Source organism: Notechis scutatus, chromosome 4 (assembly GCF_049901735.1).
Source record: "Notechis scutatus isolate UNSWTSFEM ecotype Mainland chromosome 4, rNotScu1.2, whole genome shotgun sequence".
In the NCBI taxonomy this organism is placed as follows: Eukaryota; Metazoa; Chordata; class Lepidosauria; order Squamata; family Elapidae; genus Notechis; species Notechis scutatus.
This window is the reverse complement of record NC_142012.1, coordinates 37,983,860-38,218,241: the sequence shown is the minus strand read 5'-3', so window position 1 is coordinate 38,218,241 and position 234,382 is coordinate 37,983,860. Positions and strand designations below refer to the sequence as shown.

Genomic DNA, 234,382 nt, shown 5'->3' with positions numbered 1-234,382 from the left:
ATGCAAAGCAAGATAGTTCAAGCCGTGATTTGTCATAATTGTGATGATGATGGCTTATAGCTCATGAAAACCCCAAATCCACAATCTCAGAAAATTAGAACATTACATGCAATCAATAAAACAAGGATTGTACATAGAACAATATCGGACCTCTGAAAAGTATAAGTGTCAGCCTCAAGAGATATCCATCCCTACCTATCAAGATATCTCCGCTCCTAAATATGGCTCATTTCTTGCTATGCTTTTTACTTCTCTTTCGGCTGTCATGAAACGGTGGGGGGGGAATCTTCGAAGGGAAGAAGACAGGAGGTGTTTTGCATTCCTTTGCTGGGTAAGAAAAGGGAGGGGGATTCTTTGTTGTAACTTTCCATTTCTCACTAACCTCTGTCCTCTTATATGCGCAACTGCGAACTTTTATCAAAATATGTCAAGGTCACTGACAGTAGCCTCATCATCACCTAGAGATGACCACATGATCCTATTCAGAAGTTTTAATTGGAAGAATCATTTGATCTCTGGAGGGGGGGAGCAATTCTATCCCTTTGTGTTAGGTATAACATTGATACCAAATATGGTTTGGGTGAATAAATATATAAAACTTAGATATCATGGTTTAAGTGCTTATCACTTTAAGCACAATGCAGCAGGCAATTAGCCGATTAAGGGTGCGGTTAGAAGTTACAATATAAGGAAGCATTAGAAGCTGGAAAGTGTGCTGGCTGTAACTGTGTGCTGCTATTGCTGTTACTGTGTGTTGCTGTGACTAACTGTGATTACTGACTGTGAGTGCCTGTGACTGAACTGTTTTTGTTTGCTACTGTTTGCTGAATATCCAGCGTTTGTTTCTCTGGAGAGTGAAACCGGAGGAGGAGAAGATATCTTTATCGGCTGATAAAGATATTGCAAGGACTCTTAACTTGGACTATACTAGTGAGTCATACTGGATGAAAATACTGTGAACTGGATGGAAATACTGTGAATGAATTAATGGACTGAATGACAATGCTTAAACTCTAACTGGATTAAAAACTATTTAAACTACAAACAGTGTTTGTGTTCAGTGTGTGTATACTCTGGGCCCTTCCACTCTCCTTCCCTTGCCTGGCTTGACTACTGCTGCAATACTCTTCTAGGGGTTAATCTCCAAAACCCTAACATTGGTTATGGGCCCAGCAGCATAGTCTAACTAACCAGGATATAGCAGAGAGAGTTGGTGTGAGTTGCACATTACTGTAAAAACAAACTGTTTTAATTAGTTTAAAATAGTCAAAATATCTGAAGAGTAATGGCACAAGTAAATTTGTCACAACTGTCCATGATATCCAGGCTGGATGGAACAAACTATGTTTCATGGTCAATGAAATGTAGTTTACTTCTACGCAAAGAAGGTTTGTGGGACATTATAGCAAACCCACCAGATGTGAGTAGATGGGATCCTGCTAATGATGATGATAAAGAAAAGTTACAAGACTTTAAACTGAAAAATGAGCAGGCTTTATGCATCATAGGACTGACTCTCTGTGATCAGCAGCTTGTCCATATTCGTGGAGAAGAAAATGCTGCAAACTGCTGGGAGAACCTCAGGAAGATTTATGTTCGGGACAGTGTAGGAGCACATATAAATCTTACACGGAAGCTTTTTCGAACGCATCTTCAAAAGAATGGAGATATGTTAGTTCATTTAAACTGTATGAAGAGCATTTTTCAAGAATTGCAAGAAAAAGAGCTTATATTTAATGAACTGCAACAAGTCTACATAATATTATCTTCATTAGATCAAAGCTATGATGACTATGTGACTTCGTTGGAGGTATTGCCAAAAGAAAGCCTCTCATTAACCGAGATTACAGGCAGGCTACTAGAAGAAGCCAGAAGAAGGCGTGAGCGTGACGAGCTGAGAGAAGATAAGAAAGAAGAGAAATTATCTTCAAAGTTTGAAAGAAACCAGCAAAGCAAAGTAAAGCACCCGGAAGAAGAGAATTTATCTTCGACGGCATACACAATTAAAAAGTGTTTTAATTGTGGAGGCAGAGGACATTTGGCAAAGTTCTGCAAAAAGAGACAAAGCCAGAATGTAAAAAAGCCAAAGAAAGCATTTGAACTAGCCACGTTTAGCAACTCTGATGTGAAGAATAATTTATGGGTGGTTGACAGTGGCGCATCCCACTGCATCACAAGAGATAAGACAAAATTTATAAAAATGTCTACAAGTTCTCAACATATATCTCTTGCTAATGGCTGGAACCTGAAAGCGAAAGGTCAAGGTTTTGCACGTTGTCCGTACATAAACCAGGATATAAAAATGTTGTATGTACCGCAACTAAAGTTTAATTTGCTTTCAGTAAGGGTATTAGATAAATTAGGTTATGTAATTACTTTTAAGGATAATAATTGCATAATTGAAAAAGATAACAAAAGGGTAACTGCAGCTTTAAATGGAACATTATATGTCTTAGATAATAGTAAGAAAGGGGAGGCTCAGACTGTATTTAATAATATAAAGCCTCATGATGAATGTATCCATTTATTGCATAGGCGTTTGGGGCATGTAAATTTTAAAATGCTAAAACGTACAGTTGAGTTATCTGAAGGAATAAGGTTAAAACCTTGTGATAAATATTTGCGTTGTAATGTTTGCTGTGAAGATAAGAGCAAAGTATTGCCTGCAAATAGGCTAAATGGTTTCAAAACAAAAGAACCTTTAGAAGTAGTATTTGCAGACATAATAGGTCCAAAGAAACCCAGTATGGGGGTGCTAGATATATACTGAGCATTATGGACCATTATTCTAGATATGGGTTTTGCTATTTAATGAAAAGCAAAACTGAAACATATCAACATTTTTTCAATTGGCTTAGGTTTGCTGAAAGAAAGTCTAAACGACAACTGATAACCCTGGTGACAGATAATGGTACGGAATTTATTAATAACAAATTCCAGAACAGACTTAAGGTAGCTGGAATAGAGCATAAGAAGTCTGCTCCATACAGGCCAGAACATAACGCTTTTATTGAAAGAAGAGGCCAAACACTACAGGCAATGGTTAGAACAATGTTAAATGATTCTGGGTTACCTGATTCTTTGTGGGGGGAGGCTACAATGTGTGCTAATAACATATTGAACAACGTTGTTAATACAACGACAGGTGAAATTCCATTTACCAGATGGCATGGCAGGAAACCTGATCTAAGTTACCTGCACACATTTGGTGCACCAGCATGGGTGCATATTCCTGCACAACTCAGGAAAAAAGGGCAACATAGAGCTAAAAGATTTTTCTTCGTTGGTTATCAGGCAAACCATAGGGCATATAGATTTTGGGAGAAAGGCACATCTAAAGTGTTATGTAGTGCTAGTGCCCAATTTCTAGAACATGAAGGATGGGAGAAATTAGAACAGGATGCCAATAAAGATGTAATTGTTGAATCCTATAGAAATCCCATTAGTTATCCCTGTAACTTTAAAAATAAAGTAAGGAGACAAATACAGGATGAAATAGTGCCCATAAAGGAAGAAACAGATTCAATAGCTGAACAGGATGAGGAAGATGAACAGGTAGAAGTTCAACAAAGTCCTCCTGTAAGCCCTGTAATTCCCAGAAGAACTACACGTGTATCTAGACCGCCTGATAGGTACCAGGCTAACACAGTGTGCCAGATTAATGAAGTTCCTAATTCTGTTGAAGAAATTAAAAAGTATCCTAATAAGGAAAAAGAAAAATGGTATGCAGCAATGAATAAGGAACTGAATTCATTAAGAGATATGAAAGTGTATGAAAATGCCAAATTACCTGCAGGAAAGAAATCCATTGGCTGCAAATGGATATTTAAGGTAAAAATAGATAAAGATGGTAATTTAATCCATAAGGCAAGGTTAGTAGCCCAAGGTTTTAGGCAGAATGCCAATGACTACGATGAGGTGTTTGCACCTAGTCTTAAGGCAGCAACCTTGAGAGCAACTTTAGTGTGGGCAGCTAGTAAAAACTATATAGTTAACCATTTAGATGTGGAAACTGCTTACTTGCACGCCCCATTAAAACATATTATTTATATGAAAAAACCTGTTGGTATTAAAAGTGAAAATAAGGATAATAATGATTGTTGGTTGTTAAAGAAAAGTCTCTATGGTCTAAAACAATCAGGCTATGAATGGAACCAGTATATTGTAAAGGAACTAGACAATATAGGATTTAAAGCTGGTTTAGCCGATCCATGTCTGTTTAAGAGGGAGACAAATGGGAAAGTATCATTATTATTACTATTCACAGATGACATTGCTTTGATAACTGAAACTAATGATGAAGCAAATAAAATAATAGCATCATTAGGAAAGAGAATAAAGATCAAGCAATTAGGGGAGATAAAGAAGTATCTCGGTTTGAATATAAAGAAAACAAGGAAAGGTTTTAAGATATCTCAGGAAGATAAGATAAGCAAATTGCTAAAAGATTACAAGATGGAGTTTTGTAAGCCAGCTAAGACTCCAATGAGTCAGGAGTTTAGCAACACTGATGTACAAAGCCCTGAGTTTGATAAGGTGATTTATCAATCTTTAATTGGTAGTTTGAGTTATATTAGTAATTGGTCTAGACCAGATATATCGTACTGCGTGAATCAGTTGGCTAGATTCAATTCTGCACCATGTGAAAGACACTGGATTGCAGCTAAGAGGATATTAAGATATCTTAAAAAGACAATGAATTATTCATTGTATTTAGAACCAAAGGGTGATTTAATTCTGTGTGCTTATGCAGATGCTAGCTTTGCATCAGAAAGAGACACTAGAAAGTCGACTTCAGGAACAGCCATAATGCTGGGTAAGACATTAATAGGCTGGAAGTCAATAAGACAACAGCATATAAGTTTGTCTACTATGGAGGCAGAATTCTCCTGTTTATCATTGTTATGTACAGAATTAATAATGTATAAACAAATGTTAATTGATATAGGTATAACTGTAGATTATCCTATAATTATACATGAAGATAATCAGGCAGCAATTCAAATGGCCACAAATATTGGAGTAAAAACAAGGAGCAAGCATACAGATCTAAGATACCTAAACGTGAGACAATCTGTAAGAAGTAAGATGATTCAGCTAGAGTACTGTATGTCGGAGGACAATTTAGCTGATAATTTTACTAAAGCCCAAGGTGCCAGTAAGCACCAAGAGAGTTGTGAAAAATATGGGATAAGATTGTAAAGGTATTATATATTTATTTCACCCAAAAGGGGAGTATGTTAGGTATAACATTGATACCAAATATGGTTTGGGTGAATAAATATATAAAACTTAGATATCATGGTTTAAGTGCTTATCACTTTAAGCACAATGCAGCAGGCAATTAGCCGATTAAGGGTGCGGTTAGAAGTTACAATATAAGGAAGCATTAGAAGCTGGAAAGTGTGCTGGCTGTAACTGTGTGCTGCTATTGCTGTTACTGTGTGTTGCTGTGACTAACTGTGATTACTGACTGTGAGTGCCTGTGACTGAACTGTTTTTGTTTGCTACTGTTTGCTGAATATCCAGCGTTTGTTTCTCTGGAGAGTGAAACCGGAGGAGGAGAAGATATCTTTATCGGCTGATAAAGATATTGCAAGGACTCTTAACTTGGACTATACTAGTGAGTCATACTGGATGAAAATACTGTGAACTGGATGGAAATACTGTGAATGAATTAATGGACTGAATGACAATGCTTAAACTCTAACTGGATTAAAAACTATTTAAACTACAAACAGTGTTTGTGTTCAGTGTGTGTATACTCTGGGCCCTTCCACTCTCCTTCCCTTGCCTGGCTTGACTACTGCTGCAATACTCTTCTAGGGGTTAATCTCCAAAACCCTAACACTTTGTATATGCATTTTACCCGCCAATATTTTAGTTTCGGAATTGATTCTGTTTGCTACCATTCATTTTCCAGTAAAAGATAAATTCTGCTCTACAGCATGGAGTCTGAGTATTTCTTTCTTGGGATTTAGAAGGAGCACAGTCTGACATTATTCCGAAACTCAAATACATCAACCCACCCGGAGAAAACAGCAACTTTTCTTCCGAGGGGGCTTCCTCTCATGTCGTCTCCAGCCAGCGATGAAGAGGACCAGGGAGCTGTGGGGGCAGCCTTTATTGCTGCCAGAGATGCCGGCTGCTGATTTACTGGCCGACCTGACCCTGGAAGAAACCCCAGCTGAGATGCCCAGATGGTCGTTGGGGGTCGGTTGGAGAGATCGGGACGACCCCCCTCCTCCCAGAATCACTGTAAGACGAAGAGGTGCGAAGGAACGGCTGTGGCAGGAGGGGGAGGAGATGGAATGCAGGCTGGATCAAGGCGGCAGATTCCTTATGGATGCTTCTGAAAAGCCCGGCACGGCTCAAAGGTATGAGGGGGAAGAGGGAGCGAAGTCAGCCCGGAGAAGTCAAGCCAACCCCACCCCCTAGCCCAACCTACGCCGGTGCAGCCACCGCGGCCGCCTGGGGAGCCCCAGCAATAGGTGTGCTTCCTGGAAGGCGCCCCTGCCTCCCTTAGATGTGAAATTTGGAGGAAACCCCAGAGACTTGGGGTTTTTCCTGGTGCAAGTGGGAAGCTACATGGCAGAATTTGAAAGGGAGTTCACTTCTGAAGCAGCCAAAGTGAGATGTGTCACCAGGACCCTGGAAGGGATGGCAGCAGACTGGGTGGTGACTTTGTTCAATGATAACTCCCCCCAACTGCGAAACCTCGATGTTTTCATGACTGCATTGAGGAGAAGATTTGAAGACCCCCTGGCAGAGAGAAGGGCTAGAATCAAAATGAAAACCTTGACCCAAGGGGGGAGATCGGTGGCAGATTACACCCAGGAGTTCAGGCAGTTGGTCTCCTGTCTCCGAGGCTGGCCCCAAGAGGCCCTGGTGGAAACCTACAAAGACGGCTTAAATGAAGATGTATACCACATGTGCATCTCCCGGAAGGATCCACGTGATTTGCAGTCGTGGTACTTGCTGGCGGAAGAGGTGGATATTGATCTGGCTCGAAACAGATGCAGAAGGGGCCCTGGCTGGAGAAATCTAAACCCCCCATGCCCCCAAGAGGCCCTCACTCCCCAAAGAGGAGGGATGGCAGCAAGAGCCAAGACCACAGCCTGCTTCCGTTGCGGGAAAGAGGGCCACCGGATGGCGGAGTGCCGAGTCAAGTTGGTCCCACCAAAGCCGCAGGGTCCAGGGGCGAAGCCCGGTAAACCCCAACCAAGCCCCGCGAGACCGGACTGAAGGCGAGGGAGGTTGTAGAGGTCGCCCTTCCGGCGGGGAGGAGCTGGGACCTCCAACCTTACTCGACGAGACCGATTCGGAGGATGACGCCCGGTAAGTCCTACCCAGGGGCCCATGACCATCCCAATAAAGTTAAGGGACCCTACATCGGGGACCGAGGGAGAGATGTTGGCCTTGTTGGACTCGGGGTGCACGAGGTGTGTAATTAACATGAAAGTAGTTAAAGACATGGGCATCGGACTAAGAACTTTGAAAACGCCCATAGCTTTCTGTCAATTGGACGGATCTGTGGCGGGAGGTAGCCCGGCAAGCTTTATAACGGAACCCTTAGAAATGACCATGGGAACTCACCGCGAGATCTTGTGTTTTATCGTGGCCCCTGGGATGGAACAGCCTTTAATACTGGGACTACCTTGGCTTCGGAAATGGAACCCCCACATAAACTGGAGGGAAGGGTGGATACGCATCCGCACCGATCGCCCACCGGAAGGGGAGGAGCCCCACTCTCGGGAGGGGGAGGAGAAGCCCCATCCGAAGCCCCAAGGTCCGGCCCAGGTAGCTTCCACAGGTGTCGAACGAGTGGAGGGGAGGAGAAAATCCCGAAGGAATACTGGGACTTAAGAGAAGTGTTTAGTGAAAAAGCCTCTGACGAGCTCCCTCCCCATCGATCAACCGATTGCAGCATCGAATTTCTACGGGGTAACGCTCCCGAAACCGAAGCTGTATCCGATGACACCGGGGAGCTGGAAGAACTGAGAGCGTTCATCGACAAAAACCTGAAACGTGGCTTCATCACGCCTGCCAGACCTCGAGTGGCGGCCCCTGTAATGTTCCGCGAGAAGAAAGATGGCTCAAAACGTCTAGTAGTTGACTATAGAAATTTAAACGCGGTGTCGGTGGAGAATATGTACCCCTCCCCTGATGAAGGACATGATAGCCCACCTGGCGAAGGGGAAGATTTTCACAAAGTTGGACTTGAGGGAGGCATACTACAGGATCCGGATTAAGAAAGGCGATGAGTGGAAAACTGCGTTCAACTGCCCGATGGGTTGCTTCCAGTTCAACGTTCTTCCTTTCGGCCTACAGGGGGCGCCCGCTGTTTTCATGCAAATGATAAATCAAGTGCTTCACGAACATCTATACAAGGGGTTCTGGTCTATCTTGATGATATTCTCATCTACACGGAGAATAAAGACGAACATGTGAAACTCGTGACGCTCGGGTGTTGCACAAGCTGAGGGCAGCCAAACTGTACGCCAAGCTGTCCAAGTGTGAGTTCCATCAAGAAAAAATTGACTACTTGGGATATCGTATCTCTCCCGAGGGCATCGAGATGGATCCAGAGAAAGTGCGAGCTGTATTGGAATGGGCCCCCCCGAGAACCCGGAAGCAACTTCAAAGTTTTCTTGGGTTTGCCAACTTCTATCGGCAATTCATCCCGTCTTTTGCAAAAATAGCAATGCCCATCACCAACCTTCTGAAGACAAAGGGGGAAGCGAAACCAAAACCCAGCCAACCGTTGAATTGGTCCATGGAATGCCAAGCCGCATTTGAGAAGTTAAAAAGACTTTTCGCTGCAGAACCAGTATTGAAACACCCGACATGGATGCCCCTTTCGTGATCCAAGCTGATGCAAGTGATGTGGCGGTGGGGCGGTTCTACTTCAATTAAACGAGAAGGGGACACTACAGCCGTGTGCTTATACCTCCCGTAAATTGACTGACACTGAAAGGAGATGGGCCGTCTGGGAGAAGGAAGCTTTTGCAGTCCGTTGGGCTCTTCTAACCTGGAGACAATTTTTGGAAGGAGCGAAACATCCATTTGAGGTATGGACGGACCATAAAAATCTGGAAGCTTTAAAGACTCCTAGAAAGCTATCTCCTAAGCAGGTTAGGTGGGCTCAGTTTTTCAAGCGATTCAATTTCTCGTTGAAGTATATCCCAGGGGGAAAAAATTTTATGGCGGATGCTTTGTCTAGAATGCCTCAATACAACAGTATCCGAAAAGAAGTGGTAAGACCAATCGTGTCCACTACACAGTTGGCTGCTCCTGTAATTACCAGAGCACAAAAAAGAGACCAGGAGAGGGATCTGTCCACTGACCTGATGGAACGATTTAAAGAGGCTTTGAAAACAGATGAGTGGTTCCTAGCAAATGCGAATAATTGCACTATTCGAAATGGTCTAGCCTGGATAGGTGCAAAATTGTATGTACCCCAAATCCTGAGAAGCCAAGTTTTACAACAAACTCATGATTCTAAAAGCGGCTGGTCATTTTGGGTTTGTGAAGACTCTACATTTGGTGAAACAACAGTTCTGGTGGCCTTCGCTGAAAAAGGACATTGAGACTTATGTGGCGAGCTGTCCAGTTTGTGCTTCAGCAAAAGGCCGCCTGGTAAACCACCAGGTTTGTTGCAGAATGTGGCCAGGCCAACGGCACCTTGGAAGGAAATTTCCATGGACTTTATAGTAGATCTACCCGAGAGTGTTGGACATACGGTCATTTGGGTAGTGACTGATTTGTTTTCCAAACAAGCTCATTTCATCCCTTGCTCTAAGATTCCTTCAGCGAAATCATTGGCCAGAATGTTCATTATACATGTCTACAGGTTGCATGGCGTTCCAGAGCGTGTAGTTTCTGATCGAGGGGTCCAATTTACCTCGAACTTCTGGAGAGAATTCTTGAAATTGATAGGCTCCGCCCAGAGCCTAACCTCCGCCCATCATCCCCAAACTAATGGGGCCTGTGAGAGGACAAACGGGGTGTTAGAACAGTACCTCAGATGTTATATAAACTATCAGCAAGATAATTGGGTGGATTTACTGCCTTTTGCGGAGGTGGCGTATAATAATTCTGTACACAGTAGTAATGGGATTTACCCCTTTCAAAGTAGCCACGGGACAAGATTTTGTGCCCATACCTGAACTGCCTCGAGAAAACCCCACTATCCAATCGTTGGACGATTGGATATCTAAGCTTCAACAAAATTGGCCGGTCGTGCGTAAAGCTCTGGACGAGGCACACCAATCTCATAAGAAATTTGCTGACAGAAAGCGAGCCCCACAGATGATGTATAAGGTGGGCGATAAAGTTTTCCTCTCAACCAGATATTTGCAGACTACTCAGAAGTCGAAGAAGTTGGGTCCTAAGTATGTGGGACCTTTTCCCATTGAGAGGATTGTAAATCCGGTGACTGTTCAACTGACTTTACCAAAGACTCTTCGTCGTATTCATCCTGTTTTCCACGTTAGTTTGTTGAAACCAGAACATACAAGTACTTTGAGACCGACCCAGTCTGATCCACCCGTACCCCTGTTAATCGAGGGGGAACAACATTTCGAGATTAAAGAAATTCTAGATTCTAGGAAATGGAGGGGTCGTGTCCAATATCTTGTAGCGTGGAAACATTTTCCTCCTTCCCAAGCTAAATGGGTTAATGAAAAAGACATTAGGGCCCCTGATTTGCTAAAAAAGTTTTATGCCAAATACCCTGATAAACCCTAGGAATGTATGCCAATGTTAATACATGATTGTTTTTCTCCTACAGGGACAAATGTCCTTTTTCTAGGGGGTCCGAATGTCAGCCTCAAGAGATATCCATCCCTACCTATCAAGATATCTCCGCTCCTAAATATGGCTCATTTCTTGCTATGCTTTTTACTTCTCTTTCGGCTGTCATGAAACGGTGGGAGGGGGGGAATCTTCGAAGGGAAGAAGACAGGAGGTGTTTTGCATTCCTTTGCTGGGTAAGAAAAGGGAGGGGGGGATTCTTTGTTGTAACTTTCCATTTCTCACTAACCTCTGTCCTCTTATATGCGCAACTGCGAACTTTTATCAAAATATGTCAAGGTCACTGACAGTAGCCTCATCATCACCTAGAGATGACCACATGATCCTATTCAGAAGTTTTAATTGGAAGAATCATTTGATCTCTGGAGGGGGGGAGCAATTCTATCCCTTTGTATATGCATTTTACCCGCCAATATTTTAGTTTCGGAATTGATTCTGTTTGCTACCATTCATTTTCCAGTAAAAGATAAATTCTGCTCTACAGCATGGAGTCTGAGTATTTCTTTCTTGGGATTTAGAAGGAGCATATGTACTCAGTACTTGGTTTGGGCCCCTTTTGCAGCAATTACTGCCTCAATGAGGCGTGGCATGGAAGCTATTAGCCTGTGGCACTGCTGAGGTGTTATGGAAGACCAGGATGATTCAATAACGGCCTTCAGCTCTTCTGCATTTTATTCGGTCTCATGTCTCTCATCTTTCTCTTGGCAATGCCCCATAGATTCCCTATGGAGTTCAGGTCAGGCGAGTTTGCTGGCCAATCAAGCACAGTAATCCCACGGTCATTGAACCAGGTTTTGGTGCTTTTGGCAGTGTGGGCAGGTGCCAAGTCCTGCTGGAAAATGAAGTCAGCATCCCCATAAAGCTCATCTGTGGAAGGAAGCATGAAGTGATCCAAAATCTCCTGGTAGATGGCTGCGTTGACCCTGGACTTAATGAAGCACAGTGGACCAACACCAGCAGACGACATGGCTCCCCAAATCAACAGAGACTGTGGAAACTTCACACTGGACTTCAAGCATCTTGCAGTGTGTGCCTCTCCATTCTTCCTCCAGACTCTGGGTCCTTGGTTTCCAAATGAGATGCAAAAGTTGCTCTCATCAGAAAAGAGGACTTTGGACCACTGAGCAACAGACCAGTTCTGTTTTTCTTTAGCCCAGGTAAAACGCTTCTGACATTTGTTGTTCAGGAGTGGCTTGACAAGAGGGATATGACATTTGAACCCCATGTCCAGGATCCGTCTGTGTGTGGTGGCTCTTGATGCACTGACTCCAGCCTCAGTCCACTCCTTGTGAAAGTCCCCAACACTTTTGAATGGCCTTTTCCTGACAATCCTCTCCAGGCTGCGGTCATCCCTGCTGCTTGGGCACCTTTTTCTTCCACACTTTTCCCTTCCACATAACTTTCTATTAATGTGCTTTGATACAGCACTTTGGGAATATCCAACTTCTTTTGCAATTACCTTTTGAGGCTTTCCCTCATTGTGGAGGGTGTCAATGATGGTTTTCTTCACAACTGTCAGGTCAGCAGTCTTTCCCATGATTGTGATTCCTACTGAACCAGACTGAGAGACCATTTAAAGGCTCAGGAACCCTTTGCAGGTGTTATGGCTTAATTAGCTGATTAGAGTGGGACACTTTGAGCCTAGAATATTGAACCTTTTCACAACATTCTAATTTTCTGAGATTGTGGATTTGGGGTTTTCATGAGCTGTAAGCCATAATCATCTCAATTATGACAAATCACAGCTTGAACTATCTTGCTTTGCATGTAATGAGTCTATCTCATATATTAGTATCACCTTTTAAGTTGCATTATTGAAATAAATGAACTTTTGCACAATATTCTAATTTTTTGAGTTTCAGCTGTAAGAAGCAGATAAACAAAACCAACATGAAAATGATTTCAATTTAAAGATAATGTCTCTGGCAAAAGGCACCGGAGATAGAAAAACACTGCTGGATACATCATTTGACTCTAATCCAATGTTTTCAAAAAAATATCACTGTCAGCACACTCAATAGACAATCTGCACAAATTAAACAATTTATTTCTTGAAATGTTTTTGTAAGGACACAGGTTATGGCCTAAACTAATAACTGATTCTTATGTTTTTCTATCTGGTTCTCTGATGTGATGGGAAGGATGCATGGGATTTCTGTGCAGATCAGGGATGGTGTGGGGAAGGGACATGGGATGGAAAGGATGTGTGCAGGTTGATCACATGGGTCAGACTGAAGATGCACATTGGGGTGGCACAGATCAGGTTGGGTATGTGTGGGTGCTATCTGGGCCAGGGAAACAGCACCAGTTGGAGAAGGTGGGGCCAACAGCACCAGTTGGAGAAGGCACAGATCAGGAAAGTATGTGGATGTGTGGCACGGGTTGGGAAGGGTGCATAGGGGTTCATTCATCTCTATTCTTCTCTCCATTCCTTCCTTTCCCCTTCTAGTAGGCAGGTAAGTGACTGTTGCTAGATAGGGAAGGGAGCGAGGGAATGTGAGACTGGCTGGGAAATTCTCATGGAACCGTGAAAATTTATCATGTGTCTGTAGCAGCAGCATAGCAGCGGCAACTAGTAGCACTGAAGCAGTCATAACTTCCACAAATTTCATTTCTTGGAAGTCATGGTTTCTGATTTTGGACACATTCCATAAATTTTGCCATTTGATGCATCTTAGTTCAAAAATTGTCTTCTGATGCACCATTTCATCTAGCTACAGTCATAACAATAACATAACAATGAGTTTTTTAGTAGTATATAGATTATTTTGTTTATAAAATGTGTGCAGCCAATGTTGTAGACCAGAAAGTTCATATAAATAATACATAATCCATTAGAACAACAAATATTTCACAATGCCACTGTTAGAAAAAACAGGAAGAAGGGATATATATACTGCTCAGAAACATGTGCTCAGTTTAAAACAAAATCCTTTATGGGATTTTATGCCAGGGAATAGTATATGCAAGGAGAGAACATTGAGATGTCTATACTACATACTCTTCATCTGTGGCAAACATTTTGAGTCTGGAAAACAGATGCAAATGCAATCCAGCAAAAGGAAGCAATTCAAAAAAGAAAGTAAACAAGATATGATTTGTTCTGTTAAATGGACCTATTAGGCCTCACCCTTCTTCATTATTTTTGCAATGGAGATCCTTCTGGGAAGAAATTATGCCAAGCTAAAACTAAACTAATTTTATGAAACACACATGCAAACAGAACTGGCTGTGTTTTGGCATGTAAAACAGTAACGTGCAGTCTTGCAAGATAGAAGGAAACATGAAAATGTATATCAAAAGTAATCTACTATGACTCAATTCTAATCAGATTTCACCATGCAAATTCGCAGAGCAAAGTGCAAGAGTTAAAATTGTTCAGGAATTGCTCTTCTGAGAGGCTGAACTTCATAGAGTCAGGCTGGGGATTTATTTTTCTTTTTTTTTTTTCGCCTCACAAAAACCACTACATAAGTCTTTCACCAAATCTATTTTCAGCCTCCCATGCTACTAAACGTATTTCTTTTACATCAAGCCTTTTTGCAAGAGAAAAAGCGTTGTGACATTGGTTCCGGTGCATGGAGATTGAAAGTATTAATTGCAAATGACAATGCCTCCAGGGGACTCTAGTCAAATAAAAGTGCTATCTCTGTCATGTTTTTAATGACAGGAGTGCTCACCTTGGTTTCCCTTTCTCTTTTCTAGCTCTCATATAATTACAGCACTTCCAGGGAGAAAAAGACACCCACAAACAGGCACCTTTTTTATTATTGTTACAAAGAAGGGCCGATGAAAATAGCTTGCTAAGTAGACATGGTTTGCTAAATGCACAAAAGGAGAGGAAGTAAAAACTGGTTCCTAAAAGCTAAGGTCCATTCAAGTGCAGTAAAGTGGCATACTGTTTTCTTAGTCATGCACTTTTGAAAAACCTTTAAAGCTAATTATTATGATGTAGTTTATAGGAGGCAACTCCAGAGGAAATTTTAGAAGGAGGCTTGTAATGTGGCAGCTCTGATTCTCTTGCTAAATAATTGGAAGAAAAAAAAGGGTCATTAATATGAAATTGTGCCAAGAAACCACAACAAGATAAATGCCAAGGTTGCCTAAAACAAAGCACCATTTAAAAGCTTTGTTTTAGAATCAGGTCCTGCCACACGACATATTCAGTAACATAGAAGGACTTCAGCATCGTGGGGCACCTGGCTACCCAATAGATTTCTGTAATCTAGTGCTCTCAGAGCACTGGATTTCACCCACTATAATTCAAGATGGACTTTTGGAATAAGCCATAAATAGAGGTCAACAAAGATAACAACAAAGCTTCCATATAGCTTAACAGTGTTTAATAACATAAAGCAACGTGTGAGTCAAGGCCATTGGCTTTTTTGTTAAGACTTGATCACAGTCCTTCAGTACTTTAGGCTGCATTTCTTGCTTGGAAATGCTCCAGATTGAACCTGACATTCTCCATCAAATAGTATTAATGTAGTTGATTTACAGTAGGTATAGTATACAATTGTTTAGAGATTTTTGTCTGCATTTCCTGGTAAATATCTTACTGTCCAGTTAATTCTTGCTTGTACTTTATATGGGGTTCCATATAAAGAGCTAGATCATCTTTCCACTCTTTGTATTTAAGACCACAACTTGCTTTGTGATTTTTGTATCCTTTGAGTCATCAAACATATTCCATGAATGCTCAAGCAACAATATTATTTCTTGTTCATAAATTCTGAGGTGATGAACAAAGTATAAATCAGTTCTAATAACATCTAGATTATTGTGCCAAACATTGAAGACTGAAGAATAAATTGACTCACTGAAATCCATTTGGTTAAATGGACATAATGTTAATTTAGCACTTAGCCACAGCCTCACTGATATTATCTGTGCTTTGTTTCCCCCTCTTCTCCCCCTCCTCTTTGGAAGAAATATTAGGGCAAAAAATAAAATGGTGAATTCTGGGAGATCATAACTTCTAATACAAGCACTATGTTACTCCCTATAGCAGTTTAAATAAATGAAAAAAAAACCATCAATGTGAAGGTTTGGTTTGCATGCTATGGAAACTTATTAGCATAAGAAATGAACCTAATAGCAAATATTTTGCTTGAAACCTTTAAAAGTTATAGCTATGGATTAAGACTGAATAAAATTCATTATAATAAAAAGTAGGCCTTCATCAAGTCTTTACCACCTTTTTATGTCTGTAAAATAGAACAAAGCTATACAAAAAATAAACCTTTCAGAATCAATAATCTGTATTTTGACAGAACGGTTCTCAGAGTAGATAAATTTGTTAGATTAAGTCCAGCTCTATGATTCTAGTAGGTAACACAGGTAAAGAATCTGTTTAAATCTGGAAATGCAAAATGCAGCAACTGATTTAAATGAATGTATACTTGAAATACATTCTTGAAATACACAATCCTACGAATCATGCCATGAGGTATTCCATCTGTAAGAGTTTTGTAATAGGAGTTTCTCAAAGATGGCACCTCTCTGTAGAAAAACGTGATCTCCAGTGCCTGATGAGCTTCTTCTAAGAGGTATATATCCCTGATTCTAGTGGATAGCATTTGAAGGATGTAAATTTAGTCTGCTTCTGTTGGATTACATTACTGTGTTTTATATTTTTCTCCTTTTTCTATTATTTTTAATATTTGTTTCTGCTGAATGCTGCACAGTGCCTTTTAGAGTATAACAGTATAGAAATATCAGAAATGAATAAGCAAACTATACTTGAGGAATCAATTATAGAAAAGAACTTGTATTTTAAGAAAACAGAAAAATAAAACATTTCTGTTTCTTTTCCTAAACCAAATAGGATAAATGGTCACAGCAAATTTTTAGGCTGAGCAATCTTATTACTTGCTGTAGAAATCCCAGAAGCCATTGGCTGTTATTCAAATTAAATGTCTGTCAGAAGAACAATTTCTCCCCACCAATACCCACACACGCATAAGGTCAGGCCAGAGTTATTTACAAATCCTAGTAAATTTCTATGGGAATGTCCAGTGATCAAAGAATGTAATTTATATATAAACACTGGGGATGAGTTTATGTTGTTGATTTTGGGAGATTTAGGAATGTAAAAAATAAAGACATGAGAAATTGCTGTAGAACAAAGTTTAATAATTGATATCAATTGCCAGCATTCTATATTTTTGCAGACACTAGTGGAGTTAATATATAAAATGATAAACTTTGGATAAAAAATGATACCATAGGATAAAATGAAATGTTATGCATTTTTTAAAGGAAGCAAACCAACCACAAATCCATTACATCTAAATAATATCCTTTAAACTCTCAGGGGAGAATGTTTAAAGCGCTCATATGGAAACTTTCTAAATTTGGAACACTGTTCTTTTTCATACCAGCCATCGTGTCACAGCATCCATTTGTAGCCAAAAGAACATTGTGTGTGCAAAAGAGGCATATATCAATACAAACTGGAGAAATATGAACACTTGAATAAATATATTGCAGAACAAAACTTTGCAGAACAAAACTGTAGAACCCCCAAAAGCTTAATGAATCCTTAATAATGCTCTGTACCCATAGTTGGTCTAGTAGCCCATTTGGTCTAGTGGTTAAAGCACCAGGCTAGAAAACAGGAAACTGAGTTCAATTTAGCTATGAAACCCAGCAGGATGACACTATCTCATAGCTCAATCCACCTTACAGGGTTGTTGTGAGGAAGGAGGAAAGTGTGTTGGACATATTCACGGCCTTGAGTTATTTGTAAAAATAATAAAGGTGGGATAAAAATAAACAAAAATAAATGAAATGAAATAAACATAGAGAGCAGAGGCAATGAGAATATTCCAAAGGAATATTCAAGGAAAAAAATAGGAGGGGAAAGGAGTATTAGGTATGCTTGCCACCTTAAGTTAGTTATAAAAATAATAAAGGAGACAGACAGATAAACTACATTCTGATTAAAATCTAAAATATGGGTGGAGTGGAGTTATGTACTTTTGTTAGTTGTAAGATGATCAAAAGCATGATTTATGATGGATCATGAACTGGACCACGTAAGCAGCGGGCGAGCAGGGAAAATTGAGGGCACATACTCACATCTTTGCCTGACGTTTGTCCGGAACCATCCCTTCTTCCCCCTGGTGCCGCTGCCACTGGTGCACAGAGCTGGAAAGGTTTGGTATCATTCATCTATGACATTGTGCAATGTTGTGATTCATAACAGAGGTGGAATTCAGCAGGTTCTCACCAGTTCTGGAGAAGCAGTAGCGGAAATTTTGAGTAGTTCAGAGATCCGGCAAATACCACCTCTGACTGGAGATTTTACAGTATCCTTCCCTGCCATGCCCACCAAGCCACGCCCACAGAGCCAGTAGTAAAAAAAATTGAAACCCACCACTAATTAGCATTATCTTTTTTCCATCTGCCTGCAACTTACCTGATTAACCAAGTTTCAGTTTAGCACCAAAGGAAAACATTATTAAGAATTTCCTCCATTTAACTTTTTCAGATTGTGTTGTATGCTTTCCCAGTAGTAGTATAAAGAGATGGACAGTCATATAACAACAACAAAATCTACCTTCAGCATAGCCTAAGACCAAACAATTAATTACATTCAATGATACAGAAAGGAAGGAAAAGTATTAAACTGAGAATGAAGAATTAAAACATCTTTTCATAGGGAATAGAAATGATCAGGAAATTGGAAGATACATTTTAGCAGTTTTATTTTAAAAATCATATAATGTTCTCTAATATTTATACATTATAAGAGAAGTTTGATAGTAGAGCACAAACGTTCATTTTGGAAAAATATTATCCAGTGTTTCTGATACCTGCATTATAATAAAACCTAAGGTACATTGGGACTCTGGAATTTTTACAGGAACCATTCAGGTCTTGCTATTTCAGAGCTGTGCAACATTTCAACTGGGTGATTATATTAAAAACTGATTTAATGGAAATGTCATACTATAGTGATTCTACAAAGAATGTTCTTTGTTAGTGCATCAGAACATTCAGATCGCTTCTCTGCTCCTCACTTTACACAAAAAGCTGACTGAGGCAGTTTGGCCTTGACTGAGGGTCTCTTAAGTTCTGAGTATGTAGGCTTTGGGCAGTAAAATCTAAAGCACATTTCCTCCTGTTCTTCTAGAGCTGGGTTGAACACAGACATCCTAGGCAGAAATACCAGGAATCTCTCAACTGGACCAACTACAGCAGGGCTGTCTAATTTTCGGCCCACGGGCCAGATGTATCACATGCTGGCCATGCCTATGCCTGGTTAGCAAATAGGAAAGAAGTCCCGGTATGTTATGTGACACCACCATGACGCCATGAGTTTGACACTCATGGACTACAGCATAAATTATCAGGAGATTAATCTTGAATGGGGGCAGAGTATTTGAGATCTATTACCCATGTCTTGTTGGGCCATTGCTTCAAATATATTTTCTTACCTAAATGGGAAAAGAGAATGGCATTAGGCCAAAGCAGTGGGAGCAAGAGCAAGCTCTGACTTCCTATTGGCTGTGGAAGGAAGTGGCAGGGAGTATTGGAATTCATGATCATGTGAGTATGGCTGACCTTGAATGCATGGCGGCGTCAGTACAACTGATCTGAAAATCTTTTGAAAATTTCACTCTCGCTAGGTTTGAAATAAGTCTAATGGGTCCTGGATTTTTAATGCATTCTTTAAGTTAGCTCATTTGAAGAACCGGGATTCAAAATTGTTGCCTTATCATGCACTGTTTGCCCAATTAAAGTTTACAAAGAGACAAGCAGACAGAAGAGTTTTGGTAGTATATAGATTGGGCAACTCTTGAAAAAGGAATCTGTCAAAGGAGTTTTGAATTGTCTTTGTCCTGTTTGAATATTTCTTTTTCTTTGCACAACTAGATTTAACCAGGAGTATTTCACATAGAAGTTAAGTTACTTAACAGTTCAGACTTTGGCATGACCATATAATTCATAAATGAGCTTAGTTTATTATTACAAGCTTTCTCCTTTTGTCCCAGATTGACGAATCCATGCCTTTTACATGATCTCTTTGCTTTATGATAATACAAAAGACTTGTTTTTGACAAAGTTCATGGGAAACATCTGGCTTCAGAACAGGATCACACATACACTTGTACTAAACTGTATAACAGTAGTTGTTGCCAGATAAAGAAAGCAACCTACAATTCAGCTTTATAGAATTTGTTCCAGTTGTATGTTTATTTATAATCTTGTTTACATTCCAAGAAATTGCATTAGAGGTTGCCAAGTTTTGCACTTCAAAAATACTAAATAAGAAACTGTAAATAAAATGAAATGGATGATTATACTGACATGTGAAAGTCTGTATAATCAGAAGGCCCTTATTTCAATAGATTTATATAAATTCATTATCAGGAGGCATCTGTCCAATTTAGGAAGAAAAGCATCTTTTAAGACCAGGAGTTTTGCAAGTATGAGCTAGGTAGCTAGAATCAGAGATATGACCAGAAGCCTAGCACCAGGGCATCTTCAGTGGAACTCAGCAGTGTCAAAATGGCTGGATGATCAAATCCCCTCTTTTTTATGTCGGTATGATGCATGTGATGCCCATTAAAAGGATGCAGAACATTAATCAGCAAGTTCCACATGCCACTTTGAAATGGTTGACTCCTGAAAGATGGTCCTGCCTAGAGCACAAAAGATACCGTATTTGCCGGCGTATAAGACGACTTTTTTGCCCTGAAAAACATGCCTCCAAGTGGGGGGGTCGTCTTATACGGCGAGTATATAACAAAGGTCGTCTTATACGCCGGCAAATACGTTGTTGTCACTCGGTGCAAGAGCGACGGGGCGGAGCTCCGCAACTTGCGAAGCCCCTTCAAGCCCAGCCGGAGTCTCTCTTCCTCCTCCTCCCCACCCACCCACCCACCCACTCCGCTCGTGCGGCGGACAGGCAGGCTCCAGGCTTTTCCCCCATCCCTCACCTCCTTCCATCCCCCTCCACCCCCAGTGGCAGAAACTTCGCCGCACGTGGGGACGAGTGGAGGGTGGGGAGCTGCGACGCAGCTCAAAGCTGAGAAAGCGCCATCCTTGCTTTTGTGCGGGAAGAGTTCGTGTTTTTGTTTTTTTGTTTTTCTCCCAGGAATGGGATGCTGCTCGTGCGATTTTCTTTGGGAATTTTTCTCTTCCGGTTTCAGCCTTTGCTCGAATCCTCCCCCGATTCACTTCTGGAAAGGATGCTTGTGTAACTCTTTTCCTAAGCGTTGCTGGGGTGGAGGGGGCAGTGTGCAGCGTGAGCGAGAGGCTCTTTTCCTTTCTCCCTGAGCGCAAAACCGTCTGCCTTCTTCTCTCTTGGACGGACCGAGCAAGGCTAATAAGATAATAATAAGATAATAAGATAAGATCCTAAGCGCGTTGTGGAAACAGATCTGGATCTCATTGGAGAAAGGTAGCAAATGAATGAACTGGACTTTTGGCAAGTCTCGGGTAGGAACTCGACGCTTTCTGGAAAGTTAGTGAGCAGGAAAATAGACATCCTTTCCGCTTTCTCCCAGCGTGGGTATTTCATTATCCCTCCCTGTAAGAAGTAACAACCACAAAGCCAAGGGAAAAACGATGCGCAGGAAAAAGCCACAGTAGGAAGCAAAGATTTCTCCCCCTCTCTCTGAAATAATTAATGTCGCAATCAGTGTGGTGCACCCTTGGAGACAAATTGGTTGGGGAGGTGGAAAGATATTAAGAAACAACTCGACTGTTTTTCGTCCAGTTTTATTTTTATTTATTTATTTTCCCTGAAAAAAGCAGATCGCTCAATGGTGTCACAAAGAAAGGGAGAGGAATTGAGTGCCAGCCTGAGAAAGGCGAAGCTGCCTCTCTAAAGCATTGGTAAGGCTTTGTAAGTTTGGGGAAAGGGCGGGGGTGTCAATCAAGAATTATATCCAGAATACCCCAAGTGTTACAACTTAGCGTATTTGCCGGCGTATGACTTTTTGCCCTGAAAAACATGCCTCCAAGTGGGGGGTCGTCTTATACGGCGAGTATATAACAAACTCTATATTTTGAGTGGAAATGTTGGGGGCTCGTCTTATACGCCCAGTCGTCTTATACGCCGGCAAATACGGTATTTCAGCTTGATCTGACTCTGTGGTTTCTTCCCCAAACCCCAAAAACTTTAACCTTAGACTGTCTACTATTGACCTCACCCCTTTCCTAAGAGGTATGTAGCGGGTGTGCATAAGCGCACCAACATGCCTACCATCCCTGTCCTATTGTTTCTTTTATTTTTCTTATATGTATCCATTTCATGTATTCATAACTATGTATATACCTATACCTATTATCTAGGTATATGATTGACAAATCAAATAAATCAAATAAATAAATAAATAATCACACCTACCAACTGAGTAGTGTGTCCATTGTGAGTGCAGACTAAAAATATGTGGAGCTTGGACAAAATTAAATTGTAATGTATATTTCATTCAAATTAACAGTTAATATGGTTATTTTTTTCCAATATTTAATAATTTATCCCTTCTGTGACATTAAAAAGTACAATTCAGAAATCACTTTTAGAGGAAACAGTGTCAGAACTTCTACATAGTACTTACATATTATGGAATTCAGTTTTACAAGTTATTCTTGAGATTCAAAATACATCACAAAGCAGGGAATAACGTAATAGGTAGGGGAAATTGTTTGATAGGATAAAACATTTGACAGACAAAATTTGATATTTGATATTTGCTTAAGGACTTCTAGATCGAGGACATAACATTAATTAAATATTACCCAGTTTCTTCTGCAAATCTTAAAAAATTGTTACATGAAATATTTCTGGTGTCTACCCAAGCCCCGTCTCTTTTTATCTGTATGAAGTCACTTTTGCTTTTTACTGATCTGCCCACTACAGACACCAGTGTGAATTACTATCCAATGCTCCAATCGTGGAAATGGGAAGAGAATTTTAAGAAAATTTACCAGAACTTTCTTTTTTGCATAAAAATAAAAAGATTGGGGTTCATATAACATGCTTGGTTAATATTGATTAGTGTTTAGGTCATGATTCATGAAAACCCAGTTGAGTTAATTCAGTAAACCATGATTTAGTATAGCAAGGTCTAGTATACTGTGCAAGTAAACAAATGTGGCATCCTTGGTGCTCTTTGACCTTGGTTGTTTTCTTGCAGATATTTCATTACCAAACTAACAATAGAGGAAAACGCAATTTGATCTCATTTTATATACTAGTGGCTTGCCCTTTCAGTGTTGGAGAGCAGTTGTGGTGGTTCCTGATTAGGCAGTCATTTATTGTTAGCTTGTTGGTCTGAGTTGGTAGTTCCTTAATTGTTTGTCTATCATTAATCTTAATGTTACTTTCTACTCATACATTGATTTCTGGTGAGGAAGTATTTTGGTCATTTTGTTTCTTTTTTGGCTTTTTGAATGGCTCTTTTGGATGGTATATAGATGTTACGAATGAAGGCAAATAAACGTGTCCCAGGATAATGATGTGAGATTGAATTTGGATCAGTCACCAGGACCAGAGATGTACACTTCCAAGCTTTCGGACTCATGGTGGAGCCCATCTTCAGGGAATTTCTCTCTACTGAAATACATGCTTTGAGTTGTTCTGTGAGTCATGTTTATGTGGTGCCTGTATAGATGTTGTTTATTTAAATGTGCTTGTTGATGATATATCTGAGTGCAGGCTTCCAGGAACTCTCTAGTGTTTTTTGACTTGGTTTTGTTTAGGATGCTCACAATTTCCAGATTAAAACTATGTTAAGTCTGTCCATGTGTTGTGAAATTAAAGAGTTTTCATCATGTCTTCTGAGTGCTAATTGGTGTTCATGGTTGCATTCTGCTAGTTTTCTGCCTACATAGTGGCTGTTACAATCCTTACATTGTATGTTAAATTTGACTCCTGTTTTTTCTTCTTCTGGGGCTGCTAATCTATTACTGGAACCTAATATTAAGTTTCACAAGATACATAATATAGCTCCAGAAGAATGTAAAAATACCCAAATGAATCAAAATATGCCACCTGAATATGAAATACACCCAGACGAAAATATTGACTTAAAGTGCTGCATCTTTGTATGAACTTTTATCTATAATCCCAGTTTTGAAACAGGCATATTATGATTATAAGCAGCAACCTCCCACTCAAATTCCTTTGCTGGCTTTTTTCTTTAATGATAATGATGATGATAGTAATGATGATGATGAACATTACCATCATTAGTATTTCCTGACTGGCATCTGTTGGGGGACAATTTTGTATTCCATTTTATAAATAGAACATTGACTAGCTGATTCCAACCTTAGTCCACATATTGATTTAACTGTTCATCTGGATTTATACTTATTTAAAAACGAATTATCAATCTTTTTAATAGATTCAAAGTTAGGTTTTAAAAATTTATATATATTTAATGAAGGTTTTCATTAATTTGGGGCTCAATTACTATAATTTACTGGATATATTCATACTTTTTTATTTTTGCAAAAATATGGAAATGGTTTGTCATTGCCTTCTTTCTGTATCCCTTTTCTCCCCTATTTTATCTTGGAGTCATGTTAGAATCTGAATTGTAACTAAAGTAAACAAAATTAGTATTAGTTGGTAAGATTTTGGGCCTGCTTTTCCACCAGGAATCATTGTAGTTTATATGCAGATTGCCTTTCATTATCTCTGTAGCAACAGTGCTATGAGGTTTATTGAGCTGAGATAAAGTAACTGACCCTGAGTCATACAGAGTGATTCTCTGGCGATGGGATTCTTTCAATTGTAACTCTAAGCTTAATATAACATCTTAAGAAAAATGTCATATTATTTTTCCCAAGTATAAAAGTCTTATACTAATAGTTCATAAAAGATGTTGATAAAATATTGTTCTTTCATCTGTGATCCTTATGATTTAGTTTGTTGAGTGAAGATTGAGATCCACCTTGGTGAAATTATGGTGGATGAATTATAATATAGAACTTGGTTCAGATGGCCTAAATTCATCACATGGATTTGATAGGGCGGCACACAACACTTCCTGACTGGTTCTTGAAAGAAAAACATTGCTGATAACTGACTTAACACTAATACTGTATGCAACCTCTTACTAGAAGTGATACTGATCCCTCCAGCAATAATCTTTTATAAATTGGTAAAAAGTAATATTTTCCAAAAAGCCTTTGGAAAGGATTTGTTAGCATATTAACCATTATGGTTTATTATTTATGTTTTTTATATTTTTGTTATTGTTTGGCATTACCATGTTGATTTTAATTTTACACCAAGAAAGCTAGACTGTCATAGAACTTATAAACATTTTGAAAGAGAAAGGGAGCTTTAAGATACAGAATCTTACAAACTAGGTGCACTTGTTTTAGTATTCCATTTCCATTCCTTGATCTTCTTTCTAAATGTCTACTAATATAGTGGGGAGGTGGTCAACTGTATTATAGCAATAGTACTTACATATATGGCTTCATAGTGCTTTACACCCCTCTCTAAATGATTTACAGAGTGAGCTTATTGCCCCCAACAATCTGGGTCCTCATTTTACCAACCTGGGAAGGATGTAAGGCTGAGTTAAACTTGAGCAAGTGGGAATCGAGCTGCCAAACTGCTGGCAGCCGGCAGTCAGCAGAATTAGCCTGCAGTACTTCATTCTAATCACTGTGCCACTATGGGTCTGAATAAAAGAGGGATGTACAATGTTATGAATTTAGAAATACTTTGTAGTAAATCCAGGGGAAAGATTAAGTGCTGTATTTATTTATTTTATTTATTTATCAGGGCCACTTGGTCTAATTGGGTCATAATTGGGTAGACCAGGTTGCCCTGATAAATCCCCCCCCCCTCAACAACAACGTCCCCCCCCCCCCCCCCCCCCCACCCCCAAAAAAACAGCCCCCCCGGGGTAACTAAAACCACCACTTAATCTCCCCCCTGGTATAGCTTACAAAGTGAGGAGAGCCCGTGGCTTAGAATTAATACATCTACCTTATATACAAGTACCCCGGGTTTCAATCCCAGAAGGGTATGGCTAACTGATGAGAACTAAATAGCTTGAAATATATCTATATTAGTGTCCCTTTATTTCGTTGTCAGTAAAACATAAATTCAACAGAATCAAATGAGCAATACCCCAATCAAGAAACTTCAAAGAGCCATTAGTATACAGTCAACCAAAGAATCCCTAAGACCACCCACACCCACACAGACAGGAAAAACATCAGAATATAAACTGACTGCAAACAGCACTCCTTACTAGCACTGATTATGTTACCTAGTTAGGTAATGAAATGTCTGCAAGAAAACAAGCAAGCTCAGAGAGTACTAAGAATCCCTCATTTCAAACATGAGCTACAAATATCTCCTTCATCGGTACCGTCCTATTTCTCAGTTTGAAAAGTCATTTTCATCGTGTAAGGTATCAGGAATCTTGAAGGATTTCGCAACATATAAATTCAATAAATAACAAATCATGTACTCATGCAAACTCAATGGTTTTCTATGTTAAGTGGGTAAAAATATATGCCTCATAGAGCAGCTATTAGTTCTTTATTACAAATTGTAGGCCCTTTGATTAGAAATTCCATTTGTAAAAAGTAAATGATTTATTAAGTCAGAAAGTAACAAAGTGGACTGAATTAAATGTGTAAAATGATAAAACAAAACTTTCATAGGTTCTCCTGAATAAATAACAGTCACGAAACTTTCTATTGCTGAAGAATAATTGATTTTAAGGTGCTTACACAAAATACTTGACAAATATAAACCAGCGTAATGGACATAATTAATTTTGGATAGTCAAAAAGATATCACTTGATAGTAATAACATTTAGTAGTATAATAATTTTAAGATGATTTCGTGCATTTAGTGATCCAACTTATGTTGTCTTTAGCTTTGTGTCATATACTACGCATTGACATATGAATCCAGCCAGTTATGGCTAATTCAGCAAACAATAGGTAAACATATGCAACTTATTGTGATACAGTACATGAACACAGGCAATAACAAATAATAGATGCCAGTTCTAATATAGATTATAAAAAACAATATTTGTAAATATTGAATAAATATACAGCTTCAAACTGTATTCACATGTTTCCTTTGAGGAACATCTACCTATAGAACAGACAGATTGATTTTGATATTTTGATATTGATAATATTTTGTGCTGTCAGAGTTTGTTTAACTATGGTTTACTTAATAAATCACAATAATTATATATGGTTTTTAAAACACAAACAAATGTGTTTTAAAAACCAACAAATGCCATAATATGGTAAAAATCATATTATGGAACTTCATATAAATATACTCTGCTGTCAGAAACAATGAAATTCAAGTAACAATGTTAAAGAACCCTATTAATTTTTTTTAGTTCCAGTATTAAAATTCCAATGCCAAGGTAAATGTTTCTGTCACTGAACAAGCAGCTTATTAAATAAAAGAGTCTGTTCTGGATAGGTTTTATAGAGGGAATAGATTACATAAATGATCCCTACTTTAAACTGTAAAACATTTTTACAAGCATTCTTCCTATTGGAGATTTGTGCTAATAGAGCTATTAGATCAGTGCTGCAAAACTAAAATGTCCATTAGGTGGAGATAGTTTACTGTACCTTTTTGCATATATCTACTATGATTAGTTATTTTAAACCAGAATTGCTAGCTTTAGTGTGGGAGCAGGGCTTGCCTTTGTTTTGTCTGCAGTTACACATTGCTCTTATTTAAGATATTGTTATGACCAAGTGATGGCAATTCCCTGGATATCCACACTGAGTCTTTAGGGTACAATGTACACTGAGGAACATCATCCTAAAACTTATTATTTTGTATTGATTTCTTTCCCCCTCCAGCTTTCCTCTCAAGAGAGTAAAAAGTTATATATAGAAATAGATTTCCTTTTTTTAGTTATTTTATCAGAGAACTTTTATTACACTACATATATCAAGCTTGGAAGTTAATTTCTAGATTTTATCTATGATTAATTAGCCTCCTATGATTTAAAATACACTGCTCAAGATATATCACAGGATTCTTTGCAGGAAATTGACTGGATTTTTAGACTATAGCCATTTTCCCACTGGTGACTTATAGCAATTTCTAGTGATGCTCAACAACTATTAAGGTCATGTAAAACCTGTTCTCATAATTGTTACACCAACCATCTACAATTCAATGACATTAGAAGATGCTGTAAGTCACTCCTGGAAAAATGTCCTATGATAGGACTACATTATGGACATTGTAGTGAATGGAAGTGTTTATCATTCAGCTTATGCTTTTTATATATCAAATTTTTCATTGACCAAACCTTGCTCTTTGCAGTCTAATTTTCTTTTGCAAATCTGAACATTCCAATGAAATAGAATTGTAACTATAGAAAAAAGGGAAAATGCACCAGGCTTTATTGCCACGAGCTTTTAGTTTCTGGATTCTCTTCAATTATTTTGGCAGAAAGAGCAGATAGTTAAAATATTCTGGGATTCCTTGGACCAGTAGTTATCACATTTCCTTCATTAATGCACAAATATCAAAAAGAAAAAATGGGAAGGTGGGAGGGGAGGAAATTGTCAAAAGTCCACTCAACTAATTTTAGATATTTCATTTATTACAGGGCTAGCTTTGGTTTTGCTCAAAATAATTTATTAATAATTATTTGTCTCCCATGCAATGGCAGAACTGAATTAAGAATGGTAAAACATAGTACTTTTTGTAGTATTTCCATACTTGAAGCTTACCTGGTTAGTCATGAAAAAGTTATGATTTACAGATTCAATTATGGACTATTGAAAGGATGACTTTCTAAATCTCCTACTGTCAAGTTCAATCAAATCCAGAAAATCTGTTAGCGAAGACACTGAAATAATAAAACATACACTGAAACTATCACATTTGAAATACATGCATACCTTCTTTTATATATTTATTTGAACCTGTAACGGATAGTGAAAAAATCATGTCAAACTGTTCAGATATGCAAGAGTAAAGGAAAATATGAATCTGAATTGCCAATCAAATCTAAACTTGTCCACACAGAAGGTAGATGGGACTATCGGAGCCTTGAAGGTTAGAAGCAGGAAAGTTCCCCCTTTCAGGTGAACCTTAATAAGAAGACATAAACATTCCATTTTGCCTTTGTTTTTCTTCCATCGAACTGGTTCATAACCAATTCCCAGGGATCTGGAAAGCAGAGATCTTAGAACTATATAGCAACGTAATGAGCAGTCCAGCTTCATGTTGTTTAAGATTTTTGATCATCTGCAATTTGGGGAAATGTTCTTTGTTTTACTTTCTTATCCTGAGTTTTATTTTCTTCTACTCTTGTTCAGTTTGAGCATGTCTAATTGGAGAGCAGGTGGCTGAGAGAAATATTTTCAATTAATTTTTCTATTCTCCATTTTGTTTTTCTTTCTCCTATTGTCTTCTAGCCTCGAAGCAGTTCCTTAATGTAGACATACATAATACTATAAAATACTTTCATTAGCACTCTCACTCTGATGAAGAGTTTGCTAATTACCTTTACTCCAAAAAAAGAAAGGAGGAAAGAAGGGAGGGAGGGAGAAGGAAAGAGAGAGGGAGGGAGGGAAGAAGGAAGAAAAGAAAGAAAGAAAGAAAGAAAGAAAGAAAGAAAGAAAGAAAGAAAGAAAGAAGGAAGGAAGGAAGGAAGGAAGGAAGGAAGGAAGGAAGGAAGGAAGGAAGGAAGGAAGGAAGGAAGGAAGAAGGAAGGAAGGAAGGAAGGAAGGAAGGAAGGAAGGAAGGAAGGAAGGAAGGAAGGAAGGAAGGAAAGAAGCAGGCAGGCAGGTAAGGCAGGAAGTTTTGACTAAAGTGAATGATGGCAACATGTTGAATAAGCTTAGAGAGGCAGGGAAGGGTGTGACTGAAGGATCTAGAGACCTTTGGGAGAATCAGGGAGCCCAGTCAGCCATTTCTCCAGCTGTTTGTATGTGTGCAAAATTGATATCAAATCATATGAATGATTAGAATCCCAATTGGATGGAAATATAGATAAATAATTTTATTAAAATAATAAATAGAAGAAGTGAAAGAAATATGACAGGGAAAAAAGTATGATAAATCATTTTAACAGTAAAGTTACAATTCTATATGTATTTAGCTGTTGCAAATATTATGCAAAAAAATTATGCAATTAATTATAAACACACTGCTCAAAAAAATAAAGGGAACACTTAAACAACACAATGTAACTCCAAGTCAATCACACTTCTGTGAAATCAAACTGTCCACTTAGGCAGCAACACTGATTGACAATCAATTTCACATGCTGTTGTGCAAATGGAATAGACAACAGGTGGAAAGCATAGGCAGTTAGCAAGACATCCCCAACAAAGCAGTGGTTCTGCAGGTAGTGACCACAGACCACTTCTCAGTTCCTATGCTTTCTGGCTGATGGTTTGGTCACTTTTGAATGTTGGCGGTGCTTTCACTCGAGTGGTAGCATGAGACGGAGTCTACAACCCACACAAGTGGCTCAGGTAGTGCAGCTCATCCAGGATGGCACATCAATGCGATCTGTGGCAAGAAGGTTTGCTGTGTCTGTCAGCGTAGTGTCCAGAGCATGGAGGCGCTACCAGGAGACAAGCTAGTACATCAGGAGACATGGAGGAGGCCATAGGAGGGCAACAACCCAGCATCAGGACCACTACCTCCGCCTTTGTGCAAGGAGGGACAGGAGGAGCACTGCCAGTGCCCTGCAAAATCACCTCCAGCGGGCCACAAATGTGCATGTGGCTGCTCAAAACGGTCAGAAACAGACTCCATGAGGGTGGTATGAGGGCCCGACATCCACAGGTGGGGCTTGTGCTTACAGCCAACACTGTGCAGGACGTTTGGCATTTGCCAGAGAACACCAAGATTGGCAAATTCGCCACTGGTGCCCTGTGCTCTTTACAGATGAAAGCAGGTTCACACTGAGCACATGTGACAGATGTGACAGGGTCTGGAGACACCAGGGAGAACGTTCTGCTGCCAGCAACATCCTCCAGCATGACCCGTTTGGCAGTGGGTCAATAATGGTGTGGGGTGGCATTTCTTTAGTGGGCCGCACAGCCCTCCATGTGCTCGCCAGAGGTAGCTTGACTGCCATTAGGTACCGAGATGAGATCCTCAGACCCCTTGTGAGACCATATGCTGGTGCGGTTGGCCCTGGGTTCCTCCTAATGCACGACAATGCTAGACCTCATGTGGCTGGAGTGTGTCAGCAGTTCCTGCAAGATGAAGGCATTGATGCTCTGGACTGGCCCACCCGTTCCCAGACCCAAATCCAATTGAGCACATCTGGGACATCATGTCTCGCTCCATCCACCAATGCCACGTTGCACCACAGACTGTCCAGGAGTTGGGGGATGCTTTAGTCCAGGTGTGGGAGGAGATCCTTCAGGAGACCATCCGCCACCTCATCAGGAACATGCCCAGGCGTTGTAGGGAGGTCATACAGGCACGTGGAGGCCACACACACTACTGAGCCTTATTTTGACTTGTTTTAAGGACATTACATCAAAGTTGGATCAGCCTGTAGTGTTTTTTCCACTTTAATTTTGAGCGTAACTCCAAATCCAGACCTCCATGAGTTGCTAAATTTGATTTCCATTGATAATTTTTGTGTGATTTTGTTGTCAGCACATTCAACTATGTAATGAACAAAGTATTTAATAAGAATATTTCATTCATTCAGATCTAGGATGTCTTATTTTTGTGTTCCCTTTATTTTTTTGAGCAGTGTATATACTTCTAATACATATATAACTATCATTATTTTGTTAATAATAAAAACGATATAAACATTTCTAACAAATGGATGCCAATGAGAGTGAATATGCATTAATGTTAAAGATTTATCTGATAATTTTCAGTAAAAAGAAACACAGGCAGCTGAATAAGCCATGAATTGCAATGCACAATTAATCATAAACCTAGCTACTTTTTCCATCTGTATGCAAATGGTTCTTAAATCTACTGGTTCCTTAATCTAATGGTTAGCGTAACGTAATTGTTTTGTAATCGCAAAAGAATTAGCAGTTGTCAAGTTTTCTTTCAAGAAGGGTGATGGGAGAAGCAAGATTCCAGCAGCTTCCTCGCAAAGTAATGAATGGGCCATTTCCCTTGCCATTATTTTTTCCTGGAAGGTTGCAGATGCAATTTTTCAGAGGTCCTTTGTTTCCTGGCCAGTGGTAGAGGCCATAATGTGCTTCCCTTCAATTCAGTTCTGCCAGAACAATGCTTCTTAGCAATTTCCCTATTGCCTACTTATGACCATTATAAACTGACAGAGTTATATCCGGAAGATGTGTTTACTTAGCCAAAGCCAAAGATCATTTCTATAAATACATTACATAGGGCTGTGAAATGTATTTTGGCCGGCCTCTCTCTAACTTTAGAGGAAATCCATGATCCTAGATTGCTATGAAAAGACAAGAAGAACTGTTAGGGAAAGCACTGAAAAGTATTAGGAAATCAGTGGATAAAATAAAGACATTGCACTAATAGTGAGAAAGAATTTGGAACAGAGAGGGAAAATAGCATTAAAAACAAACGTTGTAGTGTTCCAGAACAGTAGAACAAAAGTGGGCTTATTTATTTTATTTTTATTTTTTAAACAAGTTTTATTAATTTTTAAAACACACAAATTATCATTATTCATTACATGTTTAAACCTTTTTTCATTGTAAATTTAACAAGTCAGATAAATTATGATTCTGTTTTAAACCATTTCCATATAACATACAAAAACCTCTTATTCAATTTCTCTTTACTTCTCTTTACTCTTATTCAATATCATTATTATTATTTCATCTATTTCTTTCTGGCTTGGTTACCATTATTCTCATTCTATATTTCTACAAGTTTTTACTAATTCTCCCCCCCAAAAAAACATATACACACAACACACAAAACATAAAAAAAATCTTTTTGGAAAGTAACTTGGACCCAGGTATCTCTCTCTTCATGGACTTCAATTATATTCATGCTCATCTTACATATCACTACTTATTTTATTTACCATTCTAAGCCTTCTATATTAACTTCTCCACATACTTCACCCTTCTTAATTCTATCTTAATTAATCATCTTAGTTTGAATCATTATATTTGTATCTTTTGTCCATTTTTTATCATCCCTTTGTCTCATTCCTTATAAGAAAGAAAAAAATAAGTTTCTCCTGAAATCATTAATCAGAGTATGATGCCTTTCTATCTCCCCCCTAAGTTAATCAAATTAATCTTTAAAATAATATCCAATACCCAATCCGATTTTGCTTGGTACATTCTATCTAACTAGTACATCCAAAATAATTAAGTACATAATTAGACAATAAATCCAAATATTAAAAAAAAATACTATAATAAACAGTATTCTAAACCTCCCCTATTATTATATTTTAAAGCCAATCATTTTTAAACATTTTAACATTTTAATCTCTTATCAACTCTTAAACCATTACAATACTACCATCTCATCTTATGTACCTTGCAAAATCTTTTTTAAAAAATTATACTTTATCCATTATCCATAAAAAATTCCTTTTTTTCATTTAATTTCAAAACATTGTAGCTTTTCTCCACCTTTTCCCTTTCTTTCTTCTCCCAACAAACCTTTCTACCCCCCTTCTTCTAGCCTCTGCCTTACTGGCTTCCCTTCTCTGTCGTATTCCTTTTCCCTTTTGTTTACTATCATCATATTGGTTTTGCACCTTATTTTTCCCTTTCTTAAATGTTTTTTAGATCTTAAGTCCTTTAGTTTTCTTCTTTTCTCTCTTCCTTCTTTCTTGATCAAATTCCGAGATTCATTAAAAATGGCTCCTTCCTTTCTTTCTTGTTCCTCTGCTGTCTTCATCTGTTGTAATGTTTGTTGATAGTTAGTAAGCGCCATTTCTAAAAAAAAGGAAAGCTTCTTCCACACCATCTTTACCATTTTTTTTGCTTGTTCATATTCTTTTCTTAGTTCCTCAACAGAAAGAGCCATTATAAATCTTTTCTTTTCTTTTCCCCTTCTTTCTTCTTACAACAACCAGAATATTCAAAAGAAAATAAAAAAAATAAAGCAGTCCCAAAGTTATCAGTCAGTCCAAACCAAGGCAGAGTTCTCACTTTCTCCTTCTGGGGTAATATCAATCAAAGAGAAAGAAAGTCCAAATCTGTTTAAAATCTTATTGCAATATATTCTAGTCTTCAAATCCTTAAGGCATCTCCTCCAACAAAGTCTTAGCATACAAATATTTTCTTTTTAATCCTCTCTCTTCCCACTCATCACTTAAAACCAATTTTCACCTAAAAAAATAGGTTTCTTAATATCCAGTTATTTATTCCGTAGGAAAAGAGGAAAGCTATCCTTTCAGCACCATCAAACAGCCGCTTTTTCCTCTTCTGGCAGGTACTATTCAGAAAGTCATACTTTTCAGGAATTTTATTAAATATGTCTTAGAGTCCTAGGAGCCAAGAAAAACTTTCTCCTCTCAAGCACTTTCTCCACTTCCTCCTGCACATTCTTACCCGGCTGCCAGCTTCTTTGTGGCGGCCATTACGGACCGCCGCTGCACACGTCCTGGGAAAAGGGAGTTCTACCGGCCGGGGAGGGGTCTGCAACACCCCAAACCCCTCTCCGGATCCCCCTACCTTCAGCTGCCCCTGCAGGGCAGCCTAGCTCCGTACCCGTCTGGGTCAGAGCCCCAGAAGCGGCTAGCGCGGCAGGGATCGCGCAGCTTCGCAAATCCCTGCCGCCGTGAAGCCGACAAACCGGAAGTCCAGTGGGCTTATTTATTTTATTTCATCAACTTGCCCATCTCACATTCATGACTCTGGTTAGCTTTGTTGAAAGAAATATTCATCTGGTTCAGTTCCAAGCTGGGAAAAAAACACTGGAAACGTGGAGACTGATTGGAAAGATGGTTTTATGGTGAACAGAAACACCAGCATTTATGATTCTGGTGCAGCTGACAAAATGGAGTTGAGATTGGGTTTTTTTTATACCTTCTTTGGGCTTTATATTTGAGCTTCCTGTTCCTGTGCAAGAACATGTATTCTATTAGCTGTTGTCAGATTCCTATGGGTCATATAGGGGTCATATATGGCTCTATAGGCAAAAGAGTAAATGCAAATCCTAGGTGCTTGTTTGAACTAGTCTGGTCAATCTCCGGTTTATTGTTTATCAGTTCCAAGGTTTCTGTGACTGAAGTTTGGACTGCTCTGAGATGGTGCAATGAAGGGGCTTGTGTTCTGAAAGGGGTTGGGGAATTCCTATTGTGGCTAATGGTCCTGTGTTGAATCTTGGGTTGCTTCTAATCCTACCATTCTGCCTTTGTTCAGACTTTGCTGCAGGGAGTTTCTTGGATGGATTTCTGCCTGCAATATTTGCTTTGCTTATGATAGAGATATCTAGATACTTTTCTTCCTCTTTCAATAAGCTCTTTCTCTCTTAAGTATTGGCATCTGCTGTGGACTATTAAGAAAGACTTGGGGGCTGCTTCTTGCTTCTAAAAACATGTTTCTCCATTTCTCCTTTAGAGAAATATATTCTGCCTTTTTAAATATTTCCCAAAATATTTTATTCTTCTAGGATGGGGGGCTTTCCATAGCTTAAAATTAAAACATGAACAGTACCAAAAAAAATGAAGCTGCCATAACAAACACCACAAATATTAAACACAATTAAACAATTAAAGGCACACAATATACTCACCAGGAGAGCACAGCTGTTCAAGAGGTGTACAGGTAGTCCTTGATTTATGACAATTGAGCCCAAAATTTCTTTTGCTGAATTTTAAATGAGTTGTGCCCCATTTTATGACCTTTTTTTGCCAAAGTTGTTAAGTGAATCATTGCAGTGTAGTTGTTAAAGTTTGTAATACAGTTGTTGAGTGAATCTGGCTTCCCCATTGACTTTGCTTATCAGAAAGTGGCAAAAAAGGGATCACAGACACTGCAACTGTCATAAATATGAGACAGTTGCCAAGTGCCTGAATTTTGATCACCCGATCTTGGTGAAAAACAATCATGTCACTTTTTTCAGTGCAGTTGTAACTTCGAATCATCACTAAATGAACTATTGTAAGTCAAAGACTACCTGCTCAGCCATTTAATGTGCTCCACATCATTGTGGGCTTATTCAAGTTCACATTTTAACCAGGTGTGAGCCAACCTAAATTGCAATATGCATCCCTACTGGGTGGAACTATTCTAAATCAATGTCTCAACTGGTGCTGCCATCACTCGCTTTGCCAAATCCCTGTATCCCAGATGTTGCTACTGGAAGATACCCAGCAAGGGGAATCACTGGCACACAATTTTCCACAAGACCAGCATACTCTTAGTAGTCTCTTACAGAGCAATTTGAAGACCTGACTGGGAAGAATTTTAAATGGGGAGAAGCCGCAGGAGAGACATCCCTGTTTACAATTTATCCTTTATACATTGCACACCTCCTCCTCCTACCAAATGTCAGAGTGCAAGGAAGGGATATTTAAATCTTTACTGTTGTTCCCTAAGATAACCAAATATCAGAGTCATGTCCCTCTGTGTACCTGTGCGTCTACCTGTGTATGAGATGAGTAAATGTATGTGAAGGCTACAGTATAGGTGACCATCTCAGCTCTTGGCTCCCCCCCTTCACTTTGTCCCATTAATTATGAGTAATAAGTTTCAACCCACATGAAAACAGGCAGTGGCAAATAAAATCAAATCCTTGGGTTTCTCTCCAGGACTTTTATTCAACATGGGGTACAGTGAGGGCAAAGCTCTTATGTAAGCAGACCCAGAATGCTAAGTGGATTTAGCCAGGATCTCTATTGCCAGAAAATCCAACAGATACTTTGCTTTCCATATGGCATACTTAAACTTCAAGTTCCCAAACACTGGAGGGCCTTTTATCTCATATTATGCCCTCTCCTCAGCTGTCCTTGAAGTTTAGTACAAGGAAGATTGCTTACCCAGACAGAAAATGCTTGTGATTCTGTACAAACAGAAACAAAGAGCACATGCTGTTCCAGTGACTGTATTACAGATGTACTAGCTTTATCTTACCATTACTGCATAAATATGAGGGAGCACTTCCCTATTGCTTTCAGATACCAATCCTGCTACAACATATTAATGTTGCCTTGTTCTAGGCAGCAGCTCTTAAAATTCCTTGGATGACCTGTGCTATAACCTAGACTTAATTAGCATCTAGTTAGCCATTCTAGGGTGCACTGTAATTTTCCACATACTAACCTTTGTACTCTCTTACACCTGCCTAATGCTACTACACTTCCTTTAGATTACTTTAGATTTATATATGTAGTTTTAATGTACTTTCATATCTTTTAGCTTTTCATTTTAAAACTCTGATGTGCCTTTCGTATTTTTACTCACTGTGCCCCACACTCAAGTTTATATATGACCCCCCCCCCCCCCCCCCCCCCCCCCCCCCCCCCCCCCCCCCCCCCCCCCCCCCCCCCCCCCCCCCCCCCCCCCCCCCCCCCCCCCCCCCCCCCCCCCCCCCCCCCCCCCCCCCCCCCCCCCCCCCCCCCCCCCCCCCCCCCCCCCCCCCCCCCCCCCCCCCCCCCCCCCCCCCCCCCCCCCCCCCCCCCCCCCCCCCCCCCCCCCCCCCCCCCCCCCCCCCCCCCCCCCCCCCCCCCCCCCCCCCCCTGTAATAGCAATTTGATTTAAGTAAGTGAATTAAAATAGTCAAAGTCATGTTTATGTTTGTGTGCATATTTCAAAGTTGCAGGCCATTATTCATCACTGCAATACAGACTTGTTGATTTAATATTAGCAAAAAAATTTAAATATTTACAGGTATACCTATATGGGATAGCTTATCCACACTTATATTTACATCTCTTTGTGCATAGGTTTGAACACAGATGGAATTTATGGCTCAGCAATTTAAGAGCTAACAGCGTTTGTGTGCAAAATACAGATGGCAGCAAGGTTCTTGTGGACCATCTATAGCAGTCGTCCAAATTTTTGCAGCTCAGATCGGCAGCCCTATGTGAAACTAGAAGATCGATTGGAATGAACGTGGGTAACCATATCATACAATCGCGAGGTGAGAGAGTTGTATTGAATATCATATACTGAATATGATAAATTTCCAAAGTAGTTATAGTTATCTCCTTTGAGCACGAGATTGTAAAAGCATCTTTATACAACACCTGATCTCCTTCTCCCACTTTCCTTTCCTTTCTACTTTTTCAGTTCGGGAAAGAGAGATTAATGACTGCATTGCCGAATGTTGCAGAGAACATTATCTACACTTGAGTTGTTACAGCGGACATATATTGATCGCGGACTGGGATTGAATTTCCATCAAGTCTCCTCTCCTCCGTACACTTCAGTAAACTAGGACTCCTTCATTTCTCTCTTTAGGCCTCCTTTCAGCCCAGATCCAAAGTTCATCTCTACGCCCTGAATGTTCCATAACTTATTCGCCAGGCAAAGAAGGAAATCAAGGAGAGAAGCAACCGAGAACTCAGGAGAAGAAATTTCCTGACAGTTAGAACAATTGATCAGTGGAACAACTTGCCTCCAGAAGTTGTAAATGCTCCAACACTGGAAGTTTTTAAAGAGACGTCGGATAACCACTTGTCTGTAGGGTTTCCTGCCTAAGGAGGGGTTGGACTAGAAGACCTCCAAGGTCCCTTCCAATTCAATTCAATTCAATTCAATTCTGAAGTCTGACTTCACTCGGAAGTTCGGAGCCTTGAGAAACTCTACTTTATTTTTCTATGTTCGTCACATCAACCTTCCACGGAGGCGTCGCTTCAAGGTTCGCATCTGAGGCGATTGGCTAAGAGGTCGGTTTCTTGGCCCGCCTTCTGCTTCCGACTGTGGACGGTTACCATTGCTCGGTGTACCCGAGAGCGTCCCTGGGATTGGCAGGATGACTTGGGAGGCAGGCTCGGGTGGAGTTAAGCCGTTACTTGCAGCCCGCGTCGGTTGGGGAGGAGGAGGCGCCGGGTTCCGGATTCGTAGTAAAGGACCGCAGCAGAGGGGTTGGATGTAAACAGTAGAGGCCATGGGGTAAGCGGGGCGAGCTTTGGCGCTGGGCCGTTTTGCGTGGGCTGCTCCGGAGCCGTCCTTTCGGGTGGAGCGGCAAAGCCGCCTCCCAGGTTTTCGAAGGCTTCGGCCCCGGCCTTTCTCTTGACGAGAGGCTGCCGCTGGAAGCGAAGAGGAAGATGCCCGGGCTCCGTTCCGTCCGAGCGGAGGAGGGGGCGATGCTGCCGGGAGTCCGGCCGCGACTCTCGCCATCCTCAGCCCTCATTAAGGCCGAGTGTGTGTGGCGGGGGAAGAGAAGAGCCCCAAACGGTGGCCTGGGCTCGCGCGATGCGGCTGCTTCGCGTTGCTTTTTTAACCCTTTGGAGATCGTGAATAGCGCCGGGCACTCCCACCCTGCGGTCAGGCAGGGCGCTTTGCTTGTACAGCGCGCCCTTGCGCCGAACCCATCGCTCGGGTAGCTCAAATCCTCCCCCTCCTCTATTAGTTCGGTGTGCAAGAGGCTCATGGATGATCCTTTGGAAGGGAGGGAGGCTGCGTTTGAAAAGGCGTGAAGACGGGGCCACCCTGGTGTGATGGAGAGACGACAGGTGGGGGCGGGGGGGGGTGAAGGGCGTGGATGGGGCTTATTTCCTAGGAGGGAAGCCTTCCGCGTTGTGCTTATTTCGAAGTCCATTGGCGGCCGGTCTCTGCTCCGTTGAGCATGTTCCGGTTGCCTGGTTCAGTTTTACAGCGTGTGGTTTCTTGCAACCAAGGCGTCAGTCTGAAATCACGCTTTCGAGCAGGGGTCTCCAGCCTTGGCCACTTTTAAGCCTGGAAGACTTCAACTCCCAGAAATGCTTAAAAGTGGCCAAGGTTGGAGACCCCTGCTTTAAAATATCGTTATTGAACTCGGTGCCCTTTGGCCAGCTTTGGATGACATTTCCCATTTTGGGGAGGTGGGGTTGATGGAAATTGGAGCCCATAAATAAATACTCAGGTCTCTTTAAGCACCGTCAAAGCAGCAAGTTAAAATACCTGATGGAGTGGAGTATTTCACATGATATTTTTTTTTTAGAAAAATAATCTGAAATACGAATTTAGCTGTACACCATGTGTATGGAATGGGATGTATATCTTGCTTTCAGTGAAACACAAGTTAACGAAGAAATGAAAGTTCAACATCTCGGCATTTTTGGATTCCTCGTAGCTATGCAAGAGATCCAGTTTGGTGTTGTGTTGGTTAAGGCGTCAGGCTAGACGGTGGGCATGAATTCTAATCTCACCTTAGATACAAAGCCAATTGAATGATCTTGGGCCAGTCACACTCGCAGTCCTGCAAAGGTGGGAATGAAATCTTTTGAAATCTTGCCAAAGAAACTGCAGAGACTTGCCAGGCAGAGTCAACACTGCACCCATATAAATAATATCTATATACATAAGTTAATATTTCACCCAATTAAAGTTTCTCCCAGACTCCGGTAATAATTCTGTTTCTCATTGGACAATTATATTTAATTGTCTTTTAAAATATTTTCTTATACATTGCCACATGTATATGTTTATGTTTCTGTCCAGAAAGGTTTTTAAGGTGGCCTGCACTGGAAAATTTTACAAATGTCAAAGCATCAGATAAAACAACTATTGAGAGCATAAGAAAAAGAATCATCAAAGCAGAAGATAATACTCTTAACCATCATTTTAAACCTAATTGACATAATGAAAAAAAGATTCGAATGTCATGTTTAAAATGAAACATAACTACATGGTAATATATTTCAGCCTTGGTATTTTGTTCTTAAGTAACAGAATACAGTAATATTTTAATTTTCTTCATAGATTAAACCAAACTTATTGTGATCATGTATCATACTTTAAAATTTTGTAGCAAATCAATATCTACTATGGAAAAAATGAATTCTGACAAATAATGGAGGATTTTGTTACATATAATAGTTAAAAACAAAAACAGGTTTTTCTGGTTTAAAATGAAAGTATATTGGACTATAATAGAACATAGGATAGTAATATCTGGGATCATGTATGTCTTTCAGTTATATCATGGTCTAGTGCGTTCTAAAATGTGTAATATAATGGTTGTAGCAGTGTTTCTTGGAATTTTTTTATGGCAGATGTGTTTAAGATTGTGTATTTTAGAGCTGATTTACTGTGCAGATTTGGTGGAGTATACTATTTAATTCAGTGGGATTGTTTTGGATAGAATTGGTTCTTTCTCTTTTGAGATAGAGTGCATATTTGAGAAAGGTTGTATTGAATCATAATTATAATGATAACACTTCAAAAAGAACTGGCTTTTTTACTTGAGAAAAAATAAGGCTTCCATGAATCTGAAGTAGTTGATTCAATTGCTGATGAAAAACAAGGGTTATTTTATGTCAATATTTTAAATGTTGATTTAAGATTTCTTTTAATATAGTAAAGACATTTGATTATTCAAGGATTTTATTGTGAAATACAGGTAGTCCTCGACTTACAACCACAATTGAGCCCAAAATTTCTGTTGCTAAGTGAAATATTTGTTAAATCAGTTTTTCCCATTATGATTATACAACCTTTCTTGCTACAGTTCTTAAGTGCAGTTGTTAAGTTAGTAACACAGTTGTTAAGTGAATCTAGCTTCCTCATTGACTTTGCTTGTCAGAAGGTTTGCAAAGAGTGATCACATGGTATGTATACAATTTACGCATGGTAAATTTTAGAAGTAAACAGTGTCCACTCAATCTAGTTTAGTATTAGATTTTATAGTTTTGGAAATAGCAGGACCTGGTATGGGTTGCTGTGGAGATAATTTAATCCACTGCTGCTGAGAGTCAGAGTAAGATTGGGGTAAATGGTATTTTATAATCCTGGTATAGCTTAATCAAAGAGTGGAATATCCAAGGAAATAAGTATGAGGCTTGAATTCTTTTCTTTTTTATTTATGGTTGTAAATTCTGATTTATAAAAAAATTCTTGTGACTCTGAACATTTAAATTAATCCTGCATTTTTAACGTTTTAGCAAATGTTAGAAATCTGGTTTTTCTGTAAAGCATTTAAGGTTTAATATCTTTACATGCTGGACCAGTTTTCATTTTTAAGATTGATTTGTGATTTAAATTTTAATTCAGTTTTAGTTTTGTTAATATTGTTGATTTCAATTTATTGTAAAGATGTTATTCTATATTAGGTGTCTGAAGTTTGTGAAAGTGAGTTATAATTTCATAAATAACAACTTGTATATGTTTTGGCACAGATTGTGATAGTAGCCTGTGCAGAGGGGAGCATTCATGACAACTGAAGAAAGATAGACTGAAATATTGCTGTACAAAAGAAAGGGGATTTGTGTGGAATAGGAGCTCATTTCCTGACTATGGTGAAATTGCCCCCCCCCCCCAATTTTTTTTTTCATATAAATATAAAAATATGAATTTATTGGTCTTATTCATCATTATTTCAGCTGAATATTGAGGTAATGAAAAGATTAATATTATTACAAAGTTACAGAGTTATATATCACGGAATGAAAATAAATCCATGCAGTTCCAAAAATATTGTCATATCACTTATGAAAAAGAGACTGACAATACTGTAGTGAGGTTCAGCTGTGAGAAACTAATGGTCAATAAGGATTGAGATTTGGATTAGTAAGAGTTATTGAGAAAAGGTTACCTTAACCTCACAACTATTTCATTTTGACATTCCAAAGAGAAATGTATGTATACATTTATATGTAAGTGCTTTGGAAACAGCTGTTGGTCACCTTATTCTGTGAACCAGCTGTCAGATTCTACTACTGATTTAATTCTCAGCATCTCTCACAAGGACACTTTGATAGAGTGAGCGATGATTAAATTAAATACTAAGTTTACTGTGCTTTAAGAATTATGCTGTAGCTCATTAAAATCCAGTTATGTATCCCTCTTTACAGTGTTGAACAAGTAAACGATTTAAAGCTTTTTTTTTTGCCTAGTTGCTACCATTTTTTTCAGCCCTCCGAGGAAAAATAGATCAGGTATGGAATTTCAGTGTTCAGGAGTCATTCAGTCTATTGAGAGCTTGATAGAACTATTCACAATACTTTTAGATCCAAAATTCTTCTCATGTACATTACATATCTGATAGATCATCAGTTTAGTTTAGTTTACTTTGTTGTCATTGCACCTCGTACAACGAAATCAAACACCATCTTCAGTGCACATCATGACCATGACCATGAAAATAAACACAAACACACATCCTTCACACATTGAACTGGAAACCCCCGACACCACACCAACACTGCACTATACAGCAGAATTCAAAAGAGCTACTGTCCTGGGATAGAAGCTGTTTTTCAGCCTATTTGTCCTTGTTTTTATTATTCTGTACCGTCTGCCAGATGGTAATAGTTCAAAAAAAGGGTTCCCAGAATGAGATGGATCTTTGAGAATGTTTTGAACTTTCTTAAGGCAGCGGGAGCTATAAAGCTCTTCCAAAGAGGGGAGAGGGCAACCAATGATCTTCTGGGCAATGACATTAAACCTTGGAGTGCTTTCCTATCTGCCACTGTGCAATTGGCAAACCATACAGAGGTGCAGTATGTTAAAATGCTCTCTATGGCGCAGCGGTAGAAGGTCACCAGCAGTTTCTCATTCAGTTGTTTTCTGAGAAGCCTCAGGTAGTATAATCTCTGCTGAGCCCTTTTGACCAGGGCTGCAATGTGGACACCCCAGGTTAGGTCCTCTTTTAGGGTAACACCCAGAAACTTAAAACTGGCCACTTGCTCCACTCGGTCTCCATTGTTAAGCAAGGGCTGGATGTCTGATTTGTTCCTTCTATAATCCACTATAAGCTCCTTGGTCTTATTGGTGTTGAGGACCAAGTTGTCTCCACACCACGAAAGCAACCGGTCCACCTCATCTCGGGAATCAGACTCATCCCCCCCGAAGATAAGTCCCACCACCTTTGTATCATCTGCAAATTTAGCAATAGTATTACTAACGTGAGTGGGGATGCAGTCATGCACCTAAAGGGTATAGAGTAAGGGACTCAACACACAACCCTGTGGTGTACCAGTGTTAAGAATAAGGGCTGAAGAGGTATGATTACCTAATCTGACCTTCTGTGAGCAGCCAGACAGGAAATCCATAATCCAAAGGCAAATTGAATTAGAAAGCCCAAGGTCCAGAAGTTTAGACAGTAATTGTCATGCCCCTGGTGGAGACTGACTCTGAGGAAGAGGAGGAACAGCCAACAGGGAGTGGGAGTGTGGCTCCAGAGGTGGTGGAGGAGGCTGGGGAAGGGCAGAGGCTGGCTGAGCAATCAAAGGAGGATCCAGGCCCATCCCCTATCCATCCTTACGCAGGGAGGAGAGGATAAGGGAAAAGCGAGGTCTACTCAGGAGGAGATTACTATGATCCTCCTTGTGGTTTGCAGCTGGGAGCTATGTATATAAGTTTGTAACTGCATTGTCAGAATTACTGGAGTCAAAGTTTAGCGTTTGCTTTGAAAGAGGTTTATCTTTGCTGGCGTTCTTCTTCCCTTGGACTCTCCTCGGTTATTTTCCTGGAATGTATGATTAATTATCTTGGCTTGCTTCGGAATTCTTGTCAATGCGGTTTGTTTTGGTTTTCTTTTTGCCTCATTATTTACTTTTGTGACTTTAAACTGTGCCTAATAAAACAGTTAAGCTGAAGGCATAACCGGACTTTAATGTATGTTTTGGGTTATTTTGAGAGGCTACGGGTCATCACACTAGTCTTAGGTGGAAGAATTGTGTTAAATGCAGAACTAAAATCCACAAAAAGCATCCTCACATAGCCTTCCCGCTGTTCTAGATGAGTCAGAGCAGTGTGAAGAGTGATGGCTATAGTGTCCTCTGTAGATCTATTTTTTCTGTATGCAAACTGGTGTTTATCAAATGTATGCGGAAGACCAGAAATGATGTGCTGGCAGACCAATTTCTCAAAGCACTTCATAATGATAGGAGTGAGTGCCACTGGTCTGTAATCATTGAGGTTATTGATAGGGAACTTCTTTGGCAGCGGAACAATGGTGGAAGCCTTCAAACAAGATGGAATAGTGGACTGGGATAAAGACCGATTGAAGATCCTGGTAAAGACTCCAGCCAACTGATCAGCACAGTCTTTAAGCACTCGGCCAGAGATACCGTCAGGACCGGCAGCCTTTCTAGGGTCCACAGCCCTCACCTCCTGCTCCTCACCTCCTGTTTCTCCACAATGAGGTGGGGGCTACAATTGGCTGGTAGTTGTGTTTTATCTGTCTCTGATGTCTCCACTTCAGGCATGAAACATTTCAATATAATATGGTTGCCATAGTGCACTTATTGTAGCCAACATTGCAAATGACTTGAAAAAAAGCAAGAAAACTGAATATATAAAAGTTTGTACAAATGAGTCTCCCTATTAATTCAGCTGCATCTATTTATTGATTGATTTATGAAACATATATGCTGTCCTGATCTATCATAATTTTGGTTAGCTTACAGAATCTTAACAATTAAAAAAATCTTAGTGCAACTCATTTAAGATTCAAAGTACCGTATATTCATAACTTTTCTGGAATCAAAGACAAGCAGAGAGATAGCTGATGCTTTGGTGTTGATTGAATAACTTTTGATAATGAAAGTTCAGGTAAATAAAGTTCTGCACAGAGAATATTTCCACATTAGATAATATTTGAACTACATAGAAATACATTTATAAATGACACTCATTGTTTTATTTTGATTTGCACTGTTGGAAAAAGATGGAATTCTTTACCAATATTATATTTTTAAAAAATCACATTTAGAATAAGATAATGAGTACAACCTCCAGAAAATTTGTAAGCTGTTGAGAGTCATTTTGGAGTCAGGCAGAATTCAATAAATAAAAATACATTTTCCATAATGTTTTAAAATGTGGTGTATCTGAGCCTTTGGTCATAAATATTGGCTTTTAAAGTAATAACTTTTCCAAGATAACTAACTTTATTTTCTCTGCTTTCCCTTGCATAGCTAAGTAGATTTTTCCCCTTGTTGAGCTATCTTGATACTGTATGTTCCTGATAGAAAAAGGAAGTAAATGAGGTATGTAAATGTCATGTAGCCTAAAGACTTTTAAAATAATTTCCTCGTGAAAACATAGCATTAATGAATATAGACTTTAAAAACATTAACCCAAAATTTTAATAAATATAAAGGCTGAAAGTATCTTTATAAGTATCATTTTAATATTATTATATTTAGGCTGCTGTAAAAATATTGTTATCATGTAAAGATATAAAGCAATTTAGAACAGGTGTAAAACTATAAAATGAATTATACATTCCAGTGATTGTCAATGTGGACAATTAATGAAAGAACTCAGATTCTTTGCAGTTTGAGATTCTTAATTTTATGATTCTCTCTTTGTATCATATATCTAATTCTTTCCATTGTGACTGTAATGGAATAAAATAAGTTTATCCTTGATCTGTGACATAGTGGAAGAATGCTTAGATAAGAGAATAATAGAACAGAATTCTTTATTGGCCAAGTGTTACACAAGGACTTTGTTTTCTGGTGCATAAGCTCACAGTATACATATGAACAGCAAATAATTATAGATCAAAAAGCATAGTTGCAGTCATTAATCATAAGTTACAAAAACAGTTGATAAATCATAAAAAAATAGGAGAAGATTGTAGGAAAGATGAGCATAGTGATGGCACCAGGGGGTGGGGGGGAATGAATAGATTTTTTAAGAACGTAAAAAGTATACTATTATATTAGAATCTATCTAGCGTTCTCCATGCTGCATCGAGAGCCCAGGATGAGTTGACTCCTTCCTATGACGTCATTTAGCTGAGTCTGTACTAAGATATAAAAGCCAGCCCCCGGGAGAGACCCCAGCTTTTGACTCAGCTCCTTTCAGTCAGTAGCTGTGTCTCTGAAAGCGTTCTGTTAGATAGCAATCACAGTGATCTTCAGTACTTTTTTCCTCTCTTCAAGCAGCTCCCAGGGATCTGGGCAGCTGCTCTTCCAGAGAGCAGGGCTCTCTCTCTGTCCTGCAAGTTGGGAGCAGCTTTACAGAGCTCTGTGCAGGCAAGCTGGGCAGTGTGTGCAGACCTCCCCCACCCCTGCAGTTTGGAGGGATCGTAAACATGATCGGCAAACTGATAAGAGCTCAAGCCAGTTGATTGTGTAGCTGGTTGCTGTGTTTTTCCCTTGCTGACTTCGCTCGGGGCTCTGTATAGCCTAAGGAGTGATTCTTCAATCTTGGAGCCTGTTTTCCTGTAGTCAGTGGCCATCTTGGATTCAAGCCTTCCACCACGAGGTGAGTGGCCATTTTGTAAGCCCGGGGGCCATTTATACCCTAAGGGGCTTAATAGAAAAATTTCTGAACAGCTTTCCAACGCAAGAGCCTTTATTTTACAAACGGAGCAAGATAAGGCTCTGGCAGAGCTCCCCCCCCCCCAGTGGACCTGTCTCTTAAGCCCAATAAGAGAAAAAGACATAGGCAACGCACCCAATCAGTCCAGAGGGAGGTGGCTGCTAAAATCAAAGCTAAGGCTCTAGCCCCTAAGAAGGCAACTCAGGCTGAATTGAGGCAGAGAAGCGCAGACATGCAGCTCTAGAGAGGCAGTTCAACAGAACTATTCAACAGAAGGGAGTGCAACTACAGCATGTTTCAGGTGATACTCGTGGGCCCCAACTAAGCCCTCCCAGGGAAGGAGAAGTTATCTACGAGCCTTTCCATCCTCCTTCCTGGTCTCCTGAGGCTCTTGCTGTACAGTCAGATCCTCAGGATTTAAGCAGATCTGGGCCTTATTTCCAACAGGCTTCTGTACCCTATGCTCCTCCCCCTCCCTCCAGGCCTCGAACCTCTCCTCAATCTAGGCCTGAAGCCACCTTCACTCCCACAGCAGCGGGCCTTCGGCCTTCTGCCTCTACCTTTGAGCATAGACCAAGGGATATCCAAGATGTAGTCTCATCAGTCATTAGGCAGGGATTGGCTGAAGGCTTCAAGCAAATTCTTCAACCTCTGGAAAGGGTTCAGGCCCTTCTCCCTTCTCTATAAGTTCCTTGCCTCATCATCCTGATTTACACAGGCCTCAGGACCTCAGGGTCCATTCTTCTCTACCAGAATGGGAGGAGGTTGATGAGGAAGGAAGGCCATCACCATCTGAACACAGTTACTCCTCTCATTCAGAGTGTGAAGAGGGTGAGGTTTTTGACCAAAAACTTTCAGAGGAAGAGGATTCTCGCCCAGAGCAGACATCCTCTGCATTGGTCTTCAAACCTACTCTCTTCAGACCATTATCAAGGGCTTGGTCACTGCCAAGCTGTCGCCAGAGGAAGTGGCTCCTGAGCCACAAGGAAATCCCTCTAGCCAAGGGGATTCGCTCTTCTCCAAGCCTGTAGTGCATGCAGAGGTTTTGCCTTCTCCCATTTTGTTCCTGGACATGGTCAAGGAACAGTGCGCTTCTCCTTCGGCAGGTCCTCGCCCATCTTCTCGAGATAAGCGTTTCTACAACGTCAGCGCAGCTCTGGACAATGTCCGGGCGGTGCCTTCTGTTGACATTCCGGTTCTGGCCTCGTTCTCATCTTCTGGCATTCCCACGGAGCCAGAAGTTATCCTGAAACCGGATGATAAACGTTCCGAACAGACCCTCAAGTGCAATCACCAGGCTGCTGCTTGGGCTGTTCGGGCTTCAACAGCAGCATCCTTCTTCACCAGGGCATCCATATGGTGGCTGCGCCAACTCCAGAATAGATTGCCTGCTTCTGACCTTTGGTCTCACCAAGACCTTAATAAGATTATTGCAGTGGCGGAATTCACTGCGGATGCCACTCTCAATTCTGCCAAATTTGCATCCAAGGCCATGGCATCTTCTGCAGCAGCAAGAAGACTTTTATGGCTCCGAAATTGGCAGGTGGAGTCACGCCGAAAGTGGAAGTGGCTTCAGTTCCTTTCGCAGGCAATAAGCTTTTTGGGGATGCTTTGGAACCTTATCGAAACCAGAGATAAACGTAAAATTCTCTCTTCCTCTGGGAAGAAAGCCGACTATCGCCCTGCTCCTTATAGCCCTCCTGCCTTCCGAGTGGAGACCTCATCTCGCTTCCTCCGCTCTCACAGGCCATACTCACAACGCCAAGACTAATGGGCAGAAACATCTGACAGGCAACAACCTTCTGCTGGTAAACGGCCCTTTCCGGGGGGAGGGGGTCGTTCCTTCCGTCAATCTAAGTAATCCCTCATTCTCCCCACCCATCGGAGGTCACCTAGCCTTCTTTGCCTCCAAATGGGAGGAGTCAACGATGGACGCCTGAGTGCTCAGCACTATTAGGTCAGGGTTACAATTGGACTTCCTAACCCTACCCCCAAATTTTTTTTTATCTGTCCTGTGTCGGGACATTTCCAGGCAAGCCCTCATGAATCAGGCCATTCAGCACCTTCTTGAAATCAGGGCTATTCAACCTGTTCCCCCGTCTCAACGGGGACGTGGGCTTTACTCTCGCCTTTTCATCGTTCCCAAAGCCTCGGGGGTGGCGAGCCATCCTTGATCTAAAATTTCTCAACCAATTTGTAAAATACAGGTGATTTAAAATGCAGACTCTGCATTTTATTTTAGAGAGCGTTCGGGAGGGTGACCTCCTCTCTTCCATTGATCTCACTGAGGCTTACCTCCACATCGCAATTTGGCCTCATCATCGCCAGTTTCTCCATTTCTGTTATCAGAATACCCATTACTAGTACCGAGCACTTCCCTTCGGCCTCTCATCGGCTCCAAGGGTCTTCACAAAGGTTCTGGCAGCATTGGTGGCATCTCTGCGTTCTATTCCAGTGAGGATCCAATGCTACTTGGACGACATTTTGATTCTTTCCTCTTCCATACTTGTGGCCCATCGGGTTCTGCAAATTACCCTGTCATGTCTCCAGAGCCACAGATTTTCCATCAACACCAAAAAGAGCCAGCTCTCTCCTACAACCAAATTGCAACACTTGGGAGCAGTCATCGATACCATGTCGTGCCAGGTTTTCCTGTCCCCAGCTCGTGGAAAGAGCCTTGCAGAGATCATCAGCCAGATCCAGCAACATCAAATTGTCCCCCTGTCGCTGCTGTCCAAACTTCTGGGGAAGATGGTTTCCTGTATTGGCATCGTCCCATGGGCTCGGCTCCACTCCCGAGCCCTCCAATGGTTCCTGCTTCCCTACCAACGAGCAGGAACCAGCCACTCATCCATCAAGGTCCCACTCCCACCACAAATCCAGAGATCTCTCAATTGGTGGCATTCCCCATCTATCTGGAGGGGACTCCTGTTCAGGGACCCAGACAGGCTAGTGATAACCACCAATGCCAGCATCCTGGGTTGGGGTTCCCATATGCAGGGCCAGATAGCTCAGGGCGTTTGGTCCAGATCGGAACAGACCCTTCCCATAAATTGGCTAGAGCTCAGAGCTATTTTTCTGGCTCTCAAGCATTTCAGGCAATCAGTGACCGGCTCTCATGTTCTAGTCCTTACAGACAAAATGGCCGCAAAGGCTCATGTCAATTGGCAAGGGGGGACGAGGTCCAAAGCCCTCATGAGAGAGGCTCTACGGCTGGGGTTATGGGCAGAGAAACACCTGTTATCGATCTCAGCGGACCACATCTTCGCGGTCGACAACTCACAGGCCGACTGACTCAGCAGGAGCCTAGTCGACCAGGCAGAATAGTCCATTCCTCAGTCTCTATTCAGGGATCTTTCCCTCAGATTCGGAACACCGGAGGTGGAACTTTTCTCCACTCCTCAAAACGCCCAAGTCACCAGATTCTTCACCAGGTTTCCTTGCCAGGGAGCGGAGGGGACCAATGCTCTTGGCCCAAGGGTCTCCTCTACGCCTTTCCCCCGCTTCCCATCATTCCGGCAGTAATTCAGAAGATGTTGGAGGAACGTGCGGAGCTCCTCCTCCTGGCATCCTATTGGCCAAGGAGGCCCTGGTTTGTGGACCTGGTCAGCCTATCGGTGGCTTCTCCTTGGAGGATCCCTGCCCATCTAATCTCCCTTCACCAGGGAGCCCTGCTCCACCCAGAGCCCCAGTGGTTCAAGCTGACTGTGTGGCACTTGAGCGGCAGCAGCTAGAGGAGGCTGATCTTCCAGAAGGGGTCATCCTCACTATCCTGGCTTCTCGCAAACCTTCTACAAGGCGCATCTATGATGCTACCTGGAAGGCCTTTTCCCAATGGTGCCTCAGGGAGGGTCTTTCTCCTGCTTCAGCCCAGTTGGCAGAAGTTCTTAGCTTCCTTCAGCATGGGCTGCAGAACGGTTTGGCCCCCAACACCTTATGCAGGCAGGTTGTGGCCCTCTCCTCAGTCCTTTCATGGGGTTCGCTTCCTTCCTTATCCCATCACACTTCAGTCAGGAGTTTTTTGAAAGGGGCTTTCAACCTGCACCCTCCGGTGGTTCACAGGTATCCTTCCTGGGACCTTCATTTGGTCCTTGATGCCCTTACAAAGCCCCCATTTGAACCCCTTAGAACAGTGTCTCTCCGTTTCCTGACTCTGAAGGTAGTGTTCCTTGTTACCATCACTTCTGCCAGGAGGGTTTCCGAGCTTGCTGCTCTTTCCATCAGACAGGACCTTTGTTCCTTTCATGATGATAGGGTTGTTCTTCGTCTGGACCCCTCATTTATTCTGAAGGTTAACACCTGGTTTCACGGATCCCAGGACATTGTTTTGCCTGACTTCTGTCCTCTCCCGCACCATGACTTAGAGCGGCAGTGGCACACGCTAGACGTAAGAAGGGCTCTTAGAATATACATTAAGCGCACTTCCTCCTTCAAGAAGTCAGAAGCCATGTTTGTTTCCTTTTTCCCTTCTCACTTGGGGCACAAGGCCTCTTCTACTATTAGCAGGTGGGTCAGGTCTTGCATTGAGCAGGCCTACAAAGCTGCGGCCCTTCTGGTTCCCCGAGGTCTGATGGTGCACTCTACCAGAAGCGCGGGCACTTCTGCTGCCTGGGCGACCCAAGCATCCTTGGAGGAGATTTGTCGTGCGGCCACGTGGACATCCCCGCCTCCTTTCATCAGACACTACCGTCTGGATGCTTTTGCCTCGGCGACTGCAGCCTTCGGCAGACGGGTGCTTCAACGAGTGGTTCCACAGTCGGTGTGATGAGTCAGACGAGGATCAGGCTGTCAAGTATTTTCGCCAAAGCTGGGGTCTCTCCCAGGGGCTGGCTTTTATATCTTAGTACAGACTCAACTAAATGACATCATAGGAAGGAGTCAACCCATCCTGGGCTCTCTCACAGCATAGATAGAAAGGGCGTTCACGGTAACTTCTACCAACGCCCATTCTGTTTTCAAGAACAATGTTGACAGGAGCCTCAACCCCCCGGCCAAATATTATAAAATCCTAGTTTGATAGGAATTGTGGAAATTGTTTTCTGAATATCCTGCTTAAGTTAATTTGAGGTTTCCTATCTCATGGCAATTTTATTTTCCATGATTTGGAATGATTTGGTTTATTTTATTAAAATGTGAACCATGTTAACATGCATTTCAGAGCTGCAACAGTTGAGATCCAACTGTTGATTCTGAAAGCAAGGCTTTGGGAAAACCCAGTAAACGGAAGATTGCGTCTCATTCAGTCTTTGTTCTACAACACCTTTTTGAGAGTTAGATCTCCATCTATCTGGAATTGTCACTATCCAATGAAGAATAAAGTAGTGGTGCATTTTAACCTCACTCTATTTTTCAATTTATTAATTCAATAATTCAGGTTCCTCTTAGTGTCTACTCACTACCACCACCCTAATATCAGATCTAGTATTTCTTATTAGAACATGTAAAATTGTAGAAAATGTTTAAAGTTACTAAATTCTTCTAAAATATTTTAGAAAGATTTTAAAAATTACAGAATCATAGAAGGAGAAATAGAAAAAGGAAGAGATTACATATGAAAGGAAAAAGTGAAAATAAAAAATGCAAGAAAACATATTTAAAGAAGCAATTTCCAATCTTTGCTGCAGTTACAAACATTGCAATTATCACCCGCCCTTCCATATTACATAGTTCTTCCTGTGCACTACGCTATAGGATGGCCCTACTAAATTATTATCAGTAGAGTAGCATTGATTAATACACTAGCTTATTAGGGCAGCAGTCCCTAATCTTTTTGGCATCGGGCTGGTTTCATGGAATACAATTTTTCTACAAATGGGGTGGTGATGGTTCAGTTTGCCTGCTGTTTACCTCCAGCTGTGTGGCCCAGTTCCTAACAGGCCACCTCCTGCTCTGTGGCTTGGGGGTTGGGGACCCCTGTATTAAAGCGTTCTTTTGCAGGAGAAACTTCACAGCCCTACTTTACCTTGTCTGGAACATTAGTATTGTTTCCTGTTCCCAAAAGCATGTGCCATAAAAATTGTATTAATATTTCATTTACTATTCTTGGTGTCTGCTGCAGCAGGCTTTGAAGAAATGTGTACTTAAAATTTGATTGTACCTTTTAATTGAAGAACAGATGGTTTTAGGAAGTGATTTTTGTTTGGGTATGTCAAAAATGTTTTGACCCCAATCTTGATCAGAGACTCTTAATAGTATTATTTTAAAAATGAAAATATATTTAAATATGAAAGGTGATCACATAATCAAAGTAAAACGTATTTTAAGTTTAGCAAGGAAATCACTTATACCTTGTTATTAACTCTTTCTTTTACTGTAATAAGCTACCATTCCATTTCCTCCTGTGTAGTGTATGTACTACACTGTCACAAAAGCTCTCCCTATGAATCCTACTGAATGAAACTGCATTTCTGCCATCCTATAGATGCTGCTTAAAGACCCTAACATTCATTTTGATATATTAATTTCAAAGTGGTTGATCTCTCTTACGTATATCTCAAATCACTTCAACAGCACTTTTCAAAACAATACTCCCATTTGTTCTTTCTTTTTGCAGTCATCTAGACCCTGCTGTAATATTCTAAGAATGGACAGAAATACTAATGTTAGCATTGTTCCCAGTATCACTCAATTGGAAAATTTCCTCACTGAACATAACTCAAATGTGGTCTGGCTCCTTGTTGGTATGTAATATTTGGTTTGTTAAATATTTCTTGTGTTTTCCAACATTATATCTCATATCTATCTTATCTCATCTGACATAAAGTGCTTGGCAGCAGCTATAAGTTGCTTATTTGTTTTAGAAAACATTGATTTTATCCTGGGTAATTTTAAACAGAACTTAATTACTAATCTCAAAACTGGAGTTAGTGGAATGTTAAATACAGTTGCATGCAGCTTCTTAATTTTCCATCTTTAAGTTTATTTAAGTTCATTTTTATATCAGCTTGCAATTTAAATATTAAAACACATTTTGCTTCATATTTTCTCTTTATATAAATTTTATTGTCTTGTAATAGCTTAAATAATTATATCTATATGAATATAATATGCCATTTATTGGATCATGCATAGTCATTACCTAGGCAAAAAAATACAGAATTTAAAATGTATCTGCAGTAATCTGGCTATATTAAAGCTTCCGTTAAGGCAGTCAAGCTATTTAAAAAGTATAATTACCAATTGACATTGCCCTTCCAAAATAATATAATGCAGCTTTATGTAAAACTGTTTTATAAAGCTATTTCACACATGAGATTGGGGCAAGGAGGGGAGGTAATGATGTGTGTCCTTAGCCACTGTGTGCCAGTGAGCATATTTGGAATTTTAGGAATAGACCATGAACAGCCTTGCAAAATGGCTACCATATGGCTGGTTACCATATGGCTGGTTACTATTAATTTGTTAATATTGCTTCCCATTGAGTCTATGGCAGTCCATATAGCTCTCACTTCCAAAGAATTTCTGTGTTATGAATGTATCACTGCTTCTGTGGTTTTTAAAAAAATAATTTCCATTGCTCTAAATATATGAATATTTGTTTTGCAGCTACAATTTTGTCCTGTGCCTGGATTATTTACCTAACTTATTACAATTCCCGAAACATTGGTTTTGTTTTAACATTGATCCTTAACAGATTACATAAAAATGGCTATATCCATATTGGTAAGTCATCTTGATTGAAATATGAAATGCCAGTATATTCTGAATCACATTCGTAATATTATATTGATAAAAAGTCTAGTAAGTGTTACATATTTTATATTCCATTGATTTTAGCAAGAAAAAAAATTAAGTACATTCAATTATTTTATTAACATCAGTGTGATGAAAAGATTAATCCCATGCTGAGATACATTGCAATAGTGTGGTTAAAATCTGGACTGCTGTTGCACATGTGAAATGTCTCCTGTGTGCTATATATTGACAATTTGGGAATATAATTCAAATATGAACCAAAATATTAGATTCATCCATGGCATCTTTTGACTAAACAGGGACTATGGGTGTACTCATGTCATGCATGGACTCTTAGCAAGGCTTTTTACACTGATGTTCTGACCAGTACTGGGTTGTTTTCCCTCTTCTCCTGTAAGATTTTATTATATTTTATCTGTATTTTAATGGGAGGAACAGAGCAGGGTTTTCCTGTTTGATTCAGAGCCTGGTGAATGAGGCTCAATTCCTGGAAATCTAGGAAATTTAGAGCAGTCAAAAAACTAGTATAAGCTTATTGCAAATTAGAAATTTACATTTTGTTTTATGAAAAATTATTCAAGTTGTCATTTTTTAAGCCATTCTTTAATTTTATTGTCTTGGGTCTCTGTGTATACGCATTATTGGTTAAATTGATAAATCCACTGAAGTCAAACTTTTTTCTTTCTTTGCTAACCATTCCTTAACATTAATATACATAACAAAAGACTTGGATTTCTTAACTATATTAGCCACTCACACTGAAAACACTTTACTTTAGTAGACTCTCCCCAGTTAAACTAGGAAGATCTGGAAATTTTGCCACTTTTTTCCTCACGAACGCACATATGTAGTGAGGGATTTTTCCTTGGAATAAAGTAGGTGGTTGCAGTATACTGAACATGACCTCACCAGTTTTGCATAATACAGTAGGGAGGAAAACACTTAGGAGCCTCTGCTTGATGGAATCAGACGGATCAACCGAATCAGTTGCATGTCCATGCATGGTAATACATCATGGCAGTTGTAGGATGCAAATCTAAGATGTAGACTGCTCTAGAGATCAGTAATTTGAACACTAAATGTTCACTAACCCGTGAACAAATGAGTGGGCGGGGGGGAATATCTTTCTTGAGAAGTTTCCTTCCACCAAGTAATTATTTTAAAGGTTTGAATGGTTTTTAAATGTTGTTATTCTCAAATAGGACCAAAAGGGGAATACAAAAGCACTACAACATCATTTTCTGTAAAACAAAATAAATATTTTAATTCTTACATAGTTTCTGCCAGTTCTTAGATTGATGGTATTTACTATATCTGTTATTCCAATTTTGGCTCTGTTATCTGCCTGTGAGCCAGAAGAGAAGGAGGCCTCTTCCTTCCTTAAAAAAGAAAATAGAACAAATGCAAAATGGAATCCCCCATTCATTTTCCTTTTAGAAGCGTGGTTGAAAGAGAGGTTAAAGTTTGTGCTTGAGCTTGGAGTTTGAGTTTCTTGGGCTTTTAATATCCACCTATTATCTATATTAGAACTGATTGATCCGTACCTTTAATTGTTGTTTTCTGTTGCTTGAGATGGTATGTTTCCATTACACCGTTCCTATAAGATCTTCTATAGTCTGCTCAGTATCAGTGTTCCAATAAAGAACATTCTTCATTGCTCAGGACAAACAGTAGGGTGACACAACAGCACCCACATAACTCTTTATGCAGTAAGTTCAGTGTTTGTATATCAGAGATTCAAAATTACCCAAGGAGAGAAAAACTATGGAAGGTGGAGAGAACTGAGGAAAGCACGAATATTTATTTAAGATTGATAGTAGTATATGATTAAGAGTAAGAGTACCGTATTTTTCGGGGTATAAAACGCTATGCTCTGAAGTATAAGAAGCACCTAGACTTTGGGGAGGAAAGCAAGAAAAAAAATCTGTCTCTGCCTCCCAGCAATTTGGCTCCTTACAGCAAACAGTAAACAGCCTGGTCAGCTTCAGCACAGCCAGATTAGCACAAGTAGCTGATTGTCGGTTGGATCGGCCTTCAGGCAATCGGCTGTTTCAGGCTGCAGGAATTGCCATCACCTATTGCCGTCTCTGCACACCCCGTTTTCGGCTTCTGCATCCCGTTTTCAGCCTCCGCACTCCTCGTTTTCAGCCTCTACATGCCTCATTTTTTGCCTGTTCTGGGCAGCGGAGATCAGAACGGGCGGAAAATGGGGTGCACAGAAGCCAAAAACAGGGTGCGCGGAAGCAAAAAATGGGATGCGGAGGCCGAAAATGGGGTGCACAGCTGAAGCTGACCAGGCTGTTTGCTGCTTACTGCAAGAAGGCAAACTGCTGGGAGGCAGAGGCCGAAGGGTGGGGATCGGTGAGTGGACAGGGCTTCAGTAACATTCGCTGTATAAGATGCACAGACATTTCCACCCACTTTTGAGGGTGGAAAAAGTGTATCTTATACTCTGAAAAATATGGTAGCTCAGAAGTTAAGACACCCAGCTTGTCAGCTGAAAAGCCAACAGCCTGGGTTTAAGATTGGAATTGCTGGATTACGGGGTGAGCTCCAGTTCCCAGCTGCTGCCAATCTAGCAATTCAAAAGCATGTCAATGTGAGTAGATAAATAGGTACTACTTTGGTGGGAAGATTACCGCGTTTCCATATTTTTCATGCTGGCCACATGATGATGAAAGAGTCTCTTAGACAATGCAGGCTCCCTTGGCTGAGAATTGAAGATGAGTATGCTGACTGCTTGAGCCTGTCCCGACTGGATAGGGAAATCCTTTAAACCTTTATAAACTGTTACTCTTAATCACGGTGATAGGTTCCCTTTCATTTGTGCAGAAGTTAGATATTCATTTTCTGGGAAGCTTTAATTGGATTATTCTGGAAAGTAGGGAAGTAAATCTCGAGAACTTAAAAGACTCCTTGGTATTCTGTGATTTAACAGAAACCTTTTTATTGCAGGATCCTTCTCATTCTCCGTTCTGTCTGGAAAAATCATGGTTCGTGAAATCTATTATATTACAGAAGATTTCTCCATTAGGTACTTAACTTTTACACTATTTATTTCATAGCCATGGCTTTATTAAGTTTTATTTCCATTATAGCATTGCATATAGATAAAGATAGGCCCTAATATTGTTTAGAATATAATATCTTCATTTGCATTTTCATCACTGGTATAAGAATAATTCAAAGAAAAAAAAAGTTAGATACTTATTTTGTGATTATGCAAACATTTCTAAAAGGGACTATCTCTGTAAATTCAAGGAAATAAGATTTTCCTTATGTAATGAAATGTTATTCTACTAGAGTTGGATCACAATAATCTAGCAGATCTGTTACATACTTATGAATGGCGGTGAAGTGCAAGAGCTGTAGCAGGGATGTCTAACCTATGCATATCTTTTGGTCCATATTTATTCATCATATTTATTTGCTAATGACATTTATATGGCCACCCATTTCACAAAAAGTGATTCCATACAATAGTTAATAAAACAGCAATATATAAAATACAAACACTATAAAAATAAATAATTATTTAAAAACACACAAAAACACTATAAAAATCTAAAAATCAACCAGGATGGAGCCATCTAAGAATATTTCCATTTCCTTGAAACCACCCCACTGCCAGGCCTAGCATCACAGTCAGGTTTTGAGGAACGTCTGGAATTATAGCAAAGCAACCATGTGTAGAGCACATTATAGTAGTACAATCTGAAGGTAATTATGACACGAGTAACTTGTGAGCCTCCTCCTGACCCAGGAGAAGGTGCAACTGGCACACAATAAGAAGAATATTTTAGCTTTTACATTAAAAAGATCAGAAAATGAGGCCCGCAAAATAGTCTAAATGAGTTAAAATCCTGATTTTAAAGTGATAGAAATGTAAGCATTAATGGCCAGACTTTCAGTATATCCATGATCTATCAGAGTTGAGAGAATCTATTTGGAGTTGTTAAAGGTAAAGAGACTTGGAGATAACAGTGATTTCACATTACTTTATGAAAGTAAAATCTGATAGGCTGTTAAATTGATGTGATCATCTTTTGCAACCTTCTTATAAACAAAGTCAATGGAGAAGCCAGATTCACTTAACAACCATGATACTTACTTAACAACAAGAAAGGGCAAGAAAGGTTGTAAAATGGGGCAAAATTCATTTAACAAATGTTTTGCTTAGCAGCAGAAATGTTGGGCTCAATTGTTGAAGACTACCTATAAATCCAGGAATTCATGATAGGTGCAGAATCAGCATAGAAAATTCCCTTCTTCCTTACCTTAGTGAAAGTTATAAAGATAAATCTTTCTGTCGGCAGATTTGGGTTGAAAAGCTCAGATCCTTGAACAAATTGCAAAGAAGCTATGAATGCATGTGTTTTGGTATTTCAGCTCTTTGGTATCTTTTCAGATTCCGAAAACAGGATGATATATTCACCTTTGTGTTATTTGAAACAATTTCTTATTAATTGCATGTAGAATAGTATGCAATTTAACAGCTGTTTTAAATACTTTATTTGTGGAAATACTTTTTAGGATCCAAGATGGATTTATTATATTTCGTTGGTGGAAGATGTACAATCCAAAGCAGAAGCAACATGGTAAGTTTCTGCCATTTAGAGAGATATTGCTAGATATTGTAGTAAATAAAATGATTCCACAGGGTACATTATTATTATTATTATTTGTAGTTGCAAAAGAAAGTCATGGATGCAATGAAATGGGAAAAAGGTTGTATAAATATATTTTAAAGTCAAATATTTTGAAACTGCCTAGTGTAGGTATTTAAGCCTATTGAGAAAGGTGATTGACATTTTCTCATTTAATGCTTCACTGAATTTGTGGTTGCATTATTTCCCATTAGCTGATAAATTAGTGAAGTACCATTTGTAATCTATGCTTTTTCATTGTTCACTTACATTATCTTGGCTTGCAATGATTTCCAAAGGGCAGCATGGGTTTTAAATAGGCAGGAGAGATTAAAAAATAAAATGCCTATTATAAGGGCAAAATTTCAGTTAGTATAGGTCTATATTACCAATGAAATTCAGGATTATTGTGCTAAAATCAACCCTCTAGAATCTAGATGTTTGAAGCTAAAGTATCCTAAATATGGAGCTATGATCGTTGGAATTTCCATCAGGAAAATTAATATCTCCAAACATTTGAAATCTGGTTGGAAAAAACTGCAGAGGTGATAATCAAGAAAGAAACTAATTGCTCTCAAACTGATTTTTTGAAAAAATGAGATTACTTCGATTCCTTATGTTTAGTCCATTAGACATCAGGCCAATAGCAAGGATAAATTTTTACTGTCATAATTCTTAATTATTTGGATGGCTTAATTTGTTATAAGCTATAAATGCCCTAGAAAGCTAGTTGCTTCACTGTGCTGTTTTAGAAAGGGTGAAATTATTTATTTATCTTGCTGTATCTCTCGAGTTGAAAATGTTACATTCTGAAGATATCTTTCTTCATTGTGTATAGTTAGAAAGTGAATAAATAATTTTCTAAAAGTATCCAATTAAAAGTGTTTAAAATGATTTGTGTGCAGTAGTACTCTTATGTGATTTTAGGAAAAAAGTAAATTTTCTACTACTTTCTGGATAATTATAGAGTACATAGAAAACTGCTAGTTATATAATGTAGTTTAAGAGACCTAGTTTATTGAAATATCAAAGGAGTTCATGTCTCTTGAGAAGATAAGTAATAAGGTTGTCTTTAAAGAAAAATAATGAGTTAATTATAACAAAATTATGTTTAATTGGGTCATACTCTATGAAGCTAAAAATATGTGAATCACTGATATTCTACTTTATTATTTATAATCACTTACAGTTTTTTAATTTTCTAAGTTTATAACAATTAATTTTTACCATATAAACATTGTGCCGTGTAACAGTGCTTCCTGACCTTTTCATTTAAACTGATAATATTCTTGAAATCTTTTGAAGAACAACATATAAAATATGGATTACAGCAACATATGAATTAGTGGGATTTCACATTAAATAAAATTAATTAGATTGGTTTTAATAAATAGTAAAAATCTTGTAAGATAAGATGTCAAAATCTCATAAGATTTGAGTATATAATGAGATTGTGTCCACCTTAATCACATAGGTGTTTTAATAGGCACAACAAGTGAGACCTGTAGTACAAGGGGTCCTTGATTTTCAACCACAACTGAACCCAAAATTTGTCTTGTCAAATGAAACAATTGTTAAGCTAATTTTAACCCATTTTATTTTACATAGTTGTTAGGCGAATCATTGCAATCCTTAAGTTAGTAATAAGGTTGTTAAATGAATTTGACTTCCCCATTGACTTTGCTTGCCAGAAGGTCGCAAAAGCTGATCTCATGACTCCCGGAAACTGCAACAATCATAATGGGGATGGTGTAATGGTCATGTGTAAAAAACTGTCATTAGTTATTTTTTCCAGTGCTGTTGTAACTTTGAATGGTCACTAAATGAACTACTGTAAGTCAAGGACTACTGTACTCTATAATGTCTTAAGTGGAACAGCGGAACCATTCCAATCTTATTTAATGCTTTAACTCTAATCATGACTTTGCATGTTATTTAAACATGGAATAAACATGAAAATGGCAATAAAATGGATGGGGATACAGTATAGAGGACAGAGTAGAGTCTAGAATAATTAGCCACACACACATGGCTGTACCCACGTCACCGCACACACCCCTCCCCTGCTGCAGGCCAACTCACCACGGGTGTTCATCCTCAGCTGGCTCTCTGCCAGCACTCCTCTCCCACACCCTTGTTCCAGGTGATTTGCTGAGGGACATTTGTCCCTGGCCAATTCACAGTACAGGACAAGTAGCCGTGCGTCCCAGAAGCCAATCGTATACATAAGGGTGGGCCTCTGCCTTCCCATTGGGCGCAATCCTGCTGCCTCAGCTTCCTGAAGTGGAAACTGGAAAGATTGGGGGAGCGGCAAATGTGTTGTTTCCCGCCCCCCGGCAAGAAACAGAATAATATGACCCGCTGTACTTTGCATGTAGGGACTGGGATGAGCGTGATGGATGGGATGGGAGAAGGCAAACCAGAGGAGCAATTCAGTGGGTCTCTGCAATCTGTTGCCTTCCAGAAGTTCCAAGCTTTTGCAAGGAGCCCCTTGGCTGAATGCTGTGGATTTGTGCCAAGGCAGTGGGTGGGCAGGCAGAGACACATGGTGAAAGGGAGAGGTTGGCTAATAATGGAGTCCTTCCAAGCACATCCAGAAATCAGGAATTTGTTTTCAGTTTCAGGATGAGGCTTCCTGCATTCTGAAGAGTATATCAGAAAACTTTACATAATACCTGAGTGACAAGTAGTGCTGAAATTAAAGACAACTTTCCTATCAGATTACAAAGAAGAAAAGGAACCTGAAATGAAGTACTTTGGAATTATCAGTTTCAGCCACATTTGCATAACAAAGCCCCTAAGGAAGAGGCATGATAAATGTGAAGGAACCCTCTCGGAAAAGGAACTGTCAACCATCCCTTAAAGCTTCTCTGACTGAGCTGAGGGTATTCTCTGTAATTTATAGTCAGTGAAAATAAAATGAAAACATTAAAGAAAGTGATTCTCTCAGAGAAAGACAGAGAAAAGAAAGAGGGAGAGAGGGTGGGAGGGAATCTCAACTTTCACTCCGACCCACACAGGTAGAATTAGATGAAATGACATTATGCATATGAAAATGTCCAGAAAGATGTTTGCAACAAAAGTTGCAATCCCAAAACAGGAATTCATTAGCTTTTAAAAAGAAAGATGTTTTCTTGTAATAGAAGCATAAACCAATAATCCTGATCTGTCATACAACTATTCTCCTAGTCAATATGTTTTCTTTGATCATATTAGGACAATGTTTCTGGTGTATTTCAATATCAGACGTCTTCTCTTTTTCTGCCTTCTGCCCCCCCCACCACATATTCCTCCTCCCCAAACAAGACCATCCCTTTTTTAAAAACAAGGATTAGTAGTTCTTTATACAAGATTAAGTTCTAACTATGTTATAAAACTAAGTGATTTTCTCTATAATAAAAGGTGTTCACTGCAGCTTTAAACAGAATTACAATTTACTTCTTTTCAGGTGTCCAGACCATAATTAAATTATTCTCAATTCTCCCTCTCTCTCCTTGTCGGAATTAATGAATCGGACTTGATTAGGGGTAGTGATTGCAACCCCCAAATTATTAGGACTCTGAACGCATCACTTTCCTGATGCGATCACTGGAGGGAGGGGGAGAGAAAGGATATGCCTGATAGTGAAATCCACCAGAAATATCAGGCGTCTCCTACTCTTCCAGCTTCTCTTCTCTCCCCCCTCTCCCCCAGTGATCACAGGGCAGTGCCTCAGGGCAATGATATGTTCAGAGTCCCAATAATTTGTCACTACCCTAATCAAATCTGATCTGATCTTTGCACACAAACCGCAGCTAGTCATATTATTTTGCTTCTTGCCAGGAAAAAAACAACACATTTGCCCCTCTACCTTTTCGAAGCTGAGCTGGCAGGACTGCATCCAGTGGGAAGATAGAGCCCACCGTCTGGTGCATGGATTGTCTGCTGGGACACGCAGCGACTTGTCCTATGCTATGAATTGGGCCAAGGTTGATTGCCTGCCTTGGGTCGGGCGTGGCCAGCCCGCAGTGAAGTGGGCTCAGCCATGTGCCTGTCATTCATTGCCCCATTCCAGACAGAGTAATAGCTTTGCAAATAAGAGGTTGTAGGTGAAAATATATATGAAAATGACATCTGTTGGCTGCCTTTATTTGCTTTTATTTGTTGGCCTGTATCTCTTTTATCAACTAATCGTTTTTCTCCTCACTCCTAGCCATTTAGGATATTGGCATGTTAATGGATAAAAAAGACACAAAAACAAGGCACATAGAGATCTTGTTTTTCTATAGAAAAAATCCAAAGTGGGTCTTAGGAAACATATTCAAAACAAGTCATTTAAACTTCACAGTAACAGAGAGCGTGTTTTGTTTTGCTACTGTGAGTGTTTGTAATTCTTTCCAATCATTTTATCTATCTTTGAGAAGAATTCAAGCCATAGCTAAAACCTATTTTGTGTTTAATTAATAGTGTTTTATGTCCATCTTACTGGCTGGCCACTAGACAGAAGCTACTAACCAGTATTCTAATGAAATAATTGTTATAAGTCTTCTTGTTGAATATTGACTGATAATACAAATGATGCATGTGATTGTTTACAAACTTAATTAGATACATTATGCATATTGGTTGGTTAATTATTTTAGAAGGTCATCCTTGTGCATGAGGCATGTAATTAATGATTTTGTGTATAATATACATGTAATTATACGTCTCTACATTTGTTTGTGAGGTTGACTCTTAAAATCAGTTTGCTAAATGAAATATACATCTTTTTTTAACTTCATAGATCCTAAAGCAGAAACAAGATTATATATCATGGTAAATGATTTTGAATTTCATGTCTACAACCGCTCTTATCTTTATGCACAACTTCAGGAATTATTTGGTTTAGAGCCAACCATAATTCCTCCAAAAACAAAGGATGAAAAAGCACAAGAAAATGGGCAAGAGCAAACACATACAAATCTTGACAGGTAAGGATTGTGTTCATTCACATAAGTCTTTGAACATGGTGCTAACTTTACTGCTTTACCAATTAAATTTTATTTAACAAACAAATACAACAAAGCTTTAAAAATGATTCATTCCTTTGGTTCTAACACTTTCTCTACAGAAAGTGGTTTATGCTTAGTTTAAACATGTAATTATTTAGCTTGTACCTACTGATTAGTGCATTGGGTTTTTAGAAAGAATTGGCCTGTTCAGTAATATGCTTTACAGTTGAGGCATTTATACATTAATACATTATCTACAAATAGTAAATAGATGCACTCTTTTAAATGAAATGTGTCTAGTTATTGGGAGTATTTCCATTTCAGTTCTTTTACTCTTTTGATGGCATCATATATTTTCGTTTCTTCTCTAATCCATGTGCAGGTCTTTCTTTCTATCTTGTCTTGTGATGCCAAGCATGTATCTTTCCATGGATTTTTGTTCCATTTGTAGCTTTTGTATTGAATTGGAAATGGAATTTCTTATCTTTATGCACAGCAATACATTTTAATTTGTAATGAAATGGAAATGGGCTGGTCACATAGCAAGAAGAACTGATGGCAGGTGGAATAAGGCAATTATAGAATGGATTCTGCTTGATAAAAAACATCCACAAAAGAGCCCTAAACCAAGATGGAGTGATATCAGCAAGTATTTGGGGCCCAACTGGCAAAGGAAAGTTCAAGACCATATTGGTTGGAAACATGCAAAAAAGGCCTTCATCCTGCAGTGGATAGGCAGTGGCAAGGATGATGATGATGATTGGGAGTATACTTATTTTATCAGTTTTTTCACTTAGCCAAGTTAAAGTACATCTATTAGTCTCCACGTTGGCAAAAACTATATTAGTATAAAATGTGTTGCTCCTACTACTAGTGCCTATCCTGACACAGGTATGGAGTTGGCAAAAGAGGCTATCCTAATGTATACCATATAGGACAGTTATGGTTAACCTTTTTGGCAACAAGTGCCCAAAGCACACATGCACGCACAGATCCCCAAAATGCAATGTGCACATGCCTTGCACATGCGCCTCACATGCAACTCTCCTGCACCCCCCACACATGCGCGCATGACCCCCACACAAGTGCCCCACTTTCCACGCATGTGTGTGCAACCCCGTGTGTGCGCCCCACCCCCTGCGCATGCGTGGCAGAGACCTGCATGGTAGAGCTGAGCTGGCACAATGGCTTGCATGCCCAGAGAGAGGGCTCTACGTACCACTTCTGGCATGCGTGCCATATGTTCGCCATCACAGATATAGGACCATCAAAACAGATTGGTTGATTGCCCTGGCTATGTTTCTCCCCTCCATCAAATACCACCTGCTTGTTGGAAACTATTTTTAGTCAATTTTTTATTTTATTCAAAACATTAAAATACAAACTCCAAAAAAAGAAAAAAATATACAAAAGCAAAAGAAAGCAAAACAAGACTATACCAAAATAAAAGTGCATAAAAACAAAAAACAAAACACATATTCATAAATTGTCTCCCTTAATTTAATATTGGTAAATATATTTCAAAAAAACCTCCTCCCTTCTTAAAATCTAAAAAATGCTGAAATGAGGGCTGGGGGATGACTGAATCAATCTTGCTAAGGCTGTTAAAAAACCTCTCCTGTAGACTGAATGTGTTGAGATTGATGATACCTAGTTTCTCCCACGAGCTGCTCAGAGCATCCAGTAGTGGGAGGTGCTTCAGTCTCTGCTTATCTAAGCTGGGCTTAATTTGTGGAACGCTCCTCCTCCTCCACGGGACTCCTCCTTAGCGTTCCCCAGTTTTGGCGAAGATGAGAGAAACAAACACCCTCGCCCTTAATACCGTAAAAATTCGTTGGCCGAAACAGGATCCCACCAGACGGAAGAGGGTGGGGCTGGATGCTCTTCACAGCTCAAGGAGAACAGGCGTGTCAAGTAAGTACCAACGCCCTTTCGCTGTTCGCTTTCCCCCTCAACGCTCAGCTCCCGAGATTTCTTTCCAGATACCCCTCGCAAGGAGCGGAGAATTTCAATGTACTCCATTGCCGTTGGCCCCTGGGGCTTCTGTACGCATTCCCGCCACTTCCACTGATCCCCAAGGTCATCCAGAAGCTGCTCGATGAGAGGGCGGAACTGCTTCTGGTAGGTCCCTACTGGCCCAGACGGTCGTGGTTTGCAGACCTCCGCAGTCTATCTATCATCATCATGGAGAATTTTGCCAGACAGGGTCTTCTTAACCCAAGGACCCCTTCAACATCCGGACCCTCAATGGTTGCACCTGACCGTCTGGAGATTGAGCGGAGTCATCTGAAGAGCGAAAAGTTTTCCAACAGAGTTATCGCCACCATCCAAGCTGCCAGACGCCCCTCAACAACTTGCATCTACAATGCCATGTGGTCCAGTTTCTGCAAATGGTGTACCAAGTCTCAAATTGATCCCATTTCTCCATCTGTGGCTCAGATCCTAGAGTTCTTACAAGAGGGGCTTGACAGGGGATTATCACCTAATACGTTGAAAAGACAAGTGGCAGCCTTGGCATCAGTCGTCACTTATGAAGGTCTCCTATTTCTTTCCCATCATCCACGCATACAGTGTTTCCTTCGAGGAGCCACGAACTTACGCCTGCCAACGGTTCACCGTTATCCCACTTGGGACCTTAACAAGGTCCTTCTTGCACTCACTAAGTGCCCTTTCGAGCCTTTGCAATCGTCAAGTCTCCAATTTCTGACGTATAAAGTAGTTTTTCTTGTAGCGATCACTCGTTGTATTTCAGAACTGGCAGCCTTGTCGATCAGACAAGATCTTTGCGTCTTCCATTCCGACAGGGTCGTCCTTCGTCCCGATCCTATGTTCATACCCAAAGTTAATTCAGCCTTTCACAGGGCACAAGAACTGATACTTCCTAATTTTTGTCCCAGGCCATCCCAAGGGCTGGAACAACAATGGCATCGGCTGGATGTGAGGCGAGCGTTACGAATATATATTCACCGCACAGCCTCTTTTAGAAAAACAGAGGCTTTATTTGTGTATTTTCAGCCCAACAATCAGGGATGCAAGGTCTCATCCTCTACAATAGGCTGTTGGCTACGGGCCGCAATAGCGAAAGCGTATCAGACTCAAGCACTTCAGGTGCCCAGGGGCATAACAGCTCATTGAACAAGGAGCGCCACAACATCGGCAGCATGGGCCACGCAGGCACCGATCACTGACATCTGTCGTGCTGCAACCTGGGCCTCTCCATCGCCTTTCATTAGGCATTATAAAATAGATGTGTTTGCATCAGCCGAGGCCTCCTTTGGCAGAAGAGTTCTGCAACGGGTCCACAGGGACCAGGAGGGGATCCCAAGACAGACGGAGTCCCTCCTGTAGGACAGGCCAAGCTTTAGTATGTCCCACTACTGGATGCTCTGAGCAGCTCGTCGGAGAAAGGGCGTTGGTACTTACCTGACACGCCCGATCTTCCTTGAGCTGCGAAGAGCATCCAGCCCCACCCTCTTCCGTCTGGTGGGATCCTGTTTCGGCCAACAAATTTTTACAGTATTAAGGGCGAGGGTGTTTGTTTCTCTCATCTTTGCCAAAACTGGGGAACGCTAGGGAGGAGTCCCGTGGAGGAGGAGGAGCGTTCCGCAAATTAAGCCCAGCCTAGATAAGCAGAGACTGAAGCACCTTCCACTACTGGATGCTCTTCGCAGCTCGAGAACGGGTGTGTCAGGTAAGTACCAATGCCCTTTCTGTCCAGCTCCTGTACTGTAGAACTACTCAGGGTAATTTTTCTGATTCTTGGAAAATTATTTGGAAAATGTTCCCAGGTGGAATATAAATAATCTTTCTGCTTTCTCTTCTTACTTGTCTGGATTGAAGCTAAAATTAATTAAACATTGTAGCAATGTAGCATTTCAGAATAGGGCATTAGGTTTTGCATAATACAGTTGAAAATATTCTTAAAAGATTACTGGAACTGCCTGCAATTGTTTTGTTTTACCTCATATTTTAGCCTAATTACAGTAGTGGAAGCTGAGAGCATGTCCAGGAGATTACTGGCCTAAGACAAATGTAGGGAATTATGTCCCCTTTATGACTTGTGGACTTCAACTCCCAGAATTCCTGATTCAGCATGGGCCATAGTTCCCCACCCCTGGCCTTACAACTCTCGTAGAAAATTATCTAGTTTTTCAGCTTTATATAAGACATCTCTATTTTTAGAATCATTGTTTTCTTAAGTGGGAAGTCTGTGGGAAAAAGTTATTGCGGTATTTAAAAACACAATTGGTCTAATAATAGGTGCCGCTAATACAAGTTTTCTTCTCACATGACACTCTTGAGGTTGAAGTATTAAATTTTCTAATAATGACTTCACAATTTTTTTTAGATATTTACTGAAGATAAACCTAGTATTTTTGATTCATTTGTTATTTTCAGTTCATTCATCAACGTGCTCTGTATTCAGAGGATGCCTACAGGAAAGGAGATAGGCTTTTGTACAATCAGACTGGGAATGTATTAACAAGAGAGATCAGGGTACCAAAGAGAAACTACTCCGAAAAGCTGAGAAATCACTTCTCAGCTAATGAACCCGCAACTGTGTGGAGAAGCCTGAAGAACATCATTGGCTACAGCAGACTTCCCTCCTTTGGCTCTGTTTTGGCTAGCAAAGTACGGGGTGAGGCCTGCACAGGCCAAAACAGAGTATTGGAGGGGCGGGTCCGTCCCTCCAAACCTCTGTTTTGGTAGGCAAAGTGCTGGGTGAGGCCTGCGCAGGCTAAAATGGAGCGTCAGGGGGGCAGGCCTGCCCCTCCAAAGCTCCGTTTTGGCCAGCAAAGTGCGGAGCAGAGGAGAATAGGCAGGACAGATGTTGCAGAGCCTCTGCAATTGTTCATAAGTGAACAACTGCCATGGTGCTACAACATTTGTAGTTTCGGGACTTGTTCGTAAACACTAGGGGGAACTTACCATGTAACTTCAAACATTCGCTAAGGGAATGCTTGTAACCTGGGGATTACCTGTATATTGTGCAGGTCAGAAGGAGGACTGAGAAAATATCTACAGACCCCTCACATCCTGGACATAAACTCTTTCAATTCCTCCCCTTGGGATGCATGCCAAAACAACTAGACACAGGGACAGTTTTTTTCCTCTTGTACCACCCACCCTCTGCTGAACACCTAATTCTCACAGTTCTGTCTAATGTCTATGTATCTGTACCCATGTTGTCTGGCTGTAGTATATTATTATCCTTCTGGTCATCTTCTTTATTACATCCATTGGTGTTATTAGTATTATAATTCTGTTGCTTTGCATGTACAGTGAAAGCTTCTGCACCAGAGACAAATTCCTTGTGTCTCTAGTCACATTTGGCCAAATAAAGTTGTCCCGTCCTATCCTATCCTATCCTATCCTATCCTATCCTATCCTATCCTATCCTATCCTATCCTATCGTATCCTATCCTATCCTATCCTATCCCATCCCAACCCATCCCATCCCACACTTATGTGATTATTAACATAAGGTAGAAAAGCAAGGATGCATGGTGGGAAAGTTTTAAGGTAATTGTCATAAATTATATTATAGCACTGTGTTATATACGTTTAGCTTTTTAAATATATGCGTGGCAAGTATTGTGTTTTTCTGCAGTCCTCTGGTCATGAAGTTCTTTTCCATTTTCTTAATATGATTTGCTTTGCATGTTACTTTGGAGCTTCTAATTTTTATTGTTCAGTATGTAAACTTAATTTGTTTTCTTCCTTCAGTGTCAAAGCAAAAAGTGATTCTTATGACCCCTCATCTTCATGGAGATCTCTTATTCCCATAATTAAAGTCAATGTTAGCACAGTAAGTAAAAAAGATCCTGGTTATCTGCATTTTAGATTTTCTATGGTTTTTGAAGATCACTTTCTTCAATAGTCATTATAATATTTCATTTTGGTCTTGGAAGCATTATTTTGTTGACATGATTCAAATATGTGCGTGCATGTGAAAATGATTACATATATATTTCTACAGGTGATATATATGGTTTGTTTAAAATGATAAGTAAAATTGTTTAAGAAGAATGTCTTGTTACAAAGAATTAAAAGTTAACATGTGGTTGTCTTTCTTTTAAATTAGGGCCGCTTAGCCTTTGGAAATCATTATCTGCCTCAGACTATATGTATTAACTTTGATGATGCTTCCTTAACTTATACCACAAAGCCACCTTCAAGCCATCTGGATCAGTTTATGCACATTCTAAAAGGAAAACTGGAAAATGTGAGAGTTATGCTTGTTCCAAGTCCAAGATATGTTGGTCTTCAAAATGATGAGTATGTATTATAAGTTAAAACTACAGAACATATAATATAGTAATGGGGTATCCAACCATTTGGGAATGAAGGAATCTTAATAATTTACAATTCTAAGGAAGTGTCATGGATTTCTCTATAACGATGGAGGGAAATGAGACTTGCCTTATTGAGTGCTTGCCTGTATAGTAGGCATAATTTTTGGAACTCCTAGCATTATTTTGTTTTTTTCGATGGTTAATTTCTGATTATCCCCTTGCAGAGGATAAATATTAATTACAACCAAATATTTATTATCATGGCCAGGGCATATTGTTTAAAAGAATAGTGCTATATACTCTCAGAATGCATCTATGTTTTATTTTAACAGAAAACTATTAATAAATGACTGAAATATAGGACAGGATAAAACTTTGAAAGAAAAAATTAAACCAATATATTTAATTTCTACTGTGAAAGTTTTTCAATTAAAAATTTAGTTTGGCTACAACAACTTTCTCTACCACAATTCAATAATTTTAGGAAGTTTATCATGTTAAAGTTCAAAAATATATGCTTTCAAATGATTTGAATAAAATCTTGGAAGCAAATAAAATAAACATTTTAATTCAGCATTAATTTAGTTAATACTAGAAAATGTTAATATGTTTATCAATATGTTACTATTGATGAATCAGGCAACAAGATTTTGCATCAGTCTGAGCATGAGAAAAATGCAGATTTTTTATCTTGCCTGAAAACCTTTTAAAAGTTCTTAAGTAAATTAACCAGAAACACAAAGGCTATAACAACTTTTAATAGTCATAATTTTTTATTATAAGTCTTGTGGCAGTCTTCTTAAAGACTGACATATGGATTGTAAATTTCCATAGACTAGAATCCCATTGATAAATGCAATATTTACATTTTTCCTTTCCATTTTTTGTTTCTTTTTTATAACAGGCCTCCAAGATTAATGGGAGAAGGTTTTGTTGTGATGCAGTCAAATGATGTTGACATCTATTACTATATGGATGAACCAGGTATGTGTGAATCTTCTCATTTAAATGTAATAACAATTTTCAAGATCTTAGGGTTTTTTCCATGTTTTGAACTGGAAACATTCCTAGAATAGTTAACCTTTCCCTTTTACAGAGAGTACTTCTGCCCATTTTGATTCAATTTAGTCTTGCTTTTTAACTTAAAAAAATGGCTTAATTCCTCATCATGGATTGGTACCCAGTTTGACTCTATCCTAAATATCTATAGGCTATTACTAATGTCCTATAATTATTGAACAATTAATTTTAAATCATTGAATTATTTGAGTTGCTATTGTGCAGTGAACTGCACATTTCAAACTTTATTAGCTGATCTTAAGTAAATTAGCTCACCAGCCAACCTATCAGCTGTTTTTCCCCAAAAAAAATCAACCCTTCTGGAAATTTTTATAATTATGCCATTATCAGATTACGTATGGCATTTGCTAATGTAAAACAGCAGGAATTGTTTGATAGAAATATTAGCAAAAATACATCTGAAATTTGATTGCATGTCCATATTTCAAGACGGTGTAACAGATCTAGTTTTTTTCTTTTGTGCTTTTTGCCTTACCTTTTTTACAATTGGAAAATATTAACCGATGTAGCAAAGTACTGGATTTAGGTAAATGTTGATTCTCGTGATGTCTGGGAAATTCTTAAGTTTCTTACAATTCTGGGTCAGTACAAAATATTTCAATACATTTTGTTAGAATTTTTGGTAGTATCTGTATATATCTGGTTTTTAATTTTAGTAGGTTTGTAAAATATCTGTTGATCCTTTATGTACTTGGTTCTTTGATCCATTAGTGAAGCCTTCAAGTTATGAGTTATTTGAATATATGTTATGGAGGGAACTGTTTCCCAAAATATAGGTCTTGTACCAGAAGAAACTGATGAAAGCAACGAGGGAGAGACAAGTAATGAAGATAGCAAATTGCAAGACTTACCACCATGCTGGGGATTAGATATTGTTTGTGGCAAAGGAACAGACTTTAATTATGGACCATGGGCTGACCGGAAAAGGTACTGTTATCATTTTTTAAATGACTATGCTAGAGAAAGTGAGGAATGTGGAATAAAGTTCATGTAGAGATGTTCTGTTCATTCTTGTATATGTAGAACAGAAAAACAATTATTTCTTCAAAAAATATTTGTTCCTGATGTTCTTAGAAAACTTCTAAAATCATATAATGGCTTTCTAAAGCTAAAACTTACCATTCCAGTGACAGAACACCTGACAATTATGAAAATGAATCCATTTATTAATTAGGTCTGTATTAGCTTTTTTCAACCTGTTTATTTTGGATGAATTCTTGAAATAATGTTCAATTTTTAGGCAACCCCTTTACAAAAATAACAAGAAATAAGAAAACTTCACAATACAATTCACTTCTGACATACACGATCCACTTGTTATGTTTACAACAACAGCAAAGTAGCAGGCTAACAGATGAATTGCAATGAATAAAAATTCCCACTACTATGTTTGTGTTCATAGATTTCATAGTTAAAAATGTTTTTTTTAAAAAACAATCTCCTGAGGAAACCTAGGATTCCATGGAAACTGTTGAAAAAATAGATGTTAATCCAGAGATAAGGCAAAGACATGTCTTATATATTTAATAGGCAAATATGCCTCTTCGAAGATTTTGATTGCAGGATCTCAACATAAGGTGATCTTTATGAAGGACTAGATGATCTCTCTCCCCTCCCCTCCCTGTTCATTTCACAGATATTTACTTACAGGATTACTTACTTAATGCCTTCAACAATGGCAGAGCTTCTGATGCATTGGAAAAGTTCTTTAAAATTCAGGGAGGTACTCAGAGATGTGCAGCTTTGTGAAAAAGTCCTGCACGGTTTACGGTTTATGACATTTTTTGGATAGGCCATTGATTTTATAATATTTTATGCTAACTGCTATGCAGATATTATTATATTTAAATAAATACTGGTGGTTTTTAAGTGAAAAGCATAAGCTTTTTGCAATTTGGTGCTGTTTGGATGGAGATTGTGAATTTTCTTGCATGCTTACAATGACTATGAAAACAGATTAACTGATACATACCCAGTGGCATACATGTTGTAATTACTAAGGCCGATGGTAGTGTTTTGTTAACATTTTTATTGTTTGTGGCCTGGAAACGACCGTTTAGGTAACCAAACATGGTTACTAAAATGAAATTGGCCAGCCCTTATTGCTTATCACCAGGCGGCATCGCTTTGGCATAGACTCTATAAGCCTTTGCACGTGATCTTTGGTGACAATATGATGCCAGGCTGCAATAATGGATTCAATAATCTGTTTTTGTTTTTTGGAGTCTCTCATCATACTTCATCATCATTTGTTGGATGTTCTCCCCTTTTTCATTGGTTTTCCCTGTTCTTTGTTCGATGTTCTCTATTCTCTTTTCAATATTCTCTGATCTTGTTTGAATATTTTGAATTCCTTGCATAATCATCTGAAGGGTCACTTTTTCTTGTTCTTTTTCTTGCCTTAACATTGTCTGTATTGAACGTTGTCCTCCAGACGGTAGAGAGGAAGAAGTAGAAGTTGAGGAACCAGGAGCTGTTAATTTCCTACTCATTTCGAGCAATTCAAAATCTTCAGGTTCTTCTAGACCTTAATCCAATTGTGAAATAACCCATTGCAGTTCCAAATAAAAATAGTAGGAAAAAAGAAGCCAAATAGTAATAATAATAAAAAAAGAAAAAAAATTCTTTAGGTTCTTGTATACCTTAATCCAATTGATTGGTTAGATAACAATAAAAATTCAAAAATGAAGGAAAAGACCAGAAACACACACAAAAAAGAAAAAGTTGTAAAATCCTAAAAAAGGCGAAAAAGTGAAGAATAAAAAGCTAAAAAAAAGAAAGGAAAAATTCTTCAGGTTCTTCAACACCTTAATCCAATTAAGAGGTCTCAAATATAAAAGGATGCATAAGAAAAAAAAAGAAGGCCAGAAAGATAAACAACAACAACAAAAAAAACCAATATGGAAGGTAGATGGAAAGACAAAAATACCAGGAAGGGAGAGAGAGAAAAAGGCTACTCCCTTAAAAAGAAAAGGAAGGGAATCATTAATACTAAAGCTTTTCCTTTAAATTAAAAAGCAAGTGTAGAAATTTTACTTCCAAAGACAAGAAAAACAAAAACAAAGACAAGTTCCAAAGAGCCAAAAATCCAAATAGCTATTACAAAAAGTAAACTGATGAGGAGGGGTAGCACAGCTTAGAAAAAATAAAAAGAGCACACTGCACTTTGTTTAATTATCCAAGGCTCTTGTTATAACTCTCTTCTCCAGAGACTTATCACCTTTTCTTTTCCTATAAGCTTCCATACCAGATTCCAGCTGTTGATAGAAACCCAGAAGAGCACCTGCAATAATACTCTCCCATGCTCTTCCCTCTATCTTATCAAATAGCAATATCCCTGAAAAAAAGTCTCAGTTCTTTCTCAGCTTTGTCTGGTCAAAAGAGAAATAGAATATTTCCAAGCCTCTAGTTGGCAGTGTTACAAAGTTTCTTTTGCTTTCACTTTCCCCCTCCTTTTCCAAGCAAAATATAATAAGAATTAATTAAAAAAAGAAAAAGATATTTTAAAAAAATAACTAAAAGGGAGCCTCTAGCCTAAAATATTATAAAATTGAAAAGGAGAAAAAGAATAGATGAAAGAAGAGAAAAAAACCAGTCCAGTTTCAAAATATAAGATCATGTGTAGAAAATCCAGCAATGAGAAAAAAAAAATAAAGATATTACTTTGACATTCCTGTTTAAAATTGCCGCTTAATCACTTCTGTCAAAACTTTTACAGATTCTTTCTTTTCCTTAGGGTGTCCTTTCAAATCTTAGAATAAAGGAAAAGTTCTCACCAAACTGGCATACTCTCTCTTTCCGTTCTCTTTCGTTTCGGAGCTGTCCCAACTTCAGCAGCTTTAATGGCTGCATCTTTGCCGCTGGCAAAAAGAGCTGCTCCTGGATCTACCAGGGATTTTGCAGTATCCCTGGGATTGACAGGATGCGCTCTTCACTTTCACCGTCTCTTCGGGACGGTTTAGATCCGATTGGACCGTCCAGGAGCAAAGATATCGGCAGCGATCTCAGACCTCCAAGATCGCATGCCGTATCGTCACGACGCCAGCTCCGCCCTCCCCCAGCCTCTGTGCATTTTGATTGGTCAGCCAAAGCTCGCTGCTGATTGGCTACTTGGATCCTAACATTCTCAAAAATGCAAGTTGTGTTTTAGCACATAAACTCACTCAAAAACTTAAAGATATTTTGGTTATATTAATAAAAATTATGCATCTCAATCCGACTACAGAAATTTTCATCAAAGTACTAATTTTGCATGGTTTCTATGAATGAAAGTTGATTAAACATGTAAATACAGCTTAAAACTGAAAGCGTGCAGGACTTTTTCACACAGCTGTATCTGCCTTGAAAGTAGTCCATGTTGAACTCTATAGCAGTCATACATGAGGAGCTGACAACAAGAAATGCTTTATGACATTTCATAATGTCATAAAATGTTTTATAAAAATTGCTGAATTTTAATTCCATGGGAGCATGGCTCCTGGATTTTGAAAATTTTGAAATTCTGTAGTTAGCGCCATTTGAAGTACCTTGTTCAGAAACTATTGCCTTACAATATACCATTTCATCCTGTTAAGCCTGGATTCCCCAACAGGTGTTAAGGAAAACAAACTAAACAGAATGTGCAGCGAAGTCAGATAGGAAGACAGGTAAATGTGTGAGATAAGCCTTCTCGTTAACACGCAGTAAAAATACAGATACGCTTGTGCTATCAAAATTATAATTTATTCCATTTAAGAATTATAGCATAGTCATTATAAACAGTCCATTAGTCATATACCAAATTCAGTCAAGTCTTGTCGAGGATACTCTGATTGCAAAGTCCGTGTTGAATAGCCAGTGTCAGTACACATATAATAAATCTGTCCAAAACTTATCTTCTCTCCGTTGAGAAATATTTTCAAAGTAATCCAACACTTCTTCTCCTCCCCGATCCAGCAAGAACGCAGTCTTCAATAAGCCAGCCAGTAAGAGCCAGAGAGTGCCTTGCTGCTTATATAGTACTTTTACAGCTGCACCCTTAATTACATTCCTTTAGCTTAAAGTCACATACACTTTATCTGACAAACCATGATTCATCATTTTATTATCTTTACCCAAAACAGTTAGGGTAAAACAATGTTATCCCTAACACATCCAATTAAAGATTACACACAAAGAGGAATTTTAGTAGTGTATAGAGATTAAGTGGTTGATGAGGATGCATGAAACCTGGTTCATTCATTCATGGGAAATTTTTTAAATGTAGCTTGATCCTGAGGTAAATTCATATGCATGTAGAGAATCTGAACCATCAGTGTTGCTCTTGTGTAAAATTACTACCGAAAATATTCATAAATGATTGACATTTATTTTCGTTTATCTGTTACTCGTTTATCTGATTTTTCTTTTAGGGATTGTTTGTGGAAATTTTTTTTCCCACCCGATTATCAAGTAATGAAAGTTACAGAACTTCCAGTTCCTGGGAAGCTAAGACAGATCCTCGCTTTTGAGCTACGTATGAATATTATTGCAGATGCTACTATTGACTTGCTCTTTACAAAAAATAGGGTAAATAAATATAACTTAGCTAGAAGCTTGGGAAATTAACCCTAGTTGTTGCAACACATGTATTATTTTCTGTTAAGTTTTTTTATAAATAATATTTTTATAATTTACTTTTGGAAATATTGAAAATAGTACAATACAGAAAGCCTTAATGGAAAAAGTATACTTAACCATACCTTCATATTTGAATATTATGTTTTTTGAATTTTTTCCAACAAATCTGTATTTTTAATTTTGTGTATGTGGTATAATATAAATGTGTGTATATTTTTCTTGATCCAAATATTTTTTTCTGCACCCAAGATAAGGCTTCATATCAAAGTAAACAAATATACCAACACACAAACATAAAGAGACATGACTATTTTCTAGTTTCCTATAATGTTAATCCATATTCTAAGAAAACAAGGTTTTTCTTGAAATGGAGGAAATCTGTCATACTATAGGAAGAACTCACTTGAGTCAGTTCATTTAAGAATTTTGCTTGTTAAGGAGAACATAAAGCTTTCAAGCTGAGTTTGATCACAGTGACTGTGATTTTACACACACGCACACACACACACACACTCATAAGTTTAGATACCCTGGCAGAATTTATGATTTCTTGGCCATTTTTCAGAGAATATGAATGATAGCACAAAATCTTTTCTTTCATTCATGGTTAGTGGTTGTCTGAAGCCATTATCAATCAACTGTGTTTACTCTTTTTAAATCATAATGACAACAGAAACTACCCAAATGACCCTGATCAAAAGTTTACATACCCCAGTTCTTAATACAGTGTATTGCCCCCTTTAACATCAATGACAGCTGGAAGTCTTTTGTGGTATGTGTGGATAAGGCTATCTTTTCAGATGGTAAAGCTGCCCATTCTTCCTGGCAAAAAGCCTCCAGTTTCTGCAAATTCTTGGGCTGTCTTGCATGAACTGCACGTTTGAGATCTCTCCAGAGTGGCTCAATGATATTGAGGTCAGGAGACTGAGATGGCCACTCCAGAACCTTCAGTTTATTCTGCTGTAGCCAATGACAGGTCGACTTGGCCTTGTGATTAGGATCATTGTCATGTTGGAATGTCCAAGTACATCCCATGTGCAGCTTCCGGGCTGATGAATGCAAATTTTCCTCCAGTATCTTTTGATAACATACTGCATTCACCTTGCCATAAATTCTGACCAAATTTCCTGTGCCTTTGTAGCTCACACATCCCCAAAACATCAGCAATCCATCTCTGTGTTTCACAGTAGGAATGGTGTACTTTTCTTCATAGGCCTTGTTGACTCTTCTTCAAATATAGTGTTTATGGTTGTGGCCAAAAAGCTCAATTTTGGTCTCATCACTCCAAATGCCTTTGTGCCAGAAGGTTTGAGGCTTGTCTCTGTGCTGTTTGGCGTATTGTAAGCGGGATACTTTGTGGTATTTGCGTAGTAATGGCTTTCTTCTGATGACTTGACCATGCAGCCAATCTTTCTTCCAGTGCCTCCTTATTGTGCATCTTGAAACAGCCACACCACATATTTTCAGAGAGTCCTCTATTTCACTTAAAGTTATTTGTGGGGTTTTCTTTACATCCGGAACAATTTTCCTGGCAGTTGTGGCTGAAATTTTAGTTAGTCTACCTGACTGTAGTTTGGTTTCAACAGAACCCCTCATTTTCCACTTCTTGATTAGTGTTTGAACACTGCTGATTGACATTCTCAATTCCTTGGATATCTTTTTATATCCCTTTCCTGTTTTATACAGTTCAACTAACTTTTCCCATAAATCCTTTGACAGTTCTTTTGCTTTCCCCATGACTCAGAAGTCAGAAATGTCAGTGCAGCACTGGATGAAAGATGCAAGGGTCTGTCAGGAGTCCAAGAACTCATTGACCTTTTATACACACACGCTAATTATAAGCAAACAGATCATAGGTGAGGATGGTTACCTTTAATAGCCATTCAAACCCCTTTGTGCCAACCTGTGTGCATGTTATCAGGCCAAAATCATCAGGGTATGTAAACTTTTGATCAGGGTCATTTGGGTAATTGTCATTATGATTTAAAAAGAGTAAACTCACTTGATTGACAATAAATGGCTTCAGCCATACACTAACCATGAGTGAAAGAAAAGTTTTTATGTTATCATTCATATTCTCTGAAAAATGGCCAAGAAATCATAAATTCTGCCTGGGTATGTAAACTTATGAGCACAACTGTACACACACACACACACACACACACACACACACACACACACACATACACATACATATATATACATGCATACATATATACATATACATACATACATACATACATACATACATACATACACCCACGCCCACACCGTGTTTTCCCGAAAATAAGCCCTAGCCTGTTTTTTAAAAGCATACTCCTAATATAAGCCCTACCCCCAAAAAGGCAGACAATCCCAACACTCAATGCAGGCTGCAGGCAAGCCAAGAGTCACGAAGATGAGCCTCCCGTGGCCAGCTGCCCACTCTGTCCCACCATCTTATGGCTTGTCTGCAGCTTGTGCGGTGTGTCCAGATTGCGTGCTTTCCCCCACCCTCTGCCGCCATCTGCTGCTTGGACAGGTAATCAACTCACTTGCACTGCATGAGCTGTGCAGCCCCAGAATGCACCAACTAAGGGGCTGGCGGGCTGCAGCTGCTGCCGGACAATGCCAGTCCCCATGTTCTTGCCTTTTTTGCGCACGCCGGGGTGGGGCGCCCAGCCAAGCTGATCACCCTGAAATTGTGTATCCCCCAAAATAAGCCCTAATGCTTATTTTGGAGCCCCCAAAATTATAAGACCAGATCTTATTTTCAGGGAAATAGGGTAGACATATCTATACATGTATATATACATTGTACATGTATATGTATATACATACCTATAAATATATACATACATACATATACAGTATATATACACCCATACACACACACACACACACACACACACACAGTTTTGATGGAAGACTATGGAATGGTTTACTGTTGTTTTTTCCAGATTTTTGTCTCTTCATTCTATTTTACAGCTTTGATATGTTTAGCTGTGTTATGTACTCAAAGGACACACTATATTTCTCCTTTCTGTTTCAATTTTTTATTTTACTTTTAATAATTTGTACTATATTTGCTGTCTTTAATCTTTACATATGGTGATACAGTAGCTTGAAACAAGACATCATGTTAATAAAAGTAATTAAACTAATTCTGAAATTTGTTTGCAGGAAACTAATGCAGTGCATGTAAATGTTGGAGCAGGTTCTTACTTGGAAGTTAATATTCCCATGACTGTCACTGAAAATGGTAAGTAGAAGCAAAAAAATTTTTTGTATTCTTTGTGGTAAATTATATTGAATTAGTGACCCTTACATATTGATTAGCATTTTGAAGAGAAACATAATCCAAAACAAATATTTGTTCTGTTTACTAGGCTACTCTCCCACTATTAAAGGACAACTTTTACATATAGATGCTACCAGTAGTATGCAGTTTCGGACTCTCTTAGAAGCAGAAATGTTAGCTGTAAGTAATATGTATACTCTCAGAATAATTTCTGTTGTATTTGTTTTCAAATTATTTCAACAGCCAGTCCAAGTGATTGTAGATATCTCCTCAACATATATAACAATATATTTTCTTGAATAATATTCATAAGAAAAAAACACAGTCAAGATTAGAAATTTCCCAAATTTGGCACTTGCATATAAATAGTGTTACTTGATTACGTGGAACTCTCATATAAATTACCGTTCCTAAATTAAATGTTTTTCTCTCTCTCAGTAACTCATACCTGAGGAGGAGCCTGTTGCAGATTTACCTGCAATCTCATCAGGGTAGACTGGAAATGCTATCAGGAGGGCTCATGATTTGGCTCTTCTGCTTGTGGATTTTTGTTTAGTATTCACGTATAAATATTTCAATGGGGCCTTTATTGAGCTACATCTTTGGAGACTAAACATGCCATGTTGCCTGTTACAGTCATTTAATATTTCCTGAATAGTCACATATCTTTCATGGATGGAAGTAAAAAGCTTGATGTGGTCACTTCAAAATAGTTTCAATCCTTACAAAATAAAATCATTGTTCAGTGGGTTACTTACAAAAGGAAATCTCTTTGTTATCAACGTATTTGACAATTTCAGCTAGATGGTTTTGTATACGAGTAATTAACAGAAGGATTTGTAGGTTAATAAACAGGAGTTATATCTTTGTTTTATCTTTGCTGTTACAGTTTTTGGCTATGAATTATACATTGTTAACAGTATCTATTTTTTATTTTTATTTTTTAGTTTCACATTAACGCCTTTTATCCCCGCACATGGAACATGCCACAACTCTGGCAGTCTGAAGTTGAAGTATATAAAGCTACTTATCATTTCATATATGCTCAAAAAAACTTCTTTACAGGTATTCTGGGTCATATATAACTTGTTCTTTTCAATTATACCATTGTCAGCATGATAGAATATTAAGATTAATATGCTATCACACACTGAAGTAACATTCTCTTACCTTTTAGACTTGATTGAAGATTGGTGTAGTGACAGTTCTCCTGATATCTACTCATTTGTTCCCTATACATGGAATTTTAAAGTAATGTTTCATCAGTTTGAAATGATTTGGTCTGCAAATCAGCACAATTGGATCGATTGTTCTACAAAGCAACAGGAAAATGGTGAGAACTCTTATGTTGTAAAGTATGCATACTAAATTTCTTCTTAAAGGTATTTGAGCAGCTTAACATGCTTAAATTATTATAATTATCCAAAAGATCCAACTGTATTTAAATAAATACCACCTGAAGATTATCCCAGGTCCATTTAAATCTTTTTTTTTCTTTGTGATTGTAATAGGGTGGGAAATATGCAATGAAAGAACTGTTACTGGCATGAAAACATATTTCATTTTTAACAGTTACTAGATTTGCATTATCAGTGAAGTATATTCCATAAAGAAAAACATATTTGGCAGCTAACTAAGATGTTATAAATTTCCCACATACTGTATCTAGCCCTCAGATAACCAATTTTTCTACCTGCTTTTGTTATTTCCACTGGAAGCAAAGAGAAACGTCTGTGGTGGTCTTTTCTGTGAGTGAGAATGCATTCTGGTGATTATTTGATTTTTGTCGGTGGAATAATTTAGTTTTCAAGCAATTCATTTGAGAAGTAATTATTCAGTTAACCCTAATCATTTTGCCATATGCAGCCAGGGAGAAAGGGAGAAAATCTACTACATTGATTTGAGTTGAAACTGGTGTCTCTAAGCTTGGCAAGATGATGAAGCTGGCCACTGTTTTTTCTGTCTAGCTTTTATTAATGGGGTGGTGGTGAAGCATACTAAATTTAAGGTTGTCTATTATTCAGGTAAATAGTATTTGTTTGTCATCTCTTCGACATAAATTTTATTTCGGGCATGTTTATGATTTCAGAACTCCCTTTTCCTTTCAGTTACTGATATTATTAATTTAGTTTTTATTTATTAATAAACCCAGTAAACACAAAATTTTGATTAAATCCACACTTTAGAAACATGTTCCTTTCTCAAAGGGACTGTAAAAAACACCCCAAAACTGTACATAAGACAGAACTATAATGATTTAATAATATACAGGATAGTAATATTTTTTTTAAAAGGGCAATTCTCCTTGTGTATTTTCTAATTTAGTAAATTTTAAATCAGGATAGTTTCAAGCTGTGAATGCAAACTGTTAAATGGGTATTTATTTAAAATATTTTATCACTAACAAAAAGGTTGTTGTAGTAACTATAAAGACAATAATGGACTAAAAGCAACATTTTAAAAATATATTACATCTATTTGCTTTTAATGTAAATAAAAATAGAAGCGAAACGATTCCCACAAAGACAGGCACAAATGTACTTTTTGCAAAGTCAGAAGTAGTCAGTTGGCATATTGTATAATACTGAATGAAACTGAGAACAACTGTCTACAGTATTTTTCTTCACAATGAGAAGAAAACAGTGAGGTCAGATGGACAGAGGGAAAGAGACTGGGTGCTACTCTTAGTCCAGGACCTCATTGTCTCTCTCCCTTCAATGAACAGAAACAGAAATAGATGTCTAAGATGCCTCTTTCTCATTCTGTAGTTCAGTGTGTTTACATAACATATTTCTGTTGAGGAGACACAAGTCTTCAACCATCTACTACAATATGTACAAAGTACACAGGTGTCTGCCTTCCCCTTTCCATAATAATAAAGGATTTTTAAAAATTATACACGATTACAACTCCTACATAGAAAAATTAAACCAATATTATGAGAAGTGGAGGCTAGTGCATGGTGCTCATCACCGTTTCTTAGCCGAGAAAGCCAGTGTTGTCTGAAGACAATTTCCATGGTCAGGTGGCCAGCATGATTATATGCCAAAGGTGCACAGAATGCTATTGCCTTCCACCAAAGTGGTACCTATTAATCTACTTGCATTTCCATGCTTTCCAGCTGCTAGATGGACAGGAGCTGGGGCAAGTAATGGGAGCTCATACTGTTGTGTGGAGCTGGGGTCTTGAACTCGAGCTATCAGTTCTCCAGCTGACAAGCTCAGCATCTTTAACAGCTGAGACATTGGGACGTGGTGGTGCAATGGCTTAATGACACAGGAACTGGTGGCCAGTTTGAGCCTGGCTTTGTGAAATGGAATGAGCTACTGTCGCTTGATCGCTAGTTCCTGCCCACCCAGGAGTTTGCAACTATGCAATTTTGTGAGTAGATAAATGAGTACCACTTTGATGAGAAAAACTAGCTGTGTGTGTGTGTGTGTGTGTGTGTGTGTGTGTGTGTGTGTGTGTGTGTGTGTGTAGAGCAGAAGCCGGCGTTGAATCTGGACTGAGGCATTACAAAGCAAGGCAAGACTGTTGGAAGAACCTGGAACTAGCTAATAGATGTAGAAGTAGTTCGCTCCCCGTGGTGCACCAGGAATTGCCAAACACGCAAGTGCCAAACAGAATGAATTAGCAATCTAAGCTTTCAGGACTAGCATGTCCTATGTCTAGCATGTGTAGATTTCCTTGACATTGCATACCATATGTCTATGGAGATTCTCAGTCATCCAGGTCATGGTTATCCCAAAGGTACTTTTTTCAAGGGGCAACTGGACTTTCTGGTACCGACACCTTTAGGACATTGTATGCCATACTATATGCTAAATAAATAGAAATATGTGATTGTCTGACCTCTGTAGATGCCCTACACTAAATAAATAAATACTAATAGAAAAAAAATCTCCTTTTTTAAACTAAAGCTCCCAAGCTACTTGTCATTCCATTGCTTCTCAATTCCAGTACTAATAGAGCAAGACTTCTGCATTTTTTCTGAATTTTTCAGATGAGTATTCTAACACACGATATTTTTTTTGAAATTCTAGTGCTCTCTTTTTAATAAGTACTTTAGTTAAATATACTTAAGTGTATTAAGAAGCATACTGAAACACTTTTAATGGTGCTTATAGAATAGCAAATTGCCTTTATAATGTCATTTTGATAAAAATAAATATTTGTATGATAAATTTATACTTGATGTTTTTCTCCTGTTCTCTTTTAGTTTATGTGGCTGCCTGTGGAGAAACATTAAACATAGTTTTCTCTTTGCCTTTTCTTGACTTTGTTCCAGTTACATGCAGTACTAGATTCTCTTTAAGGGTAAGTGGGTACCTTTATCTTCAAAATAAATTGCATTTGTTTCCATAATAAAACAAAAAACAAATAAATTGGAAAAAAAGAAATTTGACAGTATATATTCAAGCAGGACCTGAAGAACATGAACAATTATGTTTAGCAGGAGCAAAGAAAATTCTGGCTCAGATGTCATTGTTTAATTGCTCATGTCCCACTTTTGAATACATGCTATCAATTTTCTCTTTTTTCAATTTTTCTTTGTTACTGGATATATAAGGCAGCTCACATAAAAAACTAACACTGGTCATTCATCTTATATTGTCTTTAAAAGTAGTTTTATAAACTATGATAAAAAAATTTATATTAGTTCAGTATTTGTGCCATTAATCTTACCGTTAAATATATAGATGCAATAACATTTGCAATCTTGAAATTCAAATCAAATATAAGAGGTTGACATTTGGAACCCTAGGTTTATTCTGTATTATACAGATAGAGTACTAGTATAGTCCTTTTTTGAAAAGGTAGATTCATTTTAAAAATATTTGTTTTTTAAATACTTCAATTATTTCAATAGGCTACTTAATTTTATTGTATGTTATGCAATTGTGGAAAATACTTGATAGTTCTTTCCCAAGGCATTGTAATGGCTCCTTCCTTCTATTTAAAAATTGAAAATACTTTTCTTTTGTTATGAATAACTACCTTTCTTATATAAATTTATAATGTGTTGTCATTTTCCTAGATGTCAACAAAATGCCAAATTTGTCATGACTGATTATGAAATTATAGAAATTAATGATATTAATTAAAATAAATTGTCTACTTGAAAAATAACTAAAATCCAGTAATGTCTTTTCACTTCTAAGAGGTATTAGTTAGCTTCCATTTGTTTTATTATTCACAAGAATACATCAAAAGGAAAGAGTCTGTTCTATGGAATAAAGAATGGTGGGTGCCATTTACTTTTGCCAGTTTCAATTTATTTCATGACAGATTGGGATTCCTTGGGCAAAAGAAATAAGATACACCAATACTTTTGTCTGCTTCTGTATGTTTTAAATATAATAGATTATAATATGCATTATATTGTATTTTCAGGGAGATGGTCTTGATGTTCACTTACTTCTTCCTGATTGCCATCCTAGTAAATACTCCATGTTTATGTTAGTGAAAGATTGTCATTTTAATAAATTAAATCCTGAGTCTTGTGCTCCTGCCGATAGTCAGAGTGGTCAGAAACTAAACAAGTCCAGATGGAGGAACATGACTCAAGAAGAGTAAGTTTGGTTTCTCTTACTAGAATGTCAAAATATACAAGAAATCAATGTGTAAATTAATAAAATAATTACTACAATAGACCATTCTTTTTGAATAGGGCTGGCTGGGTTGAATGCTGGACAATACCAAGTATTATGCTTACAATTGATTATGTGTGGCATCCAATTTATCCCCAGAAGGTTAAGGAACATTTGATTCAATCATGTAAGTTTGTTTCTTTTTATTCAATGTTTTAAAATGCAGAATAAGCTATTTTGAAAGAAAAATAACCTAGGTAGAATAAATCCAAACGCAGTGAAACTTGGGTTGAGAGCCACACTTTTCAGTTTGTGTACTTTCTCTATGACAAAAACTTGTCCTTTCTATCTTCATTGGTATAAAGGTAAATCAGAGTCAATGGCTTAAATTCAAAACTATAGACCACCTAGTTCATTATGGATCAATGCAGATAATCCTTGCTTACCAATTTCCTCATTCAGTGACCGTTTCAAATGACAAGGATGCTGAAAAAATAACTTTATGACCAATGCCCACATTTATGATGTGTGCAATGTTCTTCAGTTGTTATAAATCCAATCTGAACCCTGGGAAAAAAACCCGTCCAGGCACGGGACAATTTGCCTATAGAAATTTCTTGGGTTTTTTTCCTACCTCCTCCTATGTCACAGAATGGAGAGATCTCTAAGGGGGTGATGTTCCAAAAATAAGATAGATCCTTCCACCCAAGGATCCACCCCCTGGGAAGCCCATCTGAGCTGTTAGGGGAATGAATGATGGGCATTCAGTGGAGCACCTCCTTCAGTCTGCCAACATTAGGTGGGACAAGAGGTGGCTCTGTAGCCACTCGCCAAGTTGTGGCCCTTCACAGCCCCCTCTTTGTAGTCAAACTTTTATTTGCAGTTGCCACCATGAAGGCATCATTTTTTAGCCAAGACAAATTAATAGCTCTTGCCCTGCCAAATGGGAAAAGCTGGCTGGGATTCCAGGTGGCATGACTTAAACTAGTAGGTCAACCTGCCTGCCAATGCCTTCTCTTTATAAGTGCACCAAAGTGGAGACTCCAGCCGTATGTAACTTGGAATGTCAAATGGGGCATTGGGATACTTTAAAATCAGGGCTGGTCAGGAGAAGATATGCAGGATCTAAGGGACATCTTTCCAAAGCAGGTGTCTAATCTCCTCCATGGCCAAACAGAACCAAGTTCTCAGGCAGAGAGAACAATGAAAGCTATCTTGTTACTCCATTCAGGGCCTGCATGCAATGGCCGCCTAGCCCTGTTCTTCATCACCTCCCCTGCCTTCTAATACTTATATTGAATCAGATATTCCCCCCTACAATATGCATGTCTGGAAGGCCCCAGTTTCCCTTCCAATCCAAACATATCTACCCTACCCAGGTTGGCAAAGTAGAAATATAAATATATGATAAAAACAGTTTTAAATATGTTTCATTGTAAAGTACGTTGACGTGCCATTGCATGAGAAGTATTGGAGAATTGCATCAAACAAAGCAGATAATCATACCAAAAAAAAATATGAGGAGCAAATTCAAAATCATTACATTTGTGACTTTAATATCAAACATATAAGATCAACTTTTCATTCTTTCTCATTTCTAAATATACCACATGATAAAGTTATTTTGTGCCTGCTTAAAATTGTGAAAAGAAAAAGCATATAAAACATATCCTTATCATAGTTTTCCTTAATTTATTACTCTTTAGGGAATCTAGAGCCTTAAATACTATTATGCTTTTTTATTGGACATGTCAGTTTGAATTATTTATTATTTAAAAGAAAATCTTGCATTTAGATCTTAAGGTTAGTTGAGAAATATAATTTAAAATAATATAAAACACCAACAATAAAACAAATTACATAGCTTTTATTTTCTTCAGATTTGTTAAGTTTGGTTTTTTTAAAAAAAAACAATGTATTTTCACTAGTACACTGGTGAAATATTACCAATATTCATTAAATTGTTTTATTTTTTCATTTATAAAGTGTCAGAAATGGAAGAAACCATATTATCTGCCCAGCGACCATCACAGAAAATGGCAGATAGAGGAACATCTCCTTCAGCTTCTTCCCGTCTTCCTATTGATCCCTCTGAACTTCCACCTGACAAACTTCGTGTAGAACTAGAAGTTTCCCCAGATTCCCAGATAACTTTATATGGACCACTTTTAAAAGCATTCCTGTCCATAAAGGTATTATCTGTCCCTGGATTGTAAAATATACATGGGCCTTGTAGTCCTACTAAAAAATCTCCAACCAGCCTTCCATTTTGTGGTATCCTTCAAATGTGTTAAATCATAATTGTACATTTCTAACTAGCACGAGAACAGAATCAAATGTTTCTAAAGCTGCTGTCCTTAGGGTGGACAATATTAAAGAGAGCTCCTAGTTTACCAACAGCTCAAATATTTGATTTGTTCTACTCATCGCCCCCAGCTTTCCAAATATTTAAAATATTTAGAAACCTTCTTAATCTCTAAAACATTATCAGTGTTTGTGGTAATCATACAGGCTATAATTAAGAAATGAAAATTAATATTTCTAAATCTTGCTATAGGAAAGCTGTACTAAGGTGTAAAGGTTTATTCATTTATTTGTATCCCATCTTTATTATTTTTAATAACTCAAGATGGTGAACATATCCAACACACCTATTAATTTTATATTATTATAGTTATATTTTATATTGTTATATTTTATATTGTTATATTTTCCTTATAACCTATTTATATTATATCATTTCAATAAATATTGTTAATTCATCCCACTAGGAAAATTATTTTGGTGAAGATGATATGTATACTGATTTTGAAGAAGTCATTTCAAGCCCTGTACTATCTATGTCAACATCTTCAAGTTCTGGGTGGACAGCAGTTGGAGTGGATGCTGGCAAAAAAGAGTGTGATACATCACTAAAACAAGTTAATCCTCTAACTTTACGCCCATGGGATATTACAGTGCTTGTTAATGTGTACAAAGTTCATGGGCGCCTGCCAGTAGTAAGTATTATCAGTACTTTATCCCTGATTTTAAAAAAATTGTGTTCATAACTAGAAATACAGATTTCTTATGGTTGGCCTATGAACATGCTAGATTTCATCCTTAAAAACATGTGGAAGAGGCCTTCATTCTGCAGTGGATAGACAGTGGTTGAATGATGGTCCTTAAAAATCATTACAAATAGCCCTCGCTTAATGACCTTTCTTAACCTGGTAGTTGCACCAGGTCCTCAAAGTTACAGTCATTATAGTGACCCCATGGTCACATTATCAAATTGTGGATGTTTGGAAGCCTGCTTTCACATACCATCACAGGGTGCCTTGTATAGAAGATATAGCTTGCTTTGAAATGTAACAACTTGAACATGAAAAGCGTATTGATAAAAATAAGGAAGTTCTCAATTTGGTGGGGTGTGTGTTGCTTTTTAAATAGAATTTATTAATGGAACGTCATATATAGCAGTCATTCTTGCTGTCTACACAATGTACCTTTGGGCTGCTTCCTTCAATTTACTTGAATGCCTCTTACATACATTGTGCAAGTATCTCATCTGTCATTATTAAATGTACAAATAAACAATTCCTTATCATTGTTGGTTCCTTTCTAATAATATCCTCCCTCTGATACAGAAGTGTCTTGGGTACACAGTCTTTCCAATAATTTTGTTACATTATAATTTTTATTGTGGTGGGATGAAATGGTAAATTACTAATTATGATTAATTTACGCTTAATTTAATTTACATTGATATTTGACTTAATTTAAAATTAAATTAAAATGAAATCAGTGTTTGTCCTGGTTCAGGACAAGACTCATTTCTTGGTTTCCATGCATTCTTGAGGCAGAAGTAAAATGAATTCCAGGCAAAAGCTGCGTTCTGATCTTCTGATATGAAGTTTTATTCTTATTATAACTGAAGTTGCGTAAAAGTAGTTGCACGGTAATACTAGTTAGACTAGGATTAACTAGGCCTTTAATTCTTGAAGGTAATATATAGGAAGGATGCTTTCCTATTTCTTCTTCAGTCTCAGAACTGTTGTTTTCCTAGGTAAGAACAGTTCAAGAAAAATTTTCATGAGCAACTTAGCAGTACAATATAAAATAAGGAATGATTCTTAACTTTAATAGTTTCAGAAGAATTATCCACTTTAAGTGATGTTACTTTTTGAAAAAAACTGTTATCTTCCAGTGTGACTTTTGCCTTTTTAATTTTGTATTTCATAATTTAACAATTTAAGAATTATTGACATTTAATTAAATGGTTATTTCTAATGTTAATATTCTGTATTTAGCATTGCAGCAGTGATGGTCCAGAATGTCCTACTGGTTTTCTGGAAAGATTATGTTTTGAGATGAAAAAGGGATATAAGGAAACTATGTTGCAACTTGTATTATCACCACTGAATATATTCTTGAATGATAGTTATCAGGTAATATTACTTAAAATACTTTCCAAGCTAGTTAAATAACCAGGAAAAGTGAACATAAGTAATTACCATTTTTATCATGCTTGAAAGTGCTCCATTTAAGACTGTGAGCCAATTACAGTTATTCCAGTTTCCATGATTTTTCTCCCAATGTTCCTTTGCAGTCAGATCATCGTTGTTCTAGAAAATCTTTCAACCGTCAAGAACAGATTAGTTTGCATGTTGTGCTAGCATGAGCAATATGATTTTTCTGTGGAATGACACCATTTAACTGAATTTATTTACCTGTTTTAGTTATTACATTTATTGTTCATCTTATACATATACACTCAAAGGTAGTTCCCTGAGTTTACTTTTTAATGTATATAGCCATAGTTTCATATGACTTGTAGGACTTTATGATTTGCCAACTTGATTCATGGATGAACAAAACAGTAATTATAAACAGCTTGCATATTGCTTTGCATATTGAATGGCATAATGACAATAATATAAAGCTGACAAAAGCATTAGGGTTTACTAGCTATATAAGCACTAATCCCTATCAGCTTTCTTTCTTAACAGAGACCTACTGTGGATGAAGTACTTCGAGAGGGTCATGTAAGCCTTTCAGGTCTGCAGCTACGTGCCCATGCTATGTTTTCAGCAGAAGGTTTGCCTGTGGATAGTGACACTTTGGAATATGCCTGGTTAATTGATATTCAGACTGGGAGCCTGACAGCCAAGGTTACAATTCCACAGGTTTGTAACTAAGTTTCAGATTAAAATGTGTACATTGCTATTTTAACACATATGTTTTATGTATTAAAGCACACAGAGAGAAAAATTAATTAAAATAAAAAAAAATGGGTTTTCTTTACAAATGCTAGATATTTGTGTAAATTGAAGGAGTTCAATAATCTAGCTAGGAAAAGAAATTAGAACCATGCTTTTGTGAATATCTATTAAAATCTCATAATACTTATCTATATTTTAAGAATTCAGAATTAACTGGTTCAAATAACACCACGGTAGGGTCTTGGTTTTCACAGGACTTGTTTGGTCTAAATTGGAAAAAAGATGCAACTATTTTTCTGAAAGTGAATCTATTTAAATCTGAATTAATTAGTAAAATACAATATATGTTTAAAGTATTACTAACCTTGATTATTTAACTCCAGTTTCAACTCTTATTCCAGGAGAAATTTGTACATTCTGGATACATTTAACGATATAAAACATATTTGGTAAATTCTAACATTCTAGTTAATTATTATTGCAAGGCCCATGTAATGTTTGCATTCAGAGGAAGAAAATGCCTCAGAGTGGCACCTGAAAACATGAGGAACTTTTTAGCAACCTAAACAAAGGAGAAAAGCTGTACAATTTTAGAAATAAAAACAGCTACTTTTTAGTTTTAATTCCATTTAGTTTTCTGTACTTACCTTGCTTTACCTTTTAACTAATTTCCATAATAATATTTTTATTTCTACCAAAATCCCTGCATTATCTGATTTCTTTAATGAATTATGCCTTTTTTGTTACTATGTTCTATGTTTTTCTTTGTATGTAAAGTATAAAGAAAACTTAAAGAAAATTTCATTTTCCCATCCACATTTTTGGAGCATTCATTCTCCTCTATGTGTTTTTTATTCTCAACCATAGTCTCTCTCTCTTCATCCTTCCATGAGGCAACCTTTTCATATTTCTCATTAGCATTCCCATATAATGCTTTTATTTGGTTTCAAAATGATTTCACATCCTTTCTCATGTTCATGTTTGATCCATTCTTTTAAGAAGTTATCTTTTACAAGGAGCTTCCACAGTCTAGAATAGATGATACTAATTCATACTTTGCGGCATACATGTTTAGCTTTTTCATTTTTAATTACACAATTGTTTCTCTTCCATCAGCTCTACAGGATCAAATCACCTTCATCTTTTCCTTTTCTTTAATTTCATATCTATTTTTCTTCCATTTCCTTTTTTAAATTTACACTATTTGCCATTTGTTATTACTTATTTATTAAACTTATATGCTACTCATTGTGGTTTGAGGCGACTGAGAATCTTACAACATAATAAAACACATGGATATAAAAACAATTATAAATATAGAACATATTAAAATTACAAAAGATTAAAGCAAACTAAAATACTATGGGTTTGGAGCAGAAAGGTAGTACTGGCTTCTCTGTTACTACATTAGACACCTCCAGGCAACAGTTTCAGGGTATGCCAAACTGATAGAGACAAATTTTAAGGCATTTCCTAAAAGCTAAGGGAGAGGGGGAAGAGGAACATGTATTCTCCACTTTAGAAATATTAATTCTCCACTATCCATATTTTCTATTCTTTTTCATTTGCGTAATGTAAAGATTGAAAATGCATCCATTCTCTTTTCAGAGTTCTAAAAACAAAACAATAGAATTAAAGTATTGATTGCACATACAGTAAGTAGATTTTCATCTTGTGAAATGCTAGCTTCATGTAATGTCTTAATCATCAAGTTTCCTTTATATTTTTGCAAATTAATGGAGGTTCCTCTGTTTCTAATTTCCAAAGTACCCCTTTTGCTGCCGAAATATATAGCTCACTGTACTTGTTATAAAATATAGGATTTAGTTTAGTGGAATTAGTTGCAAAAACCAAGAACTGTAATCTTTTCAAAGATCCATATTCCTCTGAGTATATTTGACTTCTGTGTAGTCAATAGTCCTTATTTATTTGCAGATTGCATGTCTGTTTGAATGGGGACAAACATTTGTGTTTCATGTGGCATGTCGTGAGTTTCAACTGGAAAGACCAAAATCTGTCATTATATGTCAACATGGAATTGATCGTCGTTTTTGTGAAGCGAAGGTAACACCTTGCAAACTATATAATCTGGCTTTCTGAACAGTGGTTTAATGAGGATATACCTTATAAATATACAATTAGCAAGGCATTCTGCTTTTACAGTTCCATTTGTTGTAGAAGCATATGCTGTAATTATAAAAGATTCATAATATTTAAATTTATGATAAGGGACCAGATATTTTTACCTTGACTTCTGTTATTAGTGTAGACAAGTTTTTAATCTGACAGTTTAGAACATTGTACTATAGTTGTATTATAGTACCATTGTACTTTTGTGTTTGTATTTTTATATCTTGTTACTATGTGAGCCATTGAGAATTACTTTGCTTGTAGCAGCATAAAAATATGTTGAATAAATAAATATGTAAATAATTTTATTGTTGCAATGCTTTTGAAAGATTAATGAGATTGGAGAAATTTTAATATGAAAAAAGTTACCATAGGACCGCTTAACAGAAACAATAACTTCTATATTTGCTATAATATTTCTAGCATTTTATATTGTCTTTTCTTTTCCCTATTTAAGGGTTTGCCCCTAATCCATGTAACTAAACTGTGGACTTCCAAAATTGGGCACAAAAAATCATGGCTTGTTTTCTGATCTTTTATGAAATTTAAGTCTTTCAAATCTGTGTTTATGAGTGCTTAATAGGGAATATTTGCAATTATGTGGATAAAAAACTCTTGAAGTGAAACAAATACCAATTAAATTTAAAAACTGGCATGTTGGTCTAAAAATCCGCAGGCCATGAACTGGTACCAGTTCGTGGGCTGTTAGGAACCAGACCATGCAAGCAATGGGTGAGCAAACCAAAATTCATCTCCGCATACCTGGGATTTAGGTTGTATCTGAAACCATCTGCACACACCCTCCCCCCGGATTCGTGGAAGAAAATTTTTCTTCTGAAACCGGTCTCTGGGACCAGAAATGACCTGTTCTGCAACCACCTATTTTATTTTATATTTTATTTTACTTTATCATTTTATTATTTTATTTATCTGTCTTCTGGTTTAATAATATATCATAATTGAAATTGTAATTACACTTTAAATATTAATTATGTACAATCAAAATTATATATTTTTAAAAGTGTTATCACTATTGAATTTAAAGCTTAAAATGCTGAGAGTAAACAGCAACGTATTTCCTGTCTTTATGTCTCCTTTTTTATTTTAAGGAAATATTTAATATGCTCCTATACCTCTTTCATTGAAACATTTACTTTAATTTGCTCTTTTTAAAAAAACATATGTCAGCAAACAGATTTGTGACTCTAGAAAAAGTACAGAGAAGAGGAACCAGGATGATTAGGGGACTGGAGGCTAAAACATACAATGAACGGTTGCAGGAACTGGGCTTGGCTAGTCTAGTAAAGAGAAGGACCAGGGGAGACATGATAGCGGTCTTCCAATATTTGAGGGGCTGCCACAGGGAGGAAGGGGTCAAGCTATTTTCTAAAGCGCCTATAGGCCAGACAAAATAATGGATGGAAACTGAACAAGGAGAGATTTAACCTGGAAATAAGGAGAACTTTCTGACAGTGAGAACAATCAACCAATGGAACAGCTTGCCCTCGGAAGTTGTGGGAGCACCAGCACTTGAGACTTTCAAGAAAAGATTGGACTGCCATTTGTCAGATGGTGTAGGGTCTCCCGCTTGGGCAGGGGGTTGGACTAGATGACCTACAAGGTCCCTTCCAACTCTGGTTATCTGTTATCTGTTGTCTGATTTCTGTTGTATCTTTTATCAAAACTTTATGGATTTATACTCTTTTAAAAGTGTTCTCCAGTTCCTTTTTCTGTAACAAATCTATCTTTTTGAGTCCTTCCCAGTGTTCCTAATTCTTCTTTGCACAGTTGATTGTTTTGAAAGATTAGCTGAGGTTGGAGGATAGAAGAAAAAAATCACTTAACAAATGGAGCTCAGAGAATTGTGACCTGTTTTTAAATATAAAGATGGTTTCTAAGGGTTTGTTACATGGCTGCAATGGTGGGAAAGGAGATATAGTGCTTACATTTAAAAGCAAGCATACTGATTAGTAGCATTTGTTTTAAAGAAGAAGTAGTATTTTTATGTTCCTGATTTTAAAAAAATACTTTTGTCAGACTGGTACATATTTGCAGAAGCTTCATGCAGTGCAGCTAAAGGACATTTTGAGTTGGTGCCTTCTATAGGCTTAATATGTGATCAGGCCAGTAAAGTTTTTATTTTACTTTAAACAATATTGAAATACTCATATACTACTGGTGTAATTATTTGGCTTAGAAGAACAATACTGTTTTTAGCTTCAATTGACTTAATATATTACTTTGTCTTTATTTGAAGTAAGATGAATACATGCCAAAGATAACATTTACTACTATCTTTCCCCCCCAAATCTTTAGATGAGTTGCATTTCTGGCCCTTGTCTACCATCTGATGAATTAAAATATGCTATGATCCGCCTGGCAGTAGACGGTGCAGATGTACACGTTGTTGAGCATGGTTGTGCTACAAATATAAAGGTAGTAGCACTTGTCTTACTTCACACCTTCATTTTTGTATACAGGTAATCCTCAGATTACATTCGTTCATTCAGCCACTATTCAAAGTTACGATGGGCTGAACGAATAGTGCTTATGTCAGATCTTGCTTGTAATTCTGCCCTTTGCAATCACACAATCACACTTTCCGATATTCTTTGCCTGAATATAAAAATATATTAAAAAGTCAGTGTTTTAAAATAGAACAATTTTTTCCAGCATAATTTTAAGGGGATTTCTATAGCATATCTATTCTTTATATTGAATGTTATTTTGTGTGTCGACATTATTATAGAACTAATTTTGGAGATCTTTGGCATAGGATATAAAAATTGTTTTTTAATAAACAATTATTAACATTTATGTATAATTTGAAAACAAATTGTGGATTACACACATATAATTTGATTTATTAGTTTAGTATGATTTCATAGGTGTCAACCCTATTTACAGTTTGAATTACTATCTTATATTAACAATTTTATTACAACTTGTACTAGTAAATAAGAAATTTAGAAACATCATGTTTTTATTACTGGGGAGTAAATATCCTATAGTAATTTGACTTGGTACTCTTCTAGGATTTCTCCTGATCTTTTACTTGAATTTGATATTTAGATGGGTGCTGTGCGCATCGCTAGTTGCAATCTCCACAACCAGACAGTTGGTGAAGGTATAAGTGCTGCCATTCAAGACTTTCAAATACAACAGTATATTGAACAAGCAAATAATTGCCGAACTAGTCTTCAACCTGCAATACTACGGAGGGCATATTGGTTAGAAGCAGGATCAATCAGTTTTGGCCTTATCACTGCCGATGTTGCTTTAGCAGCAGATCGCTATTCAAAGCATGAAGCACAGAGACATTTTTTGGAAATTCATGATAGCAGAACAAAGAGGTAAGAAAAACAAGTAAAAATAGTTTAGTGAAAAGATCTGTCAATGAAAAAATAGAAAACATGAACATTCATGATAGATTCTTCAAAAATGTAAGTTTTATAAATGTTTGATGCAGACAGTTGATTCCAGAATTTTTGTTGTTATTATGCATGTGTGTATCTGTAGATATCTGTGTATGAATTTCTTTTAAAAATATTTGTTATTAGAAATGTTTTAATATAGTTTCATTATAAGGATCTGACATTTTTTGAAGTTGAAAACTTAACAGTGGCAGAATTTTATATATTTATTTTATAGTAGGGTTAGATCTTCTAAATCTATTTCTGGGAAATAAAATCTATTTAGAATGTTGTATCTCCAACATTTATTTCCCAAGAACTCAGTAAATTTGTTTTAAAGAATTTGGGTTGTTTCTATTGTTGAATGAATAGAAATCACTGTTGTAATAAACACTTCTCGCCTTCGTTTCACCATTGCAAAAAAATGCGCAGCAAAGAGAATAAGGAATTTCTCTACATCCTACCCAATTGTGGAAGCTTATGACTAATCTGGTGCTTCCACAATGAACTGTGTTTGATTTTTGAAATAAGCCAACTTCTATTTCAGTATCTGAGCCAAGTTCCATGTATTTTCTGAAGGATGCAGAGTTATGGTCAGAATGGGATAGAAAAGATTTGTCAGCTTGATCCAGTTATTTGTAATAAAAATTAATTTTTAAAATGAGGTATAAAGAGTTTTCTGACCAATTGCTTGATGAACACTTGAATTTACAAAACACAAAAAATTACTTAGAACTTTGAAGCTGGAACTGCCACAGACACACGTGTGGTCATATGATCACAGTTCGGGTGCTTTGCAACCAGCTTGCATTTACAACTGGTCGCAACATTCCATGGTCATGTCATTGTGACTTGCCACATTTTTTGCCATTTTTCCCAGCAGGAAATGGCGAAAAACACTCATTGATTAATGACCACATACCGTATTTATCGGGCGTATAACACGCACTTTTTTCCCCTGAAAATAGGGGGCAAATGATGTATGCGTGTTATACGCCGATATAATATGTTAAGAAGCCTTCAGTGAATGCTGCTGGGATCGGGGATCAAGGACACAAATGAAAGAAGGGGAGGGAGGAAGCAACCGAAGCCTGTCCTTCTCTCTGGGTCAGCTCTCTCAGTTGCTCTCTCGCTCCTCCACCAGCACAGGAAGAAACTGCTTCAAAGAAGCGGGGGGGCTTTTCCTGTCGCCTCACCCCACCCCGCCCGCCCGCCCGCCCGCCCGCAGTGCTCCGTTCTGCCTGCCTGCCTGCCTTCGTTAATGGTTGAATCGGAACAGCTTGGCTGAGTAAAAGAGGCGAATAGTTATTATTCTCAGCCGAAGCTGCTCCCAAACAACCAGAAACTAAGGCAGGCAGGCAGAATTTTTTAAATTTTTTTTCCTGAAATTTCCCCCTTAAAATGAAGATGCGTGTTATACGCCTGTGCGTGTTATACGCCGATAAATACGGTAATTCACTTAATCACAATGACTCACATTAAGACTGTTTTAAAAATGGTTGTAAAATCGAGGCAAGTCAAATGGTGACCTGCTTAAAACTGCAATGACTGGATTAAAATTCCAGGCCCAATTGTGATTGTTAAGTGAGGACCACCTTATTTCTAAAACAACTCCACTCCTGCTTCATATAGGTTTATGTATTGGTGAGGAATCTGAGTGGATGCATGTTATAGATAATGTAGTCCAGGGGTGTCAAACACACGGTGTCACGTCATCACGTGACATCACATGACTTCCCCCCCTTTGCTAAAACGAGGGTGGGCATGGCCAGCGTGTGATGCACCCGGCCCATGGGCCGCAAGTTTGACACCCCGGTGTCATTAATAATGGTTACTGTAGAAATCTCTTAGCAATACTTTCACTTCATGTATTTCTTCTTTTTCTACCAGATTATGGTTTTTATGGCCAGATGATAATATAAAGAATAAAAGAAGCAAGAACAAGTGTGGTTGTCTTGGTGGCTGTCGTTTTTTTGGTGGCCCTGGGTCAGGATTAGACTTCTTCAAGTTTGAAGAATTGACACCATCAAGTAGCTCTGCTTTTTCAAATGCAAGTGCAGAATCAGATATGTTTTATGGGCAATCTTTACTGCAACCTGGAGAATGGATTATTACTAAAGAACTTCCAAAAATTCCAGATGGTAAAAGATTTGCGTCTGTCTGTCTGTCTATCTGTAAACATGTAAAAGTTTACTGTTAATTAAACATCAGACTATTTTGAATATACATATTCAAGTAAAAGAAATCATGCATTTAACAGAAGTATTGCACAAAAAGTGATCTTGAATACAAACTTTTACTCACACAAACACATACTGTTTAAAACATGTTAATGCTCAATTAGAGTTATAGGGAAATTCATGATTAACAGATAACAGATAATCAGAGTTGGAAGGGACCTTATAGATCATCTAGTCCACCCCCCCACCCAAGCAGGAGACCCTACACCATTTCTGACAAATGGCAGTCCAATCTCTTCTTGAAAGTCTCAAGTGACAGCGCTCCCACAACTTCCGAGGGCAAGCTGTTCCATTGATTGATTGTTCTCACTGTCAGAAAGTTTCTCCTTATTTCCAGGTTAAATCTCTTGTTCAGTTTCCATCCATTATTCCTTGTCTGGCCTACAGGAGCTTTAGAAAATAGCTTGACCCCTTCCTCCCTGTGGCAGCCCCTCAAATATTGGAAGACTGCTATCATGTCTCCCCTGGTCCTTTTTACTAGACTAGCCAAGCCCAGTTCCTGCAACAGTTCGTTGTATGTTTTATGATACAAAAAATTCTACTTTAAAAACCAGGCTGGTTTGCTAATGGCTGGCACACGTTTTAGTATTTCTTAAAAAAATATGCTATTTATTCATTTATTTTAAAAAAACAAGAACAAAATATTGGTATCTATAATATTCATAAATTTAGCACAAAATATATAATTGTTTTTAGGTAAGGAAAATGGTGTAAAGACAAAAGAATGGGAATGCCGAACTGTAGGTGCAGAATCTGGAAGAAAATCCCAGCAATTAAATTTACAAGTACCTCTGCGATCTCATAGTTCTTCATCATCTTCAGAGGAGAATAGTAGTTCCAGTGCTGCGCTTCCCTTGCTTGCAGGTGACAGGGAAAGTCCTTCTGCCATGGAAGACCACTTAGGACAAAAGGCGCTCTTGACAAGTTCAAAAAAAGAAGATGCCCATGAAAGGTGAGCATTTACTTCTCAATAGCATCTTATTCCACTATGGAATCATCACGTTTATGTGCTTTTTTCAAATATTTGTTGTTTGCTTTATTTGAGTAAAACCTGTATTGTTCAAGCATGCTGCTTGGGATTTGGGAGGATTGGAAAAACAAAGTAGGGGACCATGTTACTTCCTTCCTTTTAGAGCAGAGGTCTCCAACTTTGGCAACTTTAAGCCTGACAGGCTTCAACTCCCAGAGTTCCCCAGTAGCAAAGCTGGCTGGGGAATTCTGGGAGTTGAAATCCGCTATGCTTAAGATTGCCATGATTGGAGATCCCTGTTCTAGAGAAAGTATGGGGAGCCAGTGATTTTTTCAGATGTTAAATTTAACTGAATTTCTAATCACTGACCACGGTGGCTAAGGTGGGCTTCTGCCAACATTTGGAAAGTCACATATATTAATATTTCTATCATGCATGTTTATTTTCAAGTTTCTCAATGTGCAACATCAGTTGTTATCCAATATGCAACAATTAGGACTAAAATAACTCTGAAAACCTTTTTCTTTTGTTGTGTTTCAAAGAAATCTACAATCACAGTTTCTATGTCAACCCTGAATAAATGTTATTGATATTGAATTCTGTGCAGTTTGCATCACTGTATATATTTTTTTCTAGTAGTGTAGCAGAAGGTTCAGCAAATAGCCCAGTATCTCCTAATCTACAAGAAAAGCCTGTTGGACAGTCTCCTCTTAGATCTCCTTTGAAACGGCAAGAATCAGTTTGTTCTGGTCGACTTGGAAGCACCAAAAGTCTTACTACAGCTTTCTATGGTGATAAGCAGCCTGTTCCAGTCGGTGTACAGTTCAGCAGTGATGTTTCCCGTAGTGATGAAAATGTCTTAGATTCTCCAAAGCAAAGAAGAAGTTTTGGTTCTTTTCCTTATACACCTTCTGCAGACTCAAATTCGTTTCATCAGTATCGTTCTATGGACTCCAGCATGTCAATGGCTGATAGTGAAGCCTACTTCTCGGCTGCTGAGGACTTTGAACCCATCAGCAGTGATGAAGGCCCAGGAACCTATCCTGGGAGGAAAAAGAAGAGAAAACAAGCCAAACAAATTGATTATGGAAGGGGATCAATGTATCACAGTGTAGAAGGACCACTTACTACTACCTGTCATGGAGAAACTAGTCAAGATACAAAATCTGTACCAATAAAGATGCATCCCTCGCAAGCTTCATTTGTCTCTGCTTTGGGAGGAGAGGATGATCTTGTTGAACATATATATATCATAGAAACTGAGAAGGCTCCTGAAAATGAACAAATCACCTCCCAGCAGCCTTTAATGAACTGCTACCAAAGTTACCTCACTCAGTACCAAGTGATTAATTGGTCAGTAAAACATCCAACAAACAAAAGGACCTCCAAATCATCTTTACATAGGCCATTAGATCTCGACACTCCAACTAGTGAAGAAAGTTCCTCATATTTTGAGCAGCTTTCTGTTCCAACTTTTAAGGTAAAAACCACAATGTATTTATTTGTTGATCTACCTATCTACATGTATGTGGAAAAATAAAATGGAAAAAAATCAATAGTAAAAAAAACTTCAATAATTTATGGTAGTTGTCCTAATTCAGATTACCTGGGGGCATTAGCTTACTATAGTAACACAAATATTTATTTGTTTTTGAAACAATAGAATAGTAGAGTTGGGAGGGACCTGGGGGGTCTTCTAGTGCAATGCTCTGCTTTAACACCCACATTAACAGGGTGGATGCTTCATACTTTTAGGGAAAGGCATTTCAAACAGTAGGGGCTATCCTACAGAAGCCTGTCATCCTGTCTGTCTGTCTATCATATGGCATATATGTTTTCGTAGATTTTCACGGGTACAGGTATGCAGGTCTTGGCATGTTCGGGTCTTTTCCCGTGTAAGATTTTACACGTGTAAGATTGTATGTATGTATGTATGTATGGTATTCAGCTTTGTTCGGGTATTTTCCCACGTCATTATAGTTGTGCTTTTAAAGTTGTAGCAACGTTTTGGCAGAATCTCATCTGCCATCATCAGGCTTCTGTATTGTGTTCATATGTCACAGCTGAATACCATACATGTAAGTACCCGCGAAAACTTAAGAAAATATACATGCATACATACATACACACATACATAAATATATAAATATTTATATATATAAAATTTCATCTAGATTAGTAAAACACAATAAAATATAAATGTTAAGAGGATCTATGTTCAAATACCAATATCTAGGCTATCTAACCATGTGATGTGATATCTACAGTTTGATGTGGGATCCCACAGTCACCCTGAAGGGAGGATACCATGCCCCATTTATACTTTATACACAGAGACTTGGCAGATGCCATGGGAGGTGCAAATCCTGTTCAGGATTGTCCACTGCTGGTTTGGTAGCTCAAAGCCTGGCACCTTTTTTGTCCGGTCATTTATATACCTGCTTATGTCTGGGTGTTCAGCGACCCATGTGGCTTTCCATTGGGAATCAATGTTAAAATTGTTGGGCAGATGTTATGCAAGTGCCAGTGGGGGCTTCCTTCCGGTTGATAAATGAGGAAGGTTGGCATGTACCAGTAGGAGTGAATTGTTCACAATTTTTCTGTAGTCATAGTTTCTATTTTAAATGCACTGTTTGTGGGAAAGGAATTCTTAACATGCCTTCTCTAGATGAGTAAGTCAGATAGCAGAGTCAATTCTGGCAAGGCTTGGCCTGATCTTTCTTTCTTCTGTATCATGACCTGTACTTTGAATTGAGCATGGAAGCTTAGTCTCAACTGATACAGATGCTTTAACATTGATATTACTTCTTATGCCACTGTTAATAATTTTATATTAGTTGCAGCTTATCAGATTTCCAAATGCATTCCATGTTACTGCTGTTCAATTGGATAGTGATCAAAGCATATCAGAGTATAATGATCCAAGTAGAGTTGATTTGGCATACCAGCTAGAGCTGGGCAAAAGCCCTCCCCCCCCCTCCCCAGCCTACTTACTGAATAGGAACAAAAAGTCCATGGGAACCCTCAAATCATCCCCTTGTGTGGAGTATAATCCTGTCCAGAGTAAGTACTTGGAACAGTGCCACTCTGTTCTTCAAACATTTATTGATAAGTATTAATTCTCTCTTGGTAGGATTTAATCTCAAGGTTCTTTCACCCCATATAAATGCATATTGTTTCCAGATTAACATAAGATTTCCACATTGAGACTTGGCACAGTGGTTAGAATGAAGTACTGCAGGTTACTTCTGTGGACTGCTGCCTGCCTGCGAAGAATATGATACAATGCACTAGCAAGGTCTAATAGGATCAAAAGAGTGCATTTCCTTCCCATTTATATCTTGAGAAAAGTTATTAAGCAGAGTGATTAGTGCCATTTCTATTTCATAATTAGGTCTGAATGGAATTAAAAAGGATCTAGATAAATGGTTTCTTCTAGAATTTCCCATACAAATAAACTGCAAAGAATGCATTCAAAATAATTTATAATTTCACTGAATCCTTAATGGTGAATTTTTGAAATAAATGTTAAAAATATAGAAAATAACTTCTGTTTCTAAGTGAGTGAACTTACTCATTTGGAATTTAGCATAGTAAAATCTATTTGAATTAGGAATTCATTTTGAAATCTTTTAAGTTCGAACTTGCCACAGGCAACTCAGCTGAATTGTTTATATACATTCATTTGGTACTTTAAATTATATTAATGACATATCAATGCTTAAATTGCCATGCTTGATCATGTAAAAATTTAAAGATAGAAAGGAATATAAAATATTCCAGGACAAAAGATTTATGAAACCTCTCAAAGAGTAATAGCATTTTTTTTTCAGATTGTTAAACAAGGTCTTAAAGCTAATGCTCTACTGGATCGAGGCATGCAGCTTACAGGATCAACTTCTAAGTGAGTAACAAGTTATGATGCATTTGTAATATGTTGAAAGTTAAATTATCCTTTTTACATATTCCAAAGGTGGTGGTATTGATAAAGTTTTGTTCCACAATTTGGGAATATAAAAATAACAGTCCCCTTTAGTGGTGCAGAATATTTGCTGAATATTTGTATCTTATACTACCCTGTTTCCTCCAACAATACTGGCCTCCCCCAATAGGAAGTCCCAGCATGTTTTATAGGCATGAAATGAAATTAAGCCCCTCCCCAAATTAAGGCCTATATTAAAACATGCAAAATGGGGGAATGGCGGGGGCTTGCCATTAGGAAGTACTTTTGTTGCACCCCGGATATGGTGCTGCCTGCGTTGACCCGATCGAAGTGCCCACCAACGCCGAGGTCAACATCCAAGCCGTCGCTGCCCGCCCGAAGATGCAAGGGGGGAATTAAGTCACCCGAAAAGGCGGCCTAGCCATTTTTTGGGGCTCAAAAAAAATAAGACCCGGCCTTATTATATGAGAAACACGGTACAATTGTTCCTGTTAAAAAATAATGAAATGCTGCTCATTTACAGGTGAAACTCAAAAAATTAGAATATTGTGCAAAAGTTCATTTATTTCAGTAATGCAACTTAAAAGGTGAAACTAATATATGAGATAGACTCATTACATGCAAAGCAAGATAGTTCAAGCCGTGATTTGTCATAATTGTGATGATTATGGCTTACAGCTCATGAAAACCCCAAATCCACAATCTCAAGATATTAGAATATTACATGCAATCAATAAAACAAGGATTGTACATAGAACAATATCGGACCTCTGAAAAGTATAAGCATGCATATGTACTCAGTACTTGGTTTGGGCCCCTTTTGCAGCAATTACTGCCTCAATGCGGCGTGGCTTGAAGCTATCAGCCTGTGGCACTGCTGAGGTGCTATGGATGCTTCAATAGCGGCCTTCAGCTCTTCTGCATTGTTTGGTCTCATGTCTCTCATATTTCTCTTGGCAATGCCCCATAGATTCTCTATGGGGTTCAGGTCAGGCGAGTTTGCTGGTCAATCAAGCACAGTAATCCCATGGTCATTGAACCAAGTTTTGGTGCTTTTGGCAGTGTGGGAGGTGCCAAGTCCTGCTGGAAAATGAAGTCAGCATCCCCATAAAGCTCATCTGTGGAAGGAAGCATGAAGTGATCCAAAATCTCCTGGTAGATGGCTGCATTGACCTTGGACTTAATGAAGCACAGTGGACCAACACCAGCAGACGACATGGCTCCCCAAATCAACAGAGACTGTGGAAACTTCACACTGGACTTCAAGCATCTTGCAGTGTGTGCCTCTCAATTCTTCCTCCAGACTCTGGGTCCTTGGTTTCCAAATGAGATGCAAAAGTTGCTCTCATCAGAAAGAGGACTTTGGACCACTGAGGAACAGACCAGTTCTGTTTTTCTTTAGCCCAGATAAGACACTTCTGACATTTGTTGTTCAGGAGTGGCTTGACAAGAAGGGATCGACATTTGAAGCCCATGTCCAGGATCCGTCTGTGTGTGGTGGCTCTTGATGCACTGACTCCAGCCTCAGTCCACCTCCTTGTGAAAGTCCCCAACACTTTTGAATGGCCTTTTCCTTACAATCCTCTCCAGGCTGCGGTCATCCCTGCTACTTGTGCACCTTTTTCTTCCACACTTTTCCCATCCACATAACTTTCTATTAATGTGCTTTGATACAGCACTTTGGGAACATCCAACTTCTTTTGCAATTACCTTTTGAGGCTTTCCCTCCTTATGAAGGGTGTCAATGATGGTTTTCTGAACAACTATCAGGTCAGCAGTCTTTCCCATGATTGTGATTCCTACTGAACCAGACTGAGAGACCATTTAAAGGCTCAGGAACCCTTTGCAGGTGTTATGGCTTAATTAGCTGATTAGTGTGGGACACTTTGAGCCTAGAATATTGAACTTTTTCACAATATTCTAATTTTCTGAGATTTTCTGGATTTAGGGTTTTCATGAGCTGTAAGCCATAATCATCTCAATTATGACACATCACGGCTTGAACTATCCTGCTTTGCATGTAATGAGTCTATCTCATATATTAGGTTCACCTTTTAAGTTGCATTACTGAAATAAATGAACTTTTGCACAATATTCTAATTTTTCGAGTTTCACCTGTATTTGCACTGAGTTTTCACCCTATAGAAATATTCTAAGTTGCTGATTCTTATAAGCTTATTTTGTTTTCTGACTATTCTGAACATTTTTCAGATTCAGTAATATTTATTAGACTAGCTTTTTTGAAAGTTTGAAAAGTCAGCTTTTGAGGTTTTTAATGGAAAGTTATATTAATTCATAAAATGTCTAAGAAATTATGAAGCTTATGTAGGACTTAATTGATATGATGAAATGTGTAGTATGCTATAGCTTGCTAAGGATAGCAGAAACATGATGAAAAGTATTTATGAACATTGTCTTACATTTCTTGTGCCTATCAAATAGTTTCTGTACTATGCTTAAGAAAAACTCCTTGCTTTAAAATGTTTTTGGCATGCAAAAAACCTGATGAATTGCTGTTTAATCATTTAAAATTTAATCCATATATCGTTTTGAAATATTTTTGTTTATAGTTGATGAAGAGGTCTTCATTATATACAGTTTGTTTACAATGATGAACCAACATATATTTTCAAAAAAAGAGTAGCATTAATTTGATGCCAGAAATGTTTATCATTTAAGACATTCTAGTACTTGAAGCTGGTTCTCATAATAATTATAGAAATATAACATCTACCATCTTCTTATACCAAAATTGCTTATTGGAGGATATATCTTGTAAATATAATATTAGATAATGCATTTATGTCTCTGATTCTGTGAACTGGTAGGATGCATTTTATGTGTTTGTAAAAAAAAATTAAACTACAGATAGAAAAAAAATTAAAATTAGTTCAAACTAGTGACATGAGAAAGCATCGATTCAGTGCTTGGTTCTATTGTCTTCTGGATACTTATTCGTGTTATTACTTTGTTTTTGTGTGAAAGCTTATTACTTTTCAAATTAGGATACACTTTCTTCATTTACTGCACTTATCATAAGTAGATCATAGTATCCTGAAAAGATGGTTAGGTAAATAATCTTTTCCAACAAATTCTATTGTGGCAAGTAATCAGCAAAAAAGTTCAATTAAAAATTTAATATTTTGTTTCCCACTTATTTATTTAGCACTCCATATACTCCTTTGGAAAAGAAAATCCTTGTTAATACAGATGATGAAACTGTAACAGAGGAATGGACTCTTGATCATCCAGTTTGTCAAACCAGAACAACGGCTATTGTTGAAGTAAAAGGAACTGTGGATATAGTTCTTAGTCCTCTTGTAGCAGAAGTTTTAGACAGGTATTTCTTAGTTTCAAGAGCTATATGCACATAATATGGTTGTCATATTTCTTCTTGGCCTGGGAAAGTACAAACATATGTTGTCTGAATCAGATGTGAATAAAGAGTCTTTTCAATATTTTTTTTTCCTGCAGCCTCATGTGTTATGTCTTCTCTTGCATTACCGGATATATGTGGCCATATAAGCCAGTATGATAGTAAAGAGACATAGGTCCATGTAAGCCATGGAAACTTACTAGGTGACTTTGATGTCACCCAGCCTTTTTTAGCCCAACCTACTTCACCAATTTGCCATTACATGGATAAAACAAAATGCGATAACATTTAATATTTCTTGATCTCCTGTCTTAAAAAAATATTACTTATAGGCCAAACAAAACCATTATTAAGGCTGTACTTGAACTTTCAGCAAAGAGCTTATTCTAGGTAGATATTAGGGGGAAAAACAAGCCACTATGTGGAAAAACATTTCTTCATATTTTCCCCATTTTTCCCCTGCCTCTTCTCCCAAAAATCCCTATCATTTTCTTCCTGGAAGGCACCAGCAATGTAAGAGAAATTGAGGCAAGAGAAAGCGACTAGCATAAATATACTTGAGCTCCTTAATCAGGTATAGACAGACAGAAAGCTTTTATCTGGCCAGGTGGCCATTCAGAATCTAAAAACCAATTCTGTTTAGAAAATATCAGTTGTATAGTAGCAAAATTGTTGAAGAGGTTTCTGCTGTCCAGTCATTTTTGACTCTATTGGGTACTCATCTCCGTTTCTTAGCCAAGGGAGCCAGCATTTTCCAAAGACATTTCCATGGTCATGTAGCCAGCATGACTATGAGCCAAGGCGCATGAAACACTTCCCACTATTTATGTAGTTGCATTTGTATGCTTTTGAACTGCTATGTGGGTCGGAGCTAGGGCAGTTAATGGGAGCTCATCCTGTCAAGTGGCACTTGTGTCTCAAACCCAGGCTGTCAGCTTTCTAGTTGAGAAGCTCAGCATTTTTAACCACTGAGCCATTGCATCCTTCCCTTATTAATGTGGTACACATTAATAAATCCCAAACTGATTTAATGTGGCCCTAACACATAATCTTTTTTTTAATTCCCTATGGTTGTTTAAGGTAAGAGGAACAAAAGAATACAGAGTATAATTTGATAAAACAAAGGAATTGGCATTTTGGGTTATACCAGTTCATTGATTGATATAATTTCATTTTCACAAATTAACTTTTTAATGTTTTTAAAATGTTTTTCATGCAAGCTACCAAAGCCATTGGGAGATTAGGTAGTGGACAACTTTAATAATAAATAAAACTATTGGTGCTTCCCTTACATTGACAAATCCTGAAATTTCTGCTACCTGCTTATTTATTCATTAAATTTATTTGCTGCCCATCTAGCTATCAAGTGAATCTGGATGGCTTACAGATTATTAATAACAATATAGACTATTAGAAGTTTAAAAGTATTAAAACATTGGACATTGAAATTTAAAACAGCATTTTTTGCTTAGGAGGAAAACTTAATAGCAATAGCACTTATATTCCGCTTCATAGTGCTTTCATAACCTTCTCTAAGCAGTTTAAAGAGTCAGCATATTGCCCCCAATAATCTGGGTCCTCATTTTACCGAACTCGGAATGATGGAAGGCTGAGTCAACTTTGAACCGATCAGGATCAAATTGCCGAACTGCTGGCAGCCGGAAGTCAGCAGAAGTAGCCTGCAGTACTGCATTCTGTGCACTGCGCCATCATGGCTCTTAATACATGTGTAAATGTAATCATTTTTAAAAAATAAATTTTATGGATGCATTTATTATAAATAACTTCAAAGTTTTAGATATGTTAATTTGGCTATATTTTTCCTCAAGCCTTTTATAAAGGGACAAGTAGATAAAATCTTACTTGAAGCCTGCTTTCAACATATATTTTGGACTAATTTTTCCTATAGGTATATTGAAGCAATGGTGCACTGTGCCAGCACACGTCATGCAGCAGCCATTGTGGATGGTTTGCATTGTAAGGTTGTCAGAGAAGCTGTCCAGAATAAAAAAACATCATTTTCAGAAAATGTATGTATAATTGTCTAATTAAATTTCTTATTATTGCAAAGGTTTATTATTTTCATATAGCCTTTTGCCCTCCCAAAATGTGCTTTGGCTTTTTTTTCTTATTTGGCTAACTAAACAACAACAGAATAATCATATTGTATATTTAGTCCTGAAAGATGAGACAGAAAGAAAAGCTTTGTTTCAAGAGATGGGGTGGAAGAGGAATACATTATATTTACTCCATTTATTTTTTATAAATAAGCATATGCTATAATACATAAGCAAAGAAAAATTGCTTTACACAAGTAAAGAAAAATAATTCTCCTATTAGCAAAAACAGAAAAACTTAACTGCCAAAATGGAGAAAGAGGCAAAAATATGTGGGTTCCAGAGAGAAAAGGATGGGTGGAGGAGAGAATATAAAACAAAATGGAAGATTTATGGAATTACATTTAAAATATTCTATTGTCTAAAAGAATTAGGACTTCTTGAATTTAGAGCATATATAGAGGCACTTATTTCTATTGCTATCAAATGAATGTGTAGAAGAAAAGACATGATACTATTCTGAAACAGTAAAACTGTAACTTTAAATTAAAGTCCTTTTAGATTTTATTGTTCTCTTGCCTATTTTTTTGAACCAGACATGTCAGTCCTAGGCCAAGTATCACACTTGATCCAAAACAGTTGAACATATCTCATTTAAATCTTAACTGCAACATGTACTGCTGTTCTTCTGTTTTAAAGCTATCTTCTAAACAAGATGTAAGAGGAACAAAAATTGAAACCCCAGCTACTGGAACAACTCAAGTAAAGACACAAGCCAATGTTTTTCTCAAACAAGACAATGTGACTATTAAAGGCCTACAAGCCAATGTTACAGTACCTAAGGTAATTAACAGTTTGACCGAGTAGTCTTGGAAAATGCACTAAACCTTAGCAAGAATTGTCTTGAAAGTTGGAAGACATTATTTTGTGCAGATTTAGGCTAGGTGAAGGACCCAGGTTTCTGACACCTTCGCTATTTAAAAAAGACAACTACCTAATCTGGATCCTAAGAGAAGAACACTAATATGTTGAAGAGAAGCATAGGCATGAAATTATTTGAAGCTATGAATCATGGTCATTGTAATTGTAGTACCTGTGTCAATGTCAAAATTGGCCAGTGGGAAAATGGTAATCAACCTTGGTATGGATTCCTTCATTGTCTCCAAAACTTCAAGATGAAATATAGGTAGTCCTCGTCTTATGACCACAATTGATTCCAAAATTTGTTAAGTGAGATATCTGTTAAGTGAATTTTGCCCCATTTTACAACCTTTCTTGTCTCAGTTGTTAAGCGATAAGTTAGTAACACATTTGTTAATTGAATCTGGCTTTCCCAATGACTTTGCTTGTCAGAAGGTTACAAAAGGTGATCACATGACCTTGGGACATAGCATAAATATGAATCAGTTGCCAAGCATCTGAATTTTGATCACATGATCATGGGAATGCTGCAATGGTTGTAACTGAAAAACTGTCATAAGTCACTTTTTTAGTGCCGTTGTAACTTTCAGCGGTCACTAAATGAACTGTTGTAAGTTGAGGACTACCTGTACTACATAATGTATTAGTTGGAACAACAACTAAGGCACATTTAGCCAATTGCAAATACAGGTAACTTTCTTCCTTGGAGTGTCAGTACTTATCCAGGAAAGTGATTAATACGTCAAGGTACTACTGGTCCAAAGTAGTACTTACAAAGATTCAAGATGTTTATGACTAAATAAAGAAAATATGGATGAGTCAGGAACATTTTATTTCTAGTAAGGAATAGTAAATAGTATTCTAGTAAAGAATAGGTCCATACTGGTTCCATGCAACAATGTAGAAAAGAATTTCATGGCTGACCATAATTGAACCCAAAGAATGTTAAGGATGTTTTTTCCCAAATACTAGTTGTACTTTCAATAATTTATCAATCTCCCATAATATGTCAGTTGTGCTTATCCTAATTCAATGACAAAATGTGCAACCTGAATGTTGATAACATCTCTTTAGATAACGTGGTGCTCATGCTTTCATGAAATTTTGAAAAATATTTGTTGAGTGAAAAAACACCTGATTTGTATGTCTCTTCTTAAATCTATGGAATAACTTTTCTAGGTAAATTTATGCTTGCTTCAAGCATCAATTGAAGAATCATCAGGGACAGCCATAGCCAAAAATGTAACTCATGTTTCTTTAGTGGCTTTGTGCTTTGATAGGATTGCCACACAAGTCCGTATGAACAGGTAAGACAACATTTTTAATAAGTCATACCTTAGTTACATTTTTAATAGGAGATTCAACATTGTGACAAAAACATTGCTTCAGGACTCTTCTTCATCTCTATGGGGTCCATATAGTTCAGATTTGGTCTGTATAATACAGTTTTTTTAAATTTTTTGTTAAATGATATGGGGCAGATTTATAATGTAAATGAGTAACAAATTCCTTCAGTTATACATATGTATTCATCTAACAAAATGAAATTCAATGTAGAGAAAAGTAAAGTCCTACACTTAGGCAAGAAAAACCAAAAGTACACATATAGACTGGGTGAAACCAGGTTCAATAGCAGTAACCTTGAGAGGGATCTTGGAGTCTTAGTGGACAACCAGCTAAATATGAGCCAGTAGTGTGCAGCAGCAGCCAAAAAAGCTAATGCAATCCTAAATTCATTAACAGAGGGATACAATCAAGATCAAGTGAGGGACTAATATTACAAAGCCTTAGTAAGACCTCACCTAGAGTACTGAATCCAGTTTTGGTCACCATATTATAAAAACATGTTGAGACTCCAGAAAAAGTGCAGAGAAGAGCAACCAGGATGATTAGGGGACTGGAGACTAAAACATATAAAGAACTGTTACAGGAACTGGGCTTGCTACTCCAATATTTGAGGGGCTGCCACAGAGAGGAAGGGGTCAAGCTATTTTCTAAAGTACCCGAAGGCCAGACAAGGAATAATGGATGAAAACTGAACAAGGAGAGATTTAACCTGGAAATAAGGAGAAACTTTCTGACAGTGTGAATAATCAACCAATGGAACAGCTTGCCCTCGGAAGTTGTGGGAGCATCATCACTTGAAACTTTCAAGAGATTGGACTCTTTGGACTCTTTGTCATTTGTCAGAAATGATGTAGGGTCTCCCGCTTGGGTGGGGGGTTGGACTAGATAACCTACAAGGTCCCTTCCAACTCTGATTATCTGTTATCTATATTAATAAAAATATTTTTGTTAGCAAACAAAAGAGGTATTTAAATTACTGATACAAGAAACTGCATTTTGTGAGATGTCTCAAATATTTCTTTTCTTTTTTAATTAAAAGAGGTGTGGTTGAAGAGAATAATACAAACGGTACAGAAACTAGGAGAGGTTCTGTAACTTTTGAGAAGTATATCCATTCCAATAAAATGCAACCCCAATCCTCTGGCTCTCTACGATCAAATGCTGGAGCAGAAAAAGGAAAAGAAATTGCAGCTAAACTTAATATTCATCGTATTCATGGGCAACTCAGAGGCTTAGATACTTCAGGTAAGCCTTTTTGTAATGCTAATTTGGCAGTGCTTTACTACGAAAATCTTATTAAAACTAGAATATATCTTATTAAGAATATATCTTATATATGCAAGAATCCCCCCTATTTTTATTTTAGTTGAAAAAAGTTAAAATACAAAACTCCAAAATTAAAAACAAACAAAAAGACACAGAACAAGACATTTAAAAAAGGTTCATTAAAGAAGAAAAAAAATCCAACATATACACATATATTATTCCTCCTAGTTTCATACTGATTAATAAATTACTAAAATATTGTTTTTCTTGTGAAACAGACCCCCAACAATTTTAAACTACAAAATCTATCTGCAGTTTATTGACATGTCATCTTTATACTATATTAATGACAAAATAATTAACAGGAAAAACAATAATAATAAAAAAGGCAAAATTAGTTTCAAAACCAAATAACGAAACTCTTAAATTAATCAATTTTTGAACTTTTAGAAAATTTATCATGACATTTTGTCAATCCCAGTTACTCATCCCAAGAGTTAAGAGTAATTCATCTTTAATTAAATATCCATATTTTGTTTCTTAATAGCAATTAATTAATATTAACAATATTAACAGTTAATATTAACAAGTAATAACAATTGTTGTCTAATTAAATATAATAAATTCAATTTTTACAATCGGTCTTTCTTTCTAACCAAGTTCAGATGAAGGTGGTTTCCGATTAATTGTGATAAATCCATTTGCCCAATCTTCTCCAGTTCTCCTGGGGAAAACCAATTTGCTACTTCTCCATTTACTCAGGTATCTGCTATTGTAAGTGTTCAGGCCTGAACTTCAAAGAAGTGTATGCAATCAGTTCAGTTAGTTCTATGTCTATATATGTCATGCCCTTGTTGGAATCTGATTCAGAGGAGGAGGCTGAGCAGCTAACGGAGTGGGAGTGTGGCTCCATTGGCTGTGGGAGAAACTGGGGAAGGGCAAAGGCTGGCTGGGCAGATCAGGGGTGAGGTAGAGCAAGGGAGAGGGAATTCAGAAGAAGACCCATGCCCACCCTCTCTTCATCCTGGGGTACGCAGGGAGGAACGGAGAAAGGAGCAACATGAGTTGCGTGGCTTACGGGGGAGGAAAGGGCCCTGATTCCCTTCATTAGCTGCAGCTGGGGAAAACAATGTTTAAAAAGGAAGCTGCGCACAGCAAAGTTGTTGGGAGCAAATTGTGAATTATTTGGTATCGTTGAGGCTTATCTGGATTCCTGACGTCTTCCCAACTGTGTGTGTTTTGCTGGGCTTTCAAGTCTGCAATTCCTTTTCCTGCCCTGTCAAGTTAATTACTGCAGCGTGGTTTGTGTGGATTTTTATTTCCAGTTTGTATGTACTTTGTTTTGGACTCAATTTCCTCCACTTAAAGACTGTTCTTGGGTGAGTTTTTTTCTCCAGCCGAAGGTAACCTGGACATTGGGGGCAAAGTTGGAGTTATTAAAAGGTCATTTCTTGCTTATTTGACTGTATTGCCTTTGTGCCACGCCCCAGGTCGTCACACTATAACTAATATCTCTTTCCAATGAGTCTGTAGCAGTGGTGGTGTGCTACCAGTTTGGACTGGTTTCGCCAAACCGGTAGTAAAAGATGACAATCAGCTGAGAGGAGGGGGAAAAAATCCTCCATCAGCTGAGAGGAAAAAGAAGAGAAAGCTTAGGCTGAGGCAAAGATATTTTCTGGATATTTGATCCATGATTAAAAGAGAAATTGCAAAAAGAACTTAAAATATTTTGCTAATTAAAAATGTAAAAAACCTGTGATGAGAGTCCATTATTAATGTAAATCAAATGAAAGCATTTTCCCTATCCGAGAATATGCTGTGTTTCCTTTTTGGGAAAGCGAAACTTATTCAAGAAAACAATATAAATCAAAAGGAAATAGGAAAAAAAATCTAGAGTCTAGCAGGGTGTTGAAATAAATCAGAATTCAACCAACCTGTCAATGTTAAAGATAAAAAGCAGAGTAAAACAGAAAATTCAAAAGTTGAAACCCAGGCATACGTAAGAAAATGAACTGCTGAGAGGAAAATGGACCGGTGACTTTCCGACCACTTCAAGAGAAACTGGAATCTTCAAGACACTCCTGCCCAGGTGGGTCCACAACCATCCAAAGCCATCTTGGATCATTCCTAAGTTTCCCATTGAAATCCAGAGAGCAACACTGCTAGGGAACCAGTTTTTGGCAGCAAAATCAGCTGATCGTCAGGAAGAGAGAAAAAAATCCAAGTCTTATTTCTTTGAGAATGTTTTTGGCTTGTCTTTCCAGAACTTGGAAAGGAACTATTTCATCTTATAAGAAGAAATGTTAGAACCTTTCCTGCTCTAGCTCCAGAGAAATACTGATGCCAGATCATGTATTCTGCTGTAGAAAAAAGATTGCTTCTAGAACAGAGGTCGCCTTTTGGACCTCAGGGACCACCAAACGCATAATTTCAAATACCGCGGACCACTAATATGAATTTTGACTGACGAGGGCTTGTGATGTTGGTGGAAAAGTCGGTCCCATATTCCAGAACTGCAGTAGTCACAGGACTGTGCACCGGCCTGCCATGGACGAGCTGCTCCAGGATGACCAAAGGGCCAGTCTTGTGACTACTGCAGCTCTGGAATATGGGACCAGCCCTTGGTGGGGTTGGAAATCTCTGCCATAGGGACTAGCACCTATAATGTGCAAATTTGTGGGTGGTGCAACATGCAAAAAGCAACGCAGCCTTCGCCACCCAGGACGAGGTAATGGTGCTGTTGCAGCAAGAGGGGGCTGGCAGCACAGGCGGGCCATGTGGGCGGCACAGCCTTGTGTTCCTGCACAGCCTGGATTGTTCTGGGCGGTACTTTGGGGGGGATATTTCTCTGTGGACCACCAAAATTTTCTCATGGACCACCAGTGGGCTGTGGCTCACCGCTTGGCAACCACTATTCTAGAAAGTCCAGTGCACTGTAGTTTTTAATTGAAATAAAAACTCTTTCCAATCAAATTCTCTCTCTTTTTTTTTACATTGCAGATATGGGAATCTGTGCCATAACAGCCATTCCATTTGAAAAATCAAAAGTTCTTTTCACTTTGGAAGAGTTGGATGATTTTTCTTTTGTAGATGAAACTGATCATCAGGTAGTTCAAGATATAACACGAATTGGGCCTAGCCAAGAAAAATGGGGCTGGATAATGTTTGAATGTGGAATTGAAAATCTGACAATAAAAGGTAAATAATCTTTCAACATGTTTAATATATGATAACACTGTAAACATTATAAAGAAACTGATATTTTCTATGTTTGTATATCCACAGGTGGTAGGCAAAGTGGCGCTGTATTGTATAATGCATTTGGGAATATAAGTAAATCTATAGCTACTGACAGAGGTGGATTTCTTGCATCCAATAATTCTTCAGATTCTCCAACTGGCAGTGGTTACAATACTGATGTGTCTGAAGAAATTCTCCACTGTGATTGCATTAGTGCTGGTTCTGATACTCGTTCAAATTCAGTTTCTGATGAGCATGTAAGACAGTTTTAAAATAGTCTTTGGACCATTGCTAGCTGTTACTATTATGACAATATAATATTTTCCAATTTGCTAAATTAAACTGTTTTTCAATCTGATTTATTTTTCTGGGAAAATAAGTAATTTGCACGCATGTTTTATTAAAAAAAAGTCATGCCTTTTTTTTGCAGGTGACACAATAAGCTTCCATCTTAAAAAGAAATTTAAGAAACCTTTGACCATCCACTATGGACTAGTCTTGCTCTTTTTCTTCTTTATTACTCTTATTTAGGATGAAGGGGTTGAATCTGATGAACTAAAAAAGGATAATCCTTTAAGGCCACCCCCACCTGATTCTTGCAGCATGAAACTGACAATCAAAGAAATCTGGTTCAGTTTTGCAGCTCCAACAAATGTTCGTTCACCTGCCCATATATTTTCAAGGTGTGTTGAATTCCATTTCACATTATTTGAACTTTGGTCAATGGACTGTAGTATATTTTATTGTCTGATATATAAAGCATCTATAATCTGCATGGAGCTCACATATAAATTCATATAAATTTAATTTATTGAGTTCATTGTGTATTTTTAATCTAGAGTAGATACCAACATTTTTTGAGAATGTGTGCTAGGCATTTCTACGTAAAATATATTTTATGTAACTAGACAGGTACATTTTTAGAGTTATAATTTTGTTGCTGAATGAGAACAATCTATATATATATAAATACGAAATACCGCTCATACATCATCACAAAATCTCCAGAACTGTAAAGCATACAAACTTGAAATTTGGACGTATGTTCCTCTTGGCTTCTAGGTGCTCATTAAGAAAGGATTTTTCAAAATGACCGTCAGAGCATTAGTATTTCATATATTATTATTAACACTCTCTGATGCTAAATAATTCTAGTCCCCCTCCCCACCTGAAAACAAATCTGTTCCAAATGCAAAACAAGCAGAGGAGAGGAGCTTCAGTTTTAGTTTCACAGCAGCAACCAACTTTAGTATAGAACAGTTGAGCTAAGCCACGCCCAGGCTCCTTGCTGTCTACTTATTAACACAGCAAACACTGTTTTAGTTTCCAAACAGCCCTGAACTTTCTCACACACTGACAGGACACTAGCCAGATGAATACCGATGGATACTGGTAGGCAGAGGCAGATTTCCCCCCCGCTTTATTTTCCTCGCCAAAAGCTAAGCCTGATCACATAATTTCGTAGCGAAGCATGGGTATCCAGCTAGTACTAGGCTAAAATTACAAATTGAAATATTTATGTTAATAGATACAGTTTAAAATTTTTAAAATTCTTTATACACTTGAATAGTTCAATCTTTTTTGTGTTTGTTATGATTAGGGTAAAGTTCAGGTATCGGTTCTTTTAAATACTTGAATGATTCAGACTGATAACTTTTTATTCCAAAGTGTGGAGTGTGCTATTTTGAACTAAGATCTCATTATTAATATGTCTCTGTAATTGCAATTAACTTTGTGTATAACCATGCAGTTTGTGATACTTTTACTCTTTTACTGTTTTAAATATTTTTACCTAAACTCATTTAATATTAGTTTTGTCTTTGATTGCAATAGTCATAATATAAATATTGTTTTTTATACCTACTGTAAGTACCTAGTCTTAACATTTGTTATCCTGTATGTACAAATGAAAATTGAAAATTGTTATGGTGATTGATATTTCTATAAAAGTACTCAAATTATGCACTGATAATTTCACCTAGTTTTATAATGTAAGAAACCAACCAAGGTCAGAGAGCATGAAGGACCCCAAGATATTTAAATTAATTCCTTGTATAGTTATAGATTATTATGGATATTAAAGAACATGTATAAAATTATGTAACTGATGCTCAATTTCTCTTGCATATCCAACTGTTTTATAATTCATCTTTTTTCTAATGTTGTAGGCAACTGAATCTTCTGAGTACTGCAACTCCAGCCATTGGGGCTTGGCTTGTTCCTATTGATCAAGTAAAGTCTTCTTTAAACAAATTAGAAACAGAGGGAACCTTGCGTGTTTGTGCTGTTATGGGATGCATAATGACAGAAGCCTTAGAAGTAAGTATCTATTAAGAGAAAGAGTTTGGATATATAATGCAAAGACTTAACACTTGAGAAGTGTACGATACTGGGAAAAGTAAAGAGAAGGTGACCAGCAGCCAGATTAAAAAAACGATTTAGCAAGGAAAAGAATATCATACTTCTGTAAAATGCATTCAGTTATCTCTATAAGGCACAGAATGTTCCCTTTAAACCCCATTTCTTAACCTTTAGTTTTGAAACGCACACACAATAGCAATATAATATTATTAAAGGATGATCATGAAAACTAATAAAGTTCTAAATAATTTTGTACTTAGTTTTTTTGCTAAAAATAGACTGTTAGCATGTGTGTATAAATATTAGCCACAATACTGGATTGTGAACAAATATTGAGTGATAGAACTAATATAGCTAATTGCTTTTACGTATTCAGAATAAAAGTGTACACTTTCCTTTGAGAAGCAAGTACAACAAGCTCACAAGATTATCTCGTTATCTACAAGAAAATCCTTCCTGTCTGCTGTGCAATATACTTCACCATTATCTTCATCAAGCAACTTTTTCCATTATTGAGGAAGCAACCATGGTAAGTTACTGCTTAAGAATATGTCTGATTAAAAAAAAATACTCAAAAAGGAAAGTTCTTTCATACTGTGATCTATATTTATACAATATTCTTTACTAATTGCAATTTCTATTAAAATGTGTATAAATCTCTTGTGACATACCTGGCCATTTAATAATAACTGCTAATTGCTAATAAGAAACTGGCAGCATCCAGAGAAAAACAGAAGTCAAAGAAACAAAAACAGAATAGAAACTTAACAAAGAAGCATTGTTAATACGTTCAGAAAACCCCTATGTATGTAAACATATTTTATTTTATTATATTATTATAAGCGCAAACATGAATATTTTATTGTGTTTTTGGTCAACATAACTTTTTAAATTTGTTTTATTGTTATACTTATTATTTTGATATAGTGATATTTATGTAGTGTTGAGTACATTCTAATATAGTCAATGCTACATAAACACTCTGTTTTATTTTTTACTTTTAATGGTCTCAGTTTTATCACTTTATTGTGATTTAAAATGTTGATATTAATAAGCATAAGATTAGCTATTATATCCAAGAATTTAAGAGCTGCAAAGTATATAAAAAATATTTGTTGCACAATAAAAGTTTCTATTTTACGGTGATTACTTAATGCTAAAAGTGTGCTATACTTATTGTTTATACAGGTTAACAAAAAAAAAAAAAGAAATAAAATAAAAATAGAGCAAAATAGGCAACAACAACTAAAAAGAAAAAAGATAAAGGTCCTATCCTTTGTTAAATTACTTGAACCTGGAATCTAAATTGTAGGAATAAATAAGAAAACTCAGAGGAATTTATTTGCAAGCAGATTTGCATGTGATGATATGTAAGAGGGCATCCCTTTTGGAGCCTGGATTTTAGAATGTTCTGGGTATGTGTTTGTATTCTAGAGTGATGGCCTTCCAGCTCTGGTGACATTAAAAAAAGGTCTAATTGCATTAGCACGGCAGTGGATGAAGTTCATTGTGGTGACCCCAGCCTTCAAAGGGGTAAGTTTACACAGACCAACTCAGCCAATAAAACTCCAGTCAACAACTGTACACCAGGAACAAGAGAATGGCTTAGGTTTGGACAATGTGGGAGGACTTCAAAGTGACACAAGCGCTGATGGAGCAGAATTTGAGTTTGATGCAGGTATTGTATTCATTTTCACATACTTTCTCTTTCTCTTCCCCCCTTCCCTCTGACCCTCCGTCCCTCTGTGTATTCTTAAGATCAGTTTATTTTGTATTCCATCCACATATGTATTCTTTCCCCTTTAACACATACTTGGAGAGAAATATGTTTTAAAAATTATTTAATCTTGTCCTGTCACTGCATAAAATAGATTTTTCTTCCAAGTGCTCTTGCTTCTTTAATTATGCATTTGTAAAATATTGTGATATTTTAAGCTAATTCATGGGGGTAAAATATAGCTACTTATAGTACCATAAACAATAATTAAAAAGTGGGAGGGAGGCTGCAAAAATGTTATAAATAGAAGAACTTCAAAAAATACTGCTTTAGTTTTACTACTTACTGTTTTGCTGAAATTATTGAATTACATTATTCAAATATTGCTGTTTCTTTTCCTTCTTATCTGTACATAGCAGCTGGTAGCTGATAAATTCATTTCCTCAAATTAATGCATAGCTAACAGATATGGTGTTGTAATCCTGACCTATCACTTAAGCAAAGATCTGTTCTGAGTGGGCATTTTAAGGGGAATTGTAATTTATATATTCAAAAACCAAGATCTTCAATAACCATTTATGTTTTCTTGTGAGGAAAGAATATTTACATTTATAAATTTGTTTTTCTTTTTGTGTTTCTGTTTAAAACAACTGGATTTTACTTTGTTCAGATACTATTGGTGACTGCCTTTCAAGGTAGATTAGGCTAGGAAACAGATTCTACAGGAAGCCTAGAATTATAGTCTATTAAAATAAGCTAAGAATAGAATTTTGCAGGTCCATATTTTCATTCATCTTTTTATAACCCAGAAAGTTGGGGGACGAGGGTTAGTATAAGTCTTCATATAGGTAGTCCTTGACTTATGACCATTTGTTGGAATGGTCGTAAGTTGTTGAAATGACAAGGGTGTCAAAAAGAGCGACTATGACCTGTATTCGCACTGATGACTATCACACCAATTGCACAGTCATGTGATCGTAATTCAGACACTGGAAAACCAACTCACATTTACAGTTAGTTTTAATGTCCTGTGGTCATGTGCTTGTGATTTACATTTTTTTTGCTGATTTCCAGAAAAAAAAATTCCCCTTTGGGAAGCTGGATTCACTTAATGATTGCAGTGATTTGTTTAACGATCACTGTAGAAATTATTGTAAAATCTAGGTCCGAGACTAATTACTATTGCAATGACTAGGAGAGAAATTTCCCCCATTCTGGTCATAAGTCGAGGATTATCTATACTTATCTGGCTTATTTTGTACAAATAGCAATAATTATACCTGGTAATATGTTACTCTGCCTGTTTTACAGACCGAATGTATAAATTTCCACTATAAATAACTGTATATAATCATCTGTAGGATATATACCTTGGTGGTTAGCAAATGCTGGTCTCCCTGTTATGTAGCAATATCCCTGCCACAATTCCCAGATTCTGTTGCCAGGCTGGTACAAAAAACCATCAAGGCTTATTGTCCCTGGGGATATTAATTTCTCCTTGGATGACATTAAGTTAGGACAACTCAGGAGTTCATGTCAGAAGCATGTTCTCCATGTGGGATTTAGTAACTTAATGTGTGGTATTAAGGCTATGAGATACCATTGCAACATCCTCCAGGTTAGCCCATAGATGGTGCATTAGGAGGAGCTGGGCAACCAGCCAGCCATGGCCTACAGCTATGGAACAGCCAGATCTGGGGTGCTTCTCCATAAAGAGATAACACCATAACTGTTAAAGCACTTTAATTAAAAAGGGGAACAAATACATTTAAGTAACTGTTTAATTATGTTGAATTACATTTTGATTATTTATTCTGGAAAATATCTAATAAACAGATACCAAAAATTCTTCAAAGTTTTGAAAAAATGTATATATACAATCTAACAGAATTCCCCAACCTTTCCAGCTTTGCGGACCAGTGGAGGGAGGGAGAGCAGGGATAGGTCTATGTGTGTGGTGGGCAAGCGCGCACAGGCAGCTCCGTTTGTACAAGCGGCAGACACGCACACCGCTCATGCAAATGGTGCAAACATACTCTCCCTGCTGCTTGCGTAAGTGAGGATATGCATGCATTCGCTTGCCACTTCCATGGCCCGGTTCCGAATGGCTCAAGGCTCGGTAGTGGGCTGCGGCCTGGGAGTTGAGGACCTGTGCAATAAAATGTATGCACTTCAATAAAACTCTTCTAAAGTTTTTCAGTACAGGTAATCCTTGACTTAGAAATATTAGTTTAGCTTCAGTGGAGGAAGGTGGATTCACTTAATGACTGTACAATTCACTAAACTGCATTGATTTGCTTAACAACTGTGGCAAAAAAGGTTGTAAAATGGGACAAAATTCACTTAATAGCTGCCTTGCTTAGTGAAGGAAATGTTGGGCTCTGTTGTGATCATAAGTCGGGGACTATCTGTAGGATTAATGTAAATTGGCAGGGAAGTTGTTTAATCGAAGTATTTGTAAAAAGAGTCCAATATATTTATTGACACTGAATGAGCTGATTCAAATTTCAGTATTTTTCTTGAATTTTGGATACTCAATATTAATAAGAACTTGTTGGCAGCTAAGCAATACCTATGTCAGTAACTAATTGTCTTGGCTAGATTTATCCTGTTGATAATTTCTCCATTTGTCAAATGTTTTAGCTACTGTCAGTGAACATACGATGCTTCTGGAAGGAAGTGGTACACGCCCCCCACCTGCTGCTGGGCCTGTAACTGGCGCTGAGATTATGAGGAAATTATCAAAGACTCATACTCATAGTGATTCTGGCCTTAAAATAAAGGTAAATCTGTTTTATTCCACATCACTATGAAGTTTTATATCATATGCTAATACGAACTTTTTTATTGAAGAAAAAATACCTAGGTGTATAATTTTGTATCTAGATCTTAGCACTCCTTGTAATTAAAATATGAACAAGTAACTATGCATTTAACACTTCGTTTCCAGTTAGTGTTTCATTCAGATTAAGTTTTTGTGATTGCCAGCTATTTCTTATATTGTAAAGAAATTTGGGCAGAGAACAGATTGAATTTAGTGGGAATTAGCAATGGTAGTATTGGAGTTGGTTTCTTGTTATCTTATTAACATTCTATGTGTGTTTGCTTTTCAGGGTATCCATCCGTATCATTCTCTGAGCTATACCAGTGGAGATACAGCTACAGACTCACCAATGCATGTTGGTCGTTCTGGGCAACTTGTTAAAGAAAGTCCAAGAAAAGAGAGTTTACTTAGCTATTTGACTGGAAGTTTTCCTAGCCTGCATAATCTTTTGGAGGGGACTCCTCAAAAAAATACCATTGCTCCCAAAAATAGCTCTTTAACAAGAACAGGTAGAAATCATTTCATTGCTATTATATTTTATTGATGAAAGAAATGAATGATGGTTTAATTTTACACTATTCATTGTTTTCAGTATTACTTCCTTAGAATTCTCAAGATACTATAGCAATTTTCTTTTCACCAAGGCACAGGTTCAGATATAAAATGCATAGCCACTTTTCTACAACTAAATTTGATTAAAGTGGCAATAAATCAGCTGGAACAAATACTGTTACCAAAAGAGATCCATATTACTTTTGGAATATTTTTTTAATAAAGTGTAATTTATTCCTATGTCAGTATCTGTGGACATAAAAATGAAGTATAAAATGTCTCTTCTTGGTCTGTTTCTTAGATGTTTGTTTGCTATCTGTCTCTATTTATTTATTTAAGCTATATCCTCCCTCTTTTTCAAGAGTTTAAGGTAGAGTATATAGAGTATATAGTTTTCCCTTCTCCCAATTTATCCCCACAACAGCAACAGTCCTATGAAATAGGCTGAAAAAGTGTGATTGAGTCAGAATAATTAATTGAGCTTCCATTTCACTACACTGATGGGAAATTTTAAGAAAGGATTTGACCTAATAAATAAGTAGAAGAATAATTTGTAGACAATTTTGTAAAATATAGAATTACGTTGTATGCTATTCTGTGTATATGTAATTCCAATAAGGTTTATTATACAGGTTTCAGTTCTATAGAGCTTTTATTAGTGAGCTATTTTCTCTGTAATTTATAAAAATATGGCCATATGGCATTTTTTTCATTGTGCATTCTGGTATTTGTTTAGAATCTGTCTAGATTTTTTAAAATCATTTCTACTTTGGGTTTTTATGGTTCGTCACACAGTCAGTCAGATGTTGAGATTAAATTTGATATTTTTGCCTGCTTATCAAATCCTTCCCAAGGACCTGGAATAGGCAGATGTTGACTTTTGATGGTGTTACAGATACCATTGCAGGATGTAAGCTGTTCCAAGTAAAGCTGCCTTTTACAATTGACTGATGGTGAATTTGACAATGCCAATGGTGTGCAAATGATTTTGGGATTGTAATAAAGTTGCCTATTACTATTACCTTTGTTCTCTTTTGCCACTGTGTATTTCTATTTGCAGCGTTTGTATTTTGTTATCTTCTGCAGTTTTTTCTCTTCTATTATTATTACTAAAATGTATTAGTGTCCCAACTCCCTTGGATTCCAGTAGAGATCTACTTTCTGTAGAGATACATAGAATCTAATTTCAGTCCTCAGATTGTGACCTCTAATTGTAATAGGGCAAAGAAAGTTCTTCTAGCTTTCTTTTTATTAACAAGGAATTGGCATATATTTAAAGCTTGGTTGACACTTCATCAACAGTGACAGAAACGTATGTAAAGTACAATATTTTTTGCATAATCTCTTAAAATTACTTTAAAATTAGTTTGGAAAATATATTATCAACATTTGTTTTTAAGGACTTACAGTAATTAATAGTTGTTTTTATCCCTATCTAGCAAACACCATGCAATCTGAAATTCTATCAGAACATCCATTATTATCAGAACCATCTGTGAGTTTTTATAACTGGATGTCAAATGCAGTTGGTAATAGAGGAAATACGGCTCAAGAATCTCCTGTCACCAAAACTGGTCACAACAGTCTTCCAACAGGTATTTTGAAATTCAGAATTTGCTTTAATACAAGAACCGAATGCCTAAGTAAAATAAAGTAAAAGCTATCTTTACAAATAACCCACTCTGTGCTTATTAATTGAAATGAAAACATTAAAAAAATATACTACTGAACTTAAGGTATTTAAAATAGTAATGTAAAATGAACTCTCATGATAAACTTGCCCATTATCTTGTTTCTACTAGCATCATGTAAACATTTTCAAAAATTCATCAAAGAAGATTTTTCTTAGTAACTTCCCATTGAAGTCAGTTTGGAATATAATTATATATTATGCCTTTTGACCTTAAGAAAAAGTCTATATATGATCTTTCTCAAAGTCGAAAGTTTGACTACTAATAGTTATCCCAAAGGGATATGGTCCTGAATTCAAGGCAATAATCTCTTCTCAAGAAATTTTAGAATGAAGAAACTTCCTCTTTCACAATTACTATGTTCTCAATAAAACTGAGATTGTACTTGGGAAAAAATATTCATTTGAGGTGAATACAGTATTTGTTTAATGTGCTTTATCAAGTAATGAAAAAAATGTAAGATAATTGTGCAGACATTTTAGGCTCTGAAGAGGTAAAAACTTTTTGGCTATTTTTCACCTGCTGGGATTCATGATCGTTCTTCATATTCTGTGTCAATAGTGATGTGTGTTTGTGTGTGTATACATACATATACAGATATACATAGATGCTTACAGCTGAAATTGATGTCATGCAGAGTGTATTTTTAGTATTTAGTATTTATTTGATTTGTCAATTGCTTACAAGATACAGGTATAAGAATAAATATAGTTTTGAATACATGAGATAGATACTTACAAGAAAAATAAAAAACAATAGGACAGGGACGGTAGGCACGATTGGTGCGTTTATGCACCAATTTTCCTCAGGATTGAAGTTTTCTTTTAACTGAATAATTTTTCAGCTTTATGAATCCTGAATATAGTAGAACTAAGTTTGCTACTAGAAAATTAATACAGGGAATGTTTTATAGGTGTGGCTCCAAATCTTCCAACTATACCATCAGCATCTGACTTCAATACAGTAATGTCTAGTGACCAAAACACATTGGATGGAACGCATTCACAACACAGTACTAGCCAAGATGATATTGTTGGTATTGAGGAGGCAAACCAGGGACTCCCTGCTGTTCAACTTGCTGATGCACAGGTATATGCTTGTCTTTAAAATTAGAGCCAGGCATGATAAAAAGAGACAGTTTCTTGTATAGTGGTTAAGGCATGAGAGTAGAAATCAGGAGACTGTGAATTGTAGTCCTGCCTTAGGCATGACTTTGGAGCTATACCAAGCTAATTAGGAAGTTTTGTTGCAGAAAAAAAAGTTGTATATATGGAGATTTTCTACTGCAAGATAAAATATTCAAGCTCTAAATTTATATATTAGACCTAGGGTTTAAATTTGAAGCTTTTTCCACTTGACTTTTCAAATCAACACAATTCTTTTCCAGTTTAAGAATTGGAGACATGCATTTCCTGTCTACATAATCGTTTTCACAATCCTGGGTTTTTATCTCTCCAACTTCAATTATGAGAATTATAAATACATTGTTTTTCCTTCTGTTTGTTTAATTGCACATTAAATTGAAAGATAAAAATAGACACTAAATTACCGTATTTTTCAGACTATAAGAAGCACTGACTATAAGCCGCACCTTGGTTTAGAGGAGGAAAACAAGAAAAAAATAGTTTTTGCCTGTGCATGTCCCGTTTTTGCCCTCCCCAGTGATCAGAAGCATTCTGCAGGCCAAAAATTCATCTGTTTTTGGCCTCTCAAAGCCTCTGTGTGTCCCGTTTTTGCCCTCCCCAGCGTCTAAAAGTACTCTGCAGTCCAAAAATGGGCCCATTTTTTGCCACCGGAGGCTTCTGTGGGTCCCATTTTTGGCCTCCCTGACGCCAGGGACGGCACTGCATAGTGTTTCTGGACAACGGGGAAGGCAAAAATGGCTGTGGAGGCTTTTGGAGGCCAAAAATGGGCCTGTATTCACTGTAGAAGATGCACAGACATTTCCACACAGTTTTTTTTTTTGGGGGGGGGGAGTGTGTCTTGTACTCCAAGAAATATGGTAAATATGTCAACTTGCAATCTTTCAGTACTTTAAAACAGTGGAAGTATTTTCAAAAGTGTAGTAACATTTAATGAATGACAATTTCAATAGTTACGATTTAAGAAAACACCAGGCTTTATTTTTGATAGGTTGTTTTCAAACCTCTTCTGAGCCACACAGGAATTCAGCCTCAGGATGTAGTACCATTGTGCTACAGGATGTACTTTGGTGAACATCTCTCATTCTCAGGAACACTGGATTGCCTTAGGGCAGACATTGTTGATTCAGATACAGCAAAGGAGAGAAGAAGCAAAAGAGCACAAAGGTATGACACTCAAGGTCCAAAAATACATTTCACATTAAAGATGTTTTAATTTTATTTTCCTTTTTATGAAGTCAAAAATAATGTAGTCCTTAAGAAAATTATGAATTGGCATACGCAGGCAAGTTAGATAATCATGGAGTTGGGATATCACTTTCTGAAATGTTATCTAAATAATATAATTTCAGTTGCTTTTATGGTTCTTAATCTAAAAGTAATTCTTGTATTTTTGTTTCCTAGGCAAGGATTAGTAAATCTTCCTCCACTTGAATTCAAACCAGCATTAATGTTGGAAACTTTTAGTATTAGTGCTGTTATAATGGAGAAATCTGTGAATACACCTCAACATTCTACCAATGCTCTTTCTTTTCACGACTTTAACAAACGTCACTATAGCACGTTTCATTGCAATTTTACAATCTCTTGTCAATCTATAAGCCAGCATGTGGATATGGCACTTGTTCGACTTATTCACCAGTTCAGCACCATGATAGATGATATTAAAGCTACACAAACAGACATCAAACTTAGTAGATATACAGCTGGCTCAGCTTCTCCAACACCGACCTTTAAAACTCGGAAACACAGAGACTTCCGTTCTTCTGATTTCAGTCGCAGTTCTCGAGGCAGTCTTAATGGTGTCAACAGAGTGAACAATGCAAAAAATAAACGATCAAATAGTGAGAACAATAAAAAAGAATCTCGGAATAAAAATTCACTGGGAAGGGCAGAAAGAAGGACTTCTAAAGTATCCAGGAAAGGTTCCAGGGATGTTGTCGACCATGTCACCATTCATATGGATGACTCTGATTCAATTACAGTGTCGGAACAGAGTGAACCTTCTGCAGAATGCTGGCAAAATATGTATAAACTGTTGAACTTTTATTCTCTTATCTCAGATCCAACTGGAATTTTAGAAAAATCTTCTGAAACATTTTATCCAGCAGGTGAGAAAATCTTTGATGAATTACCATAATTTGCCTCTCTTGGAGTGGGCAAATTAATTAAATTCTTCCCATTATGTTCCTGCATGCAATGGATAGAGCTTGCATCATACATACATTACACATACATTACACATACATACATACATATCCACCTTTATTATTTTTAAAAGTAACTTAAGGTTCCAAACTTACCTAATATTCCTTATTTCTCCTATTTATCCAATAACAACAGCAACCTTCTGAGGTTAGTTGGGCTATGAGACCAATATATTTTTTTGACACAGGTTCAAAACCCCTTTAGTAAAAGAAACTCTGGATTTAATAGCTTAATGATTTTCATACATTTCATGCAAGGATTGAAAATTGGATTTATTGTGTATTGTTTCCATATTTAGAAAGTTAGAATTTATATCACTTAGAAAAATCATTAAGCTCAAAATCCTATGTATAAGAATGGTAGCTTTTGATAGCGTCTGCTTTTAAGCATCACAACAATATTCATATCAAAATCTAGTCCTTGGCTAACTAATACCATAATTTTGTAGCTGACTTGATCAAAAAAATATTTACACACAAATAAAAATAATGAAGACAATGAGCAAGTTTTCAATTCCGTTATTTAAATGTGTTATTTCAAGTTCAGAAATGTGAGGTACATATGTAAACAGTTGTTTTGTTGGCTCTTGAGTCAATCTTGACTCCTGGTGATTATATGGTCAAGTCTATGCAGCTTACTTGGCAACATTTTCAGAAGTAACTTTCTATTGCCTTCTTCCTCTGGCTAAATAGAGTGATTGGCTCAGCCTATTGGCTTCAGTATCTAGAACAGGACTAAAACTCACATCACCTAACTTCTAATCTGTAGTTACGGTAGCCTGTATCTACTGCATCAAAATAGCTCGCTCTGTACATAGCTAGTTACAGATCCCACATTACAACTATTTCAATTTCTGATTAATTGTCCTGATTATTTATTGTTCTATTATTAGATTATTTAAATTTTAATTCTGATTAACCAGAAACCGTTCTCATTCATTGTTAAATTGAACTTATTGGCAACACTTAATGGTAATTCTAAATTTTAATTGAAATGTTGACATTTTGAACATTTTGAAAGATACAAAGTGACACCAATTTTCATTAAATTCATTTATCTATTTGAAGCAAGTATCAGTTTACAAAACCAAAATCTTAATATGAAGATGCTTACTATCTAATGTGTTTAACATATTCATTATGTTTTACTGTTTTTTTAAGACTAAATAAAATCTGTAAGATAAGAAACAGTACAGATATAAAAGTTAAAGACATATTGAATTCAGCAGGAAACAGTGCTAAATATTGCCTTGTTAAATTCATACTTGATGGGCATATTTTTATAATTATTTTTGAATAAATTATATAAATATTTATTGGTTTTATTTCCATGTCTTATAGGAATTCGGAGCCCTACAGAACCTGCATGTAAAGTTGCATTTGAAAATGAACAGGATAGCAGCAGCTTGAGCAGACCTCAGAGAAAACGTAGTTTGGTCATAACTGAACCTCAGCATGTGACCCTAATAATCTTTGGAATTGGCATGGTAAATCGCACACATCTTGAAGCAGATATTGGTGGGCTAACAATGGAATCAGAACTGAAGAGAATCCATGGTAGCTTTACACTCAAAGAAAAAATGAAAGGTAGAAGTTTTTAATTGAATAAATTTGTTTCAGTAATAAAAATGAGAAAAGGGATACAAAAATAACATATAAAACAACAATATGAGCCAGACTACTTTTGGAAAAACGTTTCTCTTATTGAAATAATGAAAAGATAATTCTGTTTAGTGTATTTTAATGTAAAAGTAATTATGATATTGCTTGGAATTTCAGATTAAAACTGGAGAGATTTGAGTTTATAGTCTTATTTATCTATATGAAGCTTACTGAATGACCTTGACTAATACAGTTCTTAGCTACCTTACCTAATTGACTTACTTGGGGAAGAAAATGAGGGTGATATTATGGATCACTTTAAGTTAAATGGATAAAATGAAGGGTGTAACTCCAACAGTGTTTTGCAAAACTATAAGAAACTGAAAAACTGCATTAGTTGCCTGGCCCAAATTATATTAAAATGTTCTAACTTCAAAATTTGTTATTAAAAATGTCCATATAGTCTACTTTCTCCAAACATATTAGAAATGTTTTGTAAGTTTATTGTTATAAGGATCTTATATTTTTCCTGTTGTATTTCCAATGGGAATTATGCATGAATGTAAATAATAAATAATTTTTCACTTTAGTTTAAATATCCTTTTTTTCCTATTAAAGATGTACTGCACCAAAAGATGACTGAGACAAGTGCTACTGCTCATATAGGTGGTGTTAATATTGTTCTCCTGGAAGGGATCACACCAAATATCCAGTGAGTTCAAATAAAAAGTGATGTTTGAATTGATATTTATAAAGACAGAAGTTATGTCCAATATAAAGATTAGGTCCGATGTTCCTAGTAATTTAACTGCATTTAATTTTGTTAAGGACTACTGTATGTAGGCAAAACAAGCATTGGCAAAAGTGATACAAAATGTCTTTTATTTTACTTTTAGAGTTAACTAGAGAAGTTAATACTCATTACTATGAGTCAAATAGTCATTAATATGATAGCTAGACTCCAGGCTAGACTCCTGAACAGATGGTACATACTAAGAAGTAGGTAAAGACTCAGAGACCATTTTGATATCACAAGATTTTGATTCAATCATTAAACTATGTTAATCCTGCCACATTTTAATTTGATATCTCCAATATATTGTCTTTTGGTCTTTTTTCTGTCTCTAGCAATTAGATGTATTTAACCTAATTAAAACAATTACAATCAACCTATTACTATTTTCTATGTCCTATTTTTTTGTTTTTGATGATCATGCTGCCATTTTTTCCTGATGATTCTGCCATTATTGAATACTATAGTTATTTATAGTTATGGAATTTTTGGCAAGAATAATTAAAAAACAAAAAGTTATTTTCTTAATATAAACATACTTTAACTGGATTATTTGACAAATTCACGAAATTATGTTTAGGATTTCCTAGAAGAACTTTTTTTAAAAAAACACAATGTTCTTAATTGAAGTAGTTATATTTTTAGAAAGTTTTAAAATACTGTGTTGCTTGGTAATTAATCATTTAACTTTGATGAGATTTATTTGATGTTAAAACAGTTGTTTCCATTTTTGTGCATTTCAATCTTTAAATATTTTCATTTTTTTCATTTTCTGCTTCTTGCACACTTGAAAATGTATGGTTATAATTTTATACTTAAACACTTTAAATAGAATAGCAATGTCAGGACACTATGAGTATGTTGGATAGTTCACTTTCATATATTTCATCAAATCTATCTGCAGTCGTATGAAAAAAGAAAATATGTCCTCTTTGAATTCTGTGGTTTTACAAATCAGGACATAGTAAATCATCTGGTCCTTAGCAATTATTACAAGTAGGTAAATACAACCACACATGATATATTCCAGAAAGCCAAAATGGAGAATGGGTCTACTTTTTTTTTCACATGGCTGTAGATAATGCTTTTTTTCCCCTGTCTCTAAAATGTATTACTTAAGATTAAGAGAATATGGGAACAACTAATGTTTGGATCAGTTTTTCCCAGGTGCTATATATTTTTATGTCAAAGATGTTGAATATCTATTAATTCTATGAAATCCTTTTCTGGATAAATTTGCATTTAACAAACTTAAATAAAACATCAATTATATATTACTTCAAAAGATAGCTAGATGTCTTAATGTTTTAATAAATGCCTTATTACAGTAATAAGAATGATATAATAGAATAAGAATTAGTTACAAGACTTCTTATAAATTTTCATCTGTCCTGAGAGTTCAGTGTGTGATACAGTAGGTGAAAGAGGTTCTTATCTGATTAAATTTATCCAGCTATTGATCTGATAGAAATGTTGCATCCATGCACTTTTGGAGCAGCCAGAAACATTATCAATATAGTGTTTATACTGAAATGAATGGCTTGCTTATTATTATTTTCAGTATTGAGATTCACTGTTGTCACTGCTTATATAATAATTTTTCAGGTATGTGGACATATTTTGAATTAACATTATCTGACTAACTCTTCTGCATGACTTTTTATTCCTTAATTTGCTTTGTTTTGTTTTTGCTTTCATCCAATCTTCACATGTAGGCTGGAGGATTTCCCTACATCACCAACAAGCACAGCCAAACAGGAATTTCTGTATGTCACGTTGTCTTTAAATGACTTTCAGATAGAATGTAGTATAGTTGAAGATGTATGTAGTATAGTTAAGATGCATTTTTATATACTTAACTAGTTGTATTATAGTACAAATTCAATATGAAAGTTGAATCAGCATATATTATAAGTTTTGAACCATGTGCGTATGCTTTTTATTTATTGACAGAATGGGGCTTGGGGATTCTTTTGGTGCCTTCTGGCTAGTGTTGATCTTGGTAACTGCCTGGCCAAGTCTGTAGTTTTCCTGGCAAGATTTCAGAATTGGCTTGCCATAGCCTATTTCCTAAAACTGAGAATGCCTGACTAGCCCAACTGGCTTTGTCTTAAGGCAGGGCTAGAACTCATGTTCCCCTGCTTTCTAGCCTGTTACTTTTAATCACTACACCAAACTGTCACTTTGCAAAATAGTTCATATTTTTAAAGTATTTTTTTTAATTTGTAACTTTTCTAAAATCACTCATTGGCATTATGAGAATTTTGAGAATATTGACTTTATTCTGTGAGGATGATAAAGGATGACAGTTCTGACCTTGCATTGATTAACAAAGACCCTCCTATTGTTAAACTATAGTATTGTTATATTAAATGCTGTTAAGGTATTTCAACAAAAAATATTACACATCACATAAATTTTTGATATAAATCCCACCCCCAAAATGTGCATGGAATGTCTCATATAAAGGAGATTTTCTGTATAAATGAAAGCATTTACTGTTTATTTAAAATATTTTCATGCACATAGTTGTGTTTCTGATAACACAGGTTCTAAGCAGATTATCATTGCATGATCTGATCTCTTTCCTACTGGAATGAGATGGGAGGAAACTGAGGTCTAATCCTAACTAATAATTGTGTGACAAGGTCAGGACATTTTTGCCACACCTGAATAAGTTGCATATGTTATTGAGCAGCTTTGACTATTAAATTGCTTAGTTAATTATATGCTATCAAGTCCTCATTGACTCATAACAACATAAATTGATTTGCTCCATGATAGTGTATCCCTAATTTGGTCTTTCAGTTCTTCTAGCAGTACACCCATCACCACTTTAACTAAATTAATCCATATCACTACTGGCATTATCTTCTCTTTCCTTCCATGTTCCCAGCATGAGGACCTTTTCTAGAATACTGAATTTTCACACAATGCGTCCAAAGTATGATAATTTGAGCCTGGTTATTTTTGCCTTATGAGAAATCTGGATTGATTTGTTTGATGGTCCATTTGTTTGTTTTCTTGGATGATCACATGAATACTCTTTGTCTTCTGGTTCTTCAAACTTTTGTTTCCATAGAGTATTACATGGAATACTATTGCTTGCACTATTCTGATATTTGTAGATATAGACACATTGTAATATCTTTTCCAAGGCCTTCATGGTCGCTGTTCCAAATGCTAATTTATGGCATATTATTGTTCTCTTAAGTATTGATGGTTGATCCTAAAAGGCAGAAGGTATCTGCTAGATAACTTTATTATCAATTTTAATATTTTGTTTTAATTAGTTTGGTCTTCTTTATATTTATTGTTAATTCCATTTTTCTCACATTGGTTGGCTTTTATTACTAGACCTTGCAGAAACAGTCACCAACATAGCATGGGTTATTCATTTTCTAATTCAGATTGTCTTGGTCTATATTCAGCACATAGATTAAATAACTAAAGAACGATTATACACCCGTATCTCGTTCCTTTGCCAACCTAGAGTCAATCTGTTTTGCCATATTCTGTCCAGAGCAGGGGTGGACAATTAATTTTCCCAAGGGGCCACATAGGAACCTGGGACTGTTGTGGAGGGCCAAACTAATAGGGCTGCTGCCCAGGTCTGGTCCAGTCCTTACTGCCTGACCTGTATATAAGATCACAGCTTAATATGTTCAGCACAATAAAACATCTTCCCATAATCAATTAAGAATAATTGTACTAATTAGGCTCAGCTGAACATTGGCCATAGACTGCTAATATTATTTGATAGTACAAAATAACTCCACTAAGGCCATTAAACATATTTTAAATGTTTTTGAAGAAGCTAAGCATGTGTTTTCTTTTTAGAACTGTGGTGAAATGTAGTATTGCCAAATCGCAAGCTCTTTATAGTGCCCAAAGAGGAGTGAAAACAAACAATGCTGCCATCTTCAAAGTAGGTGCTATCAGCATCAACATTCCTCAGCATCCAGCTACTCTTCACAGCATGATGGTTCGCAGTTCTCATCAGCTTTCAAAACAAATATCAGATCTCATCAGACAACCATCTTCAGTGTAAGCATTTGTTTGTTTATTTGTTTAGTAAGTTTACATTCCCTCATCTAGAGGTATTATAATTGGTAGTCATCAGGTGGAAGTCTAACTCACTATATAACTTTAACAACAGTTAAGGTCCGAACAGTATTACACTGTTTAGAACATATGATAATTGTATGTGCCTTTTGTATAAATAGTTCACAGCCTCCCAGAGAAGATATTGCAACCCCACTACCTGCAGAAAAAACACCTACAAGTGTAAACCAGACACCGGTGGAAACAAATGAATTTCCACAATTGCCAGAAGGTTTGGAAAAGAAGCCTATAGTTCTTAAATTCAGTGCCATGATTGATGGAATTGCTATTGGAGCAGCACTCTTGCCTTCATTGAAAGCGGAGTACAAAATGGGAAGAATGCGGAGTCATGGAATGACTGGTAATGAATTTTATTATTATATGAAGCATCTTAAAGTAAGAGTCATAATTCCATTCAATTAAAATTCTAATACATGCCACTGGGATTTGTACAGCTCCTTAAGTGGGGCATTTCCGTGTTTTTTTTTCTGTGTTTAACAAAGGAATTTTGTATCCCTGTTTCATGTCTGATTGTAAACTTCTCTGAGGCTCAGTTCAAAATTCTAATACAGAATAATTGATAAGAAAATTCATGTGTTTAAAACTAGTCTGGTATGGTAGTTCTTTGAATCCTGTTTCTCTTATTAAATTGACTACAAATTTTAAGATGCAGATATTGGAATGGAAATGGAAAATATTATTAAAATATTACAAATTTGGATTGTGCAGCATTTTTAATATGAACGGAGAAGATGCTTCAGGGGAAAGAACATAGCATCTTTCAGGCACCCTTGAAGTAGTATTTGGGATTTTCCAGGATCAAGGGCTACCCCGTGGTAACTAGGTATGCTTGCTGCAAGAGCTTGTAGGCAGATATAATGTTTATACCCGTGTCTTGTATTGCACCTTTTTCATTTGAATTAAAAGGTTGCACAAACTTACTAAAATATTTTAACTCTGAATATATATCATCTATTTTCAGTGTGTTATCTGTAAAAATATGCTCACAAATCCAATATTGGCTTTATTTAAAGCAACTTCGATTGTTTCCTTAGTGGTCTGTTTGAAACTTGCAAAATTTGAAATGACTGTCACTAGACAAGATGTTATTCACAGTATTTTGGACAAGAATAGCTTTTCTGAATTTTAGGGTACCCCTCACCCAAGAGTGTACAAAGATTACATAGTTTTCATGCATTAATTTATTATGTATCTGGGGTTTCTTGGTTTTATGGAAAAATTAATAAAAATATGAATCCATGTGCATTAGGAAATAGTTTCAGGGGTGGGAAGTAGTTTCATGGCTAGGTGGGCATGGCTAGGTGGGCGTGGCATTGTGACTGGGTGGCGTGGCTTTTTTTTTTTTTTTTTTGCAGCACCCCCCCCCCACCTGGTTTTTTTGCCTCCTGGGCCTCAGGGAAGCCTCCCGGGGGGAGTGTTTTTGCTCCCAGGAAGCTTACCTGGGGCCAGGAAAGCAAAAAATGGAGCGCGGGGGGAGCACAGCACTCCCCCACTCCCGATTACCTCACCCGCATCCCACTTTTTGCCTCCTGGGCTACAGGGAATCCTCTTGGGTGAAGCAGTAAGACAGAGAAGGGGATCCTGGCATAGCTGATCATCGGAACAGCTGATCATCAGGAGGGGGAAAAAAAGAAATACTTTCAGGAGTGACTGGGCGGGGGAGAATGCAGTCAGCGATCTCGGGCATGCACGCGATGTCACACCTGCGCGATAAGGACTGACTGGGTAGAGAGGGGCAGGGCCAGCCAGGGGCATGATTTGCTTGTTCTCCGAACTGTGCAGAATCATAACAACTGGTTCTATAGAACCAGTATAATCCCACCCGAGTAGTTCATTGTACTTAGAAAGTAAACCAGCAGATGAGAAATTATTTCTATAATCACTATACTTATAAGAGATTATCACACTGAGCTTACATATTTTTCCTTTCCCAGGTGCACAAACAAGATTTACATTTGAACTCCCAAATCACAAGTTACGATTCACTTCTAAAGTATCTGCCACTGATATGTCTACCATACCTCCTTCAGCTAGTCTCAACCTCCCTCCTGTGACAATGTCAGGCAAATATATTATGGAGGAACATGATACTTACTCAGATCACATATGGAGTATAGATGAACTGCCAGCTAAACAGAGCTATTATCTCCAGGGAAACTATTTGCGTTGTGTGGCTGAGGTTTGTATTACAGTTTGCCTTTACAGATAGTATACCCACAATTGACGTATACCCACAATTGAACCCAACATTCTGTTGCTGAGCAAGAATTTCTTAAGTGAATTTTGCTTCATTTTATGACCTTTCTTGCCACAGTTGTTAAGCACACCATTGCAGCTGTTTAAATTAGTAACATGGTTATTAAGTGAATCTGACTTTCTCATTAACTTTGCTCATTAGAAGGTTGCAAAAGGTGATCACATAACTCTGGGACATAAATATGAACCTATTGCAGAGTGCTTGAATTTTGATCACATGACCATAGGGGATGATGCAATGGTCATAAATGTGAAAAACGGTCATAACTCACTTCAGTGCTATTGTAACTTTGAACAATCACTAAACAAGCTGTTTTAAGTCGAGGACTGTGCTATCCCATTTTTTAATTTAAGTTTATTATAAAATAAAATACAAATAAAAACAAAAGTCAAGAAAAAGGCAAAGAAAAAAAGGTGCAAAAGTAAAGAAAAGAATAAAAAGCAGTAATGTCCAACTTTTCAGTGCAGGAGAGTACAGTACCTTTTGCTTTACATTTCTAATTAATTCAGACTGTTTCTATAACTAAGTCAAGGTAACCATTAAAACCTTCCATTTTGAAGTCCAAAAGTGGTTATGAACTAAAAAATAAATGAATTGGCTTCTTATGCATATGTTTAATTTGACAAAATTTGTCTTTTATGTTGTATCCTCAAAATGGTTGATTCATAGTTCTCTCTTAGTATTTTGTAAATACTTAGTTGTTATAGACAAATATTTGATATATCCCAAATCATATCTTTTGAGTCCTTTTTAGTCTCAGTATAGTACCAACTGGTTGACCATATAGTACCAGCTGGTAAAATGAATATGATTGAATCTGATTAGTGGGACATTTTGAGGAAATATTATGTCCGTAAATGAGATAGGGACATTGAAAAATAACATTCTGAGAGATGACAGTGTCAGATCACTCCTATATGTCTGCAAATAAAATAAAATAGACATAGAAATCAACACAACCTCAAAGAAAATTTTCCTTTTTCAATCTCCAACATAATTCTTAATTTGAATTATTTAACAAAGTCAAAATTACATATCATGAATTAATATTTAACACATTATCTTCGTTCTCCTAGGTTGGGTCCTTTGAACATAACCTTTCAACAGATCTTTTGAACCATTTGGTTTTTGTGCAGAAAGTATTTATGAAAGAAGTCAATGAAGTAATACAGAAAGTCTCAGGTAGTCTAATGGCTTAAAATTTTTATTAAGCCACTTGATGAGCTAACACGAATGTTTTTTAGGCTATATTAAGCACGTAATCTATTGTTTTAGTATTTTATAAATTCTACAGATAAAAGTATTGAGTGTATACCCTTTGTATCCCATAAAGGCCAGAATTAAGATTTATGATTTCTTGGATTTATTAATATTTAAGTCTCAGAAAGGTGTTTAACATATTGCAGCTGAACTGTGCATTTTTGTTTTTCCACTTAGAAATGAATAGTAGTTAGTTCCTAATGCTGTTAGTTCCTAAATAAACATATGAAGGATTGCAGCTGTAACAGATCCATTCATTTCTTTTAAAATGTGTGTCATTTTACAAAGCTTTATGTGGACTAACTTAACAATTGTAAATAATTACTGCAAAGACTACAGTATAAAATAAATCATTACATTTGTTTTATAAGTCAAACAAATAGTATTCAGAAACCAGAGCATATTTTAGGGTAAGCAGACAAACATTAGCATTGCATACTGTCAACTATCTTCAACTATCAAAATAAAAATATTCAACTACCAAAATAAGATATCCTTATTTTTGGTTCTAGATAATTACCTTTGGGATGATTTTTCATTATAACCATATGTTGTTTTGAAGATTATGGAATTTCTTCATTTCATAAAATCAATTTATTTTAGGAGCAGATTTACCTGGCCTTTTATTTTATTTTTAAAGAGAAATCAGAGTTTATAGCTGGGCTGGAATAGGATGTCAAATTTTACTGTAATGATCAGAAATAAAAGATGCATTAGGCATAATATAAATATTCACCCACTACCACCATGCAATTCATTGCAGTTTTTTTTAAATAATTGCAGATAATGTGTAGTTTGGCTCTTAAATATTGATTTTAATAACAAGATACAAAATTATGTGTACAATTGTGTAATTATATTTATAGGAGGGGAACAACCTATTCCTCTTTGGAATGAACATGATGGAACAAATGATGGAGAAAAACCAAAAATTCTCCTTTATTCTTTGAGTCTTCAATTTAAGGTATTTTTTTTATTCTATTTGAATCTGGAGATTTGTTTAGGCGTATTCCAACTGGTCCAATTTTTTTAAAAAAAATCATATTAATTATAGAATGAATTATATGTGTGTACAGGTAGGAGTGTTATTTTATAAACTCCTTTCAACATCTCAAGTAGTTCCAACAGGTTTGTAACTTAGTAACTGACCCCATTTTATCTTTTACCTTTTCTTTACTAGGGAATCCAGGTAACAGCTACAACACCATCAATGTGGGCTGTACGCTTTGAGACAGGACTGATAGAACTGGAGCTTTCAAATAGAATACAGGCCAAAGCCATGCCTGGTGGCACCAGTTATTTGAAGCTTTTTGGTAAATGCCAAGTGGATTTAAATTTGGCTTTAGGACAGATAATTAAGCATCAGGTTAGTGCTTATTATTAGTTTCTGTAATTACAGTTCCATAACCAATTGTAATATACTCTTTCCCCTCCAAAAGATTAAAAAACAAAATATTAAAGCAGAGTGTGTCCAACCTTGGCAACTCTAGGAATTTTAATTCCTAGAATTTTCCAGACAGCATGGCTGATTGGGGAATTCTGGGAATTAGAGTTCACAAGTCTTAAACTTGCCAAGGTTGGACACACCCTGCATTTAAGGCTCAGTCCAAATAATCAGTGAGAAGTAGAAAAGACTGTTTTTTCTTCAAGTTTTGAAACTGATTTCCACATAATATTAAACAGGCCTCCAATTCTTTAATGAAAGAAATACAGGTTCTCTCATATATGTGCTATGTTTGTGAGGAAACTCAAAATCCATGTAAGTGTATAACGGTCTGCCCTACTCTCTACCTTTTTACTATTCTATGTTTCTCTGTAAGATATGATGAAGCTAAAGCACTTTGTGTTTCCTTCAACTGTACGTCATAAAGTGTACGTCAAAGCATTCCTGCTCTTTAGAATAATATTTTTTTAAAAAATTTGAGCCACTCGGATCCTAGAAAATTTTGTATTTGATCTTCAAGGCATAACTCTTCTCCTAAATTCTGGGATAGACTGTGTCATGCCCATTGAGTTTGGCTTGGCTATGATATATCACTCTCCTTTACAATTTCATTTTATTTTTCTCTTTGGGGCCTATAGTATGGTTTGTAACTGTACTTGTCTAAATAAAGTGACTTACAAGTCTAAATTATTCTTAATTTAGATCTATACATTCAATTATAAATTATAAATGTAAATAATATCAGGTTTGATTTTTGCTGTGTTGTATTCTAACATATATTTTGAATATATAAAGGTATATGAAGAAGCTGGCTCTGACTTCCATCAAGTTGCTTACTTTAAAACTAGAATTGGATTAAGAAATGCCCTTAGAGAAGAAATCAGTGGTTCGTCAGGTCGAGAAGCTGTGCTTATTACTCTGAACAGGCCAATAGTTTTTGCTCAGCCAGTGGCCTTTGACAGAGGTACTAATGGGACTGAATCTCTTTTTATTTTATAAAGATAAAATAAAGCTGGTATCCATGGCATTCCCAATTTATAAATATAGACTTGAATCTGTCTGTGGTAAATGACTTTGCACATTCTCAAATTTTGTCATGAATTCTATGTCTGTTATTTTGGCCAGAAACAAAAGCACACTTCTGGTTCCTCCTCTACCCATCCCCATTTCCCAGCAATTCTGATAAGCACCCTTATGGTTGAAATAAGGGGATTAGCAAAACTATGAGTAGATGCAGTTTGATCAGTTTACAGGGAATCATCAAGATTTCACCCATTCTTTCTAGTACTCTGGATCAAAAAAACACTGGAAGATTAAGATTTTGCCACCAAAACATAGTATATAAACAGGCTTCATTTGAAAGTTAAGTACTTTTTTAAAGTCCTGTTGTATAAATTCTGATAAATATAAGTAATCAAATCTTTGAGGTTTGTTTCATTATTTGCTGCAAGGACTGTGAGAAAAAAATCTGCTCACTGTATATAATTATCCCGTTCATTGTATTTTGAATGATTTCTAATCATTTTCCTAGACTCTAGGAATGAACTCCTCAATTTCCATAGACATAAAAGTCTGAGGCCTACATACATACATACATACATACACACACACATGTATATGTGTGTATATATATTCTCATATTCTATTTTTCTTTCTATGTTTTTCCTACAACTTCTATTATTTTATTTTTATTCTTTTATTTTTTAGATTTGTATTAGTTTTTACTGTTATAAATTGCAATTTTTAATTAAATTTCTATAAAGAAAGAATAATTATAAAACACAAAATTAATATTCTGTAGTATTGAAAATATATATTTTTTTTTATAAAGCTGTGCTCTTTTGGCTGAATTACAAAGCTGCTTATGATAACTGGAATGAACAGAGAATGGCCTTGAATAAAGATGTTCATAGGGCTACAAAGGAAATTGTCGATATGCTACCAGGAATACAGCAGACATCTGCTCAAGCTTTTGGAACACTTTTCCTCCAACTAACAGTTAATGACTTAGGAATTTGTCTGCCAATTACAAACACACCACAGGTAATACTAAAGATAATAAGAATAAGAATACCTATTTGAGTTGTTACTTCTTTTCAGATTAACAATTCTTAAAATTATTGATATTTTATGGTTGCGGCCACAAAGAACTTTGGAAATACTGTTGATTTTTAAGAACAAAAGCAAATCAATTGTCTTGTATCTAACAGTTTGAAATAGTACTATAAAATCAATGTCCTGTTAAAGATCTTTTTAACTTCTTCGCTACTCACCAGATTGAAACTGTTATTTGAAAGCTAATGGAACTATTGTTTAAAATAAATGCTTAGTTTAAAGGTTAAATAGTTTTTAAAAAGCATATTTAGATTCTGCAATAAAATCTTCAGTTTTGAAAATAATTCTTATTAATCTTTTGAACTTTGCATATAACTTGAATCTTTTCTATGTGACATGCATTACATACATACACATGTATGTGTAGAAAAATGAATTTTACATAGGTAATATTCCCTTGTATATTTATGTTACAGTTTCCAATTTTTTGTTTCTTCTTAAATTGCACTGCTTATGACAAGTTTGATATAAATATTTCATGAGTTTTTTCTTTCTGTTTAATATAATGTAACTAAATCTTAATAGTGAAATGTTTACATAGAATAGAATAGAATAGAATAGAATAGAATAGAATAGAATAGAATACTTTATTGGCCAAGTGTGATTGGACACTCAAGGAATTTGTCTTGGTGTAAATACTCTCAGTATACATAAAGAAAAGGTACATTCATTAAGAATCAAGAATCATAACGTACAACACTTAATGATAGTCATAGGATACAATCAACAATCAAATTATACTAGGAAAGAGTCAATATAAATCGTAAGGATACAAGCGACAAAGTTACAAGTGGGAGGGGATGGGTGATAAGGAGTGATGAGAAGATTAACAGTAATAGTAGTGCAGACTTTGTAAATAGTTGAACAGTGTGGACGGAATTATTTGTTTAGCAGAGTGATGGCTTTTGGGAAAAAACTGTTCTTGTGTCTAGTTGTTCTGGTGTGCAGTGCTCTGTAGCATCATTTTGAGGGAAGGAGTTGAAACAATTTATGTCCGGGTTGTGAGGGGTCTGTAAATATTTTCACATACATCTTAGAGTTCATTTTAGAATTAAAACTGTATTATATATATTTCTGCTATTGTTTAGCTATTATTTAAATCCCAATACTTGAAAAATGCTTCTTAGAGTATGTTTATTTTTGACTTGCTGATAAAGAAGTAGTACTTTTGTTCTAGGGGCAAGTTTTAATAAACTATTTCAAAAATTAATGATTTGTTAATTGAAAACCATTTATTTTAGAGTAACTCTGAATATGGTGTGTATAATGAAAAAAGAGACTATAAGGATTGGGAGGAGTACTCTTGACTGTAAAAAAATCATTTTGATGTTGAAATAAACAAATTTTACTGCTATGGTTACCTTCTCTTACTACAGACAACCCACACAACTGACCTGGACACTGGCTCTGCATTAGTCTTGACTATTGAAAGCACTTTGATTACTGCCTGCTCTTCAGAATCCCTGGTCAGCAAAGGTCATTTTAAAAACTTTTGTATCCGCTTTGCTGATGGCTTTGAAACCAGTTGGGATGATTGGAAGCCAGAAATACGAGGAGATCTCGTGATGAATGCTTGTAAGCATTTTTCTTAGTAACCTGACTGTTTAGAACTTAAAAATATATTCTATTCTATATTAAGTTTAGAGAAGTAATAGAGTTCCCCATGAACTTCTTAATATATTGCATCATAGAAAAATAGTTCTTTGTAAGCAACTACAAAACTGGGAATTTCAGTAAGAATTTGCCAAGCATTATATTTGTCCAAATCAATGGCTTATAAGTTTGAGGATAATACATTTAATTCAAATGTTGTTGAAATACTTATACACATATAATTTAAAACAAATCTTTGGTAAATTGGTATGTCCATTATGTTATATTCTATACTCTTAATACTTTAGGTGTAGTACCAGATGGCACCTATGAAGTGTGTTCAAGGACAACTGGGCAAGCAGCTGCAGGTATGATTTACTCTAAAAAGGCTCCTGTATTGGCAGAATTTTACAAACTTTGCCTTAATACTCTTTTCCAAATCAACTTTGATAACTACGAAGAAGTCTTTTTTTTCTAGCATCATCCTATCTCACTGCTTAAATTAAGAGAGTTATGTTCAACAACAGCAAACCGATTGCTATTGCCAGATTTCACACCAGGGTTTCGTAGTAAATTTTAGCTCTCCTGGCATTTAATCATTTTGACAGTAGGAAACTCAGATCTGAAGCTTTATTGCAGACCAGGAGTAAAGCTTGAATGATTTGTTTGCCCAAAATGATGCAAAGAAATCAGAGTCTTTATATACATCCATACTCCAGAATTTAAAGTTTAATTTTTACTCATGACTTTCCAAGTTGACAGATACTCAGTTGGTCTCTGAGTAGCCAGTAGACAACAAATATATAATGCTTCCCTGTAGACTGGGATCTCCAGTTTCTGCTTTATCAGTCTCAGTTCTTTTTTGATTTTTAATAATAAGTAGTATCAACAAGAAAAGAGTTATATGTTTCAAACTATTCTCTGTGATTTGGTTTAAAAATTGTTCGTATATTCCTTAGCATGTCTAGCGCATAAAATAAATATCGTCTTAAAAGGATTTATGCAACACCGTATCTTAGTTTTGCATGCTTCAATCTTTAACTTTTGAAAAGCATAATCCTAATACATTTCCCCAATTTCTGTTGAAACAGAGAGTAACAGTGCTGGAACATGGACTCTTAATGTACTGTGGAAGATGTGTGGCATTGATGTACACATGGATCCTAACATTGGGAAAAGATTAAATGCTTTAGGAAATACTCTCACAACTTTGACAGGGGAAGAAGATTTAGATGACATTGCTGATTTAAACTCCGTTAACATAGCTGATCTATCTGATGAGGATGAAATTGATACAATGTCTCCCACTGTTAGCATGGTCAGTGAACTAATTTTTCATTCATTTATTATATTAACAATAAAAATATTATGTAATTCAGCAATGTTGCATAATTATGCAAACGTTAGGTTGCCGTACCCTTTTCTTCTATATAAATGTTATCACAGAATACTGTTAATGCTTGTTAAATTTAGCAGTGCTGAAGATGTATTTGTTAACTAAAAAACAAAGGACTTGGTTTCTTGCTGGTAACTTACATTATCAAAATAGAATTTTTAAGTTTTTGTGTAATAACTTTGTATATACCATTCACAAACCTTGGAAATCATTACTAGCTTCCAAATATGAACTGATATTTAAGGAAAACAAATCTGAAGTACCCTGGATTTCCAGAGCCAGTTTTGCAGTAATTATTTGAAAGATACACATTGTGAACTCAAAGTTAGTTGAAATTAGCTCAGTTTGCTTATCCAGGATAGTATAAATTCAAATTGATTGACCATTTTGAATTATGACAAATAATAGCTATGATCACAACAGATGGAAAGCAAGTCACACTGACAATATGTAGTTAGGGAATAGATAGTAGCTTATTTAGGCAATAATTGAATAAAGTCTAACGAAGATGTTTGAAAGAATAGTACAGGCAGGGAAGGGGAAGACAATAAGAAAAATGGAAGTTTCATTTCCTGAAATATTAATTTTGCTATTTATTATCATCTAGAGATCAGATGGTGGTTCTTTATGTGGAGACATATGCAAGCTCACTTTGGGGCAGCGGATTGTAAATCACCTCTTGGGTTTGAGCCCCAAAAGTCAACGTTACTCTGTTCCTGTAGAATATCTGGTGGGATCAGCATCAAGTTATACGTCTAATTCTAACTGTTCACAGTTACAAGTGGGCAGGTCTTGCTCATGGGGACATGTATGTAGTATGTGTAGTATCTCTTTAAACAAATGAGGAATATATGGGTATTGGCAAATCAAAAATAATCTGACTTCTTAAACTGATTCTGCATGCTATTTTGATTGGTGGTGCTAAACTTCTTCTGTCTTCATCTTAGTCATTAAATCTGCTTGTGGCCAATGAAGCAAATGCTTTCCTTATTTTTTTAAACAGGAGAATGCTGACTATCGGAAGCAGGGATCATCTAATAATCAGCCTGGAGAGCAAAGAGGAAGAAAATATGTGAAGCGCTTAGTTGATATTAGGGAGTTGAATGAACAGGCTAAAGTAATTGATGACTTGAAGTAAGTATTTTGTTTCCAAACAACTTTTTACAATAAGAATAAATTATTGTTTATTTTTATTTTACAAATATTTAATTAAGAGGCTTTCAATCTGTGATTTGACCCCCCTCCCCCCCCAAACAATTTTAAATTGAGGAGTTACAATCTTTTTGTGAAGCTAATCCGAGTTCAATAGGCAAAGTAGGAATGGTGTGAAAACGGACTCCCATTTTGCCTGCATGAACTCTGGGCAAGTCTTAACAATATGCCAACTTGACCTGTGTATGTGGGACTACTGTCAAAACCTACTCCTGCTTTGGCCACATAATCCCACAGTGTAGTGTCTCTAGAAAAGTGTGAACACATTGTGAAAATTTGCTAGAATCTTTGTTTCACATTTGCCTGTGCAAGCCCCAATCATTTTTGTGAGTAGCTAATTCCATGGGATGTACAAGGGTCATACAGTTGAATGAGAGTTTCCCACTAGTGGTTAGTGAGTGTCAATCTGGTGTATAGTAATATAATTGCTATTGGAGTGCCTATGGTAGTGTACATTAATGACATTTTTGTTAATTACTTCATATTTCTATCTTTTCAAAAAGCAAAGTTTTGATTGGGGAAAGAGATGTCAATTTCTAGGTATCACTGAAGCTTAAGTTAATAAGCTTAAGTTAAGACAATAAGATACAGATTCTGTGTATTTTAGAAAGTAATGTATTTGGATGTTGCCTAACATCAATTCTAGCGAAATCGTTAGATATATTATTGTTGGTTTTTTTCAGAGAATGTGATGTTGCTCAATTTAAGAATCTGTGCTTTAATTAGTGGTGCCTGACAGAATTCTTTTTTCAATGTATTCCCTCTACTAAAAATTACAGATCACCAATAAAGAAGAATATTTGTAACTCAGGATTGAAATGAGGGGTCCTTGGTGCTCTCTGAGCTTGCTTGTTTTCTTGCAGACATTTCATTACCTTAAGTAGATAACATCATCAGTGCTAGTAAGGAGTGAACACACCTTACTAGCATTCATGAAACGTCTGCAAGAAAACAAACAAGTTCAGAGAGCACCAAGGACCCCTCATTTCAATCCTGATTACAGGATTACAGGTCATTAGAAATCCCTTAATCTACTTTGGCAAATAGATATTTGCCAATATACTGTACATCCAAAATGCTTTGCATTATTGTTTTTCTTAATGGCTACCTTTCAAGATGAACAGAAAACCTCTGCAAATAAGGTATCATTCTTAACAAATAGTATTGCTACCTTGAATGATTGATTGCAATATTTTATTTATCAATCTTGTCTTTAGAAAACTCGGTGCAAGTGAAGGAACAATAAATCAAGAAATTCAACGATACCAACAGTTGGAGTCAGTAGCTGTCAATGACATTCGCCGAGATGTCCGTAAAAAGCTACGCAGATCAAGTATGAGGGTGAGCAATTTTAAGCTTTTCAGTCAAATCAGTTCTGTCTTCATATTATTAAAAATAGATAGAAGATAGTGACCTATACCAAAAACAAGATTTATAGACACTTTTTTTTTGAGATATTGGTGGGATGTCATTCAGTACTGGGATTTTTTAAAAAAGCAAGGTTAAATTTAAATCCACTTCCTTGAAGTAATTTTCTCCATCAATTCTCCATCAATCTTTCCTAACATTCTCTAAAAGCTTTTCAAAGATAGCAAAATATTTCAAGGCAAGAAGAAAAAAGTTAATTCTATCTACTGCTGTCTGCTTGCACAGTATTTTGTTTTCAGCTCCCAAGTCTCTAACCTGTTTACAGTATATATTATTTTCATAATTGCTCAAGGCTTTATGCTAGGTTTATAGAAATTTAAGTCTGCTTGTTTCTGGATTGTAACTATTTAGTCTTGTGTGATCCTTAGTATTTTTTTTTGCCAAATTTCTGAACTGTGCAAGAATACTGTCAGATTAAAATGTGAGCATAATATGCTTTGTATATCTCAGGCAGCATCTCTGAAAGATAAATGGGGCTTAGGATATAAACCCAGCTACAGTCGATCTAAAGGTATTCCAGCTTCAGGAAGACCAACTCTGAAGAGAATGGATAGAACAAGGTAAGATGGGATAGGGATCTTTTTTAGATCAGTAATATTTTGATTTTTGATTATATGCAATGAGAAAACTTATAAAATAGTTGTTATGAAGAACTGTGGCCAGTCATGTACTGTGAGAAAGTAAGCTACATGCCCAGGATATTTTATATCATCACATTGAGCCCTTGTGATCCCAAAGGCTTTCTGAGAAATAATGTTGAAACTTGTTTTTGCATCATGTTAATTATTTCTGTTTAATGTTATTTTTAATTTGTTAAAAAGTGAGGTTTCTGTTAGGGCCCATTAGAAGTACTTTCCTTGAGTATCACTTTACCTGTTCTAGAGATAACAGTGATTTGAAATATATGCTAATATATGAAAAGAGCCAGAGCCTTTAAACTACATGCTTTCTTTTTAATATTTGAATAGTTTCTTAAAGTGTGTTCAGGTTTACATGTATTTAATTTTTCCGATTAGTATGACAACAGCTATAATGGAGAAATGTGGCATTTTGGGAGTATGGGGGGAATCATATTTTGCCTTCTTCCTTTAGTAGTAGTAATAAAATATGAGTATTTACAAATATCATAATTTCTTGTTACTGTAATTTTATTGTACAAGGCTTGGGGAAAGTGAAGAAGTTCCAGAAATTTGTGTTGAAGGGCCATCTGCTGGGTCCAGAGTAATTTTCAATCTACAAGATATGGTAAGGCAATCTCTAAGAAATTCACTGAATGCTTTGGGTAAACATGTATGCTATGGTTATTTCTTTTTATTTGTGTCACTGTCATATATTTACTTGCACGCACACACACACACACACACACAGAATTGGAAGATGCCCCTTGGTTACTGGTGTCAAACTCGATTTCATTGAGGTCCACATCAGGATTGTGGTTACCTTAGGAGGGCATGGCTCGGGTGGTTGCGGATGTTTGGATGGGTGTGACCAGCTGGATGTTGCTCATATTGGGGGGTGCCTGTGGTGGCCTAGGCAAGGCTGGGGGGAGCCATTGTTTCTGGCAGAGAGTGTGGGACCAAGGCAGGTGCTGGGGGCCTGATCTACCAGAGGAGCTTTGCTGGCTCCACAGCCCAGCTGCACTTGCCTCCTTGAGGCTGCTGCTGCTGTGTTCAATCTCCTTACCCGGGCTGGGAAGGGGGCTCAGGGGCAGTGGGGCTGCTGCTGGAGGAGGCTGTTGGTGGTGCTGCTGCTGCCACAAGGCAAGGCAGATGGAAGGGCAGGGGTAGTTTGGCTGCGGGGCCTCGAGGTGCGTGGGTGCATGGCATGTGGGATAGCTTGGGGCTCAGCTTGGGCGGAGTGAGGAGGGGAGTCCTGGCTGCCTCTTGGGGATGGGGGCTCCCCGCTCTTCCTATTAGCTGGGGATGTTGGGGGTGGGCGGCATGCTCACTGGAGGATGAGGTTGGACAGCAGGGGCCGAGTGCTCAGGGAGCACAAAGTGCCCCGGTCCCACTGTGGCTTTGTGTGGTATGAAGCTGATATGAAGCAGGCAGCTGGTTGGTGCATACAACAGGCTGGATTGCATGCCTTCCCCCCGTGCTTTCCTCTGGCTGCTGCTTGGGCTGGGCTAGCGGTTGCGGCCCTTAGATCTACCTGCACTGCATGGGCTACGGAGTCCCGGTTGCCTTTTGGGTATGGGGTCTCACTGCACTTTCTGTTCTCTGGGGCCATCGTGGTTGGGGTGGCGAGCGGGAAGTTGGCCTACATGTGTGGCAGAGCTGGAGGACGAGGTTGGATGGCAGGGGTTGAGCCTCATGGCGGCGGCAGCACCAACAGGGGGAGGCATGCAATTTGGCCTGCCAGGGTGGCCATTTGGCCAGCTGCGGTGGCCTTACACAAGCACAAATGATGAGACGGAGCAGGTGGGCAGGCAGTCGGCCACCCTATGTGTCTGGCAAGCTGGATCTCTGCCTCTGCCTGGTGCTTGGAGGGCCAACCTGGTGGTCACAGCACTTAGATCCACTTACACTATGTGGGCTGCGGAACCTCCTGTGCACACACCAGGAAGGACGCCTGGGTGGGCCGGGGTAGAGGAGGCTGGTCTCTTGCAATCTCAAGGGCAGCCCCTCGGGTCAAATCTGGGCCCATAACATGTTTGCTCTAGGTCAACTACTCTTAAATTGAATTCACAATCTGTTAAAGCATTTTTGTTCAAATATATATTTATTTATTTGAAAATCTATAATGAATGTCAACATATTACTTAATGGAGCAGCCTACTCCACTAATGACCATTTTTACTGTCATATAATTCATTTCAATATCTAATTGAATCTCCTTTTCTGTAGTTTAAGCTCATTAACTGTAGTCTATCCCTCACGTTAATGGAGAGCAAACCTACTTCTGTAGGACAACCCTTTAGCTATATGAAGACTGCTGTCCTGTCCTGTGTTAGCCTTCTGATTAGCAGACTAAACATACCCTCATGGGACTTGGTTTTCCATCCCTTCACTATGTTGTACCCTTTGCTGTAATTTCATTCTAGTTCATTAATCTTTTTTAGATGTCAGTGTGATCTGCCAGAATCTTTGGATCCTTGTCACATTTACCACTTCTGAGTCAGACTCATCCATCCTGCACTTGTGTCTTTCTATTCACTTTTTAAATGTTAGCTGCTGCAAATTTAGTATTCCTGGATTAAAGGAAAGATATTAAAAGGAATATGCAGTTCCTTAATCTAGGTCTTTAATAAAAATATTGAAACAGCAGAGCCCAGGATTATGTACTGTGTTGTTTTAATAATTTCTCTTTTTCATTTTTAATTAAGTCGAATGGAACAGGTTTGGGGATTGCACAACAATCCAGCTATCGAGGGGAAGGGTATTTTCAGGTATTTGTAAAATCAACAGGTATATTAATTAACTGCATGGAAAATCTGCTTCATTGATCATATCTGCCAGCTAAGCAGAGCACATTAGAATACAGTAGGTCACAACTGGAAGTATTAATTAATTATTAATTAATTATTATTTGTTTTTTTGAAGTGAGAGTACTGGTACCTTGATAAATACTCTCAACCCAAAATTATTTTTAACAGTTTAAATGATAAAATTTTTACACCAAAAACAAATATCTTGTAGAATAGAAGCTCATTGGAAACGTTGCAAAATAATTTTTTAAAAAATGGTATATTACTGGCAAGCCAATTTGGTTGATACAACTACTGATAGTTCAATAATAGGTATTACTCACTTTATCCTTTCTAATTGAATTGTCCAGGAATATAAATACAACAAAAAGGGTATTACTGAAGTTAATTCCTTCCAATTATGAAATTAATTTTAAAATAGTTTGGTTGAATCCAGATGTAATGAGCTGACACCACATTAAGGCACTGTTAATTAAGTTACACATGGCTTATATTTCCTATCCTAGTATACTTGGAACAAAGTCCATCTAAATTAGTCTATCAACCCCAGTTCTTTTATCAAATACTCTTCATGTCAGCATTCCAGCAACCCTCCACTCCACCCAATAACTCTGAGACAGACATCTTCTCAAAGGTTCTTTTTTATTTGGATAGTAACTGGCACAACTGGGGAATCCTGAATCTGAAAGTTCCAAAGCTGACACTTCCTCTAGGAAGAGGGGAAATCGGAATATGTGATTACTTGAAAAAGAATCACAGATTTTATAAAAATCTAAAAATACCATATTTCTTGAGAGAGAATGTTTGTCTTCTCCCAAATACTTTCCTGTGCATTAGAGAGAAGTAATGAAAGATGCATGAATGAGTGAAAACGCAAGCCATTAATGATGCGAGTTATGACAATTATCTTTCAAATATAAATGAATTAATCATCCTCGGGAGAGGCCTGCAATCCTAAATAATTTAACATTTTCCTAAGGATACCATTCAATTAACATTTCCCCCACCTTTAACAGAATAGATAAAATACCTTTATTGTCATTGCATTCAAAATACAATGAAATTTGAAAGCTACTCCAGCACAGTACCCCAAACACCACATCACAATCACACTACAGAGAATTTAAAAATTAAAATAATTAAAGTAATAATAATAATTAAAAACCTAGCCTGAAACCTATTTAAACATATATTAAGTTAGATAATTTTAAAAAATAACCAATATTATTCCTCATTTTTGTCACCTTCCTTTCCTACCAAGGTTACCTCTTTCCATTAACCTACCTGTAGTCATCTTTTTCTTCATAGTTGCTCTTTCTGATGGAAAGAGGATAGGATAATGTTTTTGTATGTAACATGTTTCTCTGTGTAGAGGAGTGAATGTATATGTGAAACCATAGTTGCTACCAGCCTTAGATTATAGATCACTTTAAACATCACCTTCAGTAAATTTTCTTTTTTGTGCTGGCCCCACCCAATTATGGTTTGTGACTGCCAACAGAAGGCTGTATTTGTGTGTGTGTGGATGTGTAGAGAGATAGACAAATATGTCACGTTTAATAAATGACAAATACGTCATTTACCGGATGGGGTACTCCAGGATTGATTTCAGCTGCAGTGGACATAAATCTTCGTCTCTGTGTGTATGCACGTGCATGCACAAATGCACATGGCACAGACAAACAAAATATAAATAAAAATTACTTTTTAGGCAGACAGATTTTAGCAGCATGACTCAGATATATTAACATTAATAATATTTTATATATGAAGAGCGGGCTCTCAAATAAAGCTTCAATATAACAAGAGGACTTTAGGAATCAATTTCTGTGTAGAAAAGGGTGACATCTAGTGGTGGGCATACTGTAGTTTTCTATTGGACTCTGTAACCTTACACAGTCTTTGGAGTAGCTCTCTGTACCACTTTGATTCCCATAATCCTTCTCCTTTCCCATATGCTGCCTGTCTTGATGCCTTACTTCAAGAGGGGGAGGCAAATTTCTTCCATTACCCAAGCTGTCATTACCGATTTCTTGAAAGGATCTATTTCTGTATATAGATCAAATAAGTTTTTCATTGTGACAGTTATCTGATAATTGAGTTTATTCAGTGAGAGACTTCCCTAGACACACAGTGATAAAACAGTGCTTTCTGAAAATTGGGAATGACTACAACATGTGATAAATTATGCTTTAAGATGGGCTTTACAATACAAGAAGGCCTTACCATACTGCTTTCAAATGCATGTATATGAATATATACACAAATAAGAGGCTCCTGAATAGTCACCCCAAATCATTTGTGATCCTTAGAACCAAGTAAGTTGTCTATCCCCAAGCTTTCACTGATAAGTGACAGAGCTTCCAAAGTTTTCTAGCTGGATAAGTATAAAGATATAAATTTCTGGTTTCAGTTAAAGTTGGGCCAACATTAATTTAATCAGTTCATTACAATAAACATTTTGCCATTTATGATAGTAGATTTCATTTTTACTTTGAATTTATGAGTCAGTGCTTAGCTAATCATAACTGTTCCCAGATATTCATAGATATGCCAATGTATACAGTATGTATACTGTAGAGCATAAAGATTATTAGAGTCATAAAATCAAAAATATTCAGATAAAATATAACAACCAAGTACAATCAGTAACTTAGTGCTTCATCATCATTGGTTTATTTTATGTGAAGCGCATAGGGCAGCAGTGCTGCAGATAATGAGCACCAATTGGAAAAGCCAAGCACAGCCATGTTTTTTTCAAGTACATTTAACTCCATTTATTCCCCTTTCTGTCCTTAATTTTTTCCCCATAGTTTCTTACCATTCCATACTTAAGGAGCATTTTACCCCACCACTTCTTTGGGGCTATTTTTCTAAAACTGGTTTTCAAAAGTTATGCCTTAAGGGTTTTCTACACCTACTGATATCTTAGATTTACTTGAAACCTGGAGATTTACATCTTAGTTTATTTAGAATCAAAACAACATTCCAGAAATTCCTCTCAGAACATTACTGTCTTAAAAATCTAGCTTTTTAAATTGATCATATTTACTACTTTAAAATGAGATAATAGGGTGCATACTGTGCCAGCATTTTGCATGAGCTTCCATTTTCTAATAATTTCTGCTACTTTCTCTTGTTAATTGGAGACCTATAAGGTTCTTGCTTTTTTATGCTTTAAAATGTTTGTTTCAATTATTGTAGTAGGATATATTGCAATCAAAGCTGCTGTATATCTAAATAACATGCATTCACTTCCTTTTTCTGATATACTTCTTCAAGGCTACTCACTCATCTATTTTTAAAACATACTTCATAGCTGACTTCAGTTCTTTGGCCTGTACAAAATGAAACATTTACTGCTTTGCCTTTAAGAATCTGATTTTTCCTCCCCACTCCTTGAGATAGTTGGTAGTATAACTTAAATATCTTTTTTGTCTCTTTGTAATCAGTTTCCAGAGGAGACAGAATTGGATCTTTTGTCAGTAACTGTTGATGGTCTATCCCATAACTCATACACTAGTGAAGGATCATGCTCAGTATTCAATTCACCCCAAACTCCAGCTGTCTTCTCACCAAGCATTCCTTTCCAGCCTGAAGAAGGAAGACGAGATGACAGCTTGTCTTCATCAAGTGAAGATTCGGAAAAAGAGGAAGATCATGACAGAGAGAAACCATATGTTTATCGGAAAGCACTGTAAGCATATTTATAAAAACAGAATATTCATTTCAGTATAACCACTCTGAATATGTGCATAATGATGAATATAAAAAAACCCTCTGGCTTTCTCTATACAATATTTGGTTTGAACTCTTTATGTTATGTTGATGTTATGAGCTATTTAATTTTTAAAATGGCAGGATATTTAATCAGTTATGATAATTTGGCTAGCAGAGCTAACAAAAAATACCAAATGCAAGTGTCTATGGCAGAAAATAACCATGACTCTTGGAAAGGACTATCTTGTAACTCAGTATTTGACATATCTTTGGATGTTTAGGATGTCAAGTTCAAACCTCACTAGTTTGAAGTAACCTGAGAAAGTTTATTTTCTATTTGAGAATGATGTCAGGTAGCTAGTGCATTACAGATCTGATTTGAATGTAATTAATAAATTATTCATAAATTTCATATAAAATTTTGTTCTATATATCATTGAACAACAATATAGCATCAACATTTTAGGAACTCAGCATTTTCATTTGCACTTCCTCTTCTGGTTTTTAGCTGTAGAAATAGAGTATTTGTTGGGAATTTGCTTTGAATGGGATGAGCGTCTGGAACATTACTTAAAACATTATATGCTGCTGTAGTAACATTTAATCAGAGCTGCTTTTTGGCTGTATATTTTTTTTAGTGTAGGTTTAAACTAAATAGTGTAAGAACACTGAATAAATTATATCTTTTAAATTATTTTAAAGCAGCTATTTTGAATAGTTTTGGTTTCCTCTCACGATCTATGAAGAGAAAAAAACCCACTGAAGCTATTGTATATTTGTGGATTTTGTTCTCAAAGGCTAAGTGTATTTTAGTGAAAAAATGAGATAGATATCTACTCTTTCCTCATTGTAATGGACCTGCCCAATCACAGAACCTCCATACCACTTTCAATGAAAATAAAATACTAGTTATCTCAGATAGTTTTACTATTGAAATCAACTACAGTGTTAAAATTTTCCTTGATATTTTTAACCAATTGCATGCAGTAAGGTAAGTTTGTCAATCCTACATTTTTAAATATTTTGCAGGACTGCTCCTCGTAAGAAAGCTACAGGGTTTGCTGCTGTTCACCAACTGTTTACTGAACGTTGGCCAACATCTCCAGCCAACAGAAGTGTAACTGGGACAACTACTGAGAGGAATATTGACTTTGAACTTGATGTGAGAGTTGAAATTGACTGTGGGAAGTGTGTACTTCATCCAACAACACTCCAGCAAGAACATGATGACATAAGCTTAAGGAGGTAAAATCCTGCAAAAAAGCTGAGCAGGTTTACCAACTTATAGTATATTTAGAGCAGTAGCAACATTTTAATATGTTGAAACTTGTATGAAATCTCTAACGATACTGATCAGCAATTCAGTTGCAATATTCCATATAGACAATCTGACAACTTGATTAATGTCCTCTTTTTTGTGCCAAGAACTTTGACATAAAATTGTGTAATCAAAACAGTCCATCTTACTTAAATTGCATGTAAAATATTCATAATCAGGTATAAAAAGATTTATGACTATCTTTTCCATTGTATATGATTGTGTGTATATACAAAACCAGTACTGAGCAATGGGACATATTTTGGGAAATGTTGGCCTGCTTAAATCTCATTCAGATCAAACTTAGGCAACTTGTCTAAAGTTTTACGGCATGATACATTATTACTGTTAATTCCATAAACATCCAGCATTTCTGGCTTTGTTGTGTTATAAATGGAAGGCTGAATATGATGCCAGAAGAAATAGTTAAATGCAATTAAACACATAACAAATATGCAAGTACAATAATGCACTTACAGAAGTAGAAGAATTTATTTCATTTAAAAAATAGGTTTGGTTAAAAAATAGACTATTATTATGGAAGAAATTCTCTTCTCCCACCACCACATAACCTCTCATAATTGTTTTGGAAGTAGTGATGACTTTCTGAGGAGTAGAAATATTTTGCTGGTTTAAAAGTTTATTCATGGAAATCTGGAACAAACCCTTATCTCATCGTATCTTTAAATTTACTGGCTGCCCAACTTCAGTAGACTCTGAGTAATGCACAAAACTAGAGAAAATACACAGCTAAACCAGTGGCGGGATTCAAATAATTTAACAACCAGTTCTCTGCCCTAATGATTTCTTCCAACAACCAGTTCGCCAAATTGCTCAGAAAGTTAACAACCGGTTCTCCCGAAGTGATGCGAACTGGCTGAATCCCACCACTGAGCTAAACCCATTGAATCACATAGACAAGCCAGACTTTAATTATTTTTATGAAAGTCGAAGAGTTTCTCAGGACAAGGGTGTCATTTTTATCAACAGCCAACAGCTGAACCAACTTCAAGGCAAAACTGCAGAGTAAAAAGTCTATTAAGCGGTGAGACGTGTGGAAGAAAGAAGTGTTGGCCTTTTTAAAAAAAGTGTACATAAAAATTGAATTGAACTATTGATAGAGTACAATCTAAGGCTTTAGTGGCTTCTTCCTAGTTCCCCATTTGTGTCAGAGGGCACGATTAAGGTGCTTCTGGGTTGAAAATATTAGCTAGTGACCTCACTATTTTCCGGGGGGGAGGGCGATATGCCTATGGGGGTTCCTTTCATGTCCCCATCAAGGAGCTGGAGCAAATGACAGGAGCTCACCCTGCCACATAGTGGCACTTGAGTTTCAAGCATGGGCTTGTGAACTTCCAACACAGTGTCCTAACCATCTGAGCTATTACGCTTCCTTTTTTCATGTTGATAAAGATTATTGCCTAGTATGCTGTGTGCCTGAGAGCCTTAAGCCAAATGTAAGCTAGAGCACAGTCAAGTCATGCCAAATTTTTCTGTTCTCAGTTCTCTGAGGTGTTATAAGTGAGTTTGATTAACAATGACTATTCAGAGCTTTCTAAATGATTTAATGTTGCCTTTATGCTCATAATGTAAACATAATGTAAATAATGACCATGTGTATTTATATATATTTCTTAGGACCTATGATCGCAGTTCCCGTAGTTTAGATCAAGACTCTCCCTCTAAAAAAAGGAAATTTCAAACTAACTATGCATCAACTACCCACTTATTGGCTGGGAAGAAAGTCCCAGCATCTCTTCAAACAAAGTCTAGTGATATGGAAACAACAGTATTTTACATTCCTGGTGTAGATGTTAAGGTAAAAAAATAAACATTTCCTCCATATAGTGTGCTAAAATAGAATTGCAGTTTCACATTACTTTCATAAACCTGTCATGTAATGTAGTTATTGCTTAAAAACATGTTAATATGCTAGGAAATACAGATGTTATTCCGGATAAGCATTAAGGCTAATTTAGAGTGCCTCTGTTCAATGCAGAATGTATGATTCATTATGTGGCTAGCATGTCAATTTCATTGTTTTCATAATTTAAAAAAAGCATTTTAATATCAAATTCTACAATATCTTTATCCCTGGAAATAGTGCCACATTGCCAATTTAACAGGTCAGTGGCACTGTCAGTCACACAAGAGTTGCTACCATATTGCCAGCGATAATTTTTATCCTTCTTTCTACTGTATTTATTTGCCTCTAAATTGGAGATAGTATTATTCTTGTACATATATGCGCTACATCCACTTTGGATGCGTGGCACATCTAATCAGTATGGCACAATGATTTACCTCAAACTTATTCTTCAAATACACTGCCAAAACAAATGTATTTGCATACATAATTCTATCTGAATAGGATTTCAGATAGTGAGGCATCAGGAATTTTGTGGCAGCAGAGTTTTGAAGAAAAGAGAAAGAAAAATTGGCCATCTGGTCCAGTAGTAAAAAGGGCTGACAAACATTGTATATGTTATAGAAAACCGTAAGGCAATTAAAGGCTAGGATAAAAAAATGGGAGTGGGACAACTGTGACATATGCCAACAAGATCTACATTTTAAAAGTGATTCATGTTATTAAGTTGCTGATGGAGAAGATAAACATTCATTTTCAGAGAGGGTTATTGCATCTAAATATATTTTGTTTGACAAGATCTCCTTTCTTTGTCCTTAATATAGATTTCACATTGAAAACATTTTTGCTGTAGTATTATTGTTTTAAAATGGCAACAATACTAGGGATTCTTTTCAAAAATAATTTCAGGCATCATTAACAACATTTACAAATAAAATAGATTAATTAAATCCAGTCAGATAGTTCTAAACAGTTTATAACTTATTTAATACTGTAGTTACAAGGAATAACAAGGAATACATCATATACTGGTAGGCTGTGTCTAGACAACCTAACTTTCCCAGAACATTTTTAAATCTAATTTGGCCCATTAAAATTCTGCCAGTCCCTATGTTTTCCATTTCAGTCAAAGTGTTATTTGTAATTTATGTTCTTCTATTCTTTACACTGCTCCTTGCCCCGCCCCCAGGTGCAGTTTAAGACCTATGGTTTTAATCTTATTTCGTCTTGTTTCAGCTACATTACAATTCTAAGATGTTAAAAACTGAATCGCCAAATACATCTCGAGGCTCATCTCTTCAAAGAACCTTTTCCAAAGAATCAAAGTTGTATGCTATGAAAGATGTTATTCCTCCTACCCGTATCAAAGCTAAAACTTTACTAACTCCTCAACCCCCACCTGTTCCATCAGGTAAACATTTCTCTTTTCATTGTTTGTTTTTTAACTTTAGTAATGGTTTGCCATAGTGTAGAGGCCAATACTTAGATCAGTATTTGTAACTTAATAAATTATTCTGTTTGATATTGTGATACATTTTTGACATATTTTTTATGTTTAGTACTTTCTTGTGAGTTTTTCTCTTTGTTAAATTTTACTTTATCAACTATTGTAAATGGTTTCTCTTATATTCTTTAGTCTATTTTTGTTGCATTAAAGTGTCAATGCTTGGGGAAACTAGAAATAAAATTTGGACAATTTTCACAATTCCTAAATATGCTTGAAATCCATTATGTGGAAGACAAGAGATCAGTTATCCTAAATGTAGAATGTTAAATAGAAATCCTTAATTTCAGAATTGTGTCTCTAAACACATACACATTTTATAATACCTAAATATTTGAATTCTGACTACATTTTCCTGAAATTTGGATAATAGAGCAGCTATTTTAGGTAATAGTTTTGATTAAAAAATTAAAAAATGGACTACATTTGCAAAGATTACTTAGAAGTGTGTAACTCATACATCTTTAATCATTTTAGAAGGCTAAAGGATGGGAATCGGAGTGCTTTGCAAATCTTTTCCATTGCCACTCTTAATTCATGCCCCTTGAAACTGTGAAAAATGATAAATATTGGTAGTTTTATTTTTTATTTATTTATTTATTTATTTCATTCCCCTTAACATTTATTAAATTCTGAATAATTTCTAGCTTTTCAGCTTTTGAAACAGTTTAATGGTGAGAAAATTAATGAGAAATCTTTAGGTAACCAATTACATCCATTCCCACTCTTATGTTCTTAACCTAAAAATTGTTCCAAAAACACACTGCCAAAAATTAGCTATTTCAGCAAATACTAGTAACACGGTCTTAGGATACAAGTACTGCAAGCAGACTACATTTTTCATGGGTTGCTCAACTTTGTATATTGATTGTTGTGTCCTTCAAACTAAATGAAGAATGGGGTGGGGAAAGTATTGACCATGAAGGGTTGTTATTTGTTTTGCTTAGTATGAGAAAAGCATTTGAGTTACATGCTTATTTACAGGATACTTAGCATATGCTGAACATGTTCAGACAATGTGGCAAGTCGGGCATGTGCTTTAGTTAAGAACATGGTTGGATTGTATCTGCTGCCATGCATTCTTTTCAGCAGATTTGATATGTCACTTAAGACAAACTTTTTTATGGGATGATGGTTTTATCAGAACAACCAAAGGAACCATGTGTTGTTTTAGTTTGTATCCGAAATCTTATAGTTTTAACTAAAAGAATCTGATAGTGATCATAATCAAACAAGATCAACTTAAAAACTGAGACATAATTCCATGCACATGCCTCCTGCATGGGTGATACCATATATAAGAAATAGCAGCTGCTATAATTCCAGGCTTCTTTCCTTAAGCCTAGGTTGCCATATTGTCTGGATGCACCTGTTCATTCCAGTCTGTATAGGTACATACGGCATCTTTCTTTATTTAAGTTAGAGTTAGACCATTTGAGGGCACCCTACGCTTTCTTTTTCTCATTTTCCCTATCCACAGTTGGCCACAAGATGAAATTAGAGAATTACTAGTTGGCAGTACTGGTGCTGCAATCACACACACACACACACACACACACACACACACACACACACACATTATAAAATGGAAATTTCATTTTAAGATTTTAAAAGTGATCTATTTTACTCATTCTAATTATAAAATTAGAAGTTTTATTAAACTGTAAATTTAAATTTATTCTTGGTTATTTAAATCAATCTCAAGCCATATTCTCTATAAAAATGTTGAGGATCTTCTTGGTTTAGCCAGAGATAAATTACTAACTTAAGCGAGGATACCTCAGGAATTGGGTTAAGGTAACCTCATCTTTGACCTATCATTAGCTTTTCTTATTTTTTAATTTGTGTTCTATTTGATGTTTGTGATCTGGTATTTCGTTTTATTTTTCAAACCTTTCAGCCAAAGGTAAAGGAACTGGTGTCATAAAAACAGCAAAATTGTATGCTTGGGTTGCACTTCAGTCTTTGCCTGAGGAGATGGTGATTAGCCCTTGCCTGTTGGACTTTCTAGAAAAAGCCCTTGAAACGATACCTATAACTCCAATAGAAAGGAATTATACAGGTATCATACTTTTCTACCATAATTTTTATAACCTAATTTTTATTTTTCAGAAGTTATATGTAATCACTTTCTTATTCTTTTAAAGCCATCAGTTCACAAGATGAAGATATTGGGCAATTTGATATGCAAGATCCTTTAGAAGAATCCACAGCTTCCTTAGTATCTTCATCAACATCAGCATATTCTTCTTTCCCTGTTGATGTAGTGGTATATGTAAGAGTTCAGGTGAGCATGGATGTCAATTTAAGTAATACCTTGAAGGCTGTTGTAAATTGGTAGGACTTATTTGCACACAGAGAAATATTTTGTTTCTCAAGTGCTAAAATCATTAATTCTATTTTAAATTGGGACTTTCTTCATTTATTGTATAGTTTCTATTTCATTTTCATATGAGAAATATCACTGATACCTTGTAAAGAAAAGTACTCGCTGTGTATGTTCGCTTATTTATTTATTTGTATTGGTAATAGAGCATACTTTGATTTAAATGTTCCACTGTCTGATAATGAAAACTATGCTATAAATTTAGTTATTGTATTCTAACTTTTTCCATGGAATCTAAAGCAACATTTGGTTTCACAATTTCATGAAACTGGGTTAAGCTGAGACATATTGATCTGCCTATAGTTTGGCACAGTGGTGGGATTCAAATTTTTTTTACTACCAGTTCTGTGGGTGTGGCTTGGTGGGCACGGCTTGGCTTGGCAGGCATGGCTTGGTGGGCATAGCAGGGGAAGGATACTGTAAAATCTCCATTCCCACCCATTCCAGGGGAAGGATACTGTAAAATTCCCATTCTCTCCCTCCCCTACTAACCTGCTTTCCAGCTCCATTCTCCTGTGCAGGGCAACAAAAGAAGACCCAGCTGATCAGCTAGGACTTTGGAGGCAGAGAATAGATGGGGGCGGGGCCAGTCAGAGGTGGCATTCCAGACTCAGCAGTCTAATCAGACGGAGCAAATTAAAATTGCTAAGATGATTGCAGTTTATTGACTCAAACTACACAGAGCCATGAAAAGTTAAACTAGGGCTGATGCTTTTATTAGCAAAAATGTACTAAATTCCATTATATTTAATTATATAGTTCTTCTCTAGTTCTTCTCTATTCTTCTTGTGTTTCATATATGATTTTCTTCAGTGTCATACTCCTTCTTAGAATTTCTTAATATTTATGACCCCCCCTCCCTACACACAAAAGTCTTGTTTTAAACATTCTGTGGAGGTAACAATATGTTACTTTCCTTATTTCTGACCCTAGGTCATCATCTGAACACAATTATTTTCTATAAATTAGGATACTTTCTGGCTCTTCTGTTCTTGAATTCCAATTTATAGTCTATCAGCCCAGACCCAGGAATGAAGGATATTTAGAATTGAATTAAATAACATCTAGATGGTCACACATTATTTATCTCTCACATTAAAAAATTAATAGTATTCCATCTTTAAAATTGTTATGTTGCTTGTTGTTTTCTTGTCATTTCAATTCTCCATGTATGATAAATGCTGTTTTTCTTTTTTTCAGCCTTCACAAATCAAGTTCAGCTGCTTACCTGTGTCACGGGTAGAATGCATGTTGAAACTGCCTTCCCTTGATCTTGTATTTTCTTCTAATCGAGGAGAATTAGAAACTTTAGGTTCAACTTGTCCTACAGAAAATTCTTTACAAAGTGGATCAAAGATGCCAGTTAAAACAATCTCGCCAGGTAAAATCAATTTTTATTGAAAAACGGTTTCAGTTCTTTTTAAGGATACACTCAGGTCTAATATAAAATAAGAGTTTAATCCTGCAAGAATAAATTGTGGATCTTCTAGTGCGCTCAAAAGACATAAATTAAAATGTATGCTTACAACCATGATTATGCCTTAACAAAACCAGTGGTTAGTATTAAATATGATTTAAGATCAAAATAGAATTAAAAGTTTGAAATTGACTTGTTTCCTTAAATGATTAATACAAATTGTGAACTTTCAGACATAATTGCTGTTTTGTAAATAATGGCTAGATGTGATGTCTGAACTCTGTTATCAACTTACCAAACTTCTTTTGAGCTTAGCCTAGTATGACATTTTGGTCAGTGATTATAGTAACTAGACTACCTTGTACTCCCCACTGATTAATTTAGCAGGACAGCTGACACAGAAAAAAATCTTTCACATTTCAAATAATCTAGCATTTATCTATATAAGGCTGCAGAAAGAGACTTCTTTATCAGATCTTATAATTTGACCAGTATAAGGGGAAAGCAGTCCTTCAGGTATGTTGATGAAGCCATTCATGGAATAATGCTGAAAGCTTGTCCAATAAAACTTGTTTGGTCTAGTGGTTAAGACACTAATCTCGAAAGTGGAGGATCATGAGTTCATGCCTTAGGCATGAAAGCCAGCTGGGTCACTTTGGGCTGCTTACTCAATCTCTCTCAGCCCAAACTACCTCACAGGGTTTTGTTGGGGAAAAACAAAGGAGGAAGATGTATTGGACATGTTCACTGCCTTGAGTTATTTGTAAAATGATAAAGATGGGATAGAAATGAATAAATAAAATAAATAAAAACATAAATAATTTCTAAGAATGTTTCCAGAAGTTTCAAGCTTATAGTGCTATGAGTTATCTCCAATAATGCCTGATTGTAGGAGTCTCATCAAAATATGTTTGTCTTTCCAAAGAATGTACCTTGGGTGATCTTTGTGATTTTTCTAGAATACATTTCTTTTTCTGCTTTAGGTTCTCTTGGATTAGGTAGCCCTTTTGGCAGAACACGACATAGTAGCAGCCAATCAGATTTGACAGGTTCTAGCAGCAGTTCTTCAGGTTTGAGTTTCACAGCCTGCATGTCTGATTTCTCCCTTTATGTATTTCACCCTTATGGAGCAGGAAAGCAAAAAACCACCGTGACTGGCTTATCTTCTGGAACAGGTAACAGAAAACATTGTGGTTCATAGAAAGGTATTGGTGATTTTTTTTACTTTTTAGATAAGCTTTTAAAAAGGAAATACAAAATCCCTTTAAAAATGACATTGTTCTGGTTTAACAGAAAGCAAATATGTAAATATGTATGAAGGTATATTAAAAATATGTTTTGCATTCATATCTCAGAGTACATCTATGTAGTAAGGCATTTATACAGTAAATGCAGTACAATTTATTTGTTCATTTATTTTGAAACAGTATTAAAATGATTACATGATATAGCAAGCAATAATTTATTAACCATATTTTATACCAGCCAAAAGTTTACACATGTTAAGTTCAACATCTGCAGACATTATGTGAGAATAGGTTTCATCCATTTAGATTAAGTCAAAAACAATTGTGTTTTTCATGGTTTCAGGGACTATAGATGAAGAACCCTCGTCAGTTACTGGTCGCAAGGATTCATTGAGCATCAACCTTGAGTTTGTAAAAGTTAGCCTATCAAGAATAAGGCGTTCTGGAGGTGCTACCTTTTTTGAGAGTCTCCCTGCAAGCAAATCTACCAACAAGATGGAGACCACATTAATAAACATATCTGGTATTTATCAATCCTATGGAATAAAAACTCAGTGCAGCATAGAAAATAGTACTGCATTACATGTAACAGTATCAAACTTGCCATTTTTTTCTCCTGTGATATTGTAGGACTTGTAGGTCTTTTGAACGGATGTTACATAATTGCATTTTTAAGCTAATCATAAAACTTGATATATTTTCTCCTCTATGTTTCATTAAACAGAAGATCTTTCTTGACCTAGTCATAGCTCTCTACAGCTAATATGCAGATAGTCCTTGATTAATGTCCTCTCATTCAGTGATAGATCGAAGGTACAACAACGCTGAATGAGGAGGACTTAACAGCAAGTCCTTATGATTGTGACCAGCACAAATTCCTGCAGTTTAAAATTTCAGTGCTTGGCAACTGGCTCATAATTATGCTATCAAAGCATCCCTTGGTCACATGATCACCATTTGTGACTTCGCTGCTGGCTTCCAATGAACAAAGTCATCAGGAAAGCTGGCAGGAGGTCACAAATGGTGATCACATGACTGCAGGATAGCAATAGCACTTAGATTTATATACCGCTTCACAGTGTTTTACAGCCCTCTCTAAGCGGTTTACAGAGTCATCCTGTTGCCCACAACAATCTGGGTCCTCATTTTACCATCCTTGGAAGGATGGAAGGCTGACTCAACCTTGAGCCTGGTGAGATTCGAACTGCCAAATTGCAGGCAACCAGCAGGCACAGGATTTGCCTAACAACCATCGGACTGCTGGAGCTGCTATTGTAAGTCAGCATGATCACATCACATTGTGCCTTATGATCATGACACTTAGCAATGGTGTTCCCAGCCCACAATACCACCAGTAAATGAAGATTACCTGCATAACCAAAATAATAGGTAGATCTGTCTAGGAAATATTTGATCAAATATGAATACCACAACTGCTTACTTGATATTGCCCTTCCTTCCCTCAAGTATGTGGAAAGGTATCACTTTTTAAACTTGCAAACAAAACTAATACTACTGTGAACTTACATTTGTATAAAGCCTTTCAAGCATTTACACCATAATACTAAATCAAGCTTTGGATATATTGTCATTTTTCAACATCTATTTCTATTTCTCTTGATCTTTTTTTTTTAAAAAAAATGATAAAATTGTGCTAGTAATTGCTGAGGAAGAGGGAGACATCTCTTCTTATAGCAAGGCATTTCAATATTGAATACATTGGAGTAATGCAAACATTTTTGAGGTGACTATTACTGTAGTGAGCCTAGAGTTTGGTGCCACAGTGCTAAAAAAGAAGAGATAAAAATATATTTAGAGATTAGAGATTAAAAATTATATAGACAAGTTTCTTCAGAAAAATGAAACATACTCTAGACTTGCAATCTACAATAGCCATCAAGTATCAAATTGATTGCAGCAGGTTACAAATCAAATAAATAAACAAACATTGATAACTTTGCTTCTGGGTGGGAGACCCTTTCTATGTTGTGCAGAATTGAACTATAGTAGGCCCAGTCAGTTTGATTGATGGTAAAGGATACTAAAGGATACAATCTAAATTAAATTAATTATCTCAGTTTTGACTATTTTCATTATAATCTGTTAAGCACTTGGTTTTGATTTATAAATGATGGATGATACAAGAATGAATAAAAAAAATTGTCAAATGTCAAATATAAACGTATTTTTGTAATATTTTTACAGCTGTTTGTGATATAGGATCTGCTTCTTTTAAATATGACATGAGGAGACTGAGTGAGATTCTAGCATTTCCAAGAGCATGGTACAGAAGGAGTATTGCAAGACGCCTCTTTCTAGGTGATCAAACAATAAATATGCCAGGTAAATAGCCAAAAGAACGTGGAAGACATTTTTTTTTTCATAATAATCAGTCTTACTGATTGATAGATTGATGTTAAAAATATGTTATTTTTCCATTTTGTGTTAAAAATGCTATGATGAAGCTGGGTAGCAAATGGATTAAAAAAATATTCGTGCTTAAAAGCTATTTGAATGTCTCTACCTTGGTTCTCTTAAACTAGCTGATTTTAGATTATTTTTAAACAAAGAATTCCCTAGTCTCTAAATAAATAATTAGGTGAAATTGGAGAATGGCATATTGTAATAATCTTGGTAGATTTGTGTTGAATTAATAACAAGTTAAACAAATCATTTATTTTGTTATATGTGTTCCTAGTAACATCAGGTCCTGGGACCCCAGATTCTGTTGAAGGGGTGAACCAGCACACGTCGCCTGAATCATCAAGAAAAGCATATTGTAGGACCTGGGAGCAACCAAGCCAGTCTGCTTCATTTTCCCATACGGCTCAGTCACCAAATGTTTTCAATGAGCACAGTACCAATAGCAATATGGCCTGTGGATCAGCGTCTCATAACCTAAAATCTCCTGCTGTTTCAAGATCCAGAAGTGTATCAGATTCTTCAGTCCCTCAGAAAGGTGAAAAGAATCTTAATTTCATTACTTTAAATAACACACCACTGTGTAATATAGGCAACTGATCATACATCTATAAAAAAGGTCACCAACATGTAATCATTGCCACCTAAAGCACTGAAATTGATTGATTCTACATTATTATGATAACTAGAATACTGACATTGAACCTAAAAGGATGCAGTTTATAGTAGTACCCCAAAATTGCTCTGCTTTATATATTTTTTTCCAAACAAAACAGAAATACTAATTTCTTTTCCATAAACTTGTGTATTGCGCTGCGAGGTGTATTGTTCTACTCAAAATACGAAGATGTTAAATGCCAACATTTGCAGGATTTGGGTTTGGCTAGTCCAGAGAAAAGAAGGCCTAGGAGGACATGATAGCAATATTTCAGAATTTGAGAGGCTGCCACAAAGGAGGCGGTCAGTTTATTTTCCAAAGCATCACAGGGCAGGACAAGAAACAATGGAGGGAAACTAATCAAGGAGAGAAGCAACCTGGAATTAAAGAGAAGGTTCCTAATAGTGAGAACATTTAACCAACGGAACCAGGTTTTTAAGAGACTGGACAGTCACTTGCTTGAAATGGTTTAGGGTCCCCTGCAAGACCTCCTCTATTCTGATTGATTGAAAATTGTCCTGTGTTGTCTTACAAAGTGAGGAAACTACTTTGATGCAACAATTCAGTTTACGTACCTTATGCATTTTAAACATACACTTACGTAACACAAGGAAGATGCAAATATGTGAAAATGCTTCTATTCAAGTGTGCTTGTCTGCCTGGAGAACCCATTCTTATTTCATCTCTAAGGATTGAGGAATACTATACCTTGGAATAGTATGGAGAATTGAAATAGAGGAAGTCTCCTGAAGAACTGAAAACTTAAATCAGGCAACACAGGATAGAACAGAGCTTAAAATTTCAATAGTTTCTGGAAAGAAAAAAATAGTAAAAATATTTACTATATTTTATCAAACTTACCTTGGAAAATTTGGAAAAGGAAATTTTCAGTAGTCTCAGTTCAATTGCTCAAATGTTTTTCTATTCTGTTCTCTGTCAGCTAAACAAAAGTATAATTATTCAGCTGTAAAAAGAACTTTGCTTTTTTAATTATTAGAGTTGAAAGGTAAACTTCAGAAATTTTAGCAATATGCAGAGTTCACATTTGTATACCAAATATTTTCTGAGCATCACCGTTGAAAACATTTAGATAACATTTAGGTTTAGCAATCTCTGATGTTTAAAAACTCATTCAGTTGTGACAACTATCATGTTAAAATTGTCATTCACTGAAAAAAAAAGTTCTCAAAAGTTCATAAAGTACAAATCTTCTCCTTAGATTAAATTGACCATGTAGAACACTACTGTGTGCAAACAGATGGAGGTGAAGTTAAGAGTCAATCAATATGTGAGTTCTTGTTTGGACTTGGTTATTCTGAGGTATTTTCCAAAAAAATCCGCAAAGTGGTATTAATATTTGATTTTTTTTTCAGTAATACTTTGCAATATTACATTTACAATATTTGCTTTGCGTTTAATTCCAGATCTGCTGTCAAAAACATCAACTCCATTTAATAAATCAAATAAAGCTGGAGGTCAACAAGTGACACCATGGGAAACACTGGTTGTATTTGCTATGAACTTGAAACAATTAAATGTACAAATGAATATGAGCAACGTGATGGGAAACACCACGTAAGGAAACCTTTTTGATTAACCATTTGATTTTTCTGTGTATTCCAAACATTTTTTTTAAACATATAAAAGTGTGTGCATTCACATGCAGGTATATTTGAAGAATCTTTTGATTCAGGAAGCTTCAACTTTCATTTCACATTAAGTTATGTAGAATTGGAAGACTTTGAACAGAGACTTCCTTGAAAATCAGCTGTTGAAGACATTGGTTAGCTGCAGAAGTAGCTACATGCTCCATCTTTGTTCTTATCTTACTATAACAGATAATCAGAGTTGGAAGGGACCTTGTAGGTCATCTTGTCCAACCCCCTGCCCAAGCGGGAGACCCTACACCATTTCTGGCAAATGGCAGTACAATCTCTTCTTGAAAGTCTCAAGTGATGGCGCTCCCATAACTTCCGAGGGCAAGCTGTTCCATTGGTTGATTGTTCTCACTGTCAGAACGTTTCTCCTTATTTCCAGGTTAAATCTCTCCTTGTTCAGTTTCCATCCATTATTCCTTGTCTGGCCTACGGGTGCTTTAGAAAATAGCTTGACCCCTTCCTCCCTGTGGCAGCCCCTCAAATATTGGAAGACCTCTATCATGTCTCCCCTGGTCCTTCTCTTTACTAGACTAGCCAAGCCCAGTTCCTGCAACCATTCATTGTATATTTTAGCCTCCAGTCCCCTAATCATCCTGGTTGCTCTTCTCTGTACTTTTTCTAGAGTCTCAACATCATTTTTATAATGTGGTGAACAAAACTGGATTCAATACTCTAGGTGTGGTCTTACTAAGGCTTTATAGAGTGGTACTATATTTACTGATAATTAAGAGATGGCCTATTAATATTTTTATCATTAAAAATTTGTTCCCATCTTGTTTTGCTAAATAAGATTGAAAGAATTGTGTCTTTATCACCATATACATTTCTTATTATTATTTCACAATTTGCATTTTTGCACGTGAATGGACAAATAAGGTAAATAATGTTTTCCTCCATATTTTATGCATGTTTTAGGTGGACGACTAGTGGTTTGAAAAGCCAGGGTCGTTTATCTGTCGGCAGTAACAGGGATCGTGAAATTAGTATGTCAGTAGGACTGGGAAGATCACATTTGGATTCTAGAGGTGGAGTGGTTGGCGGTACCATAGATGTTAATGCCTTGGAGATGGTGGGTAAGTTGAAAATTAGCAAATATTTTTTGATGATTAGTTCTTTTTATGTAGTGAATATAATGAAGACATTAGCTAATTTTTATTTGCTTTAATTGAAAAATTAGTATTTACTCGTTACCTCTCATCACACCTGTTCAGACTTAAACTTGTTTAAATTGAGTAACCACTAATTGTTGGAAGCTTTTTTTGAACATTTTCAACATTTGTGTGTCTCTATGTGCACTAATACAAAAAGAGGGAGAGAGTTTGGAGGCCTTTTGATATTAATTGGATACTAGTGTTAGAGAGCCAAAGTAGAATATCTTGTTGTTTCCCTTTGCTACTAAACTGATAATATAAATGTTTTTCAGTTCATATTTCAGAACATCCTAACCAGCAGCCAAGTCACAAAATTCAGATTACCATGGGCTCTACTGAAGCTCGTGTGGATTACATGGGGTCTAGTATTCTAATGGGCATTTTCAGTAATGCAGACCTTAAGCTGCAGGATGAGTGGAAAGTTAATCTCTATAATACTTTGGATTCCAGCATAACTGATAAGAGGTAAAGATTTTTGCTTGATCTAATGTATATAGTATACTTTTATTATCTCAAACCATTTTAATCAAATTGTCACTAAATGTTTTTGTATGAGCTATCCTCTCTTCAAAGCTTAATAAAGCATTATAAATTCATGGAAAACATTATTAATTTTATATTACAGTGAGATATTTGTCCATGGTGATTTGAAATGGGATATTTTTCAAGTCATGATTTCCAGATCAACTACACCAGATCTCATCAAAATAGGAATGAAGCTCCAAGAATTCTTTACTCAGCAATTTGATACAAGCAAGCGAGCTCTGTCCACATGGGGACCTGTTCCGTACTTTCCTTCCAAAACTGTTGCCACTAATATAGGAAAAAGTTCACAGCAATGTATGTATGAAACCAATTTATTTCATGTCATGAAGCTTTTATCGAAAATATTACATATTGGCCTTCCTAATTTCTGAGCCTAGACTACATTTGACTGCTGCTAATACTATGATGGCAGGAGAATATGACATTTTTTTCATTATGACCTTAGTTTCCATGCATAAATTGTATTTTTAGCATCTTCTTCTTTAGCAGCATTGCAGTGTTTTTCCAGAATCTATTAAATAACTTTAGACATGGGCTAGAAAGGAGAACTATAATAAAAATATGATCTAATCTATATTTAGAATAGACAGAGAGAGTGAGGTGTTCAAAAAAAAAAAAAATGAAAGTATTTGGAAAGTTGGAGCTTTCTAAAGACAGCTCAGTCTTCAAATTTGGGCTGCATTGGAGACCCACATGAGACTGAGGAGAAAAGGTAGCTGGGCAAATGAATGCTTGCTAGTGATACTGAGTCAGGCTGGGGAGCCACCTGTAGAAAACATTCACAGTAGAACTTAGGCTTCTAAATAAGGCAGTGAGACACTTCTGTTTCAGCTGCAGCGGCTGGACACAAAAGGTGGTTGATGCAGGAAACTGGGAGAGAAGGCTGCTGGGGTGAACAAACGCTTGTTGGTGCTTGCTGGGATGGCTAAGTCTCATTAGGCACAGCAAGTAACTCCAGAGCTGTGCAGTTCTGGGGCTGCTTGCCACCCCACAAGGCAGGGTACAGACCAGTCATTGGGCAGATATAGAGGGGACATAAGCAAATCGGGACATTAAGCAAACCTGGCTTCCAACATTGACTTTGTCAGAAGCCCCTCCACCATATAAATGGTGATTATGTGACCCTGGGACACTGCAATCACTGTAATTACATGCTTGTTGCCAAATGGTTGGATTTTGATCATGTGACCATGGGGATACTACAACTGTCATAAGTGCAAGAATCAGTTATAAGTTACTTTTTTCAATGCCATTGTAACTTTGAAAGGTTGTTAAATAAATGGTCATAAGTCAGTGATCTACCAGTGATTCTATAACAGTTTTAAAACCTGGTTACTATACAGATGAAAATAAGAACAATTGTTTGTTCATCCCTCTGCTAAGCACAAGCATTGATGTCTAGAAAAAATGAAAATTTCATGAAATTAATGAAAAATTATTAATGAAATTTGTAGTTAAGACTCATGATTTTTAGGATAATTTTTTTGAATCCCTAAAGTTAATCATAATGTCATTATCCTCGTCTATGTATGTCTTTGTGCTCCGTTTTCTAGTTCTAGATGCAGCACATCATCGCCACTGGCCTGGAGTTTTAAAAGTGATGTCAGGGTGCCACATATCCTTATTTCAGTTTCCCTTACTAGAAGATGGAAAGTTTGGAGGCTCTATGAGTTTGCATGGAAATCACATGACATTGGCATGTTTCCATGGACCTAATTTTCGTTCAAAATTGTGGGCTCTGTTTCATCTTGAAGAACCTAATATTGCATTTTGGACCGAAGCACAAAAAATATGGCAAGAAGGTATTCAGGCATTCTTATGCCTTTTGTTTGATCTTTTCCCATATTGTAACCAATACTTAAATAACAAAGACTAAACACTGGCTGGATATCATTTTAATTTTTGTTGTAACCTACATATTAGATTTAATAAAATTCTCTATGGTTATTAAAATGAGAGTTTGCCAAGGTATCAAGAGATTTACTGAGGTCATATAAATGATCGCAAAGGATACTGTTCTCGCAGGGGACATTTCGGTCTTAGATTAATTTCACTATATGGAGACTGTGCATACAATGGCAGACTATTGAAGTGATGACTTCAGAAAATACTCAATAATTTTTTTAAAAAATTGCTATGTTTAACCTTTCCTAGGATCCAGTGAACATTCTACATATGTTGTGCAAACACTAGACTTCCATTTGGGTCACAATACTATGGTAACAAAACCATGTGGTGCCCTACAAAGTCCCATGGCAACAATTACTAAAATAACAAGGAGGCGTCATGAAAATCCACCACATGGAGTTGCAAGTGTAAAGGAATGGTTCAATTATGTTACCGCTACACGAAATGAAGGTAGGAACAAATACATTTCTCTTTATTTGGGAAACTGGCATAAATTTACAACAGTTCCAATTAATAGTATGAAAGAGTGGCATGTGATGGAAAGATGTTTAAATATTCATAATTTTCTTGGTTTAAATCCTAATTTAAAGTAACTTAAATTCCTAATTCTTAGTTTAAATCTTGAAACAATCGTATATTAATAGGATGCACTCAACTTTAAAGATATGTATAAAAATAATATTAACATCATCAAATAGCATCTGCCTATCCATCTTCCTAATTCTTAGGAAGAACTCAGTGGGTGAACAAAAAATGCCAAATCCAGTTTATCTATGTAATGAATCCTAATAATATCAGTAATAATGTAGTGAACTTATATGCTACCTGACTCTCAATGACTCTGTGCCACTCATAAGAATTAAAGAAATTACAATAAAATCTTTATAAGTTAAATATAAAAAATGGCAAGCACAATGAAATGCGGGTGGTGGTGGTGTCCCACTTTTTTATCCCCATATATTATAAAGGTTGTCAGTTTCCATTCTCTTAAAGATTCACAGTGTGACTTAATTTTTTTATATACCTAAATTTTATTCATTTCCCCCCATGCACAAATACACCCACTCACACAAATATCTAAGAGTGTTGTCATATCTAAAATGATGTGCAACATCTGCATGTCTTAAAATTAATTCTGTGTAGAAATACAAATTTCGGTAACATCTAATTTCCATATACAGAAAATTTATTAATAATTACCTCATAATTTTTTTAATGTGTTATCTCAAAAAAATTGTTTGCTATTTTATTTCCAGAGTTAAACCTTCTCAGAAATGTTGATGCAAACAACCCAGAGCATACTACAACAGTGAAAAGTTCCAGCTTGTTAAGTGGTTTCAGAGGTGGCTCTAGTTACAATCATGAGACTGAAACAATATTTGCATTACCAAGGATGCAGCTGGATTTCAAATCCATTCATGTTCAACAACCTCAGGAACCTTTAATACATGGTAGCCTGTTCTTTTTCTAAAAATGAATATGATGAACTTTTATCTGTATTTTGTGTAGATGGAATTACAGCATAATTTAAAAAATTTAAAAAAACACAGATAAACATGACAATTGTGACTCATGACAATTGTGACTCCATACCTAATATCACTATTAAATGAGAATTGAAATAGAATCAAGTAAAATTTTTAGAGAATGTCCCACTAAATTCAGTTGCATGTAGCATGGCCATTATTGTGTAATAGTTTAAATATAAAATATGAAAACAAAGTAGAACAAATTGATGGATACCATAGTTGATAGCTGATCTTCCAGCTGTGAGTGTAAAATGGTTTTTATTATGGTTGATATGCCAAAAAAATATGGAAGAAATTATCTGATAGCAAGTGCTTTAAAACAAATATAGTGTAAGAGTTCATTGATTGTGCACACTTCAGGAGGACTTCATTTTAGAACTCTTTTAAACGAATGCATGTTGCATGTACAAAGGAATTGTGCATCAGCAGAGACAATATAAGGCCTTAAGCACAAAAGTATTCTGAGGAATGTTATTTCAAATTTATGCTGAAAAAAAAATCAATACAATACATACAATTAGCACTTTTCCCTATCTTGCATTTTAAAACTTTTTCATTAAAATGTCTTATTCAGGATATTTATTTGTGTAATTACCAGTTTCTTTTAATTATTTATGGAATTTTGTTACAGATGCCAGTGCCAAGCCAAAGGTAGAATGCAGTGTAGTAACAGAATTCACAGATCACATATGTGTAACTATGGATGCAGAATTAATAATGTTCCTGCATGACTTAGTTTCTGCTTATCTTAAAGAAAAGGAAAAAGGTATGTAAATGAATTAACACTAATCCTGTGGGTTTATATTATGTGATCTTACAACTTGTATAGTAATTAATCTGAAGTTTGTTAGTTAGTAAGTTGATTTTATTTCTTTTCTTTTTTTTGGTCTGGAATATTGAATATCAATCTTCTGGAAGGGATTATAACTAATGAAGTTTTTTTAAAAAATAGATTACTAGAACTATTTTTTCAGGATAAAAAGTCAGGGTTTGTCAAATTCAAAACATCAGTGCTATAACTAAACACATTTCCAATTGATGTTCCATTGAAAGCTATTGTGAATTTGTAGGAGTATTGTTAATTTAATTGTAGCAGGGATTAATTGTGTTTTAGATCCACAAACTCTCTTTGCTACTCAGTTCTTAAGTTTTAAAAATGCACTTTTTATCTTGTTATATAGTGTAAAATTGAATGTTTTCCTTTACAAGTATGGAATTTTATCATGGGCTAAAATCATGTTGTTTTGACCTACATGGATTAAAATTCCTTTATAGTATAGTATGTATTATATAGTATACAATATAAAGTATATCTGTTCAAAAATAATTGAAGTTTTCTGAAAAAAAAATTGTGTCACAAATACATGTTAAAGGTATGCTTCAGAAATAATGTGGAAATCATTCAGTGTGGTACAGTGCTTTGCTGTCTGTCTGATGAAGCTGCCTTCATATGGGCATACATGCATAAAGGCTTATGGAGGGCTTTAAAGCAACTGACTGAAACTTTAAGTACTTGTGTTAGTTTACAGCTTCACAGAATGCATCTTTACTATTGTTAAAGGTGTGTTATTCACACAGATCTAGTAGTGGCATTTTAGAGTTCAATTCCTTATAGCTTTTGATATGCAATTTTTATATTATAGTTAATCATAGGTTACAATGGTAATTGAGGCCACAATTTCTTTGCTAAACTATCTGGTCATTAAGCCAGTTGTGACTGTATTCTTAGTGATAGCAATCCTGCAGTCCTGGTTGTTGTCAGAACCCCAGGATTGTGCAGGTCATTAAGCAAGAGGGGGAGGGAGACCAAGATAAGCATACCAAGAGGTGTGCGGGTGCTGCGGACAGGTATTCTGGAGCATGGACAGGTGCTGCAAGGTACTATGGGCGGGCAGTGTAGAATGCAGGTGGCTGAAAAAGCAGGAGAAGTGGCTTCCAATTTCCTGCTGGCTTCCCCATTGACTTTGCTTGTAGAAAGCTGGGAGGATACATTGAAAATCACAATCACATAACTGTGGCTCACCGTGGCATCATAATCATGAGCTAAGACCGAGCACCCGGTTCACAATCACAACCGTGGAGATGCTACAACAGCTCCACCTTTGAGACCAACCATCAGTCCCTCTTATTCAATGCCATCGTAACTTTGAATGGTCGCTAAACAAGTGGTTGTCACTTGAGAACTATGCACATATTAATTTTTTTGAAATAGAACTATTCACTTGAAGAAAATTCATTTTTTATTTTGAAATCTTTCCAAATACAACATTACATTAATAACTCTGGATTTTAACATGGTATGTAAGTATTAATTTATGGCACCAATGAATTTCTTAAGTTATGAGAAAGGGACAATATGAACCAAATGGCTTGATTTGCTGATAATTTTTGGCTTTGTTTTACTTCACGTATTTTATTGTGGTTATTCTCAATATCACCATATCATTCATACTTTTAATATCAATAGTATGTACAATTATAATAGTTATATCATAGTATGCAAGTCAACAGTTTTTTCTGAATAATCAGTATAATTTTATTATATTAAACTACAAATCTTAAATTCTAATTTCTGTAATAGTTATAATCTTACATATTTTATACTCGTCTTCAAAATGAAGATTATAGCCTAAAACAAAACATTTCTGTTCTTTTTCTAGCAGTCTTTCCACCTCGTACTTTGTTTAGTCGGCCAGGACAAAAAAGCCCCATCAGTGTACTTGATGAGAGCACTACTGAAAAAGAATTGGAAGAAAGTGTTACTTACACAACTGTGGATTGGAGAGAATTTATCTGTAATACCTGGCATTTGGAGCCCACATTGAGGTAATTAGCACTTCTTTTCAATAATCAATCTGATTTTCAGACAATTATTCCACTACTTATTACTAAACAGTGAATTGTCATTTAGAAATTTCTAAATGACAATTCTAACTCTAACTGTAGGCAACACAGCTAGAAACTATTTACAAAAATGCATAGAAAAGAAAATTTATACTATGAATAATACATTTGTTTCTATATTAATACAATTTTTAATATATATCACTGAACATTAACTATTAGTATTATTATTTAATATTATTTATATAATGTATATTTTATATATTAGTAATTAACATTAACTGTGGTGGCATTTTGCCACTTTTTGTTTATTTAGTTTTGAATGTATATTTATATTCTATCTTTAGAGGTTAAAGGCAATGTTTTATTTTTGCAAATATCTATCATGTGAAACAAATTGGGATGAGAAATAATGATTCAAGGTTGCTTAGAGTGCCATAATTCTGTGGGAATAATCAAATGCATTTTCTTAACCAGAATAGCAAAAATTACCTTTCTATACCTATCATAATTTTTTATGCCGTATCACATTTTTATGGAAAAAATAAAAAGGTATAGTGATATTGTAAGACACATGACTTGTCTTCTAGCATTTAAACTTTCAAACCCAAAGACATAAAACCGCTAAGTGCAACCATCAATGTTCTCCTCCCCCTAAAATAGACCGCATGTGGCTCTGGACCATACACTGCAGGACCATACACTTTTAATATTATATGATCTATATACATTAATTATATTTTATATTTTACAATTCATCTTAACACAGTGCGGCCCAGGCAAGCCAAAAGATTGGACACCTATGCCTTAAAATGACAAGAGAATTACAATAGAAAAACCTTTACACTATTCGTTCATTTGATTTATGTTTCTCTCCCCTCCTTTCCAATTTTATAAAGTTCAGTACTACTACAAAGTTTATGTCTTAGAACTACCGTATTTATCGGCGTATAACACGCACAGGCGTATAACACGCATCTTCATTTTAAGAGGGAAATTTCAGGAAAAAAAATTAAATTTCTAAATAAAAACTTTGAAGCAAAATAAGGGTAGCTCAGAACTTTTTTTTTAATTAATATTATTACCACTTATAAGGTAAATCAGTGGTCCCCAACCTTTTTGTACCAGGGACCGGTTTCAAGCAGAAAATTTTTGCAAGGACCGGGGGAAGAGAAGAGAAGGAGGCTTCACTCTCTCGCTGCTCCACCATCCAAGGAAGAAACTGCTTCAAAGAAGCGGGGGCTTTTCCTGTCGCCGCAGCTATTCCGAGCGCCCGTTTCACCCCCACTCCCACCCGCGCGCGCTTCAATCCACAGTGTCCCATTCTGCCTGCCTGCCTGCCTGCCTTAGTTTCTGGTTGTTTGGGAGCAGCTTCGGCTGAGAATAATAACTATTCGCCTCTTTTACTCAGCCGAAGCTGTTCCGATTCAACCATTAACGAAGGCAGGCAGGCAGGCAGAACGAGCACTGCGGGCGGGCGGGCGGACGGGGGGGGTGGGGGTGGGGAGAAACAGGGCGCTTCAGGAAGCTGCGGCGACAGGAAAAGCCCCCGCTCTTTGAAGCAGTTTCTTCCTGTGCTGGTGGAGGAGCGAGAGAGCGACTGAGAGAGCTGACCCAGAGAGAAGGACAGGCTTCGGTTGCTTCCTCCCTCCCCTTCTTTCATTTGTGTCCTTGATCCCCGATCCCAGCAGCATTCACCGAAGGTGAAGAAAGCCGCCATTTTTAAAAAAAAATTCTTTGCGGCCCGGTAGAGAGTGCTCACGGCCCGGTACCGGTCCGCGGCCCGGTGGTTGAGGACCCCTGAGGTAAATAATGCAAAATAATGCCCTCTGCTCGCACCGCCCGGCCTCCGCTCGCACCGCCCGGCCTCCGCTGGCTTCTTAACATTATATCGGCGTATAACACGCATACATCATTTGCCCCTATTTTCAGGGGGAAAAAGTGCGTGTTATACGCCGATCATCTGATATATATAAGAGGCAAGCTGGTATCTTTAGAAAACTCAAGCTAAGGAACAATATTTAAGAAAAAAGCAGCAGTATTATTTATTAAATTGGTACAACCATACTTTTCAAATCAGCAAAATTTTAAATAATCATATAGTTCATTTGTATTCATACTTTTGTCCTTAGATACAGTACTGGCAAATGGAATTAAAGGCTGCAATCTCCACACAGTTAAAAAAAAAACAATTCAAGGAAGAGTGCTTCTTGACATATACAAATAAAAACCAGAAAAGGTTGTATAAATAGCTGGAAATTAGGGGTTGCCAACCATTCCATGCATGAACAATTGGTTCTGGTTGATCTGTACCAGATCAAACAAGTTTTTGATGTTTTGTTTCATGCACAGTATAAAACCAACTTCTGTGTAAAGGGGAAGGAACAGAGGAGGAGAGAGCAGAGAAAAATACCAACTATTGGGTAGTGGCAGGAAGACTAGTGGGACAAACAGGCCTGGGGTGGGGTGGGGGCATCTTGGACTAGGACATAATTAGGGACAGCCTAGGACAGGAAAGAAAAGGCAGGACCTGGAAAGATTCAGGAAGATGCAAGACCTATATACTTACCCTTATCCTGTAGAACCTATGGCTATTAACATATGTAGAACTGTAGAAAATTAATTTATTCTTGCTTATTGAAAGTGATAGAATGTTTTAATTTATAGGTTAATCTCTTGGACTGGAAGAAAGATTGATCCTGTTGGTGTGGATTATATTCTTCAGAAGCTTGGTTTCCATCATGCAAGAACCACTATTCCCAAGTGGCTTCAACGTGGAGTCATGGATCCCCTGGATAAAGTTTTGTCAGTTCTCATAAAAAAACTTGGCACTGCATTACAGGATGAAAAAGAAAAGAAAGGAAAAGACAAGGAAGATCACTAAAAATCCTAGAATTAGGATAGCAAACAGACTTTTTAAAATCTTTTGTTTTATGGTATTGTCACTGTATAATTTTAAAACAATTTACACTGAAAGAACCCTAACAGCTTTTTTTGCTGCTATATTTAAAACTTCATCAATATTGTGAATAACTTATTTTGAAAGAGGATATCATTTTGTGTTCAGTCTAGCACTGTATGACCAATGTTGTGAAGAAAACTATGAAATAACTGTTTGATATTTACAGCTATATTGTGTGCAATATTCTGCATCAGTTGTATCAGTTTGTTATACTTGAAATAAAAATTAATATCAAATGTAACCTAATTGATCATTTTTTACAAGGAACATATATAAATAATAGACAGATATATGGGGAAAGTACTGGATACTGTCAAATAAAATGCTCCTGTACTAATGACATTATTTACTTTTAGATGAGATTTTAAAAACTTTTATTGTACCCATTGCTTTATTCTCACCAGAATACCAACTTAATAGATAATATCCATATAAATGTAACTAGTTTAGTTTAGTTTACTTTCATTGTCATTGCACCTCGTACAACAAAATCAAACACCATCTTCAGTGCACATCATGACTATGACCATGAAAATAAACACAAACACACATCCTTCACACATTGACCTGAAAATCCCCGACACTACACCAACACTGCACTGTACTGTACAGAATTCAAAAGAGTTACTGCCCTGGGATAGAAGCTGTTTTTCAGCTTATTTATCCTTGTTTTTATTATTCTGTACTGTCTGCCAGATGGTAATAGTTCAAAAAAAGGGTTCTGTGGTGATCAAAGACCAGTCATTGTGCAGAGTGCCAAGATGTCTGACTACCTACATAGTGTTTATTCCTTTTATAGGGTTTTTCACAAGAAGGCAAAGGCAACATAGATACAGCATTTGGATTGGTTACATTTGGAGAATAGATGCAGCATTGGTGAAACTTTTAACCAATCCTTGAGAAATCTAATGATTTCTGCTCGTGACAACTCTGTAACATCTGGTTGATAAGTACAAGGTTATATAATTATTAGTTTGGGACTCACCAGCCTGAGAGTGAGATAAGGGGAAGAGGCCTGTTTAGGAACTATAGTGCAGTTTGCTGCTACTACTGCCAACTACAGGAATTTTCTTGCCACTACAGGGTTCCCACGATGAGATGGATCTTTGAGAATGTTTTGAGCTTTCCTAAGGCAGCGGGAACTATAAAGCTATACACCTTCATATGTTTTGGAATATCTTGACCACAGGGGTTTTAAGATTTCAGTGAAAAGGATTACATTGAACTGCAATAATCCTCCTAAATTCCATATAAATTAGTAACATTTATTAATCAGCACCCGAGACCAGGGGTAGGGGAACTTGGTTTTTAATCACTTACGGACTTCAACTCCCAGAATTCCTGAATGAGCCATAAAAGGTTCCCCAACCCTGGCCTACTGATTTTTCAGTTGTTGTGGGGAAATCAATTTTTGACTTGAATGGGACTGTTTAATATACAAATGTTGGACATGTAGGCCAGGGATGGGGAACTTTTTATTGTTCACTCAGGAATTCTGGGAGTTGAAGTCCATAAGTGATAAAAGAACCAAGTTTCCCTACCCCTGCCCTAGATCAAGGGTCTCCAACCTTAGCAACTTTAAGACTTGGGGACTTCAACTCCCAGAATTCCTCAGCCAGAAAAAGCTGGCTGAGGAATTCTGGGAGTTGAAGTCCCCAAGTCTTGAAGTTGTTAAGGTTGGAGACCTCTGCCCTAGATTATAGGCTTAGGATCCAAATGTATATTGACAAATATATACATATATCTGTTGATATGCATTTAGAACCTGGCCCTATAATCTAGGGTGTTGGCTACTATTGCTAGTTTAGTGTTTATCTAAAAATTTATTGAATTCCCCTTCAGTTCCCTCATCAAAATCGTTTATGAAGATATTGAAAAGTATTGGGCCTAAGAGTACCTTGTACCCTACTGCCTACTTCGTTCCACGTAGATGTACTACCATTAAGGACGTTACAGTTTGTCAAGCAGTTACAAATCCATCTAGTAGTGCTGTCTATCTCACATTTTTGCAGCTTATCAAAAGTAGGCTGTGCTCTATTTTGCTGAATGCCTTACTGAAATCCAAGTATAGTACGTCCACAGCACTTTCCCTGGTCCATTACTTTTGTCACTTTATAAAAAAATGAATATGTATATTGATTATTATGTGTAGCGGAGACTGTAAAGTTACATTCGGGCCAGCAAGCCAGACTCGGTAACGTGGCCACGCTGAGCCAAGCAGGTGTAGCTTTTTCCACTAATTCCACTTCGGAATAAAAACGCTTCAGAAGGCCCCTCCCCGAAATCCTTCCTATTCGTCCAACTTTTTAAAGCGGGAGGCAGCCCTTACTCTTAAATACAGGCGGTCAGATAAAAATCGCCCTTGCCTTTCCAACCGATCAGCTGGAGGCCGCGTCTTCCGACCGCCCTTCCCCCCTCCCCCCGAACCCGCTCCGCTCTGTTGCAGCAGCCGGGAACGCGCGTTTCTAAGAGGCGTCCCAACCAGCGAGCCGCCGCCCAAGAACGTGAAAGCGTCGGGCGGAGGAAGAGAAGTGTTAAGCACGTGATTCGCAGCCTTAAGAGCGGGCGAAGGCGGCGTTTTCCCGCGTGGGGTTCTAGAACTGCGGAGGTTCTCTCCCGCGCTTTCTTTTCAGCTTCGTGTAGTTTGTCTCGAAGGCGGAGTTTCCGTTGGCGCTCGTTGGGTGGGTTGAGGGTTAGTGGCTGCCTTCGTTTCCTAAGGGCGGCACGTTTTCTCCGCTACCCCCGTCGCCCATTCTTCTCCTAATAGTTTGGACCGGCGCACGGAGGGCCGCCTTAATGGACGCCGGAATGCCCTGCTGATAAATAACGCTCTTTGTTGTCTCGACTTGGTTTTAGGTGAGAAAAGATGGCAAATGACTGGGCTCAGGTTTCTAGGGTACCTAGTTTTGCTCAGATGTTGAAGAAGAACTTGCCTGCCCAGCCACCCCAACCTTCTGCCCCGCCTTCGTCTCACAGTAGTTCGTTTCGGCAAGCGGAGAATGCTAAACCGGTGTATTTAATACCAGAAACATCCAGTGTATCAAACTTGGCGTCTAAAGTGACCCCTATTACAGGTATTGGTGGCTTTCCCTATTACGTTGTCTATCAACGCTAAGAAATTAGGAGCTTGGTACTACTTAAAGTATTCTATGGAGTATAGACAATGTAGTAAATGCGTATGAGTTACATAAGACTATGATTAAACTATGGATATGGGGCTGGTCCAGTCTTTGGATGGTAGATAGTCATCCTTAAAAGGTAATATTGTAATACAGGGGGTTGTGCATAAGAGTAATGAGGCCTGGTTGCTTTTGCAATTTAAAGTATTTCTTTTAAGTTATAGTTTAATGTAAATTTTAAACCTTTATTCCACATGTTCTCCCATTGTTTAAGCATTACATTATACTTAAAAGTTCCTTCATTTTCCAGATTTAAATTCAATAACACTTTATAGACTAGCAATAATATGTTTATCACTACCACACATGATTTCCAATTCATTTTTGACAAAGTTAAACCCATATTTCTTTTTGTCTAATTAAATCTTTCAATTGTAGATATGTAAAACAATGGCAGACATGACATTATCCTTAGATTTGAGCGTAGGGTCACCCAAGTTGAAAGATATTATTTTACCATAAATTCACCAGTTTGGCTTTGTCACCATTTATTTTCTAAGAAAAAAAAAACTTCCTGTGGGGAAACTTTCCTTCTTGGAAAACCTTGTTTTATATTTACTCCAAACTCTCAAAATGGCAAGTCTGACAAAATGTTTGTTGAAATCAACATTTACTTTATCATACCATAGGTAACCATGCCATCCAAATCTTAATTCATGATCTTCCAAGTCCAGTAGCCTCTTATTCTGAAGGTTCTTTTAGCCAAACCAAACAGCAAGCGTCAAAGTACAGTTTGAATTTAAAGTATTTCTTGATTATTTTGTTCCTCTAATAACGTTTTTGCAAATTTGGACAGTCTTGTTTTACAGAAGCATCTGATTCAAAGAGTAATAACTAACAAAAAGAATTCCCTTTCCAACATTTAATAATGACCATAGCAAAATTATTTCAATTGACATTTTTGAGCTTTGAACAAAACTAAAAAAAAACCAGTATTTGGAGCAAATTATTAAAAATTTGAAAATAATGTTAAAAATAACTGACTGGAGAATTCTGGGAGTTGAAGTACACACATCTTCAAGCAATTGAGAAATGCTGGTATAGTGAATAAAGCAAGATATAGTTGCAGTATACAACTACAGTATAGTAGTGGAAAACTCCAGTGTTTTCTTTTTACTGAAGTCAGTATTTGAATATTCCAATGTCACTTTTGGATCAAATCTGTCCAGTCCATTTGAGTCTAAGGCAACCATAGGACCTGTTCCAAGTCACTCACTGAAGGGTGATTTCACAGATAGGAGTAACTTCTCACATTGCATGGGCCTAACTGTTCTTTTTGAAATAAATTCTCTCGAGGAAAGACCTTTTTTTACTTGGCCGTATATATGTTCGATATTTTTTTAGCTTTTTAAAAAATCTTCATTGGACTGAAAACCATAAATTTTCTTCATAAGATGCTACTCTTGGTAGAATGCTTAGGAGCCTGATGGCAACTCTCAGGTGTTGCAGTATGCCTCCAACCATATGAAAGACAATTTATTCTCTACCACTGGCCAGTTTTAAGTCTGATCCCAATTTTTTCTTTGCATGTTATTCAGCAGTGTCTCATTAAAGTTGTTTCCAATTGTTCAAGACATAGGGCCAGAATTTAATTGAGAATGGAGATATTTCCTCCTGATGAATGATATCCTCTGATTAGGATACAAAACATGTTCTGCCAGATGAACTGAATGAAAAAAAAAATGGATCTCTAGAAAGACTGTTTTATTATTTTTCCTTCAGTTTTGTGTAGTGGTGATTTGGACAAAATTTCAGGTGTTCATAAAATTATATACATCAGGAGCATTTGAGAGATAAACATCTGTATCTCTACATTTCTTGTTGAACACTAAAATTGGTAGAAACAGATTCAATGTCCCAAAGATTAATTTTTTCAAAAGGCAACTGAACTTTCTTAGGTTTTTTTTCCTTTGAAAACTGAAGAAGCTACTTGGAGAAATGGAAATTTTCAAAAGGAAAAAACCCTAAGAAAGTCCAGTTGCATTTTGAACAAAAATATAGCACCTTTGGCACAACAGTGACCTGGATGACTGAGAATCTCCATAAATAAACAGATTGAATGTTACTTGTCATTGGATACAAAACACATCAGTATAAAGAAGTCGGTTTCTTTACAATGGATTGGAATTGATTTACTATATCCAATAGGAAGACAAATGTTAAGACATATTTTACAATTCATAGGAGACTTTTTTGTACAACAAATGCTGTGGAGATTATACACAACAGAGACTTATGTCTTTGCGGAATAAAATCCAATTGTTAGAAAAGATCCTGTTTAATACCTTAATGAAAAGCCTTATTATTAAGAATCCTTTGAGGATATTTGATCTTGGACGGATGAGAGATAATGATTGTTGTGATTTATGGTAGATTAGAAGCCATTGTGGACTTTCTGTGAATGAAATACAATAAATAAATTGTTAACCAAGGATTTAGAAGTTTAATTCAGTAGTTGGTTTTATCTGTTAAATATGTTTTTATATATTAGATAGGTGCCAGGCTAAGTGGGTTGGCTTTACAGTATTATAGAAATTTGTGTGCCTGCTTCACAAGTGGGGAATAGTTATTATTTTTGAAATATGAGTTATTCAGCGGGGGATTTATGTATATGTTTTGTTTATTAATTTTAGTGTAGTGGGTTTTTTTGTATTTCTGTTTTTGAAATTTGTATTTTAATGTTTTGAATAAAATAAAAATTGCTTTAAAATTTGGTTTTGAATTTGGCTGTGTAATTTGGGATACAAAATCATTGGTTGTAGTATAGTGCTAATTATTATTTTAAAAAAGATCTGAAAAGGAACGGTAGCTGTAGTGCTAGTTTCCTGGCATTAAGCCTATTTACTTTTCCATGATTCGCTTCCTAGAATCTTCAAACTTTAATTAGCAAGATATTAATTGTTGAGTAGTTCCACAATAAACTCTACAGTTTGTTACTATTGTACACTATTCCCATTTAGGTCTCTTACCAGAATATGAAATAGACAATACTATACAATCATATTTAATATTTTCAAGGCAACTTTCATGTTATTCATTATCGGTTACAAGAGATTGTACTGTTGTGAGACCTACATTTTCAATCTGTACAGCTAGTAATTTGGCTACACACATATGTATACTAGTATGACAATTAGTCTTGATAGCATTTGCTTCTACATCATATTGCAAACATAATATTCATTAACAGAGTTCTTTGAATGTCATTATCCATCTCATATTAGCTATTGATACAGCTTGACAAATCTTTTGCAAAACTGTTTGAACTGTTCTTTTTGGATGTTGCTCCAGTTATACAAATTAATGCATTTGTAGTTCGGAATATCCCAAGCATTTCATTATGTTATAGATATAATTATATAAACTTTCTTATAGTTACTGATTTTCTCCCATAGTATTTATCTTGATAAACTTACACTGGAATTTTTAAAATAACTGTTAAAAGTTCTATCCTTCCCTGTACAGGATCTTTAAAGGGGCAGATTAAGTATAAAATGGAATAAGTCTCATTTGTAAATTGACTCTAAAGAGGAATTTTTGGAAGAGAAGAAATATAAATAACAATGAAAGATGTTACTATGTTTCAGATCAAGTAATCACTGTGTTTCACATTAGTTTTTTTGTGCTCTTTACCAATGTGCTTTATAGGTCATGACTATCAATATGCTAAAACTGTGCCTATAATTCCAATTACTTCACTTCCTCCCAAGAAAATTCCAAAGGAATTTATTTCAAAATACAAGCGAGGGGAGATCAATCCAGTCTCAGCTTTACATCAATTTGCACAAATGCAACGTGTACAACTTGAATTAAAGGAGACTGTGGCAACAGGTATTTTTTTTACTTATAAGGTATCTGCATTGTCCTAATAGCTGGATATTGAAGCATGTATTGTGTACATCAGAAAAGCCTAGGGAACTGGTTTGCTGTAAATAAACTGCATATAGGACTCTATGGCTTGTTACCTTGTGGTTTTTCCTCAGTGTGGTGTAAGAAACTAGCAAACTAAAGTTTGTTTGGCACACTGGTGGGTAATTCTTTTCAGATGGGGGGGCACATTTATACCAGCATTAAGGAGGGTTAACTGATGATGTAATTATGGCTCCAATTTTGGCCCTTATTGGTTCTTTTCCAAAAGTTCATAAAATCTATAAGATCCAAAGACAAACCAGAGTATATAATTTATATTTATTAGATCCAGCCTGTAGTTGTACAATTCAAGGTGTTGTACATAGTGTTCCTGCTTTCTGTTTTCCCCCCACAACAACAACCTGATGAGGTGGGTTGGGTTGATAAAGATTGGTCCAAAGTCACTCAGTCAGCTCACAATTCAGTTTCTAATCCAGTGCCCTAACAAATGGTGAAAGGGGAAAAATAGGAAAAAGATTAGAGGTGCCTTAAGCTTCTGGAAGGCTTAAAATACTTAGTGCATTTTTAAAATTTCCAACAAAAGAAAATAAAAATTGATCCCAACTACTAAAGAGGCATTCCTGAATTAACTAAACTTAGTTAATGTATTTTCTGAATTAAGCTATAGGAAATCACTCTGAAAGCAAATGAAAGATCCTGATCAAAAAACTCAGAAGTCTTGGTATGGTATATTTGAGGAATATGTAATGGCTATTTTGAATGCCATCTGTCAGGTATTCACATTGTTCTACAGGTTTAGTTGTGAAATCAGATCTCTTAATTACTGTTCCCAATATTTTACTATGGTATTGCATGCCAGACTTAAATAAGATTGTTAAGATGTCTCTTGCCTTCATCTAGCTAAAATCTAAAATTCTTTTATGTAGAAATCGGATATAACATGATGCTAGGAACTGGTAAATGGATGCTAATTTCACCTATTTATCAGGAAGAGGGTTTTATTTGGTGGTATGAAACAACTGTCAACAATCTATTTCGAAATATTTAAACATGTATTTCAATTATTCTGTTACATTGACAAGATCATTGCAATGTGATTGCATTTTAGACGAGGACATAAAATTACAGAGATGCTAACATGTTTGAGAGTCATAACCTTTATTTTTTATTTTTCCTAAATCTAGGTAGACTAGAGTTTGATATTAGTAAAGCATACTTAAAGCTGGATGAAAACATGTTAATTTTTATGAAACTAGAAATAAACGTTTGCTTTCCTTTTTGCATTTTGAAGGAAATATCTTGGGGAGTTACTTTGCTTTTTGTGCTATAGTTGATGGCATTCAGTATAAGACTGGGTTGGGCCAAAATAAGAAGGAATCAAAATCAAATGCAGCAAAACTTGCTCTTGATGAACTTCTGCAGTTGGAAGAGGCAGAACCAAAAGCTTTGGAAAAACCAGGTAAAGCTTTTATCTTGAAACATAAATGGATATTCTCTCTGTTCAATTGGAATGTGAGTGATGGAGGGAATATCTCCCCAGCTGTTTAGTGCAGCAGCCCTGAACCTTTTGGGCACCAGCGATTGGTTTCATGGAGTGAGGTTTTTCCAAAAACCTGGTGGTGGTGGGGTTTCACATGCTGCCTGCATCTTGCATGTGTGCAGATGGAGCTTCACTCATTTGCTCGGCCTGGTTTCTGGTGTCAGTCCATCGCCTGGAATTTGGGGACCCCCGGATTAGTGGTATTCTTCATATCTAAGACTTAGTACTAGGACTCTGGAGAAAAGGGCAGATAGAATATTTTTTCTTAACCTTGGGGTGGTAGGTAGGTTCTGCCTTAATGGGACATATTATCAAATGTAAAATAAGAATTTTGTTAGATTAATATCAGAAGATTTAATAGATTTAATATTGCAGTATAGCATTTTTTTTAGAACAATTATTTATTTGGTAAATTTATGTAGTTACCCATCTCATATTGTTCTGACCCAGCCAAAGTTTCTGAAAGCAAACACGGATAAACTCAAACTTTCACGGCTTTATTCTACAAATAACCCTCTCTGTAGATAACAGATGGCTTGCAGCCAATTAGTCCAATAAATCAGAGCCTGTAATCATCACACTAACTCCTTCAAACTTTTTTTGCCTTCTGCAAAGGCAAAAGCAGTTTGCAACCAAGCTTATATTCCCTAGAGGGAGGGGCCATTATATTGTCTCCTTACTCCCGAGTCGTCTATGCAGCTTCAGCTGTTCCCTCCTACGAAGCATCCTGCGATCACATACACTTGAACTCAGGTTCTTCTGAAACTTCCTCGTCATTGCTGCCAGCCCCCACCATCTCTGAAGGCAGCAGTCCATTCCCTGATGGTCCCGGCCCCTTCTCTGAATCCTCGGTCTCCTCTACCGTCTGCACCTGCTGCCGGCTAACCACAACACATGTACAGTATGTGACTGAGTAGCATACAAAGTTAAACACAAAACAATACAGCAAAATAAACCCCACGAAAGCAACAAAAACATCAATACAATAAAAATAATTAAAAACAATCTGCTGGCTAGCGCTCCATTTTCCTCCCATATGAGTTTAGATGAAGAGAAGTAGAAATCAAATTGTAGAGAGTCCTAGATTTAATCTTATGTAGAAGCTGCTGCCTTAAATAATGTTACATTCATTTACAGGAGCCATTTTATAAACCTACCTTGGTAACATTTTTTTCTTTTGCCAATAGGATATAATTCTCTCATCCACATCTTAAATTGCTCTTAAGTATATGATGTTAAAGTGGTGATTTCCCCCTTATTCTGCTGCCATTGAAGAACAGTCCCACTATGTCACACGTTTTGTTAACCATTACCTTGGAAGGAAGTAATTTGACTGAATTAACTGGGAATAGGGTCAATGCAGTCAGGACAGAACAGTAATGAGAGAGAAAATTTCACACCAGCATAGTTTTTTTTAGGGTGACTCGGGGACTTTAGTGTGGAAGGGTTTTCTCTTTATAACTGCTACTGTGTTTGCAGGTCCTGTCAGAAATTTTGCTGAAAGTATACATGCAGCCAAACCTCAAATAACAACAGAATCTGCCTATTTTACAAAGATTCATTATGGTAGGAATGTGCTGTTTTATTCTTAAACACCTTTTTAAACACCTAAATTAATCCATATAGTTTATCCATTTTGTTGATGAATTAATGCAATATCTGTAACAGCATTGAATTATCAGTGTCAAATGCCTGCTTATCTGTGTTGCAGATAAACACACCCATTCCAGCTCTGCAAAGGCAAAAACCATCCCAATACGTCACTGTTACGGCCTGTGATGCGATTGGGTTTGACAGCCCTGATCTAGAGCATGGTTGTCTAATCTTTTGGTTTGTTTAGGCCACATTGAGTGAAGAGGAATTGTTTTGGGCTACATACAATGTATATATTATAAAGTATTTTTTGAAAACTTCCATTACTTTTTATATTTTGGGACAATATTTTGCGCTATCCAGGGACACATCTGAGCCAGGGGTTGGACATGCCTGATCTAGACCTCGAGGGGCCTTTCCAACCCTCTTATTCAAGGGTAAATGGATTTGGCCTGACCTGGATTTGAGACTCGCACAGCTCTAGTGATTATGGGAGAAAAATCTGCACTAGGAGCTAGATGGAGCAATAATATATGGAAGAAGGTCAAAAATAGTGATCATGTGACTGAAAAATCTTGCACTGTTGTAATTGTGAGCCAGGCACTGGGCAATAATGGAGCTGCTGCTGCTACTGATATAAGTACAAAGACCAGTCATAATTATCACTATATAGCATCATTGTACGTTCAATCCCTGAATATGGAATCATTAAACAAGGACCACCTGTAGTTCAAATGTCTAAGCTAAATAGTTGGGAGTCCTACAGATTTCAAGAAAATGATTTTCCACTCAGAAGTTACTCTATGCACTGAAGAATGCAAACTTTAATGTTCTTTCTTTTCTTGAATGATTATACCAGTATAGCTTAAAAAAACTTACTTTGTTTACTTTTTTAAAAAAATATTTTACTAGAGGAGAAGCATCTCGCACACAGAAAAATTTCTCAAGTTGTCAGAGAAATATTCGATAATTTGGTGGCTAAGTATCCAGAGTACCAGAGTTGTAGCAGTTCAGTAGCTGCCTTCATAATTGAAAGAGGTAGGCATGCTTCCTGTAAATAATATTGTTTAGGTGTTGGTAGTCTTTTTACCCTGAGCATTAAAAAGAATTACTCTTTTCCCCATAGCTACACAATATGAAGTGGTGGCTATTGGAACAGGTGAATTTAATTATAGCCAATGCAGTCATCCTGATGGAAGAGTGTTGCATGATAGTCATGCAGTTGTTACTGCAAGGCGCTCTCTACTTAGGTAAGTATATAATGATGTTCCCCCCAACTCAGTTACATTTATGTAATTCTTCTATGATGTTGAAGTTCACAGAATTTCAACTGCATTTAATATGGATTTTTAAAGACGATGTCTAATGTCTAACATGTTAATATTTCTTTAAAGGTATTTTTATAGACAGCTTTTAATTTACTACAGTAAAAATCCTGCTATAATGGACAAATCCATATTTTGTACTGATCCAACATCTAACCTGCTTGCATTAAAACCAAATATAAAAGTATTTCTCTACATGAATCAGTTGCCAAAAGGATCTGCTCAGATAAAGTCTAAGTTGTAAGTAGTGTTTTCTAAAGATAAAGCAGAATTCATAATTTTCCTCAAAAACATGTTTTTGATTATGTATTGGTGAGGCTTTTTGTTTATTTAATTTATATATTCCATTGTGTTTAGAAGTCCGAAGTGGCATAGATAGTGTTGTTTCCTATTTTTTGCTCTCCCAAAGCTACTCTATGAGGTAGATTGTCCAAAAACATTGAATTCCAGTAGCTGAGAGTGGATTAGAATCTGTGTCTTTCCTTGTCCAACACCTTAATTTATTATACTGTGATAAAATATTCTTGAAGAACAATAAAATACTTTTCAAACTAGCTTTTATTTCAGTATTTGGTATCCTCTTAAAATACTGTTTTTATTTCTCTTATCTATATGTTTGGGATATATAAGGGCTGATCTATATCCTTTGTTGTAGGCATCTCAATCCAAACTCAGTATCTGCATTTGAAGCTGATGAAGAACTGTGTCTTCATGTGGTTGTTGAAGGCAAGGTTTATCTGACAGCTTTTTGTCCTGCTGAAATTGCCACAATAAGCAGCATGTCTACCAGTGATAAACTGACAAGGTGGGAAGTGTTGGGTGTTCAAGGAGCCCTACTGAGTCACTTCATTCAGCCAATTTATGTTAGCACAATAGTTCTTGGTAAGTAAATTATTTCTAATTCAGTAGTGCTGTATTATAAAGTTATACAGTCATGTGAAAAAGAAAGTACATCCTCTTTGAGTTCTATAGTTCTGCATATCAGGACATAACTAAAAATCATCTGGTCCTTAGCAGTTCTTAAAAAGAGGTAAATACAACCTCAGATGAACTACAGCACATGACATATTACACCATGTTATCATTTATTTTAGAAAAAGAAAGCCAAAATGGACAAGACATATGTGGAAAAACAAGGTGCACCCTTACTCATTCCATAGGTATGAAGAGGCTAAGTAGCAGCAAGGTGCTGCTAATCAAGTGCCCTTGATTAATTGAACATCAGCAAGTGTGACTACCTCTCTAAAAATTGAGATTTTAGAAATTTGGTCTCCAGCATAGAAGTGTGGGTTAATACAATACCAAAGAGTAAAGTCATCAGCAATTATTTTAGAGAAGCAGTTGTTGTTGTCCATCAATCTGGAAAGAGTTATAAGGCCATTTCCAAGCAATTTAAAGCCCATCATTTTACAGTGAGGAAGATTACCCCTAAGTGGACAAACATTCAAGATAATTTCAAATCATCCCAGAAAATTCACCCCAAAGTCAGATCATGGAATGCTCAGAGAAATAACAGAAAAACCCAAGAGTTACATCTTAAGACTCTACAGGCTTCAGTTAGCATGTTAAATGTTAATCTTCATGACAGTACAATAAGAAAAAGACTGAACAAGTATTGTTTGCTTGGAAGGATCGCCTTCTTTTCTCTAAAAAAAAAAAGAAAATGATAGCATGTTTAGGCTTACAGAGTTGCATCTAAACAAATCACAAAACTTATGAAACACTGCCCTTTGGACAGATGAAACCATAATGCACAGTGCCATATTTGGTGAAAACAAAACATTGCATATCAGCACAAACATCTCATATCAACCATCAAGCATGTTGGTAGCGGGGGTGATGATTTGGGCTTGTTTTATAGCCACAAGAACTGGGCAAATTACAGTTTTTGAGTTGACCATGAACTTTTCTATATAATAAAACATTCTAAAGTCAAACAGGAGGCCATCTGTCGGACAGCTAAAGCTCTCTGGCATTGGGTCATGTAATAGGACAATGATTTCAAGTGCACTAGCAAATCTACAACAGAATGGCTGAAAAAGAAAAGAACTAAAGTATTCCAAGGGCCCAGGCAAAGTCCAGTCCTCAACCCAATTGAGATGTTGTGGTGAGACCTTAAAAGACTTGTGTATTAGCAAATGCCCACAAACCTCAATGAATTGAAGCAATGCAAAGAAGAGTAGGCCAAAATTCCTCCACAACTATGTGAGAAAGTCATACAGAAAACAATGGTTTCAAGTTATTGCTGCTAAAAGTGGTTCTACAAGCAATTGTATCATAAGGTGTACTTAGTTTTTTATAGATGATTTCTCCATTTTGGGGTTTTTTGTTTTGTTTTTTGGTAAAATGACAGTGTAATGTCATGCATTGTTAATATGATATTGTATTTACCTTTTTCACATGACTGTATTATAAGAGTGAAGAGAAGAAATATAGATTTAAATGCTACATTTATTTTCAGTTAAAAATATGAACCTTTGACTTTCTAAATTCTTGCAGTGCTGGAATTCTGTGAAATTCTCATTTAGAACTTAAGATATAAATTTCAGTATGTATTCATAGGCAGTCTTTGACCTAACTGATGTTTGTTTTATAATGAATGATTTAGGAGATCTATGTATTTAAACTGAATCTGCTATGTAGTTGCAAATGCATTTTAATCAGGATTGAAATAGTAAACACAAAATTTATTAGCAGCATCTATTTTCAGTGTCTTTAAATTTTACTGTTCTACATAAAAGTAAATGTCTACTGTAATTTTATAGAAGTTCATCTTGCCATTTACAGTGATGATGACAATAGAATTAATTTTCAAGTTAATTTCTTGATCCTCTTTTTAATATTTGTGATATGCTTCTCAATTTTTTTAGGGGACGCAAATTGCTGTAGTACAAGAGGATTAGAAATAGCCATCAAACAGCGCATAGACGATGCACTTAGTAAAAAATTTCCCATGTTCTACCTTGTGAATAGACCTCATATTAATTTGGTAACTGCTGCATACCCTGTGGAAATTGACCTGGACCATAGGTCTCTTAGTGTGAATTGGTCCCAAGGAGACTTATCGCTGGAGGTGATAGATGGATTAAATGGAAAAATCAATGAAAGGTCAGTGTTCCAATAAAGTTCATTAAATAAAATATGAACTTGTTCTTTTGAAAAATTAAAGAAATTTTAATTTTATGAAATAATTTTGATAGATTTCTTTCAAAATAATTTTCAATTTTATTATGTAATGATAGCTTACGGTTTTAACCAATGGTAATTATTCTTGGAATATGCTCCTTATTATTGCTATCTTTTTCAAAATTAGTTCACCCTTCAAAAGTGGTATTTCAATGGCAAGTCGTCTTTGCAAAGCTGCAATGTTAAGTCGCTTTAAGTTACTGGTTAAAGAATCAAAGAGAGAAGATTTACTTAAAGCAACAACTTACCATGAAGCAAAGGTAACAGCTAATATAAATGTGCTCTAATAAAAGTGTCATAATTTCTAATGTAGAATTATAGCTATTGAACTATTGACTTCAAAGCTAAGTAATAATCATAGTGTGATTTAAGTATTAGCAAGTAATTATTTCAGATCTGTTGCAGAAATAGGTTTGCATTGATTTAGAATGTGATTTGGAAAGTGGATCTGCATGTTTCTTGTCTTAATTTCACAGGATGACTTCATGATACTGCCTAGTCTATAAATAGGAATCATATCAAAAACAAGCCACATTTATTTAAGTTAACTGTTTTTGGAATTCTGCCCATCTTTCTATCCCTTGTTTCTTTTTTTACACTTGTAACAAAATAAGAAAAATTATTGAGTATCCTTTTATAGTGGCTTTGAGGAATTTAGGATATACAGTATAAGGAGAAGCATCTCATACTACACTGTGTGCACAATTATTAGGCAAGTGAGTATTTTGACTATATCATTTTTATGCTTTTTTTTCCACCTCCAAGTTATATAAACTTGAATGCTCAGTGGATGTAAGCATATCAGAGGCTGTGTGTTTGTATAATATGGGAGGGTGTGGCCTAAGGAGATCAACACCCTATATCAAAGTGCATAATTATTAGGTAGCTTCTTTTCGTCAGGCACAATGGGCCAAAAAAGAGATTTAACTGACTCTAAAAAGTCAAACATTGTAAAAAGTCTTTCAGCAGCATTCTTGAATTCTTGTGGCTAGCCAGTAAAGGCCTTAAAGATGAAAGAATAATGACATGGCCCTCTTCCTCACCTGACCTAAACCCTATTGAGAATTCTGGGCCTTTCTTAAACAGGAGATTTACGATAAAACAGTACACCTCACTGAACAGTATTTGGGAGGCTGTGGTTTCTGCTGCACAAAAAGTTGATTGTCAACAGATCAAAAAACTGACAAACTCCATGACTAACTTGAAAAAAAGGGTGGCTATATTGGTCACTGATTTTTTTTTTTTTTGAAACATCAGAAATGTTTGTACATTTTGAATTGTTTGTTTATTCTCACTTTAGCAGATGCAAATAAACGAGTAAGATGGGCAAATTTCCCTTTTTCAATTAGTTGCATAATAATTCTCTTAGTTGCCCAATAATTGTGCACACATAGATATTCTAAGAAAGCAAAAGCCTCACTTTTACTTTCTTAAATATCCAGGTTTGTGGTTTATTAACATTTTGGATTGACCAAGAGCACTGTAGTTGTTCAATAATAAAATTAATCTTCCAAAATACAACTTACCTAATAATTGTGCACACAGTGTAAGTGCTATTTTATAATACCATCTGTAATTGGATTTATCATAAAATAAAATAAAAATATACCTCTTTTGCCATCTAAAGGCAAACTTTGTGATAACTTGTATTTAACAACTAAAATATGGGCCATCTATTCAAGCAATGATAGAAAAATTGGTATTGCCTGTACGATCTGCCTAGGCTTTTTCCAATTCCCCCAAACTACTACATTAATAGATTGTGGAAAGCAAAAAGTAACATTCAAGCTCAGCTTCGTTCTTAGCAACTATAGGATCAGTGTATGTCCTCTGTCTTAACGAATCTCAACCCTGCTTACTATTTCTGTTCCATGTACATGTAGTCTTCAACTTACGACCACAGTTGAGCCCAAAATTTCCATTGCTAAGTGAGGTAGTTAAAGGAGCTATGCCTCATTTTGCAACCTTTTTTGCTACACTAATAATGAATTGCTGCAATTGTGAAGTGAATCATGCAGTCATTAAGGAAATCTGGCTTTCCCCATTGTCTTGCCTGTCAGAAGCTGGCTGGGAAGATTACAAATAGTGATCATATGACCTCAAGACAGTGTAACTGTTATCAATACAAGCCAGTGCCAGAATTTTGATCACATAATCACAGGGATGTTGCAACAGTCATAAGTGTGAAAACTGGTAATCACTTTTTTTCAATGTTGTAATTTTCAGTCGCTAAATGAATGGTTGTAAGTTGAGGAGTACCTGTAGTGACTCCTGGTTGAGATCATTCATTCCTGTGACAGTGACATACAGCTCTTCTTTTACTTAAAAAAAAAGTAACAATAAAAAAGTCAAAACAAAAAAAATCACAGTATAAGATCTAAGAAAAAGTTTCAGCCATCCATTACATCAGTTAAAAATCAGAAATTAAAGTGCATTTCAGAAACGGGTTATTGTTAAAATTTCTTACCAATTTCTTATCAATTCCTCAGTAATTTTTTTTAAATTTAGATTATGGCAGAATCTTACCAAGGGACAAAATACTTGCTGAAATCCTACCTGGAGCAACATGGTTATGGGTCTTGGATTGTGAAGTCCCCACACATTGAATATTTCAGCATGTAAAGGTTAATATACCAGCTCTATGACCTAAGAAAGAAATAAGCTTTTGCTTTTGAGAAGAATTTTTTATTTGGTTAATGATTGTGGATCAATGCTGACCAGTAATGTGAGCTGATAGCAAAATAAATATGCTATTTTAGTTAATACATGCAGGTCTTTTTTTTTCTTCTGTCAGTATAAAAATAATAAAAATTGAATTAGTTTGTGCTATGTACTTGCTGCAAACTGCTATCTCAAGGAGTTGAATTTGAGGAGTACCTTTGGGAAAATATAGTGCGACTGATTATAGTTTTGATTTGTACCATGTTATATAATAGCAGGACCAGTTATATATCATTGGCTTGCTTTCTGAAAAGTTATGTGCAATTCTGGCATTAAAAGTCACAGTTTACCTTGTTAATCATTTTGAAACCTTGTGGGTTTAAATCCCTTTTCAGTTGTGGAACTTAAATTTATCTTCAGGAAACTACACAAATTATGCTTGCATTGTAAGAGTAAACGCCTACAAATACATTTTGAACAAAGTGTGTGATCTGTTTGCTGTATATTATGGGATTCTGTAACTTGCAGAACTTTCAAATAATATTTGGCTCACTAATTGAAACAACTTAGAAAATGTATTGGGTATCTCAAAATATTTAATTTGCAATTTGACTCCTTTTGTTATTCTTAAGACTTAAATTGAATGTTGATACTGCTTTGTATAGTGATACTATAATTTATTTCTAGTAAAATAAGCATGATTTGACTAATTCTGGAGAGTATGGTTTATTAGTATACTGAAACACTTATTTGAAACTCCAACCTACGAACAAAAGATAATATTCTTTAGAAGTTAAACTATTTTGAGGGTGGGAGAGCCTTTCACATGCAATGTGAAAGTGCTTTACAATGGCTGTATAGAACAGTTAAACTGTAAGTCTTAAAACCACTTTAATGGAAAATTAACTTTATGGATTTGTCTTTAGTTCAAGAAGGAATCTTCATGATGATTACTGAAAATGATGGTTCATGCAATTGCACATAAATGCAAAGTATTTATGTGCCTTGTAGAGATCTTACCCCTCATAAATGACTTCCTTTTGTTTATAAAGCAACAAAACCACTGAAAGTCAATCTTTTTTTTTTTTCATTTTTTTAGTGATTAGATTTCCTATGTTTAAATTTAGCACAAGAATTTGTGTATAAGCATTTTTATTTTATTTCATTGTGTGTATTGGAATAATAAATATATAATAAAATTAGCAATATTCAGTGCTTATTTCTTTGCTAAATTAATATTTTCCAGTAAAACTGGTCTCTGCTATAAATCAAGAATTGTCTAAATTTTCCTTTTATAAGAAAATGAGTCATTTTCTATTCCCTGGACCAATTTTTTTCTAGTAGTATTACAACATCTGTGGAGGGATTATTCTTTGCAATAATAAAATTAAGTGGACAACAAGTGTTTATTTGTATGAACCTGTAAAGTAGCAGCAGGCGTGGGATCCGACCGGTGTAACTACTGGTTTGGGGGTATGTGTCGTGCGCGCATGCGTGCTTTGCGCGCATGCGTGCCTGACGTGCACTGTGCGCGTGCAATTAACAAACTGCTGGGCTACCTGGACAGCTGAGCAGCACTGCGCGCGAGTGTGCAGCATTTGAAAAAACACTTTTTTCCTGCTTTTTCAACCTCAGCTATGCCGTGCAAAGCAGCTGAGGTTGAAAAAGCAGGAAATAAGGGACAGCTAAGAGCCCGGGCGGGCGGGTGGGCCAAAACAGCAGCAGACACAGAACAGGTTCTGTGTTTGCTGCTCTTCAGAGCTACCGGTTCTACAGAGCCGGACAGAACCGGTAGCATCCCACCCCTGAGTAGCAGCCTCCAGTTTCTCCAGCATTGCGGACTGGGGGGGGAGAGGGGATGGTTCCATGTGAACAGCTCTATTTGCGCAAGTGGTAGACACATGCATCTGCCGTTCACACAAATAGAGCTGTGTGCGCTTGCCTGCCTGCTGCACATGAAGGTAAAACTGCCTGCATGCATGCCCGCCACTTCCGCAGCCTGGTTCAAAATGGTCTGTGGCCCAGGGCTTGGAGACCCCCCTGCTGCTGTATATGTTTGAATTGTGCAGGTGGTATCAATCTGCAATTTATCAAAATGCAATCTACAAAAGTAGAAGGAAACAAAGATAATTGCCATAAAGTATTTCATTAATTTATAATAACCTAATATTAAATTATTAAAATCAAAGCATTGGTGGGGGCTCCTTGAGCTATAGGGCAAATAATGTAGAACTATCTTATTGATGAGGTTGCAAGTTTAGTCAATTAATAAACTATCCTAACTTAGAACTATCATTAAATAGTCATACTTCTTGGTTTTATGTCCTTTTACGTTATATGGCTTAAAGACCCAGGCAGTGTCTCTTGAAATGGATATTCAGATGGGTTGATTTTGATTTTTGATTTTGACAGTCCTGAAGCAGAGTACCAAGCCTTGTAATATTTAAAACGCTTAAGCAAGCACCTTGAATTGGTCAAGAAATTACTAGTAACTAATGACGAACCTCAATGTATGTGTGACACTACCAGACCTATCACTTCCTGAACCAACTGCAAGGTCTGGGATAGATTCAAAGGAAGGTCCATGTGAAGGATGTCCAACCTTTTGGCTTGCCTGGGTCACACTGAAGAGGAATTGTCTTGGATTGCATATAAAAGATATACTATAGCTAATACATATAAAATCTTCCTTTTTTAGTATACTTTTTATAATGATGTCAGACCAGATAACTAGCTGTTCAGGACCACATGCAGCCTGTGGTCCATGAGATGGACGTGCCTGGTCTAAATATAAGGGCATGAGACACAGTTGCATGAAACTTTTGATCCAAAAAGATTTTCAAGTGGTGTACCATTAAAGACCCATTTATGTCTTCCATCTTCTGCTCAAGCAGAAGCTGTAAGTCAAGGAGGACCTCAAGTTGCGGATTTGCTCTTTCAAGAAACAACGCTCATCCAAAGTCAAATTAGGGATTAAAATAACCCAAATGAGTCAACTACTATGTAGACCAGGGCTGTCAAACTCCCGGCCCATGGACTGGATGCATCACAAGTTGGCTACTCCCACTCCTGGTTTAAAGAAGGGGGGGGGGTTCCTGATATGTCACCGTGATGATGCAAGTTTGACACCCCTAGTATAGACAATAACTTTTATAAGAATTGAGTTGGAACTTGTACGGACTCACTGTCCCTTTTCTTCATTGGATGAGGACCTCAACAGCATCCAAGGGATGAAGACAATCTTCTCTAACATTTTCTGAAGTTGAAACCTCATCTTCCAAAAAAGAAAGATAGGTAATTGTACAAATGGATTCAGAAATGCCCTAGGCAGAAATATACAGTATGTTCTTCCTGATATCTCCTGCTCTCTCAAATAAACTGATCATTTATCAAATAAAACTTTACCCAACACTTTATCTAGCCAGTCAAAGAAACCAACCCCTAGGGAATATTATCCACTTCCACTTTCTATGAACTCAAAATAATCTTGATTGCTCTTGGAAACTGATGCTAAAGTTATAAGACTGCCCCAGTGGCATTTAAGTCTTGAGTGAATGAAAATAATTCTATCCGCAAATAGTATCAGAAACCTATTACAGCAGCCAATGGAAATATCTTCCATTTCCAAGAAATGGATATAGGTAACCCTTAGCAAGGATTGCAGTATACAGATAATGGATTTAATACCCTCACCCTTCCTTTTCCTAATGTCAGATCACAGGTTATTAAAAGGAGCACTGGCTTCCTTGAGTAGGGGAGGCCCTGGAAGGCCTAGCCTGGAAGAAACTGCTATATTCTGAGCGCCTGCATGGAATGATGGTTGCTCAAAAAATAGCCGCTTCCAGTATTACATTTCATGGTCCAGTGCGCTTGCTTACACTTCTGGCATTGCAGAAGCAAGCCTCTCCATGCTGAATTGCACAGGGCAATCCCACCAGCAGCTGGCATTTTTTGAGTGGCTGCTTCCAGGGGTGATTCTCTGCATCCACAAGCCAAATGGCCACTTGGAAAATGATGGCCGCATGTGGGATTGCAGTGTAGTGCAGTGTGATGCCAGCAATGAAGAAGCCTATTTGGCTCACTAACTTGAGCTCTGCAGCATTCTGTTGTTTTGGAATGCTGCAGAGCTTGTGATAGCTAAACAAGCCTCTCTTGTTGAGCTGCATGTGCGATCCTGGAAGTGCTATCATCGTTTTCTGAGCAGCCCAATTCAATATAGCTGTTTCTTCATTTTCAGTGTTCTTTAGAGAACTAAGGAGACTTGGGGATCCGAGACTGCGGGTGTTCATTGGATGCAACCTTGCCTTGTGCCTTAGTCCAGCACTGAACTTTAGTAACCAATCGGGTATACTGATTACTAGGGAAATCCATAAATGCTCTTAAGTTATTTGACTCAGTGAGACACCTGTGTCAAATCAGCTTGGTTGGCCTATCACCCCTTGGCAGTGATCATACAATTCAATAATTATATGAATAAAATAATGATCTAACTATAGCAGTGGATTGATAACAATATCGTCCTCATGCTGCCATTGTACCAAAAGTTAGTTTATGATCATTTGTTTCAGGGCAGATATGACATAGGACAAGATCACGGAAGCTGTGAAATCCGAAGTCCAACCAGAACTCATATTCAGGGGATAAAAATCAGAGCCTAGACCACTCCAACACAAATTCTGATCACAGAGTTGCAGCTTTATAGGATTTGGTAACCTGATGGATATATCTTGGACAGGGCCACATTGTCGTCTTCATTCAATTTAGTTTATAGGATGCAGTTGTGTATTTGATTACTAATAATAGGATAAAAAATATACAACCAAAATTAAAAACAAAAGACAAAGCAAAAAATAGCGGCCAAGAAAACTCATAAGCATTCAAATTAACCATGAAATGGGTTCGCCCATAAAATCAGGGCTTTGGATTGATGGCAAAGGCAGGTTTTTGGTGCCTTGTGGAAAAGCCAGCAGGGTCGAGGGAAGTCTGATTTTTTTTAGAGATGATGTTCCATAGGACGGATTAAAAGTCTTTCATTCTGAGTCCTGATAGTGACAATTTTGCAGATGGAATACAAAGCCTGCCTCTTCTGCCAGATCTAACCGGATGGGTAGACGGAACTGGGGGAGATACTATCTCACAAGTAACCCTTTTAGCATCCTGTATTATTAAAAGAGTGTTATTTTTGCTGTTATGTTTGCCTTCAGATGAGGCAGTTTCATTCCCACATTCTGATCCTGGCTCTCTAGAAGGAATTGTCATAGACCAGAAAGGTGGAAAGTCTGTAAGGAAGCAGATAGCAAAAAAATTGCAAGAGTGGGAGGAGACAAAACCATCCTGGAAGAGAAAGCAGATGCTATCTCAGTGTGGCTGTTCTAGGAACTTACAGCCTGGCCATATTCTGCAATTTGCAGAAACTTAGGAGGGATTTAAGAGAAGGGTTGTTGTTTTTTAAAGAGACACTCCCTCAGCTACTCCACCATTTGATATATGAGAGTGGCAGGCTTCAAAATTAAACCCAGATTTCATGAGATTTATTGAAAAATAAGCAAGCCACTCTTTTCTCTTAAAAATACATTTTTACTCAGTGCTTTATAAATGTACTGCTTATTTCCAATGAAATAAGTTTATAAAGTAGTGAGCTCTATCAGTGCCTTATTTGATATAAAATAATATATTTAACTAATATTAAATATATTAGTTCAAAATTAAAAAGTAATTTTGAACTAATATATTTCTTGCGTAGTCCTAGACCCAATGAAATCATCCATTTTCTCCATGAGGCTACATTGGTCACACAAATTAATTTTAGTGTTTTAGGAGCCATGAAGTTCAAGAGCATTGCCCTTGGAACTCAACAACCCTTGGAGTCTTTAAGGTGATGGTAATAAAACTCTAATAAAACCAAACTTACCAGACAAGGTAACGGACAACATCACATGATAGATGGATTACCGTACCATAGGTTCATTGTTGAATGAGCAAAATTCAATGATTTTGTTCAGACCGGTGATTGGCATTTGGAAGTGTTTATAAGCACAATGAAAACATTTTTTTTTCTATCACTGGGTGGAAAAGTCAAGATAGAAAGGATTGTGAAGAAATTTCTAGTGATTAAAATAGATCCACTTGCAATAAAAATCAACCAGAGATACAATATTGAAAAATTGCTTTTGTAGCACATTGTAATTTAAAAAAAAAAAACCACATAAATTTTAGAGTATTGTAAGTAGTGGCAAACAGGGCAAAATAGGGCCTCTTTTGATCTAAGAGGAAATACTATGTTACCAAGGAGACCTGACAGCTTGATGACAAATAAGGTTTCTAGCACAAGTTTGTAAATCGTATATACTCCAGAATTTATTTATTTTTTTGAGCTCCTGGTTCCCTTAAGGCTTAGGGTTAGTGACCCATTTATAAATATAGCAAATGGATCGGATCCTCTCCAGTTATTTTGGTAAGTTCATTGCTTCTATCACCTTTTCCTGACACTGTAAACAAGGTGGAAGTTCTTAGAGTGTGGGGAATAGATAGAAAGGGAGGGCCTGATTAATGCAGGATTTTGGAAAGGGCCTTTTTTATTGTAAGTCATATTTTCTGTTTAAGCTCTTTAATGAATTAGTTTTTTTTTATTTCTTTTGCTGTGCTGAGTTTTCTTTTTCCATGTTGAGGAAGGTGCTTATCCATTTTCATTGGGAAGTGTGGAACACTGACATTCTTCAGGTAGATCACCAATTTGCATATTGAACTACCAAGGTTAGCTAGCTCTTTTCTATTTCATTATTTCCTGCAGCAGAAAGAGAATGATGTAGAAAATTAAGATGATATAGGAATTAAGGGAGAGTTTATTTATTAGCAAGTATTTTGAAAATTTTTGAAAATTGTGGAGAGAAATAGGGGCGAGCTCTGTGCTTTATTTACACAATTGGTATGGCATGTACCAACAAGTAACAGTCAAGATCTCCAACTTCCACATACTGGCACATTCAATTTAAAGCACTTAAGTTACATGTGCAAAATGTCCATTAATTGAAGTCTTGGGACTGATACATTGTCAGCCTTACAAGCAAATCAGTTTAAGAAAATGTCTCCATGGGAAACTTAGAATTATAATTTACTGAAAGTCCAGACTTCAAATACACCCTCATATATACATAGTTGCTATGGAACTTAGCAATTTATTCAAAGTCAAGAAAATAACAACAAAAAAATGCAAACCAAAACAGAAACTCTGAAAGTAGCTTGCACAAGTGGTTTTGCTTTTAATAGGAGCACACACACAAAAAGTCAAAACCCAGTCCAAGATACCCAAAGCCAGGTCAAGGTTGTCAACCAGTCCAGAGTCAGAATTCCAAGAGCAAAATCCACAAGCAACAGCTGGATATCAGACAGTTGATTCCAACAAAAGAACCATGGGTTAGGGTCACATGGAGGTAGAGAAGCTCAGCTTCAACTTCCAGAGTGCTGAAAAGGAAACTCCAACAATGCTGTCTTCAAAGAAAGCTTTTAGGAAGCCCCATGTTGCCCACAGCCTGTCAATGTGTTACTCCTGGTCCAATCAAGTTTGCTGTCTTTAAAAACGTCAGTAGATTTCTTACATCATTCTTTGCAAAGAAAATGAAAGCAACACTTAAAATACCAACATTTTTCATGATTGTTCATATAGAACATTTAACTGAAAAGAAACAATTACTATTTTCCATGGGTTAATTTAAAAAAAAAAATATGTTCTGGGTTGGGAGTGTTCAAGGAGTTTTACTGTCAAATGTATGGGATAAAAATATTAGACAATCCTTGAAAATTGCTGTTGCTGCCACAGCAGTCACAGAGTTTCTGCTCAACTCAGGCTCAACTTTCCAGCTCATTTCAGCCCACGGGAATATACTTTACTATTTATGAGTTATTCATTATACTTTTATATCTTTTTATTCATTAAACATGAAGCTCAGTCAACTGAACATTTAAAAATGTATTACAAATATTGACTGGCACTGATGGTTGATACGGGTTGCTACCAGCATCCTAGATATCAACCAAGTATCTTCTTAAAATGTTTTAAAATACTACTATTATTGTTGTTGTGTTCATCACACAGTCAAATGTTCAGGCTGGATCTGGCATTTGTTTGCCTATTGAGTTCTTCCCAAGAACCTGGGATATGCAGATGTGAATGTTTGTTGGCTTCATAGATACCATTGCAGGATGTCAGCTGTTCCAAATAAAGCTGCCTTTTGCAGTTGACTGATGGTGAATTTGTCAATGCTGATGGTGTTCAAGTGGTGCTTCAGTTGTTTTGGGCTTGCAGCCAAGGTGCCTATTACTATTGATACTAGCTTTGTTTTCTTTATTATCAAATTAATTGCCACTCATCTTACAATTCAAGATGACTCATACTTCATATCGGCCTAATAATTTTAATTTGTGGATTTAATTTCTTAGAGTTGTGGATAGAAATAATGAAAAATAAATACATTATGGAGGAAAAAAAGTGTTTTGCAAATTATTTGGGGGATTTGACCTCTTAGTTTACTTTTTACACTTTATATTTCTATTGTTAGAGTAAGAAAAATCTGATACAAATAAACTATATGAAATACTGTTGTGTGAATTTCAGACATATCAGGAAATTAAGATTAAGATTGAGAGTTGTTCATTTTATAGGTAGTCCTAAACTTACAACCACAATGAAGCCCAAAATTTCTGTTGCTAAGTGAGACAGTTTTTAAGTGAGTTTTGCCCCATTTTGTTGCCACAGTTGTTAAGTGAATCACTGCAGTTGTTAAATTAATATTACAGTTGTTAAGTGGCTTCCTCATTGACTTTGCTTGTCAGAAGGTTGCAAAAGGTGACCGAAGGACACTGCAACTGTCATAAATATGAGTCAGTTGCCAAGGGTCTGAATTTTGAACATGTGACATGGGAATGCTGCAACTGTCATAAGTGTGAAAAATAGTCATAAATCATTTTTTTCAATGCCACTGTAATGTTGAGTGGTTACTAAATGAAATGTTGTAAGTTGAGGATTACCTGTATTTGAAAGACAGTAGCTTAGGTGAAGGTAATGTAACTACTTATTGTTGATTAAAAATATTGGTCATTTTCCCAGATGCATATATGTTACATATGTTAAATATATTTTTATGGATAGAGGTCAGCTAACATTTGAACTATTAATTTCTGCTATATCATTTCTGCTATATTAAGCAATGCAAAAATAATAAATCAGATTTTAAATAATTCAAAGTATATTTTAAATAACCAAGTATAATTTTTTTGATTGAAATGTATAGTGTTTTTCAAAATCTAGTGGAATATACAAACTGCAGAAATTCAACCAGGTGTTTAAGAAAAACTTTAGAATGCTGCACTTCATACATTTCACACCGAGGACACATATTTTCTTGGTTAACATTTTGTAGATCTTCTCTCTGCAATTAAAGATATGAGACTACAATGATTTCATCTAGAAGAAAAATTAGAGGGAAGGCTTTCTTGTCACAAATATGATTTATATTACTAACAATATAATTAATATAACATTAAGGAAAAATAGCCACAACAAGTTTGTTAGTCTGTACAATTTGTTTCTGAAGCCAACCTGCCCAACAGTATGTGTTTGATCTCTAATCAAGATTCACATAAATAAATATAACTAAGTTCAGACTGAAAATGGATAAGCTTGTCTGTATTTTTCTACACATAATTGCTAACATACTGAAAACAGAAAGAATTCAATAGCCCAAGTTTTTATAACAGGATTAAGTTTGCACATATGAATTCCATTCCCAATTTTTATCTTATTACCAATTCCTAATACCAAATGCGGCAGGATTATATCTTGTTAATCACAATTTTAAACCAATATATATTATTTCTTTTGACATAAACTGTTAATATATCATTTATGACCTCAGTCATAATTCTTCTTGGGACCAGCAACCAAAATGTAGCTTCCTATGTTTTCCTATATGACATTTCATTAAAGACTTAAATTATAAATATTTAATTTTATTTTGTGGACTGCATATAAATGATGGTCTTTAGATCTGATGTGCAGCTTACAAGAGTAATGAGAATTAGGCTCTAGTCATTTGAGTTCCTATATTCTTCAAGATTTAGGTTACTTATGGATTTTGGCTTTTAAATATGTAAATGCTTAAAAATACTTACCCAAATGGCATAGATATTCTTTTGGATATGACGAATAATATCAGTGATGCTTTTGTTATCTTGATTTTCCTCTTCTAAAACTTCAACTTCTTTCATAAAGCATTTTATGGCCATTCTTTCACAATTCATCTTAAATAAGTACTGTATCACATGTTACAAAAGGAAGTAAAATATGCAATTTGCATGAATAATATAAATTCATTAACTGCAAACAACCTAGGAAATAATTTCTTATCGAATACTTCCACCGATTTTTCTTTCCTTTCATTCTTGTTCAAGTTGGATGGATGGATTTCTTTATGTACAATATCAGAAATTTTACGTATAGTGCTCTGCATACTTATTTAGGAATAAATCCTATTGAATCAATGGCTTTTCTGAATACACCCACAATAGAATAGAAACTTGTGTAATATGTGAAGGAGAAGTTCTACAATGTCATCCTCAAATTTTAAGTTTTGTTTAGTTTTTGGAAAACACAATTTGAACATCTTTACATTTCCCAAATTTTCACTTTCACTACATGACTGGCTTGGTGCTTGTAGTGATGGTAGTCTTGGAAAAGACCTATTTCATAAAAAAAATAGGTGATTCTTTTAAAAGTTACCTTGGTGTTTATGTCCTTTTGCTGTTATAGAACAGCAAGAATATGTGAAAATACCTAGGCTGCAATGATCAAAGAGAGAAGGAGCCAAATGAAAAGTAATGGGTTCATCTCAAAAAATACTATAAAAAGTTGGACCTAAAGTAAAGTTTTTAGGTTCATTCAAGGGAATTCTTAGTAATCCAGACTTCTTCAGGTGTTTGCCTGAACATACGATGACTTGAATATTGGGGAAAGGAAACAGGTATGCATGCTTAACTAGCCCCCTTCTAATTCCAGCCTTGAAGCATTAAGTTATGAGGTGTCAAGAAGAGTCACATAAAAAAGTTTGTGGCAATATATAAGAAAAAGGCAATGAGTTTGCTTCTAAACTGAAGTTAGAGAGAAACGATTAAATTTACAAAGGCTTTCTTTCTGTAGGTTGCCATTCAAAATTCTTAATAGGAAAGTAAAGTAGCATAAAGAAAAATAATTTAAAAAATATTTGATTCAGAAAAATCCAAAAGACAGAATGAAATAGAAAATCTATCTGCACTATTTGTGTGAAAGTACAGGTACATCATTTTATTATCATTGCAATTTTTATAATCAAACCATGCAATCCAGCCTAATCCAAACTGCATGGTCCATTTTGTTTTCAAGCCCTCACAAATTTCAGGTCTTTAGTTTACTATATCTAATACTCTGACTTATTTTCAAAGACTAGAAAAAGTAAAACCTAAAAGTCAACATAACAAACCATGCAATCCAGGGGTGAAATTCAAAAATTTTCCCTACCGGCTCTGTGGGTGTGGCTGTGGGCATGGCTTGGTATAATAGTAATAGCAACCAGGGGTGATTTTTTACCAATTCAAATCGGCGCTACCACTTCTCCCGAGCTGCTGAGGTGGTTTAATTTCACCCCTGATACACTCCATCCCAAACAAAATTTCCTGGTTCATTTTTTCCCTCAAGCTTCATAAATTTAAGTGAATGTCTAAAGTAGTCTTTATGTGAACTAGTCTTGTGACCAGAGCAACTTTATTTCCTTTTGATTGCTTTCATGCCTTGTAACCAAAGCATTTTTTTAATTATAGAGGGATCAAAAAGCTCGCTTGCCTTTGTCAATTTGGTATTTGATAAGAAAAAATAAAATTGATGGCAGTCTGAATAAACGTCTTGCTGAATAAAATGAATGGGATCAAATACAGAGGACTAAAATATAAATAGTAAAAAGGGACCTTTAAACCAGAGGTGGTATTCAGCAGGTTCTGACCAGTTCTGGAGAACCGGTAAATACCACCTCTGACTGGCCCTGCCCTCATCTATTCTCTGTTTTGTTGCTCTCCACAGGATAATAGAGCTGGAAAGCAGGTTAGGGGGGTGGGGAGGGAATGAGATTTTGCAGCATCCTTCCCCTGCCACGCCCACCAAGCCATGTCACACCCACCAAGCCACGCCCACAGAACCGGTAGAAAATGTTTTTGAATCCCACCACAGCTTTAAACAATATCTCAAAAGTACAATTTAAGAATCTCAATTATTTTACAATTCGTCATTTGATATTAGGTACATGTTCACATTTCAAACTTATTTGGCCACAGTAAAACATAAATATCCTGTGGCACTCCAGGAAAGCAAAAGTTGGATTTTAAAGAAGCAGGGTAGGAAGAGTAGTGATATATTTGACAGCTAATAGCACAAATGACCAGCCTCAAATTTTCCTACTTCTGACACATATGAAGACCTAGATCTCTGGAAAAGACACTAATTCTGGAAAAGATAGAAGAAAAGAAGAGGATGATCTACAGCAAGATGGATGGCGTCAGTAATAGTGACAATGAGTGTGTCATGCCCCTGTTGGTATCTGATTCCAAGGGAGAGGTCGAGCAGCTGACAGGGAATGGGAGTGTGGCTCCGGTGGCTGTGGAAAAAACTGAGGAAGGGCACAGTCCGGCTGGGCATTCAGAGGAAGACCTAAGGGCACGCAGGAAGGAACAGAGAAGGGAGCAATGTGAGTTACATGGGTTACAGGGGGAGAAAAGGGCCCTGATTCCCTTCATTAGCTGCAGCTGGGAAAACAAGATTTAAAAAGGGCGTTTGTGCACAGCACCTTGCTGGAAGCAAAGCATGAATTATCTTTGTTTGTCAAGTCTTATCTGGATTCCAGTGTCCTCCCAACTGTGTGTGTTTCATTATCTTTTGAAGTCTGTAATTCCTTATCCTGCCCTGTCTCGTTAATTGCTGCAATGTGGTTTGTGTTGGTTTTTATTTATAATCTATATGTACTTTGGGTTCGGACTGAATTTCTCCCCTTTAAAGACTGTTCTTGGGAGAGTTTTTTTCTCCAGCCGATGATAACTGGACATTGGGGGCCAAGTTGGAGGTATAAAAGGGACTTTATCTGCTTCTGTGACTTTGTTGCTTTTGTGTCACACCCCGGGTCATCACAGAGTGCACCATTGAGTGATTTGAAAGAACAGGTTAGGAATAGATTGCTATGGATAAATTCTGAATGCTAAGAGTTGAAAACTACTTAGGGCACATTATCAAGAAAAAATATGAATATGAATATTGAAATTCAAGAGAATTTCATCCTTAAATTTTGCAGTATGAAAAGTTTTGATTTTAGCATTATGTATCATTATATTATATATCATACTAATTATATTATATTATTAGTATTCCTAATCTAAATATAAACCAGCAGTGTGCGGTAGCAGCTGAAAAAGCCAATGCAATTAATAGAGGAATAGAATCAAGATCACATGAAGTGTTAGTACCACTTCGTAATGCCTTGGCAAGACCACACTTGGAATACTGCATCCACTTTTGTCACCACAATATAAAAAAGATGTTGGGACTCTGGAAAGAGTGTAAAGAAGAGCAACGAAAATGATTAGGGGGCTGGCGGCTAAAATATAGAAAGAATGGTTACAGGAATTGGATAATCTAGTCTAATGAAAAGAAGGCCTAGGGATGACATGTTAGCACTGTTCCAATATTGGAGGGGCTCCTACAAAGATGAGGGGTCAAAGTATTTTACAAAGCATCAAAAGGCAAGACAGGAAACAATGATTGAAACTAGCCAAGGAGAGAAGCAACCTAGAACTAAGGAGAAATTTCCTAATGGTGAGAGCAATCCACCAACAGAATAGCTTGCCTTCAGAAATTGTGGGTACTCCATCATTGGAAGCTTTCAAAAAGAGACTGGACAACCATTTGTCTGAAATGGTATATGATCTCCTGCTTATTTGCAAGAAGCAGTACAGTGCAGAGGTGGTATTCAGCAGGTTCTGACCTGTTCTGGAGAACCAGTAGTGGAAATTTTGAGTAGTTCGGAACAGTGGCAAATCCCACCTCTGACTGGAGATTTTACAGTATCCTTCCCCTGCTATGCCCACCAAGCCACGCCCACAGAACCGGTAGTAAAAAAATTGGAATCCCACCACTGGTACAATGTCTAGATTTATATGCTAGGCTTAATTCACTGTTTGTGGAAATAGTACCATCAGGAATAGTTTTGGGAAGAGCATGGTAGAGAACATCAAGGAATGCCTCACTTGATTGCCTTATTCTTCCAGTGAAAGAAAGTGGAGTGTCTTCCTGAGCACATCCCTGTTTTGTGTCATGTCTATCAACTCATAAATTTACATTAAATTATAAACTAAATGGCTTGGGCAAGTAGAGTATACAAGGACATGTCAAGCATTATATTTCATAGTCAAACTATTTCAAAGTCAAACTATTTTACAAAGCATCAAAAGGCAAGACAGGAAACAATGATTGAAACTAGCCAAGGAGAGAAGCAACCTAGAACTAAGGAGAAATTTCCTAATGGTGAGAGCAATCCACCAATGGAATAGCTTGCCTTCAGAAATTATAGGTACTCCATCATTGGAAGCTTTCAAAAAGAGACTGGACAACCATTTGTCTGAAATGGGGTAGGGATTCCTGCTTGAGCAGAGGGTTGGGCTAGAAGACTTCCGAGGTCCCTTCCAACTCTATTATTTTATGTTCTATCTTCTATCTAGAAATTAAAGGTATCTCTTGAATGAAATATAATGCTTGACATGTCCTTGTATACTCTACTTGCCCAAGCCATTTAGTTTATAATTTAATGTAAATTTTTGAGTTGATAGACATGACACAAAACAGGGATGTGCTCAGGAAGATACTCCACTTTCTTTCACTGGAAGAATAAGGCAATCAAGTGAGGCATTCCTCGGTATCCTCTACCATGCTCTTCCCAAAACTATTCCTGATGGTACTGAGATTGTGCAAGGGAAGAGAGTTCACAAATCTAATTCTCCTCATCAACTCCCTTCCCCAGCATAACAATCAACAGGACTTTGAGAAGATTGAATAAAATCTAACTCTGCCTCACCTATTCTCTTCAATATTGCTATTCCCTTGTAATTCAAGCAGCATGAAACTATTCTCTTCACAGCTTAGTTGAAAATGTTGTGAAAAGGTAGAAACTTTCCTTAGAATTGAAACAATATTAGAACTATACAATACCTATCAATACAAAATTAATTACTTTTAGACAGTGCCATCTACATCTTTCATGTGTTAGTTGACATCATGTATTAAAGCAAAACTGGATTTTTCAAGCAGACCTGTGTACATGAAATTCAAGTCACATCATTTCTGGTACTTTGTTTAGATGTACATAACTTGCAAAGCAGAATACAGCCACTTCACTCAATATATTTATATATTAAAACTAATACCATATAAGAAACACTTGATATGTAAGGATAAGCTTAAGCCTGTAAAATTTAACTTTTCAACTGAAATCACTGGGGATTTAATATAAAAATAATTGTTGAAGGTCTGCAGTCTCTAACATTTTGATTTAGAGGCACATAATACAAAGCTCCATTATTTGATTCATAAAAGGCAGAACACGAATACATGCATTCCACTTACTTCTATATTCTTTGGTGTGTATAATTTATCTCCATTGGACTGTAAAAAAAGTAAAATAGATTTAGCATATCACAAAATCAGTGCATTAAATAATAAATTTATATACTTACTGGCAAAATAGTTAGAAGCATGCTGATATCAGCCAATATTGCATCTATTTTAGCTTGATTGATTAAAGGTATTCCATCTAGATAAACTAAGTTTAGTACAATAACACATAAATGTAATCTTCCATACATTGTGCAATTGTTTGAGTAGAGTTAACTAGTTGATATGTGTCAATCTAGCTGTCTATATCTAGACACACACAGAAAAATTTTGGAAAGAAAGAAAAAAAAGAAAAACTAGGTGACACAGGTTTTTACCCTTTTTTAAATTCTGACTAGGAAATAATTTTTTCCTTCCATTGATGACACTTTGGAATTTCTATTCTGAAGGAATGCAGAAAAACTTGTAACAGAAACCTGCCAACAAACTATCTATACTTTTTCCCTTCAATTTTTTCCCCACCTTCTCACTTTACTTAGACAGGGACAAGCAGTTGAGTAGTGAGCTATGTACTTCTTAACTCTATGAGCCATGTAGGTGGAGGGCGGGCCACTGTTCCATTGTACAGCAGCCTTTTTTTAAAAAAATTGATTATGCCATGTTTATTTACAAATTCCCTGGGTACATTATTTTCCTGTGATAAACTTTTAATATAATATTTTAGTAAATTGATAAAACAAACAAAAGTTTCTCTAAAAATAATCTTTTAGTTTAACAGAAAGAAAAGTTGCTTTCAATGTAAGTAGGATCTCTTTTTTAAAAAACCTACTATTTCCACAAACAGTGAATTAAGCCTAGCATATAAATCTAGACACTGTACCAGTGGTGGGATTCCAATTTTTTTCCTACCAGTTCTGTGGGCGTGGCTTGGTGGGCATAGCAGGGGAAGGATACTGTAAATTCTCCAGTCAGAGGTGGGATTTGCCGCTGTTCCGAACTACTCAAAATTTCCACTACTGGTTCTCCAGAACTGGTCAGAACCTGCTGAATACCACCTCTGCACTGTACTGCTTCTTGCAAATAAGCTATTTTATTTATTTATTTAAAACATTTATATAGCCAAAATGTCTTATGGACAAATGTCTTTCAACTCACCCCACCCCCCCAAATTATTAGCAAGAGCTAAAAAGAAGAAGAAGCAGCTTTCATATTTAAGATTCCCTCTTCTCAGAAAACAATAAAGCAAATTGATTCAGAGGTTTCTATATTGTGACCTACATACTGGCAACCTTTTATTTTTAACATAACATAACGCTTATCATACATTACATGATCCTGGATAGCCTTTTTGTCTATGAATTTATGACAAATATTGCTATAACTAATGGTACACATTCCATCATTTTATCACCATTTGTTGTTTTGTCCTGCATCTCTTACCATGTAGTTTCAAATGGTACTCAGGTCCTAAAAATATGAGAAAGGGAAAACCACTTTCTCAAAAAAAATAACAAATGGTGAGATAATGGCGGAATGTGCTACCATTGGTTATTTTTCATAAAAAACCAGTTTTCTCATACAGAAATGGTTTGCTCATACAGAAGAATCTTGACAGACATGAACAGTGGGCTCTACCTAACAAAATGTAATTCAGTGACGAGAAAAGTAAGGCTCTAGACAAGAAAAGCCAAATACACATGTATAGAATAGGGGGCGCCTGGATCAATAGTAGGAAGTATGAGAATGATCTAGAAGTCCTAGTGGACAATCACTTAGGTATGAGTCAGCAGTGTGCTGTAGTCACCAAAAAACAGCATAGTCCTAGGCTGCATTAATAGTGGGATGGGATCAAGATCACACAAAGTGTTAGTACCATTTTATAAAGCCTTGGAAAGGGCCTACTTGGAATATTGCATCCAGTTTTGGTTGCCATGATACAAAAAGATGTTGAGACACCTTTACCATAATAAAAAGGACTAACTAGAGAGCACCCACAAAACTATCAACATTTTTCTTCCTGGATCTCCTTATTAGGCAGAGACAGCGATGGCAAACTAGAAACCCAAGTCTACCCAAAAACCACCAACATCAATCAAGTTTTCAACTAGCAAAGTAATAACCCAACTCCCACAAGGGAAGAGGGTGTAGATAATTATTTAGTTTAGATGACACAAACAGAAATTGATATCTATGCAACTTTCCCAAAAAGTGCCTGACCACACAAACCAATATAACACAACCAACACAAGTTATGAGAAGTGTAACACTGCCATACATCAAAAATATCTCATAAACCCACCAACAGACTATTACAGCCATATGGCATCAGCATAGCACACAAGCCAACTAATGGCCTCCAAGACATCCTAAATAAACCAAAAGACCCAGCAGCTTCGAAGGAAAAAGCAGGAGTCCCCTACAACATACAATGGAGACTGAACAGCCCCTAGGTAGGACAAACAGGCAGAAGACTAGCAAAATCCATAACATCTGCTAGCAATCAGAAGTCATGATGAAAATACTTTAATTGTACAACACATGGACGGGCTTAATCATAGTTTCAACTGGGAAACTGTGACCATCCTAAAACACAATTAGTCCAAAAACACAAGGGAATTCTTGGAAGCCTGGCTGGTACCCTTACAAATCAACCATCAATAGATTCATAGGCATAAACAACATCTATATATCATTCAAAAGAGACAACCAACAAGCCAAAAAGGGAACAAAAAGACTACAACATCACCCTACCAGCAGTCAATTCCCAGATAAGCTTAATTAAAAGCACCATCTCGTCAATTGTATTTTAAAGATCTCTAGAGTTCCGGAGTTTGGATTAGAGGAGCAGAATGGATTACTTTGTTGCACAGCTACATGGTGCAATTCTTGAAGTAGCCACCGTTTCCCAAGTGGCCACAGTAAATTGTTGTTGCTTGGAAAATGGTGGTCACTTCAAGAATCATGCCAAGCCGACACAGTGCTGTGTTCACCACTGCAGAAAGCTGTAAAGCTCCTGTACTTTCCACTGCACTCAGCACATTGTTGTTATGCAGTGAAAGTACCAGAGAAAAAGGCATGCAAGCACCTGGTTTGTGTGGGGGGGAAAGCAGCCTGCTTTACTGATTTATCATATTCCTAGTCTTTGCTCAACACTGTCATATGCTACTTCTTTTTCTTTTGCTCTGTCCTGTTTTGTCCTTTTTCTTTCCTTCACAGCTGTTTAGACCAATTTATGCAGTGGAAAATGATTGGTTTTTTTCCCTCCTCTCTGGCTACTCATTAAATTTAACAGACAGAACTAAGGGAAGAGCTTCCAATAATCAGATAATGGTAACTTCAGATTTATTTTCTTGTAATGAAATTCACAAAGCCAACGTAGTGTACGAATTCAACTCTGGGACCTTAGGAAGCTCTAGGAAGCTGCGGCAAACTACTTGAAAAACCTTGCACAAGAAAACTGCAATAACTTCTCCAGGAGTTAATTCCGATTCAAAGGCACACACATACAATAAAAAATAAAAAAAATCTAAATGCATCAGCATAAAGAAATTTCCATCCATATTTGTTGGAATCGCAACTTACATCTCCTGCTTGAGCAGAGGGTTGGGCTAGAAGACTTCCGAGGTCCCTTCCAACTCTATTATTTTATGTTCTATCTTCTATCTAGAGATTAAAGGTATCTCTTGAATGAAATATAATGCTTGACATGTCCTTTTATACTCTACTTGCCCAAGCCATTTAGTTTATAATTTAATGTAAATTTATGAATTGATAGACATGACACAAAACAGGGATGTGCTCAGGAAGACACTCCACTTTCTTTCACTGGGAGAATAAGGCAATCCAGTGAGGCATTCCTTGATATTCTCTACCATGCTCTTCCCAAAACGATTCCTGATGGTACTATTTCCAGAAACAGTTAATTAAGCCTAGCATATAAATCTAGACACTGTACCAGTGGTGGGATTCCAATTTTAACCCGGGTGGGGGGGGGGGCGGGGGGGGAAAAAGAAGAAAAAAGAAAAAGAGGGCCCCGGGGGATTGCCGCTGTTCCGAACTACTCAAAATTTCCACTACTGGTTCTCCAGAACAGGTCAGAACCTGCTGAATACCACCTCTGCACTGTACTGCTTCTTGCAAATAAGCAGGAGATCATATACCATTTCAGACAAATGGTTGTCCAGTCTCTTTTTGAAAGCTTCCAATGATGGAGTACCCACAATTTCTGAAGGCAAGCTATTCTGTTGGTGGATTGCTCTCACCATTAGGAAATTTCTCCTTAGTTCTAGGTTGCTTCTCTCCTTGGCTAGTTTCAATCATTGTTTCCTGTCTTGCCTTTTGATGCTTTGTAAAATACTTTGACCCCTCATCTTTGTAGGAGCCCCTCCAATATTGGAACAGTGCTAACATGTCATCCCTAGGCCTTCTTTTCATTAGACTAGATTATCCAATTCCTGTAACCATTCTTTCTATATTTTAGCCTCCAGCCCCCTAATCATTTTCGTTGCTCTTCTTTACACTCTTTCCAGAGTCCCAACATCTTTTTTATATTGTGGTGACAAAAGCTGGATGCAGTATTCCAAGTGTGGTCTTGCCAAGGCATTACGAAGTGGTACTAACACTTCATGTGATCTTGATTCTATTCCTCTATTAATTGCATTGGCTTTTTCAGCTGCTACCGCACACTGTTGGTTTATATTTAGATTAGGAATACTAATAATATAATATAATTAGTATGATATATAATATAATGATACATAATGCTAAAATCAAAACTTTTTATACTGCAAAATTTAAGGATGAAATTCTCTTGAATTTCAATATTCATATTCATATTTTTCTTGATAATGTGCCCTAAGTAGTTTTCAACTCTTAGCATTCAGAATTTATCCATAGCAATCTATTCCTAACCTGTTCTTTCAAATCACCTGCCTGCCTGCCTGCCTGCCTACCTATCTACCTATCTATCTATCCATCCATCCATCCATCCATCCATCCATCCATCCATCCAAAGGTCTGTCTGTCTGCCTACCTTCCTGCCTACCCTTACCTGCCTGCCTCTTTCTTCCTACCTACCTACCTACTTACCTATCTATCTACCAATATAGATGTATCTATCTATCTACCTACCTATATACCTACCTACCTATCCATACATTCATCCAAAAGGTCTGCCTGCCTGCCTGCCTGCTACCTACCTATCTACCAATCTACTAATCTACCTCTCTCTCTCTCTCTCTCTCTCTCTCTATCCATCTATCCATCCATCCATCCATCCATATTCAGAGGCACATCGGGAAAGCAGAGTAAAGCCAGTCTAGGAGGGAGGGAGGGTGGGAGAGAGAGAGAGAGAGAGGGAGAGAGGGGGAGAGAGAGGGAGAAAGAGGCCTTATGCATCAGATTGAAATAAGGCCTAGTTTAAACTGAGGCCCTTTTCCACATTGAAACATCTTTGCCAGCAAATTGAAACATCGTTGGCTTATATTAAAGGTTTTGTGGACAAAACATGGTCAAGACTATCAGGAAGCTCTCACATTTTGTTGAGGCTTTAAACTGGATCCATTGGACCAGATCTCCACCCTAAAAAATTACTTTTCCCCAATGTTTTAAAGTGCCAATTCTGAAGAAGGCAAAACCAAAATGTACTGGTAAATTACAAGGAGAACACACACACACACACACACACACACACACACACACACTCCCTTCTAACCCTGCTGGAGCAGGTGATTGGACTAGAATAGATATCTCATTATCTTTCTCCTCCCTCCCTCCTTCTTTATTTCTTTTTCTTTCTGTCCCTTCCTTCCATCCTCCCTCTTTCTTTGTCCCTTTTTCTTTCTTTCCCCTTTCTCTCTCTTTTTCCCTCTCTCAGGCTCACCCCATTGACTTGGTGCACCGCTCCGCTCAGACTTGCTTGGGCAGTCCCTCCGGGGGAACGGGCTCAATGGGGTGGACCTGCGGGGCCGGCACCTAGAACACAGCAGTGGCAGCATGTTTGAAACGTAGAGCAAAGCCAGAGGTTGGTAATTTTTGCTGCAAAGAATCACAAAAGCTTCTGGGCTGTGCACAAGAAGGGACACACATGTCAATGCAGTTCAGCAACATAAAATAAAGAAATACAAATAAAACAAATCAACAAGAATCGGCAAAGCATCTCTGATTAGATTCTATTCACTGCTAGAATCTAATCAGAGATGCTTTGCCGATTCTAGTCCAATGACCTGCTCCAGCAGGGTTAGAAGGGAGTGTGTGTCTATGTGTGTGCATGGTTGTCAAAAGTCCAAAAACAGGTCAAGTAGCTCCGGGGAGGCCAGTCATAAATTAGAAGACTTGCTAAACAACTGGCCATTAAGTGAGGACCACTTGTATTTGGTTTGCCAGTCATCTGGCCACGCCCACCCAGTCACATGCCCACCAAACCACACCTACCCGGTCATGTGACCACCAAGCCACACCCACCCAGTCACGTGACCACCAAGCCACGCCCTCAAATTAAGCCACAGAAATTTGAATCCCACCCCTGGGTGGGGGGGATGAGTTTGTAGCAACAAGGGGGCGGTGGACTGAAAAAGTTTGAGAACCACTGATGTAGACATTGCTGCTCAAAGTCTCAGTAAACTGTTCCCGAGGAAGGGCTATTGGCATGGTGAACCTAAATCTTGTAATGTCTAAATGGAGTTTTTCTGCTTTTCCCCCTTTTCTGCTTTTCTTCCCTTCTCATTTCCATCCAGGTTTGTTCACTTTCCCTTTCTCTTTTCTTATGTTCTTCGTGTAAGAATCCTCCTTTTCTCTCCCCTCTCCCCTTTCTTTTTGTACTGTTTCTTCTGGAGGAAAGGATGGAAATGTGTTTTTTTTATACTTGTATATGTCTGCATGGGATTGCTTATGTGTATGTGGGAGTATTGATAAGGGGAGGGGGTCCTTGGTGCTCTCTGAACTTGGTTGTTTTCCTGCAGATGTTTCATTACCCAACTAGGTAACATTATCAGTGCTAGTGCTAGTGCTAGCACTGATGATGTTACCTAATTTGCTTACTGAAATGTCTGCAAGAAAACAACTAAGCTTAGAGAACACCAAGGATCCCTCATTTCAACCATGAGTTATAAATATTCTCCTTTATTGGTGAGAATACTGATAATTTGGCCAGATGAAAATAATTCAATGATTGTTCAATTAATATTTAGTGTGAGTGCATTATGCCTCAGCCCTTTTTTTGAGCATGGCTTTTGGTGGGTCTATAAACAGATCGTTACATACAGATATGTTAAGTATCTATTTAGTGCTTCAGGAGAAATTCATTTACAAGTAAGCTTCATTCAGCTTTATTTAGTGATTGTTCACAGTTACCAGAGTGTTGAAAAAGTAACTTGAGGGCCAGCCCTCACATTTGCGACCTTTATAGATCTTTAAAACAAAGCAAAGCTGAAGTAAAATCTTAAGTAAAATTCAGTTTTCACTTTGTGACTGTTTCATTTAATGACTGAATTGCTGGTCACAACTGTGATTGCTAACTGAGGACTGCCTATATTTATTTTATCTGATGTATTTATATTTCCCCTGCTTCCAAAAGCGTACTGGGCAGTGAATAGGAAATGACCAGATTTGATTTTCAGGTAGAGCTGGCAACCACAGTTTAACAAGAGGATGAAGATGGGCATTGCATTGGCCTTTTGACAATAGGCAGCAACATTTTGGTAAATGTTTCTCAATCTCAGCAATTTTAAGATGTGTGGATTCCAACTTCCAGAATTCCCTAGCTATCATTTATGTCTGTGAATTTCCTAGAACGAGCTAGAGTCAAAGTGTTGTGGTTAGTTGGCAGCAGGTGTGGACGGCTGAGGAGAGCAAGGACTCAGATGAGGGACCAGGACCATTAGGGGGGTGGATTGCTTCCCTCAGAGATTGTAGGGGCTGCTAGCAGCAATGAGGAGGTTCCCAAGGAGCCTGTGCCAAGTGCGCATGCGTGCAGGGTTGCTCATAGGAAAGAACAGCTGCAGCAGTACGGGTGACTCAGGAATAAGGCTGCAAGGTAATGGCCCCTCCTTCAAGAAGATAAAAGCCAGCTGTGAATTGGACGTTCTTTGCAGGAAGCAAAGTCGTTTTGAAACTCCAGCCTTTGTGGACATTGCAGTATCTTAGTTGGTATTTGAAGACTCTTGTGTTGTGAAATATTTCTTATCTGTGATTCTTGGCAATCTCGCACAGTTTTGGCGAGGCTTGTGTTTATCAAAGTTAATTAGTTTGCAGCAGCCTTTTAACTGGGGGTTTGTAAGAATCATTAAAAGGTTTCTGTTCCCTTTGGTTCGTGTTTGTTTCATTGGAAAAGGATTTGGGTCAGAACACAAAGTAAATTTTGCTTCTTTTACTATTTTTAGTGCCTTTCCCTTTATTAATCTGAATATTAGTTTTACCATCTTTAGATGAAGAAGGCTATTCTTCAGCCATTCCAAATTGTTCCCTGTAGAAGATGAATAGAGAATGCAATATTAAAGAAGGAAACCCTGGGGATTAATTCAGAGGACTGAAACCCAGCTTTTCATCCAAGTAGTTTTTTTTAGAAAAGACCTAACTCTTTTTCTATTTCTCCAAATTAAAATTGTTTGTGAACCCAGGGGCCAAAGCGCTTATATTTTCATTAAAACAGCTGAAGAAAGCAGGGGAGGGATTTTGGCTGAGAATTGTGAAAGGGTTAAATAAGATGTATTCTATGCATCTTCATAAATAGCCTAGATTGAGATCAGATCTTGTGGTCTGATCACCGCCTTCTTGCATCATGTCAGTTTCAAAATTATTTTTTATCAATTTTTTTAAAAATTAATAAATTTGTGGAATGGGGAGTCCAGCAGCATCAAAGACACTGAGGTCTGCTCAAATAAAAAAGGGTATTTCCCTACACCTCCTAATTGGTCTATTACCATTCATGAATGGATACAGGTGAAATCTGAAACATAGATACCTTTTCCTCCGATTCTTAATAATGTCTATAAATAATCAAGACACCTATTTGTGGTTTAGCAACGTTAGTGCCACGGATGAGGCATAAATTGGATGGAACACAGGGGCTTCCCCAGAAATGGCATTTCCTTGATTGTGGCAAGTGTGGGGTTTTCCTTTTATCTTACTACCTCACTGCTTCTGACTGCGGATATCATTTCTTTCAGATTAGCTGTCCCCTAGGACATTGGAAATTATAGATAAATGCTTAGTCAGTTAGGTTTTAGTCCCTATATTTTGAAGTGTCCAATGAAGAAAGATGGTACAAACTGGGCAAAACATGTAATTGTTACTCGAATAGCTATAATGGCCACGAACTTCTAGAAAGTATCATTTATGAGACAGAATAGAATCATGCATAATCTATTACTTGTTTAAGTAAAATTAGTACTAAAATATTGAAGGAGGGTGTTCATTTTGAATTTTTAACAGTCATTCTTCTAGAGACTAGATGTTTCCTATTTCTGCTTCACATTATGTTAGTAGGTTCTTTTTCCTATTGTAGTTCTAGTTCTGTGATGGCGAACCTATGGCACGCGTGCCACAAGTGGCACCCAGTGCCATTTGTGCTGGCCTGTGAGCCGTAGGCAAATTTACCTCACTGCGCATGTGCGCACCTCACAGCTGATTTTTTTTTTGGCTAGTTTGAGGCCTTTTTCGGCCTCTGAGAGGCTTGGAAAAAGCCTCTGCAAGGCTTTTCAGGATGAATAGGCCCGTTTCATCACTTCCTGTAATACCGGAAGTGATGAAACAGGCATATTATTCGTCCTGAAAAGCCTTGCAGAGGCTTTTTCCAAGCCTCTGTGAGGCTGAAAAGGCCTCAAACCAGCCAAAACATCAGCTGTGAGACGCAGTGCAGGTAAGGGAGTGGCAGGGGGCGGATTGTGCATGCATGTGCAGGGAGTGTGTGTGTGGGTGCACATTGCATTCTGGGTGCTGGCATGTGAGTGTGCGCGCACAGGTGCGCACGCAAGTTTTGGCACAGGAGCCTTAAAAGGTTAGCTACCACTGTTCTAGATGCTTTTTCTCCAATAACAGTATGCAGAAATGACAGTGCTTTTCTGGCTGTGAAAGAGTGCTTTGATAGTCCAAACCTCAATGCTCTTTCCTATCCATTTTCCTTGATTGTTAAAATTCTTAACAAATGTGAATATTGCATAGTCTTCTAAGTGCTATGGAAGGCATTCCTTATCTCAGCAGGGCCTTACTTCTTGGAGCTAATAGGCAGTCTCCATAAATAAACCTGCCCCTTCCAGGTATTGCAATTTCTACTATTCAGACTTTTTCTGTCTTCTTATAAGCAACAGTTAAGTCTGGGTTTTATGTGGCAAGTGTTTGTCTGTTTGAATTCCAAAATTCCAAAGCACTTCAGCCTCTTCATTTTCTATTGCTTCTATTTTGTGGTCTTACCAGTTCTTGATTGCAGGCAAATGGTTTTGTAGTGCATCATTGTTTCTACTTTGCTATGGCATTATTTAAAGTGGAAAAATATAATCTTGATGAATATGGTTTGCAGTAATTTAATAATCTGTTATAAGGTAAATTATATTAACACAGAGTTTGCTGCAATTGCTTTCATATCTTCTTCTGCTTGAGGCAAGGGTATCAACTTTAGTAGCTTGACAGTGAGATTCATAGTATCTTCCTAGTAAGTCAAATATATATATGTATGTGTAAATATATGTATATGTATGTATGTTTGTATGTGTGTGTAAGCTCTAGCATAATTTTTAGTGTATGCCTAATATAACCCCTACGCCAAAAAATAATCCCCATTTCGGATAGTCAGCCAGAGGTCTGTTGCAACACACAATGGATATATTGAATTATAAAACAATAATATCAATATAAAAAAACAATATTATTGACATTAAAATAAATGATAATATGAATTGTAAAGTATTTGGGCATACTCAAGGGGGTGCTTTTGGATGAGGTGAGGCGAGGCAAGGTGAGGCGAGGTAAGGAGGTGGGATGGGGTTGGCACCACACCACAGCCTGCATGCGCTTGTTGCCTTCTGTGTGAAAAAGTAAGACAAAGCAAAAGAGAAAAGTGGTTGGGATGTGGGAAAAGGCCCATCTAGGAAAGGCAGAAAGAGCTGGCTGAAAGTCACACCCTTCTGCCTGCCGGATTACTCCACCGTTCCAGAAAGAAGCCAAAGTTTTGATCCTGCTTCTGGGATGGAGAGTGGGGCAGACAGTCTTTGCCTGGCCTTCCCCACCAGGAAGGAGACTGCTGCCTCCCGCAGGGCCCTTTTCATCCTTCCTGCAGCCACAGCTCCCCTTGCATCCCGCAAGGCCACCCATCTCCAGACAGATGGCTAAGGATATTGTTGGGGCAGCACAGCCTGAAGAGCCCTGATGCTGGCAGTGTGAGGAAGCGGCAGCATGACAGCGGCCATGGTGGCAGCAAGAAGAGTCCAGCCACTGCCACAGCTACCAGTGGTGGAACCGGAATGGCAGCAGGAAGCACCCCACTGACCACCTTCCCCGGGTGAGACAGGTGTTGAAAGGTGTCAAAATGCCTTTCTTTCGAGGATTCGATTTTCCCGCTGGGAGAGCTCTGGCACAAGGATACGGACAACTGCTCGAAAGCTGGATCTTTTTATTTTTCAGGAAGGCGGAGAACAGTGAGAAGTCTGCGTTCCTGGACTAGCTAGCTTCTTATGGTAAGTCCCTGGTTTTTATACCCTTTTCTCCCTTTGTAAGTTGATTTTGTGTGAGTGTTTGTATTTGTGCCTAATGTTTCAAATTCTGTTTGAGTTTGTCTTTATCTCCGCCGGAGGGCAAACTCCGCGGGTGGCCAGATTGTATTATTGGTTTTCTGTAATCTCTTTTAGCTTTAAGATAGTTTTTCATATTTGTTCTGTGGCAATCTCCTGTCTGTCCCTTTTGTAATTTATATTTTGTGTCTTTTGTCTGTTTGTTTTGCTTATTTGATATGTCCTGTGTTTGTAAGGGTTTTCTAAATTATCTTTTGTTTCCTTTTCCTATTTGTCTAGTTTTCTTAATTACCTAGGCTTTTGTCTATAGGGATTCTTTAATACTTTTTATTTGATTCCTTTTCGTATGTTAGTTTGTTTTCTGGCTGACCTGATGTTCCCCTTGGGCTTTTCCTGTTTTTTTGTGACACTACTGCCTTCGTCAAATTCCCTTTCCACACAGGAAAGGGCTGCTCCTGCTTTTTTCTCGTTAATCTACACTCAGTACCCCGTAATGACAAAGTGAAAACAGAATTTTAAAAATGTCTGTAAATTTATTAAAAAGAAAAAAAACTGAAATATCGTGTTGGCATAAGTATTCAAAATTTGAAATTTAGCTCAGGGGTTTCCCATTTCTCTTGATTATTGCTGACATGTTTCTACACCTTGATTCAAATCGACCTGTGGTAAATTAAATTGATAGGACATCTCTATAGAAGGCCTCACAGCTGACAATGCATACTGTAGCAGAGCAAAAGCTATGAGATCAAAGGAACTCCCTGCAGAGCTCAGAGACAGAATTATTGCAAGGCACAGATCTGGGGAAGGTTACACTAAAATTTCTGCTGCCCTGAAGGTTCCTGAGAGCACAGTGGCCTCTCAAATGAAAGAAGTTTGGCACAACCAAGACTCTTCCAAGAGCTGGTTGCCTGGTCAAACTGAGCAATCAGGGGAGAAGAATCTTAGTAGGAGAGGTGACCAAGTGGTCATTCTGACTGAGCTCCAGAGATCCTGTGTGGAAATGGGACTGAGTTCCAGAAGGACAATCATTACTGTAGCCCTCCACCAATTTGGACTTTATGCTGGAATGGCTGGACAGAAGCCTCTCCTCACTGCAAAACACATGAAAGACCACTTGGAGTTTGGAAGGACTCTCAAACTGTGGGGAACAAGATTCTCTGGTCTGATGAAACCAAGTTTGAACTATTTGGCCTCAATTCTAAATATTATGTGTGGAGGAAATACATACACAAAAGACTTGAAGTTATACTTGCTGCCAAATGTGCTTCAACAAGAGACTGAGTGAAGGATCTGAATACTTATGTCAATGCAATATTTCAGTTTTTCTTTTTAATAAATTTACAGACATTCTCAGTATGACAGGTCTGAATTACAGGACAGGATCCAGGTCCCATCTGCAAAATCCAGACAACCACTAGATGTCAGCAAAAGGTTAGTGTTTTTTGTTCTCTTTTAGTTGATTATTGGTCATCAGAAATTTTGCCTCTAAATTCTGCAAGTCCTAGTAGAGTGCAATAGAAGGTTACTTCCATTCGGGTTCTGATTTATTCTTGATGTTGGGTGAAGAGTGTTTCTAAGCAACATAAAATAATTGAAGGGTTTTAAAGCTTTATATTTATGATTGCATAGTTAAACTGGAGTTCAGTCCAGCACTATACATTTAACTACTATTACAGGAATCAGGCATTTTGAAATTGCGCTTTAAGCAATTTGCAGAAATTAGTACCCCATCCATACTCAGGAAACTGTTGCTGAACTCCATCATTCTGGACAATTTTTATCTAGTCTCCACTTCCCTTTCCAGGAAAGGTGGTTGAGAGGATGTGGCTTTGCAACTCCAGAAGATCCTGGAGGAAATAGTTTTCATCAGTTCTCAGGCCCTGATATGGAACAGAAACATCATCAGTCACACTCATGGACGATCTCTGGGAGCAGCAGGATGGAAGTTGTGCATCCATCCTTGCTCTTCCTGACCTTTCAACAGCTTTCAATACCATTAACCATGGGATCCTTCTGGGCTGACTTATGGAGTTGGGACTGGGTAGGACAATTTTGTGCCATTTTTCCTCCTTCCTCAGTCAATGCCAATTGTTGTGGATAAGGAGCAAGAAGTCCAACTCTTGGCTTCTGCTTTGTGGGTTGCTACAGGGCTCAGTGCTTTCTCCACACCTGTTTAACATCTACATGAAACCACTTGGTGAGATCATTTGTCCCTATGAGATGAGATATTGCCAGTATATATCTCCATCACAGGTGAAATGAGTGATGCTGTAGGTGTTCTTTCACAATTCCTGGAGGCTGTAGAAGTCTGGATAGGGGACAACAGACTTCAACTGGTAAGATGCAGGGGCTGTGGGCAGCCCCCCCCCCTCCACCTGGGAATTTATCATCTTTGGTCTTGGATGGGTTTCACTACTCCAGATGGACCCAATACATAATCTGGAGATCCTCCTAAACTCACAACTCCTACTTGAAGAGTAAGGGGAAACCAAGGCCAGGAGGGCTTTTGCTTAGTTTTGTGTTGTGCACCAGTTATGTCAATTCCTGGATAGGGAGGCTATCCACTTAACCACTCATGCCCTTGTCAACTCCTATTTGACTATTGCAATGCACTCCATATGGGACTACCCTTGAAAAAGTTTCTGGAAACTTCAGCTAGTACAAAATCCAGTCATTTGGTTTTTTTTGTATGCCCAAATAATGGCATACATAACACCTTTGCAATGCAAACTGCATGGGGTACCATTTTGCTTTTGGGACCAATTCAAGCTGTTGCTTATGACCTTTAAAACCCAACACGGGGCAAGTTACTACAGAACTGTCTTTATCAGTGGTGGGATTCAAACATTTTTACCACCAGTTCTGTGGGTGTGGCAGGGGAAGGATACTGTAAAATCTCCAATCAGAGGTGGTATTTGCCAGTTCTCTGAACTACTCAAAATTTCCACTACCGGTTCTCCAGAACTGGTCAGAACCTGCTGAATACCACCTCTGGTCTTTATCCTGTTACATCAGCCAGTCCCACTCAGTTGGGCAAGGAAGGTATGTTTAGGACTCCGTTACCCAAAGCATTCTGATTGGTAGAGTCCAGGAAGAAAACCTTCTCTGTTATAGCCCCAGCCATGTAGAATACACTTCTCCCTTGCCCCCGCCCCCGGAGATGCCCACTCTCCTCGCCTTCCATAAAGAGGTAAACACAAGGCTTTGTACCTTGTTTGGGGTGTACAGATGAGTCTGCAGCTGTGAGATTGGTTAGTGTCCTGAAAGTCCTCCCCCCTTTTAAATAATTCTTGACATCCAACCCTAACCCTTGTTTCTTTTAATGTTACAATTAAAAATACTGTTTTATACTTTTAATATTTTATTGTACACTGCTCAGAGTTCCTCTGTGAGGGAGATGGGCAGTTCTTAAATATGACAAAATAAATAAAATAAATTTATAATTTAGGTGTTTTGCTTCAATACCACAGCAGGTGGCAGCACCTTGTCAACATTGGCTGCTCTTGAAAAAGCTAGAAAGAGTCTGAGCCAGTCAATTATTTGCATGAAAAAATACCAAGATAACGTAAGGCAGGGTTCCTCAAACTTGGCAACTTTAAGACTTGTGGACTTCAACTCCCAGAATTCTCCAGCTAGTATCTGGCTGGAGAATTCTGGGAGTTGGTCCACAAGTCTTAAAGTTGCCAAGTTTGGAGACCTCTGATGTAAGGCCTTAGGGCTAACTTTAGAAATGATCAAAAACCAACTTCGAAGAAAGAAATGGCAAATCATCATCGCCAAGGGAGAAAACATGAGCATATACATTGAAACACCAGGAGTCAGTACCAGCTCAACGGAAACCTTGATTTCTTTAGCTTTAAATAAAACATAGCAAAATAAGAGTTTCTGAATGTAATATAATTTACAGAATAGGAGTGCCGTGATTTATGATAAAGAAGTTACTTTGAAGTTGTAGCTTTGTAAAAGAATATATAGTACAAGAATAAACCATATATTTGAATTTATTTCATATTTTCAAATTTTAAATACATTAGTTCAACTAGCATATAAATAAATCATATTTTAGAATTATATAAGCATAATAAATATTAAATTAAATAGTTAGAAATATACAAGAGTGCAGGCAGCATCCAGGGCATGCTAATCTATATTGAAATACCTGCTGATAAGTTATTATTGTTATCATAAACAAATATTTTTCCTAGGAATAAATTATTTTCCATTATTTGCCACAGTACAAATTTTCTTCGGCTTCCTGTCTTTTGCAACCTGTTCTCAGCAAATGATATTAAAAGACAATGTAAAGTGAATTGAATTTGATCAAATCCATTCTGGTTTCTTGTTTGCTTCCATTTGTGCCTCACATACATAGCATTACCAAGGGTTGAAATTAGAAAGTTTTCATCTATGGTTGCAATATGTCCAGACTGGTAAATTAGTTTATATTAATTTACTTGGTAGATTGAAACTATACATTTTGATAGATTCTTTCAACAATTTGATTTAGGCGACCCATTGCATATACACAAGTTTTGCAAAATTGACTCATAAAAAGTCATAGCATTAATCTGAATATAATATAATGGTCATAATGGCATACACTTAGGAAGAATGCTATGCATAAATCCTTAGATTTATAGTCTCATAAACTTAGAACATAGCGTCATTTAATCAGACTTTCTCCCAGGTCTTGCTCTGTAGAAAATAAGTACTGGGATGCAGCTGACTGTTGCTTTACTATTAATGTGGTCTATAACATGGAAAAAACATTAATATTCTTTAAGAATAAAAAACTGCTCTATTAAAAACTAATATAGTCTATGATTTTATTTTAATGGTAAAAGGTATTAACCTCAGGAAGGGCAACAAGGAAAAAGTAAGATAGAAAGGATTTTCATCTGGATGACATTTAGTTTATGCTACTTTTAAAATGAGAGAAAAAAAACAGCTGAATATGCAATGTATATCATTGTGGATATCTAATTAATGTTAGTGATTACAGATGAAAATCTATAGTGATTTTTTATCTAAAGGTATACATAGAAAACTGCAATGTGAACAGGCACATAAGTGCCCAGTATACCTATTGGATAGCTAATGCAAAGAAAGATAAGACTAAATTTGAACTATTCTTCACATTTCTTAACTATTAATATTATTAATAGAAACTTAAGAAATGCTTTGTACAAAAAATGATGAATTTTATAGGTGAATTCCAATACAAGACACAATATTTCTTCTTCAATATTTGCATAGCTTATTGTTCAAGATATTGAATAGATATATTCAATACATTAAAAAAGGAAATACGATATCTCCATAGAATGATAAATTAATCCAAGTTTTAAAATATATATGAAACTGAATTTCTTTTCAATGAATTCAAATGTTCAGTTTTTATTATAATTTTGATGTACATGTTAGATCCTTAAAAGGGGGTGCTTCATGGAAGCGTATGCATGAAGTATTTCTCTTCCTCTTAGGAAGCTGCAGACTTTTTTCACACTGATGTGGAAAACCCTGAAAAAATTCTATTCAGATAATTAAAAGAACAACAACCTTGCCCTCAACTTGAAACAACAAATGGTCTATAATAATGAAAATTTAAGGAGTAGATCTTCTGTTGTCTTTAGGTTTCATAAAAGTACTTCGAAAGAGCTGTAAAACATAAAAAATGATTTAAAATGTTAAGTCACCATGACAAAATTATTCACATAGAAATTGTAAGAGAAAATGTCAATAAGAATAAAAATAAATAATTACCCTTTGTAGCAGTGTTTTAAAGTCTTCCAAAAATTCTGTTTCTGGTTGCTTTGGATAATTCGCACAAGGAAAACAATTCTGGAAGACAAATAAAATGGCATCTTATTAACAGTATTGGGTAACATAAATCAATATACTGTAACTCATTGGAACACAATATTTTTGAAGATTTAAGAAAATAATACTTTTGTATTATAATTGGCAAATACAACCATAAATAAATAGCTCCATTTCAATATCATTCATTCATTGTTTTCTAACATCAACTGTGTGATATCCTTTCCCAGCGTTAATCTTTAGAAATATTATAGTATCTTTCTGTAGCTATCAGCCCTTGATGTAGAAGACCTGTTCTATCAGGCTATCTAATGGCTATTAGAAGATCCAGAATCAAACCAGACATTAAAAACAATGGCCCATTTCTAGGACACATGAAAGCATGACTATGTATAGCATGTCAAAGATTTACAGCAAATCCCCTTTTCTTTTACATAAAATCAGATGCTTGGTTTAAAAACTAAAATAAATTTTGGGAAGAGTTGGAATAGATTCTACTACCAAGTTTTGGGAATGAAAACATGATTCACAATGTCAATTTGTTAGCTCAGATACAGTGCTCAGCAATAAAATATGTCTGGGATATTTTTAGAAAGTAAAATTTCTTATGATACAAGATTGTTGTTGGATTTTAGCATTCAAAAAGGTTTTTTTTAAATGAAAAATCTCTAGTTAATAGAACTTGTACAGTATGTTGAAAATATGCTTAATACCAGAGATGCTTATAAAATTATAACATAGTTCTCAGCATTTTCATAAGATTATTCTTTCGCATAAGAATATTATATTGATTTAGCTTCAGTTATACTAATTTGCCTAAGGCCAGGCTTTCTGTATCCATAAAAAGTCTCATGTTTTGAAGGTGTCTTTTTTTAACATTTACATAATAGTATAAACAAGCCTCTTGTGCCACACCAAATAGAGCTAATTAATTACTAACGCTTTTGAAATATATTCACAAATTAGTAGTAACCATGTGTTAATAGTGATCTCATGGTTGCTTGCATGTTTGCTGATATTGCAGATATCCAATAGCCCAAAACACACCAACCAAAAGCAAGGAAAAACCTTTTCCATATTGGTGTCAAGAAACCTTTTATTGATAGCAGTTGAACTTAAATTCAAAGAAACTTTCCTTTTATAATATAGTGGGTTTAAGAAGAATATATCTGTTGTCTGTGAAACTGTTAACCAATTTATTATAAAATATATAGTAAACATAAACCATACCTTGTCACAATCAGATTCAGAATTACAAAGTAAGAGCTGAACATTACGCTGAGAAAATTGGATGCGAGAAAGAGTGATGTTGAAAACTTTCTCATTTTGACTATGCGCTGGCTTTAAAAGTAAGGTTTCATTTACAAAGCATTTAAATGCAGACCAGCAGCAAGGCTCCTGGAACAAAAACCACATAAATTAGCGTTGCATGATCTTTCTGAACAATACATTTTCAATAATAGAATAAGCAACTTCATAGATGTTCTTCACAGACAGCTTCCAATTTTTTTGAGCAAATGTGATTATTACTGTGCATAGTAAGAAGTGATTTTTTTCAATATTCAAAGATATTTTTTCCTACTTTTGATGTTTGCGTGATAATTTAAAATTTAATTTTAACAGATTTGCCTATGATCAATTATATTTGAAAGAAATCGTTCAAAATAAATAAGGGTTCTACTGAATGTCTCCATAATCGGCATTAAAAAAGTCAAAAGTATTTCCCACTACTATCACACTTTAAAACTTATATTCTGTTTTGCAGTGCTCCAAGATGGCATCTATGAGACTTCTTCCTCTCCTGATGCTTTGGTTGGCATCTCATATCACTTATTATATGATGTTTATATTTAATAGATAGTATTATGGTACTCTAAGGAAAAACATTTAGCATTTGGATAAAAATTAAAACTCTATTTCCAAGAAGTAGCAGACATTTTGTAAGGCACAGGACTGCAAATTTGCTTTATTATCACTGAATATTGTAAAAATATAACGTTTAACATCTAGTAGGGATGTGCAGTGCTTTGGAAATTGAGAAAAGATGTTCAGAGTTCAGAAGACCACAAATATATTAAGTATGCATTGCTCTTTAAAGGATCCAGGAATTCTCCAGGGATTGCATGAGTAGCCATATTTATCTGTAGTAATTATTTAGATTAGTAATGTAAAGTAAGAGTATCTATTTCCATTTTCTATTTTAAGCTAGGATAAGGAAGTTAAGAAATTCTACACATATACATTTTTAAAAACTCTAGGGACAATATATCAGTACTTAAATTTATTTTTCTGTCACCTGCTATATTATAATCAATTTAATTTATCTGGTGAAAAGAAAAATTAGTTCCAAACTTTCCATCTTCCAGATAAACTGAGAATATTTTAATTACTTCTCAGATCATAAACAGTTGTATATTTATCATGTAAAACTTCACCTATATAAGCTTCCTCAGTTAGATTTAGATGGGCTAAAAACTGACTCAGCAGTTATGCCACAGCACAGTAAATGTACACAGATGAGTGATACAATTGTTGTGGTCAGCATTTAGGGATATTATCTCAATAATATCTTGATTTTAACAAATTATCCTTTTTACCATATCCTTTTCTTAACAAAACTTTAAAAAAAATAACTTCTGAAGGAACCTATTTTAAAACTTAGGTGGGGTTAGTAGCATAATACATAAGCAAATAGTTCCCTATTGTAAATCTAGTAAATCATGTTCACTGATGCAAAGCAACATCAAAAAGATAAAAGATAATATGATTTTTGGCTTGAAACTGAATTGGCGGGGGGACTCTCATGAAACAGAATTATATTAGGGGTTCCTTATGCTCTCTGAGCTTGGTTGTTTTCTTGCAGACCTTTTATTACCCAAACTAGGTAACATCATCAATGCACAATGGTGAGTCTCTTCGTATAAACATTCCAGATTTTGAACCAATTGCATTTTTCATACTGTCTTTAAAAATAGTTCCATGTGGACAATATTGAAATAATCTAATTTGGAAGTCATTGCATCTGTATAAAAATAAAACTAAAGCCTCTCAAAGGTTGAGATCAAGTTTTGTGACTTCACAGACATATTGTGTCCATGTAGGTTTTTGAGCAATGGTATGAACTTGTTTACTATTGCCATAA

At 36.8% G+C, this 234,382-nt stretch overlaps 3 protein-coding genes across 15 annotated transcripts in view; 2 read left to right on the top strand and 1 right to left on the bottom strand.

Annotated features, from left to right (window-relative positions):
• The first annotated feature begins 38,680 nt into the window (after positions 1-38,680).
• On the top strand, positions 38,681-180,914 carry BLTP1 (bridge-like lipid transfer protein family member 1). Of its 13 annotated transcripts, none has more exons than XM_087963165.1 (88): positions 38,681-38,818; positions 45,769-45,840; positions 53,679-53,805; positions 54,671-54,787; positions 57,776-57,854; positions 59,354-59,418; positions 64,232-64,418; positions 70,167-70,248; positions 70,525-70,718; positions 71,640-71,719; positions 72,592-72,742; positions 77,206-77,362; positions 80,576-80,654; positions 80,782-80,873; positions 81,641-81,758; positions 81,871-82,026; positions 84,913-85,010; positions 86,088-86,266; positions 86,365-86,471; positions 88,271-88,476; positions 89,056-89,283; positions 90,577-90,714; positions 91,276-91,452; positions 93,424-93,552; positions 95,935-96,054; positions 96,691-96,971; positions 98,922-99,172; positions 99,968-100,223; positions 100,881-101,721; positions 104,075-104,145; positions 107,351-107,524; positions 109,470-109,590; positions 110,317-110,460; positions 111,718-111,845; positions 112,925-113,130; positions 116,152-116,349; positions 116,437-116,648; positions 116,923-117,074; positions 118,560-118,710; positions 119,129-119,281; positions 120,187-120,430; positions 123,113-123,252; positions 123,583-123,802; positions 125,285-125,440; positions 126,450-126,625; positions 127,670-127,845; positions 128,083-128,789; positions 130,227-130,472; positions 131,106-131,199; positions 132,996-133,046; positions 135,121-135,327; positions 135,507-135,745; positions 137,340-137,584; positions 138,739-138,844; positions 139,789-139,886; positions 140,103-140,288; positions 141,162-141,330; positions 142,198-142,409; positions 143,858-144,056; positions 144,383-144,442; positions 145,166-145,392; positions 146,078-146,278; positions 146,474-146,604; positions 147,900-148,023; positions 148,561-148,670; positions 149,271-149,355; positions 151,436-151,498; positions 154,990-155,234; positions 156,287-156,502; positions 158,214-158,394; positions 159,679-159,853; positions 161,847-162,008; positions 162,094-162,233; positions 163,533-163,713; positions 164,733-164,924; positions 165,340-165,519; positions 167,202-167,339; positions 167,695-167,955; positions 169,500-169,650; positions 170,649-170,806; positions 171,157-171,349; positions 171,510-171,724; positions 172,984-173,232; positions 173,585-173,788; positions 174,595-174,789; positions 175,499-175,633; positions 177,528-177,693; positions 180,379-180,914. In XM_087963165.1, the coding sequence occupies exons 3-88, from the start codon at positions 53,709-53,711 to the stop codon at positions 180,593-180,595; spliced, it is 15,201 nt and encodes a 5,066-aa protein (XP_087819291.1). In that variant the 5' UTR covers positions 38,681-38,818; positions 45,769-45,840; positions 53,679-53,708; the 3' UTR covers positions 180,596-180,914. The 13 variants fall into 13 exon arrangements, with proteins under 13 accessions (XP_087819291.1, XP_087819295.1, XP_087819292.1 ...); XM_087963169.1 differs by having other exon boundaries at positions 100,878-101,721; positions 155,131-155,234; XM_087963166.1 differs by having other exon boundaries at positions 100,878-101,721; positions 177,531-177,693.
• Positions 180,915-183,142: 2,228 nt separating this feature from the next.
• ADAD1 (adenosine deaminase domain containing 1) lies at positions 183,143-199,229 on the top strand. Its single transcript, XM_087963162.1, has 12 exons — positions 183,143-183,354; positions 183,530-183,747; positions 187,501-187,683; positions 189,014-189,181; positions 190,742-190,828; positions 191,768-191,893; positions 191,982-192,105; positions 192,250-192,420; positions 192,836-193,062; positions 195,051-195,288; positions 195,494-195,626; positions 197,875-199,229. The coding sequence occupies exons 2-12, from the start codon at positions 183,540-183,542 to the stop codon at positions 197,986-197,988; spliced, it is 1,779 nt and encodes a 592-aa protein (XP_087819288.1). The 5' UTR covers positions 183,143-183,354; positions 183,530-183,539; the 3' UTR covers positions 197,989-199,229.
• Positions 199,230-230,838: 31,609 nt separating this feature from the next.
• Positions 230,839-234,382, bottom strand: part of IL21 (interleukin 21) — a 6,037-nt gene continuing 2,493 nt past the window's right edge. The window contains exons 3-5 of the mRNA XM_087965864.1: positions 232,471-232,638; positions 231,184-231,261; positions 230,839-231,078 (exon numbers count right to left, since the gene is read on the bottom strand). Coding sequence (XP_087821990.1) covers positions 231,025-231,078; positions 231,184-231,261; positions 232,471-232,638 — 300 coding nt within the window. The 3' untranslated portion in view covers positions 230,839-231,024. The remainder of the gene's footprint in view (positions 231,079-231,183; positions 231,262-232,470; positions 232,639-234,382) is intronic.

What these genes read in the sequence shown, in the direction of transcription:
- BLTP1 (XM_026667047.2), top strand. Translation starts at nt 53,709, where the DNA reads ATGGACAGAAATACTAATGTTAGCATTGTTCCCAGTATCACTCAATTG. An exon ending in TACAAAGCAACAGGAAAATG is followed by an intron (nt 82,027 to 84,912) that starts GTGAGAACTCTT and finishes GTTCTCTTTTAG; the next exon opens with TTTATGTGGCTGCCTGTGGA. An exon ending in TGAAAATCTGACAATAAAAG is followed by an intron (nt 116,350 to 116,436) that starts GTAAATAATCTT and finishes GTATATCCACAG; the next exon opens with GTGGTAGGCAAAGTGGCGCT.
- ADAD1 (XM_087963162.1), top strand. Translation starts at nt 183,540, where the DNA reads ATGGCAAATGACTGGGCTCAGGTTTCTAGGGTACCTAGTTTTGCTCAG. An exon ending in TAAAGTGACCCCTATTACAG is followed by an intron (nt 183,748 to 187,500) that starts GTATTGGTGGCT and finishes TGTGCTTTATAG; the next exon opens with GTCATGACTATCAATATGCT. An exon ending in GCTCAGATAAAGTCTAAGTT is followed by an intron (nt 192,421 to 192,835) that starts GTAAGTAGTGTT and finishes CCTTTGTTGTAG; the next exon opens with GCATCTCAATCCAAACTCAG.